The sequence below is a fragment of the Azolla caroliniana genome, unplaced genomic scaffold, assembly GCF_043228905.1.
Source record: "Azolla caroliniana isolate FFs.n. ecotype wild unplaced genomic scaffold, voAzoCaro1.0.p SCAF_5, whole genome shotgun sequence".
NCBI classification, from domain to species: domain Eukaryota; kingdom Viridiplantae; phylum Streptophyta; class Polypodiopsida; order Salviniales; family Salviniaceae; genus Azolla; species Azolla caroliniana.
This window is the reverse complement of record NW_028230440.1, coordinates 4,504,508-4,791,213: the sequence shown is the minus strand read 5'-3', so window position 1 is coordinate 4,791,213 and position 286,706 is coordinate 4,504,508. Positions and strand designations below refer to the sequence as shown.

At 38.3% G+C, this 286,706-nt stretch overlaps 28 protein-coding genes, 2 long non-coding RNA genes and 1 pseudogene across 43 annotated transcripts in view; 15 read left to right on the top strand and 16 right to left on the bottom strand.

Moving 5' to 3' along the window:
• Positions 1-4,704, bottom strand: part of LOC147863810 (uncharacterized) — a 6,494-nt gene extending 1,790 nt beyond the window's left edge. The window contains exons 1-7 of the mRNA XM_087319308.1: positions 2,680-4,704; positions 2,377-2,447; positions 1,574-1,692; positions 795-1,167; positions 590-695; positions 541-545; positions 1-444 (exon numbers count right to left, since the gene is read on the bottom strand). The exon at positions 1-444 is cut by the window's left edge and continues 19 nt beyond it. Of these exons, the coding sequence (XP_087175434.1) occupies positions 1-444; positions 541-545; positions 590-695; positions 795-1,167; positions 1,574-1,692; positions 2,377-2,447; positions 2,680-4,552 (2,991 nt within the window). The 5' untranslated portion in view covers positions 4,553-4,704. The remainder of the gene's footprint in view (positions 445-540; positions 546-589; positions 696-794; positions 1,168-1,573; positions 1,693-2,376; positions 2,448-2,679) is intronic.
• A 14,100-nt stretch (positions 4,705-18,804) lies between these two features.
• LOC147863809 (uncharacterized) lies at positions 18,805-20,610 on the top strand. Its single transcript, XR_015529845.1, has 3 exons — positions 18,805-19,121; positions 19,799-19,876; positions 19,968-20,610. It is a non-coding gene; the product is annotated as an uncharacterized LOC147863809 (long non-coding RNA).
• Positions 20,611-26,524: 5,914 nt separating this feature from the next.
• LOC147863808 (stearoyl-[acyl-carrier-protein] 9-desaturase 5, chloroplastic-like) lies at positions 26,525-29,302 on the top strand. The gene is made up of 3 exons (XM_087319798.1): positions 26,525-26,846; positions 27,695-28,220; positions 28,590-29,302. The coding sequence occupies exons 1-3, from the start codon at positions 26,560-26,562 to the stop codon at positions 29,151-29,153; spliced, it is 1,377 nt and encodes a 458-aa protein (XP_087175924.1). The 5' UTR covers positions 26,525-26,559; the 3' UTR covers positions 29,154-29,302.
• A 7,268-nt stretch (positions 29,303-36,570) lies between these two features.
• Positions 36,571-39,364, bottom strand: LOC147863807 (stearoyl-[acyl-carrier-protein] 9-desaturase 5, chloroplastic-like). Of its 2 annotated transcripts, XR_015529839.1 has the most exons (4): positions 39,075-39,364; positions 38,010-38,532; positions 36,816-37,463; positions 36,571-36,712 (listed from the first exon to the last, which is right to left on the bottom strand). XR_015529839.1 is itself a non-coding variant. In XM_087320090.1 (3 exons), exons 1-3 carry the CDS (start codon positions 39,323-39,325, stop codon positions 36,897-36,899), a joined length of 1,341 nt encoding a protein of 446 aa, XP_087176216.1. In that variant the 5' UTR covers positions 39,326-39,364; the 3' UTR covers positions 36,762-36,896. The 2 variants fall into 2 exon arrangements, 1 of the variants encoding a protein (XP_087176216.1); XM_087320090.1 differs by lacking the exon at positions 36,571-36,712 and having other exon boundaries at positions 36,762-37,463.
• A 14,851-nt stretch (positions 39,365-54,215) lies between these two features.
• LOC147863806 (glutelin type-B 2-like) lies at positions 54,216-56,077 on the top strand. Its single transcript, XM_087319956.1, has 5 exons — positions 54,216-54,500; positions 54,641-54,873; positions 54,970-55,461; positions 55,583-55,800; positions 55,886-56,077. The coding sequence occupies exons 1-5, from the start codon at positions 54,218-54,220 to the stop codon at positions 56,049-56,051; spliced, it is 1,392 nt and encodes a 463-aa protein (XP_087176082.1). The 5' UTR covers positions 54,216-54,217; the 3' UTR covers positions 56,052-56,077.
• Positions 56,078-71,634: 15,557 nt separating this feature from the next.
• On the top strand, positions 71,635-75,843 carry LOC147863805 (CASP-like protein 5A1). Its single transcript, XM_087320531.1, has 3 exons — positions 71,635-72,001; positions 75,264-75,396; positions 75,476-75,843. Exons 1-3 carry the CDS (start codon positions 71,796-71,798, stop codon positions 75,665-75,667), a joined length of 531 nt encoding a protein of 176 aa, XP_087176657.1. The 5' UTR covers positions 71,635-71,795; the 3' UTR covers positions 75,668-75,843.
• A 4,659-nt stretch (positions 75,844-80,502) lies between these two features.
• On the bottom strand, positions 80,503-82,361 carry LOC147863804 (uncharacterized). 2 transcript variants are annotated; one of them, XM_087319990.1, is made up of 3 exons: positions 82,265-82,361; positions 80,729-81,552; positions 80,503-80,625 (listed from the first exon to the last, which is right to left on the bottom strand). In XM_087319990.1, exons 1-2 carry the CDS (start codon positions 82,291-82,293, stop codon positions 80,754-80,756), a joined length of 828 nt encoding a protein of 275 aa, XP_087176116.1. In that variant the 5' UTR covers positions 82,294-82,361; the 3' UTR covers positions 80,503-80,625; positions 80,729-80,753. The 2 variants fall into 2 exon arrangements, with proteins under 2 accessions (XP_087176116.1, XP_087176115.1); XM_087319989.1 differs by lacking the exon at positions 80,503-80,625 and having other exon boundaries at positions 80,711-81,552.
• A 517-nt stretch (positions 82,362-82,878) lies between these two features.
• On the top strand, positions 82,879-85,490 carry LOC147863803 (uncharacterized). 2 transcript variants are annotated; one of them, XR_015529877.1, is made up of 4 exons: positions 82,879-83,164; positions 83,667-83,806; positions 84,223-85,381; positions 85,421-85,490. XR_015529877.1 is itself a non-coding variant. In XM_087320574.1 (3 exons), the coding sequence occupies exons 1-3, from the start codon at positions 83,006-83,008 to the stop codon at positions 85,154-85,156; spliced, it is 1,233 nt and encodes a 410-aa protein (XP_087176700.1). In that variant the 5' UTR covers positions 82,879-83,005; the 3' UTR covers positions 85,157-85,490. The 2 variants fall into 2 exon arrangements, 1 of the variants encoding a protein (XP_087176700.1); XM_087320574.1 differs by having other exon boundaries at positions 84,223-85,490.
• Positions 85,491-86,490: 1,000 nt separating this feature from the next.
• LOC147863802 (alpha carbonic anhydrase 2-like) lies at positions 86,491-89,191 on the bottom strand. 2 transcript variants are annotated; one of them, XM_087320455.1, is made up of 7 exons: positions 89,071-89,191; positions 88,147-88,352; positions 87,548-87,654; positions 87,358-87,460; positions 87,068-87,232; positions 86,927-86,977; positions 86,491-86,836 (listed from the first exon to the last, which is right to left on the bottom strand). In XM_087320455.1, exons 1-7 carry the CDS (start codon positions 89,174-89,176, stop codon positions 86,777-86,779), a joined length of 798 nt encoding a protein of 265 aa, XP_087176581.1. In that variant the 5' UTR covers positions 89,177-89,191; the 3' UTR covers positions 86,491-86,776. The 2 variants fall into 2 exon arrangements, with proteins under 2 accessions (XP_087176581.1, XP_087176580.1); XM_087320454.1 differs by having other exon boundaries at positions 88,147-88,373; positions 89,071-89,187.
• Positions 89,192-110,848: 21,657 nt separating this feature from the next.
• LOC147863801 (uncharacterized) lies at positions 110,849-123,200 on the top strand. Of its 2 annotated transcripts, none has more exons than XM_087319933.1 (14): positions 110,849-111,086; positions 116,332-116,413; positions 116,594-116,697; positions 118,341-118,467; positions 118,606-118,697; positions 118,795-118,918; positions 119,080-119,160; positions 120,029-120,127; positions 120,266-120,430; positions 121,365-121,422; positions 121,769-121,824; positions 121,924-122,019; positions 122,181-122,321; positions 122,603-123,200. In XM_087319933.1, the coding sequence occupies exons 1-14, from the start codon at positions 111,049-111,051 to the stop codon at positions 122,903-122,905; spliced, it is 1,566 nt and encodes a 521-aa protein (XP_087176059.1). In that variant the 5' UTR covers positions 110,849-111,048; the 3' UTR covers positions 122,906-123,200. The 2 variants fall into 2 exon arrangements, with proteins under 2 accessions (XP_087176059.1, XP_087176058.1); XM_087319932.1 differs by having other exon boundaries at positions 110,850-111,086; positions 118,603-118,697.
• Positions 123,201-127,348: 4,148 nt separating this feature from the next.
• On the bottom strand, positions 127,349-129,660 carry LOC147863800 (pentatricopeptide repeat-containing protein At2g13600-like). Its single transcript, XM_087320582.1, has 2 exons — positions 128,260-129,660; positions 127,349-127,956 (listed from the first exon to the last, which is right to left on the bottom strand). Exons 1-2 carry the CDS (start codon positions 129,508-129,510, stop codon positions 127,516-127,518), a joined length of 1,692 nt encoding a protein of 563 aa, XP_087176708.1. The 5' UTR covers positions 129,511-129,660; the 3' UTR covers positions 127,349-127,515.
• A 1,694-nt stretch (positions 129,661-131,354) lies between these two features.
• Positions 131,355-138,206, top strand: LOC147863799 (putative pentatricopeptide repeat-containing protein At3g15130). The gene is made up of 3 exons (XM_087319473.1): positions 131,355-131,626; positions 131,726-133,102; positions 135,169-138,206. Exons 1-3 carry the CDS (start codon positions 131,552-131,554, stop codon positions 137,362-137,364), a joined length of 3,648 nt encoding a protein of 1,215 aa, XP_087175599.1. The 5' UTR covers positions 131,355-131,551; the 3' UTR covers positions 137,365-138,206.
• Positions 138,207-139,182: 976 nt separating this feature from the next.
• On the bottom strand, positions 139,183-143,584 carry LOC147863798 (DNA-(apurinic or apyrimidinic site) endonuclease-like). Of its 2 annotated transcripts, XM_087320528.1 has the most exons (9): positions 143,203-143,583; positions 141,842-141,934; positions 141,294-141,438; positions 140,932-141,136; positions 140,745-140,823; positions 140,429-140,490; positions 140,209-140,295; positions 139,842-139,945; positions 139,183-139,591 (listed from the first exon to the last, which is right to left on the bottom strand). In XM_087320528.1, the coding sequence occupies exons 1-9, from the start codon at positions 143,572-143,574 to the stop codon at positions 139,518-139,520; spliced, it is 1,221 nt and encodes a 406-aa protein (XP_087176654.1). In that variant the 5' UTR covers positions 143,575-143,583; the 3' UTR covers positions 139,183-139,517. The 2 variants fall into 2 exon arrangements, 1 of the variants encoding a protein (XP_087176654.1); XR_015529872.1 differs by lacking the exon at positions 139,183-139,591 and having other exon boundaries at positions 140,209-140,302; positions 143,203-143,584.
• Positions 143,585-146,960: 3,376 nt separating this feature from the next.
• Positions 146,961-151,093, top strand: LOC147863797 (pentatricopeptide repeat-containing protein At2g03380, mitochondrial-like). 4 transcript variants are annotated; one of them, XM_087319713.1, is made up of 2 exons: positions 146,961-147,101; positions 147,318-151,093. In XM_087319713.1, exon 2 carries the CDS (start codon positions 147,835-147,837, stop codon positions 149,887-149,889), a length of 2,055 nt encoding a protein of 684 aa, XP_087175839.1. In that variant the 5' UTR covers positions 146,961-147,101; positions 147,318-147,834; the 3' UTR covers positions 149,890-151,093. The 4 variants fall into 4 exon arrangements, with proteins under 4 accessions (XP_087175839.1, XP_087175841.1, XP_087175840.1 ...); XM_087319715.1 differs by having other exon boundaries at positions 146,965-147,101; positions 147,325-151,093; XM_087319714.1 differs by having other exon boundaries at positions 146,968-147,101; positions 147,322-151,093.
• Positions 151,094-159,897: 8,804 nt separating this feature from the next.
• On the top strand, positions 159,898-161,176 carry LOC147863796 (putative gamma-glutamylcyclotransferase At3g02910). The gene has a single exon (XM_087320543.1). The coding sequence runs from the start codon at positions 159,952-159,954 to the stop codon at positions 160,864-160,866; it is 915 nt and encodes a 304-aa protein (XP_087176669.1). The 5' UTR covers positions 159,898-159,951; the 3' UTR covers positions 160,867-161,176.
• A 3,507-nt stretch (positions 161,177-164,683) lies between these two features.
• Positions 164,684-169,787, bottom strand: LOC147863795 (uncharacterized). 2 transcript variants are annotated; one of them, XM_087320540.1, is made up of 6 exons: positions 169,587-169,787; positions 169,473-169,500; positions 168,683-168,754; positions 166,159-166,263; positions 165,486-165,628; positions 164,684-164,778 (listed from the first exon to the last, which is right to left on the bottom strand). In XM_087320540.1, the coding sequence occupies exons 1-5, from the start codon at positions 169,589-169,591 to the stop codon at positions 165,512-165,514; spliced, it is 327 nt and encodes a 108-aa protein (XP_087176666.1). In that variant the 5' UTR covers positions 169,592-169,787; the 3' UTR covers positions 164,684-164,778; positions 165,486-165,511. The 2 variants fall into 2 exon arrangements, with proteins under 2 accessions (XP_087176666.1, XP_087176665.1); XM_087320539.1 differs by lacking the exon at positions 164,684-164,778 and having other exon boundaries at positions 165,297-165,628.
• Positions 169,788-172,454: 2,667 nt separating this feature from the next.
• LOC147863794 (uncharacterized) lies at positions 172,455-174,772 on the top strand (annotated as a pseudogene).
• Positions 174,773-176,167: 1,395 nt separating this feature from the next.
• Positions 176,168-192,351, bottom strand: LOC147863793 (uncharacterized). 2 transcript variants are annotated; one of them, XM_087319468.1, is made up of 17 exons: positions 191,696-192,351; positions 190,795-190,850; positions 189,339-189,443; positions 189,050-189,152; positions 188,710-188,826; positions 187,761-187,946; positions 187,590-187,651; positions 186,625-186,715; positions 186,427-186,535; positions 183,315-183,377; positions 183,134-183,214; positions 179,048-179,154; positions 177,916-178,151; positions 177,770-177,835; positions 177,413-177,517; positions 177,260-177,307; positions 176,168-176,532 (listed from the first exon to the last, which is right to left on the bottom strand). In XM_087319468.1, exons 1-17 carry the CDS (start codon positions 191,949-191,951, stop codon positions 176,377-176,379), a joined length of 1,947 nt encoding a protein of 648 aa, XP_087175594.1. In that variant the 5' UTR covers positions 191,952-192,351; the 3' UTR covers positions 176,168-176,376. The 2 variants fall into 2 exon arrangements, with proteins under 2 accessions (XP_087175594.1, XP_087175595.1); XM_087319469.1 differs by lacking the exon at positions 190,795-190,850.
• Positions 192,352-194,053: 1,702 nt separating this feature from the next.
• On the top strand, positions 194,054-195,865 carry LOC147863792 (large ribosomal subunit protein eL31-like). Its single transcript, XM_087320567.1, has 2 exons — positions 194,054-194,195; positions 195,508-195,865. The coding sequence occupies exons 1-2, from the start codon at positions 194,113-194,115 to the stop codon at positions 195,782-195,784; spliced, it is 360 nt and encodes a 119-aa protein (XP_087176693.1). The 5' UTR covers positions 194,054-194,112; the 3' UTR covers positions 195,785-195,865.
• Positions 195,866-197,476: 1,611 nt separating this feature from the next.
• Positions 197,477-198,359, top strand: LOC147863791 (Preprotein translocase Sec, Sec61-beta subunit protein). Its single transcript, XM_087319174.1, has one exon. It carries the CDS (start codon positions 197,709-197,711, stop codon positions 197,982-197,984), a length of 276 nt encoding a protein of 91 aa, XP_087175300.1. The 5' UTR covers positions 197,477-197,708; the 3' UTR covers positions 197,985-198,359.
• Positions 198,360-200,515: 2,156 nt separating this feature from the next.
• Positions 200,516-203,502, bottom strand: LOC147863790 (Nucleic acid-binding, OB-fold-like protein). The gene is made up of 2 exons (XM_087320244.1): positions 203,132-203,502; positions 200,516-201,203 (listed from the first exon to the last, which is right to left on the bottom strand). The coding sequence occupies exons 1-2, from the start codon at positions 203,400-203,402 to the stop codon at positions 201,010-201,012; spliced, it is 465 nt and encodes a 154-aa protein (XP_087176370.1). The 5' UTR covers positions 203,403-203,502; the 3' UTR covers positions 200,516-201,009.
• A 3,946-nt stretch (positions 203,503-207,448) lies between these two features.
• On the bottom strand, positions 207,449-209,828 carry LQY1 (DnaJ/Hsp40 cysteine-rich domain superfamily protein). Its single transcript, XM_087319090.1, has 4 exons — positions 209,551-209,828; positions 208,810-208,893; positions 208,467-208,518; positions 207,449-207,696 (listed from the first exon to the last, which is right to left on the bottom strand). Exons 1-4 carry the CDS (start codon positions 209,710-209,712, stop codon positions 207,464-207,466), a joined length of 531 nt encoding a protein of 176 aa, XP_087175216.1. The 5' UTR covers positions 209,713-209,828; the 3' UTR covers positions 207,449-207,463.
• A 1,967-nt stretch (positions 209,829-211,795) lies between these two features.
• Positions 211,796-216,594, bottom strand: LOC147863788 (putative nucleolar protein 5-2). Its single transcript, XM_087319578.1, has 10 exons — positions 216,436-216,594; positions 215,369-215,410; positions 215,071-215,250; positions 214,616-214,780; positions 214,198-214,398; positions 213,802-214,098; positions 213,490-213,690; positions 213,190-213,324; positions 212,609-212,992; positions 211,796-212,336 (listed from the first exon to the last, which is right to left on the bottom strand). Exons 1-10 carry the CDS (start codon positions 216,511-216,513, stop codon positions 212,211-212,213), a joined length of 1,809 nt encoding a protein of 602 aa, XP_087175704.1. The 5' UTR covers positions 216,514-216,594; the 3' UTR covers positions 211,796-212,210.
• A 6,748-nt stretch (positions 216,595-223,342) lies between these two features.
• LOC147863787 (uncharacterized) lies at positions 223,343-227,213 on the top strand. 2 transcript variants are annotated; one of them, XM_087319471.1, is made up of 2 exons: positions 223,343-223,579; positions 225,232-227,213. In XM_087319471.1, exon 2 carries the CDS (start codon positions 225,427-225,429, stop codon positions 226,777-226,779), a length of 1,353 nt encoding a protein of 450 aa, XP_087175597.1. In that variant the 5' UTR covers positions 223,343-223,579; positions 225,232-225,426; the 3' UTR covers positions 226,780-227,213. The 2 variants fall into 2 exon arrangements, with proteins under 2 accessions (XP_087175597.1, XP_087175596.1); XM_087319470.1 differs by having other exon boundaries at positions 225,217-227,213.
• A 2,036-nt stretch (positions 227,214-229,249) lies between these two features.
• On the bottom strand, positions 229,250-232,650 carry LOC147863785 (glutamyl-tRNA(Gln) amidotransferase subunit C). Its single transcript, XM_087319477.1, has 5 exons — positions 232,379-232,650; positions 230,245-230,285; positions 230,001-230,056; positions 229,869-229,923; positions 229,250-229,456 (listed from the first exon to the last, which is right to left on the bottom strand). The coding sequence occupies exons 1-5, from the start codon at positions 232,607-232,609 to the stop codon at positions 229,375-229,377; spliced, it is 465 nt and encodes a 154-aa protein (XP_087175603.1). The 5' UTR covers positions 232,610-232,650; the 3' UTR covers positions 229,250-229,374.
• Positions 230,967-231,836, bottom strand: LOC147863786 (uncharacterized). Its single transcript, XR_015529785.1, has 2 exons — positions 231,150-231,836; positions 230,967-231,039 (listed from the first exon to the last, which is right to left on the bottom strand). It is a non-coding gene; the product is annotated as an uncharacterized LOC147863786 (long non-coding RNA).
• A 1,681-nt stretch (positions 232,651-234,331) lies between the features above and the next one.
• Positions 234,332-238,185, top strand: LOC147863784 (glycosyltransferase family protein 28). Of its 2 annotated transcripts, XM_087319476.1 has the most exons (5): positions 234,332-234,361; positions 234,451-234,545; positions 236,817-237,009; positions 237,613-237,712; positions 237,803-238,185. In XM_087319476.1, the coding sequence occupies exons 3-5, from the start codon at positions 236,848-236,850 to the stop codon at positions 238,057-238,059; spliced, it is 519 nt and encodes a 172-aa protein (XP_087175602.1). In that variant the 5' UTR covers positions 234,332-234,361; positions 234,451-234,545; positions 236,817-236,847; the 3' UTR covers positions 238,060-238,185. The 2 variants fall into 2 exon arrangements, with proteins under 2 accessions (XP_087175602.1, XP_087175601.1); XM_087319475.1 differs by lacking the exon at positions 234,332-234,361 and having other exon boundaries at positions 234,387-234,545.
• A 1,194-nt stretch (positions 238,186-239,379) lies between these two features.
• LOC147863783 (pentatricopeptide repeat-containing protein At3g26782, mitochondrial-like) lies at positions 239,380-242,528 on the bottom strand. Its single transcript, XM_087319817.1, has one exon. The coding sequence runs from the start codon at positions 242,378-242,380 to the stop codon at positions 239,486-239,488; it is 2,895 nt and encodes a 964-aa protein (XP_087175943.1). The 5' UTR covers positions 242,381-242,528; the 3' UTR covers positions 239,380-239,485.
• Positions 242,529-244,186: 1,658 nt separating this feature from the next.
• LOC147863782 (BTB/POZ domain-containing protein At1g63850-like) lies at positions 244,187-247,500 on the bottom strand. Its single transcript, XM_087319769.1, has 2 exons — positions 246,051-247,500; positions 244,187-245,634 (listed from the first exon to the last, which is right to left on the bottom strand). The coding sequence occupies exons 1-2, from the start codon at positions 247,014-247,016 to the stop codon at positions 244,657-244,659; spliced, it is 1,944 nt and encodes a 647-aa protein (XP_087175895.1). The 5' UTR covers positions 247,017-247,500; the 3' UTR covers positions 244,187-244,656.
• Positions 247,501-256,142: 8,642 nt separating this feature from the next.
• LOC147863781 (putative feruloyl esterase A) lies at positions 256,143-262,384 on the bottom strand. Its single transcript, XM_087320032.1, has 10 exons — positions 262,167-262,384; positions 261,449-261,537; positions 259,360-259,425; positions 259,219-259,266; positions 259,058-259,125; positions 258,897-258,969; positions 258,569-258,730; positions 257,449-257,643; positions 257,018-257,106; positions 256,143-256,460 (listed from the first exon to the last, which is right to left on the bottom strand). Exons 1-10 carry the CDS (start codon positions 262,303-262,305, stop codon positions 256,304-256,306), a joined length of 1,086 nt encoding a protein of 361 aa, XP_087176158.1. The 5' UTR covers positions 262,306-262,384; the 3' UTR covers positions 256,143-256,303.
• Positions 262,385-278,709: 16,325 nt separating this feature from the next.
• On the top strand, positions 278,710-283,852 carry LOC147863780 (phytol kinase 1, chloroplastic-like). The gene is made up of 6 exons (XM_087319594.1): positions 278,710-279,316; positions 280,090-280,157; positions 281,900-282,031; positions 282,402-282,517; positions 282,793-282,907; positions 283,328-283,852. The coding sequence occupies exons 1-6, from the start codon at positions 278,870-278,872 to the stop codon at positions 283,521-283,523; spliced, it is 1,074 nt and encodes a 357-aa protein (XP_087175720.1). The 5' UTR covers positions 278,710-278,869; the 3' UTR covers positions 283,524-283,852.
• The last annotated feature ends 2,854 nt before the right edge of the window (positions 283,853-286,706 follow it).

Sequence of the window (286,706 nt, the reverse complement as noted above, 5' to 3'; positions counted from 1 at the left end):
CTTTCCTTTATCACCAAAGATTACCTGCAACTGATAGGAGAGAACTTGATAATCTTCTAGCCAGTCTCTTCGGTATGTGAGATGGTGTGTGGCACCAGTATCCAGGTACCACGTGTCATAATCTATTTTCAATTCTTCTATAGTGACGTGGTATGCTTGAATAATGTTTCCTTCTTCTGGCATGTCATCATAATCACCTCCTGATTCTGAATAGCATTCTGACTTATCCTCTAAAATGACATTGTTGGCTTGTGGTTGTTTCTTATTTTCCGCAAATGGCTTGAATCGACATACCCTCTCGGTGTGCCTTTCTCTTTTGCAATATCTGCAAACTAGTTTTGTGTGATTGATTTCCCTTTCTCCAATTAGAGACTTCAGTGTATTTGTAATTGTCAGATTTAGGTTTGTCGCGATTGTTATATGACATTTTTTGTGGTTTGTTGACTGCAGTAGTTATTGCTATTGATGGAGTAGAATTTTTAAGTTGTCATCGTAGATTTTCATGATGAACTTTTGTAATCATATCAGATAAGGAGTTACCCTGGCTATTCATAGTGATAAAAAGTATTCCAAGATTCTGGAAGTTTACTCAATAAGAGCCCAATCTTCATTTCTTCTGAGATTTCATTTCCGGTAGTGGTGCTTCTTCGAGAAGGTAAGGAGGTATCCAAGAAGGTAAGAACATCTACTTCTTCCTGCAGAACACACATGTGAAACAGGGTAGCAAGAGTATGGATTCTAGTTGTAACATCTTGTGGTTCAAACATCTATTTTAGTTTGGACCACATTTCCACTGCAGTTGTGAGTTTTAGAATGGCATCAGCCTGCATGTCTTCTACGTGTAGTAGTATTTCAACTTTTGCACGTTTATCTTTGTTTTTCCATTCTTCCCATGCTTCTGATTGTGTGCCTTTTGGTGCTCGACAGGTTCCTGTGGTGACTTCAAGTAGCTTCTCCAAGTCAAGTAGTAGCTCCATCCTTGGTTTCCAAATTTTGTAGTTCTTTGCGTTAAGTTTATCTACCAAGTATTTTCTTGCTTGAGTGGAGCTTGCCATAATGCTAAGGTTGTTGTCTCGTTTTCTCTTTCTTTCTTTCTTTCCTTTTTTTTTTCTTAGACATAGAGTATGGAGCGGGAAGTATATTTTCAGGGTTTGTACTACTAATGCTCTGATACCATGTAAGGAAATGAGAGATACATGAACAGAAATGAGGAGAATTGAAACTGCTATGTAATAGATAATAAGATGGGATTACAAGCTGGAATACAACTACAACGGTAAATTGCTACAGCAGCTAGAGCATAAAATACCACACTCTAACATTCCTGGTTTCCTCTTTATATAATAGAGAAAGTGGAGGGAACATTGGATGTGTTTAAAAAATACAGTTACTAATATAAGGAAATAATAATAGTAACTAATCTAGATGTGGTGTAGAGTTAATGTGGCAACTAAAAGTAGTTGCTTTGAAACTGTTTTGTTGTTTCTAACATTTGGGAGGCTCAATATGCATCTAAGATCTTTAATCAAGGTTTCACCAAGGTTTGTATCTTGATTTGATCAAGACTTTTTACATGCCAATTGATACGTCAAATTTCATTGACACACGATCTACTCTCAATATGATGATCACAATGTCTGTTCTTGATGTATGAGTGTCTTTATGATCAATAATTTGCTTATAATGTTGGAACTAAACATTGCAAATGATGGAGCAGGAAATGTATCAAACATCCTTAACAATAAAGGTTTATAATAAAGAAGATCAGGGGAGATAGTCATCGTGATGGAAAGGATTGATTACTTCAAAAAGGTAGAGCGTGAATTTGGTGGTAAAGAATGTAAAGGGGGGTTGATCAACATTTGGACAAAGGTGGCACTTATGGAAGGCATAAATAATGGTTCAAATTCCCATATGTATATCTCATTGAAACCCGAGATTCTGATTTCTTGAGCCTAGTCACAAACATAGGCATACAAACATGCACATGAATATTTTCGTTCAATGTGCATATATATGAATACAAACGAATACAACCAATCACAGATACAACGCACACACAATGTGCATGTTCCTGGGAATGCTGTCTATACAAATACGAACAGTTCAAGTATTGAATCACGTTAACCAGTGAAGCATCTTAAATACACAGTACTCTTCAAACATGGTTTTAAAGAACCATATCTAGGATAATAACTGCAACATAAAAGTCACCAATAAAATGAGTATGAAACGTAATGGGGGAGTAAGCATGTAGCTAGGACCAGAAATACATTTGTCTGAACCAACATTTACTTACGCTCAAAATATATATATGTGAAAATGATGAGATCTCCAAAACAACAAAATATATATATAAGAAGGAAAGATACATACGTGTGCACCCACACCAGGGACACAAGACAACGAGTCAATAACATCATATCCATTCTCACACCATCCATATTCTGAGATAACCCCAAAACAAAAAATGGAAAATCTTAGGATATACTTCTTTGTCGGAAACATATTAACTAGCAAGGAAAAACATGGGGAGGTCACACTCCGAAATTGACACACAAATTCCTCACTCCCATGAACGGCGCATAAAAAACACAACACATGGGCATGGGCATGGTCATCCAGATCCGTCTCTTCTTCTCCAACTGCGTGACCTCCTCTCAAATGTCCACCTCACACCTCCCTTCCTCCACCACTCCTTCATCCCCTTCCGTGAACTATACGGAACTATCTTCATACTCCTCTTTCCATGTCCATTCGGCCAAAAGCACTGCTCAACAGCGTCACCTAATTCCACTTTACACACTTCCCTGACAAAACCATGGAATGTGTCCTTGCACATCAATTCTCCACCATCATCCGTCTCCAACACCTCTGCTGGATCTCCTACTACAGCAATCCTCCGCTCCGCTGTGCCCTTCCCTATGACAAGACGCACAGCTCCATCGCGTATCGCACTCCCAGGATCCTCCGGCCACGGCACGTCAATCTCTTCCACCATTCCTCTACCATCATCCGTATCCAGCACCTCTGCTGAATCTCCTGCGGTAGCAACCCTCGACTGTGCTATACCCTTCCCCATGACGAGACGCACGGCTCCATCACATATCGCACTCCCAGGGTCCTCGGGCACCATGATCTCATCCACCATTCCTCTGAACTTCTCTCTTATGCACTTCATCAGATATGGCGAAGCTGCAAAGCCACCAACCACCATCAATACCCTCACTCCTCGTACCTGCTTCCCAATAAGCCTCACCACCTTCTCCACCTCTGGTCTGAATATCTTCATGAAATCATAGTCTTCCAATCGCACTTCATCATAATCTTCTGCGTCGGCTCCCCCAGGTCCACATTCATTGTCATACACTTCCCACGCTTCGCTGAGCTTCCGAGGGAGAGGCAAAACCGCGCTGTAACCTTCACCATCGAAACCAGCTTTGATGTCCTGCCACCACCGATAGATTCGCGTGGCCATGGCTGGATTTCTGTTACAAAACTTCTTAAAGCATCCGATCTTATCGCACAGGAAGCTGAAGAAACGGGCGTCCACATAAGTCCCACCTCCGAGCTCTCCATAGCTCCCCACCACTTCCTGCACCCTCAGGCTTTGGGGATCATCATCCGCTTTCTCGTGAACGACGAGATCAATGGTGCCGCCACCCACATCTGCAACGAGGAGCTTGTCACCCTTTCTCAGGTTGAGCCTACTTTTAACCTTCTCCTGGCAATACACGGCCGCCGCCTCAGGCTCAAGAATGATGTCTAGCGGGAAGGGACTGGCAGATGCGGATATATCACATGCAGGGCCTTCCACCATGCCGGCCTTCTCAGCGCAGGCCTTCATGGTCTGCTTCGCCTTCTCATCCCATATAGCCGGCACCGTGAGGCACCACTGCACATCTTCCATACCCAAATGGTCTCCGTATCGCAGTTGGAGCTGAGAAAGGATGAATCCTGAAATACATCCAAGGTAGTCAGCTACGATGCTCTCCACAGACAAGCCTGCTGGGATACAGTTCCGATCGCCCGGATGCTGATCGGCGAGATAGAGCTTGAATTTGGTAGCGAAGAAACCTTTACCTCTTGAGTTGCGTGTTTTGGCTTCCCATGGCTTCCGTCCTTCAGAATCCATCACAGATAATCCTTTCATTCTAGAGGCAATTGCGATTGTACTGGAGAGATTAGGGTTATCAAAACCACCGTCGGATGGTCTTGAGGCCGAGCGATCAGAGTCAATGTAGTCGCCGAGAGCAGACCAGCCCCATGACTTGAGCTTGAAAGCTGGGCCAGGGGGTGCAACGTGACTAGGGACAGCATCTTGTGAGTCATGCTTGGTGATGGGCTCATAATAGACACTGGTCTGCGTCTTGCAGTAGGGCTTGGCACCCACCTTGTCCACACATGGCCAATCATAGAACTTGTAAACCTTGTCAGGCTCAGCGATGCGTGCATACGCAAATCCTGAGAATGTCGTGCCGAAGTCGAGTGCCACCACAACGCGAGCTCCTCCTCCTGACGATGATGATGAGCATTGGGATGAGGTAGACATTGACCACGATTTTCGGCTATCTGAATCCAGATCCTGGCTATGGAATCAAAGAAAGCTCCTCTCTCTCTCTCTCTCTCTCTCTCTCTCTCTCTCTCTCTCTCTCTCTCTCTCTCTCTCTCTCTCTCTCTCTAACTCTGATATTTCATCTGCTTATCAGGTATTTTTATAGCTGTTGGTGTGTATATCCATTGTTGGATGGCCACCAAACATTGAGGCGTGATAAGTGGGAGTGGTGATGTGACCAAATCATTGTTGCAGTTGTAATAAAAGTAAGGGTGTGATACTTCGTTCGCCCCAGTAGATTAAGCTAAGGAGGAAGCCAAGACTCAGGAGTCAGGAGTACTGGTTCGCACTTCTTAGCATATGTTTTTTTAGTCAGTATCAAGTTACATAACTATCTCTATCTCTATGGGGGTATTAGTTAAATGTTGTACATTGTATTTAGTAATGAGTATGAGCACCTTCCTTACATAATTTAAACCTTAAGAATTTATATATTTACTGCATATGAGTGTATACTTTAACGTATTGCAGTACGTATATATGATGATATTTACCAATATATAACGAGAAATTAGAATTAACAATGAGGTTCAAATGAACAAGATCTCAAATAATCCTAAATTTAATTAACAATAAAGGAGGCAAAAAAGACAGGAGTTCAGACTTTTATGGATGCTCCATCCACAAAGAACTTAGGATTCCCCCTACTGATTTTGAGGGTTTGGATTAACTTTATCAATACAAAGGTTAAATGTAATCTACATTGTTCCAACTTTGAATAGACAGATAGGGTCGGAGCATGAGTGGAGACATGAGTAGACAATATGATTAAACCTCTTTTGATACGATGACAATTATATTGAGTATCACCATTATCATGGCTGGGAAAGGAATGTGGCTTTAAATCTACCTTAAATGCACTATACATCCTCTATAACCACTAGATACTAGCAATTGCTCACTGCATCGTTGTTCATGTTTACCACTTTCTTCATTGTTGACACTACTTATAGTGCTGTAACTCAGCTTTCTCCCTTTCTCTATAACCATAATCTTGACCCATAATCCCTTTCTCACTTCAGATGTGTCTTCAAAATGTTGTGTAAATACATGTTTATCAATATAATACTTATCTTCTCATCATTCTAATCATTATCTTCTCATCCTTCGTACTACTTGTGTTGTGCATTGATTGAAGATAGGACACCTTGATGTAGATTGTCATCAAGAAGTATAACTTATAAGCAAGGTGATTGACAATTACCACTTGCAACAGGCCAAAAGTGTGAAATATCAACTCAAAAGGGTAATCTCGTGTATTCTATGTGTAGCCACATGTCCTTGAGCAGAGAGAACACACAAGGTCAGACTTGGTAGAGAGAATATATATGTACTTTCTAGCACCCAACAATCAATCCATTGTCACCCCAACTTCGTTAGCTACTAAAATTTTGTAAGAATCCTTTCTACCATTATTGACTTGATAATCAAATTGGTTGATTCCCTACCAATAAATCATCCCCTTTAGGATCACTATTCTCGACATTCGTTACAAAATAGTTCCATAAAATAAAACACATACTAGTGTATTCTTTAACAAGTGCAGAATCACTCATAAATCCCCAAAAAGGTTCACCATTCAGGTGAAGAGTCAAGACTATGGGGATGTTCATGGGCATGCTTCTATACAAATGCATCAAATAGTTCAAGTATTCAATCAAGTAAATATGTGAAGCAACTTAAATAGTTCAAGTATTCAAACAAACAATTAACATGTGCATTAAGTATTTTTTAATACAAGGTTATCTAGGACACAAATAATTACAGCATAAAAAACATCAATGAAATGAGTATGAAACATATATTCGGAGTTCATAGCCAGGATCAGATATACGTTTCTCTAAAACAATATATGTTTATGCTCAGAAAATATATTTCTAAAAACAATGAGATCACCAAAACGACCAAAAATATATCAGAAAGTAAAAAGATAAATATGTGGGTGTATAACTTGAAAACATAATGTGTGCACCCACCATGAACACAAACCAACTAGTTAATCGCATTGGTTGTATAACTTGAGAAACATAATGTGTGCACCCACCATGCCAACCATATTGTGAAATACCCCCAAAACAAACATGGAAATCATAGGAGATATTTTCATTTCACAAAATTAACGAGTGTGGAAGACTACGGACAGCCCATGACCCTCGAAGCCTTCACTCCAATGAGCGACGCACCAAAGCACATGGTCACCAAGATTTCTCTCTTCTTGTCCATCTCAATGGCCTCTTAAATGTCCACCGTAAAACTCCCTTCCTTCATAACTCTATCCTCTCCCTCCATGAACTTGGGGTTTCGTTTCGTAGAGCTATACAAAACGATGTCAATGCTCCTCTGCCCATGCACTGATGGAGAAACAGAATTCTTTACCGAGTGACCCAAAGGAACCGTAGCCTTTTTCCTAACAAAAATCAAGAAAGTATTATAGCACTTCAATACTCCATCATCATTCACAAACACGAACTCTGCTGGATCTCCTCTAACCGCCCGTCTACGTATCCTAATTCCGTACGTCTTCTTCACGATCCTCGACTGTATTATGTCGTTTGCTATGTGAAGCCGCACAGCCCCGTGGCATATCGCACTCCCTGGGTCCTCCGGCACCATGATCTCATCCACCATTCCTTTAAACTTCTCTCTTACGCTCTTCATCAGGTATGGCGAAGCTGCAAAGCCACCAACCACTATCAACACCCTCACTCCACGTGCCTGCTTCTCGATTAGCCTCAACACCTTCTCTACCTCTGCAGACCATCCCCAGGACTTGAGCTGCAAGGCCGCGGGTAAAGACTGACTACGGCCAACATATTGTGGGCCATGCTTGAGAATGGGCTCATAGTAGAGACTGGTTTGGGTCTTGCAATAGGGCTTTGCACCAACCTTGCCCATACACGGCCATTCATAGAACTTTAAGACCTGGTCAGGCTCAGCAGTGTGTGCGTGTGCAAAGCCGGAGAATGTGGTACCGAAGTCAAGGGCCATCACAACACGAGCTCTTTCACCTCCCGATGAAGAGTGGTGGGATGCGGTAGACATTGGCAACGATTTTCCGGTCTGTGAATACAACAGTTTCAAACTCCTCGCGTTGGAGTAACATACAAGGAGTTCATAGTTTTTATGGATGCTCCATTTATGGGCATGAGTTCATAACATACTTATGATTCCCCCTACTCAGTTTGAGGGTTTGGATTAACTTTATTGACATTAACGTTAAATTTTACTATGTACATTATTTAGATAGACAAAGACAGCAGGGTTATCAGTGGACAATATAAATAAACCACTTTTGCTAGGATGACAAAATATTGAGTATCTCCATTCTCATCAGAATAAAAATTAGATGGGTGGCATGCCCTTCAAAGACCATTTGCCCGTCAATGTTCGTTGTGAGTCGTGACATACAAATAGTTTAAATTTTTATTTATCTATGAAAGGCCCTTAAATTTTATACTTTTTAAATGACGTGTTAGAATTCTATTTTCTATGTCATATATGTCACATATAAATATATATACTATGATATGTGTATATTAATGTATTATATGTTTTTGTACAACACACTCACAATATGTAGTATCATGGAGTGATGGTATATATATTCTCAAATCTTTATTTGGATTATATTATTCATTTTACAACTTTATATAACAATGTAGCTTTATATAGACTCTAGAGCTTTTTATTTTTTATTTTTATTTTCAAAATGAAGCTACTTTCCCATTAGTTAGGAAGGATTATTACATAGAGAGTCTACAAGGAGACTTATACACACATAGGGGAGTCTTCCTCCTATCAAGTAAAAGAAGATGAGCCTACTTACAACGCCTTGCAACCTAATTTAATGTAAAAAGCTACCTATATCCAAGGCGATGCCCTTCAATGTTGCCTAGTACGAGTCGGCTCTTGGAGCCTACAACGAAGAGAGGGTGGCAGGTGAGTAGGAAACAACCAACGTGGGGGCTGGTAGTTCCACCTTGGGCCACTCCCGCCTTGCATCACCATAGGTGTGTTCTGCCATTTCTGCCAAAAGCGAAAACGAGTAGTGACCACGTTGTTGGAGTGGTTGCAAACCTCTTCCAGTTTCCCTCGTAGGCAGCTGATAAGCGTGAACCATATGTCCATGATCACTTCCTCCGGGGGTCGTACCGTACCTTGGAAAACCTTGAGGCAACACGCTTTCCATATATACCACAAGGTGAAACCTGCGATCAACGTCCAGATTTCCGGAAACCTAGGGGATGCGAACTGCAAGCCTCTTTCAAAATGAATCTTGACGGTTTTGCCTCTCGTGCATACATAGCACCAACTATCCACATTGACGGCATCCGTCCACCCTTCGATCGAGTGATCAATCCATGCCGCAACGCTCCACGAGGTTGTTCCTTTAACTTCACATGCCGCAAGGAGGCGAGTCACTCTATCCCATACCTTTTGAGCTTGAGGGCAATCCCACAGACAATGTCTTAGACTCTCAATAGGTCGAGAGCACAATGGGCAGCCTAACGGGCCGCCATGTTTATCTAGCCATTCGCCAACGGGCACCACATTATGACCGATCTGCCACCAAAAGAACTTGATCTTTTCAGGCATGTGGAGACGCCAGAGACCCTTCCAAAAGGTAATGAGCGCCTCATCGGGAATGCCCAATGTTCGCCAGCCATTGCGAACGAGGGCCGCCTAGCTGCAGCCGCAAAGTTCGACCCAATTTAGTGGTGTAATCGAAGAAGTGGTGGAGTCTATCGTCATGTTTCCATCTGAACTCCCCTGGGTCCCTTAACCTCCAATGCGGTTCCACCTTAGCAACATCTGGGTCTGTCTTCCAGATGTTATCAACCTGTGCCACCACTCGGATTGGGTGCCAAGAGCCCTTGCTCTGACTGTCCCCAAAAACTGTATCTCTCCCCGATCCGCTCACACCCTTTAGCGACTTGACCATTCCAGCCTCGTCAAAGAGACCGAACAATGCTTGTACTCTCGCCTCCCACATTGGAACCCTGTCAACTGCCTCAGCTATCAGTCTCCGCATTTTCGTAGCTCCCTTGAGGGGAGGGAAAAGGTCCTCTTGGGCTCTTCCTGAAACAACCATGCGTCTCCAATCGTCTATAGATAGGAGGCATGTTTGTGCCAGCTTTCCCCATGCTAGGCCCTTAAGTTGCCCTAGCATCGTGTCGTCACTTGTTCGCACGTGAGGATTCTAGAATAGTGGCTGTCTAGTCCATTCGGTCAATGTCTCTGGGGTGTGTTTGACCAAATGTTGTCGTAGATGGCACCATGCCCGCAAGATGGAGTTCACGACCCTGTCCTCCGGATGGCAAGCCAACTTAGGTGGGACTCCGCTCGTGCAGCACCAATTCAAGGAGTCAGGCCAAGGCTTACCATACTTGGGAGTCCCTGCTTGCAGCCTGTTGCGAAGTAATACCTTCCAACACCCCTTATCTAGCAGAAGGCAGCGAACCACCATTTTAGCCAACAATGCATGACTTTGCATTAAGGGTTCTATGAGGCCAAGCCCCCCTTTGGCCCGCAGTTGTGTTAACCAACACCATGACACTCTGGTGGCAGCCCTTGGGTTATCCTTACCTGACCATATAAACCCCCTGATGGTAGCCTTAATCGCGTGCAAACCTGCAGGGTCCATAATCCAGCATGAGACTTAGTGCCACATGGTAACGAGCAGCACTTGGTTCGCAACAAGGACCCTACCAGCGAAGGATAATTTAGTAGTGTTGGGAATATGGAGCGAAATCGGGATAATTTAAACTTTCAAACACAATTCACACTTAATAAACAATGGATGAAGCCACAAGACGAAATGAGAGAGTACACCAAGATTTAACGTGGAAAACCCAAAATTGGAAAAAACCACGGGAACTTTAGGTTCCGAAACAAATTCACTATTTTCTGAGTATACAAGGTGTTGACAACCTCTAAAGCTTACTCTAGAGATATGCATGTATATATTTTAAGGCTACTGCCTTAGATACAATATTCACCTTACCAGATAGGATAAACAACAGAAAAATAACCAAAAACACAGAACAAATAAACCTGTTACAAGTGGTCAGAAGAGTTGTTGTGACTCTTTTGGGTAGTCCAAACATTACCTCGCTAAATCTCCGTCTTTACACTTGCAATGAGTTCTCGCTCTCGATCACCTTGTTCTGGAGCTCTCACACTTGTTTCTGTTTTCTTGCAGAAGCTTTGTTGTGTTTTTCTCATACACCTCTTCTTCTCGAATCTCTGTTTTTCAGCCTTAGTTCTGTTCACTCCGCGCTCTATTTTTCACTCTCTATTTTCTCTCAGAAAATCTGTTTTTTTGCTCTCTGTTTTTCTCTCTAAAAATCCTGTCACGCTGTCTCTCCTTTTTCCTTTTCTTCTTTTCTTTGTCCAACGTCCACAAACCTATGTTCACACTCACACACACAAAAGACACATGCCCAAAAAAACATACAAAAAGGAAAAAGGGAGACATACATACATACATACATACATACATACATACATACATACATATATATATATTTAAATACAACTAATTAGTATTAAGTCTATTCGGCATTCAGCCAACTTAATGTTGTGGGCTCCACTGGAGTGGACAAGCCCCAACAATTCTCCCCCCTCCATCTCAAGTGGGGGACACAACTAGGTTTGCCTTTTGTTTGCAAACTTCAAGCTTCTCCCTTGACAAACATTTTGTCATCATGTCGGAACCATTCTCATTTGTGTGAATCTTTTCAATGTGCATTTGCTTTTCTTCAAGCACATCTCTAATCCAATGGTATCTAACATCTATGTGTTTTGACTTGGAATGAAAGGAAGAATTCTTACTTAAGTGGATAGCACTTTGGCTATCACAATACAAAATGTACTGTTCTTGGGTCAGCCCCAACTCTTGTAGGAATTTCTTTAGCCATAACAATTCCTTACTAGCTTCTGTGGCAGCAATATACTCACCCTCCGTTGTGGATAATGCCACACATTTTTGCAATCTTGATTGCCAAGAGACCGCTCCCCCTGCAAAGATCATTGGGTAACCAGATGTAGACTTTCTAGAGTCAACATCACCAGCCATATCGACATCTGTATATCCATCTAATATAGTTTGGTTCTCACCAAATTTTATACAGACTCTTGAGGTACCCCTCAGATATCGCAGGATCCATTTCACTGCTTTCCAATGATCTTTTCCAGGGTTCGAGAGAAAACGGCTCACTACACCAACTGCGTGAGCAATGTTTAGCCTCGTGCATACCATAGCATACATTAAACTACTGACTACAGAGGCCTATGGTATTTGTTTCATTCCTTCTTGCTCTTCATCACTCGTAGGGCATTGAGTTGAACTAAGTTTAAAGCGGCCTGCGAGTGGAGTGTTGACCGGCCTACTCTTAGCCATGTTGAATCTCTCAAGTACCTTCACAATGTACTTTTCTTGAGACAACCAAAGTCTTTTGCTTGCCTTGTCCCTAGTTATCTTCATCCCAAGGATTTGCTTGGCTGGTCCCAAGTCTTTCATGGCAAAAGATTTGTTGAGTTCCTTTTTCAGCTTCTCAATCTTATTGGTGTCTTCACCAACGATCAACATATCATCAACATACAAGAGCAAAATGACAAAATCCCCATCTGGGAATTTCTTAACAAACACACAATGGTCTGTGTTTGTTCTATTATACCCATGGTTCAACATAAAGGAGTCAAACTTTTTGTACCAAAGTCTAGGAGCTTGCTTTAGGCCATACAAGCTCTTCTTTACCTTTGACTCCAAACCCTTTGGGTTGATCCATGTAAATCTCTTCTTCCAAATCGCCATGGAGGAAGGTGGTTTTTACATCAAGTTGCTCGATTTCTAGATCGAGAGTGGCTACAATCCCAAGTACAACTCTGATCAAGGACATCTTCACCACTGGTTAGAAAATCTCCTCTAAATCAATTCCCTTTTTCTGGTTGAACCCCTTCACAACCAATCTTGCCTTGTATCTTGGCTGTGATCAATGTTCCTCAGTCTTGAGCCTGTAAACCCATTTGTTTTTCAGCGCTCTCTTGCCCTTAGGCAGCTTTACAAGATCATAAGTGTGATTGTCTTGCAAAGACTTCATCTCATCATTCATGGCGTCAAGCCATTCCTCCTTATGATCATTTGCCATAGCTTCTCTAAAGAAATCTAGCTCTCCTCCATTTGAAAGCATCACATATTCATGTGGGTTGTATCTCGTAGAAGGTCTTCTTTGTCTCATAGACCTTCTAACCTCTTCCTCTTCCGGAGGAGCTGCTGAAATGTCACCTAGAGTATGATGGTCATGATTCTGCCCATCATCATCGTCGGCTGCATCATCAGTCATATCATCATACTCCTCGGTATCTCCCCCATGATCTTGTGTGTCTGGGGCAAGCATTGGGTGTTCGGTGACTGAAAAATCAGGGGTGAGATCCGGCATTTCATTCGGCTCCGGATCTTGTAAGGTCTGATCCTCAAGGAATACCACATCCCTGCTTCTAATGACCTTCTTCTCTACTAGGTCATAAAGTCTATAGCTGAATTTCTCATGGCCGTATCCCAAAAATATGCATGGTTGGCATTTGTCATCAAGCTTGGATCTTTCATCTTTCATCATCAAGCCTTGCAACCAAACACTCTTAAGTGTTTGTATGACACCTCCTTACCTGTCCAAACCCTCTCGGGTACATCACCATCCAACGGGATTGATGGGGACAAGTTTATGAGGTCAACGGTAGTCCTCATTGCTTCACCCCAAAAAGATTTCTGTAATTTTGAGTGGGATAGCATGCATCTTATCCGCTCCCAAATCGTCCTATTCATCCTCTCAGCCACGCCATTGTGCTGAGGTGTTTTCGGGACACTTCTCTCTAGTCTAATACCATGCTCACGACAATATTCTTCAAATCGTCCCTGATACTCACCGTCGTTATCGGAACGGATACATTTAAGCTTTCTTCCTGTTTCTCTTTCCACACTTATATGAAAGTTCCTAAAGATTTCAAACACTTGATCTTTAGTCTTTAATGCAAAACACCACAACTTCCTCAAGAAGTCATCGATAAACATGGCAAAGTACAATGCTCCCCCAAGAGTTCTATCTTTCATATAGCACAAGTCCATTGTCGTGTTGCTACGCGCGTGCGTGGAGAACGAGGTGGGACCACCGGGGTCTTGGACCGAGAAATATCTGAGAAGGAAGGGAACGGAAGGGCAACGGACACACTCGCACACGCACAAACACGGGAGCACACAGGAATCACAGTCCAACAACACAGCAAAACGAGACGACGTGAAGTCCGAGTAAATGAACGGTTACAACTAACAGGTCGGCAAGGCGAACACCGACGTCTGTTCACTCACACACAAAAGAGCGAGATAGAGACTCAGCCGGAAGCACACGGGCATTCCACGGAGCAGAGCCAGTCTCCCGAAAACCTGCGCAAAAATGGTTACGGAGAGTGGCAGAGGAGAAGGGCTTGGTCCCTGTTCGGCATAACTCTTTCCTCTCTAACGCGCAATACATTTTCATTCCTCTCCCTCTCTTTTATAGCCCAAGGAGGGAGGCCGTTATCATCCTATTGAATGCGTGCTACCTAGGATTTCACCTCAGCCGACTTGTACCTACCTACTTACTATACAACGAAAAGTGTGCTCGCGTGTAAGGGCCGTTTTACACATGCTAAACTCAGTTTCTGCCTAGGGACGGTTTTCTTCACGACACCGTGTGCACCAATTCCAATGGCTGAAATTTTCTTTTGGGAGGAAGGTGCTGAAAGGCAACTCTGTGTTGTTTGCCGGCCAAGCAATCAACACAACTTTCTAAGTGCATACCTCTTTTCTCAGGTAGGATGTTTGTTTCTAGCTCGCACCTCGAGTCCTTTTTGACTCATGTGCCCAAGTCTCTTGTGCCACAGTTCAATAGGAACTTCCTTATTGGCAACATTCACCTCTCCATTGGACACCATATCTTTTAGGCATCTTGCTAATACTAGCGATCCTTTGATGAGCTTCCATTTTCCTTCACTGAAGGAATTTGTGTAACCCTCATCATCAAGCTTACCGGCTGAAATAATATTTAGCCGAATGTCCGGTACATGCCTAACATCATTTAATACTAGTCTCCAACCCGTTGTCGCGTTGTTACGCGCGTGCGTGTAGAAGGGGCGGGACCGCGGGGGTCTTGGACTAGGGAGTGGAGGAGAAAGAGTAGGACACGATATGGAGGCTTAGCCCAAGAGGAGAAGAGGAAAAGAATAAGACCACGACATTGAAGGAGAGATCGGCGGAGGCAAGATGCTCAACAAGTTATGTTAAAACAACGAACGGTTACAACAGTGGTGGCCGCCATGGCCGCCCCAAAATGACTATCCGGAAACCCTAAAGGGAAACCCAAGAAGAAAACCCTAACCGAAACCCTAACCCTAAACGAAATGGGAAGAGGGAGAACCCTAGACTAAGTGGTATACCTTACTCGCACAAAATAGGCAACCCCCCATAAGTGACCCCTCCCTTCCTTTTATAGCCCAAGGAGGGAGGGACCTTACAATGTGGGACAAAAATTTCCCCTCTCTTTCTATACACCATATCCTAGTATACATGTGCACATGTTGCACACCACCGACTTGCCCCTTCCACCCCAGTTTCCGCCTATGGACGAAAATCTTCACGACACCGTGTTTGTGGTTAGAATTATATTTCCTATGCCAACAACCTTTGTTATGCCGTGGTTAGCCATTTCTACTTTGCCAAAGTCACCACCGGCATGTGACGAGAACATCTCTCGGTATGGAGTGATGTGATACGAGGCTCCCGAGTCAATAATCCAATCAGTTTGTTGGCATGCTAAGCTAACACACGCGTCATCACAAGCAATGACAATGTCGCCATCACAAGTGGCTGTAGTGAGGTCATTGCTCTTATTATCGGTGGTTCCTTTCTTTTGGTCTTTCTTTTTCTTCCAATAATCTCTCTCATAATGGTTTGGACCACTACAATAACAACATGAAAAATCTTTCTTGAAGTCTTTTCTACTTCTAGACTTTGACCTCCCCTTAGAATTGTTTCTATGATTTTGTGGACCCCTAACATGGTTTCTTCCTCTAGAGGAGTTGTTTTCTATGACTAAGGCTTTATGGTCAAAGTTGGAGTCCTGCTCCTTTCGTCGTGCTTCTTCATGTAGAAGATTCGACTTAAGCATGTCCAATGTTAGGTCCTTTTGTTGCGTTGCATTCCCAAGCGTCACAACAAGGGTTTCCCAACTATTTGGGAGAGAGCCTAACAATAACAAGGTCAACACCTCATTTGCTAGAGGTATATCTGGAGAGACAGTTTTACTTATAAGTCCTTGAAACGTATTAAGATGCTCTGCCATACTGGAGCCATGTTGATACCTAAGTCTTACAAGTTTCCTAAACACGGAGACTAGATATTCAAAGCATTTTTTGGCTGAAACATACTCTCGATTTTTCTCCATAACTCGTGTGCTTTGGTTTCATCACAGAAATTGTTATATAGACTCCTGTCTATAAAACATCGGATGTATGCAGATGTCTTTAGATGCATGGCATCCCAGGTTAGTGTATCTATGTTCTTGGGTTTGCTCGTACCATGTAGTACGAGCAACCACATGTCCTTACATACCAACATGTCCCTCATTTTGGACTTCCAAATGGGGTAGTTGGATCCCATCAGTTTAATCATCCCACCTAATGATTCATCCATATTCCAAGTCTTTGCGGAGGTATGAACCTCTGCTCTGATACCACTTATTGGGAATATGGAGCGGAATCGGGATAATTTAAACTTTCAAACACAATTCACACTTAATAAACAATGGATGAAACCACAAGAAGAAATGAGAGAGTACACCGAGATTTAACGTGGAAAACCCAAAATTGGGAAAAACCACGGGAACTTTAGGTTCTGAAAGAAATTCACTACTTTCTAAGTATACAAGGTGTTGATAACCTCTAAAGCTTACTGTAGAGATATGCGCATATATTTCTAGGCTACCGCCTTGGATACAATATTCACCCTACTAGATAGGATAAACAACAGAAACATAACCAAAAACACATAGCAAATAAACCTGTTACAAGTGGACAGAAGAGTTGTTGTGACTCTTTTGGGTAGTCCAGACAGCACCTCGCTAGATCTCCGTCTTTACACTTGCAACGAGTTCTCGCTCACTTGTTTCTGTTTTCTTGCAGAAGCTTTGTTGTGTTTTTCTCATACGCCTCTTCTTCTCGAAACTCTGTTTTTCAGCCTTAGTTCCGTTCACTCCGCGCTCTGTTTTTCACTCTCTGTTTTTTTGCTCTCTATTTTTCTCTCTGAAAACCTGTTTTTCGCTCTCTGTTTTTCTCTCTAAAAAACTTGTCACGCTGTCCCTCCTTTTTCCTTTTCTTCTTTTCTTTGTCCAACGTCTACAAACCTGTGTTCACACTCTCACACACAAAAGACACATGCCCAAAAAAACATACAAAAAGGAAAAAGGGAGACATACATACATACATACATATATATATATATATATATATATATATATATATATACATACAACTAATTAGTACTAAGTCTATTCAGCGTTCAACCCACTTAATGTTGTGGGCTCCACTTGAGTGGACAAGCCCCAACAAGTAGTGCATTCTCATCATCATTATTATACTCCTTATATATCCGTAGCAATTTCTTCCTACATGTCCTCGACATTTTTTGACATTTCATTATCACAAACCATAACATGTCCTCGACTTTTCATTTTTAATAGCCCACCACAAGTCTACTCTCTACTGTTTGTGGACCTGCCAAACCCGCATTCATTCTATGTCTTCACAGGTGTATATGTTTGTCCTCCAACCAAAGCAATGTACTCTTAGCTCAAGATGGGCATCACTAACTCCAAAGGCTTTATATATCCTTTTGCTTCAGCGGCATTGGCAATTTGGCCACACAATTTGCCCCGAAGCAACCTGCATTGCTATTTGGGAGGAGTCCACAATATGTAACTATTTGATCAGATCTGCTATTAGAAAACAATTACGCAGTGAATATTTGAATTCATTAAAGAGAATAAAGACAAGAAAGTGAGCTAAAAAAAACGAAAAGTAAATAAAAAACATTAATATGTTCTCATAATACACACATTTGACGTATGGAAAACGAATTTTTGAACTGACTAATGTGAATATTACATTCTATGGAAGAAGACACAATTATTAGGCAGCAAAAATATAAGACACAATGAGACCCAGAAACATCAAACTAGATAAGTTGATCACAATAATTACTGTAATCCAAGAAGACACAATTATTGGGCAAAAACATGCACAATGAGACCCAAAAACATCAAACTAGACAAGTTGTTAACAATACTTCATAATAGTGTACATAGATATATGGTTGTCTTAACAAGAATGTTTCCAATCTAGTTTCTTATGTTACTTTATCATTGTTCTCATTATTCTACTAATCTTCTACAACCTCCATTTTCACTTCTAAGATAATAACCTTGATTGAAGACTGAATGATTCCTGTTCTCTTGTGAAATTGGATTGAAGTAAGGTCGATTGCACTTGCATCAACAAGTTTGGTTTAGGAAAATGTCACAACACTACACTCAATCAAGACTCGTTGAAAATCCAACAGTAAAAGTCTTCCATCAAACAATTAAATTCGAATAATCTTAGTTACACTGAACTCCTCAATCAAACAATTGAGAAATATTTGAAGCATGCTTTTAGGTACCTCATCTAGCACCCTAATAATTACAACATGACTGATTACAGGATGAAGTACATTAACAACATGAGTATAAGGAACTACAAGTGAGGAGTATGAAGACCAAAGAAAGTGCTAATCACCAGAAACATGTTTCTCTATGACAAACAATATATTAATTATGCTCAGAAAAATATATTTCCATAATGTTCGGTGGCCAATATTTACATAACAAAGTCAGCTCATTCGACTTGGTAGATTGAGGTGATGAGAAAGCCAACTCTAAGGACTCAGGAGTACTGGTTTCTACTTCTTAACAATATGGCTTTTAGTCAGCATCAAGTTACACAACTCTCTGTACCTGGTCACTATTTGATACAGAAATAATAAATAGTGAGAGCCCGTGAATCTAGGCCTTGGACGGCTCTAAACTCGTCTCGGGAATCCTAGATGATCGGGGCCGTCCAATTATTTTAGATCTAAAAAAAGGAAAAGAAAATAAATAAGAAAATAAAAATAAAACAAAAAAGTGAATAATAGGAGAGAGAAAACATTTGGGGGGGGGAATTTTTGAACGTGTATGCTTTGTCTCTGTGTTTCTCTGTCTCTGTGTTTCTCTACGTGCTCCATCTCTGTCTCTGTGTGCTGCGTGCTCTCTCTCTCTCTCTCTCTCTCTCTCTCTGCATCTTTCCATTGCGGGCTTCCTCTACGTGCTTCCTCAGCCTCCAATTTCAACATCTTGGTGGAACAACAGGCGGAGTTCACGAACGACCAGTAAGAAATTAGGTATATTTCTGTTTATTCTTTCCATTTTAATTAGTGAGTGCTATTTCTACAAGAGATAAATCATTATCACTAGGATTAAGGTGATTATATATGTTGAAAGTCTGAGTGTTGATGTATAGTGAGTGTTATTTCTACAAGAGATTAATTACATCATTATCACTAGGATTATGGCTGAAATGTTTCAGTGTGCAACAAAATGCCAAATCTGATGTTGGCTAATTAGCTCACAACATCTAGCAGGCCAACATATGTGTATACATACCGTGAGACATTTTTTCTCTCTTATAAGCTGCTTCATACAACAGAGGATACACACATTCACAAGCCCTGGCATGTGCCAGACATTTGACGCTAACATACGTGGATACATAAATTTGGTATGGACGACCGTAGATACATACATTGAGGCCCTGCCATAGCTTATTGCAGAGTCATCTACTATTAGATATGTACATTAAGATACATATATATAGCTAAAAGTTATGAAATTATATACAATGTATGCCCCCAGATGCAGACATTTCGATACATGCATAAATCCCATTTAAATAAGATATTTTTCTCATTTACACTCTAAATTCCAGAGGGCTCGAATGTGAGCACACATACATAGAATGAACCTAAGTGATAACAAAATATTGTTTTTGATGTTTTTCTCCCCCTCTTTGTAATTGTAGGATCAAATGAACCAAGGTATTTGGGGTTTAGGACATTGACTCTTCATCATATCTATCAAATCCACCTTTAAAGACCAAGTAAGTTTCCCACCCAACCTTAAATTGCTATCAACATGCAAGGTTTTACAAATGAATGAAGAATATCAAGAAGTTTGTTTTGTGGTTTTAGGGGTAAACAAGATGTTTGACTTTGACTTAAACTTGAGGAGGAGGAGGAGGAGGAGGTGTGGGTAGGGAAGCAGCGGTGGAGGCAGCAACTGATGGCGAAGTGAAGAGCGAGGATAGTGAGGAGAAGAAAGAGGAGAGCTGCCATGATGAAGATGACGTGGAGGTCGAGGCTACTTCGGGAAGGGGAGGAAGAGGAGGAGCGGGCCCCGCCCGGGTGCTGGAGCTCGGGGAAGGAAGGAATTCCTCATCATGATTCTTATGATTATTGGTCTTATTGATCACTATATGGGTTTCTGCCATGGATCCACCAAAACAGGCAACAAATGAGGGAAGAGGAAGAAGAAGAACACATCAAGATCAAAGGAGAGTCTTAGAGATGTCTTAGAGAAGAGAAGATGATAGATAGATCTTAAACCAGTGGTTAAGTTTTGATGTGAAGCATGTTTTTAGAAATCAAGGAAAAGAGGGCATCTCAGCCCCATAGAACCTCAATTGGTTACATGATGTTTTGATCGATCTTGAATATCTCATTTTGTGGCCATCTTAAGGTCTCCATTGGTTAAATGAATTTCTAGGAATCTGTAATATCTCAAACATGATGGCTTGTGTTTCGCATGAATCTCTTATTGTAAACCATATTCTAATTTTCCCCTTACAATAATGTGATGTTAATAATATGCCAATGCAAATTCATGTCTTCTGTATCATTTGATAACATGTTCATCATTCACCATCTTTTGTCACTTATATTTCAGTTTTGTTTAGCAATATTCACTGTGAGAAGAAAGAGGAGAGCTATCAAAATGTTTTTTTTTTGGTGAGGGAGAGAGAGCTATCAAAATGTTTTTTTTTGGGTGAGGGAGGGGGAGGAGCCAAGCTATATCAAAGAATGTTTTTCTGTTGGGGGAGGGGAACGAAAATGGGTTTGGGGGGGCCAAAATGGGTTTGTGGGGGGAAGGGGGGGGGGGGGGGTGGTTTAACCAAATAGAGGGGCCAAAAAGTTATTTTTTTAGGGGGCCAAAAAAGGTTTCTTTTTTTTGGGGGGGGGGGGAGGGGCAAATAGCCCATTCCTATATATACACTTAGGGCAAGTAGTTAGATATGTGGTTGAATAATTGTTGTAACAAGTTACAGTGAGTAGTTGCCTCAGTAACTGTGTGAGAGAGTGAGTGAGAGTGAGTAACTCTACAACCGTCTATCTGATGAAGGACAACTCAAGGTTGTTGCCTAAGAGCATCTTGTTGTACTCCTCCCCATATAGTGATCTAGTTCGGAGTTCGAGGACTCCCGTGGTTTTTCCCTTTCTCGGGTTTTCCATGTAAAAGATCTTTGTACTTGTTTTTCTGTCTGTGCTCTGTCTTTGTTGTTCTTGGCACCTGAACGTTCGAAGTGAAACCAATTGTGGCCGATCACGATCCTAACATAGATTTACTCCAAACTAACAAAATTTTCCTAATTGTCAATAAGAAAGGAGCAGCCTGAATTTCAAATGAAATATTGAAACCTACTTGGCATCCCAAATATCTAACTTCGATGTGGAAACCATTGTGGACAAGATTCAAATGCCACTAAAAAAACTCATTCATTTCACATTTTCAAGTAATTGATGCACTTGAAGCCGTACAAAAGATTTGCAATGATGTGTACATTTGTTTCAAAATAGTAAGTTGGACCATCTAGACACAATCTTGTATCATCGGTGAATTCCACATCCACAACATTTTTCCCATCAAGGGGCATAGTTTTTTCTTTGAAGCCAACATCCTCGGCAACCAAATATGCCCTTAATTATCTTGACCATCATGTTTAATTTGGTTTGGAATTAGCAATTAGTATCTTAAAACTTGCCTCACTACATTATCATGCTTATGTATTTAAAATAAATCATTGAAAGTTTCCTTTGTAATGTCGAAAGGAAATGCTTTTGCATTGCACATTCACACTCAGTCTCTAGTGGTATTTCAAAATCATATTGTGAAATGCACATGTACCACAATATCATGTTAAATGTTTTTGGTATCTATCATTGTCAAATCCATTTTGAGATACATCAGGGGGATTTTTCTTCCCTAAATGAATGAAATGAGCCCGAAAGGTGGTAAGTAGTCAATAAATATAAAGGCTCCAATGCTATCTGGCTTTATCAATCCCCTTTGTTGACAACATTATGCTATTTTTCAATAAAGTGTAACTTCACTCAGCGCAACTTTCATCTTCAATGCTATGTGTTTAGTTTACCTCTTTTCCAACATTCGTAGCATGGAATACTAATTGGTGTGATCCTCGTCAGAACCAAAAGAAATGTGGATTGCTTCTAGCCTTGAATAAGTGCATAGAACTACATTGACAAAGTAGAAAGTGTATGTGTGTCATCTTCTTTCACATTATAGTTCATACACTTTGTAAGTATTTGATGCAAACTTCAATTCTCCCCTTAGGCCCCGCTAACTTTGTCTTGTTGTGTTTGTCTATGTTAGGGTATAAATGTTTTGCTTGTAAAACATGACCAATGACATAATAATGTTCATATTATGTTCCTACACCATCTCTCTCCTAGGTTGTAAAGTTTGTATTCACAAAGTGACAATGACGTAAGTACAAGATATATGACCGCATTCATGACAATGAACATAAACTTTTCATCTAATAGAAATATGCGTAGGGTGATTGGTGATCATGGTGTTTTCACACACATGCGGCTTTTTTATCGTTATCATTAATTTCAAATGTTAATCATCAACGATTCATTGAAGGAAATGGATTTGATGTTAACTAAAACTTCAAGACAAATGAAGGAGACTCCCAACACGTAATTCATGATTGGCATTCATATCTCACAATGCACTACTCCATTGATGTCCTAATGATGTTGTTTTGAAACCATCCATGCTTCACATTTTAGTACAATCTACACAATTTTTATATTGATTGAAATAGTTAATATCGAAACATTTTAGTACAATCCCTTTGTGTTCTTGTTTCATTAGATTGAATGAAGTTAAACCACTTAATTTGAAATAAAATGGAAATAAGATTAATCACTTAACTCTCGATAGACAAGACTTTTGTTATAAATCTCCATCTATACACATAAATTAGTTGGCAGAGGAGAATGTAGGGGTATAGAATAAACCTTATAGTCTCGAATGGACAATTGTACCAATACAAAAGCACCACATCAAAATTCCCTTTAACTTTCGTAGATATGGTCTAACTTCATGCCTACCATCAAATACAACAACATTTTGTAGATCCCTATTATTACACAAACCCTAATGTCTCAGCAATAGGAAAATAATCTCCATCTTTGGTTTTGGATCGACCTGTGTGAATTTTGCAAATACCCACTATCTCGGCACCAAATAACAACATAATAAAACTTGCCCAATCTAAGAAATGTAACTCCAAATTCAACAAGCAATTGGACATTGTATGCAATGATGAGTACTATCTTCCACCTTGCAAAAGAAGCCATTGCTTGTTGTTAGTCTGTGTCTATGTAGAGCTAATCCCAAAGGAAAACCTCCAATTGAAAGACTTGCTAGAAGTGGCAATTTACAATGCCAACTATGTTTCAAGATCTACCATTATACTTAATCACGATTACTTACCTTCCAACCTAGGTGTGTCTCTTATTTAGGACATGTCTTGGTGATAAGCCATGTTTTATATACATCGACATTCATATTCAAATGACATTATAAAATGTACGAGACAACCCATAACCATTAGGTCTCCATCGAACAACATTCTCTCTCTCTCTCTCTCTCTCTCTGCCTCGGATGAAGCAAAAATGCAAAGAACAACCAAACACCCTCGGATGTTGGGCTTCAAAGCAACTTGACGCGGAGTAGAAATGATTAAGAAGATAAGGGAACGTGAGTTACGCCGTCTAGAAGCTATGGTTGGGGCACCTCTTACATTGGGACCACATGCCACATACACATCGAAACCCTTTGACCTCCCGCTTCTTCTCAAGAGACTTGGATGGAAATGAAACTAGGCCTAGTATAAAGCCATTTCCTTATAGAACATGTTTTTTTACTAGAACCATTTAGCTTAAGCTCTATTTTTTATAAAAATTTTATAAAATTTTTCTTTCAATGAATGGGTAAATACCCCATTTTTGTTGTAAACCAATTGTGTCATGGGCCAATTTTGGCCTTAGAAGACGTTAATATTTCTTTCTTTCTTTCTTTCTTTCTCTCTCTCTCTCTCTCTCTCTCTCTCTCTATGATGTTGCAAAAATGATTGCAAGACCTTTGAACTTAGAAAATAAATTACTTTGTGAAAAACATCACATTATTGATGTTCCCATCAACATTTCACAAAGGATTGAATTTAGTGCAAGGATACATACTACTCAAGAATGAGTAGGTTAATTGCAAGGTCATGTAAAGATTGCTTGAATAAATAACAATGGATGTTCTCATTCGATTATAAATTCTACTCTTTTGATTGAGACTTGACTTCATGTCAAACAAGTCTCTTTGAATCGAGCATAAAAAATGGTTTGAAGAATGATTATAGTGCATAAATGGTGGGTACGCAAGGCCAATTATTTAATTCAATGACCTCCAAGGCAAAATCTAGATTTTGATAGGGATGACGTTTAACAACCTCTAAGGTAGCATACAAATGTTGAATTTCACATTATTGAGTACAATAACATTTACCGGGAACAAAAAGGACATTGGACATATTTTGCATGATTCAAAGGCTCCAATGCACGATATGGGTTCTAGGTGAGATATCTCCTAAGAACATTTTCATAGCAAAAATGCACGTACAAATGTTGATTCTAGGATATGATAACCCAAACCACAAATGAGTATGAAAAGTGAAAGGCCCACTAGACATAAATCACAAAGTAGGAGAATATTGATATGGGATGGAGTAAGGAGATGAGAATCTTATCCTAATTTATCTTTTTGAATGACATTCAAGTTCCTCCTAGGGTACCAAACATAGAGGTAGGTGCTGAATTGTGAAGAGATTGGAGGGTGTCTTTGCTGAATGTGGGTTGTGTGAGGTTCATGTTGAGGGGAGTCTGTCAAGTAATTCTGTGACGAAGCTTTGTTGCGTCATTTATACATGATGTTTTCTTGTAGCCATTGCAAAGTGGTTTGTAACATATGAGTTATATATTATCCTATGTACTTTTTCTTAACTAGTGGAAGTAGATTTGTTTTGGAAAAATAAAAAATAAACTGAATGCTTCACAAAAGGCCAATATAGTGTCACGCCTATATAATTAGCTATAAATTGGCCATACTATTATCATTCACGAATCAAGACTTGGACATGGATTATCATTACAATGATTTGTTAAAAACCACATTAACCCACATAATTGATTCTAACATTTCGTTCAAAAAATGCAATATACAAGAATGAGAAACATATTAAGTATTAATCATGATGGCACAAATAAGGAAAAGAAGAAAAGTGGCGAAGTAATCGGATCTAATGTTTTGTGTAGGGAGTTGGCATCTTTGGTTACTAATGTAGAGAAATGAGATGGAAAGTGCAAGATGATAAAGGAAGGTGAGAGATTATCAAGGAGAGTTCCAAAATGCCTATTGCATGTGCAACTAGCATAAGAACATTACATGATTAATTAACTATGGTTGTCTATGAGCTTCCATTTGATGTGTTAATGTTTCACTTTCCTCCCACTCGCCAAACATTATGAAAGCCAATGATTGGAAGACTAGCTTGGTGACAAACTAGCTTGTTATCAACATCCTATGGCGAGCAAGAGTCCTCCCACGTGACCTCCTCCTAATCAACACATTCATTGAACGGAAATTGTAGGCCCCACCCGCCACACACCTGATAAGAAAATGAGGCCCTCATCAAATGGATGAAAATCATGTTGAAGGGAAATCTACTTTCCATCTAAAGAATTGGTCCACAAGCAAATATATTATAGGAAACGACAAATATCATGTTGGGGGAGCTACCGCAATCTTAGGAGCCAAAGATTTGCTTTAAATCAAGAATGGTCGATTGCCACGATACGATTCCCTTGCCCCAGTCCGAGCAAGGTGAAGAAGTGAGTCATGGTCGGGAACCCAACCTACTATAGAGAGAGGTCGATCGAGCGTGGCTTGTCCGGAAGAAGATGTGGTGGTAATCAATCGTGTACCTCTCATGGACAAAACAAACACGAAAAAGAGAAGAACGAGAGAGAGAGAGAGAGAGAGAGAGAGAGAGAGAGAGAGAGAGAGAGAGAGGTAAGGTATGTAAGGAATATTCTTTTATGACAAGCAACCGAACCCATGGGATGCGGAAAAGCCCTGTTTTTGGGAGAAAGGTAAGGGCGGTTTTTTGAGGCTGTTTTGCTAAACCATGGTTTAGGTCGTTTTTGCTAAAACCATGGTTTGGGTCTCCAAATTTAGGGTAAATCCTGAATAACCAAGAGATTATCACCATACACTTGTCCTTGTTTTTTTGCATGCCACTCTGTCTCTTTATTTTGCCCCTTCTAAGTTCTCCTCTCATCACCATCTGCCTCAACTCTTCTCTGTCTGTAGATCCTCTGTTCTTTCTTTCTTTCTTCCTTCCTTCCTTCCTTCCTTCCTTCATTCATGGCTCTTTCATCATGCCACTCCCATGGCCTTGTGTCATCATCACACAACCTCATGATGACCACTGCCTCATCTGGCCATGGCCTAACCCACAGTTTGCCTTCTTCTTCTTCTTCTTCCTCCTCCTCCTCCCCTTCTTCCAAAGCTCTGTTGTTCCCTGTAGCCTCTCCTCTGAAGAATCCATGGAATATTAATAATACTAATAGTACGAAGAAAAAGAGCACTTTTTTCCGGATCTCACATCCTAGCAGGAGTCGAGTGGTCATGACAGCCACGACTATGCCTTTGTAAGTCTTGGATTCTCTCAAATTCTTTCCGTTTCATGACATTGTTATGAACTTAAAGCCTTGACTTTGATTTCTACCTGGAATCCTTTTACTGTAATCTGAAGCGTTTTGATGGGCATCAGACTTCAGCTCCGTGCTCTTTGATGAAAAATTCTCACTGTATCAGAAAGTTAAGAGGAGCATCACCTCGGTCATCCATTATTTCCATCAAAATTCTTATCCTGTCCTCATACATTCCAAATTAAGGGCTCAAGAGTCCAGTGTTTTGGGTCACCTATTATTTCCATTGAAGTTCTTATCTTGTCCTCCTCATACATTCCAAATTAAGGGCTCATGAGTACAGGGTGTAGGGATTTCTTTTTGTCTGAACGTTGACCTCCTTGTGATCAAAGAAAATTAGTAAGGGTTTTGTGTTTTTTGCAATGCATTTTCCTGAAATTTGATTTTGATTATAGTTTTACATTTTTCCAGAATTCATTTGGGTTCTGAATTTTTTCTGATATTGATCCTAGTTTTTGCAAACAAAAAACTGGTAGGGCATATATATTTCTGGCAAAGAAATTTGATGCAGATTATGGGCATCGCAATTATTTTCCTGAAAATATATTTAGCTAGGTTTTGGGTAGAGATTTGATTTGAAAGCTGAAAATTTTGATACCAGACTGGGTTTTCTGGAAGTTTCGCAATGATGAATCTGAGTTCTGGATCGTGCCAACACTTAAATGTATCTATGTTTATGGAAACTGTTTGCAAAATGTTTAAGAAAATTTACCTGTGTCCGTTTGATCTGGATTTTGAAAAATGTTTTGGTAGTGGAAATCTTTTGATTGGTGTCTCTTGTTCTACAGAGAAATAGGGGTCACTAAAGATGGTCTTCAGTCTGAGAATTCTACATTATATGCACCCCAAGAGCTACACAAGCAAGTGACACACACCATGCCACAAGAGAAGATCGAGATCTTCAAATCTCTCGAGGGTTGGGCAGAGACCGAGATCCTACCATTCTTAAAGACGGTTGAGAAGTCTTGGCAACCTCAAGACTTCCTTCCAGAGCCGTCTTCAGATGGCTTCTATGATGAAATACGAGAGATTCGGGCAAGAGCCAATGAGCTACCAGATGACTATCTGGTATGCCTTGTAGGTGATATGATCACTGAAGAAGCCTTACCTACCTATCAAACCATGTTGAACACGTTGGATGGGGTGAGAGATGAGACTGGGGCGAGCCTTACATCGTGGGCCCGGTGGACTCGCGCATGGACAGCCGAAGAGAATCGACATGGGGATCTGCTCAATAAGTATCTCTATCTTACTGGGAGGGTTAACATGAGGGCCATTGAGCAAACTATTCAGTATCTGATTGGATCAGGCATGGTGAGTGCATATATAATGCCTCCTATTATCATATGCTTTCATGATTTTGATTCAATGTAGAACCATGCTTACATGCATTATTGTACACGTAAATGTTTTTCTCATCATATGCATGATACGTATACATCCTTGGGCATATGTATTATCATATGCTTGTTAAACAATGTATATGTGCATTAATGTAGGCCATAGAAATTCTTGAGACTATCTGCATGATTTTATTTACAACCCATAGCACAAGTTTTTGACTCTAGTTAAATGGACCAGGTTTTTAAGAGCAATTTCTTGAGTGCTTTGGCCATAATTGTATGAGCTTTTAATATAGTTTCAGTCTCTAATTTCTTGAGTGCTTTGGTGGTGATGGTGCAGGATCCGAAGACAGAGAACAATCCTTACTTGGGTTTTATATACACATCCTTCCAAGAGAGAGCTACATTCATCTCTCATGGAAACACCGCCAGACATGCCAAGGACTTTGGTGATGTGAAGCTTGCACAAATATGTGGCACAATTGCTGCCGATGAGAGAAGGCACGAGAATGCATATACAAAGATAGTAGAGAAGCTCTTTGAGATCGATCCTGATTGCACCATGTTGGCATTGGAAGACATGATGAGGAAGAAGATATCAATGCCCGCCCATCTAATGTATGATGGGCATGATAAGGACATATACGAAAAGTTTGCATTAGTTGCTCAGAGGACCGGTGTCTACACGGCGCGAGATTATGCTGATATCCTAGAGCATTTGGTGAAGAGATGGAACTTAGAGAAGCTTGAAGGGTTGTCAAGCCGAGGTCACAAGGCGCAAGACTATGTTTGTGGTCTGCCCAATCGGTTTCGTAAGTTGGAAGAACGAGCTTCAAAAGTAAAGAAAAGCAGTGTGAGGAAAGGAGCATTCAGTTGGATATTTAACCGAGAAGTTGATCTTTAGTGGTATTTTTCTTTTGTTTGCAAAGCTTGTGATTTACATACATATGGCTACTACGTCTTTTGTTAGTAAATATATACATAATATAGTACCAAATGGAGATGATGGTGTGTAGTAATTGTCATAATCGAAATTGATTTGATTGGATGGCATCATCAAATCTCCAAATTTTTTTGAGGTAATGAAAATATACTTAGATTTGCAAGGTAGATCTCTTTTAAAACATCTGATATAATCCCTGTCCTAGTTGTGATACGTTGTTACAAGTGAGTGTTCCACACATGAAATTTTGTGTCTCTGAAATTGTGTATGTGCAATGTCTTGGATGTAGATCTATCTAAGTCATCTGATGTAATCAGTGTGCTAGCTGCAATATGTGGGTGTTTGGTTATAAATGACATTTAACGTCAAGTGTCAGTGGGACAATGACATGTTTCATTGAGATGGTATTCGCTATAATAATTGATTATAAATGACATTCAATGTCAAGTGTCAGTTGGACAACGACATGATATTCACAATAATGATGAAACGCATTGTGTGCTATATCTGATGATACATGTGAAATGCTATGGCTTCTTCCATGATCGCTTTATCTGATTACCTATACATCTGAAATACCATGCAGTGTCATTGATAATTTTGCATTGTGATTGTGGTTTACCATCAGTAATATAGAAATGATACATGTAAAATGCCATGCCTTCTTTCCATGATTGCCAAATCATTTGGACTTTGTGCATTGTGGTTGTGGTTTACCATCAATAAGTGAGCATGGGTTTAAATACCATATCATCTGACATGTAAAACATAGAAATCATCTGCTCATCCCCCCTATTTCATTTTGAATCTGATGTAATGAATAGCAATTAATAGCAATTGATGTTCTCACTTGCCTATCCATATGGGACTCCACACATTTGAAAATGTAGGCCATCATATTGAAAATGAATTCACAAGCTGGTATTTAAATGGAATAGAAAAATACATCCATAGTAATTACTCCATACACAAATGGAAAGAAGGGATCAAGTATCATGTTTCTTCAATTGTTTCTCTTGCAAAGCTAGAATCACACTTATCCAGGGTGGACATAGGCATTCACGTTTTATAGGAGTTTGTAAAACCTATAAAAGGGTCTTACATTCCCATAATGTGAAAGAAAGGGGACCAAAAGGATGGAGTCAGATAGCAAAGAGTTATAATGGTTTTCCTCATATAACTTTGGTGGACTTCCGCACTCTATTAAATGCTTTACTCTAAGCTTCCACCTTACCAGTTGCAATAGCAACTTAAATTAATATATAACAACAATGTGGGTAGACAGAAACTGAAATTTAGATTTTTGAGCTAGCACACATGCATGGAGTTTCAATATTATTATTATTATATTGAGTTTCATTTTGATTATACGCGAATCTAAAGCCTACCTCAATATATCATTACAATCACCAATCCAACTAATCTATGTTGAAAATTTGTGACATAATTACATAAGATAATCCAATTAGTTTCAGACATGGAAGTGCCATAAGCCATCATAAGTTATCATGAAATTTACATATATTGAAGATTATATCATAAGGAATAAAATCTGAAAATATGTGATGATGCACTTCAGTAAGGAGCTCGACCAATCTCACTACCCACAAAACTCTTGATCATCTTCGACTCACATTGTCTTGTGCAAAAGAATGTGGGTAATTCAAAAGGCTCCCTTTAGAGGCAATCATTCCTGTTTTCTCTTTAACTCACTCATGTGACCTAGCCGACATGGACAAAATTGTCAAATTTCCAACAAAAAGAGAACATTTTTAATTAAGGATCAGATTTGTTTATCTACTTCTATACTTATGAGCTTTTTATATGGACTAAATAAACATATGGTTAACAATACACATTCCTGTTTTCTCTTTAACTCACTCATGTGACCTAGCCGACATGAACGAAATTGTCAAATTTCCACCAAAATTAATTAAGCATCAGATTGGTTTATCTATTTCTATACTTATGTTATATGGACTAAATTACCATATGGTTAACAATTTATTATATAAAATAATATTTAATTATCAATAACAAATGAATCCCAAATATTCTGATTAACTTAATATATATCATGTAGATGTTGATAGGGGGATAACTCATATTGTGCTATAATTTGTGAGAAACCATTTAATATTTCAGGTTCTCCTTCAGTTTTTCTTCTATTTGTATGCAACAAAATTGGGGAGTGGGCAAAAGAAAAGGAGTTAGGATGGTTTATCAACAAAATATTGACAGATGTTCACTAGGCTAAAATCTTACTAGCTATTGATGCCATCATTATTGCTAACATTTAGCATATTCTCTTCAGTTGTGGCGGTTCTTGCATCTAGCATTCCCATTCTTTCATCAATACATTGTAGGGTATCCTACACTAAAATATTCTCATGAAAAATAGCCACTAATGCTTGCATTCATTAGTGAAGGTACTCCCACCCGGATTTAAGATCATGTCAACTATTGTACTATCCTGCAAATGAGAAATTATCCAATTTAGGCAATGTCTTTGGCATGATGTGTTGGTTTCTGTGCCAGCCAGCAACTTTATAACATACCTGTATCTTAGGTTTATTATATGAATAACCTCTGGAATGTTCACATGTGTCATATTTAAGATAGACAGCTTTGTTGATCATGTATGTGGCCCACATCCTCCAATTCGTGCTCACACAGCTATGTACAAAAGTTATATTGGTGTGTGTCTCCTTCCTAAGGAGGGACGGGATATTCATACTTTGAAACACTAAGTCTCGATGTGTAAATAAGGCATACACATATAAACTCAACCTTCTACGTGTTCTCTTTAGTGTGACACTAAGTCATCAGCCCCTCTTAATATATCTTCATAGCTTTCACGAATTGCACTATATGCAAAGCACGTGAAAAGTTAGCGATACTCATCCTCTACTAGCCCTTCCTTGCATACCTTACATGCCTTTAAATTTGGCTGATTTTGATTTCATAATGCAACTTCGATACCTAGGTTATGTGATCGAGTGTGAAGGAGTGTTAGGACTCTACGAGAGTTAATACTCATGTTAGTAATGAGGTAAGGTTGAATATGATCAATAAATAGGCCTTTTTGCCTTCTATAGAGCCCACATTCAGGATTGATGTTTGCAATGTAATATTTTAATTTTTTTTCCTTTTAGCATCTTTCCACTTCATCCTTAGTGGTTCCATTAATCTTTCCTCAATAACTACATATTTCATAGCATCACTTGAAAGGTCTATGAGTTTTATTTCAACTACCCAACCGGATGAGAGAGTTTTGCTCTTATGAATATTTGTAGTTTACATCCAACATTCCAAGCAAGATGTGGTAATCTATGAGTTGTTGCATAAAGTTTTGGGGCATCTAATCCTTCTTCTCTTGCAACCCTATTCACCACTTCTTCCAATTTATCAATACATAAACCAAAGTGTAAGTGATAATGGACATTGTTGCTTAACCCCCATGTTAATTAAAAAGTATTCTAAGAAATCATTCTCAATTTTTAGTTGGCATCTAACATGCTCATATAATCATGCAATCGCAACTCGATACTCTAATGGTATGCCAATTTCCACCATTCTATTCCAAATCTCACTTCGTGGTACTGTACCAAATGTTTTTTTAAAATAAAAAAAGTAGTAATAAAGTGTCTTTCCAATAGCTGACTTTCTTCCATAATTACTCTTAATGTAACAAGATGACCTACCGTGGAGTGTTTTGGTTTAAAACATGCCTGCCAAGTGCTTGTTTGTTTTGACTTTCCACTCATGTACTTATTTTTTGTTCCATGATAGTGCTATACAACTTAGCAATAGTCAAGCTCACCATGATTGTACAATAATTTGATACTTGATTCTTATATGCTTTTTATATTGGTGCCATGCCATGACCAATTCTCCTTTTGCAAACTCATATAGTTGGAGATATACCTTACATTCCTCATCAAACCAAGAATTACATGGGGAACTAGATCTTTTATGTCCACCAACACACATTTGAAAGTGTTGATATCCTACCTCAAAGATGACATCTTTGAAATGTTTCCAATTTTCTTATAACATCATTACCTAAAGAGAGTTTTGACAAATGGTTCTCAACTTCTTTTGCATATATCATAGCTTTATTGTAACAAGGTTGATTGATGTATCTTCTTTCCTCTTTTCACTTTACCACATTTGTTGATCGAGTGTGAGAGTGTAAGGTCCAAGTACAAGGCTAATGGATTGACCATGGATAGATCACATGCCTTCCTAAATAAATAACCTACTTAACTTCCTCCACCTGAGGTTGGTAAACATGTGAGTACATTTGTCAAAGGAAAAACATTTATACCATTTAAGACAATCATGTCAGTGCAATCTAGCATGTGTATAAGAATTCTTCCATAATCCATCATAATACAATCCTTTGAGTCGTGTAATAGACCAGGATCCACTATATTTTCTTCCAATATTTCCGTATTTTGATATTTTCTAACTCTAGCATTAAAGTCGCCCATATGAAACACTTTAACCAGCTTCTCAAAAACAAGCATGCCTTGAGATAAATTTGTGATAGGATCATCATGTTCCAACCCAAATCTACTATAGTAGTTTGACACTTTATGAGGAATGTAGCATGCGGCTATGTATAGATTCTCTTTGCCCAAATTAACCTCATAGCCAAAGGTATCGCTTATGATCATCATACTTACATAATCTTATATAATTATCTAATCTCTCATGGTAAATACATGTTATCTTTGCACATCTAATATTCCCTTTAGAGTGAGGCCATATTGATTTTATAAGGTAGCCATCTATCTTAGGTATGCATTTTGTATAATGCTCCCAAATTTCAACCAAAAATATAACATCAATACCTTGTGTTACATCACTTAGTCCTAACCCCTTATCCCATGGATATCCTCTACAATTTTAAAACATGGTTTCAAATTTGAGGTATCTGTAGTCCCAAGGTCATCACTTGCTAGGCATTTAGAATTCCTTTCCTACATGCATATGCTTGCCTTCTATGTTCTTGCTATTTTTGGAGTTCAATCCTCCATTATAAAGAAACTAGTACCTTTGAAATACACCTTACTACTATCTAAGATAATAGCTCTTTGCATTCATCTAGGATTGTACAAACAATAGCTCAGCTAAATGTTCCTTCTAACCGTTTCTTACCAACCCTATGAAATTAGGTTTGAGGAGTTTATGGTGTCACCCTCAAACTCAGCCATGAGGGTATTGGCATTTGGCTAGCGATAGTGGGCTCGGAGGTTGCCTTAAAGTTGTCAATGCTGAAATTATCGTTCTCTACACCAGTTTTGAAGTTCAGGTCAACCCCATTGGAACTTATTATGTTAGTCTTATGAAGCATCATATTCATGGTTACATTGTAAAAGTGCCAATCTTGGAGAGGTCGATGCGACCATGCCACCCTACGGACGGATAATCTATAGCCTGAACTTAAAGAACGAATCTTACCTTGACCCCAAGTGTGCTTACTTTATATGTGATGCGAAACCCTACAATCCTTAGCCTAATACTCACATGGCTGGGGGCAGGAAAAGTTACGATAATAGCCCTGAGGCCTAGATTCATGGCCATGGAAAAGTAGCAAAAGAATCTACAATGATCAAGCACAAGAGGAAGGTGACAAGGGAGACCAATGTGATTGACACAGCAGTGAGAACCACAGAGATTATAAGTGGGTTTAAGAAAAGGAATAGTATCTCCAAGCTACGGCCATGGGACTGTGGACAATATGTGATCCCATTGGCAGATTGAGACTGAGACAGCAGCACACCTAAGATTAAAAGAGACCACAGCTTATGCATTAGGAGCATGATGGATCCCAGGATCTGTTCAATGAAGAGTAATGATTTCTCTCTTGCTTTTGAGAGACATGATCATCACCATATTATGATGATAAATGCAAATATAACATAGAATACAATGAATACAGATCCCAGCAATAAAACTCTCTCATTGACCTGAAACCCAAATACTAGAATGCCGAAGAGAACCAAACCCATGTAAAGCAAGACCTTCCAATTCTCTGGCAAAAATGCAAGAAAAGATAACTTATATCTAAAAGACACCAAATCTCACATAAACAACAACCTCCATTTTTCTAACAAAGATGCCACCAAAATGATGATATGCAATAAGAATCATAAAAAGAGAAAGAAAAGGTGCACTTGATCAGATGAAGACCCATAACACTACTATAATGGGTCCATGTGTAATCAAAGAAGAACGCGGTAAGAAGTGATTTTCATCATCCAGCGGGAGTGAACAAAAAGTTATTTAGGGAGGTAGTGCACGCTTGGTGGACAAATTTTTTTGGTCTCCCTTCTACATTTAGACAAGCGTTATTTCTAGCAACCCAAATGCATTATTTCTTCCAGTCATCTTAGAGATCATTCCTTGGGCTTCCCTCAATGTATGGTGAAAACACCAAAAAGTGCACACATCTAGCACAATGTAAGGTGAAAACAACAAAAATATACATACCTAACACACCAACACACATACACAAAAGTGAGCACGTGTCACATACACATATGCACATATAAAGTCACACATAATCATGCATACATACATACATCTGCACATACATGCATAAATCCTCCTCATCATATGCTTGAATGCAGAAATGGAGAGCTACATGGAGTCAATCCTAAACAGTGCCATAATTCTGTCTTTAGTTCTTTAAATTTGTGCCAAAATGAGATCTCTTTCAAAAACTAAGGAAGAAGTGAGCTGATTGAGACCAGGAGAGTGGACAAAGACAAAGGCATATATAGATAGATTGAAAAGTGTTCCTAACAGTAGCTCTATCTCCTTTTCCTCCATTTTCTTCCATTGTAAATTTATGTGCACATTTGTAAGTTTGTATGCATGTATGTATAATGCTGGCATTGATGTGTAGGTGTTTTTCCAAGGTTCTGTTTGTACATATGTATATTTTTCCCTTTGCACATACTAAATATAATATATGCGTTTCCAATTGTAGCTTTATCTTCTTTTTCTCCACTTCTTCAATTGTAAGTTATGTACCCATTCATACGTTTGTGTGTATGTATGTACATATAATGTTTCAATGTGTGGATATGTTTATTAAGTTCTATTTGTAACTGTATATGTTTTTCCCTATTCTAATTGCATGTATGCTCCGTATGTGCAGACAAACAAAAGAAATCTATGCTTTTCTTATATGTATTATAATACAGACAGAATGTACATGTACTAATTTTGTTAGTTCATATGGACGTGTGTATGTTGCTATATATGCTACGTTAGTTTGTATTGATGTGTATATTTTGCATGTATGCTACATAGATACGCCAGAACATTCAAATAAGTATGTGTGTGATATGTGTAATAGGAAAGGAGGATGACATACCTCAAATATTTGCAAGTAGTTTGATCACATAGACAAGCAGGGAAATTGATTCTCGAAAAAAGATATAAGTTCGTTCTCAAGTCAAATATCCACAAAAAAGAGTCTTTGTTCAATTTAATTGACTCTCCTGCAAATTTAAGATTGGAAACGGGTTCAAAGGTGGCATATCAATGGAATAGCTCTTCTATACCATGCTAAATATAATTAATTCACCATTATAAGACTCTTACAATTGCAGTTTATAGGGTTTTTAGGGAAACATTTTCTGAGAGAACCCATAGTGTGTAGACCAAGTTGGGAAAAAAAAAAGACTAGATGAGGTCGACTTCTCGGTTGAATATCCAGCTAAATGCCCCCATCTTTGCACTATTTCTCTTCACTTTCGAAGCTCGTTCCTCCAACTTACGAAACCGGTTGGGCAAACTACAAACATAGTCTTGTGCTTCCTGGGCTCGGTTTGATAACCCTTCAAGATTCTCTAAGTTCCATCTTCTCACCAAATGCTCTAAGATATCAGCATAATCCCGTGCTGTGTACACACCCGTCCTCTGAGCAACTGATGCAAATTTCTCATATATGTCCTTATCATGCCCATCATACATTAGATGGGCAGGCATCGATATTTTCTTCCTCATCATGTCTTCCAATCCCAACATGGTGCAATCAGGATCAATCTCAAAGAGCTTCTCTACTATCTTTGTATATGCATTCTCATGCCTTCGCTCATCAGCAGCAATTGTGCCACATATTTGTGCAAGCTTCACGTCGCCAAATTCCTTGGCGTGCCTCGCGGTGTTTCCGTGAGAGATGAATGTGGCTCTTTCTTGAAAGGATGTGTAAATAAAACCCAGGTAGGGATTGTTCTCTGTCTTCGGATCCTGCACACCATAACAATCAAAGCAAGAAAATTAAAAACTATAGCAGAAGTGTAGGTCGCTTAATCCTACACATCATCATAGCCACCAAAGTACTCAAGAAAATTAGAAACTACAACAGAAGTGTAGGTCACTTGATTAATTAGAATCAGAAGCTCGACATCCAAGGGCACCCCTAAAATCTATGTGGCCTAAGTTACGGCACATAACCATGGTTCAACAAAGAATCAATACAAAAGAATATGATAATACATGTTCTCAAAAGAATGTATATATATCATACATATTCAAACAATCAGCAGAAATCAGAGCATGATATCATTGATATTACATACCCAAAAAGTTGATGACATCATGCATATAAGCATGGTCTTAACACAAAATCAAAATAGAGGAAGCATACAATCATACATATAAGAATGGCCTTGACATAAAATCATTCAAGTAAATATATGTCAATCATGGACATATGCATAGACATTTAAATGGAATAACATAGAAAGAATGGGACAATGCATATAAGTAGCAATACATTATTTACACACTCACCATGCCCGATCCAATCAGATACTGAATAGTTTGCTCAATTGCCCTCATGTTAACCCTACCAGAGAGGTAGAGATACTTATTGAGCAGATCCCCATGCCGATTCTCTTCAGCTGTCCATGCACGCGTCCACCTTGCCCACGATGTAAGGCTCGCCCCAGTCTCATCTCTCACCCCATCCAATGTGTTCAACATGGTTTGATAGGTGGGTAGAGCTTCTTCAGTGATCATATCACCCACAAGGCATATCAGATAGTCGTCAGGTAGCTCGTTCGCTCTTGCCCGAATCTCTTGTATTTCATCATAGAAGCTGTCTGAAGATGGCTCTGGGAGGAAGTCCTGCGGTTGCCAAGACTTCTCGACTGTCTTTAGAAATGGCAGGATCTCTTTCTCTGCCCAACCCTCAAGAGACTTGAAGATCTCAATCTTCTCCCGTGGCATGGAGTGTGTCACTTGCTTGTGCAGCTCTTGGGGTGCATATGAAGAACCCTCGGACTGGAAATCAATGGTGGCCATCCCTGTTCCTCTGTAGAAAAAGAAATGCATATTATAAATTTTCCATAGAAAACATTTTGCAATATTCAGATCAATTTTCACAAAAATACTTCCTATAAAGGTAGAACAATTTCCAGACAAATTCTTTGTACAATCCCAATACCAGATTGGTGTGGAGACAAGATTTCCCAAAAACCCATAAGCCACATCAATTTGCAGATACACATGGAAAAGCCCAAACCCTGATCAATATCCATGCAATTGCTTTACAAAACCCAAAATCACTATCAATTTCCAATTTTCGGATAAGCTCATTACAAAAACCCAAATACGACATCAATTCACATGAAAAAACATCAAAGAACCCATAACCCACGTCAAATTTCTTTATCAAAAACCCATAATCCAAATGAAAATTCAAGAAAATTCAAACCCATAATCAATTTTCGGGAAAATGGGATGTTGGTTTGCAGAGGTTCTATAACTTTCATAGAAAATCCACTTGGAATAACGGAATGAAAGAGTGAGAAATTCAAGAGTCCAAATAACTGAGAAACAAGACCAAAAACTTACAATGGCATTGTCGTCACCGCCATGACCACTTGGTGGTGGTTTGAATGGGAGTTCCAAAGAGATGTGTTCTTCTTCTTCTTCAAGAGCATACTGTGCGCATCATTTTTCTTCAAAGTATTCCATGGATACTTGGGAGAAGAAGCCATGGGGAACAACAGAACTTTGGAAGAAGAGCAGGAAGATGGGGATGTGATCATAGTGTTCAGTGATGATGACACAAGGCCACTGGAGTGGCATGATGGAAGAGCCATGAATGAAGAAATTGAAGAAGGAAGGGAGGGAGGGAGAGGAGAGATGAAACACTGAGGTGAAGTGTGGAGATTGTGTGGGAAAAGCAAAGATATAAAAACAGAGAGGAGGGGGGGGAAGGCATGCACAAAGAACACAAGTGTATGGTCAATGATGAGTTAAGTTTGATTGATTGGTTTTGCATTAACCCTAAATTTGGAGATGCACAAAAAACAGCCTGCCACCTTTGGCCTCTTCCTAAACCTCTTCCTCCTGGTACCAATTCACATACATAAACCAATAGACTTCATTGCCTCGTCGCCATCATGTGTTCGGGCCACTCGTCGGGGGACTCATTGCCGAGAGAACTCGACTAGGACCTTGCTTGTCCTCGACTCAGGTTCGTCGGGTTCATTGGCCCTCTCTTATGGGGGTCAAGATCCCAATAAGAGGGAAGTCATGTGTGAGGTTGAGGTAGAATGGAAAGCTCTTCTCCACATGAATGTGTCAAGAGTTTGTTTCCATGGGAGTAAGAGATTGTTAGATAAGAAGCCCGCTAAATATCAATGTCTATATGATAGCATGAAGGAAAGTTACATATAAGTTATTATAATGGAAGAAGCTTCTTAATAGTCATGACTCATAGCCATACTCACAAATGTTAGGGCACCCCATCATCGATGATATACTTCTCATGCATATTGCACTTGCAAAACGCAAGGAGAATAATGTCGGTTCGATAACCATGACAATGGGAAGTGTTCAACACCAAAGGATGTGGTGTGCATCACATAGAGAGTGTTGCCCTCTCACACTTTCTCTTTATTGTCTTGCTGCTCTTTCATCTCCATCAAACATCACATTTAACTTTCTCTATCATCTCTCTATGCAAGTAGTAAACACCCACATGAAATATTTAATTTATCATACTCACCATATTTATTGTCATTACCTACAATGTATTCGTTTTTACTCTTTGTATAGTGGAAAATAGTATGACAATTTTGGCGTCGTCATGTCATTACTTTAGGACTCGTACAATATTTGTGTGCATGAACTTCAAACTAAATTTATAAAGAATTGTTATGACTAGCATGACATCAAAATCCCATCTATTAAGATTCAAATACACAATTTTCAAAGCACTTCTCATCTTTGTAAATTGCGACTATTGAAACTTATGCACTACGATAAAGAATGTCCCTTGTTGGAACGAAGCTTATGTACTTTCTCATAAGTGATAAATTATAGGGAAAAGTACCAGGGGTATCCCATGGAAGTTCATCTATTTACCAGAATGCCCCTGGAAGTTCCAAATTTACCAAACTACCCCTATTTACCAAATATTTGAGTGTATAATTACTTTATAAAGTGTAATTTTTGGACATAGGGGTAGTTTGGTAAATTTGGAACTTCTATGGGCATTCTGGTAAATAGATGAACTTCCAGGGGTATCCTGGTACTTTTCCCTAAATTATAACCATCTTACAAGCCTACAATTATAGACATTTGATGTTATACATTAATTCTAACTTAAGAATTACATTGAAAAGCACGACAATTAAATGTTATCTATGGAGTTAAACAAGAACATGGTCATTTGCTTATCCATACACCAGAGTTTGTTACAATTGTTCTCTAATTCAATATTTACATGAATGCTCCTTTAGTCTTTCCCCACTTCGACTTCAAACAATATTTCGTCGTCCATTGTTATCAATGTTAATGCTTGCCCTTGTCACCATGTCTCATATCTTACCCACCATTTACTCAGCCCATCATCATTGTTTGTTTCACTAGACTTGATACTCTATTTGCCCAAATTCTTCATATGCATCATCGTAATCCATTAATTGGAACATTAATATCATCACTCGATGCACATTGACCATAACTCGTATTCATGGTGACAATAATTAGATGACAAAGGTTAGAAAAATGCACCCAATTTGTTTTGCATATGCATTGAACAACACATATGGGCTAGCGGAAGTTATGGTGTGTTTGGCATTTTGGTAAGGACTATGGGGGGATTTCTCACTCTCATTCAAATGTGATGTTACAACTAATGATTGTCATGGATACTTATCAAAGGCATTCATTGGCCACCTTAAACTATAGCGTTGTTGTTGTATTTGCACATTTATATTAATATATGGTATTCTTGCCTAAATTATATGGTTTATCTTGCAATAACTTCCTTCTTAATACTGAATCAAATCATAATTGGATGGCATATAATCAATTGCATGTCATGGTTCACTAGAATGGAATCTGAAATGCCTCTAAATAGGCCCTTCGCTTGCCATGGCCATCAATTCCTCTCTATCTTAAAATGTAATAGACTTCATATTTGCACTCGCAAGTGTTGCTCCACACCTTGTGGTAGGATACATCACCATTCTATAGGAATCATAAGGATTGTGTTCCTATCTTTGAGATTTCAATGTGAACAAAATCCTTATTGGATTGCATGAGATCATTTGAATACAATGCTAAGGCAATAGTGAAGGTCATGCTAAAGTTGAAGCATCTTGATGACTTCTGAAAGTACATCAATTCATGATATCTAGATTGGATCAAAGTTATTAATCGAGATCCACGTTAACATAGGAGGACACAATAGGGTTGCCATCTGTTTGATGACGCAATATGAAACGAGTCAACTTATCCTAGAAGACAAATGTTATCTTGGGTGGTAGCAAACATCATTCGACGGTGAGATTAAATAAATGAGGCAAGAAATCAAAGTTGGCCACAATTTAGACATTCTCGATTTGGAAGAAAAGAATGTCAATGCATGTGAGCTAATGAAAATTATGAACACAATGTAGGTATGCCTATAACAATTATTATCTCAAGTTTCCTGTTACCCGTTCCTTTGGGTGAACACCTTCGATAGATCTGTGTCTATCGGTCTTCAAGGGCGTGGTACGTGAAGGCTCGTAACAGAGGCGTCGAGAGAGATACAGGGCTCAAAGAGAAAACACTAGCGAGGTCTTGATAGACGTGGCGGCGTGAAACTCATAGGTATGGATCAAAGCACAGACTCATGCAGCAAAAATAGGCACAAATAAGATATATTACTATGGCAGAAAAGATTCCAGAACACGGCCTATGGCCGGTGACCTTACGAGTTTATCTAATTACGAACAACTAAGCTAGTGCTTCCGCCTATAGTTTTCTTCTCTCTCCTCTCTGAGGTACTGGTCCTCGTTTAAATAACTTTTCCCCTAATACACAGCCGAGCCGTCGGTGGCCCGTGATACTCGGACTCGGCGTTTGCTAATTTCCTAATTTTACATTTCTATCCTCTGGACAACACCTAGCACGCCCGTGGGACAGGACCTTGTCTGTCGGACCCACGACTTACAAAATACTAACAATATTACAAAAATTGCCTTTTAGGCGTGATCCTCGTTTCATTCCTCCTTTAAGATGTCGAGGATGCTTTCGGGGTCCGGGGTGGTGGCAGGGTGGTCTGGTTGGACTGTCGGTGCGGGGAGTTGAGTTTGGTCCGGGGGTGGTATATCTTCTCGGACGTCCGCCTCAGGTGCGACCGATTCTTCTGGTGGGGGTGGGGGTTCGTGGGCGTTGACCTCTACTTCGACAGGCCTGGTACCGTGTGGGTGTCCATGGGATGTCTGTTGGCCGGGGCAAGTTCCTCCTGTGCCGTGTCCGTGATCTCCTTGTTGGGAGGTTCTTCCTTCTGCTCTGTGGCCGTTGGAGGGCTTGTGGGGATGGCTGCGAGTCGTTCTCGTTCGAAGGCTTCTGCTTCCAGGCGAAACAACATTTGACCGTCATTGAAGTCCTCCATTATTTGCTCGATTGCCGCGGTGTGAGATTTTGCCAAGGACTGGTAATCCTCGGGTAAATCTGCACGCAGGTTTTGAATGTTGGCTTCGTCCATTTTGTAGAAGCCGCGGCCCTCCTTCCGTCGGTTCTCAGCGTCGGCGCGTAAAATATGCAATTCGGCAGCTTGGGCTGCCCATTCGTCTCCTGCGCGACTTAATGTTTCCTCGACCTTTTTGGTAAGGTGTTGGCGCCGTTTCTCGATCAGTATTCGGATGCGTGTCTAATCCATGCCGGGCTGCGCTCGGATGGCTGCTAATTCCTGTTTTAAGCCGTCGACCTTGGCCTGAATCTTCTGTGTCCTTAGCTCATAGATGGCCTGACTGTTCTTTGCATCCGCGGTTACGAGCTGGAGAGCCTGCTCGTAACGCTTGGTGAGTTCTTCGGTGGCCTGCTCCCGTTCTTTCTGACATGTGGCCCGGATTTGTTCCCGTTCGACGATTCTCTCTTCTTGTAGGGCGAAGTAGGAATCCGATAAGGCGTCTTTTTGCTCCGAAAGTAGCTTGCATTTGATGAAAAACTCGTCAACAATCTCTTTAAGGGTCGTACGCTGACTCTACAGCTCGACATTCTCCGCGTTCATCCTCTCCTCCCGTTGGCGATTTCTTTCCTCCTGCCGATGGTTCCAGTCTTTTGCATTCTCGAGCGTAGCCTGTAGGTCTAGAACCTCCTTCTCTTTCTTCACCACTGTAGTTGCGTATTCCTCCAGCTTGCTTTTGAGTTCGGCTTCCTTGCTCGCGGCTTGCGCTTGTACCCGGCCCAGTGCTTCGTTCTGCTCGTGTATCCTTTGGTCGGCCTGGGCTCTTATCTCGGCCATCTGCTTGGAAGCTTCTTCTTTTATGCGAGCCATAGCCTCTTGATGCCGTTGTTCGTGTCTCTCGGTTCGCCGTTCTTCTTCTTTAAGCTCCGCACGGTAATCCCGGAGCGGGGGTTCTGTCTGGGTTGCCACCTCCTTGGGTGCACAAGGTGGGGGTATCTCGGTCTTCTCCATGGGCGTGGGTGCCTCATTGTTGTGCAGGCATCGACCATTTGTAACGAGTTCGTTTGTGTACTGGCCTGCACCTTCAGGATTGAGTCGGTGATGGTGCTTTCATCCATCATTGTTATGCGTGGAGGCGTTGGGAGGGCCTCGGTGGTCGTTACCGGAAGGCTTGGGAGTTGTTGTTCCGGCCGGTTTTGTTCCCAGGCTGCCACCTTCTAGTTCGCAGCGTGCCATAGTTCTGTAGCCATCTTAGCCTATTTTTGGGCTATTTTTATCTTTCGGGCCATGTCTTTGGCTGCCCGCGTTGTGCGATCCAGGTCCCGATATGCCTCTATAAGGGCCGTGTTCAACTCGGGGACCTCCATGAGGAGAGCGCCCTGTTTTGCCTGCTTCTTCGTCCCGATTTTTTGTAAAGCCCTGTCCTCCTGGGGCTCAATTTCACCTATTAGCGCGCCTTGAATCATTTTTGTTTCGGCGTGCTCTTCCACCATTCGAGCGGCTGCCACGACTTGGGGTCTGGCGAGGAAGTCGACCAGCTCGAATGACGTACCGAGGCGTAGGAGCGCACTAAATTCGTAAGCCTCCGCGGGGAGGTCCTTATACCTGAGGACTTCGTCCTTTGAGATCTGTGTTGTTTGCCCATGCTCGATCGTTCCCTGGTTCAGCGATGCCTCCGCAGGGGTGATGGCCAGGTTGCTCTGTCTGACCACTAAGGCTTGCTCCTGTTGTGGCTCCTTCTGTTCTTCCGAGGACTCGCGGTTGAGTCGTCTTCTCTTGCTTGGCTGTGTTTGGGTTTTCGGGGCCGGTAGTGTCGTTTCCTCCGCCTGCTTCCTTTTCTGGGGTCGTGGTGGTGCAGCCTGCTGTGTGTTGGGGCATGGGCTAGGTCTTGGGGACGTTACCGAGGGGCGCGACGTTGGCTGTCGAATGGTGACGTCATCGGCTGTGTTGTCTTCCGCGGCTACCTCCTCCCCCCATTCTTGGTAGGTCTCGGAAACTACCCTTTTTTGTTGGGGTTGGGCGGGTGGTGGTGCAGATGCGGTTTTTTGGTCGGCGGCAGGGGGTGAAGGCGATGTGGGCTCCTCCCATGCTTCGTGGCTGATGGCCACAAATTTCTCTCTTTGCCTTCGTGGTGATGGTGGGGACGTGAGTGTGCGAGGGGAAGGAAGCGAAGAGGGTGGGTATAAAACCATCAAAAAGTGGGTAAGAACAGACAACATCTTCTTACCGGACTGAAATGAAGCTAAGGCGGCGCAAAGTCCTTCGCCTGTGATGATTCCCCAATCGATTCTGTTTCCTTCATACGCGCTGATGATGATGGCTGCCTTGTTCTACGGCATGCTCGTTGGGTTCGTATGCACGAACGCATACTCCATTAATATACGAGCAATCTCCCCGAAAGCTTTGTTGGGGCCGCCATACGTGCGATATGCCTTCCCTGTGGCTGAGTACTCACCGAAGTACGCCTTCATCTTTGATACTGGGGGTATGTCGACCTCATGGTCCCCTCCCCGTTGCAGGTCCAAAACAGCCCGAAGCACGTTGTTGGTGATGGCTTCGGGACTTATACGTTTAGCCACAGTTTGGGCATCTGGGTGCACGGGGGCATCGATGATCTTCAAGTAACCGCCCATTCCTCGTTCCTGGAGCTAGGCGCGGGTTTCTGTTGAGGCGGTAAGAGGCATGGTGGAGATGGAGGTTGGGTTCGGGTCCCCTCCCCGTTGCAGGTCCAAAACAGCCCGAAGCACGTTGTTGGTGATGGCTTTGGGACTTATACGTTTAGCCACAATTTGGGCATCTGGGTGCACGGGGGCATCGATGATCTTCAAGTAACCGCCCATTCCTCGTTCCTGGAGCCAGGCGCGGGTTTCTGTTGAGGCGGTAAGAGGCATGGTGGAGATGGAGGCTGGGTTCGACTGTGTGGAAGCGTGAAGCAAAGTGATGAGGTGAGGGCGAGCCACAGGAGGAACAACAGGAAGGGGAAGTCCAGCAGAGAGGTTATGAGAGCGAAAGAGGGCTTGAGAGCAAGAGCGCTTAGCGTGATGAGGGCGAGACGGGGTTTCTGATCTTGAGAGTGATGGAGATGGGGAGCGATAATGGTCTGTGCTGCGTTTTGGAAACGGTTTTAGTAACTTATTCCTAGGGTTTTGTGCCTGAAGCGAATCCTAAAGATTCTGAGTCGTGGGTGCCATAATAAGTGACTAGCACCACGTGTCCTGAAGGTGAGTGGGGTGCTTCTAGTGCTTTGCATGTGCTTTGCCTGTGTGAACAGCTTAAATAGGTACTAACTGAGTGGTGGCGAGGGGTGCTCCTAAAATTGTGGGTGCCTAGGTGGGTGGTGTAGGTGTAGCTAATCAGTGGCTAAACTATGGTTAATCCTACCTACTACTACTTTTATTAATTTCAAGAAGGTGGGTGAGTTCTTATTCAGGGGGACACGTGGCGTCCTCCGTGGTGATCTCCCGAGTCTTGTTTGTGCCGTGTTCCTTTGGGTGAACACCTTCGATAGATCTACGTCTATCGGTCTTCAAGGGCGTCGTACGTGAAGGCTCGTTAAATGCGTTGGGTGGTGTAGTCCCTCGATATGGTCGAAGTCGAAAACCATTGGCCCAGCTTTTGACCGTGTCGCCGGCGAGTGTGCCGAGCTGGAACGTCCCGTTGAACTCGTCGATAATCCAGAATGGACCGGTCCACCGAAATCTTAATTTTCCCGGCATTGACCCGAGTCATGTTTGGAAAAGAAGAACTGGTTTGCCGATGGTGAGCTCCTTCTCCAGCCCATGTCGATGTCGATCCACGAAAGCCTTGCGTTGCCGTTGTCGTTGTTCGAGCTGGGCCATACTCTCTATCCTATCTTCCCCGAGTTCGAGGAGTTGTTCCAGCCGGTATTGCTCGGATTCGGCCTCAGGGAGCTGTGCTTTGACTTGAACTCGGAGGCTCGGGACTTGGAACTCGACGAGCATTACGGCTTCTAACCCGAACGCCATTCGAAAGGGGATCGATTGGATGCTTGTTTTGAAAGTCGTAGGATACGCCCACAACGCACTCTGGAGTTTGTCATCCCAATCGGTCCTGTTTTCATTGACGATCTTCTTCAGTATGGTTTGGAGGATTTTATTGGTCGATTTTGCCAAGCCGTTCGCCTGCGGGTAGTATGGTGTGCTTTTCTTGTGCACCACCGCGTATGTGGTGTGTAAGCTCACGTATTATATGATTGATGAAGTGCCCACCTTGGTCACTAACGAGCTGGATTGGACATCCGTAACGGCATCAGAGGTGCTCGTACACAAATTTAGCCGTGGATGCCGCCGTGTTATCTCGGAGTGCCTTAGCCTCGACCCATTTGGTGCAGTAATCCGTGGCAACGATAATATACCTATTCCCTGTTCGGGCCGCGGGTGGTTTGAAAGGGCCTACAAAATCCAAACCCCATTTTTGAAATGGGTCCAACGGAAGAATCGGCTGGTGTGGCATCCGTGACTGTTCCATTGGTTGCCCCAGACGTTGGCACAAATCGCACTGCCAGCAAAACTCGTGAGCGTCTTTCTTTGTTGTCGGCCACCATAATCCACTTTGCCAAACTTTCCTTGCCGTGGAATCCCTGGCGTAGTGTCCCCCAGCTACTCCCTGGTGGGCTTCCTGAAGAACGGTGTTCTTCTCGAATTGCCGAATTGCTTGGCGCCATATGCCGTCCGAGCCTTTGTGGTAGAGAATGTCTGAGACGAGGCAAAAATTCCGGCTACGCACTGCTAGGCGTTTTCTCGTGTCAAGGGTCATGTGCTCGGGAGGTACACCGGTAGTGAGAAAATGAGTCATCTCCGTGATCCATTCATCTCCGTTATCGTCTGTACCGTGGTCAGGTTAAATAGGCTGGCGTCCGGTAGCTCGTCGTACCTTGTTTTCGCCGGTTCTCCTGACTCAAGACAGCTCAAGTAGTCGGCGACGGCATGTTGTACCCCGGGTCGATGCTGAATCTGAAAATCAAACTCTTGTAGTAGGAGCATCCACCGAGCCAACCGTCCGGTGAGGGCTTGTTTATTGACCAAATAAAGAAGGGCCGAGTGATCCACGTGAAAGGTAAATTTTCGGCCCAAGAGGTAATGCCGAAATTTATTGATGCTATAAATCATACCGAGGGCCTCCCGCTCGGTGGTGGAGTAATTCTTTTCCGCGGTCGAGAGCTGTCGGCTGGCGTAGTACACGGGTCGATACCAATTCAGGGGTGTGCATTGCATCAGAGCACTTCCGACGGCGATGTCCGAAGCATCTACGAAGACATGAAACGGTTCGGACCAAACCGGAGACTGGACCACCGGGGCATGTGACAGCATTCGTTTCAGGGTCTGATAGGCCGTGTCCTCGACTGACGTCCATTGGAAAGGAAGGCGATGGACTGCCGCGTGTAAGGGTGTCGCGAAATCGGCCAGGTGTCGTATCATTCGGCTGTGCCACCGGATCTGTCCCAAAAAACGGCTTAGTGCCTTAGCGTTCGAGGGTGCGGTGGCATTCAGGATTGCCTTTACTTTATCCGGGTCCATAGCGATGCCTTCTTGACTGACAATGTGGCCGAGAAGGTTGCCGCTGGTGACTAAGAACGCGCATTTCGCCGGGTTTTAACTCAATCGAGCTTGGCGACATCTGTCCAGGCAGAGTCGTAACTGGGTCATGTGTTCCCGTCGATGGCCATACACGGCGAAATCGTCGAGAAAGACTTGCATGAATGCCGGGATGTAGTCATGAAAGATTTCGGTGATGATGCGCTGGAACGTAGCCAGCGCCGTTTTTAGACCGAACATCATAACTTCTGCTACAAAAACACCCCATTCCGTGACGAAAGCGGTTTTCTCCTGATCCTCCGGGTGCATTCTTATCTGGTTATAGCCGCTGAACCCGTCGAGGAAACTGTAGCATTCGTGGCCGGCTACCGTGTCGAGGACGCTATCCGTGAATGGGAGAGGGAAACCGTCGGTGACTGTTGCCGCGTTAAGCTTCCGATAGTTGACGCAGACGCGATTTTTCCGTTCTTCTTTGGGACCACTACGATCGGGCTCAACCATGTAGCCCGTTTAACAGGGCGAATGAAGCCCACTCGGAGTAGTTTGTCAATTTCCTCTTTGACTTTAGCGGCGTAGTTGGGGTTCATCCTGTAGCGCCTCTACCGAACCGGCCGAGTGTGGGGTAAGATGTGAATTTGATGTTGGTAGTATTGAGGATCCAGCCCCTTCATATCGGTGTAAGACCAAGCGAAAACATCCTGGTAGTCGGTGAGTAATTTTACGAGGCATGCCCGTTCGCCGGTTGGTAGATTATTAGCAATTTGTACCGTACGGGGATTCTCATCCGAACCAAGGTTTATTGTTTCCAGGGTTGATGCTTTCACTCGTTGTGTGATAGCGAGTTCGCGTTCGAAAGCCTCCCGAGCATGACGTAGCTCGGCAACTGTGGTTGCATCGGGTTCATCCTGGGTGGTGACTCCTCCGTGACTTCCTCGTCTTTAGATGGCTCAATGGTTGGTAAGGCATTGATTTCGAAGAGAAGGATGATCGTGGGATGATCATCTAGGAAATCATCGACCTCCTCATCGGCCAACCCGTCGAGCATATGGACCCCTTCCGCGTATAACGGCGAAGTGTTGAGGGCGACGGGGACTTGTTCTTCAGTGATGATTCGGACTTTTGTCTTCCCTCTTCGGAACGAGATCATGTTGCGTTGCCAATGTTGCTTGATATTCGCTATACGCAACCATGGTCGACCTAGTAACATTGGGTAGGTGCCTTGTGTCTCCAGTCGTAGCACGACGGCCGAGATCGTGAACATGTGACCTCCGAGTGTGAAGTCGAGATGGCGGATTAAACCAATGGGGCGAACAGAGCGGGTGTCGGCCATCCGAAGCCAAAAGGGGCATGGTTCCCATTGATTTTAGGCCGAGGTTGAGACACGTTGACTCGCTAATAACGTTTATGCCGGATCCGTCGTCGATGATGCATCCGTGCAGGTCTTGTCCCTTAATGATGATTCGCACGACTGGGTTCTGAGAATCCATGAGTGGTGGACCGGTTCCTGCTTCGGTGAGCTGTACCGGTGGCGTCACGGGCTTAGTATTGGCCTGGAGTGCCGCCAGGGTGTCCCGAAATCTCGGCATGAGTGGTAGCAGTTTATGTAGGGGCAACAAGATGCAAGAGTTGGTAAGAACATCCCATAGTTGGTCGTCCTCCGACGACGTGGATGGTGCCAAGGTTTGTGGTACTTCATTGGGCCCGTCCCTCATGTCAGTTTGCATGCGTATGGCATTATTTTTATTGGCCGTGTCGACCCATTCTTTTGCTGCCTGTCGTACGTCATCCTGGATTTGCCACTGAGTAGTCTGCGCTTTACTCCGGGTAGTGACCTTTTGAACATCGGCCACGATATTGTTCACCGCGGGTGCCTTGCCACGGTTGGTTGTCGGATATTGCGTGGCGTAGTAGCCTGGTTGATTACATTTAAAACATGTCACATTAGCCGAGCTGCTGGTGTCCGGTCGGTCTGTGTGTGGAAGCTGTTGTTGTTGATCCTCGGTCTCGTTCAGTGGTGGGTTGTTCCGAGGTGCGTTGGAGTTGCGCTGGTCCTGTTGAGGAGCGTCTCGTCGGCGGTTGTGATTAGGTCTTCTATTGTTGCGTGTGTTGCGGTTGCCGTTTCGCCGATCAATGCGTGAGTTCCTTCAGTCATACCGATCATCGCGATCGTCATCGTATCGAGCATAATCGTCGTGCCGGTCATCGCGATAATAATCACGGCAGTTATCACGTTGGTAGTCGTCGTTTCGGCGCCATCGATCCGGGGATCGTGGTTGGTCGTTATCCTGGTTTCGGTAGATATATCGCTCATCCTGCCGAGAGTATGTATTTCGTGGCTCGATCTGGCGGACCGGTGCCGCCGTTGTGCGGTTTAGCATATTATATTCGCACTGCTCGACCGTGTGAGCTCGAGACTGACAGATCGGACACTGTGGTCGGTGGGGACATTCGAGGGCCAGGTGCCCTGATCCTGAACACGTAGTGCATTGGAGGGCTTGGCAAAAGCGATTGTCCTCCTGGGGAAGAGCGTTTTGTAAGGATGTCATCGAGAAAGCCGTGTCGTGTTGGTTCCGATCGAGGGCGAGAACGCGCGCTATGACTTGTTCGATAGTATGGTTGGCGAAATTTGTAAGTGCGAGAGTCGTTCGTAGAGGCTCTCTTAAACTGGATAGGAAAGTGTCTGGTATATGTTGTGCCGAGACATCATCGGCCACTTGTCTGTAGAGATCCGGGAACCGGATCGTGAACTGCGCGACCGTTTCGTGCGGTTCCTAGCATATAGAGAAGAATTGTCGGAGCAATTCCCGTTTAGGCACCTCGCGATGAAAAAGCTCAAGGAACTTTGTGCGCACGATTTGGAAAGTGGTGGCCTCTCCTATTTCGAGGCGAGAGTACCATCGTGCGGTCGGTCCATCGAGGGAGAGTGTGAACTCGGCAATCTTCGAGGCATCGATTTCGGCCGGCGTGAGGCGGTGCGTGGAGTGGTTAGCCTGCCACGTGGATATGAAGGCACGGACATGTGACTCCGCGTCTGGTCCGTCGGCATATCGTGGGTATGGGTACGGCATGATGTCGTACTGTGGGTCTTCTGGTAGCACCGGAAAAGGGTTTAGTTCCGGTTGATTGACCTTCGGAGGGCTCGACGGGGGTTCTGGTGGTGAATCAACTCGCGATCGAGTGTCCGGTGGCGAGGATTGCACTGGACAAGCCTCCGATTGATCGGGAAAGGATTGGTCAGTGACCGCCGAGTCGGAAGTTCCTTCGACTGGCTCAGGGCGTCGGGCAGGTGGCCGAGACCTCGTGGTGCGAGAGGGTGCCGTAACGGCGGTTGGTGGTTACCTTCAACGAAGTTCGCTGTGCACTCACAGCTGTAACCGGGCGTGCCAAATTGTGTTACCCGTTCCTTTGGGTGAACACCTTCGATAGATCTGCGTCTATCGGTCTTCAAGGGCGTGGTACGTGAAGGCTCGTAACAGAGGCGTCGAGAGAGATATAGGGCTCAAAGAGAAAACACTAGCGAGGTCTTGATAGACGTGGCGGCGTGAAACTCATAGGTATGGATCAAAGCACAGACTCATGCAGCAAAAATAGGCACAAATAAGATATATTACTATGGCAGAAAAGATTACAGAACACGGCCTATGGTCGGTGACCTTACGAGTTTATCTAATTACGAACGACTAAGCTAGTGCTTCCGCCTATAGTTTTCTTCTCTCTCCTCTCTGAGGTACTGGTCCTCGTTTAAATAACTTTTCCCCTAACACACAGCCGAGCCGTCGGTGGCCCGTGATACTCGAACTCGGCGTTTGCTAATTTCCTAATTTTACATTTCTGTCCTCTGGACAACATTTCCTACGTCATTATCGGCATGTATTTAACATCCTATTCTTTCATATGTGATGTTAGCACAACGACCCTAATACACTCTTTCATCCAAAAGTTTTTCCATGCAAGTGAAGTTCATAAATAAGGATATAGATAAAGGAATTGCTTATTAACATGATCATTCTCACTATGCGTGGAAGTTTTATTATTAGAATTTAGGCACTAGAAGATGCTCTCCATGACGACATGAATGGTGTAACTATTGACTATGAATGTGTAACATTGTTTTGCCATTCTTGTCAATGTGGTGCAAATAAATCATTATATTGTATAAACAAAGTGATAAATGAACTAATAGATACAATCTTTTATTTCCACGAGGGAGTTAATTAGCTTGCACCTAGGACCAAGGGATTCCTTTGACCAAACAAAGAAGAGGATTAGGGTATTGTAAAGTTGTCTAAAATGTGAGATCTCCGCAAATTGTTGTATTGAGATCTTTGACTAGTTTTAGAGGATTCTAATTGAAGTGCATAGTTGAAAGCTTATCCTTCTTTGTGAGAAACAAGGAAAAAATTCTTTCCAGGCAACCTATGTATTGAATCCAATATGTTTATGCATATATAAATTGTAAAGTTTTTAATGTAGCTCCAACTTCATGGGATTAACTTAATGAATGCCATGTAAGTAATGTGACCAAGCCTCGTGGTGCATCTTATCAAGGACATGCATATAATACTAGCATACTAACCTTGAAGGGCATTTTTCAAGTGGGTATGTGTCTTTGTGATGATTCATGAAGGGATGTATGCCAATGAAGGCATGAAAGATCCAAAGTTTCAGGACCATCTAAAATTTCCTAATTTGTTACAAGGATGAGGTACATTATATTTTTGGGTATTTAATTATATTGCAGTGTGCATGTGTTGTGCATCCCACAATATATACCAATATGTTGAGTTTTTATTTACTCTTTATTAAAAGAGTACTTTCACATTTTCTCCTATCAACCAAAGCTCATGTGTCTTATTGGTTCTATTTACACCTCTGTTTATAGGCTGATTTCAAGGAAGCTTTTTACGATAATATACATATTGTTCAGAATAACCAAGTCTTTAAATTATCATCACACATGAGGTCCAACCGACGGAAAGAATGATGTATATTCAAACAACACACTTGAGAGTACATTGTGAGGATAGTGTTTGATGTTTCATTACTAATTTTACCAAGTTTGCATGAATTAAAAGGCATGAATGGCAAGAAATATCGCTAGCCACTTGAACAAGAAAATTGATAAATTCGATCAAATATGTGTCCATGTTCATGTTCAGATGGAAGTCTTAATATATCAAACAAGAAAGTTGATAAATTCGATCAAATCCATGTCCACGTTCATATGGAAGTATGAATAACTAATTTTCTCGAACGTGAACGAGAGAATATGTGATATACCATATGCCTCATCCAACCTTAAATAAAAGGTATTGTATAGAGAAATGAGTCAAAGAGAAGGAACCACGTTACTAGAGAGAGACACGTGGCGCCATGTTCTAAATTGTGGATCGTGCATGCGATGATGAGTTTCCAAAAAGTAATACTCATCACAATATAGCTATTATATAAAAACATTGAATACTTACAAGACCAAAACATGAATAAAAATAATCTATCTCTGATACATTTTTGAAGAGCTTGAAAGAATGGCTTCTCGTAATGTTGTTGTAAGTCTTCTATCGCTCAATCTCATCATCATGACATTCATGGTGATTGTTAGAGGCACCACTCTTGACTTAGATGAGGAGCACAAGATTCAACTTGACTTGGGCAAGCCATTTGATGTGTTGGTGTCAGAGGGTGGGAGAATTCGTTCTTGGGAGGAAATGGGCACCACCCAATTGTCTGTGGGTTGCCTGGAGCTCGAGCCTGATGCCCTATTGTTGCCACAATATACGAACACAAATTCAATTGCGTTCGTAATGCAAGGTTAATCTATATTTCATAATCATGGTCTACATTGTGTAATCACATGTGGTCTGATGTTGTGTTGTTTATAACTTTTGGCATTAATAATAATTGTCTTTTAATCATTCAATTTGGATTTGACGTTTTTTATCAATATATAGGACGAGGTGTAATGGGTGCAATTGCACCAAAATATTCTTCAATCCATAGCAAACTTGAATCTTCCATCCAGTCTCGAGTTTGGCAAACCTACGTGCGAAGGGTCGAGAGAGGAGATGTGATTGCTATACCCAAGGGTGTGACCTTTTGGTGGTACAACGATGGAGATGATCAACATCGTGTATTATGCGTCGAGGACACTAACTTGGGAGTTGATCAACAGTACAGTGTACAGGTAAATCAATTTTGTAATTTGACTTAAATTGTACACTTTTATGTGTATCATAAGTTATATTGTAATACTCACTTTCTCCTCAAATGTGAGGAATAGCACTTTGGTTTGGTTGGTGGTCATGGCAAGGCTTCTTTTGATTCAAGCCACGAAGGTCATCATACGAAAGAAAATTATGGTTTTGGATCCTTTTTGCATGGCTTTAGTCGTGATGTGTTGGCATCAGTTTGGGGTGTGGAGGAAAGCTTCTTAGAATCTCTACTTCAACGACAAGGAGAAGCCGGAATTATTAAGGTGCGACAACGGGTCCAATTCCATGAACATCTCATGAAAAACCAAGTTACAGTACAAAAATCATCATTGTTACCCTCCAAAGTTATGATCCCTAACACAACAGAGGCTTGCATTAATGACATTGATTGTCCATGTCCATGCATACATACATCCTCCATGGAATTTACATACAACATTCATAGAGAACAATTTGACCACGTTGTTGAAGGTGGTGGTTGGTTTCATCTTATCAATAACCAGAAGTTTCCTATACTTCATCATGTGGGGTTTAGCGTGGGGCATGTATCCCTCATGGGGGTGAGTATTATTATTATTATCACCAACCATTTATTTGAAATGTTTATAATATCTTTCCAAAGACACATGCACCTTTTTAACATGTGGTATGCCAAACATTTTGATCTTCACTATTTTGTAGGATTCTATGTGGGCGCCATCATTTTCTCACAATGCTCATCATATCCTTTATGTGTTGAGGGGTAGTGGGTGTATCCAAGTTGCCTCTTATGATGGGCAGAATGTGCTTGACCAACACATCCAAGAAGGTGCATTGTTATTAATACCTCAATTCTACCCCTCCCTCATAGTTGCCGACATTGAAGGACTTGAGTGGGTTAGCATCCTTACTTCTGATATGTAAGTGATCACATATGTGCACATCTTTGTTTGACACTCTTTGAATCCCTTGTTTTAAGAGTTTCCTAATAATGGAATGTTTCAGGGCATCCTTCACTTTCTTAGCCGGCCGTAATTCTGTGTATTGCAATATTCCAATCGAAATTCTTATGGAAGCTTTTGATGTTGAGGAGGACATGCTCACCAAACTTGGTAGACATGAGGAGGTTATATTTCCTTCCCTTGATGTAGAGACTCAAGAGGTGATCTAGTGTGTTTGCAATCATAAGAGAGATGATGGTGTACCTTTTTTAAACAAATAATCTATTATATTGGTTTATCATATAGGATATTGTGTTATTGCAGATTTTGTTAGAATATTTGAGTTATTGTAGATATTGTGTTTTGTAATGCTAGACGTATCATATCTCAACATTTATTTCTGTTGTTATTTTTATGGAGTATCATATATATTTATTATGCACTATCATATCTTAACATTAATTTGTGCCGCTTTTATTTTATTATCTTGGTCTTTTTTATATTCTTTTAAAATGTTTGCTTTATTTCATATTCCATGAGTATACTAAAGAGCTTGAATGCTAATCTTGTCGTAGCATGAAAATATGATATTATTTAGCCATATTTCATGTTCCAGGAGTATATCAAAGAGCTTGAATGCTAATCTTGTCGTAGTCTCTTAGCCATATTTCAAGTTCCATGAATATATCAAAGAGCTTGAGTGTTAAATCTTGTTGTAGCCTCTTGGAGTGGTGATAACACCTTGAGTGGGGTACTCTTTGTGAATGAGATAATGTGGGAAGTACTTTCTACAACCTAAGAAAAATCTAGATTTTCAACCTCAAATGTGAGGTCTAAGTACTTTGTTACCGTTATGAGAAGTTGTCTACATCTACAAGGAATAACCACATTATTGCATGTTCCAAACTATACTATCATATTCCACTCTAGACTTGTTTAACTATCCTGGTTCCAACATGTAGCTTGGGGGTGAAAGAGAGAACAAAAAAACCTATCTTGGGTTCTTTCTAACCCTATCCAACATGTTGTTGGGGGTCAAATAAAGAACAAAAAAACCTATCTTGGTTCCACAATGGTCTTTCTAACTAACGCCCACGGGAGCGAAGGAGAAAAGTGGGAACAAGAGAACCTCATAAATTGATTATTTTATTCAAGCCACCTAGCTTCAAGAACAATAATTTACACATCCAAACAACATTTAATCAATATCTCATACCCCAAACCCGAGTTGAAACTTCAATATCAAGGTCATGAACTTTGGCTCAAATGATGACACACATCGAGTACCAAGCAAAACCCTCGTACCACACTACTCAACTATCCGGAAATCAAAGTTTGACTACCAAGCAAGAGACCCTCTACTACACCCCTAATCCCACCGGAGAAGGTGCATTGACTACCAAGTGAAATCCTCTACATTAGTCGGGGCCGCATTGACACTTGGAGACCTCACCACATAATGAAGCTACGAAGAAGAAGACATTTGTCAAAACAACTATCGAAAATTTGGAAACCTTTGAGAGAATGTTATAGAATGAACTAAAAAAAAATATGACAGAAAATTTGGTGTTTTTATAATGCCCATCGTCTAGTACCGGTCTCTATGTTTATTATGCAGGGAACGATTTTAACCTTTTACGAAAATTAAACAATTTAAGTTCAAATTTTGGTTTAAGAAATGGATAGTGAAGCTACCTAGATTCTCTATCTCTCCCAGCGATGGGAAAATTTAAAAAAATGAAAGGAATTAGAACCAACAGTACAAGTTCTCGAGGGAATGTTCTGCTTTGGGGAAGTCAGTAGAGAATTGAGATTTCCTCCAATCCGTTGTAGATATGGAAACGCGTGGATCAGAATTAGGAGGAACACTTTTCAGATTTGCTTAATGAGCAATCTTGCGAAAGTGAAACAGAATTTTCTATGGCCATGTTACCATCCGGAAGGACTAGCCTGTATATAGCTAGATTTTTGTCTCCATGTTAGTAACGAAAAGTTGTTTTTACCATGCTCAACTTTAGGGGATGTATCGAACCGCCTTTTCGAATCGACATGAACAGATGATCAGTAGATATATGTGTCTAATCCTAAATGACTTACCTAACTCGTGAGAATGTAAAAGAGTGGTGGTCCTTCCACAACAATGACATTTTCAAAAAGCTTTTTTGGCTTGAGAACTCAATTGTGATAATGTTATCACCAACACAACAAATGATGGTGAAGATTATGATGAGCAAGAACCAATAAAAATTCACTAGTGTCAACTTGACTCTCAGTCACAACTCCTCTCCAATTGTCATATTTACATGACTATATGATGATGATCGACACAAGGTTCCCGATTGTATACCACACCTATAGGTGTAACCCCGCCTAAATCTTCACACACTATGCCACGCTTCAACAATGGTATAATAACACACTACATGCAAGATATGTCATTACCTCTAGAAGGCATTCAATGTTTACAACAACCTTCCAACTAATCTTACCTCAGCCCATGACACCCCACCCCACCCCAACTCTAATCCCAATCCCAATCCCAACTATTGGCTTCCCTCAACTATCCGTAGTACCTTCCTAGGCCACCCTCGTCATTCCACCCCACCTCAGTTTCCACCAAGATTTGAACTAGACGATGATGAACCTCCATGCTCACATTCACTTATCTCCTCCGTGCAATTGAAAATCCCCATTCATAAGTCTACGACATTTCATATTTTCTTGAGAGCTCTAAAAGGGATACAATGCACATATCCTCCCTTGGGGTTGTAGACATACCTTCTTTGTGGGTAGCGTGTTGTTCCTCTATGTGGCCAACAAACAACATCGTGATTGGTGGTCAAGGTCAGCAATATTGTGGAACAACCATCAACCCCTCAATTTCAAAGAATGGGATTATTTGATGATGTTCAAGCAAGAAAGCATGTATGTGTGCACCTCACCTCGTTATAAACCTTACTGAAACCTTAAGTAATTACAACATTTAGATAGCTTGACACGACATAGAACCAACACAAGAGGGTGCAAGACTAGTGTTGAATTCATGTATCTTTTGGAGATATGTACCTTTCTCCTACCACCCCTACAACATGAAAAGAATCTCTTCTCCTTCTTCCATCTTACCCAACCCTCCTCCATGTCACCCCAAAACTATCACATGCCCTTCTCATTGAACAACAACCTAGACTCAATCCCCTCCCTAATATAGCTCGTTTTACTCAAGAGGGTGCAATTACGAGTTGATCCATGCAATCTAAATGGTGGAGACATCTTATCATAATGCAATTTGTGTCCTCGATCATCACGTTCATAGTGTCTTGAGCCAGTGTAGATGGTTGAGAGAAAATTTACACAACCTCGCAACGATATATTGGATAGAATCTAGTACATTGAATCCTACACCTAAAGGACAATAGTGCAAGTACTATCACTATCTCAATTGTCCATGATGATTGTTTAATTATACAAATGTTGTCTTCATCTTTATCAACGTAATTGTTTTTCAATTTCATCTCTCCCCACACGCACTTAATTTGTACTATGCACATAATGTCTCATACTAACGTACCTTATACTCATTCTAAATGTTTCCCTTGACATAATAAAAGCACATCACGATCACCCCATCCATCATTGTATAGTGATGAAGTGTTGTATATCAACCATAACTAAAGTACATATACCTATAAACTTGCCACTTGATAGATTCAAGAACGTTGCCAAACCTTTTTATGTAATATTCATAAAGAGCAAAAACATAAAGACTCCTAACGTTTAGGTAGAGAATGCACTTAACTAGTGGCAATCATGTTCTTTTGGATATTTAAATCCGGAAGATCTAGACGCAAATTATGTGGCTTTTAAAGAGTGTTAGAGGATCCTAAACTTGATCACTAAATCGATAAGAAGGCTTGCGTCCTAGGATTTCTAAGTTGATATATTGACATGCAGGGCTATATGCATAAAGCTCAACAATGTGTAGCAACATAATTCAATAGAATAAATGTTTCCTCAATCTTTTGGAATTTGATATGAGATCATGATACGTTCTAGTGTCTCCAAGTCACAAGAACAAGTAAGGTAGAATTTCCATACTTTTGACACATTAATTGCACCACTCATCACATTGAGTAAAACATAACGGTGGCTAAAACAAATACACATGTCAGATGAAGTTTGTTGACTATATAGTTCATGTACATAGAATGCATTCACTTGTTCACATATGCCCTATATCAGATTGATATCAAATATTACATGTGCATATGCTAAATAAAAGTTTCATAGACAAGAAAGATATTATAGCAAATTGTAACATACTCTACCATGTTCGACATATTTTCTAGAACGTTGCAAAACTTTAATAGCTTTGCTCACATAAAATATTTCATATTGTCAACTCACAACATAATCCTCACTACGGCACAAATTTCTTCTAGATGACATTCACACCCAATTATTCATTAGGGGACACCTCCCTTTCAGATGAAACTCACACTCTGGATATTCATCGAGCATCTCTCTTCTGTAAAGTAGCCATTGATCTAATAATGTAGGCAACTACCTATGACCACCAAAGATAATTATAAAACCAAGTGAATGGTGGAATCTGGTCACGGTGGTATGATATGACACACTTGTCAGGCACTAGAGAATTATATGAATGTTCTATTGGGAACATTCCCCAATGCAAATTGACACTTGGGTAACACATATTTGTACTTGAAGAGTGAGCAAGTTGGGGTTAAATGGACAACATGAAGGTTATTTTGCACAAGCTTTATTCTTAGATCACTATGGGAAAACATGGTAAGTAATATATTGAAATTAGGTAGATGTACATTGCCTCGAGGGTAGGGGAGAAAGAGCCTATGATAATGAAAGCTCTAATAGAGACCAAAAGTCGAATATATTTGACAGCTAATTGTTGCACCAAATTGTTAGTTCAACCATTGTAGCCAAGCGATAATGCAATTTGTGCATTAAACACGCCGAGAAAGTGGGTGGAGACCAAGTGGGTCCATTATCTTCATTTACATTTGGTAGCATTTTAATTGGCAAAGTTTTCGCCGCATGTAAACAACAAAAATGCATTGTCCAGAAAAGAGAGAAATAAGAATGTTAAATGAGAGCATATGAATTCCATTTCTACTAATGTGTGAAATGTTAATGGAAGAAAATATGTCATTTCCTACTTATCCACGGTGGCAAAAGACACAAACAAAAGGCAAACAAGTGATTTAACTTTTTTGGGTGAAATTATTAACAGTCATGAGATGCTATGCCTTTTATGATTAGGTTAAAACCTCACTTTCAAGGGAAGGTTCAAGCCTCATAATATGGAGGTATCGACAATGCACGTAAAGGAGGTCGTTACGTGGAAAGTAAATCTTGTCATATTTTGTACTACTATTGCTACTAGAGAAGAGAGTTGATAAGTCCAAAAATACTCCGTACTTATCCTTTAAGTTGCTTTTATATATTATTAACTTTATGTTATACCCCCTTCACTGATCTGAAGATTACAAACAAGGTTAGAAAAAACTTACTCGAGGTTTAGTTTGTACAAATATAAAATTGTGCCCTTGATATTCAAGAAGTGACGCTAAAAATGATTGAGAATTCGAATGCGAATGCTAAAGGGTCCCAAATACGTATTTTGTGCCAGATGTCTAATGGAAGTTTATGTCAGTAAAAACTGTTACTTTTCGTCTTCTCCTAATAACATTGATTGCAAAAAGATTGATAGGGGAAGCAGCATTAAATGAGAGGACAAAGGAAAAGGCACCTACTTCAACAACCCACGAGAGACTTGGTTTAATATCAACCTCCCTTCATGTCTATAAAGCTAGAACCAATGTCCCATGGGACATCATAGAGAACACCTTTCTCTCTCTCTCTCTCTATTAACACTTGTAACCCATGATGAAGGTAGTCATGGTGCCCATCACACTACTACTACTCATCTTCCTAGTGGGCTCTAATGTAGAGGCTAGCACCCATGGGAAGCATCATCACCACCACAACAAGCACACCAAGATACCTGTGGCTAGCTTCGAGGACCACAATGTGTTCGTCGTGCTTCCCACCCAACAAGAGTTGGCCGTGGCCGAGAAAACCAAGACCCCACTAGTAACACCCCCCAAGGAGTACGCCATTTGCAAGGCCACCACGGCCAACACCAAAACATGTGCCAATGCCCGCCTCTCGTGCCCACTCGCATGCACCCAAGCGAGCTACGGCTCGGGTTACGGTTCAGGATCGGGTTACGGTTCGGGATCGGGCTACGGCTCCGGCTCCGGCTACGGGCCCGGCTACCACTTTGGGTTCGGATTCAATAAAGGTAAAGGCTACGGTTACGGATCCGGCGGCGGGTACGGCGGTGGAGGATACGGTGGATACGGTAAAGGCAAGGGATACGGTGGTGGCGGCGGATATGGACCCGGATACGGTGGCGGCGGTTATGGTGGCGGCGGCAAGGGATACGGAGGCGGCGGTGGCTATGGAAAGGGTGGCGGTTATGGCTTTGGCGGCGGCAGCTTTGGCAAGGGATACGGCGGTGGCGGTTATGGCAAAGGGGGTGGAGGCTACGGTAGCGGCGGTGGAGGTTATGGCAAAGGCGGCGGCGGTTACGGTAGCGGCGGTGGTGGTTACGGTAACGGAGGCGGTGGTTACGGTAGCGGCGGTGGTGGTTACGGTAACGGCGGCGGAGGTTACGGCAGCGGAGGCGGTGGTTACGGCAAAGGTGGCGGCGGCTATGGTGGCGGCGGATGGATGTCGGCCTGCAAGTATGATTGTGCCACCTCCTGCAAGGCCACTTGCCAAAGTGCCTAAACAAAAGCATTCATCCAATTGTTGGTCCTAATCCTCTCTCTCTCGAGATCTATATATATATATATTCTATGTAGGCGTTTGGATATGTCGGTGTTCTCATTCTTGAAGATGCCTTATTTATTCAGTACTTTAACTCTATTTATGTTATGTCAATGTGTTTGGATATGAAAGTGCTACCAGTCCTCTTTGTAATGTTTGCTACTATTCTTGAAGGAAGTCCATTTATTGAGTTCCAAATTACCACCCTCGGGCTTAACATGGAACCACACCTTTATATATATATATATGTATGCTATGTATAATGCTATTTCTCTTTGCAATATAATCCCAACACAGATCTTTGTTTTTTTTCATTGATGTTTCCATGTATAAATTTTGCAACCTACACGATCCATGTGTTTTTCCTCTTGTATTTTATCATTGGTGTTTTACGTGTTTAAATTTTGCAACCAACATGATCGACCTATTTTTTGCCTTTTGTATTCTTTGTGCTATGTTGAAGTACGCCATCAATGTCTGCAATCCAACTCCCGTCATACAATGATAGGTGTAGATGTCTAGGCAGGCAATTCTACTAAAGTGCCACAGCTCATAGCTCCCTACCACTTGCTCAAGTGTTTAATGTCCTTGTATTTCATTGAACATGCTTGATTTCCATTTATACATATTCTAACAAGAGCCTTATTTACCTCATCAATGTGCATAGCTTTTCGCAACACTTGGTTTATATAAACGTACATATGTGATATGTGGGTTGATACCTACACTTTTACATATCAAGTTTCACCATTCTAAAGATCACATTGGTACATATACTTGCATTCCAACACCATGAAGTGGCTTGTTTATACACCTTTTCATTTCAACAAATTTCTTTAATAAATGTTTAAAGAGTGATCTATTTTGACCTTGATTGACTCATATACGACTAGTATATGAATATCACTTCAGGATGGATATTTTACAACTTCCTATAGCATGGCGAGCTCCATGCAAGGCTCATATTTGCTCACAAGAGCCATGCATGATGTTATATGTGTTCATTCGAGTGGGCTAATTGCAAATAATTATATGATTATATGAAATCAATTTTTGTTTCATATCAATTATTTTGGGGTTTCCCTTCCACAATCCCTTTATGTTTCTTAGTTCTGTCATGAAGGTGGTGTGCACACTTACACCTTTGAAAGCTTCTAATATGATATGTTGTAAAAATTGTTTGGCAGTTTTATCCTCAACATGAGATTTCCTCTTATAATGTTTCAATATACAAAAGTATACGTGGGTGTGCAAAAGCTACCAAGTATGAGTAGAATAAGGGTAGGTTGTTAAGTTCGGGGTCTTATAAATTCGTGAAGTGAGGAATCTACTAAAGAATGGGTAGGACTTTCTATGAATGGACAAATCGATCCATATGCAAATATTCATCCTAAAGGGTGGGAAATGAAATTAGCAAATTTGAGCAATCAAGTATACTATCAAGGAAATTGAAGTTGTCGGTCTCTCTTACATTATTACAAACACAATGCAAAAATATACTCATTAAATTGTATATTACGATGGATGGAAACGTTTGAATTGAATGAAGTTACTAGATTTGAGGGGAGAAAAAAGTAGAGGAAGGAAAATTGACATAAATTGAAATTGAAATTTGCTAGCCACTTGGTGGTTGTGAAACAATCAGATGGCCATGATGATGTATAAGTTATATAAGACATGAAAAGAAAATGCATTTTTAAAGAGCAATATATTAACTAATGTAGGATGATATGGACAGTTAGACAACCAATGAATATGCAAATACAATTGAAGTCTAGAATGGGGGGGGGGCAAATGGTTGCCGGAAAACAGATGGCTTTTTGTATAGGGAATGAAGCTCAAATCTTCCAAAGCGCTTGAAGACTGTCTGATGCTTTCCATCATGTCTGCTTGGAGGAGGGTCAGGGAGGAAATCCATTGGAGGCAGCCATCCTCTCTCATGGAGTGGGCTCACCAACCTCTTCTATGGAATCCCAACATTACAGATGTTAACGGCAGAATGTTGGGAATGGATGTGGAACTTTCTTGGGCAGATCTTGAAAAGCAATGGTGGCCCACATTGGCTAAGTGGTGGGAGTATTAGCAGGGAATTCAGTAACACAATGGAAATTTGCAATATAAAATGGAAGAAAATGATAACACTCATGTAAAAAACTCTATGTGGATGTATCCTTGGGAAGCTCATGTGTTAGAACATGGCTTTGATGGGTGTAAATGGTTGGGCCGCTTCAATGCTAGAGGGGACATATTGGACATTAAACGAGCTAATGCAGATTATGGGAGGTATACAACAATGGTAGAATTCCAGGAATGGATGCCAAATAGAGTGCTTACTAGATGCAAAAAACAATGGGAAGTAGACCCAAATAGTTGCGAAAACAATGTAGGTTCTAAAATTTGGATCTTCGACGATACAAGCTTGAAGAACTTGATGTGGGATCCAACGGAACTAGGATGGAAAACTCTGAAAGGTACTATTCAGTTTTTCCAATATTCGTCTAGGCTTGGCCGCATTATTCTACAACACAAGAACATGGAGCAAGAGGGCCTTTCTAGTAAGTGGACCAAGGAAGAATTGGATGACGATTTCCTGAAACTATACTAGAAACAATTATGGGCCACAAAGATTGAAGAAAAAATAAAGGCATTCTTATGTTTATGTGGCCACAAATCTCTTCATGTAGGCACTTGGGTTGTACAAAAGGGGAAATGATTGGACATGCAGGTTGTGCTCTTCAGGATTAGAGTCTCTAGAACATTGTTTATGGGAATGCTTACAAAGGCAAGAAGTTTCGTCTAAAGTGATGAGAATGCTAATCTAGAGCAGGCTAGAAGGCTCCATAATCTTGGCCATCACATGACTCACTTTGAGACCATACCACTATTTAAATATTGATGAAAGCCCAACATATAGTGTTCTAATATGTGTCATCTAGCTTAGACAAACAAGATTGAAAGGAGACACTAAAAACCCATAAGTCAATAACTTGCCACAACCAAAGTCAACTTCCTCTCCCTCCCATGACAAATCAATTAATGGATCACTACTGTTTTAGTCAACAATGACAATGTTTCTCTTTCTATAATTGCGTCAATGTACACCTCCTTGAACTCTTATTATCATAACAAGTTAATAGGATTTAATAGAACCGAGTCCTATTATGTACCTTGCAATATGCAAACACAATGGGGGAAAACCATAAATCACCTCAAGTTTATGTTATGCTCTTCGTTGAATTCTAAGGAACATGCATTCTAGGATAACATTATGCCAAAAAAATGAGTGTATGATAGCATGGAGCACTCATATGATCTCTTTCCATGCTCTTAGCAACCTAAAATAGGAAGATTTGCAATGGATACCCCAAAACCAAAGACAAATCTCTGGTGGTGGTATCTCATTCCTCAAATGCTATGCCAAATCAAGCACATAAGGAGATATAACTATTCCGCAAAAAGCATAAAGGGTACCCCTAGGAGCTAAAAATTTAAAAAAATCCAAATAAAATTTTGGTACACCCATATTCACACCACCAAAAGTAGTAGGCACTTCTAAATTGTTTTAACCTTATGGACCAATGTTGTCTCTAATTATAATAGGTTGAGGGTGATGGCTTGGTGGCCTTAGTTGTCGAGTTATATAAAGGGGATTGGCTACCCCCTTCATTATGGCATGATCTTGAGATGTCGTTGAACCTTTATCAATGACACAAGCTCTCTTCTTTGATTCTACTAGCTCATTTTTTAATATAAACTACAAAAGAGGTAAATAATAAAGGCACTAATAAAGACATCACAACCATTTGGTGGGTCTAGAAAAGTGTCACTACAACCGAAAGGATGGTGCAAATGCAAGCACTAGTTTTGGTTGCCTTTCTTGTTAATCAATAGGAATTTGACACCACCCATAATTCAATTTATCAAACCAATAGACACAAGTGTCAAAACTCATAAAATGCAACATGCACATCCAAGCAAACAAACATATTGACTCAAAACCCAAAGGGTAAGTGATTCTTAAAGGATCCATAGTTAATGAGATACAAGTTAATATCCTCAACTATAGATTAATACTAATCGAAGTTGTGGTGAGAATTATAGTTAAGTGTTTAGATTATGAAAACGGTCAATCAAAACTTGTGCTTAATTGAAAAGAGTCAAAATAAACAATAAAATATAGTAATCATGATTCGCCTATATAAACCATGATGGGAAATCGAAAACAAAAAAACCAAAGATGTAAGGTTGAAATAGTAAAGATGTGAATGATGGTTCTATACATTATTCTATTCCTTGATAACGATGCCAAAATATGTCACGTCTTTCAATACCCTTACTAAAGGCTTGCGTTTCTCTATTCTTCTTGAGAATCATCGTGGGGCCTTTTTTATGGGTACACCATACATATCACCATCTACCCTTTTGTGGGCCAAACTGCTAGGAGCTATTGTTAACTATTCTTCCTCACCTCCTTCACCTAAATGTAACCATGAGTTTAAACTAAGGTTTGAATATTCAATCTTTGAATTACGGTTTTATTCCCTGATAACAATGCCAAAACATGTAACTTCTTTTAGTATCATTACTAAAAGCTTGAATCTGTCTAGGGTATTATTCTCGAGACTCACCTCAAGGTCATTTTGGGGGGGCATATCACCGTCTAATCTTTTGTTGGCGAGATAGGATTAAGATACTAAGCTTTAAACTAAATACTAAAACAAGCTCTAAATGCACTTTAACAAATAATCATGCACAAAATATTAGACTTGTTTCTTAAACAACAAGAGATTTTCCCGAACTTCTCATATAGTCGAGAAAAGAATGAATAAGAAACTGCCTCACTCAAGTTTATATCAAGTTATAGATGATATGTATTATGATGTTTGGGCTCATAATTAACAATTAGGGGAGAGAGAGGATTTAGTTTTTGCTCTAGGGAGTTATAACCTTGCTATATGTTTATAGTTTTACTTATATATTTCTTTGTTCATTTAACTAAATTAGAACTATATCTCTTTCGCACTTGAGGATTAAAAAGTTTATAGATATTACCTTTATATCTTGTTAACAATGCTAGTATTCATCTCTATCTATTGGAATTCTTTAGTGTATCCTCGAAGCAGTTTAATCTCCCAACCCTACCTCAACATGAACATAAATCTTTGGAGGCCTCCTCTCACCGAAGAATATACTTTTCTCACTCCTCCATGGAGCTACTCCTTTTTGTTCGAACGATGTAAAAATGTTTCCTGAACATTGGGGGAATTGTCTGTTTTGTTTAGACTTATAGTTGTATAGTAAAAAGAAGCCCATTTCTTCAATATATTTTATATGTAAAGGCCTATTTTTATTGTTTTTCTTAAAAAAATGTTTCCTCATTGTCTTGCCAAGAAATTAAGGCTTGGCTAATTAGGTAACAAAAGAGAAAATAGATACTTAACCATATAATTTCCTAATAAATAAAACCATAATTATTTTTTCAACATTGATATACTTTTATACAGTTGAAAAAAGGGCAAATCCCCTCTACATTATATGTCCATGCAATGCGAGTTTCTCTGTTAGTGCATGTAAAGGAAACATTTAACGCCACCTTTGGGGAAACCTTGACTTTGTATGTGTGTGCAATTCCACTCAAAGAAAAGCAATATCATATGTTGAATATGTCAGTAAAGAGATTTGATTTTCCTCTCCTTGATGGATCATAGATAGTTTAGAAACTACTTCCAAAATACTTTGGTTAACTTAGCCATACATGTAATCTCATAATAGAAAAGGCAATGTTTGTAAAAAAAAGCGGGCCCACTTCTATCAATTCCTCCAAGAAATGTATCTTCTCTCCTAGTCTTAATGGAACTTTCGTTATAAGTTTCCTTGTTTGGGTACAAACAAGAACTTGCCTAATTACTAAAGGAATTTTTCTTAAACGTTGAGCTATGCATTTAAATTTGTGAACCTTGGGGTCGAGCGTGTCAATATGTGTTACGGGCATGACCATATAAAGTCACGTGGTAAGTTGTACCGTAATATTCTACACATGAGGATAACTTATGAGGGTTAACCGAGAGTGTAAAGAAGGGAATATTACTTTTAATCCTAGGGATTGAGACAACCCATTAAGGCATGGGGCCCTTAGGTTTGGCTATAAATATGAGGCATAACTACCCTCATTTGAGACACTATTGACTATGTCGAGACTCTGATCTTGTAGCGATCAACCCTTGTAGCAAGGGCCCTAGTACCAGGTACGACTCAATACCACGGTGGTGGTATGGGACGCTGATCGAGGCTCGAGTCCGTTTGATCTCTTTAGTTAGGGCCTAGGGGTGGTTGGGTGGATCAACACCCTTCTTTCTTTGTCTTCTCTATATAACTATATTATATTTCCTTATCTTATGCTTACATTAGGATTAAGCTCTAACAATATGGCTCTTCATATAAGCAATCTAGTTTGAAAATGAAAAAGGGACCTATTCTTTTAGTATTTTTAAAGGCTAGGATTATTTTATCATTCTCTCAAAAAAACATGTCTTTGCAAAGATTAGTCCATGGGATTTGAACCTTGCTAACTAGAGGTAAAAAACTACGTAGCTAATGAAAAAATCCTTGACAATTGTCTTTAACGATAAACAAAGTTTGTCTTTGATATCTCTAAACTTTGTAAGACAAACCACAAGATAATGAAACTTGGCTTTCGTCATCTGTCTTGGCACAAAAACTAGTAAAATAAGGAATTTATGAAACACAATGCATTAGTTTCTCAATAATAAAAGCTTATTGTTTTAAAAGTCCGAAATGGAGATGCCTACTTTGATAAAACTTTCTAGAACAAAAGAAACATCACTTCTACAGACTACAGAGCTCCCAAGGGATTTGACCCTTGCCATCTAGTGTAGAGCAAACTAGTAAAGAAAAAGTTTTCCTTGACATCTAGCTTGTGCATAGTGATATTAGTTTCACCCTTGTTTTTTTTTCCCCTAAAAAGACACGCCTTGGTATTATGAAACCATAAGAAATACAAAAGTCGTGTTGGATAAACAAATATACCAACCAATTCCCTTGTACTCTGATCAGAGCAAATTTGTTGAGCATAGCCAACAATAAGGGCTGATCAAGCAAACACATATCGAAGATGAAGGTATTCTAGTACTTTTCTTGCTTTCTCAAGCATACCACAGGTAACATACATATGAACCAAAGCAGTGGCAAGAAACCATAATTCTCCAACAATTTCCTTTTCATGATATTAGTTTCACCCTTGTTTTAGTTAGTGAATTCATGTGTTCAACTCTTGTTGGATGGAAACATAATAAATAGAAAGGAAGAATGGGGAAATAACCACCAACACGATTTTTCGTGTTTATGCCTGTTAAAGAACCTTTACATGCGGATTCACAAAAAACTATAAGAACCATGATACCATTAGGAATCGACAATGGTTTGGTTTAGGCTAAACCAAATTGGCCTTATCCAATCCAAACCGATTAAGCCTAAACCGTTTTGGGGTTCTCAAACCTGAACCAAACCAAGCCAAACCGATCCCTAAACCGATTTGGGACAAAAAAGCTTAAATTAGGGGTGTGAAGAAACCCCAAAAACACCACTACCACTACCACTCCCACTTCCTCCTACTCTTTTCTCCTCCTTGTATCTCCCACCCCCTTGGCCTTACCATGATGAGTCTGAATTCAACTCCAAGTCTCGCCTCCACAACTCCCTCTTCATAGACTACTACAATTGGTCGGTTGACATCCACGAATCCCTTGCCTCCCACCACTTGAACCACAAGGCCCGAGGCTATGACGATCTCTCACTCTCGATGATCTAATCCTTTTGCAAATTCTAACTTCAAACTTCTCACTGTCTAATTTCTAGCTCTCTAAACCCTAATTATTAAATGGCTAAAACAGTTTGAGCTGGTTTGGCAAGGCTCAAGCTGAGCCAAACTGAGCTCAAACCGTTTAGGTAGGCTCAAGCCTAAACCGAGCTAAGCTGAGCCTCAAAGTCATTAAAAACTTGTTTAGCTACACGGTTTAGGCTTGAGCCGAACCGTTGCCGATCCCTAGATACCATAGACTGGTATCATGGAGTTTTTGTAATAAGCATGGGGAATTTGAAGATATTCTAAGGGCGAAGAGCATTTTGGGGCATGAATGTGAATATATAAAATATGATCCTTTTTGAATAAAACCTAAAAGGGTTAGTTATGTATGCAATCTATTAGTTGTCTTTTCTAGTAGTAGTTTTGATACTATGACATCAACCATTGTAAGGGTCGAGATTGGTAAGTCTAACCATCCATATGATTGTCCGCATACATGTAGAAGTTGTAAGTCTAGCCATCCAAATTTCACACGATGGTCCACGTACTTGTAGAAGATTTTGCCACTCCAATCGCTTCAAACTGAGACTTGAGGTTGCAACATCATTTCGCCAAAAAGGAGGCCTTGTTTCCCAAAATCTGCTACAAGTATGTAGACCATTGTATATAGACCATCATTCGGCAAAAAATGAAAGTATCAATATATATCAGGGATTCCAAGGAAATGGAATCTTGGCAATAGGGTCGGTAGTAGAAACTAGTCAAGAAGAAGAAGAAGAAAAAGCAATAAAAACTAACTTAGATGTTTGGGGTGGGTTCTATGTAACATATGAATACTTCTATATAGAATTGGCCAACAAGCAAAATGGTTTTTTTTTTCAATACATATGGAACAAAAAACAAAAAGAAGGGAAAGCGGAGGCTATTTTCGTAATTCTTCAAACACAAGGAGCATTTCTTCTTCTAATCTTCGCTCAGAGATTTTCCTCTTACGACGAAAAGCAGAGGGAAAAACAAAACAGAGCGCTGCTTCTCTGTCTGTCTGTCTGTCTGTCTGCACAAAATCGCCATATCCAACAGAAACCTAAAAACCTCGGATTTTAGTCGATCGACGTACATACATACCCGCACGCACTCGCACAGAAACTGTGTTCTGAATCAACTATTTAGGGTTTTTGCGTGCGCGCGTGCGCATTTGCAAACGACCTAAAGCTGTATTAATGTATTACAGAAAGGTGAAGGAAATTGTGTCTTTCTTTTCATTCAGGGTTTTCTCACCATGGAAGTAAGCCACACAGCTGTTCATCCCGTGGCAGCTCCCCCTGCGCTGTTACAACCCCCTGCAAGGGTAAGGATGAAGGATTATCAGGGTATGCCTGGAACCCTGGGGGGTCTCTCCCTTCGTCTTGGACAGTTAGGATTTGCTGTTCTTGCTTTCAGTATCATGATCTCCACCCCTGACTTTGGACAAGTCACTGCTTTCAGGTTAGTCTTCTCTTTTGCACTGCCTTGTGTTTTTCCTTTCCTTAAAGTGTTTCCATATGCCACTGGCTATATATGTGTATGTGGATGCGGTGGATGGGTGTATCTGTATAAGTCAGTATATATATATGTGTGTGTGTGTGTATTTCTACGTGCTGCATGTGTGCTATGTATATGTACGTATGTAAATGTATATAGTTCACGTCTTTTACTATTTGTGTGTATGTATAGCCACATTTATATTTATGTTTGTTAGTATGTATGTGCACTTTTATTATATATATATATATATATCCATAATTTATAATCGAAGTTAATGTTTTTCAACAATTTTCTAAAAACATTTCCCATGTATTCCCCCCTTCCAATGACATATTCAGGTCACAAAATCAGTTGCAAATTTGTAATCTGTTCATATGGGGAAAATCTTCGTTGTTTAAGAGATGTTTTATTTTCCATTCTCTTGGACGATAGAACTCTCTCTCTCTCGGAGAGTGTACATGTTAAAACAACTCAACAATTTAAGCAGCGTGTAGATATGAAACAATGCGATTCTTCTTAATTTTTCCACATAAGACAAAAATTAGTATGGGATGCAAACAAATTTGTTTGAATGCATTAAGAAGTAACTTGTTGCTTCTCTTTGTTTTGGAAATCTGGATAAGAGAAATCCATCGAAGATATTTCTCAACAGATTTGTATTGTGCATTTGTATTGAAGAATATCGATCCATGAATAGTATTGACTCCTTGCATTCAACTGGGGGATATCTGCACCAAAGACAATTTAATTAACAATATAGTATAAAACTCTTAAGCTTGCGAGGATGGTTATAGACTTATATCTATTTATATAGTCCTCAGAGGTCAAGTATGACTTATGGATCCAAAGCAAACCATGTTCATGTAGCTTGTATGGGTTTTGTTAGTGACTATGCCTGTTGAACAATTTTACTAATGAACATTCTAATTGGGAGTGCTTCTTGTGACCGAGGGAGAAATGCATGTAGGGATAGGTCAGAACTACAATGTGGTAAAGCAAGATCAAAGCTGGGCAAAGGTTGAGTGCTGTAATAGAGTATGATATTCATACTCACTAACTTGTTTGGCACAAAATATGTGTAGCTGATGAGAGAGGGATTTATGGTCCTTGGACATCAACTATACCCTATGGGTCCAAAAATGTAAGATTGTCACAGAATATGTGTGCAATTGAGTAGTGATGCTTAAGGCTCATGAATTTTGGTGATAAAATGTTGTAATTGAAAGTGTGCATTGTGTGTGTGTGTGTGAGAGAGAGAGAGAGAGAGAGAGAGAAAGAAAGATATATTAACGTCTTCTAAGGCCAAAATTGGCCATGAGACAAATGGTTTACAACAAAAAATGGGATATTTACCCATTCATCGAGAGTAAAAAATAAATAAAAATAAGACAAAATAGAGTTTAAGCTAAATAGTTCTAGTAAAATAATAAACATGTTCTATATAAAAATCATGTTCTACAATGAAAATGTTATACTAGGCCTAATTTCATTTCCATCCAAGTCTCTCGAAGAGAAGTAGGAGGTCAAAGGGTTGCGATGTGGATGTGGCCTGTGATGTCAATGTAAAAGGTACCCCAACCATAGCTTCTAGTCGACGTAGCTCACGTTCCCTTATCTTTTCTATTCCATGCCGACTTGTTTTAGAGCCCAACATCCGAGTGTGTTTAGTTGTTCTTTGCATTTCTACTTCCTCAAGAGAGAGGCTGAGCGGCATAAGTGTATCTACATACATCGTCTCCCCTTGTTCCTAAAAATTTACACTAGTTACATGTTGATGAATAGTAAAAGGGTTATGGTTAACACTTTGTAATTTATTCTCCCTATGTTGTTTTAGCTCTAAAATATACCTACCTAGTCTCTTTACACTCGGGGTATCTAATAGTTTGGAGAGGGTAGGAGAGGGTCCTAATATGTCTTGGTATTCTGCCCATATCTCGGCATAAGTTGGGCACTTGCATGTGAAGTGATGCTCATCCTCTATCTCTATGTGGCATAACCTACATAGCCTTTCCTCTTTAGGGACTCTATTAGCTCGATCATTCTCAATCTCAAGTTGGTGAGATGATATCCTAAGTTGTCCAATGGCCACCCTTAGTGCATTTGATAAGAATGTATCTAGATATCTTGGTCGTGTAATAAAACCTAACTTAGAGAAGTGCAAGAAATGTTCCTTATAGTACAACATTTTAGATGGGAGTGGCTCTCGTGGGGTGATCCATTTATATCAAGTGTAAATTTGCCATATTTCTTCATGAGAGAGAGTTTGATCAGTCCCATGGTTGTACTTAAGGGGGGGTAGGTTATTAATATCTATGCCCTTAGTGCATTTGATAAGAATGTATCTAGATATCTTGGTCGTGTAATAAAACCTAACTTAGAGTGATTCTACTAACATCAGGGGTAGATTGAACTCTGCTCTTATAATGTGATGTGGTACTACCGATTTGCTTCGGAGTTGACGTGATAACATCGTCACCAAAGGTCTCTCTAATTGCGTCCACATGAAAGATGGTAGATCCGGAGCCCATAATACTGATGCATACATGAGGGAAGGGGTCACTAATGAGTCGAAGAGCCATCCCTTGGTTCGTGGCTCTTGAAAGTATGCCTGGTGGCATTCTCTCTAAGAGTGAGAGGGATCCATACCCTCTCATTAGCCTATCTTTGGCTGCCTGGGTCATCGAGAATTTACTTGAGCGAGCACTAAAAGTGACTCCCAAGTATACATATGATCCAACTACCTCAACTAGTTTATGAGAGAGGGTTAGGTGACATTTACTCCTAACTATGGACAATGAATGAAAGATAAGGACTTTAGTTTTCGATAGATTCATTACCAGTCCTTGTTGTGTACAAAAGTCATCTAGGGCATTAAGATGCTTTTGTAGGTCGTGTTCTGACTCTGAGAACAAGACAATGTCGTCTATGTAAAGTAAGAGGCTAACTTGCGTATCCCCAATAGCTACTCCCTTGCCTCCCTTACGAGCAATAAATTCCGTGATCTCATCAACTAGTTTATGAGAGAGAGAGAGAGAGAGAGAGAGAGAGAGAGAGAGAGAGAGAGAGAGCTTAGATGGTAAAGTTCTTCAATTGAGTGGAGAAGGTTATGTGTTCAAATCCAAATATTTTACAATGTCATCTAGTAAACTAGTGCAAGTAGTGAAATTTGATGTTTGGCATGTTTTTGTCAATGTTCAAAAATAAAAGCAAATGTGATTTGCAGCTACCTTATTGCCGTGAGTGCATTGCAATCTATTTGGAGCTTGATGGCTGCAGCTATTGATATCTATGCCTTGTTAGTGAAGAGATGTCTACATAATTCGTGTTTGGTCAGCATTTTTGTAATGGGTGATGGGGTAAAAGAAACTTTTGTGGCATTATTTGTTATTTATTTATTATTTAGGCAAGGTATACATATATTGTTTTTGTGACTAGATCATATCAACAATAACTTTTGCGGGTGCATGCGCAACGGCGGGGATAACAGTGCTCATCGATAATGATTTGGATCAATGCAGAGGTAATTACTGTGGGAAATATGAGGCAGCTGCAGCCATGGCTTTCCTGAGCTGGACCATGGGCGCCCCTTCATTTTTACTGGCATTCTGGCTCTTGGCCACCAGATAGTCTGGTCTCCTCTTTTTCTGGTTTCATTTTTTTTGACACACTTAAGTCATGGGTGTGTATAGGTACCCTTTTGTGTGGATTTGAAGGGGTTTTATAACATAATCATTTACCTCATTGTACTATATTATATACACACACACATAAATTGATTAATTAATTGGTCATGGAAATGTACATATCTTTATGCCCTTTATGCCTTTTGGAAAGGTTAGTTAAACCATTTCATATATTCAGTATCTAATTCTTGACCTTCATTGTATGTATAACAATAAATTATAATAATTAATCGTATAACATTATTTGAGCCTTTTGGGGATTGATCATGTACACAGCCTTACATAAATTTCAGCTTAATTTAGTTAAGTGGCCTTGCTGCTTGTTTGAACAAGTGTTACATGTGTGAGGGTCAATATTGTTTTCAGAGAGTGATGTTCTTGTACCATTTGGTTTGATGTTAAAGTTGTTTGTGACATAATCTTGTGTCAAATAAAATAGTGTGTAGGTAGTATCTGAACCTGTATGTGCTACATAATTAGAGTTAATGTGCAAGCTTTGTGTTCAGGGGATTTTAGTTCATTTCATTTCTATATGCTTGTTGATCATAGATTTCTTCACATGTATTGCCTTACTTTGTTAGAGGTGCACATTTTTCTTTGTTTATCAATATCAGCTTTAGCAAAAAGCATATTTGGCCACCTTGTTATTGAAGACATAAAAAAGCAAACTAGTTTTAACAATGATATAATTCAAACCAAAAAGTAAAGTCAGAATCTTAAAACAGCTTTCCTTTCTACTTATTGCTTGCGTTGTTATCTTTGCGGACATGGATAATATTCTACACTTCCGAATTTTTCTGCATTAGTAACTCTTCTTCTCTCTTATAGTCCTATGTTATACTTGCTCTTGTCATTTATATTTACCTACTCACCTTGTTCACGGTCATTTATCTCTTTGTCTCTCTCTCAAAGTAGCTTTAAGATGCCTATGTCTAGCCTTTCCCTTCAAGTGAACAAATGGGGTATTAGAAATGGAAGATATCATAGCCTCTACTTCATTAAGTCTACGCCATTTAGAATTTTAATGATTCAAGTCAATAATTTTGAAACATGTCCTCAATCGCAAATATCCCAACACCCCCTTTCTGTCACAATGCTCGACAATAGGATGGTGGTAACCTAATTATTGAAAAATGAGAACTCCATTTCTTCATTTTCAATCCTTATGAACAAATTGTCTATTATCATTTACATACCCTTATAACATAGGCTTTTTGTTTAGGTTTGTTGAAAGGGAGGGCGAACAAGCATGGCATGTAGTGGTGAAATCAATTCTCTTAGTAAATTAGGATTTTTTTATTTCATCGTATTATGCATGTATTCGAATGTTTTTATGGATTTTTTGTTTCTCTTCTTTTTGAAGGATTATCTTGTCTCTTGTTTATAATATGAATACAATATTCGCTTTATAATTTAGTCTGTTTTTCCATGTCGCGTCAATTAATGTTAAATATCCACTAGTATCCTTGAATATTCCTAAAGATGCAATATAATAACCTAAACGACTTTCGCTACTACACATGTAGGAAATTTGAACATGACATCCACCTCCAATTCCAAAGAAAAATAACACATCCTAACTAGAATGTGTATGTGTCTAACAACAATGCCGAAGGCTACACGCCAATTATTTTCAAAAACATGGAACTTGTTTGCTACCTGAAAGCATGTGGTAGCATTAGAGCTACATTAGCTGGCAATGAAATTTGGAAGGACATTGTACAAAAAGATGTTGAAAGAGAGTACTTCATTGGCAATACATTAGTACATATGTATGCTAAATGTGGGTCACTTGATGAGGCACATGTAGTATTTAACAGGCTTTCCGTCCAAGAACATGTCTCTTGGAATGCATTGATTGCAGGATATGGTGAGAATGGGAAATTTGAGGAAGTGCTCAATCAATTCTATCAAACGAAGGATCCATGGCTAACCATTGTCTTACACAAATCGGTCTTGGGAAGAATTGTCGCTTCCTTTCCATCTATTTTGTATTTTGTAGCTGGTATGCCTTTTTAAAACTAATGGAAGAATATGTTGTTTGGAATTTATTTTTTGCCAAAAACACAATTTGGAATAAAATGGAAGACTTGATTGGTTTCATCGCGCATCCAACACTTGATATCACCATCACATAGATAGCCTATAGGGTATTGTATTATGTAACAATGCATGCACCACCAATGAATATTTATCTTCAAGAAATTCATTATGGTGTCATTAGTATGTAATATTGTCTTGTTTAGGTTCAAATAACCAATATCTCCATGGCTTCCTTAGCCACTGATTGCATATTAATAAGAGCCACAAAAATATGTAAACCAGACGAAATTGCCAATGTTATAATAGGAGAATATAAAAGGGATAGAAAAACTTGTCTGCGCATTTCCAAATGCCATGATTTACATACATGGCAATAGAATAGTATTTTGTATTGTTAGAAAGACAATCTATACCATAGGTTTGAATTGGAATCTACTATTATTTCATTATCTCTTCAAACACAATAATTCTTTAATAATGGGCTATTTGCTAACATTTGTCTTTGTTATGTTTCCATTTTGTTTTGTTTTGTTTTTCATTTCTTCATTTCCTCCCACTTTCGCCTCTATGTAGAAATGTGGGAGGGACTTATGAAATTTCCTTTGTTTCAAGTAATGATAAAGAGATTTCTTCCTAATCCCTCTAGGCTTTCTTTATATAATTTTACTCATTCTCTTCATTTATGATGAAATTGTGACATGAATTGAAGTTAATGCATTCAAGTGATGTTCACATGTTAGTGGGGCAAGTAGACTTGGTCACATATCTTAAATCTTGCTCTTTTACAAGTTCCATTGACAACATTTTATAGCTAAAGATGATGATCCACCACTTCAATGGGTACAACATGTTATTTTGTTTGGGTTCATATTACTCATATTTCTCAAGGTACTTGTTTACATGCACATTCTAGGTAAGGAGAACACTAAAGTTAGCACATTTGAACAAGTAAAAAACACAAAGAAACACGATATGTGAATACATTCTCCCTCAAATTTCAATGGCCAATAACGTACTCCCACATATGATAAGTGTTGACCCTACAATACATCAAGCAAAGTGATGTAGAATGTAGACATTTAGATAAACCGAAATTATGTGTACATTATTAGAACAATAAGCGGCAATGAGGATATGAAGCCATCAATCATATACATGATGTGAAGGGGTGTGTGGTTACATAGGTTACAAAGTGGAAGCTCCTTGGCTCTCCAATTGGGCAAGCTCACATGTTGGCATTCACATTAGGAAATAGGAAATAGGCCCCATGTAAGGGATGCTCATAAATTAAGCAGGAATGTGCAATTCTAACCCAAGCACTAAGAACTATTAAGATTAAAAGAAAGGTATGAATACATCCAACGATGATGTAATAGGATATTAAAAAGCCATTGGTAGAGAAAAGAGGTTTGAGACAATAAAATGGTTCCTCCAAGAACTCTCTTCAAATGCAATCCGAATGCCAAAAAAGTAATAAGTATTGATGCCCATTCCCCTCTCTTGACCTTCAAATATGACACAACTTCAATACCTCCAAACTCCATGCATTTACCCAATGAGAGAACCTTACAAGGTAAGGCATTTATCTCATGCGTTAAAATGTTAGGTAACTTCAAAATACTTGCTTAATCCAACCAAATTTCAATGTGAAACACATGCACAACTAATCTAACAAGAATGAGGTATGGGAGTTAACAAGTGAATGCTCTTTCAAATATGTTCATTTATCCTATCCTAATTATTGAAAAGCAACCAAAATTTGCATTTAACTCCGCAATATCCACCTCCCTGTGGGTTTCTTGAAATGTAATGCAACTTTACAATTGCCGATACACTCGAGATTCATAGTAAATTTTATTATGAAACACTAATATGATTGGACTAGTGATCATTATAGACCGGAATAAGAATGTGCATTTGATTTGAATGATTGGAACCCTAAGTTCTCAAGTAGGGAACAAAATTTGCCTTACATCTCTTTGATGTCTATTCCCTTTCAAGAACCTTGAAATGCATAACAAGTTCACAATGTTGCCCAAACTAAACAAATTTCAATGTGAAACATGGGCATAAATAGACTCATTGACTATCCTCTCATTCACACAAATCCCAATTCGCAACGAAACAATCAAATTGCAACTTCTAACTTTGACGCATTCACATCCATTCTCTTCAAAATACCCACAAAATGTGAGGCAATTCCCTAACATCTTCTAAGACAATGCCCACAAAATGTGTACTTTACTTCCTCAAGGAAACTTCTAAAAATCACACTCGTTTTGGAGAAACATTAGCGTCATGTTCAGTTGACTCATAACTCCCAACCCTGAGAGGCAATACCAAGAAACATTACCGTTCCTTCAAAGAAATATCGAGGAACACTTCCAGAATGATAAGCAGGAGGTGAGGATGTCAATGTGTCTTTTGGATGGGAGGATATGAGTTTCTCATGCGCATGCAGCAGGGTAAAAATACTTATCTCACACTTTCATCAAAAGCAATTTGTTCCATGTTTGAGCAATATCCTCATCATGCAAGTAGATTATATCCTATTTTATCTAGATATGTATGACAATGCAAGTAGATTACATCTGTGCCATGTTTGAGCAATATCCTCGAAGACTAGAAAGGTAAATACACCATATTCCACAAGTTTCATATATTCCAAAAAAGATATAATGTTCGAGTATATGAGTATTTACAGAACTTAAAAACTGAAGATACAATCTGCCCAACGTACATAGCTTAGATAAAAATCAAAGAAATATATGCCATCCCTCAGATACTCATTGCAAACGAGAAAATTCTGGATCATGCTAGATGCAAAAAGGCACCATCCTCGTCTCATGTCCATGAACCCTACAAAAGGCTCCAAAAGAGTTATCATTCATTAGTGTACAAATATGAATCTATGAGTGAGTAAAAATGCGTAAAAATATGGATATATGAATGAGAATCTAACCTCGCAAAACTGGATTTGGTAATGTCTATGTAGCAAGAATTCTAACTTTTGAAGCATAAATATTAGTGAGTGATACTCCTGCATTATTTATTATTGTGAACCATCGTTCTCCCGCACCATCTGGGTAATGAATATCAACTATTGTAGCACTCGTTATGCACTCTACCCCATCATCAATCAATATAGTTTGGCCCTTCAAAGTTTTCATTGCAGTCGAGATATCACAAAGATTGTGATGTAAGGGCAACATACTATCACAATGACTGCAATGTGATGTTTGGTTTTTACCCAATATCAGCACCCTACAGTAACAATGCATGCATTTCAGCTTGGTAAGTCTCGGTAGACCAACCCTCTTACTAGATCCTTGCATGCCCCCTCCAAGTATTCCTGCATCCTTATTGACAGGAGCTACCCCGATATCTTCCACATTCATTACAGAGCATGCGGTGGATCTTTTGATACCAAACTGATTTAAAGTTACACTTTGTTGCAAATTTCTTATACTCCCTTTTTGAGGTACACCTATCGTCGGAGGGGGGATGACAGACCTCAATTGACGACATAATTCTTGCATTAGTTCCTTACAAATAGAAATATTTGTCCTAGAAATAGAATCTAGAGCTTCTTCAAATGCACTCAAAGTTTCTTTAAGAATTGAAATAGCTGTAAATATAGACTCATCCTTATCCCCATCAAAGTCGGCATTTACACCAGCGAAATTCCCTAGAGATCGCATTTCTAATGCATCATCAATCAAATGTAGCTCCTTTTGTGACTCTGGCATGTGCTGTTCAATTGTAAACACCTTGGTTGAATTAATCCTACAATTACAGAGGAGGGGGGAAAAACATCAACACAATATCCTGTTTCCAGTGCTCAGACAATTTAACGATTTTTTTCCTCTTTTTGACAATGAAACAAATAAAATCTCATGTCGGCACAGATTTAATCCACGGAAATAGAGAATAGAGGGAGGAAGGGGGAGAAGCATAAACAGACAGAGACAGTTTTGATCAAAATAGAGATAAGCTGATTAAGAGCTAAACATGACAGAGCCTTATATAATATAGGCCAAAAGGAAAAGAATAACATTGCAAAGGGTAACATCATCATACATTGCAAAGAGATAACACCATTAATTATATCAAGTTAAAAGGGTAAAACATCATCATACATATCTAGATAAAAGTGGATATAACCTACTTGGATGATGAGGCGATTGCTCAAACATGGCACAGATTTAATCTACTTGCATCATCATACATATCAAGATAAAAGAGGATATTATGTAGATATAACCTACTTGGATGATGAGGAGATTGCTCAAACATGGCACAGATTTAGTCTACTTGCATCATCATACATATCAAGATAAAAGACGATATTATGTAGATATAACCTACTTGGATGATGAGGAGATTGCTCAAACATGGCACAGATTTAATCTACTTGCATCATCATACATATCTAGATAAAAGAGGATATAATTTAGATATTGCTTTTGATGGAAGTGTGAGATAAAAGTGATTTTACCCTTCCGCGTGGACTTCAGAAATTTGCATTCCCCGTTCAGGAACTCCACAATCGGCTCGCTGTTCCGGAACTTGAGGTTGTGAAGCACGCAGAGGAAGCACGCAGAGAGAGAGAGAGAGAGAGAGAGAGAGAGAGAAGCACGCAGAGAATAGATTTAGAGAATTCAAAAACCCTAAACCCTAAACCCCAAAACCTGCATTTTCTCTCTCTCTCTCTCTCTCTCTCTCTCTCTCTCTCTCTCTCTCTTCTTTATTATTCTGTTTTGTTACAATTTGATCGAATTTTCTTTTTCCTTGGATGTATAGACTATTGGGCGGCTCTGATCGACTAGGATTCTCGAGACGAGCTCAGGGCAGTCCAAGCCCTAGATTAACGGGCTCAATGTATTTACTGTTTCTCTGACGATCCCCCACCACATACTGTATACCAATTGGCGGGGTGGCCCCATGACTGCCGCCAGTTTTTTTGGCGGGAAACGGGAGATTCTAAATCCAGGCCACATCTCTTGGCGCCTTTTCTCCCCTTCCCTTCTCTTCTCCGTGAAGACCTGAAGCCCGAAGGTTTTTAGGGTTGCGCTGTATATGAATAACAGAAGAGCTCTGCACTCTGATCCGATCAACCACAGAGAAAGATACCAGAAGAAGGGACAGAGAGCCAAGAGAGAAAGTGTGATTTAGGGTAGTAGCGAGCGAGAGGAGAAGGCGAGGGTGCTCGAACCAAGGGGATTCCATAAGCGCAGAGATGGGACTTGAGGTTACCGTCAAAGCTCTGGCTCTCATGGGCCTGCCCCCTTCCCCTAGAGAAGCTCATATCATGATCTCGCTCGATGCTCATCGCATCCTTTTGCTCGGCGGTGGATCGATATCTCCCGCCTCAGGCCCTCAGCAGTTCAATGACATGGTATGCTCTCTCTGTTCCAATCTCACATGGCACTTTCGTCCTTTCACTGAGACATGGTACGCTTGCCTTTCTGCATTCTCTCAAGGCATCGTGTCTTGTATGCCTTTCTATGACATGGTATGCACGATTGCATTGATGCCACGTTTTCTGTTTCACTTGGTATCCATGGCATGATCGTATGCTGCAGCAGTATGCCATTTTCACAGTCTTCTAATCTCACATTTTCATGCACCGAATGGCATCATGCATTATGTCTACTTCTAATGGTATGGCATGTATTGCCCCTTCGCCTCATGAGTTCAATGACATGAATGTATTTTCTGTTTCTTTCTAATGCCAGTTCTTTCCCTTGCACTTGATTTGAATCGCATGGTATGTTGGCCTTATGCATAATGTACATCTCCCTTTCACATACGTTCAATGCTACTTATTTCAGATGTTTCTCTTTGTATATGAAATTATACCTAAAATTGTTTGTGGATTGCTACTACTATATATGCAGTACCTCCTTGATTTAAAGGAAGGAAAGTGGTCTTATATTGAAAGCAAAGGAGAAAAGCCAAGTCCCAGAACTGGGCAAACCGCAACATTACTGGATGATGGACGTGTATTGGTCTTTGGTGGATCCTCCATGACAGACGGGTTAGAAATTTCTCTCATTGAAGTAATCTGTTCTCTGCATCATGGTTATTCGTTAACAATAGCATGTAAGTGAACCTATGAATATATATATATATATATATATATATATACACATACATATAGTTATTCATTTTGTAATAAGTGTTTTGTAGGGAATTCAGCATGTAATTTGAATCCGTTATGGTGAGTTTGTGGATGAAGTATATGTTTTGCGTGATTTTTTCCTTTGTTTCTAAAAACAGTCCATTTCATTACATGACTGCGTTTTGAATGTAGGCAGATGGATATTGTGTTTTTTTTTGTTGTATTGGTTGAATATGTAGAATTCTGTGAAGTCATATAAATTAATGAAGAGTAGATTTCTTCATCTTATTTAGCATTTATGCAAATCAAGGCTTCCTCTTCAATGACTGCAGATATATGGATGATGTGTATGTGTTAGACACTAAGGAGTGGATCTGGTCCCATCCTCAAATGAAAGGACAGGTCCCAAGCGCTCGGGATAAGCACACCGCATGCTTGGTAGGGAGAACACTCTATGTTTTTGGTGGATTTGGGCCATCCAATGCTGAAGAGAATGGAGATATGAATCAAGAAATTGAGGAAATGAATCAAGACAATGATGAAGATGTTAATGTTAATGTTAATGGTGATGGAAACGATGAGAATGGTAATGGTAATGCTGATGAAGGTGATGATGCAATTAGTGAAGATGGTGCAGATGACGACGAAATCCTAGATGGAGGAGAAGAAGACGAAGAAGAAGATGGGCCAAGCATGTCATTCACATGGTTCAATGATTTGCATGCGCTCGATGTGATTGACATGGAATGGAAAGAGCTTGAAACAACAGGTGTAAAGCCAACTCCTAGGGCAGCACATGCTTCGTTTATAGCCAACATTAAAGAGAATGAAAGTGGTGATGTGAGAGTTAAAATGTTTGTTTTTGGGGGGAGGGATCATGTTGGGCGAACGAACGATCTATTCACTTTAGATATAAAAAGCTTGGAATGGAAGAAGGAAATCTCAAAAGCTCCTCCAGCTCGATCATTCCATGTAATGTTACCATTACTAGGATCCAAAGTTGCCGTGTGCTATGGTGGGATGGGTGCGAATGGCGAAATGTTCTCGGGTTTGGAGCTCATGGATCTTCAAACTTTGGAGTGGACATCTCCAAAGAGCTTAAATGGTTTTTGGCCACCCTTGCGTGGAGCTACATCAATGACATCAACTCTTAGCCAAGAAGAGCCCAAGCTGATCATCTTTGGTGGCTCCCTAAGTGTTGAGGATAAAGAGACCATCTATTACAATGATGCTTATGTGGCTCAACTTAGTGCAGCTTCTTGTTGATTTTTATCCAATGTGGAGAGCCCTCCACATTGGTAGACCCAAACATTTCCAATCACTATGATTTCGGTTAGTATCTTTAGCTAAAGTCTACAATTCACAACAAATCTTGAACCTGCCAAAAACAAATCTAATGTCTCTCTTCTCTATGTCAAAAGAGTTATTCCCTAAAACCCTAAATCCAAGTGTTGTATGGTTTAGTGCGAGGAAATGACAGGCTTTTGTTGTGTCTAACTTCTTTTGTATGGTTAAGACGAACTTTTCTAGATAATGTGAGTTTGTTTTGCGAACTTTGTAGGCCTCAATTTATGTATTGATTTTTTATCCGTGCTTAATCTATTCTATGATGGAAGCATTCATAATAACTTAGTTAATTATGTCTATATTGTCAAAGTGGAAGCATTAGTAACGAACTTCAACTTGTCTCAAGATTTGTACCCCTCTCTTCTTGTCACTCTCATTTTGCCATCTTTGGAGGTGGTGTATATACACTTCAAATTCGTTTTGCATTTTTATTTGCAACATATTTGTCCACATCAGTATGTGTAATCTGGTTCTTAGGCCATTGCTTTACCACCACTCTTATGATTGCTAGTCAGTTTTGTATTCATGATATGACCTTTATTGATCCTTGTACCTCCCTCGATCAAATCTCATGCTTGCCACCATAATACTCATGAGGTCAAATATGACATTATGTGACAAATTATATAGTTCTCGTCACATTCTCACATAGTACTTGTCAAATTATATAGTGACCATTGATGCTCAAGAATTTTACTAGTTATATAGTGACCCTATGCACATACCACACGCCACATGCATAATTATGGTATACTCGTACATGCAAACCACATTTCACCTTACAAACTATGTAGAGGAAAGCCTAGCCCACTTCATGTACACAATCCCACCATAACGATGAACTTTCTCCTTTGGTGGATACTCGTACATGCAAACCACATTTCACCTTACAAACTATGTAGAGGAAAGCCTAGCCCACTTCATGTACACAATCCCACCATAACGATGAACTTTCTCCTTTGGTGGATAGTGTTTATCTTTGAATAGTATGCCCCTTGAACTTGTCATCAATTATCTACTCATGGTCATTGTGGCTATCTTCACTTCTCCATTCAAATGCACATATTATATGGCATTATACGATTTTCTATATCCATTCCATGACATTAAGCTTTTTGCCATATATATATGTTTCTCCATCTTGGTACAACCTTTCGTTTATTCTAAGTTTTAAAATTGGATTTGGAATTGTTTACGAATACTTCATAGCTTCACAATGATGTTACAACCTTAAAGTAGAAACTTTCTCCATCTTGGTACAACCTTATGTTTATTTGGAATTATTTATGGATAATGTGTACATTCACAATGATGTTACACAATACTTTTGGAAGTGTAAAGTATAATGAGATTCTGATGCATGTTAGGCAAAGCCTCTAAGCCAAAACCATAATATGTACATTATGTTGATGTAAGATTTCTTTATTTATGGTTTTGTTATTCTCTATGCATCATCGGGCATGCACACACGTTTCCATACTAATGTGTGTATGTGTTGATCTCATTGACTACACTATGAACTAGTGCATTTTTATGGCACTAGTTATGTTCGTAAATAATCCGTCCATTTAGTGCTTGTAAAGGTCTTGAATTGTCACCCTGTCAAATAGAGGGGGGGGAGGAAATGAGTTGCTATACACTAAGACTAAATATGTGGGTAAATAACTGACAACAAAATAAAAAGAATACCTCTTGTGCATTTTTTATCACATCGATTTGTTCTTTGGACGCACTTTGTTTCTGTAACAACAACCAACAAACATATCACATCATGTACCTTTGATACTAAAGAAAGTTCCTATGATGATAGAACAAACCATTGAACCATACCTTCTTCATTATAATCCATATGACTCCTTCGGTACAAGGAGGAGTCGTTAACGATCCTGTGTAGTGGTAATACTTGTCTCCAAATTTGACATCTTTAACCGAGAAATTTTCAAGCTGATGATCTTGCGTTCCAGTGTTGATCATGTCAGGAAGCACGTGAACAATCTACAATATCCATAAAAGTGCTTATTTAGACAATGTCTTTATAATATAAAATGAAAATATAGTTGCTTCTTTTTTTTACTTGAATTCCATTATAAACGACAAGATTGTGATGTAATAAACTTTACCTCGTCAAGGAGGGAGTTTTCTTTGCCGTATTTGAATAATAGACCAACAACAAGCAACTTTCCATTAGGACCTTGATGTACTAAATGTACTTCCAATGGAAACCTACACTCGTTTTTGTCACATTGACCATAAACTTAGAAAATTTGAAGTCAAGTTTTCGTAAAGCTACATGATTGGTATTGATCTTACCTTTCCTTCTTAAGAGTGTGTTCACTTGGAGTATGAGTATGAAATTGGAGTAATTTGTATTCTTCACCTTCCCAATATACACCCCCTCCATCCCCTGTCCATTGAATCTACAATCACCAAAAACATGTAATTCATTAAACGTCATAAACAATAAGCTATATGCATGGCCAAACTTGGGATATCTACTCTATTCGAGTGTCAACTTTATAGTCAAGGGTATGCATAAAAACAATGTGTTAACAACGAGTTAACAAGAAGCTATAACGTAAATGTGTTGTAGCCCTTATTTGAACATTGGAGTTAAATCATCAAAAAATATGTAAGTGGCACTCTAGATACCAAAATCAAACAACTATGACACTTCTAAGGACAACCATCACCTCAATTAATTATTAGTCTTCACTAGAAGCTATATGAATCAATTAGTTTTCATTGGAAGCTATATGAATCAATTGTAAAAGTAACCCTAACACATCTCACAAGGTAATAGTAGTAGTATTTAGATCCCTAGAGTTCTATACTTTGTTGTAAGTTAGTCATGGTAGTGTTTTTCCTTGGTAATGAAATCCATTATTTAGAGAGAGAGATAGATTTCTTACTCCAACATCATAATTGCCCAAGTGAACGTTGGCTTGGCCAGATGTGTAATTAAATACAAGTGTTAGATTGGCCTTCACAATGTCCTGTTCCTTTTTGTATATATGAATGGGAGATTGTGATTCGCCATTCCCACAAGCCAACCACTCTGGTATCTTAAGATTCCCCCAGTTTTCGGGGCCAGTAGGCCCAGCCTCATAACTGTATTCTGGTTCGTCCGAAGAAGTACCTATCATGTTGCAAAATGAAATTTAGGACATAGACACTCTAGTGTGCATCCACAATGACATTCAAATATGTTTTCCTCACATTTCTCAACTATGCCCTTAGTGCCTATCTTATAGATACCTATCATGTTGTAAAATGAAATTTAGGACATAGACACTCTAGTGTGCATCCACAATGACATTCAAATATGTTTTCCTCACATTTCTCAACTATATCCTTAGGGCCTATCTTAAATATTTATCTGTCAATCTATCCATCCTTACACATGATTCTAATTAAATCCTACCACACCTATACATACATCCAATTAGTTGAATATTGCACCCTACTTCATAATTAAAAGTTTTTGAATAAGCACTGCATGAAAATGGTTAACTCTCCTTTATAGCATGCCGTATTTGATTTCTTAAGAATGATAATAAGATCTCTTTTTATTGTTGATCTATATGAAAATTATTATGGATTGTACAGTACTTTCACAATATAATTATGGATTGAAATTTCAATGAGTGCTATCAGGAAGAGGAGAGAATCGTCAACATGATTAGAAGATGTAATATGTACATATGATCAATTCAGCATGTAACCTTGGATAACTTTAAATGTTCTGAGAACTTGGTTAAATAAAGAAATGTTTGTACATAGAATACATAACATTATACATATGCATGACATATATACACACATAATGTAATTACCTGCAGACCATGCAGGAGAAACCCAAGAAAGTGAAGCACAAACGAAGAAGAATAGCATTAGAATTGTATTGGCCCTAGCACTACCACGAGGAGGAGGAGAAGCCATGATGGATATGAATATGAACTATAACGCCCAACTGAAGAAGAAGAAGAAGAAGAAGATATAACAAGCTGAAGAAATAGATGGGATATAAATAGAATGGAATTGATGATAGAAAGGAGGCACTTTTGAGTTGGTTGGTATCAATAGAGAGAGGTAAGAGCCACTAAGATGGATGGGTGTTAATATACCATACATTTCATGTAGGGAAATAGAGAAAGCGTGTGTTTTTTTTTGTTTGGGGTGGACACTTTCATTGGGCAGGAGAGGACATTTTCCTCTCGTGGGGGAAAGGGGACAGATTATACTCTTTATTGACTTCTTCTCTCATTATTTATTTTTGCATTTATTTTTTGGGGATCGGTTTCCTTTACAACCCACGAGGGGTTGGTTCAAATTTTCAAAATCCCTATATATACACACACACACACACACACACATGTCATACACATACATACATACATACATACATAATCCAATGCTAACCATCTCTCCTATATTTAATCTCTCCTATTTTCGGTTCCCAACACCACCATCACCACCACCGTAAATGATCCTAATATATATATATATATCTATATCTATATCTATATATATATATATATGTATGTATGTATGTATGTATTGTATGTGCCTAAGACGTGGGGCTTAGCTTGTCCAAGTTAACAAAATTGCACAAGGTGTAGAATGTGATGATGATTCTTATTCTTAGTTTCCGAACTCCAAGGATGAGTTTTGCGGGTCTATTCGTTTGCGCTACCTAGTCCTCTTCGAACTCCATTAGATGAAAAGTTTTGAATCCCCCCCCCCAAACAATTACTGTAGAAAAACACAACCCCTTCAACCCACAAACACCTAATGAATGCAAACGCTATGTTCAATGCTCGACAATATTCTGATATCTACCTTTCGACATCACAAACATCGGTCACCTTGTGTGCCGACTCTCTTTTCTCAATGCATCCCAAAACTTAAACGATGAGAAGGCCAAGTGATAAGGATATAGCCTCCATCTAGCGTCCATAATGGATACATACATCCATGAGACAAAGAAAATATAAAAGTGTTTACGCCCTAATATTATTGAAGATAGGCACGACCATTAAGCTTCAAAACTGCCAACTTTAGAGAATGTGATTGTCAATTGAAGTAGACATTTTTAAAAGATTCTAATAAAACGTGACAATCACACAACCCTCTTTATATTTTCATTGTCCCATGCATGTGCATATCCATTAATGGCAGAGATTATAGGCCTATTATTTAGCCTACTCCTCATTTAAATCTTGGGCTACATATGAATATACAACCACTTGAAGTTCTTCAATCAAAATTTTCAAAAGTTGAAGTACGAAACGTAGAGCTTTAATAATCAAGTTTCTTTTCTAACATCATACCTTTATCTTGAAAATTGATGTTCATTGTTAGATCTTCATTAACACTCCAATCCACGTTATCGTCAAACGTGCTTCTGAAAGTATAGAAAAAAGAGAGAAACATAAACTATTTTCAATTAGTGTCACATCTCTCTAGAATTCTTCTCTCTGTCCTTTATTGGTTCTATATTAATAGATATGCATAAAGACATGGATGTGTGTGTGCATGATATAATAAAACACATTAAACATGGTTTACATAATAGATCTTATTGTTGATAAACCATGATCTACTAACTCCTACTAACAATAATGTTTTTTATTCCATTTAAGTGATAACCTTTCCAATAGAGTTTTTCATTGCACGGTGTGTTGACTAGGCAGGACAATTGATAGGAAATTTCCACTTAGGAATAGTATTTTGTCACACTTTCTTAACATTGGCAATGGCTGAAAAATGACACATAACAAACATTTCCTCGATGAATTGTCTTCTTCTAAGATTAATTGTAATGGGAAATTTTAAACTAGGAATTTTGCATTTGATTAACATTTACAATAATAGAAACCATTTTATTGTATAATGAGAAATTGAAATTCATTGAAAATCAAATCCCAAGTACATGTGTATGCAAAGTCGTGCACGAAAAAAACTTTTGATGCTTCTAGATGGAAAGATTTTCACAAGGCAATGCCTAAGGAACTAGAAATGCATAAAATTGCACATGACTATGAAATGTTGAGTCCCATGCTTAACATCCCAATAAGGGGTGTTATAAGGTCTCCTTAGCATGTGGCATATCAAATTTTTAGGCATATGAGAATGTGCACATGACTATAAAAGGTCGTGTTCCAAACTTAATGTCCCCACAAAGAGTGTTTAAGATCCCATCAACATGTCTATAAGTTAATGAGGGGCTATCCTGTAGATACCTACTCGACGAATCAACTAACAATATTTTGCACTTTGTGTGTTGTGTGCTAGAAACCACTCTCTTCCTTGAACAATCGAAGATGAGTTTTGAGAACACACTCTAGAGCTATTTCCCCCTAACTCTCAACATGTAATATGTGTTAGTGTGATTAATCTAGATCTAAAAGTGAACTTGTAATGATTCCTTAATGTCTGCCCTTAATGATTGTTTAAAAACAAGTGAATAAACCATCTTATAAAGGGCATTTCGACTAAACAAGAATCCCAAGTAGAGTATCTCATTGTTTTGCTTCTCCAAGCCAAAACCAAGGATAATGAAAGACAAAACATGAGAGCTCAATTGAACTAAGATATCTCATTTATGTTAGGTATGTGCAAGTGTTAACAACACTCGCACATTCAAGCAATGACAAAGTCACATTGAATATAGTCGATGGGCTAGTTGTTGGAGAAAATAACATATCCTATAAAGGAAATATTAGAAGAATGTATTCTATGGTTAGTCACACACTTCACTTTCTTAGTTAGACCAATTTTTTTTTATTTGGTAACATGTGAGTTATCGCTCGTGTTGTACCAATCTTGTTCTTCTTCTTGTGCTTAATATCAATATACAATTCTTCTTTCATTCATGGTCTACTCTATTGTGATATTGCTACTTTTGTTACCTTTATAACCAAACATGATATCAGATATTTGAGCTTCAATACTAGAGGCCATGAGCACCAATAATGTCATGTAAAAAAGGGAACGTTCAACATGAACAACTGCCAACTATGACGTTCACGAAGTCCACAATGTTGGAGTCGTTTGGATGAAGATGATAGACTCACTCAAGTTTGGATACATGAGTATTTTGGATTGGTTGACTCCATTAGAAGCATGCTCAAGGAAGATACCTCAAACCATTCATCTTTGAACGCTTGGTTGTACACCTTGGGTGCATGTGTTTGATAAATGTAAGACAAAACTAGACACCAAGAAAACCAAGGGACACTTAGTAGGAACGAAAGTGACAAGATACAAATTTGAATAAAGGTTCAGATACCTCGAGTTGGAGATTTGAGACATCCTAAGAAAATTACATTACAAATGGCCATAAGGTGGAATAAGAGCAAGAGTGGGGGTCTAGAGATGTTGATCATGTAGAGGGCAAGGTGAGACCAAATAAATTCCATCACCCCTAGATCAACTTTCAAGATATGTTGACTTTATTTATGTTAACTTTGTGCCTAGATGAAAAACCCCCTTTGAAAGTCAAGGCACAAAGTGGGTTTGGAAAACTAAGTACAAGTTTGATGGATCTATGGATAAATACAAGTCAAGGCTTCTATCTATCTAAAGGGTATGCATATGGTGGAAGCAACTGGATTTTGTGTATCTTTTACTTCAATTGCAAGGCACAAATTTATCTACGCTATTGTGATCATGTTTGTGGCTTGGAATTGGTTGCAAAAAACAATGAAAATAATTCAACGAAGGACAAAGTATTAGGTGGCGAAGACAATTAGACGTATGCACATGTATACATGTGTGTCAACTCAAGGCGAGTAACACCGAGGTCAACCTTGAAGAACTTGTTAATGTTGCTTGTATACCAGTTATGTGTGCCATAACCACTGAGCATGGATAGTGGATTATGCTTTAGCTAGACTAAGGTGAGATGAACCACATACATTTATATTTTTCAAAAAAGAATATCCTTCCATTAGATAAGAAAACCAAATTTGCTACAACATACAAAGTATGTGGAAAGAAAGCCAAGATACTTCCTAAACCCCTCTTGTAAAATTCAATGGGCAACCATAGATCCTTCCCTAAAGAGGCTAAGGAGATGAATCTATATACATCCAAACTTACAACGGAGAACAACCAACGAAGGGGGGGGAACTGCTAGATCATCTTACAATCTACTCATCGAAAAACTGGAATACAACTTCAAAGCTTCTGAAAAGAAATTTGTAATAACAATCTAGAATCCATATGTGTAGCAATACTATCATATTTGGCTTTTAATGACCATACCAATTTTGATGATTTCTTCAACCGGTATTATTTGACATTGAAACATATGTACACCCCATCCTATCCATAAAAGCCATGCAATTATTGGAACCAATCTATTCCATAACTCCTTATACAATTCTCAAACTCCTACTTCATAACTTTTTCATCGATGTACGCTCCCAAAAGCAATGATGAATCAATTCCTATGATTGGCAAACCGAACAACCTACCTTAGCATGAAGTCACTGCATTCCAACTAGAACTCTACATCAAACCAACAACCATTATAAAGTTGTAATTCTTTAAGCTATTAGTTTAGTCCAAATCTGACTCCAAAGATTCCTCAAGAAATGATAAAAAATTCCCTTGAACATTCCAATAAACCTCCCAAGAATAATGCTTACGATTCTTATTGAGAATAATATGTCTACCTAACTTCGCCAAGTGTTGAAAACAATTAATCACTTTGGATCTTTCTAGAAAAAATCATATATCGAGATGAACCATATATTGACCATACATTTGAAGTCTCATTAATAGGATAAGGGTAGGATGATAAGTTGTAACCCATACCCAAATATTGATGATCTCGTGCTTGGTAGGGCCTTGATGTAGGTTGTGGGTGAGGCCCTAACTAGGGTGGTGTACTAATGGAAGCATGGATGCTTGAATCAAATGACTTTAGCCACAAGACCTAGAGAAGTGTGAGTGTACGCATGATAGTTTGAATGTGAGAATCAAGAGGTTTGATGTATTTGTTAAGGAAGTTTGTGACTTATTATGATATAACACATGGTGTAGGAGTAAGTCTAGGTTATGCTCAACTACTATCTCTAAGTAAAAACCAAGCGAGGAGGCGGGTCGAACTATACAAGTTGAAATGCCAATGGATCATTGGTTACAAATCATCCCCTCACCTTGCCATTATACAAAGCTTGATATAGTAAACTGAGGTTCTTTCAAGCTATTATAGACAAGTAAAAATATTATAATCTAGTGAAGAGGAGGGGAAATTCGTACAAGTGAAAATGTTAGGGGTTCATTAGTCATATATTGATCAACCAATCATCTAGCCTTATCCTTACAAGCTCATCTTGAAGCCCCCAAAATAAGTTGGTGATGCATGTTGTGTTGGAAGGAACTAGGGTTCCACACAAAGTTGCGTAATTCCAAGTAATATATTCTTAGGAAGTAGTTCTTGACTAGATAGTAGAAATCTCGAAAGGGTCATGTGGTGTGTATGTGGGAAGGTAGACAGAGACAATGTATGTACGAATGAAAAAGGGAAGCATGAAGCCACAAATTTAAAGGCAAAAGGATAAACCAGAAGCATGTACAAATTTAAAGGGAAGCATGAAGCATGAAGCACAAGGATAAACCAAAAACATGGATTCATAAGCTCATTTAGACGGTAGAAGTAGTCTCTAGATTATGTATGAGAAAAACACATCAACAAGGGTACATTCTAAGATTGTTTCGGTATGTAGCAGAGGACTCCTTTATTAAGTCACACAACTTTGATCTTATTAATATATAGTTTATATGATATCCCAGTTTTCTTTGAAAACGCGAATAGACATGTTCTCGAAAATCAATTAAGAATAAATAAATAGACTATAGTATTTGTAACTTCCTATCTTACCATGATTGAGGTTAATGATATGCTTTACCAATTATGGGATGCCCTAATAATGTGAGTTCTAACATTAGACAAAGGCATGGTATATCATGTTAGTGATTTTGGAACCCTATACAAGTCCAAATGCATTACATTTCCAAGAATGATGAATTGCATTAGACATTGTTGATTGTTAATTAGTGAATAATCACATGACCCATTATTGGAGATTCAATGGAATTTGTTAAACAAGACAAAAGGTGTAAGTGTGTTGGTTGTAAACCTTGGTGTTAAAAGGTTGTTTTTTGGGTCCAGGGGCAAGGCGTTGGGATCAAACAAATTCTATATAATGCAAACATGTGAAGTATATCCTAGCTTTCTAGATAATTTAAGCACATGCCGTGAAGGTTGCGAATCTTTTGATTTGCAAATGGCTCCTCTATTTTTTGGCTCAAGCACAGGTTCATCATCTAGATTGTATATTTATTATTAGCTTAATGAAACAAATGTTAGAGTAATTAACAAGATATTGTATATGTTTGAAATTCTCGCAAGAAAAATATATTTTCACAATAGTTACATGTACATAAATAATACTACTGGGATTTGTATATAACATTCTCATCTATAAAATTTTATAACTAATGGAAGGAGGTTTTTTGGGAAAATAAAAAAAAATACATAGCTAGGTTTAAATAAAATTGGAAATATGACATTTTTACACCATGTAAATGATTCACTAGATATCATTCTATGTGAACGATAGTGTTCTTTCCATAGCGTCGATCTAATAAAAGTGTTTGAAAATCAACTTAAAATAAGGCAACACTTCTAAAATATTGCCGTACACGGTACATGTTGAGAGGAATTCCAAATAATTCAATGGTGTGGCATTCTTATAAAAATATATACATATAAAGCACCGTCTACGCTTGAAATTGCCAAATATAGTAAAAATAGCAAAACAAAGCCTTATTGACTTTTGCCAATGGCTTTAAAGAGTAATGTTATCCTTGTATCATGCAAAAATGTTCTATGTCAATATTATAAAGCCACTTTTTAGAATCGAATTGTTTTTTTTTCCAAAAACAAACTCATTCCATTTGTTATAAAATCGAATTGTTCGTGAACTCAATCAATGACTATGAAGATTTCTTAGAATGATCCCTCTCTAGTGTTGTTGTCAACATTAGTTTTTATTTTTGCAAGCAACTCAAGCTAAAACTAGTAGCACAGTTAAAAATGGTATGTGTCTAGACTCTAATCCTAAATTAGCACGATGAAGAGTTTGTAAATAAAAATCCTCTTCATATTGTGGACAAAGCTAAATATTAATGTGTATAACTCCAAACCAAAGTTAAGAAGTAGTTTATAGTAGATCGAGACAAACCCATTGCTTGAAAGTTGAGATGTTTGTGTCCGCAAAGGGCACATGCTTTCTTAGTTAAAAAACATGTTTGTCCATTCTCACATCAATATGTATCACTTATTTTGTAATATAATCTTGTCACTCATGCTAATAAAAAACATGACTTGAATGTTTCAAAGAATTATTGGTGGTGACATTTGAAGTATGTATTAAAGTGTTCGAGTACTTTAGCCCCTTGATTGACACCGTTATCTCATCTTTGAGCTCTTAATGCGTTGTATTTTTATTATTTATTGAGTTTGCAAGTACTTTTGCCAATCAGTTAATGTTGAGACAAACTCTTCTTGTATATCTTATGATGGCTCTTGATTAGGATCATTGCTTTATGTTTGAATCCTTGTGAGTACATCCATCATATGACAAAAGTCAATAAGGTGGTTCTCATAGTACCACCACCATATTGCCCCTTCAAATAGCATGCAACGATACTAATATAATCCACACAACCTTATTGGACTCAACCTAAGAACCTTGTGAACCAACTCAAGTATTATAACCACTTGACAAGGATATATAACAGTGATGGCATCAAGTCCTTAACATTTGGGAACAATCTAGACTAATGATGGGTAATATTTTGCTTTCCACATGTCGTCAATCGTGAAACAATTGTAATCTGACTTTTTAATCACGTATGTTTAATGTTTTCCATAAGTAATATTATCATTTTCAACCCTTGATTTGAGGAAAGATGCATTTGTAAAGCCATTTCTCGAGAAAAAGGTGATGGAGATTTGTTATTGTAATCATCTTGATGGCAACACATGAATGCTTTTCCAAACCAACTATTGATTCCATCACATTTATGCTTTCGTTTCCAAATTTATTTTTAATGAATGTATAAAGGGAATGCTTTCATTTATTGGCAACACAGCAATCCAAGTCATCGATTGAGAACTTAAATGCAAGCATGCATTATGAAACATTCAATTATTATTACATTCCCACATTTTCTTCAACAATATTAAGTACATATATTATATTATAAGATGTGTAATGGAATGGATGTGCTATTAAGTACATGTGGAAGACAAACCCGGATGTTGCTAAGGTGGAACCCCATTGGAAGTTATGGGTATATGGTTGTTGTCCCCTTGTCGAACAAGAATGGGACCCAGGGGATTTCAGTTGGAAACATGATGGCAGATTTCGCCATTTCTTCGAGTACAACACTAAACTAGGCCGAACTTTTTAACTGCAGCTAGACGACCCCTTACGCAATGGTTGGCGTACATTGGGCATCCCTGATGAGTTGCTCATTACCTTTTGGAAGGGTCTCTGGCGTCTCCACATGCCAGAAAAGATAAAGTTTTTTTAGTGGCAAAATGGTCATAATGTGGACCATGGTTCCCATTGGCGAATGACTAGGTAAATGTGGTGGCCCGTTAGGCTGTCCACTTTGCCATTCACCTATTGAGACTCTGAGGCATTGTCTATGGGATTGCCCTCAAGCTCAAAAGGTATGGGATAGAGTGACTCGCCTCCTTGTGGCATGTGAAGTGGAAGGAACAACATCGTGGAGTGTTGCGGCATGGCTTGATCACTTCGTTGATAGGTGGACGGACGCCTCAATGCGGATAGTTAGTGCTACGTATGCATGAGAGGCGAAATCGCCAAGATTCGATTTGAGAGAGGCTTGCAGTCCGCATCCCCTAGGTTCCCGGACATTTGGATGTTGATCGCAGGCTTCACCCTGTGGTATGTATGGAAAGCGCGTTGCCTAAAGGTCTTTCAGGATCTGGTGTGGCCCCCGGAGGAAGTGATCATGGACATATGGTTTGCGCTTATCAGCTACCTACGATGGCAATTGGACGAGGTTTGCAGCCATTCCAATGACGTGGTTACTACCCGTTTGCGCTTTTGGCAGAAATGGCGGAACACGCCTATGGTGACACGAGGAAGTGGCCCGAGGTGGAACCACCAGCCCCCACGCTAGCTGTTTCCGACTCACTTACCACCCTCCCTTCGCTGTCGACCCCAGGAGTTGTCTCATACTAGCCATCACTCAAGGGAACCGTTTTTAGCTATAGGTACTTACATTAAGTATTCAATCCGAAAGGCGATGTAACTAGTCTCATTTTCTTGAACTTGATCGGAGGGATATTCCCTGATATATGTATAAGCCTCCTCGTACAGTCTCTTTGTAATAATCCTTCCTAAGTAATGGGATAGTAGCTTCATTTTGGAAAAAAAAAGAAAAAAGAAAAAGAAAGTACATATGTTAAAAAAGGTGCACATTAAAGCTCATTAGATCATTGGAAATGCTTACAATTAGAAGGATTTTATGAAGGCATTTCTTATTGAGCCCCAAGAAATCATGATCATCCATGAGGGAGGGGTTTTGATACAATGTCATCCCTTTGTTTAGAAAAAAAGAACACATAGTATTTGTGGACTTCGGTAAATAAATAGCATCATAATGTATATATACTTGAATATGTTAATAATACATCCCCATCTATAAATTTAGGAGGCAGATTTATCAATAGATCTAACATAGCTAGGTGGTACATTCAATTAGCTTGTCATTGTAAAATCCTTGTGGTATTGCAAACTTATTCCTTGTTTCCACTAGTATAGAATAAAATAAGTCCATAGTTGAATTTCAACGCCAACATTCATCCGAAATCAAGCTTCAATCGCATAAAACAACCATGTCTACCACTGTCTCATAGGTATGGTGATAGCACTCACCCATATCAACCAATTGCAATACAAATGGGTAAAATAAAAAAATCCTTCAAAAAAGTCAAAACTTCCCCAAATGTTACTTATTTTTAAAAATATTGCAATTATACCAAGGGAGTATGTCGTATTCGTAGCAAAGGAAGAAGATAGTTTTGTCATATGGAGACCTTGTAGTAGCTAGGTATCAATTCTTTCCTCCTTTTATTTTCCCATCTCGCATCTAGTGAAGGTATCAATTTCTTCACTTTAGAACTTTACAAAAAAATGAGTATTAACTATAGAGATTGAATCAAAATATGTCATTATAAATTATAATCAAACATTCAAAAACTCATAAAATGTATATTTGAGAATATGAAGAAAACATGACACAAACATAAAATTTTACTATGACACTAAAAGAGAGAGAGGGAGGGAGAGGTGAGAATATTAGGATTCAAACCTAAGACACAGGCAATAGTAACACAACAACTTATCACTAGGGCGAGCTAATTTCTAATAATGAAAAAGCAAAAACAAGCTCAGAAGGCGGATTTTTAGCTCGGATTAAAACCATACCGCCGTTGTTAACACACGGTTGGGCTTCATCTTCCCGCTAACGCACAGTTGGTGGGGGTTTAGCCCTCCGCATAAAAAAGATGCGTTGTCGTATGCTGTTTCTCTGCTTGCTTTGCTCAGCTCTCATTGTTTAGCTCTTTCTTCATTTGCCACCTTAAAGCAGTGGACAGGTTGTTTTTCAACCTTACGCAAATCTTTGTTTTTTTTTTGGCGGCCTGCTTCGACTTTTAAGGTCCAAAATCTTTCAGGGGATTATTCGCACAATTTAACTACCTTTCTGACTCCTCTGAAGTCTTCATCCAGGAACCCCCGGCTATTGCGGCGGTGGGTTCCAATGCACTAACCCACCCTCTCTCTCCTACCAACTTATCGGAATACCATCCAAAAGAACAAATGAGTTGTAAATTTCCAAAATGATAACTAAGGGCGATCCGATCCCCAGTAGTAGGAGTCCTGAAAGGTCATGGAACTGGCCATACTTCCACTTTCACTCTCACTTTCGCTTTTGCTTCTACTTTCAGAGGTATGTATATTCAGCAAATCGGATCAGATTGTCTATCCATGACAGAGCAAGTGCTACTCGTAGTTCAGGGGCAAGGTATTTTACATTGCTTACTTTCCCTTTATCAAACGTTTGTATGCTTGCATAAACGCGTTTTTGAATACAATTATGTCTTTCAATTATTTGATTTTTATGTTCGTGCTTCCTAATATTTAGTTTCAATCTTTATTTTTTTTCCAATTTATAAATCCAATCCAACTTTGCGATGATTTTCCATACACGTTTGATTGAATCATTCTTGAATGCGAATGCACGTATGGTTCATTCTATGGTTGTAGGGCATACAAATGAGTAGGACAATTGCTTGTTTTAGATGGTTATTGATCCATAAAGCTATACTAGTTAAGAATGGAGAAAAGGGGGTGAATGCAGACAAAATGTGTCGTTTTTGTAAGCATCTTGTGGAGACAACTAAGCATTGTTTGTGGAGTTGTGTTTATTTTATTTTATTTTATTTATTACCAAATAAGAATATACTCCATTAGTTAAAATGACATTCAATACACAACTTTAGTCCCTTTAACAAGTAGTCATTACCTACTTCCATATGGGCTACATCACTTATTTATCTTACACTCAATAGCCCACATGTTTGTTCTCTAGGTTTCTCATGTCATTAACAATCGGCAATGGTTTGGTTTGAACCGAACCAAACCGCGAAACTACGGTTTCAACGGTTCGATTCGGTTCGGTTGGTTCAGGTTTCAGTTTTTGTAAACGGTTCGGTTCGGTTTCAACGGTCAGAAACCGCGGTTTTAAACGGTTAAACGGTTTTTTTTTTTTTTTTTTTGTAAACAAAATTTTAAAATTGTTTTTAAATAATATTTTCCTTTTTAGACCTTATTCTCACATTTTAGGAACATCTTTAAATTTTAAAATTTTAAAAATAATGAAATATTATAAATTTATAAAATTTTAAAATTTTAAAATTAAAATTTGACATATGTTTAAAACCAAAACCGAACCACAAAACCGTGGTTTTTACGATTTAATGGTTTAACGGTTTGAAAAATGTTTGTCGGTTTGGTTTAACAGTTTCGTGGTTCGATTCAATTCGGTTCAAGTTTCAAAATTTTTAAACAGTTCGGTTTGGACCCTCTCAAACCGATTGTTACATGTCATTCACGCCCCTCTTTCATCTAATGGGAGGGGGGAACAACCATCTAGGTACTACGTACAACCAACGTATATCCACTCCAGTTTCTGCAGCCATCGGTGTAGTACACCATTGTTTTCTGAAATTCAACATCATTAATTGTGAAGCATCATCTATTCCATCCATAGAATGAACCATACGTATCATACGTGCATTTGCATTCAAGAATGATTTAATCATACGTGTATGGTAAATCATCTCAATGTTGGATTGGATAGATAAGAATGGTATTGATTGAATCACATGTCATCAAGTTTCAATACTTTAGAAATTATTAAAGTACTAAACATTAGAAAGAGAGAGAAAGAAGGACAGAGAGCAAGAGAGTGGCAGGTGTTATGAGCTATCAACTAAAGCTTCAACTTCTATGGCAGTATTACCAGGACCATTCACCTTCCTTCTCTTCGTCCCCCTCAGATTCTTCCTATTATTTTGATCACCGCCATCATCGTGATGACTGACTCTATTTTTATTTCTAAGGATCACCATGGTCCATGATTATGATTCATCTTATTTTGAGGATCACCATGACTATGATTCATCTGGTTCTAGCATCCGATTCTATTTGACATGGTGGATCAAGCTTATGTTCTTCTTGCTCATCATCATGTTGTCCTTGAGATTAATGTTGGCTCTGAGCATGTCCCTGGCTGTAAGGATCTCCTCCCTCATCCTCTCCACGATCATGAGCTACACCTACTTCCCAGAGCTCCACATCGCTCTCCATGAATTATATTGAGGAGGTTGAGATGTAGCAAACGCCATGGAGCATTGTATCCATGGCCTGGCGGCAGAATTGTTGTAAAGAAGATCACCATAGCCATACCTGTAGACTAGGTGGGAAGGAGGATCAAGAAACACAACATAATGGTGGAAGAAATCGTGGCCACCAAGATATGGCGGATGAGTGGCGTGCTGATCGTGAGTAGTAGAAGAAGATTCATGAGGAGGAGAGAGAGAGAGAGAGAGAGAGAGAAGTAAAAAAAAGTAAAAAGAAAAGGAACACGTATTTTTCCCTTTTCAAACGTTTGAATGCTTCCACAAACACGAATATTACGTTCTATGGTTCCATCAATCTGCTCATATTGGGCCCTCAATATAGTTATTAATGTGTGCCATATTAGCTTAATAGATTCTGTTGGAGGCCGTTTGTTTGCTGAAAATACCCTGGTACATCTTGTTGTCCATATGCTCCATATGATAATGGGTGCAAGCAACATCCATAGATCTCCAAATTTCTGCTTATGGGCATTTATTGTAGGTGCCCTGTTATCAGTGATCACTCGAATAGTTCCATTCTCCCCTCTGTACATTTATTTGCATGTGCTATCAAATTTATCCATATCATCATCAAGACAGTTCCAACAAGCATGTGATTTGGAAACGGAAATATGGAAAAGAATCTTAAAACTATTAATACTAGCATATCCTCGAGCAGTGCATACGTGAGTACGATATTATGGGGCAGTGTACAAGGTCAACAAATGTTATATGAGCAATATGATGTTGCAAATGATCTTTCTCTAAGGCATGGTTTGATGCAGAAAAACAACTATACCCCGGAATCCACAACTAGCAAGCGGTAAATTTGAAATATGGCAAAGTGTATGTAATATCACAATTTGGAAATTTTGGAAGGCTAGGTGTTTGAAGGTATTCCAAAATATGTTAGAAAGACCAACTCATACAATTATTGAAATTTTGACAGATTTGGACAAAGATTTTGCATAACCTGAGAGGTTCTTTGGATAACATAAAGGATGATATTCAACATCTAGAGTTAAAACTTCGAGTTAAAAAAACCATCTTCAATGAACAAGGTGTAGTTCTTTTAAAAATGATGATTGCTATTAAATGAATATTCATAACTCACAACCAAATAACGTGATTTTCTAAAATTTACGAGTTCCTACAACAAGTGTAGGATCAAATTATTGGGTTGCGAAAAGATTTTGATTAATCTACTGGTCAAACATAACGGTTTTGATAGGCAATGAGCGGAGAAAAGGGGATGAATGTAGACAATATGTGTCAATTTTGTGTGCATCCAGTGGACATTGCTAAGTTTGTGGAGTTGAGATGGAAAGATGGAAAGATGGAAAAGAATCTTAAAGTTATAAAGACCAATACATCCTCAAGCAATATTACTTGAGGGGCAATATTGTGGGCAGTTGTTCAAGGTCAACCAATGTTATATGAAAAGGAGGATGTTGCATATGCTCTATCTCTTAGACATGGTCTAATGCAAAAAACAACTATACCCATGAATCCACGAATAACGACTAATAAAAAGGGTAGTTACTCTAGATGTTCAAGAACTTTACTATGAATATTGCAATTGAGATTGCACAATATCTTTGAGAGAAATTTGTGCAAGGATTGGGTTTAGTTGAAGATGTGTGGAAAGCATGGACGAATGTGATCAAAGGCAAAGCATGATACTCAGACTACCAAACTTGTCTTGGGTAATGTGTGCATAATCAATGACTCTCATCACTTGTGCCACAATGCCCCCTCTCACATTGTAGTGTATATGAGCTAAGCTAAATAGAAGCAATGGTTTTGATGGTTGACTATGAGATGGGCTTTAACATGTATCGATGTGTGTGGTTTCCTAGTTTAGCAAAAAATATAGTTTTGTGGTAAGGTGCAACATATGTAGTAAATGTGTGAAGCATTAACCCCCAAATTTCTCTCATGTCGTGATACATTGGTCTTGCAAAAAAGTTCTCATTTACAAAGGAATCTAACGATGCATCATGAAGTGTGTTGCATCCCATCTCCCAAACCATTTTTCAACAGAACACCAAAGTTTGCTTATATGCACCATGAAGTGTGTTACGATCTTTTTTGCTTGGTTCACATGCGATTCTAAAACATTTTGAACCTTTCCATGGCCAAGATCTCAATTGGAAGTGATCCCATCTCAAAAAGTAGGAGGGTGTATGATGTTTGTTTCTTGATTTGGGGAAACTTTGTTAGAAAATGCTTTTGGAAATTTTCAAACTCTTTCAAAGTGGACTTAGGGATGCTATTACCCCATACTCTCACGCCATATTAAAGTACCGATATCACCAAAATGTGGAAAAGGTATGTCTTTAGAATCCGACAGTTAATTTCTCCATAAATGCATGTGTTCTCAAAAATATAATATGTTCTCTTTCGCACCTCTAAGGGGTGGGTAGCACATCCATTCCATCAATGATTTGAAGGAATTTCACGGCCAATGTATTTGAAGCTTTCCACAATTTCAAATGGCTCATTATTATACATAATGCATGGTTTCTCTTTTTTCTAGCTCTTCACAAGCATAATCTTTGTTTTAGAGCTGTTGAAACTTTAATATGCATGGAAAAAAAACCAAGCCCTCTTAAGCTTTAGTGCATTTCCCAAAGTTTTTGCAAATAACAATACATTTGCATACAACAAAAGCATGATGACGACATTCCCAATGATAACTTCTTCAATGCCTTCTTTCTTTACAAACTTCGCAAGCATTTATTCTAATTCATCAATGCATAGACCAAATAGAGTTGGTGAGATGCATCCTTGCTTAACACTAATAGTGCTATTGAAAAAGTGCGAAATTTTATCGTCCCATATGAACACAATGTATGGCCTTCTCATATATTCAGCAAATTGCAAACATATATTCACTTGGCATGTCAAGTTCTTCTATTCACCTCCAAAGATGCTCACGAGGTATTATATCAAAAGCCCACGAAGCAATAATATAAACCCTTACCTCTCAAGTGACTTTCTTCAATCGATACTCGAAGGGTGACAAGGTGATCGATGGTGTTGTGATTTTTTAGCCTATGCACTTACCATTGATTCTATTATACATCCAAATAATTTTGTCATTAGTAACCCTACTATGATGGTATGAGAGAGAGAGAGAAGGAAAGGAAGATACCATTTCATGAAGCAAAACATTGAAATAAAGAGAAATAAGTAACACTTTTCGGTTCACTTCAATTCAAGTTTGAACTCCTCTACATCGAAGGCTTAACTGGTTTAACTTGGACACTACTAAACCAGTTAAGCCCAAACCAAATCGTTGTTGATTCCTAGATAGAGATTGTGTATACTCGAAGAGGTTCTTTCGATAATATAAAGGATAAGCAAAATTACTACATCTAGAATTTTGTGCCATATGGGACAAAGGTATATTTCATCTATGGTTTTTTGACAAGGTGGAATGGTTTTATCCTACATCGAAGTATTTATTTAAGTCGATAGTTAGAACTTAATGTCAACAAAGAGGGAGATTACCTGTATCATTATGCATGTATTTCATGTGCATCCTTAGGGTATTTCCTAATACTAATGTAGTAATTCCTTGAAGAAAAAACGAATTGCTAAATCATCCACTACGTGTATCCAATTTCTTGGTGGATGAGTGAAAGTGAAATGTGTTTGGTGAACCATTCTCTATACAAATTTGGCAAACTCTTTTCAAGAAAGTTTGTCATATTGGCCAACTACCATGTATTCTTTTTCTTTGAAGTCATCTTTAGCCAACAAATGTCGTTTTGCTCCTCACTTTTAAGAATGATCCGCAACAAGTTTATCGTCATATTTATGACCCTAATTTTGTGAGAGCATTACATTTTTATCAATCTAATGTGCTAGGTGAATTATGATATGATTTAATCAACTTGTTTGATATGTGAATTGATGGATTCACCTTCCTAAAAACTAAACACGAAGGGAAAGAAGCTACGATTTGCATAGTCCTGACATAGAGATCATTAACCTACACAACTAAAAACTAAGGCAACAAGAAGACTAAAGTTTTGCAACAAAAAACAAATATTTCTAACCAAGGAATGATCAATCAACTTTGTAGTTCATGTCAAAGGCAAGAGCCATAGTTGGTGGAGATTTATATGGGCATAAATTATACAAGTTGTAGGATGCTTGTAAGAAAAGTCTAGAATTATTTGTTTTTTAGGGTAAAATGATTATTAAAATCTAATGGTAAGACAACATGGGGAATTGTTTTAAAAGCCTCGAAGAAACCTAGAAACTTAGAAGAAGCAAATTTCTGAAAACTAATTGTAGAAAATTTCCAAGTCGTAATTATTATTATACAATCCTTTAACATAAGAAGGCATAATGATCACTATGCTATTAGTCGCTAAAAATAAAACAATTACATGTCTAATTGAGTTGCTTTACATTAAAATAGAAAAGGCAATTGGACCCTAGGGACCAAATTGTTAAAAACAATTCATACAAAGTTGGCTCAAGGCATCAGCCTAGGCATCAATTTGATGTTGGGAATCAAATTACATACCCCTACTTTTTAGCCCAGAAAACAAAGCAAGTCAATGCTCAATGCTAAGCATTATAATGCATTATGAGCTTGGAGGCTGGCATTATTGATGCAAGACATTGAGTAGGAAAAAAAAATCATCTAATGTTTCCTAATATATGTTGATATCATGCACCTAACATGTTTTGCCTACTAAAACATGCTAGGTGTTTAGCATCAACGTGCCATGTATTGGTTTTTACTCAATGCATGGCAAGCATCAAGTTGATGCTCGCCAACTAAACACTTTTTTGTTTCCTAAATCCTAATAGTTTGAGGTCTAACATCGTCTTGTCTTGCCTTGTATCGGGAGACCAATGTATGGCGTCACTACAACACTTGTTTTTACTTCTAAAACCTACCAATTTGATTTTAGGCATCACATTAAAATGGACTTGCCTCCTAATTCCTACCAAGTTGACATTATGCATTGACTTCCTATTCATTGGTTGCTTGATACTAAGAAGATTATTGATAAAGGACAAGAACTATTATTTGATAAACACCTCTCCATTAAATTGCATGGGAGCCATTGGTTGGATGTGATATTGTAGATTGTATATTGGATAAGCACATAAAGTGATTAAATAGATTGAGTAATCGAGACGCAAGCTAGTGGATCTTGATAGAAGTTTGTGAAGTTTGTTATTTATGGGCAAGATGTGTCATTGTGGGGTACTATATTTGAAGGACAATCCACCATCACTAGGAGATGTACAAAGGGTGCATGACAGCTTATATGTATGTTTTACGATCATCTATTGTATAGCAAATTTAACAAAAAAAAAGTGCATGTCCAAGTTCCATTTGAAATTTAACAAACGAGATTGCAACTTGAGATATATAAATAGATCCTCAACCCTCACATGTTTCTCATGCAACTAAGATCAAATGAGAAATGGAGTGGTGGTCCACAAGAAACTAACAATGAATCAATGATAGCTCCTCTGGCTAATGATGATGTCTAAGGGCATACATTCTCAATTGCTAGGGTCAACCATGTAAAAGGATCCAATGGCATATTGAATTATATTTGTGGTTAGTCTAGCTAATCATGATGATTGAAGGGCATCTAATCTGGATTGTCCAAGGCCAATCGTGGAAAGGGTTTAGGCCAATATGATTTTGAATTAACTTTACAAGCAAATAGACATTTACGAAAACAAGAAACATGCACCTTCAAGGAGAAGATACTTGCATATAAGAATGATCCCATTATTGAAGTAAAAGGTCACATGGAATAAATTTCATGGATTAAAAGAGAATGGACTTTGCTTTGACGAGGAAGGACATTGTAGTTGAGGAGGAAGAAGAAAGCAATTATTATTCTAGCTTAGATCCATGATTGGTGATGATAGATGATTGCTTGATGATGGATTCTAAATGTTGGCAATTTATCTTTATCTCAAATGTATATTATTGAGATAAATCTAATCTGTAAAGATTTTCGATTTATATCCTTCAATTCTTATAATGATGTTGATTCTTGGTTTTTTTGAAGAAAAAAAAAACTTGGGAATATATAGAAATGATAGGTTTTTAATTTGATTTCTATGAATATTTTGCATCTACTCATTTACACACCAACTGCGTTGTGTTTGCCTAGAATGAGAGCAATTTCCACCATTGTTTGATACATCCTTCTATTATCATCATAGTTGCATTGACTAGCCAATAGCCCTTGCTCACGTCGTTTGCCATTGCTTGTCCTTTTCTTGTAGACTTGTAGTCCAAGCTCCATTGCCTCTTCTACAATATAATTTATTTGCCCTCTTCTCCTGCAAATTTTGTTTGGCAAAATATAGAAAGTTCCTTGTGTACATCATGTGCGCATGCATAATTGTTCTCCAAAATATACAATGTTTCTTTTTTGTATCATGTATTCAGGCATGCCGCGTACAATAAAAGTGAATATAGATGCATTATGACATTTTACACTTGAAGTTTATAACCTTGTAAATCTATATATTCAGAAATATAATGTTGGCTTATTGATGAGATAGAATAATGATATTCCTTACGAAAATGCCATGTTTATTGGTTGTGTACTTAGAAGATCATGAAATGAATTAACACCTCTAAACATGTCAATGTATCATATGAGACCATGGCATAAAAACATTTATGGAAAAGCTCTAATTCAAATAGTGGATACTAGATAGGATGAAACCCATGAGGGGCACATATGATGTTGTTTGGTTCATGATGTATGGTCACATGGTCATATGTGAACTAATATAAATGGAGAATTGTTATTTACACAATCTCACCATGCTCAACAAAAATAGTTGGAAGCCATATGTTAGCATATTACTATGTCAAAGCATGTTTATTATGATGCATGAAATCAAGAGGAGAAAATAACCTTCATTGTTCGATAAAATATGCACACACATGTTTGTCCGATACATATGATACACTTTTGCTTTGCTCATTTGTTGGCATGATGATTAGGTATACAATATGACAACACCCAACTCACTTTTTGAGCACTCTAGACAAAAAATGGTTGATGAATTTGTGACACTAGTTTGAAGCTCACTCACCTCATAATGTTCATATACAACCCAAACAATGTCTTGGCTTCTAAGAGTCATACACATTTTGACAAGAAACTCAATTGAAATACTTTCCCAACTTGCTCAAAGTATTTGTAGTGGTATCAAATTGCTTATGTTGAGGCATGTTGTATAAAGACTCGATGTATAGGAATGGCTTACATGGCACATTACTGGTTGTGAATGATGATGGTGTTGATTTTTTAACACAAGGGGGGTGATTCCATCTTCTATCCCTTATAGGTGTGTTTCTTTTCCATGAACCAATAGGCAGAGTTATAGAACCAACGTTTGGTTCATATGAAGCATTTACAAGCATTCTCTTGAAGAGAAACGAATACAAACATATTTCCTTTGTTGGAATTTGTTTGTTAATATTTTGGTAACAAACTCAAAGATAAGGGGAATGCTTCATTGATCACTAATAATAATAATCTAAATGATTAAAAATTACATATTCCTTAATGGTTTCTCATTGGTATTCGTCGGTGAGGTTGTCCTGTAGAGAAAAACCTAGAAAAGTCATGCATCTGATAGAAAGAAAGAGACAATCCTTAAAATCGAGATTATTGGTTGAGATGAGTACCCTTTAAAAGCGCCTATAGGGACAACCCTTCAAAGACTTCTCCACTATTGTATATAACCCTAGAAAGCAATGTGTCCAATTGAAAGAAGGGACAATCCGTAAGATAACTAGTCAAGGTTATTGGTTGAGTATTGTTTAAATGACCCTATATGAACACCCTTCAAAGACTTCCCCACTGTATATACCCCTAGAAAGCGATGCATCCAATAGAAAGAAAGGGATGATCCTTACAATAAAGAGAAATGGTCGAGATTAAGATACTTAAAAAAGACCTTGTATTGAAACCCTTCCAAAGAACAACCCCACTTTTGTAAATAGTAATTACATCACATCTACCTCACGTACTAATAACAGGTGCAACGACAGGGACAAAGAGACGAGACCGAATGGTAATAACCGATACATCATGCCGAAAAGGTTGGGCGCGTGAAGTGGCTAATTAGGAAGCATGTAGGTGGAGCACATGGAAAGATTGAACTATGCTTGTTTTTGCCCATAACTCTCTCTCTTTTAATTCATTCCTATCCAACAACCCACCATGGTTCAAATCAATCCTGGACACCCTCTAGTTTGGGGCATTTGGGCATCTCAAAAACAGAAACAAAGCTTTTTATTGCTGCATTATTTAGAGTCAAACCTAATGAAGATCTCCCAATTGCCTTCCCATTTGGTCCTTTCCCCTGTTCTTCCTTCCTTCCTTTTTCAAGTCAAACCTAATACTCTTCATTATCCATGAACCTTCTTCCCCTGTTCCTCCTTCCCCTTTGTTAGCTTCTTGCCTGTCTTTCTTTCATCTTCTCTACCCGGACACAGTAAAAATTCACACACCTTTTCCCTTCCCTCTTTTTTTTTTTTTGCTTCATTTTTCACCTTCTCTTTCTTTCTTTCTTCATTTCTCTTTCCTTCATCACAAGTTTCTTTCTTTCCTTCATTCGGTTATGATGGTGGGTTTGCTCTTTGCTTCGTGTTACGAGAAAACCTTCAGATTTTCCCATCTCTCTTCAGTTTATGAAACAAAGAGGAGTTTTCTGTGAAAGGGAGATTTTTCGTGCAGAGGATTTTTTTTTAATTCTCTTCTTCTAAACCATGGATCAGCTTGTGAGTTTTGTCATTCGTCCGCCCAGGTTCATTTCCTTCATATTTCACCCTTTCTCCTTTGTTATAGAATTTGTAATTCATTTTTCTTTCAAATGTGCATATGTTTTTGTTTCTCTGTAATAAATAATCAGATGGGTTTGTCTAAAAGAAGATAATAACATGATAGATTCACTTATGCTTGGTACATTGTTTTTGTTTCATCAGCTCATATATGGCATTAGGTGAAATAAAGATAATCGCTAAATAGAAATTCATTGATGCTTGCTACATTGTTTTTGTTTCATCAGTTCATCTATGGCATTAGGTGGAATAAAGATAATCACATGATATGTTCATCCATATTTACGTTTCTTTGAGTATATATCATTGAAACAAATAGACAGTATCAAGGATCCTTGATCTCAGCTAAAACTCCATTCTTGAACTAGATGTATAGTAGAAAAAATTGTACTTTCAATTTTTGGAAACATTATAATCTAACCTTCCTCCAAGTTTAAATATTCATGTATGAGGTCAGAGAGAACCTATGTCGATTACAATCCAATGAGAGACAAGTTAGCTGGATTGGACTCTTGGCATATGAAGGTTCAATATCTAGGTTGAAAGCCTATATATGCATCTTTGAAATCATGAAGGAGATACGTAATTACTGATCACTCAATACCATGGATATATGAAGATGTCACGTGGAAGATAAATCCATACTATTCATTATGCTGAAAAAGATACATGGAAGATAAATCCATATTGCCATTATTTATTATGCTGAAAAAAGATGTGAACCAATTTGAAATTTGTCTGTTGGTGCATATTGGAAACCCATCCCACATGGGAAACACTGATAATGATGATCAAGTAGACTCATGGATTATTGTCTTGTGACAAATGCTGGAGTTTGCCCTTCACCTACCCATTGCCAAGGACAATTATTCTCGCTGATTGAAAAGAATGTTGCATATAATTGAATGAAGATCCTCATTGTTATTATTCTAGGTTTCTATGATTTTATTCGATGCATCGATAGCGTTAAAGGAAAATCCACCTTATGATAAGAAAAGCCAATATTTCATGGGCTGGAAAATGAAACGACCATCTTAGTAATGGCTGCAATAGTCTTCCCAAAGTTGGGAAAGATCTTTTAAATATGGACAGGAGGCTGCATCAAAAGTCTTAATCCGCATTAGTGTGAAGCAGTGGGTGTAAACAATTTCAATTCCTATTGAAACCCTAAATTTTGAAAACTAAGAAAATCTGAAAAACGATTATGATTCTGTTTGCCCAGTTGGTACAATGTAGAAAAGAGGTTAGGTGGAAATGGATGATCATTTTATAGCAAGAATCAAGTCCAAGAGAAAAGAAATATATACATGTGGGATAGACTGAGAGCAGACGAGGACAGACTGCGACACGTCACTGTATATTATTGCTCACACCTCCCTGATTTTAGATGAGTATATTTGGGAGTTCCCAATATTTGGAGACATGATCTTCCTGGGAGTCTTCAGTGCTAGGACAGCATACTTTCAAGCCTCTTTTCTTAATACTTCAGAGGAGATGTTGCAAGAACTCGAGTAAACAAAGCTGGGTTTGATTCAGAGATATGCAGATTTTGAAGGTAGACATATTTTAGAGATGAGATTTGAACATCGATTGACCATTTTGAAAGGTCTCGGCAGATATCCACAAAGTAATGACTTTACTTGCTTTTATCCTAGGCATGACATTAGCACAATGGATTAAGTTCTTGCTCTATCTCTCTTGTGCCTTGTATACATGACTCTAGATGTTGCCCAAGCCCAGTGGTGTAGCAGTGGATTATGCACTCTTATCCTTTATAATAGACTTTAAGTACACCACTAGTCTACTTCAACAACATTTACACCTCCATCTGAGATATCCTTTCTGCAGAGAGGCAGATGGGGTGTGCATGAGAGAGATCTATAAACTTCTTGATGGGGGCGATCCCCAATGATCTTACACTGAGTTGACAGATTTTGGCTCAGATTCTACATTCAGCTGTGGCACAACTTTTCCACATACTTATGTCGCAGGGATATCACATTGAATAATAATGCTGCAGATCACATTGTATGATGATGAGTGTAGAGACACGAGAGGCAGGCTGAAGAGAGAGGTGATCTGGTGATCTCAGGTGTCACTACCCATGGCCAGTGATGTATTGTCTTTCATTGTCACATTCCTAGGAAGAAGAGGGTCTTTCAAGCTAAGTTGGTGAAAGATATGTACCTGTAATTAATGAGTCGAGATTCAAGATGTATGGAAACTCATGAGAGAACACTCTCCATCTCCATCTATCACCTCCCCAGATATATGCGGAGACTATGCAACTACTTATATGACATACCGGAGTTGTCATATCTCCTATATTCATCAGTGCACTATACTGCAGTGAAGTTGGATATTTGACAGATGCAAACAGGAATGGGCAAGATCATGGTGGTTTAGCTGCAGAACATTTTATACATGCCTGAGACATGTTTGCAGAGCAATTGGCCTTTATATTCATGAGAGAAATGAGGGATTTCTAGAATCTTGTATCAACATGATGGTGCCTTTTCTCAAGTCTGGAGACCCTGCCGTGACGATTAAGTATCAGGCTACTATGTTTAGTCAATCTTTGGCCAAGTTGTATGCATCCTTACTCAAGCGAAAGTTTAGGCGATGGTCAGAGAATGGGGGTCTTGGAGCTGAGGGATGATATATTTGCAATAAGAGCTACCGTTGGGGAGGGCTGAGGCTACAGTGTATGGATTTTCTGTTGCTTTGTGGATTTCCACAAAACTTTCAACATAGTCCCTACAGTGAGATTGGATTTGGGAGTTCCTCAAGAACTCTGATGGTTCAATGGGATCATGGCACGGTGGCACATTGGCACCTTAATGGAAAGTAGTAGGCAGAGTACAGACTTCAGAGGGATTTTCAGAGTCTGTTCATTCCATTATTGGAGTGAAACAGGGATATGCACTCTCTCAACATTCTTTTGGTTCTGTATGGACAATACCTCTGACTATATATATTGCAACAAGAGTAGAGATGTTCAGATGGTGGGTACTTGGATACTTGTTATATGTGGATGATATTATTGTGCTTATAGCAGAATCTCCAGAGGGTTCGTAGAGTCACTTGCTTTCTCTACATTCTTCTGCACAAGATAGTAGATTCAAGCAAGATCTCACGCAGCTAAAAACTGGGCAGACATGGATCAAACCTATGCAGAAGTTAGGTATGAAGATGGCCTTTCTATCAAGATCATCTGCTCTGCATCACTGAGGATTGAGTTATACTGTGTTCTGGATATATGAATGTCCGTCTGTCTCATGGATTGAGATGTACCATTAGACAGCGCAGCGTCTCATCACATCAGTTGGAGATAGATATAGTTAGGTATAATGGTATACCTTCCCAGCACAAGATATATCTGTTATACCATACAGAGCCAAAGTCTGAGAAGCAGTACCTATATTGCTGCATACTTTTCTATGAGAGGCCACTTCCACTGTATCTTCAGGGAGGGATTCAGACTATTCTGTTGATTGATGGTCTTCTATGATCAGAGATGGTTTGGGCTGTTTCTACAAAGGATCTGTAGACTTTTAGAGTCTCTCCTGAAGAGCGACAGGCCAGCAGGGCCTGTAAACAGGCAGATGATAGACTCCTTTGGAATGCCGTGCAATGAGACATCAGAGCAAGCATGGTCAGCACCACATAGAGAGATGTTGCTCGCACTCCAGGCATCCAAGGATATGCAGATTACCAAATAGAAGTAACATCCTGCATTGAAGGATACACGAAATCATTGCCCAAGATTGAGCACAATGTACCAGTGGAGATGGCATTGATGTCATATGGCATCGACATTACTTGTACGCATATTTCCCATATCATTGATCTTAGACCGGGCCTGTATACAGGAAGATCATAGACTCCTTTAGAAGGTTTTGCCGAGAGACATCAGAGCAAACCTGGTCAGCATCTAATAGAGGGATGTTGCTCGCGCGTCAGGCATCTGTGGATGTGCAGATTACCACATATAAGACACAGCCTATATTGAAGGATGCATGGTGTCATTGCCCGAGATTGAGCATGATGTCCCACTGGAGATGACATCGATGTCATATGGCATCATCCACATTTCTTGTATGCATGGTTTCTATATCAATCTTCTTAGACCACAACCTAGTTACATTGGGAATACACACTGTTTAAGTAGAATTGATCTTTGCTTTCTTTTACCAGACTTTCATAAGATTGACATGGATGTAACTTTGTCTCATAGGTCACTTTGGCTTTTTTAAAGATGTTAATATAACATTCCATTGCTGTTCACACCTGCACAGTCATGGAACTCCCTTTGAGGGTGCTGCCAATACTTCACTTCCTCTCTCTCAACAGACATCAAAGCTTGCTCTCCCTTAACAGACATGGAATGGCTGACACAAGGATGAGTTTTATTATCCTGAATTCACCATACATCGTACATGGTCACACCCTATTGCAGTATGCCTTTGGCCTCATCTTGGTCGTCTTTTTAACACTTCCTTGGCTCCTTTTTATAGGGCCTGCGAGGTGGAGATTTCCTCTGATGATGTGATGGTGAGGAGATCCCTACTGCCCATCAGTTCGTGTGCCTTAGCTTAAATATGAGGAGGCTTGATTGGCGTGTAGAAAGTTCTTGATCTGCTTTCACTGCTTCATGTCATAAGTGCATGCAATAAGTTCCATACATCCTTATCTTTACCTCCTTGAGTTTAGACAATGTTGGATGGTTGATGGTCCTTTAGAGTTTGCAGGAGGTATAAATGGATACTGGGAAACCAAGTTCTGTGAATGGGCATCCTCTGGTGTAAACGTGCATTTTGATACATTGCTGCTTATAATAATGAGAAGGTTTTATTTGGATATATTCTTGAGTCTTTTTTGTGGGATGAGATATTATCCCTGAATGAATACATATGTGGTCCAATTACTAGCATCGGTAATGGAGACCCTTATTTTGAGACAAACTTGCATCCCATTGCCAGTAACTTTGAGTTTCAATGTGATGTAATACCTGTCTCAGTTTTCTTATATGTATTCCAAACTTTGCAGTGTATCCTTTCACTGAACTGGTATGTTATTCTTATCTAATAATTTAGGATCACAGAACAAACAAAGAATTTGTATAATTCTTTCATCTGTGCTAAGCTATGGCTGCTTTTTTGACGTATCTAATAGTTACTTTGCTAAAGTGGTTAATCTGTGGTATTATAGGGCTGAATATAATCCATCCACTGATCTTCTCCAACCCGAATTTACATTGAAAGGGCGGCGATATAAACGAGAAGATTTGCAGGTGCTCACTATTTCCCTTGTTACATTCTATTCCTCTGTTTATGCTATATTACAAACTTAAAAGAATATCAAATATGACAGTATTTATATGGATTGATCATGTTTTGAGTCTCTTGTATGATGCTTTAGTCATAGAAATGTTGATTCAAATCTTTTTACTAAATGCTATCATATGTATCAGGTTACAAACAAACATGGGTATAAGTTGGAATGTAGTCATTACATGCCCATTCCAATGATTGAAGAGAAGCCATTGCCATGTGTAATATATTGCCATGGAAACAGGTTTATTTCTTCTTTTCTTTCAGTTTTAGTCTTTGGGTGCATTCATCTGTGTCATGTCACTGCTTAAAAATTCATGTGATTGAATGCATGTGAATGAGAGAAGGAATAAAAATTATATTTAAGCTGGGTTCTTTAGTGTGCAAGGGCATCAATACTCCCACAAATTAATCCTGTTTATCAAACCGTATGAAATGGTATCAAACGCACCTTAGGTTCTTTGAATAGTAGGTAGAATATATCTGCTGCATCAAACTGAATGAGGGAGATAAAAATACATTAGGCAACACACTGATAACACATGAATAGAGACAGGTAGCGGTACACCTGTCAGGTAGGGCTATTTTCTCTGTCCTGGACTTGCTGATGCCAACAGGATCCACAACAAACCATAATGACTTCACAAGTCATTATGGTCTTTTCGAAAATTTAATATATCGTTCTTGGTTTCTTACCACAGAAAAACAGCGAAAGCAATTTTCTTTTATTCAATTGGGTGTAAGACATCCTAGAATATTGAAAGATGGCATGTTGAATTTTTGGATGTGCATTTAAAGGAAAGAAATGGACAAATGAATATGAGTCAATGCATTACTCAACCACATTGTAAACTTTCCATACGAAATTTAGAAAAACCCAACATAGGTCTAAGTTTGAATGGAATTGCAGCTACATTACTACTAATAATGCGAAATTTATTGAGAGTGGTTTGCTGATGCTGAAGCTCACATCTACCCACTCATGCCCAAGATGGTGAAATCCACCCTTCGGCTGGATATTGAGCAGAAAGAGAGTATGTGACCTTGTTGCGTCAATGTGCGAGAAACAGAAAACCATATCACTTTGGAATGGCTCGTATAGGAGGATATATAGGCATGATTTTTAGGATTTCCTACAATATTGTACTATCTTTCATGAACTCATAATGAAGACAGAAATATCACCAACAACATTATGCATGCTCTTTCCTCTCTACTCCAGGTAACTAAATTCATGGAAGGTTGAAACATTGAAATTTCTAGCTTAGTTTTTCATTTCATGTTTTAAATTTAATTTTTGTTCTACCGTTTTAAAATCCTGCACCTTTAAGGCGAATGAGAAAAAAATGTAACAGTTGGTGACCCCATGGGTCATGCTGCCCCCCCTTCACCCTGTTATCACGTTGCCTATGGCGTATAGTGAGAACCACCTCTAATCAAACATCCTTACTGGCTGCAAAAGGAGTCCAATAAAGGAGACTATTAGTCAAGGGTTTAAGTTAAGATTGAAACTTTTATGAATCTAAATAATATACAAAACGTTCAATTTTGTCTATTTTACTTAGGCTTCTCGTTTGTATGTTTACCACAATATTCTTAGCCAAATCCATTGTAGTGCATATGTTTCATTGTGCACTGTGCACCTATTTCATCCTCGGTATATCTCCAACTCTCCGCCTGCAGTGTGCTTATATAATCAGAATGTTAAGGTTATTTAAATGAAATGAAATCAAAGTCATTTCAGCATTGTACTTTTAGAGTATTTCAGTTATTTTTAAATGCAAACCAGGTTGCATGGAGTTAATTTTTCGATTGACTCTCTAAGAATATCTGATGAACTCAAATTGTAGATTCTAAAATGAGTTACCAAATTTTCTCTCTGCACAGTGGATGCCGTGGTGATGCTAGTGAAGCTGCAGTTATCCTCCTTCCGTCCAATATAACTGTTTTCAGTCTTGATTTTTCTGGATCGGGTCTTTCAGAAGGAGAGTATGTAACTCTTGGGTGGAATGAGGTTATAGATGCATTTATTTTATTGACTTCATCTTTATGGAGTTTTAACTAACTTTAGTATACACATATACTGTCGAATATCTCTACGTATTCATGTTCGCATTCCTTAGGTTTTAAGTATCTTTTTATTTTACAGAAGGCTGACTTGAATGCTGTTGTGGAGCATTTACGTACTGACAAAAGAATCTCTTGCATCGGACTTTGGGGTCGCTCAATGGGTGCTGTGACATGGTACAAGGGTACTAGAGTTTTTTATTTTTACGCACATTGTTAGCTAAGATGGACATTTGCTATGATTTCTCTGAGAACGTATGGATTGTGCTTTCAGCCTCCTCTATGGTGCAGAGGATCCTTCTATTGCAGGCATGGTTCTAGATAGTCCCTTTTCCAACTTGGTTGATTTGATGATGGAACTGGTTGATGTGTACAAGGTTCGGCTTCCAAAGTTCACGGTATAATGCACCTTCTGATTAGAATATGTGACATTAAAGACAACCTTTTTTTACAGCTGAGTTATGACTATCAGTTTTCATAATTCTATATCGGCAGTTTCAATTGGCTGTTGTAGCTTCAACTTTGCTATTTATATCATTATATTTGCTTGCTATTTCAGTTGAAAGTTGCTATACAATACATGCGCAAAGTCATCCAAAAGAAAGCTCGGTTCGACATCATGGATCTTGATGCTGTCCAGGTTAGTTTAAGCAAATAATCACTTCATTACAATCTTTTCAACACTTCTCAAACATAATCCAATATGTTGGGGCTACTTGTCACTAACACCGTTGTAGTTCAATCTATAGTTTTATTTGTTGGCATGCTTATATCTTAATCATTGCCTCCTAGATTTGGTAATTTCCCAAGATAACAGGAGAACCATTATGGTGAATGTTGCTGCCGAAAAACAATGTTGATAATACTGAAAGACATTGGATCTTTCTAAGATATTAATAAGACAACCAACCATAAGATAGACGTGAAGTAACATGACCAGATGAAACCTAGGGTATGAAACAACATATATGACGATGTGATCAGATTGAAGATCTAGAAAGGATAATTTTATTCCGGATACCTCATTATATCAGTCTTTTAATATTGAGACGATGTGTGCTAGGTTTTTTCTTATGCATTGGAGAATGTTAAGGGACATTGATCAACGAACAAGAGTTATATTATGTGAATGGGATGTGATAACAACATGGACATAATTTTAAAGAAACAAGGAGCTAGGTCTAATCTTTAGGTGCACTTTCATTTGTAAGACTTTTGTAGCACTTGTTCTTCTGTGCAGTTCTTTTCTACAAGCCCTAATCGATGATGATAATAATCATTGTTTTCAAGAATGTTTTCTTAAGTATATACTGTGAATGAGAGTGATGGTCAGAAAAGTTGTAATAAGCATATTCAAATGTTTAACCCAATGGTCAAGGTGAATCTCTCTCCATGGGTGATTCCACTGTCACATTTTATGAGACTTATAACAGAAAATATACTCATTCTGATGCTGATGCTGAGGGATAAGTATACAATTGTTCCTGAAGGTTTTGTGCTCACTACAGGTGGCAAAACGATCATTCATTCCAGCACTGTTTGGACATGCAACAGAGGATTCCTTTATTCAGCCACACCACTCTGATCTTATCTATGAAGCTTATATGGTATGTTATCTTTCTCCATTAGGCAAATTGTATGTATGTGTATACATATGTCATCAGAAATAGGCAAATGGACAAGCTAGACTATTTCAATGTGGTGATTTTGTAATATATGTAGTCATATGTTTTCTATGCTAACAGGGTGACAAGAACATTATCAAATTTGAGGGTGACCACAATTCTCCAAGGCCTAGATTCTACTATGATTCCATTAATATTTTCTTCCACAATATCCTTCAGCCACCTGAGGGGATGGTTGCCGACGTTGCACCAGGGGCGTATTATGGTGTTGATGATGTGGAGGAGGTCATTTATATGCTTTATCATCTATGGGATGTGCTAATAATGTGAATTCTAACATCAAATTGAGCCTGAAAAGGTTCTGTTAGTGATTTTGGTAATGTGTCTAATGTGCCTGAAAACACTATACATTGACCAAGTGCATGTTACAGTATGAATAATAACCTAATTTTCTATGGTCAATATTTGTGGCAAGCAAAATACTGTCTTTGAAACCCAAATGCTCTTTAAAGGATTAAGTACAACATAAAATGTTATGTAATCATTATAAAACTTTTTGATTAAAGAATGGGCCATCTAAGAAATGCCGTGTCATTTGTGTAGTTATGGTTTGGGGAGGCCAATTTTAAACTTTTTAGCTTACATAAAGGGACAAAACTAATGTGGGGCAGAAACTTGGCAGATCATGAATGTGAAGCCTACCCATGAAACGTCTCAAAGTACAAGAGTTAACCTACTTCCAGGCAGCATTCCTTTTAACTTAGGAAACAATGTTTTGCACTTCTTTATCCATGCCTCTTAAAGGTTAAGTAGATGTTACCAAAACCCTACCATATGATATCACTGGAAAGATCTTAGTGAGAGGATGTTAGAACACCAGCATTTATGTGCTGTGAAAGTTATAACCTTTTTCCCAAAAACCAAGAAACTCCAAAACCTCCCCAATGGAAGCCTCTTTCGTACTGATTAGAGTGAATTTTGGATTATTCCAACTGTTGAATCCAAAACTTGCTGAAGGACTCTGTAGAAAGTCCCACAATTGGCAATGGATGTGTTTTTTCTTCATAACAGCAGCTACTTATATGTGGGAAATTTGTGCTACTGGCACCCTGTCAATATGTATAATGATTGTCGTCAGTTTTTCATGGAGTTTGGAAGCTAGTTACTTTAATACTTTTTACATTTTGTTTGCATTCCTGAATTTTATATTTTTGTACAGAACATATGGTTTGATGTCATGAGGGCAATGCAACCTTCATTTTCTCCACATATTGCAGGCAAGTCTCTATGTCATTTATATATTTCTGTATCGTTTACTCACCAAGACCAAGTGGGCATATTTCTTTTTATGAGAAAAGATGGCTAATTTATTAGTGTGTTACTTTTTAACATGTTTATTTTGAAAATAGTAAGTTGTAGAGTGTGAATACATGTGACTGCATTTTATAGGCATGGATTGGAGACTAGGTTTATAATGGATATTAAGGAGAATTTGCAAACATGTAGATGTGATCACTTTGGATTTCCAACTAGGCCACATTGTATTAATGAATTTGATTGTGCACGTGGGGTATTTACTGAATTCTAATTATTGATGTACTTCAAAAAATTCAATATAAATAGGACTTGAACCAGATCTAATGGAGGATGCTTTAGGATGGCACATGAGCCGTACTGAGGTAAACACATGCTTATTTTATTCATGTCCGCAATGTGTTTATTATGCGTTTCTTTTAAGTTTCGTGTTGTTTAATAAATATATATTTTGCATTATGTAGGTTCCTTCAGATCTTGGAGACTTGCAAGGAGATATGTCAAAGCTTCTAAGCAAAGAGAACATTGACGACAAACCTTCTGGGTCATCGAATCTCCAGGTCAAACAGTTGAATGCATCACTACAGGATTTCCTTGATATATATAATATTTATTTACTTAGTTATCAAGGAGAAAGTTTCACTCGTGATAAATCCATTTCGATTTTATAGATTGAATTCTGTGTTTATGTTAATTAAGTGCAAATATGTAAATTCTTCAGATTCGTGGAAACAATGAGGAACGCTCGACAATGACATCATCCAGTCAATTCAATGGTGATGTAGATCATCAGACTTCATCATCTGCATCTTTAGAATATAATTTTGCCAACATCCCATCAACAGCTGAAGATGAAGAAAGGGTAAATAGTGTGCTGTTCTTGTTTCTTCTTTTTATTGTGAGTATTTCTATAATAAGGTATTGAAGGAATTCAAACAGATCATATGGGAAGAAGTGATAAAAATCATATTTTAAAATTTATACTGGAATCTTGTTAAATGGGAAATATTCTTTGGCTTGTTTTTGTGTCAATCTGGACTAATGATGACCCATTATGGCCTCTAGGAACTAATGTGTTGTTTCGACACACTTTCACACTTCTTTTAGAGTTATCATTTGATATTGTAACAAATGTGTGTGTAGATGCTCATGGAAGCAATAGCTATGTCACTTCAAATCAGTGATCCTCAAGCTAGTGGAGAACATGAGAATGTAGAAAATGATAAGGTGCCTCTACCAGTGTCTCATTTACCAAAAGAAGCTTTTCATTCAACTCAAAATAAGGATGCCAATATCCCTCAAAGTTCTGTACCACAATCGTCATCAACAGTAGCGACAACAAAAGCTGAAACACAAAACATTGGAACCTTAGAAGCATTTGGTCAACGATGGGGATTGGGTCTTTTTCGTGCTACTAGCAAGGATGTTAACAATGAAAAATCTTAAAAGAGAATCCATCATGTTTTTTGCTCATTTGTTTTTATTTTTGTTTTTGGAAGAGATGCCTGTAGTTGTTCTAACATTATCTCTCTAATTGATCCAATGGGGGATGATGTTTTAGTTACTTACCTAGTCTCTCACTCATCCAGCACAGAAAGCTATAAATGTCCTCAGTTGAGTCATGTCAAAATTTGTATAGATATTTTTCCTTGTTTTCAAAATTTCCATGAAATCTTCACCATCCAAAAAGATATAAAGCTGTATCATTACCCATTGCTATAGAGTATATTTCCTCATCAAATTTGTGTGTATGGCAAAGTTCTATTTTGCTTTTTTTGTGCGTAATTGATGATGTGCATGAAGTGTTCTTTGATGCAATTCATAGTATGCACATTATGAACGGATGACTTGACTGTTATGTAGGAACAACGGCCAGATATTGTAATTTAGGAAAAGTTGATGATTAAGCTTAGTCCTCGTGTAAATAGAAGCATCAAATGTGGTCGGACATTTATGGCTGTCTTGAAACTGTATTGAATTCTTTTCTAACATTGTGTTTCTTGAAAGATGCATCACTCATAGAGGATCCATCCACATGATCTCCTGACGAGATAACTTGGTCACATTATTTGGTTTCATATTAACGTATCCAATGCAATGTAAATTTACCTAATATTGTGTTGACTCTTTAGTCTTTTGCCTTCTTGCCCCTTACCTTCTACAAACCAATCATTAACATGCTCGTGGATAGAGACCAACCTTTAAGCAGGCTTATGAATTATGTCGCGTCAATATTTAGCCAAAGTTTTTGGTGACGTCAAAGCTTGCCTATTAGCACAAGTAAAATGCATTTGGTTTTCAGTGAGTAAATTACAAATATTTCCTTTGAATCTATGTTGCTTGTTGAATCTGTCTTGCAAATGTTACATGCAAATAGCTTTGAATGGTGAGGTGTTTAAAGTTCAGCAAGTACTTTCAACAAGTTCCCAAGTTCAATAAATCATTTGCTGACCTTTGAAATGTGGAAACTATCATCTCAGTTAAAACAGTGATTTAGATAATCATTATTGCTTTTCACATGTACCATTACTTGCAAGATGGGTGCAAGTTAGAACACATGAAATGCATGATTAAGCAAGCAATAGTTTTGGTGTGTTTTGGCCAATGAAGTTCCTGAAGAATAAACGAAACTCGGGTTGCACTCGGGAGTTCGCGGGCTGCATTTGCTTTCCCCTGCCTTAGCCTTAATGCTAGTAATTAGATTCACATTATAATTGCTTTTTCCCTGCCTTGGCCTTAATGCTATTCATTAGATTCACATTATAATTGCTTTCACCCTGCCTTAGCCTTAATGCTATTAATATTAGATTCACACTATAATTAGTGGCCAAATTTGCGTAATTTATGACCTTTACTTTTTAATCATATGACGGTTGACGGTTGGAAAAAGGTCTTGTGCGTCTCACCAAATCTTCTCTCTCTCAAAAAAGCAAAAGAGGCCAGAAAAGCAAAACAGAAACGCCAAGAGAAAAAGCACAAGCAGCAGCAGGGTATTTGAGCTTTTTCTTTCTTCTTATTTCTCTGTTTTGCGGATGGTGGCAAGCGACCCACTTGCCAAAACCCACAGATTCTACAATCAAAAACTCATCTCCAGAGACTTTCACAGAAAGAACGATCGAAAAGAAAAGCCAAAAGAGCCCAGAATTGGCCCTCCGTGTGGCCATCCATGGATGGAATGTCGAGAGCACCCAACAATCTGAATAAGATAATGGACCCCATATTAACAAGAACCTCTGATCATAATCATTATACTAGTAATGCTAACCACTCATTGATTGAAGGATCATCACAATCACCATCATTGTCATCGTCATCGTCACAGGCACCACCATCATCAGATACTAGTAGTAGAATTGATGAATCCATCATGAAAGAAGGGATTAATTGTGCCTTAATTGAAGGTTTAGTGAAGAAATATGCTGTCCCAATTGGGGTTGCTACAATCTTAGCCATCTCTGGCTTCTTCATGTTCTCCTCTTTATCATCATCCTCTAAATCTAAGAGACCCTCGAGGAATACTACTGCCAGTGATAGCAATCCTAGTGCTGTTACAACCCTCCAGAATTACACTAAATCTACCGACACTGACAAATCGACCGACTTCGTAAGTTCTACCCCTAGAGCCAAGACCCCTCTTCCCCTCCATGAACTGCCCGAAGGACCCAACAGATTCCAGGATAGTACCACACATGTTTTGGATGACCATGCAGGGTATCATCATAATGACCATCCCACCCGACACTCAGTGGAGTGTTTTGATGTCCAAAATGGTTCTTCGCACTACTTCTCGATACTTGAACAGATGGAATCGATCGACCGATTGGCTCCTCTCCCGCTCTTCTCGAGCCTTATGCACCCCCGTCTCCCAGACACCATTAAACATTCCTTCTTTTTGTCCGAACCCTGCCTCGCTAGAGATCAAGTCGAGGACTCCATGAGCTCATTCCATCAAGCCTCGCACATCATCGATCAACCTTTGAAACATTCCATAGTTTCTTCGGCACGAATTCCGTCCCCCTTGGTCGAAAGAAACATGTGTATGCTTGGCCCCTCCATGCTTATCACGCATCTGGATGAACCTTCCACATCCTTCAAGGATTGTGCTCAAGTTTCTTTAGATGAGATTATAAGCTCCCCTGTTGTCAAAGCTGATAAATTAACTCGCCATAGCGAGACAAATGTTTTGATAAAAAAATTGAAATGGCAGACACTGTTTGGACGGGTCCATGTGAGGATAGATATTCTCATATTCTTATGCACATTTACCTTCCTCTTATGCTTCATCTACTCAAAGAAAAATATGACTACAACAGGATTCGAGATCCCATATACAAGATCGTTCTTTATTAATTTTTATAGGTTGTTCCCTTAAAACAAACATTTCAATCTAATATGAAAGCTGGTAAGTTTTTTCAATTCATTTAAATGGTCACTCAAATCAATATTATTTAGCTCAATGTACTGCATGGATAATGTTTTCCGTCCATACAGAAACCAATACAAGTTCGTGTTGCTAACATCACTCGGCCTTAGTGAGAATTTTACTCAGATTGTTTCTGCATGTAACAAACAGTGTAATCAAGAGTTGGAAGAACTTCAATTGCCTCCTAATGGTGGTTTTTGTTTATCTACAATTCATTTGTCAAATAAATATTTAAATAAACTATGTAAAAGTCAAATTAATGGAGAGTTTTTGTGAAATTTGAGTCTTCTGGTGAACAAAAAGTAGTGTTAGTGCATGTATTACAAGTAACAATATATAAGAAAATATATTTTTGCTACATTCATTGTTTCTTCTCATCACTTAAAATCATCAAAAAGAAGAAAATGATGAATAATATGTCAAATTTGATTGAGTAGTATCCATGGCATTTGATGATCAGCCATAAATGTATTAAATTACCAATGTCAGATGTAAGACACCTTTGATTTAGGACTAATGAGCTGTAAATAGAAAGTGGTCTGATCAACAATGTGTTTTGGTAGGTAAGTGTTAATGTTACTATCTTTCTAAATGAACCTTGAATTTTATAGTTGAGAAAATGTGTTAAAAATAGGCACCAAGGTGAATACAGAAAGACTTGTCTTCTCGAATAATACTCTTCAAATATATTCATACATGTATAGACATTGTACAGTTTTTTTCATGGTCCAACGAATATCATACTTTCTATATATATCCCATATTGGGAGTGCAGATATCCTGAAATTTGTAGAGTTGTGCAAATTTCACGACGTCTACTTGGTCATCTTATCAATGGTTACTTCTTCTATCATCCCAAACATCTTCCATCAATGTATTGCCAACCACAACATCATGAGTTTTTGCCGCGAGGGATATACAGCAAACTGCTGTCTTCTCTTAATAATCAGGGATTTTGTAGCAAACCAAGGACAAGGGTAATAATTGAACTCCCAATTTGCGCATAGCTTGTTTGTGGGGTTTGTCCTAGTATCTCTATTGTAATGTTCATCAAGATTCTTTCTTACCTTAGCATTGGCACATTCCATGAACTTCCAAAATGTTGTTTTCAGTTACCACAACCGGGCATATCTAACAATCATACTGCTCCTGGAAGAAACCATAATTTTGCATCGGAACTTCCAAAATGTTGTTTTCACCTACCACAACCGGGCATATCTAACAATCATACTGCTCCTGGAAGAAACCATAATTTTGCATCGGAAACTAATAAAATATTTCCTTGTTCTTTCTCCAGTTCAGCATGTTTGGAAAACATGTTGACGAACGTATTGCCAACCACAAGCCTTCACAACCACATCATACAGCCCTCAATTTCCTATTTTGATAATACGATGTCTGACTATAACTGAGTTGATATTTACTTATAACATGTTGATTCGGTTTTTGGGTAATGAGTAAACAAATTATTCCATATATGATGTGTGCATCATAACATAGTTAGTACTTATCCATAATATAAGGTTTTCAGGTCATTGATTCATGGCAATGTGGAGTTGAGGAATTATGCAGCAATACCTGTAGAAGATATTGTCATTGTATAAGACAACTCATTAAAGAATGTACATATTTCTCATTCTGTGTTCCATGCGTTATTCTTTGCTCTCAAAAACTCAATTTCACATGCTTCCACTTGCATTCCAGCTGATGCATATATATTTTCCATGCACACATATGCGGCAGAACAAGTTTCATCCAATCGCACCAAATGTTCAAATGCCCATTTCCCAACCTTCACATTCCTCCATTTCCTACAAGCACCCATTAGAGTCAATAGTAAGGGAAGATCATCATCCAAATGTGACACCTTGTTAAGAAAGGATTTTGCCTTGTCGAAGTGTCCAGCTCGGCCAAATAGATCAATCATACATGAATAGTGTTCCAATGTTGGTGTGAGATGATAATCGATGCGCATCTCGTCAAACAACTTTTGTCCTTCCTCAACTAAACCCGCATGACTACATGCAGTTAACAAAACAGTGAAGGTGACCAAATTTGGCATAAAATTCTCAGCCTTCATTCTTTCATACATGTTCAAAGCCACGTTAGCCTCACCTAATTGGGCATATCCCTCAATCAATGCACTCCATGAGACAACACTCTTCACAGGAAGTTGTTCAAATACTTTTCGTGCTTTCTCTAATGCACCACATTTGGAATACATGTCCATCAACGCATTCCCAAGCGCAACCTCTTTCTCCAACAACCCTTGATTTCTAACCTCTTCTTCTATAATTTCCCCTATCTCTAACGAACCCACAATGCCACAAGCTTTCAAAATACTAACATATGTAATGGAGTTTGGACAAACTCCCACATCTTGCATTTGCCGGAATAATTTCAATGCCTCATCACCATGCCCATGGTGGGCATATCCACCAATAAGGGCACTCCAAGTCACAACATTCTTCATGGGAAGTTGTTCAAACACATGTCGCGCTTTCTCCAGTGCACCACATTTGGCATACATGTCCACCAGGGCATTATCAAGTATGACATCTTTGTGCAATAAACCTCTGTTTCTAACCTCAGCATGTATATCTTCTCCAATCTCTAAAGACCCAATAATGCCACAAGCTTTTATGACACCTACATATGTTACCACATTTGGACAGACTCCTGCATGTTGCATCCATCTAAAGCAGTTTATTGCTTCTTCAGAGAGCCCATGTTGGGCATATCCACCAATTAATATATTCCAAGAAACAACATCCGGAACAGAAAATTGCTCAAACACTTCCCGTGCTTTCTCTAACACCCCACACTTGAAATACATGTCCATCAATGCATTGCAGAGAGTTACGCTTTTCTCCAATAATCCTTGCTTTCTAACCTCAACATATATATTTTCCCCAAACTCTATAGACCCAACAAAGCCAGATGCTTTCAAAACACACACATAAGTGACCACATCAGGACAAACTCCCGCATCTTTCATTTGTTTGAAGCATTCCAATGCTTCCTTACAAAGCCCATGATGGGCATATCCAGTAATGAGGGCATTCCAAGAAACAACATTCTGCACCGGCAGTTGCTCAAACACATCTCGTGCTTTCACCAGAGCACCACATTTGGCATACATGTCCATTAGTGCAGTGCTGAGCACGACATCTTTTTGTAATAGACCTTGTTTTCTCACCTCAGCATCGATATCTTCTCCAATCTTCAGAGACCCAAGGATGCCACAAGCTTTCAAAACACATGCATAACTTACTGGATTCGGACATATTCCCACATTTTGCATCGATACAAAGCAGTTCAAAGCTTCATGGCCAAACCCATTTCGGGCATATGCCGAAATAATCGCATTCCAGGATACAACATTTCGCACAGGAATCTGATCAAATACTTCTCGAGCTTTCTCGATCACACCACATCTTGCATACATTGTGATCAGGGCAGTCGCAATATACACATCTTTGGCAATCAAATCCCTCTCGATGATATCAGAATGTATTCTTCTCGCCATCCGGAAGTTCTTCTCTTTCCCACAGGACTTTATGGAATCCAAAAGCGCAATTCTATCATGAAAATGAAGATGGTGGCATCCCATCATCACTGTCGCCATTATATCATTGGAGGCCCCTCACAATCATCATCAACACCATCGAGGGTGAAGATTTAGGGTTTTCTCTGTGATATTGAAAGCAAAATCAAGAAACTTGCTCCCAGAGGAGATATGGTTTTCCTCGTAGCTCAAATGTTTCTACGAATAGCTCGTCCCCTCCCAATTTTACATATTTACACTGTATGCCCCTGTGCTGTCACAATGTAAATTAAAACGATAATGCACCTAACTTTCGGAAACTACCAAAATACCCTCTCCATTTTGATTAGGCTTAATGAGCTATTCATTAGTCTTAACCATCAATTCTATTCTCTCTTTCTTAATCTCTTTACATTGACGGCTTGAACCTAATTAGTGAGTCCTTCCCCTCGTTAGATCTAATGCAAATTTGCTAATTTGCTCATGGATGTCACTAATTAAGGTTGAACTAATTCATCTTCTTACTAATCGAAACAAATGGAAACTAGTTCTTATAGGTCGATTGCTTATTACGCCTAAGTAACATCTGTAACACCTCACAATAAAAGGGCATTTTCATAATTAATCTATCTTTGACATCATAATCTCCTTGAGTATGGTTGTGCATATTGTCGAGTTGATTACCATATTATCATCATAGTTAACACTTGAACTCTATTCCATTAGGTCATCAACTGATCACCAACAAATGTTCAAGTGTCATCAGGAAATAAATACATGTGTATTAGGACAAAAGTTGTACATACAAGGTTATAGTTCAAAAGCCAACAAATACAAGCTTGATTCTTGATCCCAGAAGTCTCACACAAGAGCTTGAACCAAAGGTTTTAAAGAATAAAACTCTTTTGGAATATTGCCAATTGAAACGTAGTTACCCAAACTTCAATGTATCCCATCAAAACATTCTTACGACAGAACTTGAATTATGCATGTAATAAGATTGCATCACTACTTTTGCATTATCACATTTATTTGTATCTTAAAGGCATATATAAGGTAGGAAAGGAGCAAATTACTTGGATATAAAAGGATGAATATAGGACGGCCTTTGTTGGATATGTATGGTGCCAATTCTTTAGTAGGGTTAGGCAATCAAGCAAGTAATACAACTGGTATTTATCCAAAACAATAAGTAGCATTGTGCGTATGTGATTCCACGCATTTTAGTTCAACAAGCCACCCAATAAACCTTATCAAATGAGGTAATCATATGGCTAGTATACATTCAACTTCTCCATGTTATAACTTATTACACGAGTGAATGACCCCATTCTTTCATTAGTTGGGTGTGAAAAATCTTCTAAATGTAAATTTCCCCAACATATCAAATATGGAATATAAGCCCATGTGGGCACTTGAATGTCGGCAAAGTATTGCCTAATACTATATGGAAAATGATCCTTGGAAATATCAAATATTACCTATCAACGTAACACTAACATTGCTAGCTATATAGCCTTGTCGTCCATCCTTCCATTCAAGGGGGTGTAAATCTAATGTCATAAATTGCGGAACTTGTCATTCCGGAATGTGAGCAAGAAACAAAGGACATTACGTGTTAGCTCAATTGTGAGCAAAGTATGTATGTGAAAATACTACAAAGTTAAATATGGCCTTTGCTCATTATATGCTAAAGGCTAGCAGACCAACATAACACCAATTGTAATGAATGTGTAGCAAATATGGGCAAAACTATATATACTAAGACCATGAAAATATGATCCTAGAAGAAACTAAATGACAGAATATGATCCCAGAAGCTATAAAAGACCGACAGATCGACTGTAACTCTTGATCTTCATGTCTACAGATAAAATAGGAAACGAATATGAGAAGACAAATCTTGTAAAGATAAGTGCAGACTATATACAGATCATCAAACACGCCCATAATTATAATGCCAACAAGATGGAGAAAAATGATCCTTGAAGATATCAAAGACAAGGTGATCGATTGAACGCATATAGTGGGGGATAACTATGAAATATGGATGCTAACACGGATCAATGTGATCTCATCACAAGGTTAGGAGAGTCTCAAGGGTGAGTCTCATTATGTAGCTATGATTTTAAAAGCTTCCCAATTCGAGCTGTTCCGCAGAATCCCATCTCAGGTCTGCAACAACCAACCCAATAAGGTAAGCTCTGAACCTCCCTTTCAGTAGTATTTCTGGTTTTTATATCCTTAATAGCATATCTTCATGAACAAAATTTTGCTCTTTTGAATCTTCATAAAGACATGTGAGGAACAGAACAAGATATGGGAAGTTAAAAGAATACCTGCCAATGCTCTTAAAAAGGGCTTGATTATGAAGGATGTTTATATTAACCCCACCCTTGCTAGAAATTATGCTAAATGCAATGGATTGGTGAAAGCAGAAGAAGTTATTGAGAAGCGTCCAGACCCACCTATGAGCATTGCGTCATGGAGCTTTTTGATCACTAAATATGCCCGAAATGGGCTAGGCCACGAAGCATTGAAATGCTTCAAGCAAATGCAAGATGCCAAAATTTGTCCGAATTCGGTAATTTATGCTAGTGTTTTGAAAGCTTGTGGCATAGTCAGGTCCCTAGAGATTGGAGAGTATATCGATGCTGAGGTCAGAGAACAGGGGCTATTGCACAAAGATGTCGTGCTTGGCACTGCACTGGTGGATATGTACTCCAAATGTGGTGCTCTGGAAAAAGCACGAGATACGTTTGAACAACTTCCTGTGAAGAATGTTGTGACTTGGAGTGCCCTCATTGGTGGATATGCTCACCATGGGCACGGTGATGAGGCATTGAAATTCTTTAGGCAGATGCAAGATGCCAGAGTCTCCCCGAATGCTGTTACTTATATGTGTGTTCTAAAAGCTTGTGGTATTACCAGATCTCTAAAAATCGGAGAAAATGTAGATTTCGAGATCAGAAAGCAAGGGCTAATGCAAAAGCATGTTGCCCTTGGCACTGCATTAGTAGACATGTATTTGAAATGTAGTGCGCTGGAGAAAGCACAGGAGGTGTTTGAGCAACTTCCTGTGCGAAATGTTGTGTCTTGGAGTGCCATGATCAATGGATATGTGCAACACGGGCTTGGTCACGAAGCATTGCAATGCTTCAGAGAAATGCAAGATGCTAGAGTTCATCCAAATGCAGTGACTTATGCTGGGATTTTGAAAGCTTGTGGCATCATTGGGTCTCTAGAGATTGGGGAAGGCATAGATATCGAGGTTAGAAAGCAAGGATTGTTGGAAAATGATGTTGTCCTTGGCACTTCACTGGTGGATATGTATTCCAAGTGTGGTGCACTAGAGAAAGCACGAGAAGTGTTTGATTTTCTTCCTATACAGAATATTGTTTCATGGAATGCCCTCATTGGTGGATATGTGGAACATGGATTTGGGGAAGAAGCATTGAAATGCTTCAAAGAGATGCAACATAAAGGAATCCATCCAGATGCAGTAACTTATATATGCATTTTGAAAGCTTGTGGCATTGCTGGTTTTCAAGTGATAGGAGAAGACATAGTTGCTGAGATTAGAAAGCAAGGACTATTACAAAAAGATCTCATGCTTGGCAATGCATTGGTGGACATGTATTCGAAGTGCGGTGCATCGGAAATAGCACTAGAAGTATTCGAGCAGCTTCCAGAGAAGAATGTTGTGTCATGGAGTATTTTGATCACTCTATATGCCCACTTAGGTCAAGCTAATGTAGTTTTAGGCTTGTATAAAAGAATGAAGACCGAAAATGTTGTGCCAAATTCAGTGACCTTCATTGTTCTGTTAACATCATGCAGTCACACAGGTCTAATAAAGGATGGAGAAAAGCTATTTGAAGAGATGTGTGTTGAGTATTCTCTCACTCCGACATTAGAGCACTACACTTGTATGATCGATCTATTTGGCCGAGCTGGGCACTTTGACATGGCAAAAGCTTTGCTTGATAAGGTGTCATATTCGGGCCATCTACCATTATTCTTGACTATATTGGGTGCTTGTAGGACATGGAGGAATCTGAAGCTTGGCAAATGGGCATTTGAACATTTGATAAACTTGAATGAAAATTGTGCCAGTGCATATGTCACTATGGAAAATATATATGTAGAAGCTGGAATGCAAAAAGAGCCATAGAGGATGGAAGAAGATATGAACATTTTGTTCATGAATTGGTGGCAATCGGGATGTGCATAATTGTTTTCAGGATGATTCAGAACATCCTCAAAATACCCACATGAATTATATAATGACTCCATTGGCCAATCTTGTCCTGATGCATGCGTGGATCATCCATCACTTTAGGTTGTAGCCATGGATCTTACTTTTCCAATGTTATGATATGATGTTGAAGAAACTTTGTGACCATTTAACAAGATCTTTAAATGTGTGCCATGAGCCCAAACATCAATACGATTGTGTTCATCATCGACATATAGTGACAACAAATATGTAATTATGTATACAACAATTGCATGGATCGAGAACAACACACCCATCATCAATTTATATGAGAACAATTAAGTAAACATATCCAAGCCAAATTTGTGAACATAGTAATAGTACATGGAAAATGTATTCAATCTTCCATCGACTTGTTCATAAACATTCAATGAAGTTTATAAACATCCACTTCTTGAGGATGTTTAACCAAGAGCATATACATTGATAAATCAACCCTTCAATTAATTCGTGGCACAATTCTTTAAGATGTCTACCTTAAAATAAACATGAATTAAGATGTAGTACCAACCCTAAACCCTTATCTCAAATGAAAAGACTCTTCTTCGGCCACATATCTACCAATTAAGATGTAGTACCACCTTTTTTTATGTTAATACGACTCAATAATGAATTAAGTGACCTCTATTGTAAAAGTAAATTAAGAGATTCCATGGGGAATAAGACAGTAAACATACATGCAATAAGATTACTCAATCAGGCATAATATGAACTAGTTATAATGTTCCATGAAGTAATTGATCGATCCGAGGAGCTGAATTCTTCAACATTCCAATTAAGTAGTTAGGGTAGAAGGAGTTCCATGCAATTGGTGGAAAAAGAACGATCTCATTCAGGAATAGTAGAAAGGAGGGTATTTTGAGAGTACCAGGGGTAATTTGGGAATTTCCTGAAATGTAAGGGTATTCTGATAAATCTTCCATCGCATGTGTATATGTATGTATGTGCATAGATATAAAAATATGTATGTATACATACATATATACATACATAATATGTACGTATGTGTATGTATATAGCCAGCGAGCGAACACAAGACACACTTAATATCTATGGCCTCTATAGATACATTCTCAGACAACCCACATCGTCCAGTAAACACAACAACTTCTGTAAGAGTTTCTTCTTCTTCTTTCGCTGAAATTTTTGGACCCATTAATGAAAAAACTTTGCTGACCTTCCAATCACAGAGGAACCCAATACCTCTTTCCTTGAGCCACAAACAAACAAGAGAGTATCAAGGTAATAATCATATTCATGAAAACCTTCCAAAAAAAGAACCGTATTCATTTCATCAAAGAACGGAGATTATGAATTTAATGAAGCTGTGTCAGAAAGAGAAGAACATATATAATGCGAGACGTATACATGCTGATATTGTCGAAAAAGATTTGATTGTAAAAGATGCTTGTATTGGCACTTCTTTGATTACGACATATGCTAAGTGTAGAGACCTTGAGAAAGCACGGGAAGTGTTTGAGCAACTTCCAGTTCGTGATGTTGTGTCGTGGAATGCTCTCATTGCTGGATATGCCCAACATGGACTTAGTAGTGAAGCGTTGAAATGCTTTAAACAGATGCAAGAAGATGCCCATATATGCCCAAATGTGGTCACTTATATATGTATTTTGAAAGCTTGTACCATTGTTGGGTCTCTACAGATGGGGGAATATATAGCTGCCGAGGTCAGAAAGAGAGGATTACTGCATAAGGATGTTGTGCTAGGAACTGCATTAGTGGATATGTATGCAAAATTTGGTGCATTAGAGAAAGCTCAAGAGGTATTCGAATGTCTGCCAATGAGAAATGTTGTGACTTGGAGTGCCCTTATCACTGGATATACTCAACATGGGCTTGGTGATGAAGCATTGAAATGCTTCCGGCAGATGCAAGACATGGGAGTGTGTCCAAATGCGAAAACTTATGCTTGCATTTTGAAAGCTTGTGCAATTGTTGGGTCTCTAGAGATTGGGGAAGATATAGATGCTGAAATCAGAATGAAAGGGTTGTTGGAGAATGATGTCATGCTTGGCAACGCATTGGTGGACATGTATGCCAAATGTGGTGCATTGGAGAAAGCACGAGATGTATTTGAGAACCTTCAAGTGAGGAATATAGTGACTTGGAATGCATTGATCACAGGATATGTCCACCATGGGTGTGGACATGAAGCATTGAAATGCTTCAAACATATGCGAGACCTTGGCATTGGTCCAAACGTAGTAACTTATATCTGCATTCTAAAAGCCTGTGGGATTGTAGGGTCTTTAGAGATGGGGGAAGATTTAGACATTGAGGTGAGAAAGCATGGTTTATTGCAGAAAGAGGTCATGCTCGGAAATGCATTGGTGGACATGTACTCTAAATGCGGTGCATTGGAGAAAGCACATGAAGTATTTGCACAGCTTCCAGAGCAGAATGTGGTCTCATGGAATGCTATGATTACTGGGTATGTCCAACATGGGCTGGGTTATGAAGCATTGAAATTCTTCAAGAAACTGCAAGATGCAAGAATAAGTCCGGATGTTGTAACTTATATTTGTGTTTTGAAAGCTTGTGGCATTGTGGGGTCAATAGAGGTTGGAAAAGATATAGATACCGAGGTCAGAAGGCAAGGGTTATTGCAAAAAGATATTTTGCTTGGCACCACATTGGTAGACATGTATTCTAAGTGTAGTGCGATTCAAAAAGCTCAAGAAGTATTTGAGCAGCTTCCAGTGCAAAACGTTGCATCATGGAGTGCTCTAATTGCAGGATATGCCCAGCTAGGTCAAGCTAATAGCGTTTTGAACTTGTATAAAAGAATGAGAACTGAAGGTATCGTGCCAAACTCAGTGACGTTCATAGTTTTGCTCACTGCGTGTAGCCATTCAGGTCTAATAAAAGAGGGAGAAAAGTTGTTTGATGACATGTGTGCACATTATTTTCTCAGCCCAACGCTAGAACACTACACATGTATGATTGATCTATTTGGTCGTGCTGGACACTTTGACAAGGTTAAAGCATTGCTTGATAAGGTAGCACATTCGACTCATATCTTCCTATTCCTGACTGTATTGGGTGCTTGCAAAGAATGGAGGAATGTGAAGCTTGGGAAATGGGCTTTTGACAAATCCATACATTTGGATGAAAAGTGTGCTGGTGCATATATTTGTATGCAAAATATATATGTATCAGCTGGAATGCAAAAAGAGGCACATGGAGTAAAGGCATTGAGAGTGAAGAATAAAGCATGGGTGATGCCAGGATGCTGTTGGTGGTGGAGTGATGATGTACATAGAAATCCATATTGTTTTCATGTGTCAGATCGAATACATCCAGAAAATATACCCATTTATGAAAAGCTAGAAAAAATCCATAGGAAACTAATAGAGGAAGGTTGTTCGCCAGGTTTGGATTGGGTGATACCACAAGCCATTGTAGATGAAAAAGAAAAGAATGTTTTGTGTGACCATGGTGTAAAGCTGGCCATTGCATGTGCCCTCACCCATACACCAAATGGCATGCCTATACATGTTTCAAAGAATATGCGGATGTGTCATGATTGCCATTTTTCTACCTCCCTGATATCAAGAATAGAAAAACGTCGGATTCAGGTGAATGATGCGAAATATGTTCATAGTTTCGAGAATGGCGAATGTACTTGTGGGCGATAGCACGTTATGGTTGAACACAGATGCATTGGGATGTTCTATACACCAACAATAAGCTAAATATACTCCCTCACATGACTGCATATGCCCTCATCCATACACCAGATGGCATGCCTATACATATTTCAAAGAATATGCGGGTGTCATGATTGCCATTTTTGTACCTCCCTGATATCAAGAATAGAGAAACGTTGCATTCATGTGAATGATGCAAAATATGTTCATAGTTTTGAGAATGGCAAATGTACTTGTGGGTGATTACACGTTATGGTTGAGCATAGATGCATTGGAATGTTCATAGACCAACGATAAGCTAAATATACTCCCTCACATCTGCTTATTCCCTCATCCATACACCAGATGGCATGCCTATACATGTTCAAAGAATATGCGGGTGTCATGATTGCCATTTTTGTACCTCCCTGATATCAAGAATAGAGAAACGTTGGATTCATGTGAATGATGCAAAATATGTTCATAGTTTTGAGAAAGGTGAATGTACTTGTGGGTGATTACGCGTTATGGTTGAACACCGATGCATTGGGATGTTCCATACACCAACAATAAGCTAAATATACTTCCTCACATGACTATGGTTTGGTCAAGAATTCCGAACTTTATATTGCAATCTTTCAATCAATATGTCAGCAAACTATTTATGTTGTTAAATGTGATTGTTTTTGCTTTACTTTTAGTTTCTATGTTAGTTTTCATATTTGGCTCATGGGAGAACAACAATATCTTAGATAGCAAAGACAATCACATTTAGCAACATAAATAGTTTGCTGACATTATGATTGACAGATTGAAATATAATGTTTTGAATTCTCAACTTTGCTGTGTCTTAGCTGCCACAAATTATGTTTGTCCAACATCTTGCCATTTGTACTTTCCTCTAGAAATGGTTTAAACAAACTGGTTTCTGGAAAAGTAGAATCATGTTTAGCTTGAACCTAGAATACTTTAATATCACAAGGAATGGGCCACTTTTGTTCTTTACAGCTCAATGTGTGGTTTGTTAGTAACTTTGCAACCTACGGGAGCAATAAGAACTCTCTTCTATTCTTTACAAAGCTAAGACATAGATTGCCATGCTTTGTATACAATGCAATTTTTTACTGTATATTTATAGTTGCTCCAAGTACCAGCTATTATTGTACAATCTTTAGTGATATGGAACTAACAACCTACTTATCATGCCTTGATACATTGGTACAGCAGAGCATTGTGCATTTTTGTTCCTGCATAAAACCAAAACATGTATGTTTGTCTTTTTTGTCATAGTACCCCTCTTACTGATTGTTCCAATTAGAGTTGCCATTCTTATTTTCATGCACTCAATATCATTATTTGGGTTAACATTTGTAACATTCATCCAGATGAATTTGCAAAGATTTCATCGAATCAAATTGGTTGTCTCTTTTCAGTCCGGGGTTGTAGCCTCTTGCAAAATAGTTATTCAGTCTTTGCATGCAAGTCAAGGCAACATGATAATTTTATGCCCATTTTTGTTTTGATGATAGGATAATGTAGCTTTACACCGCAGTTAGGGCCAGTTAGTTCTTGTGCTTGCACTCACTGATGATCATCTCTTATCTTTGTTAGTTAATCTTGTGAGAGGCCACTGAACTCATAAAAAACTTAAGAAGACGTCTACCATCATTATATAACCATCCAAACAAAAGATTGCATATTGCAAACAATAATAGTAAAATAAACATGCATCTGTATTTGAATATGTAAATGATTTCCTCAACCCAGAGATCAAATAGTTTGTGTAACACTAGGCATCCTTGTTCAACGATGCTCAAGAATTTAGTGGAGCCGCTATCAATGGTTTTACATTTCACATTGGTATATGTTTATATATCTGACCACACACTGCATCTCTGAACATATTGATTGAATCCAAGTTCTCTCATTGACAGAGAGAGGTAGATAATTATCTTGTTACCGTCCACAGGAGACCAATTGCATTCTATTAGATGGGGCCTAGCCCTTGGCGAGGATGGGAATGGGTTCTCCCAATAGAGAGAGCATTTTCCACTAGGCAAAATTAGACATGAATCCCCAGAAATGGTGGTGCATAACATAATTTGCTCAGATCAGCTTCAATTGAATAAAAAACAGAATAGTGGTGCCATTGTTGTTGTCAGTCATGGCACAACTGTTAAGTTTGGCTCCAATGTTAACTCCATGGTGATAGGACAGTGATCACTTCCATAAAACCCTGTATTATTATCATAGACTTGAATCAGATCATAAAACCTGATGTGACCATCTTCATTATATATGGAATTGGATCAAATTAAGATCCTTGAAATGTTTATTTTAACTTCTGGTTAATGAAAGTTAATGCTCATTTGTATTTATAAATCTTTATGTGGCAATTACACAGTTTTCCCTTGATCAAATCATGGAAGCAAACACACATTTGCATTTATAAATATTTATGCGGTGAGGTTGCCAGGTTTTATTACCTTCCAGTTCGATACCATGGCCATGTATCTCACTCTTCACAAGTCTTGGAAGTAGCTCCCTAGCAATCAAGAAGTAGTCTATTCTCATGCGCTTGCCGCGATATCTAACCAAAATAAATAAAGCAATCCAAATTTATTAAGATTCGGATTTGCATGATGGGACTGGAAACTCAAATTGAATCAAGTTGTTGAAATGGAGAACACTATAAAGACTTGATTTGGAATCCCATTCACATGAAAGCAGCAAAGACTTTTTAGAAAGTGCATATATTGCAACTCACATGTTTTTAAAACTTTGCAAAAACACATTTTTTCAGATTAATCATCTGGATATATAGAAGATTAAATATAAGAATAAATAGCATACTTTCCAATCGGATGCCCAGACCAACTGAATCCTCCATCCATGTCTTTTTGCATGTGCAGAAACCGATATGTATCAATCAAATCTCCACTGTATGCTAAACAGATAAGGTTAGCAATCAACTCCCAGGAATCATGAAAGTCTTTTCAATCAAGAAACTGTACTGAAATCATCTTCTCATCATCATATTCTGGAACAAAACAAAATAGATGAAAAATCGTACTCCTTCAATATTCTTGAAAACCTGTCTCGCTCAGCTTGCGTAAACCCAGGTTGACCACTGTCCTACAAAGAATACATCAACCAAAGTTTAATTTTTAAAAAACGTTTGAAACATATGTCAATAGCAGATCAATCTTTATCTAGATTCTATTACACATCAATTTGGATATTACATCTTTTAGAAGAATGTAAATTTTCTCTCCCAACATGGAAAACCTAAATGTATGAGCCTCAAGGTTTTCTTTCCCTCTTAAAACAGCATCATATATATCAATAAATTTGATTTCAACACTATACAATGGTAAACTACAGAATACCTCACTATTAGGAGGAACATATCCTTGTTGCTTTGCAGTCTTGAAAAACTCAGGGTGACTTACATCTATTTCCCCATGGCTTTACATCAAAAATAAAAATATTAATTAGTTTAAAAATAAAGTTTATAAAATTAAAACAAACTACATCAACATGGACTGTATGGAAGCAATATGGTTTGGTTATTACCTGACATTCAAATCTCCGCACCATATTAAGGGCTTCGCAGATCTTTTTGAAACAAAATCCAGGATCCTTTGATCCCATTTTCTTCTCCTTTGGAAAGATGACTCTTCATCTTTCCATCCATTGTTAGGAGCATATGTGTTCATCAGATAAAAACTATTGAATTCAACAAAGATGACTCTCCCATCAGCTTCATGCTTCTTAGTATCTACATCAATTGCATTTTTAATATCATATCAGAAGGACAAAAAGAATGGAAGTACCAACTTCAAAGAGAATCAACATTTTAAATCATAAACAAAATAACATGCCAATATAGTAAATGTTGATTCATTAGTAAAGTGTTGAAGAGAGAGAAGTATCACCAATTTGATCAAAAGAGAATCTGACGTTCAACGGCTTATAGCATCGTTTCACAAGTAACCCTGTCCCCCCGTATTTAGTGTCTGCCAAAGACCACCAAACTCTGTAATCCGCAAATGGTGGGCAAGAGAGGGTTCGCATAATAAACTGCGAGTGCAAGAGAACTTTATTGGCCATGATATTAAATGCATATAGTAAGAGAAAATACAAGATCTCTCAAGAGTTATAGAAAAATGAGAAAAAAACTCTGAAATACCCAGAGCTTTTTCTTATTTCCCTTAAATACCCATCAGTCTTCATTTTCTCCAAGACTGAACTTGGTCAACCACCTCTTGAGCAATTTCAAATGTGCTATTTGAGCAACTATATAATTGATTCAATCCCCCTTTTCTATCTTTCAGGCATTGTGTCAAAGGGTATTCGTGGAAATTTTACAAAATTGGGGTAATAACAAAATATTAGAGGTATTTAAGGAAATAATGAAAAATTGAAACATATTTCTGAGTTTTCATAGAAAATTCAAACTCTGTTTGACCCATGATAAGATAACCTGCTTATCATCTCGTGCACCATTCGTATCATCTTTCATCTCCCCTCGGTTCTTAGGTTCACCCTTTCGACCAGCAGCTGGCATGCGTACCTCCTGCACACAAACATTTCATAACAAACAATCTGTCAAGGCTTCCAAACGTATTCACCACTTCATTACATTCTGAAGAAACACATTGTATGGGAGCTTGGATATAATGCTGAGAACAGCATGGTACTCTATTGCTAGAAACGACTTTTGATGTATGGGTTTTTTTGTAATTAACTGATTTTGAAGTAATAACCAATATATGAATCTCATTTTCATTGTTGGTTGTTTTTAATTGTCCATGGCCAAATCACATAGTGATTGATTGTAAACTATCCCCCATGATTGCTAACACATTCCCAATGTTTGAGCAACATTTTCTAGTTGCTGACAAAACCATTGAAACCATCGAAGCTATCCAGACTCTGAATAGACATAGTCATCCACATGCAAATCTGGTCTATGCCTAGAGTTATTATCAACTCCTAATTGAGGTTATGTGTGTGCATATAACAATCATAATTCACCAAAAGTTGCCTAAGTTTCAGATATTCAAGGGCCAGTGTGACTCAACCACATAAAAATGTGTTGTACCTCTAGGCTTATATGGAATCCTAAATTAGGCATCCATTGTATAAGGAAATATTATATGGCCCAATGCCACCTAATGTTCACCTTTCAAGTACCACTGTGACTACAACTGCTATAGGCTGTTAGAACCATGTACAGGAAGACATTGGCACATTAGGGACCAATATAACAAGATTATCACCTTACATTTTCACCATTAGATGGGTATACAAAGATTGCAAGGGCCATATAGGTATAAGTGAACATAAAAGAGGCTCCATATAGACAAGCTTATTTCTTTACATTTTTTACCTTTTGAATGCTTATGTAAATATTTCCATACTTAAGCTTACTGCTTCCCAGTTTCACCATGGCCAATGTGTAAGCAAGTTTGTTTCTTTTTTACGTAGCAATACTCATATGGGCATAAGCAAACACTCTAGAAGAGCTCCCATACTCGAGATTATTCCTTTCTTAATTTTTCACTTCGAAATGTGTTAAATTAAGTAATAAAATAACGGTGGTGTGAAAAACTAAGGGAACAACTCCAATCCACCCCTGATTTTTCCTTTTCTTTTCGCATGCCCTTGTACCCTCAGATAGAGAGAGAGGACGAATTGACCATACAATTGCTTAAATAGGACGTTTAATTCATCAAGAGGGCGTTTTCCAACGGCATTTCAGGAAATTATGAATCTTTGCGTCCGTTTAAGGGAAATGAATAAAAACTTGGGGGCATTTCGAAGTTTTCTGGAAGAACAAACCTGTATTGCAATAACATCAGGATCCATCTGTTGAAGAAAAGTGGTGAGCTCGGAAAGGTTGTTCCGGAGCCTAAGAATGAAGCTATTGGCATTCCAAGACATGAATCGAAGTGGGTCTTCGATATTCTTCGGCTGTTTATCATTATTACAATCATCTGTTAAGTTTACTGGAGGAGGAGGAGGAGGAGGGGAAGAATCGATATTTCCTGCAGATTTTGAGTGTGGGATGGGAAGACGAGGATCAGAAGGAGTAATGGCGAGCTTCTTGGAGGTGGGTTCTTTCGGCACAGTTGTGAAGAAGCGTTTCATGACTCTTGTCTCAATCTCTCTGTGGAACAGGGGTTTGAAGTTTGAACATTGAGGCCTGTTCATGTTGTATTTCCATGGGGGGTATGTATTCTCATTAAGTTTGTGAAATCTTTGTAGGGAGAGGGGTATGCAGAAAGAAAGAAAGAAAGAAAGATATATTAACGTCTTCTAAGGCCAAAATTGGCCCATGAGACAAATGGTGTACAACAAAAATGGGATATTTACCCATTCATCGAAAGTAAAAATAAAAATAAGATAAAATAGAGTTTAAGCTAAATAGTTCTAAGAAAACAACAAACATGTTCTATATAAAAAACATGTTCTACAATGAGAATGATTCTATACTAGGCCTAATTTCATTTCCATCCAAGTCTCTCGAAGAGAAGCGGGGGGTCAAAGGGTTGCCATGATGTGGATGTGGCCCGTGGTCCCCATGTAAGAGGTACCCCAGCCATAGCTTCGAGTCGACGTAGCTCACGTTCCCTTATCTTCTTAATCTTTTCTACTCCACGTTGACTTGTGTTGAAGCCCAACATCCGAGGACGTTTGGTTGCTCTTTGTATTTCTGCTTCCTCAAGGGAGAGGCCGAGCGGCATAAGTGTATCCACATTCATCGTCTCCCCATGTTCCTGAAAAATTACACTAGGTACATGTTGATGAGTAGTAAAAGGGTTATGATTAACACTTTGTAATTTATCCTCCCTATGTTGTTTTAGCTCTAAGATATACCTACCTAGTCTCTTTACACTCGGGGTATCTAATAGTTTGGAGAGGGTGGGAGAGGGTCCTAGTATGTCTTGGTATTCCGCCCGTATCTCGGCATAAGTTGGGCACTTGCATGTGAAGTGATACTCATCCTCTATCTCTATGTGGCATAACCTACATAGCCTTTCCTCTCTAGGGACTCTATTAGCTCGACCATTCTCAATCTCAAGTTGGTGAGATGATATCCTAAGTTGTCCAATGGCCACCCTTAGTGCATTTGATAAGAAAGTATCTAGGTATCTTGGTCGTGTAATAAACCCTAACTTAGAGAAGTGCAAGAAGTGTTCCTTATAGTACACCATTTTAGATGGGAGTGGCTCTCGTGGGGTGATCCATTTGTATCGAGTGTAGATTTGCCATATTTCTTGGCGTATCACTTTATTACGATCTTCACGAGAGATTAAAGTTTGATCAGTCCCATGGTTGTACTTAAGGGGAGGTAGGTTATTAATGTCTATGCCATTTGCAAATAACCAACTCACCACAATGCTATACCAAGAGTTGGTGTCTCCAGACACATGTAAGGATCGGGATGCCTCAAAGGCTCGACGGGATATCCTATCTTGTGGTTGACTATGTATCCGATGAATAAAAGCTACCACTTGAAAGAGTGCTTCTACTAACATCCGGGGTAGGCTAAACTCCGCTCTAATAATGTCATGTGGTACTGTCAATTTGCTTCGGAGTTGACGTGATAACATCACCACTAAAGGTCTCTCCAATTGCGTCCACATGAAAGATGGTAGACCTGGAGCCCATACTACTGATGCATACATGAGGGACGGGGTCACTAATGAGTCGAAAAGCCATCCCTTAGTCCGTGGCTCTTGAAAGTATGCTTGGTGGCATTGTCTCTCTAAGAGTGAGAGGGATGCATATCCTCTCGTTAGCCTATCTTTGGCTGCCTGGGACATCGAGAATTTACCTGAGCGAGCACTAAAAGTGACTCCCAAGTATACATAAGATCCCACCACCTCAACTAGTTTATGAGAGAGGATGAGGTGACATTTACTCCTAACTCTGGACGATGTATGAAAGATAAGGACTTTAGTTTTCGCTAGATTCACTACCAGTCCTCGTTGTGTACAAAAGTCATCTAGGGCATTAAGATGCTTTTGTAGGTCGTGTTCCGACTCCGAGAGCAAGACAATGTCGTATGCGTAGAGTAAGAGACTAACTTGCGTATCCCCAATAGCCACTCCTTTGCCTCCCTTACGAGCAATAAAATCAGTGATCTCATCAATGTAGATCCCAAAAAGAGTCGGTGATAGGGGGCAACCCTGTTTTACACCAATGGTGCTAGTGAAACAATCGGATAGGCCACCTGGGCATCTTACGCGCCCATAGACTTGCTCATATAGGGCATAAATGGCCCAAATCATGTCATTTGGTATCTCCAAGCTCTTAAGTTTCTATTGTACTAAGATTTCATCATCATAAATTATAATTATCATCACCCCTCCATAAGGTGGTGCTTTACCTGACTAGCCGACATAAGTGCAATTGCTCTCCACAAAACGTGCCTAGAGGAACTAGTCTTGATCATTTCCAGATCAATATCAGCACCTTCTTCTTTGTGTGCTTGTCTGTTGTGGCATTCCATGGAAACCATCAGACAAGTACCCATTTCTCAGACTCCGTTTGTATTTTAGACCCACGTAGCGAAGCTAGTTAGATCAATATCACCTTCTTCTCTTGTGTGCTTGTTGTGGCACTCCATGGAAACCATCAAACAAGAACCCATTTCTCAGACCCCAATTGTATTTTTGTAGACCCACGTAGCAAAGGTTGTCAAACACCGCTTTGCACGATGTGGAGGGCAAAGCTCTTTGTCCTTGAATGAATGTTGAAACCTACCCCCCACCCCACCCCCTAAACTTCTTGTGTGTCCATTAAACCTCTTGAAATAATTACAAGTGATGAACATTACAAACCTTGTGCTTATAATTAGACAACCTAGAAACTAGTGCGACCACCACCACTAAAAAGGACACATTTTGCTATGATTTAGGAGGTGACATCTTTTATATTAGTGATTATCAAATCACACAACTCAACTAATCCCCTTTGGACTGATTTGGGATCTTTATGAAAGATTATAACAAGAAAATCCTTCACATCGTTGGGTAGTTGACGACGGAATTGATTGATTAATGCCTCTTTCTCCAATGGAATATAACATCCAAGAAGGGAAAAGTCCATCATGTAAGTAAGGCACTCCTTGCCACAATCCTTGGATTTTGCTCGATAGAAACCATCAAAATTATCTAGCAATGGTGATATTTTCCCAAGCAATGATGCAAAACACGTCGCATGTTCACAAAGTTCCAACTAGTGCAACTCGATCAATGCCGATTATAAGGCATCTGCTAAGAATGCATCTGAATTGATTAGACGCATTCGACTCAAGGATCCTCCGAGTTGAGACCATGCAACATCAAACTTCGTTGTGCATCGAGGATGTGATGGGGTTCAAATCCTTCATAAGGCCTATTAACATTATGAATGCTCATGAGTCGTAACAACCAAGACTTGTAAATATCGGAAGCACAACCTTAAACTGCTAGAACAATTACATGGGATGATGATTTATGAACACACACATAATGTTGCTTAATGGAGATTTTGGATAAGACATAGGCCTATTTGTCCATAGACAACCCATATGACTGATCTAATGAAGCCGATTATGCTGTAGGTTTATAAATGTAGGGTTTTACTGTGTAAATAGACATGGATGCCCTACTGTATACACTTGCTCTTGCAACTTGTTGATAGCATTCACCTGGATGTCAGCTCTGATCTGCCAGGAGCTACGTATGTAGGTAAGAATCTCCATTCTAGGTATGTGCATGTTGATTTCTCCTATGTATGGTGTATAACAGGATGGAAGAGGGCTTTCATCCCTAAACCCTAAACCGGTCGGCTCAAGGGTTGATGATTGGGTGTCTAATATCTTTGGTCCTCAGTTCTGATTACTTTCCTTCCATCTATTTCATTGATATGAACTTGCAATGTGATAATCTATGCTCCGAACCAAGGTAGCAGCATGGCCCTCGCAAGGCAAGGCCATGTTCATGCCAGCAGTATGAACAACCAACCAAAAGGTGAATCCAGAAAGATGGAATACCACCGCTGAGATCGGGGTCATGGCCTTTGGAGAGTTTCATGTAACCATCATTATATATGAGAGAGAGAACCTGTCCAGCATGGTAACCAACTATGACTTTGAGATTAGTTAAGATTAGGTACTTTCTTCAGCTTGTGAATCAGAAGACCCTTGAGACATGTAACATGGTTTCTCCAGCGCTTTCTGCTAAATCAATTCGAATAGGGTAGTAATGCTGATGATCATTCTGACTGCCGTCTTCACTGTGAATTTAATGTTTAATGGTTTACTGGGTTAGAGTTTAGATGGTTTTTATAGGTTTAGAGTTTTGGGGTTGAGAGTTGAGAGTTGAGGGTGAGGGATTAAGTAAAACGCATACAGAAGAACAGAAGACAAACCATCGATAAGGTTATATACCTAAATCTGGGCACAACCCAGAATTATGTGTAATGGAACAAGTTCTTATGCAGAATCTACCTCCATTGCAAAGAACCCCAAATCACCAGATCTTACCAACCTCCACAGATAAGGAGGAGGAGCTTTGGAAAGATCGAATCAGCCTCATGAATCTGATGAAATTATGCCAAAAAGAGAAGAACATACATAAAGCTAGAAGGATACATGCTCACATTATAAAGAAGAACTTGATCGCAAAAGATGCTTACATTGCTAGTGCTCTTATCACGACATATGCTAAGTGTGGATCTCTTGAGAAAGCAGCGGAAGTCTTACGGAAGCTTCCAGAAAGAAATGTTGTACCTTGGAGTGCCCTTATTTCAGGGTACACCCAAAATGGACTTGGCCACGAAGCCTTAAAATGCTTCAGGCAAATGCAAAGTGACCAAATTCAGCCAAATGCGGTAACATATGCAAGTGTCCTGAAAGCTTGTGGTATTATTCGGTCTCTAGAGATTGGTGAAGACATAGACGTTGAGGTTAGAAAACAAGGGTTATTGGAGAAAGACGTTGTGCTTGGAACATCATTGGTCGATATGTATGCCAAGTGTGGTGATCTGGATAAAGCACGAGAAGTGTTTGAACAACTTCCAGTCAGGAATATCGTGTCTTGGAATGCATTGATCACTGGATATGTCCACCATGGCCTTGGCAATGAAGCATTGAAATTCTTTAGACAAATGCAAGATCTTGGAGTCATTCCAAATGCTATAACTTATATATGTGTTTTGAAAGCTTGTGGCATTGTTGGGTCTATAGAGATTGGGAAAGATATTGATGCTGAGGTGAGGAAACAAGGGCTATTGCAAAAAGATGCTATTCTTACTACCACATTGGTGGACATGTATTTCAAGTGTGGTGCTATAGGGAACGCGCAAGAAGTATTTGAGCAATTTCCAACACGAAATGTTGTGTGTTGGAGTGCAATGATCAATGGATATGCCCAGCATGGACTTGGTGATGAAGCATTGAAATGCTTCAAACACATGCAAGATGCCCGAGTTGTTCCAAATGTGGTTACTTACATATGCATTTTGAAAGCTTGTGGCATTGTTAGGTCTCTTGAGATTGGACAAGATATTGATGCTGAGGTTAGAAGACAAGGGTTATTGGAGAAAGATGTTGTGCTTGGGAATGCATTGGTGGACATGTATGCCAAGTGTGGTGCTCTGGACAAAGCACGGGAAGTGTTCGAGAAGCTTCCAGTGCGCAATGTCGTGACTTGGAGTTCTCTTATGTCCGGATATGTCCAATATGGACTCGGTGATGAAGCATTGAAATGCTTCAGAGAGATAGGGAATGCAGTCTTCTCTCTAGATGGGGTAACATATACATGCATTTTGAAAGCTTGTGGCATGGTTGGGTCTCTAGAGATTGGGGAAGATATATGCACTGAGGTCAGAAGACAAGGATTACTGGAGAAAGATATTGTGCTTGGCACTGCATTGGTGGACATGTATGCCAAGTGTGGGGATTTGGAGAAAGCACGAGAAGTATTTGAGTGTCTTCCCATGCGAAATGTTGTGTCTTGGAGTGCCCTAATAGCTGGACATGCACAATCAGGTCAAGCTAATGTGGTTTTATTCTTGTATAAAAGGATGAAAGCAGAAGGTGTCATACCCAATTCAGTTACTTTTGTTGTTTTGTTGACTGCATGCACTCATGCAGGCTTAGTAAAAGAAGGCGAAAAGCTGTTTCATGAAATGTGGGCCATCGATCATCTTGATCCAATGCTAGAGCACTACACTTGTATGATCGATCTATTTTGCCGAGCTGCACGGATGGACAAGGTGAATGCCTTACTTGAGAAGGTTTCTCATTCTTTCCATCTTCCGCTGTTCCTGACTATATTGGGTGCTTGTATAGAATGGAAGAATGTGAAGCTTGGGAGGTGGGCATTTGAGCAATCGATAGGCTTAGACAAAAACTGTGCTTCAGCGTATGTTTTCATGCAAAATCTATATGCAGCTGTTGATGTACAAATGGAGGTAGATGAAATTAAGGCTCCAAGAGTGAAGGACAATGAAATGGGGCTTGGAATATACTAGGTATTGATTCGGGGAATAATGCCATTATATATTGAAATGCTCATTCATTTTGGTTAGTATATGACATTTGATATTAATTGGAGTATTGATCCTAAAGTGCCAGGCATGAGTCATGACCAAAGAGAAGACTGTTAATTTTTGGGGTTAGGCCATAGCATTTACTCTGAAATTAACTAGTTGCTGATATTGATGAATTGCATCAAAGAATCCGCAACATGTCATCAATAATGTAAGGTTGGGATGATCCATGTAATAGACATCATTGGGCCTTGATAATGCAGAATGTATGTAAATTCGTCTCCAGTTACATATCATGAAGTAAATTGGATGTCACTGATGGTTGATTGACAACAATCATTTCCTAATTTGACTTAGTTGAGGCAAAATCCATACACAATTTACAACAATATTAGGTCAAGTATATGTCATAATTGAAAATACTATTGACCCGAGTATTTGTCATATTTGGACAACAATACTAAGTGCGTGTATTGTCCTTGCACGCTAGGCAGAGGCTATTTCCAAAACATGGAACTCATTCCTCAACTGAAATGGTGCTGGTTAGCAAAGTTTTGAACCATGACACTCTCTTTCAACAGTTCCATTTTACAGCTTCCTTTAAATTACAATGCTACAACACAAATACAATTATAGCCTTGACAATGGAGGCTAGGGAATATTGTAAGGCATCTCAAGCATAAGAGTTTTGTCATAAGTATGTTAAAGTAGCTTTGTATTCAGAACATGCAGCATCAATAAGCCCCAAGGCTATCTTGAAGGCATTTCTTTATAATATTTGGTGTCACAACAGTTCGGGAATGATAACCAACTCAACATATTTTGAAGCCCTTGAGAGACTCGCTTTAATTTAATCTAGAGACAACAAATAGAAGCTCTAACTTTGCTTCCCATTCAGGAAAACCAACACTCCTTGTGAATGAGAACACTTTGGGTCCATACTTTGCTTTTTATAATTCACGATGTGAATGGTCTAACCATCGACAAATATCACATGAGCATGCCTATGCAAAAGATGTAGCACCATGTTTACACTACTATTGTTAGTCTCGTTAAACCTCGTCACATGCAAAAAATTCTCTCACAAAGTATTTTTTTACTCATTTGTTGATGTTTCATACAACACATGTAAGATAGCCAATTAAAGATTTCAAAGTTGTAACAATCACCATACCAAATTTCGTCACTATTTCGTTACTTTATGAAACCTAACAAAGATTTTTGAAACTTTAAACAAGTGATGATAGATCTAAATTTCATATGTTTTAATGGTACAAACATAGACTTATGAAACAATTTCAAAGGTCACTTTTACTAAATTGGAGTGGAGGAGAAGCAAAAACTCATTACCCTAGAACTTGAGACAACCTATAGCTATTTGGGACACATGGCAACATGTGGTAGTCTAGGAGCCTTTAGGAATTCAACTATGAAGGGGACCACCTTATACCCCTTTCACATGACATCTTAGAGATGTTGTAGACACTCTATTTTGGATCCATTGTTTGGTTGACTTCTAAGCTATAACACAAGGCTATATTCAATCACATGGGATATCAATGGGTTTTTGCATTTGTCTCGTGTCATTTGTTGGAGGGTGGTTAGTGTAAACAAGCACCATAATCCAATCTTTTCTTTAATCTTTATATTTACAACTAATTGCTAATTATTAGCATGTTATAATGATGCACAATCATAAGCATCAATCTCACTCTTGATTCAAAGATTGTAACCCATCATTAATAATGATGGCTACATCACTTTTAAACAATATTAGAAGGCTAACATAAAAGGTGTTATGTACATATACTCCAACCATACATTTGCAATGGCTAAGTAGCACCCCTAAGATAAAATTTCAAGCTTCTGAAATGGCTTGCTTAACTTTAAAACATCTTGCATAGACCCATTTTTTCCCCTCTTAATATTTCAAATGGTGCGTTACTGTTGAGAATCGAACTCAACTTCCCATAGATAGGTTTCACACTAGCTCATGACGTGTTGGGCTAGTTTTGTAAATAGTAGAAAGGGCACTTGCCCTAGCTTAGTTGGTATATAAACCAACGCATTGTAACTTAGTTGTTTGTTGGATGTTTTATGCTTTGATGTAATTTTGGTTAATAGACAGTTTTGCCTATCTCTGTTGTAAGAGCTCTCTCACTCTCTCTCTCTCTCTCTCTCTCTCTCTCTCTCTCTCTCTCTCTCTCTCTCTGTCTTGAGACACACACACACACACACTCACTCATCTTCCGTTGCATTACAACCACTCTTGCCTCTTCATTTCTTTACATGGTATCAGAGCGAGTGGTTGCCTGATCAAGCCTATTCGACTGTGTTGTGCTGCACGCCGAAGATCAACAGAACCGGCCCATCGACAGAGAAGAAATCACCATGAATACTCAAATGGGAAGCGCTCTTCCTACCGAGAAGCTCGACAGAACAAACTTTGCATCTTGGGTATACAAGATGCATCAATACCTTATCGGACAAGGCTACTGGAGCTACATCGAAGGAGCTCACGAATCACACCCCAACCCAACACATGCTGACTATCCCGCTTGAGAGTAGGCCGCAAGCTGTGTGTTGTATTGCCTTGCATCATGCATTCATGATCATATGCTTGGCTACATTCGAGAGGCAAAAAGGCCAAAGCAGGCGTTGGGAAAACCTCAAGAAGATCTTCGTAGCCAATATGGCCGCACGAAAGCTCCAATCTTCAACAAAGAGACATGTCAATCGACAACTACACCTTAAAGATCAAGGAGTTGTGCAATGCCCTTGGATCAATCAATGTTAGCATTGACGACGAAGAAATGGTGCAGATATGCCTCGGTGGCCTAGCACCGCGATTTGGCGCAATAAGATCAGCCATTCTTGCGAGAGAGAATCCTCCCTCCTTTTTTGATCTCCAATCGTTATTGCTGGTCGAAGAGAATCACGTGCGTCAAAGGAACAACGCACACGAAGGACAGATGCTACATTCAAACTTCGATGGAGGAAGAGGACACGATCGCGACAGGAGAGGCCAATACGGCCAAGGTCGACACAATCAACTTCGTAACACCCACCAATGGCAAGCGGACAAAAACGGCTCCACAGAGTTCGACGGAAGGGGGAGTCATCATGCCAGACCAAGCAACCGTAGGAACTCAGTTGAATGCGGGTACTGCGGAAAACCCGGCCACTACGAAGAGGAGTGTCGGAAGAAAAAGCGTGAGCAAGGCCGACAACGAACAATTTACGCCACGAACTTCGACTATGGCGATCGCGGCGGAATGTTCATAATGAAGCACGAAGCGCACTCAATGTCCGCACTTGCGTCAACTATCGCTTCCACTCCGAACAACGTATGGTTTGTCGATTCGGGAGCATCCAATCACATGATGTCCCATGAAGATTGGTTTCAGGAACTTCGGAAGCCCGAACATCCCGGATATGTCGAAACAGGAGATGACACGACTCACCCCATACAACATATCGGGAACGTCCCATTCGGAAACGACGACAAACAGACCTACCTCAAGAACGTGTTGCCTGTCCCCACCATTACGAAAAACCTGGTCTTAGTCGGCCAGATTGTCGAACAAGGAATGCAAGTACACTTCAATAATGACGGATGCTTCATTGAGAAAGGCGATCAAGTCGTAGCTCACGACCGACGAGAAGGCCGCATGTTCATCCTTGAATCGAGCAAGGTAAAGTTGGCCATGTACGCAAAGGGCCAGAAAGTCGAAACCGACTTAAAACTGTGGCACAAGAGAATCGGCCACATTAATCTCCAGAAGCTACAAAACATGCAATCGAAAGGAGTCGTAATCGGACTCCCGAACTTTACGGAAAAGGAGATTACAGGCGTATGTGAAGCATGTCAATTCGGAAAGCAATGCTGTCACCCATTCCCTAACGAGCGGAATGTGAGCAAAGGGATCCTGGATGTAATACATTCAGATGTATGGGGACTAGCCCAAACAACTACATTCGGCGGATGTCGATACTATGTCACTTTCATCGACGACTTCTCCAGGAACACCTGGATCTATCCGATGAAGCGGAAGAGTGAAGTGTTCAGGCACTTCCAGACATTCAAGGCCGAAGTCGAAAAAACTACGGGTCGGCATGTACGCTGTCTTTGATCAGATGGAGGTAAAGAATATTTTTTAGATGAATTTACGTCGTATCTCCGAAAAGAAGGAATCCGACGAGAGTTTTCGTGTTAGCACACGCCTCACCAAAACGACGTAGCAGAGCGTAAAAATCGCCATGCAGTAGAAGTTGCACAAGCCATGATGAACGAGAAGAACCTGCCAAAATCATATTGGGCAGAAGCGGCAAATACGGCCGTATATCTCATGAACAAATGCACAACCTCGGGAGTACACGATATAACTCCGCATGAGAAGTTCTTCGGAAAGAAGCCGGATTTGTCACATGCCCACATTTTTGGTTCTATCGCCTACGTACATATTCCTGATGATACGTGGCAAAAGCTTGACCAAAAGTCAGAGAAATGCATCCTCGTAGGATACTCACTTGCATAGAAGGGGTACAAATGCTACAACCCATCCACCCGTAAGGTTCGAACAAGTCGAGACGTAGTCTTCGACGAATACGCATCCTAGTACGCACCAGAGAACACTTCAACTCTAACCCCGCTCGACGCTGATGACACTGAAATAGAAATAGAAGCTGAGGATCGGCTCACACAGATGTTAGAAGACAACCCAATTACAACACGAATGAGTGGGCCATCAGAGCCGCCGAGCGATGAAAGCACATCTTGGCTGAGTCCAAAGCTGGACAAAGGGAAGGCGAAAATGTGGGAATATGAAGATCAGGAAGAGACCGAGATGCTTCACTCTCTTGATAGTGAATTTGAAGATCTCGACATCCGCATAGATGGAGCGAAGAAAGCCATACCCCCCATGGATCGAGAGCTACGCCGATCCACACGTGAAAAGAACCCTGTAAACTGCTACGGCTACGACGAGTACATGGCGTATCACTACGCTTTTATGATGAAAGTAGCGTCAGTACGAGAACCAGAAACACTTTCCAAAGCCGCAAAGGATCCGCGATGGGTCGACGGATGAATGAGGAGATGGAAGCTTTATGCAAAAACAAGACATGGGATCTCGTTCCTCTCCCCTTGAACAAGAAAGTGATTGGCTACAGATGGATATACAAAGTAAAATACAATGCTGACGGATCCGTAAATCGCTTCAAAGCACGGCTTGTTGTGAAAGGCTATGCGCAAACGCACGGCATAGACTACGAAGAAACCTTTGCCCCGGTGGCAAAAATGACAACTGTACAAACAGTAATTGCACTCGCCGCAGTGAAGGGATGGCACCTCCACCAGATGGATGTGAAAAATGCCTTCCTCCAAGGAGAGTTAGAAGAAGAGGTGTACATGATACAACCACCCGGATTCGAATCGCGTAAACATCCGCACGTCGTATGCCAACTCAAGAAGCCACTCTACAGCCTCAAACAAGCATCGCGTGCTTGGCACTCGAAGATCACGCAGTATCTTCACCAAGTTGGATTTCAGATGTCAAAATTTGACACCTCTCTGTACATCCGAAACGAGTCGGATAGCCTGATCATCATCATCATGTACGTGGATGATTTGGTCATCGGAGGAAAGGATCTCGCCGTGATTAACAAAATCAAATCACTTCTTTCCGGCAGATTCAAAATGAAAGACTTACACGAGCTCCATTACTTCCTAGGTATTGAAGTAATTCGGACGGCAATCGGAATAATGATCTCTCAATGACACTACATTCTCAACTTACTCTACAAGTTCAGAATGACCAAGTGCAAGCCTATGTCTACCCCTTTTGATCGTAATCTCAAGATCGAGGCCAACTCCGGAACCGCTGAAAGCGAGCCGACTCAGTATCGACAACTGATCGGCAATTTGATCTATTTGACCATTACGTGACCCGACCTCAGTTATTCAGTCGGCCTATTTAGCCAGTTTATGCAGAATCCGCAAAATCTTCATCTGGACTACGCTAAGAGGATACTCCGGTATGTCAGTACGACAATGGAATACGACATTATGTACAAGACGAATGTGATTGTTCGACTCAAAGGGTACACAGACGCGGATTGGGTAGGATATAAAGCGGACAGGCGATCCACATCCGGATTCGTCTTCTCTCTCGGTAGTGGAGCGATCTCCTAGAGTAGTAAGAAGCAGCCGACAGTCGCATTGTCGAGCACGGAAGTTGAATACAGGGGCGCGGCAGTCGCCGCATGCTAAGCCGTCTGGCTGAAACGCGTACTAAAGGATCTGGGCGTACCCATCAAGGATCCAATTCGTCTCTATTGCGACAACATGAGCAATATCTACGTGGCGTGGAATCCCCTATTCCCTGCGCGGACTAAACATATCGAAGTGCATTACCACTTCATCCGCGAGGGCGTACAAGCCGGGGAGATCGATCTACAACACCTCAGTACGCACCTCCAGGTTGTTGATATTTTTACGAAAGCTCTAGGCATCGACAAGCTCGGGCAATTTGCATCGGACCTTGGTATCACGACATCTACATTGTCGAGCTTGAGGGGGAGTACGCAGCATACGCAGCACGGATAGACTATGCAACACGTAACACGCAATAAGAAGCGTAAAACAATAAAGCCGGAATTCGATTCCTTAAATCGAAGTACTCCGAAGACCGAAACAACTTTTTGACAGATGGAAGTTGTGTTCGAAGGGGCGTGTTGAGAATTGAACTCAACTTCCCATAGATAGGTTTCACACTAGCTCATGGACGTGTTGGGCTAGTTTTGTAAATAGTAGAAAGGGCACTTGCCCTAGCTTAGTTGGTATATAAACCAACGCATTGTAACTTAGTTGTTTGTTGGATGTTTTATGCTTTGATGTAATTTTGGTTAATAGACAGTTTTGCCTATCTCTGTTGTAAGAGCTCTCTCTCTCTTTGTCTTGAGACACACACACACACACACACACACACACACACACACACACTCATCTTCCGTTGCATTACAACCACTCTTACCTCTTCATTTCTTTATAGTTACATGTTTGGTCATGCCAATGTTTCGGTAAACAAATTCTACTTCAAAGCATAGTATTTCCACATTCTTTATTAAACATCTCAACAAATCAAGGATAATTTGAGTTGGCACTCACATCTATATATGGATGAATTGAAGACACTTCAAAGTTGCTCCCATATTCCCAAATTTTGTCATTGTATATGATGTTCCTTTACACTTGCAATAAGGTGGTACATGATTCTATAATAAGTTCGATATTCAAAGATTTTGTACCACCCAAGGCCACATATCAACATAAGCATTTCTCTTATCCCAAAATTCCTCATCACGTGGATGGGTATCTTTCTTTATTGTAAGCTCATCATAACTTCAGATTCACGATCACTCAGAGCTCTCGACTCTCAGACTCTCAGAGACTCAAACTCGTCACTCGTCACTCCTCACAACGCGACGATGCGTCAGAACCCCCCCCCCCCCCCCCCCCAAAAAAAAAAAACACCCAAAAAAAAAAAACAAACGAATATCGCGTATCATACGTGTACGTTTGCAAACGTTCGCGTACGTCCAATAAATTGGACGTACGCGAATATTAGGAACTGTGATCATGACGTGACATACTGTAACAATGTGAGCCCATATTTTGAACAATGCATCAACCTTTTTGTTGTCAAACAAATGAACAGTCTTAAAATGAGATACAAACAAAAATTTGTCCATCTTATGGGTTTTTCTTATTGAGCTTACTCTTAAGACATAATATACACAACATAAAGATATGGATTGCCTCTTACTTGCAATGTATTGGTACATAGGAATAAATAGTAAATAGATATATAAAAAAATTATGTACAAAGACCACGTGCAAGATATTGAAATGGAGAAACATGTTTTTTATTCTAAAGCAAAATACATAGTTATTTTCTATTAGAGATATCAACTATTGTTTCAAAAAAGTTCCATTACTTTTAAAACTGAAAATTCTCCACTATTCTTCACCTTGAAACAACTTTTCATACTAGGCTCTTTGTGGATGCTTTACTTTCAAGTACAAAGAGCATCCATAATAGTTTTTGTCAATATACTTCAATAGTAGTTTTTATCAATATAATTTTGCTATGTGAATACTTAGCTCCATAGGGGTCAGTCACTATGGGCCAAACAAGTACATCCCTAAACAAATGGGTTTTTTACTTATAACTTACCACCGCACAAAAGTGATACCACTTTCTTTCTTAAAGCAAGAGAACCAATTTCTTATGTTGTAAGATTTTGGTGTCCTCATACCATTAAAAAGTTACATTATGTTTTTAGACTCTTGCACTTTTTGGTTGTGGGCATAATATTGTCTACTACAACAAAGTAGACAAAATTCCATTGGAATGGTTGTGAGGTTGATGATCAAACACAAAAACTGATTGACAAGATTTAATAATTCTATTGATAGTACAAAGAGAAATGCCTAGAAAAATGTGGGACTCATCACTAGAGGAGGTCATATCATGCAATAGAGTTGGATAGGCATGCTTTCTTCTTCGTAGTTGTTAAGCTTTCGTTTTAGGACTGGCATTTGTTCTAATATTTCTCGGTATATTTCTTTTTTAGAATGATGAACATGTACGAAAAGGAACAAGTGATGATCAGGCACAAATAGGGAGGAGGTAGATAAAGTTATTATTTGCATGTGATCATAATACATTATTGCTTTAGGTAATAATCCGATATTCTTGAAGTATCAACATTACTTTTGTTGTTTGTACACTACTTTAACTATTATTGCAGAAAATTATTGAGCTGGTAATCATGCCCATAACCAATTTAGCATACAAGTTGGCAACCATGTTTAAACTAAGTTGTGAATCTAGTTTCGAAACTCAATGGTCTCGATTGCTAACTTGACCGACCACCTTCTTCCATGAGAAAACTAGAATAAAGAATTTGTGTGTAAGAAACAAGATATATAATTTCTTCTTTATAGCATTATGATATTTAATTAAGGCGAAAATTTCTACCACATGTCACACTACATTGCAAGCGGAAAAAGAGAAATCTTCGACTGATCACTCTATTTAATTCTAGAAAAAAACTCTTTTGTTAGCTTCTTAGAGACCCAACCTCGCAAATCTATCACTTGTATTTGGAATTCAGATGACCACAAATGTAATGTACATATGACAAAAGATTGCTTTTGCTTCATTCCATCCTGCCAATGCCCTTCAATCCTCTCCTCCCACCCAAGTTGCCAACATTCATTTCCTCTAACAAAAACAAAAAAAAACGTCTATTTTACATCATACTTACGGACGTCTCAAAATTCTCATATAGTGTGACCCCAACCTATGATATGAAGTATGCGTGAAAGGAAACATGATATCAAAAAAGAAACGGATCGTACGATGGAATGTATGTGTGATAGCGTTTAGTGGGCTATGCGAAGAGGCAACAATTGAATGCACCATTCTCTTTTAACATGTGTCGAATGGGTGGTGGGGAGGCCCCCATGAACACATTGAATGCGAGGAGGTGATGAGTCAAGGACAACCCATGAATCTCGAAAGTGGGGAACTGGTAAGAGAAATCGGCGACTACTTTCCCAGGGCACACACACACGTTGGCAGCGAAATGGAATTGGTCATCATCACATTGTGTGTCACACAAGTGATAGGGTTGGCAGGCATAGAGCATGGGCGGTCATGACGGATGGCTAAATGGCCCAATTTTAGAGAGGGGAATGGGCTTACGATGAAGTGGACGGACACACGAGAGATGCCATGGGCCCCGAGCCCCGGGCGGCCGGACAAAAGGCGATGGATGGCCGGACAAAAGAGCAAAAGCAATGGCCCTCCATGGTGTATCTTATGATTCTTATCTATCACCCGGACCAAAAAAAAAAGCTATTAAGTCCTCCCATATATATGTATATATCTTGAGTTACTCTCTCTGTTTCTCTTTCTCTGTCTCTGTCTCTGTCTCCCTCCTTATCTCTGGTTTATCTGAATTCATTGAGCCACCATGATGTGCTTGAGTTGTGGGTCTTCTTCCTCCCCCATCTCTTCTGATCTCACCCATGATCAGACCCATCTCTCCACGAAGCTCCACAAGAGATTCCATGGCCACCGCCGCCCACTACTTGATGCCTCTATCCCTCCTCCTCACCATATCAACGCAAACGGAAAACAAAGCCCAGGAACAGAGCCCTCGCCTGTGCATTTTGCTTTTGTGTATGGCACCCTCAAACAAGGGTTTGGGAACCATTGGCTCATGGAGGAACTCATGGGTTCTCGCCATGCCCGATTCGTAGGGGGAGGGTTCACATCGAGAAAGTTCCCTCTAGTTTGCGGGCCTTTCCAAGTACCCTTCCTCCTCCACACTTCTACACCATGTGGGCACCATGTGCAGGGAGAAGTCTATGAGATAGATGAGTTTGCCCTCTCTCGGCTCGACGAGCTCGAGGGTATCTCCAAAGGTCACTACGAACGCCGGACAATCGATGTCAGGGTTATGGAGCCGGGATCCGGCAATGATGGTAAGGATGGGAACCTCATAGCCAGGTTTGAGGATGTCATTGTTGTTGGGACAGAATGCTGTGATGATATCGTTGGATGCGAGGCAGTGGACTCTGATGATGCCATAGCTCAGGAGCCTCGGCATCTCGACGACGATGCCATGGTCTTCAAATCTGAATGTCGCGATGATCTCGTGGAGACGGTCAATGGTTTGGCGGGAACCGTGGAGTTGTGTGCCCAAGCTTACTTTGCTAGCCAGACTTATGGGCACAAAATGGCTTCTTGTGCCCCACATATCCCTTGCTACACCGACAAGGAAGCCTCCACATATGTCCGTCGCAAGGATCGGCCAGCGAATCGCACCTTCCTAGAGCATGTCCACGCATGGATGGATGAGGCAAGGCATTTTCATTCCTCTTAAAGGTTCTCCAACTAATACTAGGATTTTCTCGTTCTATAAGACCATATCTATATGATGCTTGGGTAGATGAGGTAATCCTTGTCTATTTTATTTTGAAAATTATATAAAAAATAAGAAGGAAGGCCATGTAAGGTGAGGAACCAGGAATTGATTTCCTCCCTATGATTGAATAGATGAGGAGACCCTTGTCTATGGAGGGTTTGGGGTTGATCCTATTATCTTAACATTGTATCAAAACAACAAAGGTTGTGTATTCTTCATGTGGCCATATGTGACACTATACTATATAGTATTTCCCTTTTAAAACAAATGCAGACTTAGAATGGATTCTTATTGTGATGAATTGCATGCCAAGAAGTGGTTCTAATATTAAACCTTAATTGTTATTTATTGAACTATTTCTTGCTTTGGGTTATAGCATGTCTTGTTATCCGAGTTAGTGACTTTGGGGAATATGGGTTTTCCTATTAAGTTTGGCAAATGGTGGTTTGCCCTCCAATCATAATGTTTAATTTTTGTGGTATTTTGCACAAACATTTGGGATCAGTGCATCATACAAATCAAGTCAGCATTGTGCACACAAGGTCTACAATTGTTGGCTATCTTCACCAATATAAAAAACCCTCAAATTCTCACTTTGCAAACTGAAGTGATGAACAGAAACGGTTAGGGATAACATACACTCACACTCGTGCGGTATGTTGAGCATGTGATAAGTAAGTGATATTCATCCTCCACTAGGTTTTCATTGCATACCTTGCATATATCTACATATTTGGGCGAGGATGCCATGATACTACCTCAAGAGTCAACACCTAACTTGTGTGAGCGAGTTTTTTGAAGAAGTCCTAATACTCTCCGAGAGCAAGGGCTTATAGGGGTAGTGAGATGCGATTGGATACGTTCTTGCCAATTTGGGGGTTAAGATTTGCTATATAATATTCCAGTTTAGACATTATGGAATCTTGCCACTTCATCCTTAGAGCCTCATAGTAATCTATCCTCAATGATCACATACTTCATAGCATCACTTGAGAGTTCCAATAGATCGTGTACTCCCCATCTCTTAAACCATTTTATAATGTCAAGCACCCATCCCCTGAGAGGAATTTTCTCTTAGTTTTTTGTACTTTGCATCCCATGTTCCAAGCTTGTTTCGGCTCTCTATGGCGAGGCATATTCCTGACTTTGTGCCTCTTTTGTGATGTACTTGTATACTCTTTGCATGGCTAGTGCCTCTATGGGCTGAGAAATTGCTTCTAATTGCACGATAGGATTGGATGTTGAGGATTTTACTCCCAATTGTCTACGTAAGAATATTTTTTGGATTTTCTCTATTTCATTCCATGCTCTAAACGAGGTAGTGCCATCCCACACTTCTACTTCGTAAAGCAACACTTGGACCACCATAGCATTGAATAGCATCAAGAGAGAGAGAGAGAGAGATTTGGAATAACATCATTTATTAGTTAACAGAAGTGTCATTGCATCAGATCACATGTTTTAATGTTCTACCTACACTTCCACCAATATAAAACAAGCATGCAACAATTTGATGCAACATAGTGTGGATTCATTACCTATTGTTAACTCTGTTAATTACTGAATGTGCGTTGTTGCTATCACTTAAAACTTAAATTGTTTTCAGAAAAGCTTCTACATTCAATCTATATGTTGTCTTGCCTACGAGTTACATGAGCCTAGGACAATCAATTGTATATAATAATGTATACGTTCGGTGATCCTTCATATTGAGGTGATTGAATGTATATCTTTCATTAAGTAACAAAACAAAATTCAAATTTAGAGTCTCCAATTGTTTGTATATATTCAAAAGTCAAATAATGATATACAAATGACCATTTGTTCAACGACATAGCCACTTTTTACCGTTGTGCCATATCTTGACAAGGTCAAAAAGATTGATTGGTCGAGCGGATGGAAAATATGAATATACCTTATATAAAGCCCACATACTAGTCAATAAACTCTTGATATATCCATTTTTGTCAAATTTCCCTTCAAGCTCATTGGAGAAAAATATCTCTTGATACACTCGTCTTTGATAGTTTTCCTTGCAATTATGTTGGATGTCACTAATGATGATTTTATTGAGAATTCTCTTCACATAAACTTCCAAGTAGTTGTGATTTCCTCCGATCCCTTGAGTATGTTGAGAGACTCCAAGTATAAACATATATGGTAGAAAATCATCTATTTTTGTTCTCTAGGAAAAGCGAAGGAATATATTGAGCATGTAGAAAATCCTGTAGGACTGCTTGAAATATGAAAAACGATATCTAGTTCATGCTAGAGGTGGAGAATTACTTTACAAAAGGTTGCAATTGCATTCCATTTAGTAGTGATTTAATATTGAAACAATGTGAACTAAAAAATAGCATAAATTCCCTAATCAGCAAAACATGACGGATGGAGGTGCATAATAAAGAAATGAATTGATGGCATATATAATGCATCTCCATGATAAATGGAGCCTCCTTATCGCACCTCAATTTTAGTTTTTTTTATTGGGGGGGAGGGGGAGGGGGGGAGGGAATCGTTGACAATGTGCATGTTAAGCATTAGGCCACAACTTGTAGGTAGTGGTTCAATTTTGAAGGGCAACAAGGCATCTTCATTTGATTAGATTCTCCTTATCATGTGTCCATTTTAGTGGGAGGAGAATCAAATCTCTGACCACATGCATTGTGAAATCAAGAGTCGGGAACTTGTAGTTGCTCCATTTTGAGGTAGGACCCCCAAAATACACTATAAGCAAATCTGTTTGTCAATGCTTATAAACCTGAATTTCCTATAACTGCAGCTTGGATAAAGCTAAATGGCAGCCCATATGGGCCAAATTATGTTGAAGAATCAGCATTAGAGTTATGCTTGTATGCAATAAATGTTGCAATTAGATGCATTACGAAGGCCACACCAAAGAATATAAGCTTCAACTTATATGAAAACAATGACTAGAAGACACTATTGCTCTAGTATTCCAAATACAACACCAAGTCCGAGGTAAGAATAAAACTAAGGATGTATTCTTTCTTCTTGCAAACCTAGAGGATTTAGGGAATTTATACAGTACAAGAGGAGAGCTGAATGTTCCCCAGGTTTTAGATACACAGTTTGCTATGCTTTACAACTTTCATTGCTCAAGAGTTACATCAATGAAATGGATGTCTCATGTCAAGGTCCAACAACACAATCAAGTTCTAAGCATAATGTATAGACCAAGCAAAACATATGTAACCTTTCCAATATAAACATCAAGAATATTAAATAGTAATACCCAATCACTACTTAAGTCAATCTGCAATACAACAATCTCGAAAAGAGGAATCTTACAAATTCTATGTTTAGTGAAGTTAAGACTAGTCACATCTTCAAACAGACTAGACCATACAACTTTTCTGACATCTAAACTCCATACTTATCCTATTTCTTCATTCCATGTACTCTATGATCAATCTGATGAATGAAGCTCAAAAAGATAGCAATAACTATGGTTTGTCCATCTACATCCCTATATTGCTTACTTAATTCATTTCTATATACATGTTTCACACAATATTTTGATGAAATTATGAGCAAAAATAGTGTCTAGTGTTACCCTTTCTATTAGTCATTGATTTATCACTTCGAAATCTCCCATTCTAATGCATTGGGTAATACTAAATGCTACAAAAACTAAAAGATTCTGATAGCCTTGCTTCAAATCTATTGCAAAATTTATTGATCACACTGAAAAATTTGGTTCTTTAAACTAAGTTCAACCACATTGTACTGGATCCTATGCTTCTCCTTAAGCTTTTACCGTTCTACTAACTCTACCAGTTTGATCAGTTATGTGGTTTGATGATCTCCTTTCTTTCATCTCCATCAACATCTATTATTTCGTCCCTTCTGCTTCCAAATTCAAGCATATTGAGTATGTTAATAACAGTAAGCATAATCAGTCACTAGATATACGAAAATACAATCCACCACAGCTGATATTTTAATAATCCTGAATGCTATGCATGCATTTTATGGGTTTCTTTCCTCTTATTCTTTTCCTTGCACACATAATCTAATAAGCACCTTTACAAGGGATTGTTGCTCAGAAAAAGATCTACACTTACATATCTGGAACCTTGCTAGATTCATTTGCAAATCACTTAATACAAGATCTTAACGACATAAATCTGGTAATCCTTTCGTTTATCTTATCAAGTTGACAGCTAGTTGTGAATTGCAATTAAAATAGCAAAATTTCAACTACAGTTATACCAAAATTTACCATACCAAGAGAACCATTGTGACTCCCATCTCTATTATAGCTATTTAAAATGCCAACTTCCTGAATTAAAAACCAAATAGCATAAATCCAATCCTAATCCTCACTTCTAGATTCAAAAGCTACAACAATGAAACATGCTGAATATTTCAAAGTATCACCAAATCATTAAAAAAGTAAGAAGGGTACATGCAGGAATGAAAGCACCATGATAATTAAAAATATCATTGGCTAGTATAAAAACCTTTAGGAATTGTACAACAAAAAACAATTGACGTTGATTTTAAATGTGTAATACAATATACAAGTCTTCTGAAAAAAGTCAAAGTCTAACCATCTATAAAGGAATCTTCATTGCAATTATTTTGGATTTTTCAGCACAATGATAACAGAATCTCCTCTTAGAAACATTTTGCTGATGAATCTATCCTTGTTTACTGGCTTTGATTTCTTTTTCCCTTTCCCTGTCTTTGGCATCTGTGCACAATACCATAGGCTTAAGAAACATTAAAGCTTATAAACCAAAAGAAGAAAGCAACGAAACAGTTAATTATATAAATTCATTCAAAACAGTAGATTCAAACGAAAAAAACACGACTAAGATGCATTCAGTATAATAAAATTGGAACACTGTTAAAGGATCATAATATATTACATGATTGTATATAAACTCTATAAATAAAGACACTTAAGAAATTTGAGACAATAAAGAAACATAACAAACTTAAAACATTGTAATGGAACATAATTAAAAAATTAAGAATGTAAAGAAACGCAATCAATTTTAGGTATTGTAAAGACGCACAATATAATCTATATATTATAAAGAAGCATAATAAAATTTAACAGTGTAAAGGAACGTTATATAAAGAAACAAAAGACTATTTGAACGTTGTAGAAACAAAAAAAATATTTAACACTGTAAAGCAAAAGTAACATAAAAAATTTAAACATTTGTGAATCAATATGATAAAATTTGGAAAATTGTAAAGAATTAAGTGATTCACCTCTGTCCACATCTCTCTCACATTCTCAAGCACCATGTTGCAATGCCTATCAAAAGCCTTCACTCTCCCCAAGAGTTTCTTGTTATTCCTACAATTGATCAAAACCTGCATTTTCAAATACAATTCACAACAGCAGTGAATAATCCTCAAATCATTAGTTATGAGTATAACAAAAGTTTTTGGCAATGACTTGCCAATCCCTTCTTTGTTTTTATTCATGTTAAAAATTTTACTTGTTTTTAAGAAAAATGTGCAGGAATTGATTGGAAGTCGAAAATTAATTCTATAGTTTATAATTTTCATATATCATAGGTAGTAGATTTGAAAGATTAACAGTTACAATTTTGCCAATAGTGCCAAAAATGCCTTGATTGTACTTAGTGGGCGAGCTTGGTCACAGAATTAATGAATTATTCCAACATAGTTATTCTTGCTTTTTCTGGCCAGGGTTGGGAGCTTCTGTCAATCTACCATTGAAGCTTGATTTTAGAACTTTGAACTAAAACCTGCAATTGGGTGTGCCAAGCTATCAAACCCCAGAAGCCCTCCAACTTGAAAGGCAGATTAACCTTAGACGCTCCCATAATAACTGTGGAGTTCCCTTTCCTCTTTATTTGATGAGCAAGTGACCACAACCAGATTGCCCAGAGGGAAACTGGTATTATAAAACTAGTTTGGTTTTTCCCTGGCACATGAAGCCTCAAATCACTCACTAAACCACTTTTAGGATCCAGCAAGCTTCATAGATAAACTGCCTTACCCACAAACCTAGCCATTAGGGAAAGTTATACTAACTCTCGTGAGATTCCTTGATTTTCACATAAAATATAGAATTCACCTGAATTGAATTGCATTCCATTGTCCGATCAGATAGCTTTTAATTTAAATTCTCTCCATCTCCATCTAGTCAGACTAACTCCTCGTGAGATTCCTTGATTTTCACATAGATATGAAATTCATCTGAATTGAATTGCATTCCATAGTCCAATCAGAGAGCTTTCAAGTTTAATCTTCTCTCCATGTCTACCACAACCAACTGTAAAATAAGAGAAGTTTAATCAGATGCCTTCTCCTTGCTCTTCAACAGGTAAGCCCAAAGCTTCCTAATGGCACCATGGAAAAATATCAAATTGAACTTCGTCAGTAGACATGCTGGATGCATAGGCCTACCATGGTGTTTATTAACTCCAACGGATCCACAAGCATATTGTGGTTAGTCTTCATCCACTTTCTGGCTATATATAATGGGCCATTTTAGTTGCGTAAACTGCCTCACTTTGAAGGACATCATTGTATCTATATCCGCTCACTTTGAAGGACACAGTTGTGTATCTCCATCATATTCGTTGTCTATCTTCATTGCACTCGGGGTGCTCCACGATCTAAGCATCCTGTAGTTCAGCCATTTGTGCTGATGTATCAGTCTGTCTGTATCAGTCTGTTCATGCACAGTCTGTAATCTTTCTAACTAAGGTTTAATCTCTTTTTTTATGTTGACATAAACATGCAAACTTCTGTAAGTGCTCTGATCACAGGTCTAAATCTCTCCTAGTTCAGAACCCTGGTCTCACCTGGACGCAAACAAATCCTGTGATTTACGCAATGCTATGACCATATACAATGCAAGACTTGTGGCCAAGGGGTCTGTGAAGAAGGGGATGTAGATTTTCGGAAGTTATTTACCCAGATTGCAAGGTTTGGAAAGATCTCGGCAGAACTGCCAATGTTCATGATGTGAACTGGAAAGTATGGCAGATGGATGTAGTGTGGGCAACCTTGTGCTATACATGGACAACTTAGTCCTGTTTATATGCACAGAATGGGACCTCATTCTGTTCAAGAATTTAATGGCAGGCTGGATATGCTCCACTTTTGTCTGCAACATGAGGTGTATCAGCGCGACAGAGAAATATATGTCACTCAGAGAAATATGGCATTCAAGATGAAATATTGTAAACCAGCTTCCTTAATAACAGAGGGCAACATCAAGAAAATGAATTTATTTAGGAGCAAAGAAGGTGGAGGACCAACAAATATCTATCTACAGTTGAAACATTCTTGTACCAGTGTACTCAACCATACTTAGCCTATTAAGTTGATGTGCTGGCAAAATTCACAACAAATATAGAAAAGATTCATTGGCAAGCCGTGATGCATATTTTCCCACATCTGAAGGGTATAGTCTGATTCAGCATTCTAAGTATGAGGAAAGGAAGGTAGTTAGCAAGATATTGTTATTCTGATCGGGTGGATGATCCAGAGCACAGAGGGTCAGCCTCCGAATATTATTTCTCAGAAAGGTTTACAATATTTTTCAGTACAACAAGGTCAGTTTTCATGGATGAAAGTGAATATGCCCATGAAAACTCCTAACAAAAATCAGACCACATGTAAGAGTGAAATTAAGAGTATTGTTTTACACAGTAATTTAACGTCATCATTGTGTCTATATGGGCTCGCCTAGAGGTGCATGGAAGTATGTCCCTATTGTCTTTCTATGTACTGTAACTGCGATTATCCTTACCTGAGTATTGTTTTTTACGCTCATTGTTAACACAGAAAGAGGTCCGGTGTTAAACTCATCTTCCTTCTTCTCCTGAACCAGATAAATAAACACGAGTAAACACATATCAGAGAAGTAAAGACGCACATTCTCGGAAATAAAGAAACAAATTTCACAAAGGAAAAAATTTCAGGAAAAAAAAAAACAACTGCTCAGAAAAAAAGGGTACCAAATCTCAGAAACAAAAACAGAGAAAGTTGGAAATAAAGGGGATGTATCGAAATCTGAAGATACACAAAATCTGACGGAAAGAGATACTGAGAAACGATAGCATTGAAGTCAATTCTGAGAAAACGAAGATGATCAAAAAAGTTATTGAAACAAAGTGATGAATTTAAACCTGCAAAACGTAGAAATGACAACAAAAGTTTGATTACGAAATCGCAATCGAGGAATAAGCACTAATACTCAGGAACAAAAAGTATCTGAGAGAAAGCTGCATACGAATGCTGAGCTAAATATTTGATGTCACAAATCTAGAGAACCAAAGACAAAAATCCTGAAAAACGAAAGTGATGGGTGAAGGGTTTCTTCGAGGATAAGATAGAGCTCTGATTGAGAAAGACAGGAAATCCTGTCAAAGGAAATTGATGAAGGAAAAGCCGAGGGAAAAAAAAACAGAATTTTAAAATGCATTCTGGCAAACAAAGAAGGTTGAAGAAAGAGAAGATGGAAAGGAATAATAAAACATAGAAAACAAGAAGGAAAAAAAAAGGAAGGAAGGAAGGGAGAGTGTATCGAAAGCTCATACCTGATCTTCATCCATTGGTCTTGCTCCACTGCAGAAAACAAAGAGTTTTTCAAGGAGATTTAGCATAAATAACATACAGATATAATGGAGAGGGACGAGGAAGAAAAAATGGACCTCATGATGATGATTATGGTGGTGCTGCCGCTGCTCAGGAAAAGAAAGAAACCGCTAGTCTGAAGAAGGAAGGAAGAACAAAACCCTTACTCAGAAGAAGTAACGAAGGGAGAAGGAAACCCTAATCTGGTCCACGATTGGAACCCTAATCTGTATCGTAAAGCTTTTGTTCCTTCCCTCTCCTTTCTCTGATATGAACAGAAGAGACAAAAACAAAACCAAAGAAAAGCCTTTCGCGCGCGCACCGGTTTCTTGTATTTCCATAAAATGCCCCTCTCTCGACTTTCCCTTTATTTCCCCGACATGCCCCTGTGAGAGCTTCTCTTTGGTTTTCCAATGGTGGATAACCCTAGAGGACCAATCGGGAATCTCATGAAAACCCTATAATAACCCTAGAAGGCCAATCCAATAAGGACTCTCATGAAAACCTTAGACGATTAATCTAGTCTCTCTCTCTCTCTCTCTCTCTTTTATCGTAATTACATTACCCTAGTGGTAAGTCGTTACACTACTAGCCCTAGGTCTCCATTGGGCAACCTTACCAACTGAACTAGGACTCGGCCCTCTCTCTCTCTCTCTCTCTCTCTCTCTCTCTCTCTCTCTCTCTCTCTCTCTCGTGAAAACACACAATTATATTAAAAAAATGTGTGTAAAAAACACTACTTACAATGGGTGCGACAATGGAGTATGGTCACCCACTAACTACACTGCATGGGTAGTGGAACATGTTGAATTGCCAATAGGCAAGACGAACACTCCACCGTGGAAAGAATTTCCACTTGCTCCAATAAAGAAAATGGCCACATTAGTACTCCCTTCAACTTTCGTAGATATGATTTCACTCCATGTCTACCATCGAATACAAAAGTGTTGCTCATATTCTAATTATGACGCAATCCCCAATATCTCATAAATGTTTAAACACCAATCTAGCCATGGTTGTTCTCTTGTTTGTAGAGGTAAGGGACCTTGCATCAATGAAATATTTTGTAGTTGTTGCCAAATAAACCCATAATTAGGCGGAATTCGTAATAATTGTCGCACTTCAGCAAACTCCAAAATTCTTTGAGATGGAGCCTCGACTATATCTCCCACCTCTTTGACCCCCAAACGAAAAAAACGATTAAATTGAGAGCGCAATCTCTCCTTTTCTGACCAACATAATAACCGAGAAGACACAAGCAACTCTTTTTGGAAAGAATTACAATGCTCTCTACTAGATGATGGTTTCCATACACATAACAGGAGTGCTTCTTGCCATGAGGTAACCAAGTGTTGAACACGTGTAGAGCCCAGAATCCTAAGTGAAATACATCCATTCAGTAATTGCCACCATGAAGCCTTAATCATTGTCCTCCCATGTGTTAAACCCTTGTTCTCAATGAAATATTGAACAATAGATATCCATGGTTATGAGTTTGAACACATATCTTGTAATAATGAAAATCTACGAGCCATCATGTGCTTAGATAAGTTCAATATTCCAGCTCCCCCCAAGCGCTTAGGGGTTGCTAGATGATTCCATGCAACCCAAGTTATTCACATCTTATCCCTCTTCTTCCACAACAAATATCGAAGAGGTTGCAAAATAGAATGCAAAACCTTCTTTGTCCATGGAAACAATGGCAAGTAATATAATATCATGGGTTCCATAATACATTGTACAACCTTCAAGCGTACATGAAATGGCCAAGATTGTGACTTCCAATACATGAACTTATCCCTCAACTTACTAGACATCCATTCAATCAATTGACCATTTGTAACATTCATTCCTAATGGATAGGTCAAGTGTCAAAAAATAGAGTCTTTCTTCACCACGGATCCTTGCCATCCTAAACATTCCAAATCCCTTTCAGTACATGATATGAGACTAGACTTCCTCCAATTAATATGTAATCTAAAAGCCAATGCAAATTGGTTCCATACAAGCATCCCCTTCTCAAGATTCTCTCGTGAGGCTTGTAGAAATATGAAAGAATCATCAACCAAAGCTTGTGCTACTAGTTGCCCTCCAAACGGAAAGTGTAGACCCACAATATCACCATTTGTTGCAGGCATGGATAGCATCACTAACAAGGGATGAGTAACAATAGCAAATAACAATGGACTAATAGGGCATCCTTGACGAACGGATCTTGTGAGGGTAATATCTTATGTAACTCCCCCATTAAGCATTACTCGAGACACCACATCTTGTCCTAATAAAAATATGAGGCGAGACATACGAGGTCCAAAGCCCATTGTATGCATTAACCTAGAAACAAAGGACCAATTAACATGATCATAAGCTTTCTCCAAATCTAATTGCACCATAATCAATTGTTGATGAGTGTTTCGAGCATAATCCATGGCCATTTGAACATTCAAAACATTATGCAATATATTACTACCTGCAATAAAACCATATTGGGTGGGATGTATCAACTTTGGCAAATACTTTTGTAATCTATTTGCCAAGACCTTTGTAAATATCTTATACAACCCCCCCCATCAAAGAAATTGGTCTCCATTGATGAAATTACTCTAGAGATGCCACCTTTGGAACTAATTTAATTAAACCAACCACATTATTAACTCCTTCCGGGTGGGCCAATGTCCTATTGGTGTGGACCATAGCTTCTTATACTTTGAGCTAAAATGCGATATCTCCAACGCCACCAACTCTAGTCAACCAAGCCATCACACCACAATACATTTTCCACATGAACTCTCTAACATCTACTCTTGACATGTTCAGGCCCATCCTCTCCTCTCTTTCCGCCTTGCCTTTAGAAAACCTTACTATGGAACTCACACACATCCTTCACTCCGCAACAATTAACAATTTCCCATATACGAAACACTCCAATTAGGGAGGAATAAGGTCTATGCCACAAAATAGATGGTATGATGAGTATTGTAAAGACTTTTATAGACTACTTAAAGTATTGTGACTCAGTGGTACTATTACCTCAGTACATGCTTGCAAAGAAATGCGCAAGATGACATGTCGTAAGAGACGAGCGTGGGAGACATCTCAATATTGTGAACTCTACCATATGCTCGTGAGTAGCGATTATGCCACTGCATGGAAGAGACTACGTGAACCAAGACCACAACCACCCATTGAGGATCCCAACACTGGCACACATATAGAGAGAGACTTTATCATGTCCCGAACTAGCCACACATTCCCATGCCTTCTACACCCAGACCTACCATGGGGACACTTTCCACAACCTCTAGGGTCACAAAGGTCATAAAGAAATTACAACATAGGAAGTCCATGGACCACATAGGATTGCGAGCAGAACACGTCATATATGTGCGAGAGTGCCTAACTCATTTTCTAACTCTAATCTTCAATTGTGCCCTCGCCGAGGGATTTCCACCACCATGGACTATGAACACAGTGGCCCCCATACATAAAGGAGGGGATCCCATTGACCCAAATACATATAGGACCATTATGATAGGTCATACCCTCACTAAATTATATGGTGCAGTAATGGAAGCAGAGCTCAATGATTATAATATGGAGACCTTAAGTCTTCGAGCACCAGAACAGGCTGGCTTTAGACGAGCCTTCTCTATTATTGACCATATCTTCACACTTAGATGTTTAATTGACCAAACAATAGCTCACAAGAAGAAGTTATATTGTTGTTTTGTGGACTTTCGAAAAGCCTTTGACACAGTCCCTAGAGAGCAGTTATTTGATAGGTTTAAAAGCTTGGAGATACTAGATGACATGATTTGGGCCATCCACGCACTGTATGAGCAAGTCTCTGGCTTTGTACGATGCCCAAGTGGCTTATCCAATTGCTTCACTAGCACCATCAGTTTAAAACAAGACTGTCACGGACACACTGACAAAGGTTGCCCCCTATCACCGACTCTTTTTGGGATCTACATTGATGAGATCGCGGATTTTATTGCTTGTAAGGGAGGCAATAGAGTAGTCCTTGGGGGTATGCAACTAGTATCTTGCTCTATGCTGACGACATAGTTTTGCTCTCTGAGTCTAAACACGACCCACAAACACACCTTAATGCCTTAAATGACTTTTGCACACAACGAGGATTGGTAGTGAATTTAGGGAAAACTAAAGTCCATATCTTTCACATATTGGCCCGCATTAGAATTAAGTGCCACTTAACCCTCTCTCATAGACCAATTGAGGTGGTTGGATCATATGTATATCTTGGAGTCACTTTCAATGCCCGTTCAGGTAAATTTTCGATGACACAGGTAACCAAAGATAGACTTAAGAGAGACAATGCCACCATGCATACTTTCAAGATCCAAGGACTAAGGGGTGGTACTTCGACTCATTAGTGACCCCTTCCCTCATGTATGCATCAATGGTTTGGGCTCCAGGGCTACCATCTTTCAGGTGGACGCAATTAGAGAGACCACTAGTGACAATGTTATCATGTCAACTTCAAAGCAAATCGACAGTACCATATCACATTATTAGTCTAGCTGAGTTCACTTTTGCCCCCGATGTTACTAGAAGTCCTTTTTCAACTTATGGTCTTTATTCATAGGATACATAGTCAACCACAAGGTAGGATATCTCGCTAAGCTTTTGAGGCATCTCAATCACTTTATGAGTTCGGATATACTAGCTATTGGTATAGCATGATGGTGAGTTGGCTTCTTGCAAACGGCCTAGACATTAATAACCTACCTCCCCTTAGGTATAACCACAAGATTGATAAAACTTTAATTTCTCACAAGGACCTCAATAAAGTAATATGTCAAGAAATATGGCAAATTTACACTTGGTATAAATGAATCACCCCACTAGAGCCACTCCCATCTAAAATGTTGTACTATAAGCAACACTTCATGCACTTCTCTAAGTTAGGTTTTATTACACCACCACAATATCTAGATACTTTCTTACCAAATACGCTAAGGTTTGCCATTGGATTACTTTGAATATCATCTCACCAACTTGAGATTGAGAATGGTCGTACTAATGGGGTCCCTAGAGAGGAAAGGATATGTGGATTATGTCACATTGAGGTAGAGGATGAGGACCACTTTACATGCAAGTGTCCAACTTACGTTGAGATAAGGGGAAAATACCAAGGCATACTCTCAAAGAATCTCGACGTGGTGTAGAAGCAATTAAGAAAATAAGGGAACGTGAGCTACATTGCCTAGAAGCCATGGTTGCGATACCTTCTACATAGGCACACCCACATCAAAACCCGCTGACCTCCCACTTCTTTTTGAGAAACTTCGACGGAAATGAAACTAGGCCTAATACAAAGTCATTTCCTTTATAGAATATGTTACACCATAACATGTTTTGCACAATATTGGAACTCTTTTATCTTATTTTTTATTTTTATTTTATTTTATTTTTGATGATTGGGTAAACATCCTATTTTGTTGTAAACCAATTGTCTCATGGGCCAAATTTGGCCTTAGAAGACGTTAATATATCTTTCATCCATCTCTCTCTCTCTCTCTCTCTCTCTCTCTCTCTCTCTCTCTCTCTCTCTCTCTCATACCATACTCTTCTTCATGTTAGTGACTCCTATGTGTGTTAAAACTCTGAGTATACCCCCTTGAGAGTTCTGGAAATGGCTTATTCAAGACAAAAATAGTACCGACAACAAAATATGGATAGCTTGTCTTTCTTGACCAAGGAAATCACCATGTATATTTAGTCTCTACATACAATGTCTCATCTCTAGTCTCCCTCTTTAATCATCAAAACTGCCCCGCAATGGACTATGGAAATGTTGCCGTGTTGCATCTAAAATGCTTTTATTAAAGACAAGGATCTACTAGAACTTGGGAGAGTATAAGCTAGAGTTGAACATTATGTGGTGTTGTTAGAAATGGAGAATGAATGACATTCATGATGACATCCCTACGAGAAAAAAAATGAAATTATATACTAATGTGGGGCAAATATTTCAATTCTTGTACAATCCCTCCCTCATAAGGAAATGGAGACATCAAAATTGATTCACCATGTTCTTATTTCTCTTATTGTATCCTATATTTTGTTGTGTGTTTGTGTGCACACACATTTTGGAAAACCAAGAACCTCAAGACAATTTGACTTGTTACATTCATTTGATACAACTAATATGAGGATTTATTATGACTTTAAAATGTGGCTACATTGAGTGAATATGCAATGACTACTCATGCATAAATACAAACTCATGTCACTCATAACCACAACGGATAGAACACTTAATGATGAAACAATGTATACCAAGGTTTCTAATGCTTATAGTCAAGTGCCTAATAACAAAACAGAGTAATATAGATAGAACTTACCTAATAGATGGGTAATCTTCTTCATTGCTTAGCAAAATTGAGAAAAGGTTCACTAGTATACAAGCACTAAAGAGCAAAATACCTACATCCATGGTAAGAAACAATTTTATTTGGCATATCCATATACTTATACAATGAATTGTTTGTTAATGAGCGAACATGTCAATTTTGACATAGCAAACATGAAGTACAAAAAGAGTGGAAAACATGGTATCTAACATCTCTTGCCAAGATATGAATGCAGTGATCCTTTTTTCCTTGACCAACCTAAATATATACCTGCTATGTAAGATTTGAATGGGTTATTTAACACAAACAAACAACAAATACATAGCAAATTTCATTGGGTCTAGTTTTATGTATAAACATATACTCTGGATTCAAGTAGCACGAGCAAAGTTTTTGGAATGCTCCGTTTCATATTACAGCTAGTAAACAATATATAATATGACTAGTTTTTCCGTGAATCAAGTTTGCCATGGATTTCATTTAGTTACTATATGAACAAGTTTACACAAGAATAATGATCTCTTTGCCTGTGGATTCTTGCTTGGCTCAAATATGATATGTCAGTTAACCTCAAGTCCAATGTGAAATCAATGCACCTCTCCAACTTTAGCTTCATTCCTCTCTCCATTGCTGCACTCAAAACCTGCAGAACCCCACAACAAACCACGTTTATTTGCATAAAAGCATTCATTATTGTTTAGGGGCAAAAATTGTCCGAGTGCCCCACCCTTTCTGATGTTATAATTGTATATGGAAAATTATTTACAGAAAAATGGACAATAAAAATTCATGTATCTAAGCTAGACCTAATGTATCAATGTGGTGATGGTTTCATGATAGATTTTGGATTTGAAAAGCATCTACCTACTGTATTAATATGGCCGTTAATCAGTTTTCATGGTATATTACAAACATAACGAAAAATAAACTGTAAACTATTAGATTTTATGATGTAAATCTACGCTTTAGAGTTAATGAATTAATCCGGAGATAACGGATTCTCATGGTCCTTTGAGAAATAAAAATAATAATTTCATTACATTTTCGGAGCGGAATGGAATCTGAGCTATAACATCATTGAATTTAATCTGAGCAATAAAGTGGTGTCTAAGGGATATAGACCTATTCAATCAAATGTGGAGGGAATAAATAGTTCTTCAGGATCCTTTTGAAAACATTGAAATATCAACACCACCTATAACGGTACAAGGTACTAAGCAAAACTGAATGTAAAATACCATGTTTGATTCACTGAAAGCAAATATTGTGCATCATATATGTGGAGTTATAAGTGGGTTTAACACATTCACGAGCAAACATCTATTGTGTGACAAAATATACTAGTAATAAATATTTTCGTGAAGAGGTACCTCATGTAAGTTTAGTTCACCAAAGGAATAGTTTTCCATAAGAGAAATCTGTGGAAAGAAAAGGAAAAGAACATAAAATCCCTCATAAATGGAAAAAATAAAAGACTTCATGCCATCAATATAAAGAAGTAGAGTTTGTTACTTATTCCAAACCTTTTCTAGGCTCTCGTGGCATTTTATGGCTCTGCTCAGTATCATCGAACAAGAATCTGTAATGTTATTATTTGAAAGGTTCAATTCCAGCAAAGTTGTATTATCCTGAGAAAATAGGAACACAATGAGACTGTATAATTGCCAATACCTTACTATTAAGAACATAGCACTAGTTCTCACGGAATGTAAAACTAAAAATTGTTCTACGATTGAATCACTGGTGGTCTCTTTAACCAAGTACCTAGGTTTATGGATGACTGTAGCCTACTCAAAGAGCCACTCTAAATGGAGAGAAATAAGAAAGCTTATGAAGTTTGAGCAAGTCAATTAATTTCTTTAAGGAACAAGAACTCAAACCTGTAACCAGGTCAAAATCACAGCAGCACCTTCTGAAGTGATCTTATTACCACTCAAGTCTAGCTTCTGCATTTACCAGGTACTAGGTAAGAACATTATCATATACAAACACGAGAATAAAAACATATCGTTGAATTAACTCCAACCTGGATTTGTGTTAAACATTTCAATCTGGTGACTAAGACCTTTGTTCGAACATCATTTAGCTCACATTTAGCACATTGCAGATGCTTCAAACCATTTGGTAATCCATTCATAATAAGATCTTTAATAGTTGGTTTAAATTTATCTACAGCTAAACTACCCAGATCTTCATGGATAGAAGATGGTGAAATTGGTAGGTCTGAAGTCTGTGGAACAATATTCATAACTCTGAAGTTACCTGAAAAAAACTTCTGTTAAAAGCATAAAATTCAAATTATACAAATGCTGGTTCTAATGTTACTAGGGTTAAAGTCCTCCAATAAATACATGATTGATGTATGTATACAATCAAACAAAAACCAAGACTTCTCCGCACAGCTCTCAGAAGAATAACCGTCATAATCATCTGACATAGTTGTATTATCATGATTTTCTCTCATAGCCTAAATCTCCAGAGAAGATATCCAGAATCTGTTGCTGGAAACACATTTATTTGAGTATAGAAACACAAGTTCCGTGGATGATTTATAGTTCATCAATCTCCACAACATAAAACTTCATCACTCAAGTTATTTTACTGTAAGAAACAATGAGCAAATTAACACGTCCATGCATTTTTAAGTCCTGTAATAAGCCACCCAGAGAAAGGTCCCTTTCCTTTTGGATTGAAATATAATAGAATTAACTACCAAAAGGTAAAAATTTCTTGATCCACAATAGCAACCATCTCTCCACTCCAGGTATCATGGGACCTGCTTACTTATTATGTTGCATTGTGTACAGGAGAACAGTTTTTATTGAACATTCACAACATGGCAGAGTGTTTCTCTGCATGGATGTTCTTCGAGTAAATTGGAAATGTGGGTTTTAATCAAATTGGAAGAATACAAAACTATCCCTGACAAGAGAAAAGGCCTACCTATATTGACTATTTTGAAACCCTTGCAATAACCTCCATCATTTATATACTCAGAATCCAAACACTCACTCCAAGTACAAGTATATTGTATTATTCTCAACATCCATTTCACATTCATGACATTCCTTTTTGCGTTCAGTACATTCCCTTTTTACATTCACAACATTACCTTTTTAAGAGAGTACCTTTTTCTAGTATTAAAGCTAAATCAATACCTTCAAGAATAAGCTCCTCCAATGCAGCATCCTGAAATGCCTCTACAACCTCAAGATCCACCCAAGCTCCTATATTATTTTCACAGACATTCATGCTCTTGAGAGTTCTGCAAGACATACGTTGTATTATAATCACACTAAGTCAGTTTTGGAGATATCAATGAAGCACAAACAGCAGGTCATTTATGTCTGCTACCAAAGATTAAATAAGGAGGGGAATAATCTCCGCAATGGACGCTTAGGGAATGGTTCCGTAATCATGTGAAATCTTGCAACCTCAGATCATTATCTAGAGAAAGTCCTATTATTTCTAACCCGAGTGTGAATTTTTTATATTATTTACTAGACCAGCCAATATTTTATCTAACCTGGCCTATATATTCTAACAGAAACAAGTCTAGTTATTTGCATCTAACCCAGCCAAATTTTCTAACCCAAGCCATACCTTCTAGCCCAGCCATTAGCAGCTATCTACATCTAGCTCAACCATATATTCTAGTTGAGCCATAAATTCTAACTAGACCATGATCTGCATCTAGGCCAGCTATAATTATCTAACCCTGCTAAACCCTAAAATCTGATTAAAATATTCAAATTTCGAAAGTTGAACCCTGTGAGGTATTCTCTTAGACCCGATTACCAGTCAACTCTCTGCACCTGCAATTGAGAGAACTGCTCGAAACTTCTGTTCTCTGATATGTATTTCCTTTGTGGTATGCATTTGATTTTATTCCATTTGTGAAGTTTTTTCCAGTTTTCTTGCTTGATTTTGTGGTAGAAAGAGAGAGACATTTATAAATTCTGATTTTTTGTTTGATTTTGACATATAAACATTCCATAGGCATTGCAGGTAATACATTGTTCTCCAATTACTGAACATCTAATACACAAAACCACTTTGGCTTTATTGCAATATGGGATGCAAAACAGAGTCCAGATAATTAAACAATGTTTGTTTATGTATCGATTGCACAGATGGATATAGGTGTTCATAGTCCATTGAGATGGATCGAGATTGCAGTGAAAATGGGGCTAAAGCAAGGAATTTCTGGTTATGTTTCATTGTTTTTTCTTACCTACCTTCTCTATAATTATTCCATTAATTATTTTTTTGGCATCCTGGCAAAAATTGCAAAAAGATACTAAGCTTATATCTGTATTACATATCCTCAATATGACTTCCCTTATATCTTTAGAGCACTCATATTATCATGGATTATATTTATAGTGTAGGGCAATTCAAGTGAAGCCGGAGTCTAAAGAACCCATGAGCTAAGTTCAAGAAGACCGAAATTTTTCAACTAGATGAAAAGAGGTGTATCAAAACCAACGTATAGTGATCCATTTCAATACAAATGATTATCAAGACGACTTAGGAAATGTCCAGAAAGTAACAAGATCATCTAATATGAAAAGTGGAAAGAGCTTCACAAGGTATTGATTGTAATAAGGCATATCTCGTGATACTTTTTAATTGATGCAAAAGTAAATTTGGGTTTATTGATTTGTGACCCCGTTCCAAATTGCATGTAGAAGTTGAATCTTTCTTGCTACTTTTGTGAGACAGAATTTAACATTATCCAAATAAGGAAATACGGCTAGTACATGGATGATGACACATTTTACATGTGTGCTAGAATATATGTTTCCATGAACGATATCATATAAGTTTTGGATTTTATATCCACTATGGGTTCAATGGTATATATAGAACAATATGGTGGAGGAAGTACTTAGACGTGTGCCAAGAGATAGGGATTTTGCTTTTAGATCAACATTACATGCTAAGACATTTCATCCTTCTGATAAAAATCAAGAGTGCTCCTAAAGGGCTTCATGCAAGTAAAGCAGAGAGCGGGATAGTATTCATTGACCCTAAGGCACTAAAGAACTTGATGCATTTATGTGTTAACCACATTATTTGGAGTGATGGTGAAAACCAAAAGATCATAGTGAAGAACAGATGTCAAGAGATTTACATATGCCAACACAACCCAAAGGTACATCTAATTGTAGTTAGTATGTGATGAGTTCTTACATGGCTTTGAGCCAACAAATTTCATGGCTTATTAGAATGATGACTTACAAAATTCATTGATAACAAGACATGTACGAACTCTTCAATAGAATACAATGCATTACATAATAATCACAATTTGTACCATCGGGTCGTGTTGGTAGTAGATCTCTTGATGTCGGTTCTCCAACATGATCTTTTAGTATTTAATGTCGCCCCACACAATGGTTAACATAATTGTATTAAATTCCTTAATGCATTTGAAGCCTTTATGTTTAATGGATTCATGAATACTATCCCTTCCTCCACTGCCTTCAGCCTATTGGGAGCACTCATAATTTTGATCCTAAAAACAAATGTTTAGCATACAACATGGGTATTAAAGCCAAATATCTATCTTGTGAAACAAGTCTAAATATGTCCACCTTATTGTTGTGCACATCTAATTGGACCCGTAATCGTGGATCCATAACTTATTTAATATGGTTGGCAAAAGCATAAATCCTATCAATAAACCCAAATGAACTTATGAATCAACTAAAAATATCTTCTTCCACTTTTAATATTAGATAATCTCAATGCATTCCTGTCACCGATTAGAACACTTACGAAGTCATCTCAATCATCATCTATATGAGACTGGATTAACACAAATTGGTTTTGATCTACCTCTTTTCCTTTAGTTAAAATTTTCGATCTTCTTCAACTCAGCTCATGAAATGATTGGGGGTTCTTTTGACTCTCATTTGAATTGTTCCCATCATCTTCTCCTCTTTGTAGTTGGTGAGCCCTACACTGCAAATACAATCCAAGTACGTTCTATTATAATAATGGAAGTCATATTAAGGATATATAATACTTACACAAGCTTTGTATCCTTAGGCAATCATTGCCTGGATCTTCTCCATCCAATTCTCAATCCTTCTCAACGAACTCTAAGAACCTAGCGGCCATCTATGCAATCAATGCAAACAACAAACATTGTTTAATTATTTGGGCTTGTACCAGATGGGCAATTGGAGAGCGATTACATGCAACGAATCTGTAATTCACTGGATTGTATACAATATTCATACACCAAAATCAAACAGAATTTATAAACATCTCTCTCTCTCTCTCTCCAAAAATCAAAAACCCTAAAACAAACTTTACAAATAGAATAAACAACCTATGCTAGAGATCTTTTGAAGACAAAAGCTACAATATATCTAACTTGAGAATCTCACATGTGCCAAAAACCAGATTCCCTCGTCTCTTTTCATCTTATTTACTCTTATATTTACTGTGTAATATTTATTTTATTTTGATTTGTTCTCAAAGATGAGACAACACTTAAGATGTAATCTCTTGTTTGGTCTTATAGGCCATTTTGGCCTTTTAAAAGACGTTAATATTTCTTTCTTTCTTTCTTTCTCTCTCTCTCTCTCTCAAAAATCAAGCAAAAACCCTAAAACAAACTTTAGAAATCGAATAAACACAAATACATACCACATACAAGATATTTGCAGCAATGAAAAGGAAATACATACAAGATAACATATTGTCTCCCATGTTATCTCGCAGATTGCCTCACAGGTTCCAACATTTCGATTTTTGCAAGGTTAGGTAATTATAGTTGGGTTAGATGCAGATCACAGACCTGTTAGAATTTATTGCCAGGCTAGAATTTATGATTGGATTAAATGTTGTTAGCCGTCGATGGCGAAGTTAGTAATTATTGGCTGGGTTAGATGCAGATAGCTGGGTTAGAAAAAATGGTGGGGTTAAAAAGTATGAACCGGGTTAGATTTTTGCAGGTTTAAAAAAATTTATGGTCAGGTTAGAAAATACTAGCCAAGTTACAAACTTTGGCAAGGTTAGATGCAGATAGCCAGGTTAGAAAATATGTACCGGGTTATAAATAACAAGGTTATGATTTGCCATTAGATAATGATCTGACTATGCAGATTTCAGACAATTATCAAAGCATTCCCTAAACCCTCTGTTGCCGAGATTACCTATCTCTCCTATTTAATATTTGGTAGCAGGTAGAAATGAGCTAAACCGCATAATTGGAAAAGTTCAACAACCTGACAGAACGAAGTGAGTGGCCAATGGCAGATAACCCTGTCGTCCTTATATCATTATGACCCATATAAAGAACCTGGATTCTGCACACCATAAATTAAAACACCGATAAAAATTACATCAGAATCAATTCTTTGGTACATTAACATAATATCTGTTGTACTCCCAGTGTTATAAGTATACCTTTTGTGTTGTGCGAGGCTGACACTTAAAGAGAGAGCTCCATCTACTCCTATACCAGTCTCACTGGATTAATGCAATGTAAAAGATTAATTGACAAAGATATATCATTACGCAATTAGAGTTTAACCAGGATTTGCTTAGAGGTGTTACATTAGATTAACGAATTAGAAATTTCTTCTCCATTTAGCCAAGTATCATAATTACCTTTTGATCTTATTACACATAAGTTTATTGACACATGCATGTTAATCTTCATTAGTGTTTAGACATGATTTACTCGAGTTGTTAGGTTGAATTAACATATAAGAGTTTTCTTATCTTACCAGCTGAGCATCATGATTATCTATCTACCTTAAAACATGCATAATGAGATGACTGAAATTTTCACTAAAACTAAACAGCTTCAAAATAGCATTGCAAAGTCGTGAATGGATCATCATCTCTTGTGGATTTCAAACCTTTCACACCCTTAGAGGAAGTTACAAACAATTGCCAACGTCTTAAAGCAACCGCAAATGCCTTTCCACACTCTACAGTCATTGCACCCAAATGTAGTAGTCACACAAAATAGTTGGTAAGTTGAAGATTGTCATGATACAAGGAGATGCTTGCCACACAATGTAAAGTGATTTCTACACACAATAAAACAAGAGCAACCTTCCAACACCTTGTGAGGAAGAAGAAATCATATTTGGTTAAATTTGAAGCATGTGTGAATTGTTTGTTCATTGGACAAGAAAGTAAAAAACCATATGGAAAATGTATGAGAGGCAAACTACCGCACAACTGACCTCACCTCAAGTGTGGGATGAGTATGGAAAGGTAATAAATGATATCTCCGAGCAGCCCCCACCTACATGGTTCATGCCCACGTGAATCTATTTTATTTACTCCACAAAATGTAAAAAACTTCATGGATTGGTTACAATTGGAAAGGCCCACAATCATGACAGATCTTCAAGAGCCAAGACCCCATGATGCCAAGAAAATTATGGTTCAATCATGATTGTCCATTACTTGGATAAACTACATGGCTCAATCCTATGGTCAGAATTGAGTGTATGGGCAGAGAGCAATGATGACTGTCATTCAACTGAACAGGCAGGCTTTTGAAAGGTTTCAAAACATTGGGGTCACATATTGACCCTACGGGACCCTTATCAAGGACAACGCTCATAAAAAATGGATTTATTGTTGCATTCCTGTCATTGTACCACACACTTGGCTCTTGCAACAGGTAGAAGCCCCAAAAGATATGCAATGGGGAATCTATGCACTGTATGAATCCGTATCAAGAAAAGAGTGATCTCCCCACAACTTGTTAGAGGTTGTGGGTAGCATAATCGGAGTGAAACAAGGATGCCCACTATCACTCTCTTCAATCTCTATATAAATAACATAGATAGATTGTAATGGGGAATCTATGCATTGTGTGAATCCATATCAAGAAAAGCATGATCTCCCAAAGGGTCGTCAGAGTTTGTGGCCAGCACTATTGGAGTGAAACAAGGATGCCCACTATAACCCACTCTTCAGTCTCTATATAGATGAGGTATCGAATTACATAGATTGCAATGGGGAATCTATGCACTGTATGAATCTGTATCAAGAAAAGTGATCTTCCCAATGGCTTGTCAAAGGTTGTGGCTAGCACAATTGGAGTGAAACAAGGATGCCCAATATCACCCACTCTCTTCAATCTCTATATAGATGAGGTAACAAAATTACATAGAGAGATAGCAATGGGGAATCTATGCACTGTATGAATCTGTATCAAGAAAAGAGTGATTTTCCAACGGCTTGTCAAAGGTTGTGGTTGGCACAATTGGAGTGAAAAAAGGATGCCCACTATCACCCACTCTCTTCAGTCTCTATATAAATGAGGTATCAGATTGTTAAGCCTCTCCAAATCATTGACGCCACATCATATAATTTGGAGTCCCCTAAATGTATGTATTTTCAAGTTTGGTCCTCATATTCCATTACCTTGTGTAGTGGACCAAACCCTTGGTTAAAGAGGCAATGGTATCTCCCTCTTATTTCATAAAATAGTATAGTGACAAACATAGTGTTCTTCAAAATCCATTCCCTGATGACACACGTGGCAGATTCTTTGTCCTGGTGGTGTGCGTGCATATCTGTCTATCTCAATTTCTAAATTATGTGAAGAGGCCTACAGCTCCCCTATCACACTGTGCAATGCATGGATAGATGTATGTCCATGGCCTGATGATGAATCCATCCTCTGATGTGTGTAAAATGTGTGACTTATAGTGGGCCATCTTCCTATCAAGAGATGTGGGGCTGATCCATGTTCTTCCATTACCCAATTTGATAATATAAGTTCGGAGTACTCTATTCTTTTCCACTCTGGTCTTGTGTAAATGGGGACAATGCCAGCCATAATGGAATAAAGGTAGTGCATTTATGCTTATGCCATGTGACTCGAACCATTGTTCCACTTCAACATACCAACAATGGTTATGTCCATGTTCAACAACTTGTTTGGATGAGATAAGTGCCTTCAGGCTGTTCTGGCTAGAACTCAAGAGACACAAGGAGAAGTTGTTGGAGGACAACCACCACACAATCTCATCAACAAAGAGCAATCACAACTTTCTTTAGCCCCATCACTCCTACCCATGCTACAAGCCAATCAAGGGCTACACAAGTGGGCTCCTAATTGGGACATTGCAAAGGGTTTACAATAGATCAAGCAATACTAATTTGTCGTGCAAGGAAACCTTAGGTTCATGGACAAAGACCTCACCATCCCTGTCATTGACAAATAAATGCCATTAATCCGAACATTGTAGGTGCTTCTCTCGCTTCAAATATCTCTCCATCCTGGATCGACCTATGCGAGAGATCTTTCAAAGACAAATTTACAATTTACCTAGATTGAGAATTTTACATATATAGATAACAGGATTCTTAGTCACTTTTACGTTTTCGCTTAGCTTGGTTTTATAGGAGACAAAAAGTTTAGGGTGAGATCTTTGTTTGGTTTTATCAGCCCTTTTGGCCTCTTAAAAGGTGTTAGTATTTCCTTTCTTCCTCCGAATAAGAATCAACATCCCATAACAGCTAGTATCTCTCTCTAGGCAAGCACCTGAGGTCTAAGAGTTGTAAAACTGGAAGCAAGTCAAGCAAATTCCCAATCTTTGAAGCAGGTAAAACCGCATTACTGGAAATCTTCCCTAGTGGCAGGCCTGACAAACCTGAATTTACCACTACGCAATATGAGTAAAAAATAGTTTTAATCCACATCCACGATTAGCAGAACATAGAGAAGAGGTCAAGACCATACTCAGCTTGAAGATATTCTTGAAACAGGAGATGTATGAAACAAAAAAGTCTATGTCGCTATTTACAACCCATTCCCAAAAGGCTGGATGTACCTGTTTAAAATGACATAATAAAACAGAAAATAACTTGCATAATTGCATATCAAACAACATCAATGTTTTCCTTGAAGAAACATGCCATTGTTCACTACACCACCTTCAATAATAAATGTAAATTTTCATACAGGCTTGAATCCACCCATGTGGCATCTACTGCAACACTAGAGCATAATGCCCCTTAGAATACTTCAACAACAAAAGCATGATAAGCCTCATATATTATACAACATGACCATCATATGTCCAGACACACTCTTCTACCATGATGTCTTAATTCAGCCCTAGATCATTTGCTCATGTCAAATGTGTTTTGGTAACCAAAACACAAGAAACGCAAAACATATGAAATGTTATTCAATGTTCATCCCTGTAAGAAAATTGCTGCAACTGAAACATGCATGCTACATCAGAGCAGACGTTTCAAAATACTTCTTTCATGCACAAATTCAAGTCCCCTCTATCCATCAGTATCTTTGCACGAAAGACCAATTTCCAGGTCAATTTTCGAAACAAAATGCATGGAAAATGTCCCTAGATTTGTGATAATAATAACCAAGGCACAGAATATTGAAATTGGGCACATTGTATAGTATGTTCACCATAGCAGGAGTTTAATAAGTTTATATGTAAATGTGAAATTTTACTAATATTGATGGATATATATCTGGATTCTATACGTATATTTTTAATGCACATGTCAATTAGATATTTTGCTTTGATATTGTGAGGGTTAATTTATTTTTCAGTGCATTGCTTGTGATGCCACTAAAAGTAGACCATGCAAAATCAAAATAATAATTCGTTTTTCTTCTTTAGTAACAGAGAATGATTACTTCACATTAAAACCAAACGAAGTATAGCTGCATACCGTGTGACAATAGGCATGAAGAGCCTTCCACTTAATTTCAGCCATGAATACTTCATTGTCACCTTTGAGTCATAGTTTCAGTTAGAAAAGAATCAGCAATCATAAATATCAATAACAAAAACAAATATTCAGATTTAGATCAACTCTTAGACAAGCTTCATGCAAAATAACCTCCATTCTGACGATCAGCAAGCTGCTGCAAGTAATGTGCAGCATAAAATGATTTCCATGATGTCGGAGGTGGCCCTTGGTGAACATCCCATTTATCATATGGTGGATATGCTAATGCAGAAGGTAAGGGTACAACATCACCTTGAAGAAAATTTCGACTGTGGATCTGCCAAAGACATTCTGTGTCTGTTCATGAAAAACATAGGAACAATTATGGTAAGTTATCCTTTTTGTATCAGAAAAAACGGATGTCATTGTTCTCATAACTATTTGGCCTAGCAAAATCTATGGGAATAAAATAAATCCATTAATTAAGCCCCTACAGAATGCAAATATTAGATCTCTGTAGTGTTTAGAGAACTGAGGTTCAAAGGCCAGTTCAAATTTCAAACCACTATAAGGACAAGGAAAGCTAAGTCTGAGAATATTCTTAATTTTAAGAAAATTATGGGCATGGACACCCACCAAATAAAATTTGAAAGCAAATTGATTTCACCAGAACAAATCACATAGAGCGGGTCAAATATAATATGAATAAAATGAGCAAGTGCAACAGTGATTTTGTTGAACTAAAATGGAATGCATAAGAGCTGCCAAATACAAGATTGTTCTATTTTACTCCGAATTTTTTAGTGCAAGATTGTTTTCAATCATTTGGCTACAATCATATATTTGATGGAAATGGTGGTTGGACTTGTAAGAAGGATTTTTTACCATCAAACATTGAATAAACTCTATTGTCTAAAATAGGATTTCCTGTGACCATCTCATAAAGGTTCCAGGAAACATATACTACAAATAATCCACCCTCATAGTTTGGGATTTGAACTAAAGGTATCCACAAGAGCTACATTACTTTAACAATTAGGCAGTCATGATATGACCATAAACTGGCTAAAACTAAAAAGGAAGGGCAAGTAACATGAATGCCACAACCACCATAACTTACCAAGATTCAATGATTGAAAATCTGGTCGTTCTTCTGCAACAAACAATGCATGTGCAGAGAGTTGTTCTGCAATGCACCAAGCAAGATCGGGGGGCAAAGAAGACACATCATGAACATCTGCAATATAAGAAGTATTTTCATGTTAATAGAATGAAGCCTGCGACGACAATGACAGAGAAAATTTCTAAAATGGAAATCTCAAGTGTTTCTTTAATGAATAGCTTTTACATCATAGACAAACATGACACGCGGTGGTTCAATTGCTCACTCTTCCAAATTTGTCATTCCATATAAGCCTATATTTAATAATAAAAATAATGAGATTGCAAAGAAAACTAACCTTCAAGGTTATGTGCTACCATAGTTGCAGCCACACTAAGAAGGTCTTTTACTCCAAGGAAATGAGCTGCATGTATCAAGTCCATGGCTTGTCTTGGTGCTACCTTATAATTGCAACATACAAAGATGAGTGATAAATGGAAAGAGAGAAGGTCAAATCGAGTTGAGGTAGAAAACATGAGTCAGGAATAAGCCAAGATGGAATCATGTAAAAAATACTGTGATAAAAAACATGACAAAACAGTCATAACCTTGTTAATTGTCTGCAATTAAATAAATTTGTGTTTTACCTCAAACTGGAAAACAAGGCGTGGTTTTTCTGAGCCCCAATACCTATCTGCTTTCAATTTGTTCAAGTGATCTGTGAAGACAAAGCGTAGAACAGTCTCCATGACCTACAAGATATTCAACATGTTAAGATTGAGATTTTGCATTCAATTGAATACAGTTCAAAAAAACATTCACCATGTTAAGATTGAGATTTTACATTTGATTGAATATATATGAATACAGTTTAAACAGCCACCTCAGTCTACTGCTAATAAAGTAAACATTTTGCTACAGATCAAATCTACAAAAAGAAGTGCTTGTCCACCTCAGACTACAAAACAAAGTTGTGATCCCCACTTTTCAAAATTGCAATGACGATTCTGTAATGCATTTCTTCCACAATGACTTCAGAATACTTGAGGGAAAGTTACTCCAATTCCAGTGTTCCCAGAAAACAGTTATATTCCCTTTGAAATTTTCTCACAACAAAATCAATGACTTCGGAAGGTATCTCATGTTTTGGTCTTGATTGTCCATGGAAGAAAATCTCGTGTGGCACTGAGTACGCAATAGCATTGTGCCATCACAAGAAAATTCAAGGCCATCATTGCTTGACATCAGAAGCACATTCCTTCCTTTGGAAATATGACCATTTTGGACAGGCCCATGATGGATATCTTTGGAAGATAATAATTCAAATTCATTGAGACTGAGACTGGCCAGTCCATATTCAGAATTTTCCCCTGGGATATCGACCCTTTCTAGGTTATGAAGGAACCAATCGTTCTTTCAGTATTATACGTTCTTGCATTATCCAAGTATCTTTTATCTGCCATTTCGGGCTTAACTCTTACGAAACATCTAAATCATAAGTTCAGGGTTTAGCAAGTAGACTTTATGCAGATAGCTCATTCCATTTCATTATTTTCTATGTTTTCATAGATGAGACAGCAATATATTCAGTTTTAACCTGTTGTTGTGTCTCATAGTTCCTGTCAGTCTCTTGGGAATATATGCCATGAGAAAGTTGTCAGTCATTAAGATGGACCATGGAAAGAACGAATGCATATGGAGGGGCAATGCTCCTGGGGAAGTTTCAATAATTCTTGAAAGGGAGAAACTCCAAAATACTCCCAAGTTGTTCTCTATCTCCATAGATACCCTTATGTCTTCTAATATCTGCCCAAATGTCCTTGGTGAAATCCAGAACGAGAGATTATATTTGGTATATGAGAAAGGATATGGTCAATCTATCCCCTTATTCTCAATTATACATGCTCTTTCATCCCCTTTTATCTCTTTGGGGGTTAACAATAGGCAATTACTTAGGGACATTTGGGAAATACATTGAAACTCAGGTATTTCAGAGTTTTCCTTTCTTTCAATGATCTTTTCATGTTAAATTTGTTTATTGAGCCACAAGAAATAATAATAAGATAATCAAAAACAGTTACATTGCAGGTTGTAAATGGATACCTCTGGACTCATATCTGGAAATCTTATCACATTTTCCAGCCTCTCCCTGAAGGATACTATGAATATACACATAAAGAAATCATTTGCATGATATAAGAAAATCATTTACAACATAAGAAAATATCGGTTGCAAAAATTATTTGCAACATACATATATGAAAAATTTATTTGCAACATCCCAGTATGTTCTCATCAAAGTGCTCAAAACAGGAATAAAACATGCCAGTATGTTCTTATCGAAGTGTTCAAAAAAGGAAAATCATTTGTAACATATGAAAATATCATTTGAAAAAATAATGATACGTGTGGCAATTTTTATTTGATATATATGCCAATATCCTCTGAACACTCAAAAACGAGCAGCTGAACTTTTTCTTTTATTAACCTTCACTCAAAATTATCGGCAACATATGAAAAAAATCACTTGCAATGTATGAAAATAGCAATTGCAGCGTAATAATGTGCATGGAAATTATTTTTTTGCAGCATAGCAGTACATATTTTCTATTTAAACACTCATAAAAAGAAAAAATATATTTTTTCTTGTTGAACTTACCTTCATTCAAAATCATTTCAGCACGTGAAAAAACCAATTCGAACATAACAAAGGATCATTTCCAGCAAAATAATGCATATGTAAAAAACACAATCCATATGGTGAAAATATATTTGCAATGTTCCAATAAATGTTGTCTATCTAAGCACTCAAAAAATTAATGAAACAACTTTTTAATTTACTTACCTTCACTAAACATCATTTTCAACATATAAAGAAATCACTTAAACTATAAGAAATTACCATATGCAACAATGTATATGGAGAAAACATATGTGCAGCATTGCTATGTACATTTTGGATCGAAAACGCTCAAAAATGAAAATGAAGAGTATTTCTAGTCACCTTCACTGTAAAGAATGACATCAATGCACTTGAAAGAATCAACGACTTTAACTGGCACTAAGAAGCTGTATTCGTTCATGCATATAATCCATATATAGCCACTTTCAACTGGTGTTAACTCTAGTAAGCTAGGGGCAGGTATGACAGGCTTTCCTTCAAATATTTCAACATATTTACTCTCGTCTTTCTCTGGTGCGGATTTTCTCTTCTGTTTCCATGGTTTCTCCATGGAAGGTTGTGTGTCTCCTCTGCCCATCTCCAAATAGCAGCTTCAAAACCTCTATGCCCTCTATGGTCAGAGTATATACACTTCAATATAGGGATAGAGAGAAATTGAAAAACACAATGCAACTTTTTGCGGAAGACCCTATGATGTATTCAGCTTCTTCCTCTATCTCTGAGAATTCCCCTCTCTTTGCCAAGATCAATGAATTAGGAACAAAATGCAAGTTTGTGAGGTAGACCCTATAATATATTCAGCTTCTTCCTCTTATCTCAGAGAATTTCCCTCACTTTTGCGAAGATCAATGACAGAAGGAAGTGGGAACGAATGAATGGCCTACACATCGAAACCAAGAGTCGGTGCAATGGAGCTACCATTGAAGTTCATGCTAAGTCCATCATGAGATCAGATCTGGGACGATCAAGCTGTGTTCCTTACTGTTTTATTAGTCGTGTAGACTCTGAGAATTTACTCAGATAGGAAAGATCTCCAAGAATGGGTGTGGGTTTTTGGGGGGGCACTTACCCAAACGGGAAGGTCTCTTGTTTGAGTATGAAGGAGAAGGTATTTGGGCATGGCATGTTGTTGCCCAAAAGTGAAGAGCTCTAGAGAAAAAAGCCAGAAATGGGCGGGCGGAAAAGCCTTAGAGATGCAAGTGGACTGAGTGAAAGCCAGGTCATGAAAAGTTTGGCCCAGTGATCACTTGATCGTGACTATTTGGACGTGAGAACCCTGTCTCGAAATGGCCAAGATCAGTTCATCGGCATGGTGCATGTGGTGGATTTGGTCCATCGCGAATATGAAGTTAAGACATCGTGTCTCAATAAGCCATCATTATCGCCGTGTAGTTAATAGAGGGCAAAGATCCTAGCCCATGTAATCAATGCATTCACATCACTTGTTTTGTGATAAATTTGTTTGTTCTTGTATAAGTTATGTAACCTCTATGAGAGCCCGCTTCCATCCACGAGTGTGGTATCCATGTTCTGGAAATATGATAGACTAGCACAATGTATCATATTGAAATGTTTATTGCAACTCACCCTTTGGTTTCCGATGTGCAAGTTGTATATGGAGAATATATGGCAACGTATTTCGTGTGTGGGATTGCATCAATCGTACATCAAGTTATAGAGATGGTTTGTTTATTACGTATGTATGAAGACTAACCAAGGGTAACAATATGTTGATCGTCACAATATATTTGCCTTTGGATTTAAGGCGAAGGCGAATAATTGAACTGAGTTTTTTTAACATGGCAACATGTTATTTAAGCATAAAATCAAGAAATGGTCAAGCTCCTTTATGTTACGAGTAAAGGGGATTTGTGCTTCCACAATCAAATGTAAACCTTTGGATGGATGCCAATTGTCCATTAAGGTCACATGGCCATCCAAACTATTATCGTAATACTCAACAATCAACATATATACTCTATTATCATGGCCGAAGCATTGGCGTAATGCTACCTTGCATTTGTATTCTCCATACAAGAAGCTTGTGCAATGAGAATGTACCAATCATGGGACGGGGAAATTACCACAATATGATCGTATATAAATAGAAGATTACAAAAAAATGCTCGATTGCTTTCAAAAAGACATATTATACATGCTAAGTCAAAAAGTTAGGCACCTAACCAAACAGACATTTGGAATGTATGTATCAGAAAATCAATGAATGGGTAAGGGGTGGGGTGCCAAGTAAAAAACGAGCCCAACTGGTGAATTGAAATGATAAGCAGTTTGGATGCTAAACACAAAAAGTTAACACTAATTGATCGGGATCAGATCGACGATCACAAGAACATGCATGGGGCAAGTCAGGTTAAAAAAGAGAGCCCAATCGGTGAATCGAAACGACGAGTGGTTTGGATATTAAACACACAATACAACGTGAATCAATCGGATCAGAAATTGGCACAAGTCAGTGCCAAAAGGGCACCGATCGAATTGATCGATCCGATCGATTCGTGCTAGAAAACAAAAAACACAAAACACATAGCCATGGCCATGGGCGCCCCCTAATGTGAAACCGGAAATTAGGGTTTTGGAGCTCTGCGTGTCCCCCTCCCCCCCATCACCCAGAAGCCCTCTCATCCTCCTCCTGCGTCTGCGTCTGCGTCTGCGTCTGCGTCTGTCTTCCCACCCCTACCTTTTTCTTTCTGTGATCTCGTGCCCCGGAAGCTCCAGCTATGGTTGAGAAAGGGAAGAGCCGGAAGGATGAAATCGTTACGCGCGAATATACCATCAATCTCCACAAACGTCTCCATAGCTGGTAAGTTTCAACCTCTCCTCTCTCAGGTGCTGTCAAGTAGTCTTACTTTGTTCCTCTTTTTTTCAAATTTTTTTTTATCATGTTCTCTTGACTTTTTATCCTGGCTTTCCATCCGATCTACTTCTCCAAATCAAGGACCCCTTTTCTACGTGATAGCTTGATGCCCCCAGTTCTGTTGCATCCCTTTGCATTGCATTATGTATCTGTATCCTATTCTCTAGATAAGTATTCAATCCCTTGGAGTTTCTGCTCCTCATCGTTCTCCATTCATAGAGATATGATGCGCCGACGAATGATAAGGTTCTGAATCGCATTTCTTGCTTAACTTTTGGATAAAGCTTGCCTTTTCCATTTAGACATTATGTCCGCTTATACCATGAAGGTCTATTGCAAACTCAGGCATGTTCTAAGGATACAATGTTTCCTTTGCATCTTCTTGTTTTCGTGGCTTTCCACGACTGAAGCTGAATTTTTATTTTTATATATACGGCGATGGAGAGCACTCATTCTGACTTCTTTTGCTTCGTCCTCTTCGTTTTCTTCCAATTTTGTCCTCATCTTCAACTGAAGATCCTTACTCTAGAGATCGAGAATGCTATGTATTCGTTTCCTTACATTGTTTGCGTAATGCTCGTTTTCATATATGGTGTGCACGAGAATTATAGTGTTTATTGCCTAGATTTTTATTCTCAATTTCACAGATGTATGCAGTTCTTCTCCTAGGTGCTTAGCAACACATATGCCTGCCTATTTTTCAATATATTATTTTATATACCCTCGGAAGTCGATGAGGGATTCTCTTGACAGAGTTAGTAAAGCTTGAAACAAAGCTTGCAAATTTCTCAATTTGGCGAAACCCAATATCTATTGGAGGTCTGTTTTTCTAATTTTTTTGTTACCAAACCTACTGTACTTTAAGTTAACAATTTAATGTTATAATCACCGGAACTAACTTTATTTGGTTAACTTAAATACCCTCAACCTTGACTGAGGATGTAGAGGAAAATTCAGGACACTAGGAAGATTACTTCCTGAAACTTGCATTTATACAAGCTTGTATATGCATTTCTGTGCACATTTAAAGCACGTGTCCGATTTACATAAGCAGGTGTTATGTTAGGTAAATACAAGGGTATACATTGTGAAGAAATCTTTTGAGGTTTATTATTTCTAGAAGATACACCATCAAAAGATATGCATGTATGTGCACGCATATGTACATTTATAGACATGTATTAAGTTTTGTCTACTTTTTTTTCAATGATAAAGTGTGCTGATTTCGTTCTGATTGTATGTTTGTCTTCTTAAACAGCACGTTTAAGAAGAAGGCCCCGAAAGCCGTGAAGGAGATCAAGAAGTTTGCTCAGAAGGCCATGGGAACGACCGATGTCCGAGTTGATGTGAAGCTGAACAAACACCTTTGGAGTCGAGGTGTCCGGAATGTTCCAAGACGCGTGAGGGTTAGGATTGCTAGGAAGCGAAATGTTGAAGAAGATGCGAAAGAAGACCTCTACTCTTATGTCACCATCGCCGATGTTCCTTCAACTGGATTGAGAAATCTCGGAACCAAGGTTGTTGAAGAGGATTAGTAAAGTATTAGACCTGTTTGCGTAGTATTTCACTGAATTAAGCGAAACCAAAAAGAAGTAATTTTTTCTCTACCTTTTTTATCTTTCTTCACTCCACTTGGTTTGTTTTGAACTGAGATTTGAGTTGTTATGATTCTAATTGCGGGCTCTTTTGTTAATGCGTCTTGTCTTTTTCCAAAGATGTGGATAATGGATCGTTAATTGCAATACTTGTTTGACTAGTTTGGTTACGTTGTTATGACACTAATTGCTGGATTCGGTTGCGAGTGAAGTGCTTTGTGTTTTTTCAATTAATACAAAGTTGGTCTTGTTGCCAGTCTTTAGCTAAATAGTTTTAAAGAGTTAGGAAGTTGTTTTGATGTTGGCAAGGGCTCCTCAATGTTTCTAATGTGTATAGATTGAATGGGTTAAGACTTAGTGTTCGTCTGCATTGTCTCATCTTGCCTCTTACTTGAAGACATTTGCCTTCACCTGAAAAGTAAAATTATATGTGAGTGAGGAAGAGAGCAAGCGATTTTTTGCGTTGATATTTGCACCAAAACCTATTCTCTTTTGGGGTTTTGATCAAATAGCATTCAAGGAAGTAATCAGGAAAACGAGGTTTGAGCCTGTTGTATTGCCAAAATCCTACAAAATCTTTGTAGAACTAGCTTAATGTCACCACCTAGGTAGAAGGCCTGAAACATTTACTTCCAATGCAAATGGGTAGTTGGGTTGTTAATGGTCCACGAAATCCTCTTAAAACTAGAATTGTAAATATGTCAGTAAATAGATGAATGCCCACACGGTATATGCAGAAGGTACACATGTAAATACAGGCATATGTATATGCAAACATACAAACACACACACACACACACACAAACATTAATGTAGATGCAGGCATATGGATGTGTATGCATACACACATATGTATATGCATACAAACATACATAGGCAAATACGCACATACACGCACATATGTCACCACCTAGGGAGAAGAACTGAACATTTACTACCAATACAAATCGGTAGTTGCCACACTAATAGTTTCAGAAATCCTCATAAAACTAAGTGGGTAAATAGACGAATGCATGGAAGTTACACATGCAAATATATATATATATATATATACATACATAGCTATACAAACATTTACTTGTACAAACGTTACGAACGCACGCGTATATGCTACACACAGAAAGACACTTATATACAGGCATACAAATATGTATGCACACCGACAAAGACATACGTACATACATAGTCAAATGCACGCAGACACACATATTTACTTGTCCATACACATATGAATACACGCAGGCCTATACGCCGCCCGCACACACAAAGACACTTATATACACACATACAAATACGCACACCAACAAAGACAAACGTACATACGGGCATACATAGGCAAATATGTACATACACAAATACAAATACACATACAAACACAAAATGCCACATATATACATACAGACACACATACAATACATATGCATGCATACATCCATCCATCCATGACATACATCACATACATACATACGGACATACATACAAACACACGCACATACGTGTGTACAGACATGGGCAAATACATACACACGCGTACATTCGTATGCATATACATATACATATATGTATATATGTATACATACAGGAGGACATAGAGGGAGGAAAAGGTCGGAGAGAGATATATTCATTCATAGGTTATCTCTCTGCGCATCTTTGTCTGTTGTATCTAACCCTCTCTCTAATCTGTCACGTTACCTCTGCAAAAGGAGCAGTCAGAGAACGAAGACACAGACGCAACTAGAGGGAGAGAGAGAGAGAGAGGCTGAATTACGGTCACTTCTTCTCAGATCAAGGTTTCTGGGGAGTGGAATCTTAAGAGTTCTTGGATTATCAAGAGAAAGAAAGAAAGAGAGAGAGAGAGAGAGAGATGTCTGCGCCGGGAGGAGGGGCGGGCGGGCCACGCGGAGCTGCAGGCGGGGCCAGAAGGAGGAGGCTTGGTGGAAGTGGCTCCGCTAGTAGTGGCGGCGGCGGCGGCTTTGGCGGCGGCGGCGGAGGTAACATGCTGCGATTCTACACGGATGATGCCCCTGGCCTCAAGATCACGCCCACCGTCGTCCTCGTCATGAGTGTCTGCTTCATCGCCTTTGTTAGCATCCTCCATGTGGTCGGGAAGCTCTATGGACACCGGTCCTCAACTACATAATCATAGTTTTTAGAGAGAGAAAGAGAGAGCATCGCTTTTCTTCATCATTGCCCTCAGACTTCTTTTCCTCTCCTTTCTCTTCGAAATGAAGGATCTGAGGTCTTCAGAACTTGTGAAATCGATGAAACGAATTTTTAAGTATTTTTGCTTCTTGAAAGAGTGAAGGTTTCTGATCTGAATTTCTTTTTGAGTTTTGCGTGAGTGAAGTGTAGGGTTTCAGATCTGAGAATAGTCGCAAAAAAATTGTAATTTCTGATCTTTGAAAAGTGTTGGGATTTTTTAGATCTCAGATTTTTGTTTTGTGGTAAGAGTTTATTCAGAGTTTCAGATCCGTGAATATATAAAAAGTATTGGGAATCCATATATTTGTAAGGACTAGGGAATTAATAGGTTATTTGCTTATAAAAAACTGAGGGTATCAGTTTTTTCTTTTTACCAGATGTATAATACGGCTCTGGATCTGTCATGTCTTTCGTTGATACTGAAATGAATAATAATAGCATTTGTCATCCCGTCGTATAGTGACTGACGTATGTTTTAGATGAGAGCTAGGAGTTGAGGTCAGATCTTCTATGAGCAGTTGATTTTGCTTTGCATTATGTGGGGGGGTTGATTACTGAAACTGATTGATGTTTTGGATGATGACTTGTGAGCATCCTTTTGTTCTCCTTTGTGGTTTTGCTATTATACTGGAGCGTTTATCTAATAACTACTTGATGATGATGCCATAGCTTTTATAATTGCAAATTATGATCTTGTCATCATCACTTTGCTGTTGTCTGGTTTGCAATAGTGCTATAGGGTTCAACTACTTGATTATGAAGAAGAAGGAGAAGAAGGAGAAGATGGTGATGATAATGGGATTGCTTTTGTATGTATAAATTCATACTGTTGTTCTCAGTCTTGTGTTGTACTGTGCAGTGTGTACATGTCTCGGGTGCATACAATTGTGCTATAGGGTTCAACTACTAGATTATGAAGAAGAAGAAGAAGAAGAAGAAGAAGAAGAAGATGATGATGATAATGGGATTGCTTTTGTATGTATAAATTCATACTGTCGTCTTTTTGTTCTCAGTCTTGTGTTGTACTGTGTGCATGTCTCGGGTGCATACAAATATGGATTAAATCTTAACCCCCCCCATGTTTTGATGTTGATTCTCTTTTTTCTTAAATACCCTGGGGTATCCCTTTATTTCCATGAATGCTCTTAACTTGCTCATGAGCATCCCCAAAAATGGAGCAGCTATATGTGCTATTGCTGCCATTTTATGGTCACAATTCATCCCTCTTTTTCTCTGTCGGAGGGGGCAGGTGAATGGGTTGGTCATTCAGTTGGCTGGCGAGCTATAGATATGGTGTATTTGAGAAAATAACTTAGATAACTCTTTCAAGGGCCCATTGGGGAATTAACAGGAACTCACTTCTGGGGCCGAGTTATGGGCAACTGCAGAAATAGCAGAGACTCTCTTTGATGAGGTTTGGCTATACTATGTTCATCTGGGAAAATAGTGAAAACCAAACTTTCTTCGTAACTAAATTCATCTGGAAAGTATGACACGAATTGCGAAATTGCAAAAAAGTTTGATTAATCTTTTCTTGTAACTAAATTCACCACATATTTTGCTTACGTTCATTAATGATCACTACTATCGTTTTGAATTTGATGACCTATTTGAGAGGACATGATCGTCCTTGAGGATGCAATGTGCAGTGATGAAAATTTATGATGTTTGAGGACGAGATGTACAATGATGAATTTTTTTGCTAAGACATGACTAGTAATCTTTTACTGTGTCACAAACACAAGGTGGTAAATCAGCAACATATAGCAAAGCACCCCCCCAGAATAGCACACTTACATTGCAGCCACAGATGAGGAGCTCTAGGGCACAAAATAGCCAGCTAGAGATATCTATACAGCTTAGTTGACAATATCATTGACACAGATGTTTTGCTTTGATGGACAATCTTTGGAACCGTTAGGCTGAAAAACAACTAGGGAGCTTGTCCAGTTAAACCAGACACATGACCAATTCTCACTTTTTTGTCACAGATTGCACGCACAAGCTTGATTTTAAAAGCCACAGAATGAGCAAAGTTTGGTATTAAAAAACACAGAAAGTGTACCAACATAGTTTGGTGAATGCTTTATCCTCTTACGGTATTCTTAAATTAAGAAAAAACTGAAGTCATAGATTTTCAAGACACAGATAGCCAAGTTGATTCAGAAAATTGCAAAAATTTAGTTGTCAGATTAATCAAACAAGTGCACATTTTATCAAGTTATAGACCTTCCCTCCTGCAAAATACAAGAGCCATTCACCACAATGAAAAGCCTAAATCTAAATCAAGGCTTGTGTGGTCTTGAGAAAACACAGTTCAAGATTGAAACACGGTCTGCATTCATTTATCAATACACAAACACAATTGAAAGACAAACAATCACGAAGAAACACTGGTCTCCAGATTGTAGAGTGCGTAAGGGTGACTTTAATCCATATTGTGTTGATAAGAGCTGAAATCCCAGTCAATAAGATTTAAAGCCATTTCCAATTAAAAACGAGAACATCATTTTGAAGTTCAAACACCAACTGCTATTCAGTTACAAAAGACTTGCAGACAAGTAGAAACAGACCTTATTGAGGACAAACAAACTGTTCAATGCAAAAGTCAGAACACCCTTCAAACTAATGGCTTTTTAAGCTGCAGCAACTTTCTTCTATAAAATAAGCCCCTGTGATAGGTACTCTTAACATATATTGCATTTCCAGATCCAGATGAAGGTCTGCAAATACCAACACTTCAACCCACCATCAAAGGATATTACCAATATCTTCTATAAAAACTCAGCTAAACATATCAAAGTAGCTCTCAGTTGTGGGCAAAAGAAACTCCAGATGTATATATGTATGCTTGCCAAAGCATCATATATCACCTCTATATTTGTGCTGTACCATTTCTTCCAAGATTAGAATCAAGCCAATGTCTTTGTTGTATAACCTTGGCAATGAAGTTTATAGAGAAGCTAATTCTCCTCTGGAACATTGACAAGTTCATATTCAACAAGAGAGAGATTGTTGTCTTCTTTTACAGTGAAAGTTGCTGGTTCACCCACCTCGACCCTACCCCACCTGTCGACAGCGAGACGCATCGAACCACGAAACATGTCGATTTTTGCATTCCTCAGAATCAATGTGGCTCCATCCTTGACCAATTCAACTGTCATGAATCAAGATCATACTATTGTTCAATAGATGCTTAAAAAACAAAGAAATTTAGATATCAACATTCAAGTCTGGACTGTTGTGAATGATGTTTCATTAATACCTCAAATACAAAGAAATTGCAGACTATTTAAATGCATGCAAGAAAATACATGATGTAAACTTGATGAAGAAAGACGTTGCATGGAATGTCCACACTGCCAAATGTTCTAAATACAAAGAAATTGTTTGGTGATAAAGATATCAAAAGAGATACAAAGTAAAGGCGATAAAGATGAGTCAGGACCAAATAAATCAAGAATCAACATACACAAGCAAAGAGATACATTATCAGAAAGGCAGAAGTAGTTTAGCCAAGAAATGACGCAACGGGAATAAACCAGAATTTAGCTAAAACAAACAAAACAAACTTTTAATGGATACAAAAACATGTGATTCAGTCAACAGAAGAAATCAGATGACACTTCCATTATTTATTTCAACTTGCAGCAACCATTCTATAGGGTAACAGAAATAAAGAGAGGTAAAAGGCGTCATAATAAGTCAAAAAGCCTAGAAACTCATTGCAGTATGTTAGCATACATGAATGATGAAATAAGCATAAATATCACTGTTCACAACAAATAATACCCTGTAAAAAGTACACATGAGACCAGACATTCTGATCCAGATACAGTGACACACAAGCAAGAGAAGAAAGGCCTCAAACAGTTTCTCTGATTACAGACCTAAGTAGTACTGTAAAGAGAAAAAATGGGAAGAAAAGATGAATATGACAGGAACACAAAAAATGCTGTTTCAACCATGAACCTTGCTCATTTCTTCATTGTCAGATCTGCGTCTAAGAGCAGACAGAGAACAAATGAAAAGCCTAATGAGACAAAACTTGACAAAGCACATTGTAACAGAATCCATAGAATTAAAATAATACAGAACAATCACCAAAGCTCTTCTATATCGCCATGTTTACACAAATATGAAGATGCACATGGAATCAATGACAAATAAAAGACAGAAATAACCATTCAATTCTGTCCATTTAGCTCACTTAAACATATAGAAGAAACAAGAAAGAAAATCAAATATTGCAAGAAAGCAAAAGATTCTATTTGTTCATTGCTGACACTTCTTTAGGTCTCGGTGGTATGCCAACAGAAATAGGAAGCAAGAGAAAGATGAGAGCCAGACCTTGCTCATAATTTTAGATGCACATCACGAAAGAAGGAAATCATACCATTTCTAAAGGTAAAGCTGATGACTCCTGCGTCGGACATAAGAAACAGAAAGAGAATAATACCAACATAACACATGGTTTCAAAACAAAGAAAAATAAAAAAAGGAACCTTGGTCATTTCAGGAGGGAAAGACGGCAACGCCTGTATACCTAGATCGTTGAAGAACAGACGGAAGTCAATTAAACAAAAAAAAGTGAGGAATATGCGTGGCAGAGAGATCAAGAAAAGTATTGGAAATTAGCAAGAAGAAGGACGAAATAACGAATCAATCCCGCTAATTTAGAATGTAATGAAGAACTGACAGAAAACAGGACGAGGTAAAGAAATAATGAGAGAACATACGGAAAAAACCACAGAGAGAAACAAAGGAACAAACAACGAACTTTAACCATTTCGATCGATGAAAGCGATGGCAGTACTGAAGTAAGATAGAGATACCAAAAAAGAACTAAAAAAACTGACCACAGAAGAAAGATAGAAATTAAGAAAAACATAAAACAAAAGCTCTCCGTATGAAGGTAGAGGAAAGGATTACATCAGTTTCGAAATCAGAAAGAATGGAAAAAGAAGAACCGGAATATTACTTTGCTCGTTTAGCGGCAAAAACATAGGATGGAAGATAGAGGAACGCTACGGAAAAAATAGAGAATGAAGAAGGGAGAGGATGAACAAAGGAAAGAAGCCGAACCTTGCTCATTACGCGCAGTGAAGACTATGACGCCCGTATGGTCACCAACGAGACACTCAGCGATGCGGACCTGACGAGCGTTGGCAGGGTTGGGACGAGACCTCTGGACAACCATTTTGGTGTTCACGACCTTCACCACCAGGTTATGGCCAGATGATCCAGGCTGGAGCTGATCCACAGTGACAAATACAGGTTTGCGAAGCTGGTGATGAGGCTGCTGCTGAGAAGGTTTCATGGCCTTCGGCTGTTGCGGAGGCGCCTGAGAAGCCATGGATCCTTGGGAAAAAGAACGAACGAACGAAAGAACGAAGGCAGAGAGGGAGAGGGTGAAGATTAGGGTTAGGGTTAGGGTTTAACAGGAGAGGAGAGGGATGGAAGGGGAGGGGGGGGGGGGATAAAGAAAGGCGTTTCTTGTTTTGATCGTGGTTTTAGGAAATTCGCAGAATACCCCTGCCTGCATTTGTCCTTTCTACTTACCGTCTGGTTTTCTGATATTCTTCCAGACGCCCCTCGGTTTTTCACTGAACAAGAGGGAATGCCTTCCTTTCTTTATAAAATGGCCAACCATTCATTCATTCATCCCATCATAACCCATCCTTTCTTTCCTTCTTTATTTATTATTCATTCATTCATTCACCCAAGAAGAGAAATATGGCCTCCTCCCTACCTTTCCAGGGGAGGCAGTCCGGAGCCATTAATTCACTGTCGTGTGTATAAATACATCCCATCCCACGATTCCTCCCCTGGCCGTCCATCAATCAGTACAAAACAAAGAGGAAGAAAAGGTTCAAAGGAGGGCTAGGCGTCTCAGAAGGGCCAAGATTGCGCACACATTGCACAATCTCCACATGTAATCCCATCATGAATTGGGTTTGGGTATGGTGCCATCTTGTGTTTTCTGCTCATTATAACTTCGTTAAACACATAACACAATTGGTTGATGGACTTTTTCCTCCTCCAAAGATCTTGCTTCCCTTTTAGCTCTCCATGGGGATGCCATTTTAGTTCAGGCCGACGCTCTTATTCTAGCCAAAAGTTTCAATGGATGCTCTCACTCCATGTGGATGCTCATAGTGTCCTATACACTTACTCTTACTCTTCCATTCACACTTATTTTGAGCATATGTCCTATACACACATGTCATTTTCTTCTAATTCTCACGTTGGCACTTCATTCTACACTAGCTTTATTTTGATACTCTTTGTGTTAAAAGTCCTTTGTTCTCTAATGATATTGTGATTATTCGATTGTTTTCATTTATCTTGTCAATTGAATATATATTCATGTAGCTTTGATAATCTACCAAATAGTTTGTTGAATCAACCAAATTTGTATTTGATATAACTATCCTAATTTACCTCTAATATTTGGTTACGTTTAGTAGTTTATTCACTTGGCTATTGTTCTACTCCAAGGATCCTCCTAGAGACATGATTTAATCTAGTCTAGATAAACCTAGAATGATGTTCGATCACAAGGTTGGACTAGCCTAAATTGAAGGATCTCATAATGAACTTGCGTATAACCTTGTTGCTTCTCACCAAATCAAAGGTTGCTTGGTTTCAAAAACACTCTTTGGGCACATAAATTTTCATCTCATTTTGTATGATTCTTAGGCCCATCCATGGGCAATGCATGGCCAATAATTCAATTATTACTTCTTCTTATTTTCATAAATGTATGTTTGTTAATAAAACAAGATGATAATACAACCCTTGTTATCTCCACTTCATTAGTAGCAATATGGCAAGGTAAACCCTCTCAAGTGTTGTAATACTAGATGACATAAATCTACTTCATTGTGAGACAACATCCCCATGCAACATAGTTACGAAAATTGCCAAATCAACTTCCCTTTCATCATATGGAGTTGTTGTGGTACCCCACAAAGTCCATCAAACAAGAACCCATTTCTCATGGTCCAGTTAAACAACCACCCCCCAGTACCTAAGGTAGTCAAACACCACTTGATATGATGGTGTGTTTAGAGCTTTAGCACCATCAATGAAAATCCACTTAAAAGGTGACAAAAAACTTCCTATGCCCAAATTTGTGATATAGCCACCAAAATGGCTTTAATAATTCTATTGCAACTGTACTTCGTTGTAGGCTCTTCACCATGGGTGGCACATGGCTAATAATTCTCTGTGATGTTGATGACCACGATGATGCCATTGAGTATGGATTCATCTTAACACAAATATTCATAGCTAGATCTTTTGTTCATGATGATGATGATGACAATGACAATTTGTTCTTCTATTTTATAAAAAGGGCTAGTATCACAAATATGTTGCAAATCGTCGAAACTAGCAAGAACATTGTGCAACCAATGGAACAAGCACTAAGAGATCAATAAATAATTATCTAGCAACATATAAACACAACAACAAGAAAAGAGATGGGGATACATGTACATCAAAGTTAGCGCTTACATTGAAAACATGTCATGGAAGTAAAATGAGGACTACACGCGAGCTAATGAATCATCCTTGTATTCGCACCATCATTTTATCACAATAGGACCAAGCTTGAAAATCCAATAAAAGCATGGCCAATGTAAGGCAAAAGGCATGTTGTAAATTGCTGGAATCCTTTGTAGATAAAAATAAAACCTTACTTTAATAGCACTAAATAGTCGAGGTGAGGTTTAGCTTTATTCCCATTGTTAGTTGTGAATATATGTGAAGAATAACATATAATTCAACCACTCCCCAAAAAAGATGAAATTGGTGACAACCTAGTAGAAGTTTTGATTCTCATAATCTTCAACTCACATAATACAAAGATTACAGTAGAGGCTCGATGATAATGCACATTGTGGATGCTCTTCTTTGCCCACATGATGCATTAAAGTTTATATTGATAGACATTTCCATAAATACCATCCATAATGAGTGATATAATAGAAGTACACTTATTGCCTTGGAATGTGCTGAAACTTATCTATGACATCGTGGATGATTAATATGATTACTGTCAGAATTAAGTAAGAGCCTCAGAATTTAATAGTTTTGATGAAAGAAAGCCAAACAAAGGTAGTAGTTTGATCTCTGTGAAAGCGATAAGGATACTTTTCATATAAAGGAACTTTTAAAAACTATCATTTATGAATGTTGACTACGTGGAGATTTTAGGTTCTCCAAATGATGCCATCTACTTATCCATTTTAGATGAAAAGTTAGAGAGAGAGAGATTGTATTCTCATCATAGAAAGAACGATACACGTCAGCAACTTCTAGCTATTAGAGACTGAAATCAGCGCACAATAAGACATCACGGTTATAAATATCAGCGACTTCAAGTTATCTAAATTGAAGAGCCATTATAACCATCTTAATGCACAAAGCAGCTTAACAAAGGGGTAATTCTTCTTGACATGGTAGAAAACATTGGTTAGTATAGGGGATAGAAGCAATGATAAAGTAGAGATATTTCTTCGACATTCAGTTTGGTGAGCAATGATTACCGTGATGCAACCTTCAATATAATCTATATTTCCCTACTCACTCCATGTTGACTCATAGCTGTGTTGGAGATGGGTGCGCAGATCTTTGAAAGAAGAAGGGAATATGCTTCTGCATCCCATGTGTATGCATGGGTTGCTTCTTTGGGCTTCTAAACCTTAAGCAAGTCTTGGCCAAAGTGTCACATATCACTTTCACCATCACGAAAGAGTAATATAATCATTAAAGAAGGTCAAGATTTAAGAAGTTCATCTCTTTGATTCTCAAGAGAATTACAATTGTTCAATACTCTAGTAAATGTGTGAAAATCGGTCAATGGAATAATCGTTATCTTGCGTCTGGTGACGTTAAATTTCATAAAAGGCATTATTTATTTCTTAGAAAAACCAATAGAAATCAAGACGCAATTTCCAAAGAAGGAAAGTATTTGCTATTGCTATAAATTATTGCACAAGGCCTTCAAAAAAATTCAAAGGTAGACTTACAAAGGTACAAGAAATACAAAGGTTTTCTCTCCATACAAACATCCCTCTAAGTGTTGTAGGAGGGTTTAATCATCATCTTTAAATTCCCTGTTCATAAATAAAAGGAAAACTGCGTGAGACAACTTAATATAGTCTTTTTGCATGTAAACAATGGTGAATTTCTCTAATATAGTCTTTTTGCATCTCAAAATCCTAGAAATAACATGGCTTTCTTTTTTCTTAAGATGGCATATCGCAAAAAATATGGATTGGTATAATTTTCCTTGCTGTTCAAATTTACATCATGATCTCTAAACCCTAAATTGGAACTTTGCTTTTGTAATGTGGTCGTTTAAAAATCAAAAATACTTAAAAACTCTTTGATTCATCACAGCTTCATTCAGCATAGAAGAAATACTAAAAACATATTTGGTTCAATACATAAAACAAAAGCATAGCCATAAAACAAAACTTGCCTGCGATCCAGGTATCTAGGTTGAACTCCTGATCCTTGACAAGTTGTGCAAGTAATCGATCCAGCGCCCTCACAATTGACACATCTTGAGACTTCTTTCTCGTTCTGATCAAGTTCGATTGTTATGGACCCCGTTCCAAGGCAAAACCTACACGTCTCTGCACAAACCCAAAACAACGTCAAGTAAACCCATAGGTGATAGAATATATATAAGTACACGTACATATATGTACAAGAAATGTAATCTGAGCATATCTATCTGCATACATATATATTTATGCATGTATGTTTATATGTATCTACATTTGTAAATATGCAGAGAACTATCTACGCATTTATGTGTGTATGTACATATGTATGTATGCACATGTGTAAGTATGTGTGTAGTTATCATTATATATATGCATGTACGCATGTACGCATGTACAAAGGTCAGTAAGAACGAATGTAGGCATGTATGTACGTATAAAATATATGCATATGTTATCTAGGTGTGTATGTACATATGTGCCAATGTCTATGCCTAAGTCTATCACGAGACCTTCGGCCCTTTCCCATCTTTTTTGTGTAGGTTCAATATTGGGCTCTGTGGACACTATTGACTGTTTGTATTGACACAAGTTTTGGACAATCAACTTCTGATCTATATAGGTTATTAGAGTTTTTCCTCCAGCAATTCTTATCGTGTCTCTCATGACATTAGTGGGAATTTCCGATGTTTCTAATCTGAGTTGACTGGATGTAAATATTTGTTCTAGGTTTTCACCTCATTTCAAGGTTTCCTGCCAGTGATATAATGCATTTCTGGAAAAAAGACTTTGTATACATATACTTGTATATTCGTTGGATATACATACACAATATGTGTGTGCGTGTGTATCTATATGCACATAGAATTATTACTGAAGAAGTGGGTATATTCACATACGAGCCCCGCTGCCGGAACAGGGAAAACAAGGTTGATCGTTTTCACGAGCAGCCTGTAATGAAGAAAACCGAGGGTGGCCAAAGGCACAAGTAAGAATCGCACTCAAGCTCAGGCAACAAAAATAAAGGCACTTCGAAAAACTTTGGAATACCATTTCATATATGGATTTAGGCTTTGATTTTGATACCAGATATGTGGTGTTCAATTTTGATATTGGTGTTCTATGGTTCAATCATTATACCAATAATGTCAGTTTTGGTTGTTATCTTGATTTAGGGCTCAATATTTATCTGTGTAAATAAGTACACGAAATTTTAGGGTTTAGGATTTTCTCGACACTTACCGCGCTTTTCATCTGCGTCTCATAAAAGACAGGAATCCCAACACCCACACCAATACCTGCTACTCCAACAGCAATAGCTACAATCTGCACACCATCAAGAAAAACGATCAGAAATTAGGAAAAAATCGAACAAAATAACCCTAGCTTGTTGAATATTCTCAGAATGAAGTCCAAATACTCTCATAGAATGCCTCTCGGCAGTCCAGCCATTCCACTACAATGATGTATTCTGTTAGTTACTTAAAAAAAAAAGAATGGGCATTTCTAGCAAATATGCAAAATGACTGGGGCAGGATTGACTTCCCCAAACTTTTTCTATCAATGCCGAGAAAATTAGAGCTGTCCGGCATAAAAATTAAGGACATTTTTAATTTCTGGATCACATATTCAGGTTTTCTTTAAAGATTAGAGCTTGTTGAAATGTAATAACAAATGCAACATTAGGGTTTTTTGAAGGTGCTCAAAGAGTATTCTGATTCTTTTTAATGTAATCAATGCATGAATGGAGCTACTTTTGGAAGTACTCAAAATGCAAATATCCTACGAAAAGATGAATCCACAATTTGATAAGAATTTTTTTAAGATATTCTACGAGAGATTTTATACTGGATTCCGGAACATCTTTTCCAACAGGAATCTGGAAGGGAATCTGGAAGATTCCAGAAGATTTTTCCAGATTCTTCGAGGAGACAGTTTCCAGACCATTTCATTGGGGGGCAGGTTCGGGAAAGGATTCTTTACCGTATCCGGATCCAGATCAGCAGCACGGATCAGAGAAGGAATCCGAGGCGGACCCAAGCAGCGATGCTGATGTGGCACCAAGCGGAGCGAAGAAGGCCACCTGAAAGAGAGGAAGGACGAAGAAAGGATCAAAGGGGAAGGACTGAGGGCCATACTAGCCATCACTCTTATGAACAAACTCTCAGGGGTTTTCTTTTCTTTTCTTTTCTTTTCTTTTCTTTCTTTTTGTTCCAGGGAGCTATGGCATCTCAGAGAGAGCTGCTTCCTTCATGATTCAGCTTCATCATGTCTGAGAAGAAGAAGAAGATAGAATGGAGATATATAGATAGAACCTACAACTCTGATCTTGTGTTTGAATCTATCTGTAAGGTCCCTTTCACACACACTATGAGCTCTTTCATGGTGGTGTGTCCATACTTTATATTGTCTCCTCTTGGTCCATTCCAATCGCTATCACGTTCGCATGTGATGACCAAAGCCGAGTTCACACGTTGGTGAAGTTATCGTAATGTGGATCGGCGAAGTGACCATAGCCGTGTTCACATGCCCGATGACAGCTTTGGAATGGACATACCGAAAATCCATCGGTGTTACATCCTTCCAAACAAGGCGTGTGTAGTAAGCACTCAGAGCATGTTCGAAAGGCATGCCAAAAAAGTTTGGTCTAAGGATAGCAAGGCCATTGTGTCGATTCAAGAAAATGGCTTTAGCCTCAAGAAGAAGTGTCCAGGCTTGGTTGCTTATGACATGGCATTGGCATTCAATCCATTAATAGAGTCCCAAAAGTAGTAGTAGTTGGTCCAATCTCAAATAGTCCCACAAAGAAGTATCGAGCCCACGTTGACGGAATGTGGAAGGAAGTATTGAGAAGAAACATGCACGGTGACAACAATGGAAACAATTTATTAGTCACAACCGAAAAAAATGCAAGGTGCAAACAGTAATAAGTATAAAGATTTCTACCAATGGCAATTGGGCTTGATATTCACATTCAAATTTTTTGCATCAAAGTTTGTTCACTTAAAAACACATTGATTTCTTGGGACAATTAGCATTGGTCTTGTTTCATTCGTTTATCATCCAAAAGTGATCTAGAGGAGGTACTACTTAGACACTATCCCCATTGTAGAAGATTTGGCATCAGATCATTTAGTGCAAGGCTCAAAAGAGGCCATGTAATGATCTTGGCCACATTCATTTTTGTGTGTATTAGAGAAATTGGTAAGATAATGCCCCAATCAAGGTTCAACATCCTTATTAGGTCATCAAGTAGAATACCAAGTACATTACTGCAGCGCAGACAATATAACTTACGTAACAAGATACTATCCATTTTGGGCTCAAGCTCACAAGCAAGCTTTAGGTACATAAAGAGCTTTCTCACCCACCACCAAGACATAAGACATGGGTAGCAACATCCTTATTAGGTCATCAAGTAGAATACCAAGTACATTACTGCAGCGCAGACAATATAACTTACGTAACAAGATACTATCCATTTTGGGCTCAAGCTCACAAGCAAGCTTTAGGTACATAAAGAGCTTTCTCACCCACCACCAAGACATAAGACATGGGTAGCAACATCCTTATTAGGTCATCAAGTAGAATACCAAGTACATTACTACAGCGCAGACAATATAACTTACGTAACAAGATACTATCCATTTTGGGCTCAAGCTCACAAGCAAGCTTTAGGTACATAAAGAGCTTTCTCACCCACCACCAAGACATAAGACATGGGTAGCAACATCCTTATTAGGTCATCAAGTAGAATACCAAGTACATTACTGCAGCGCAGACAATATAACTTACGTAACAAGATACTATCCATTTTGGGCTCAAGCTCACAAGCAATCTTTTGGTACATAAAGAGCTATCGCCCACCACCAAGACATAAGACATGGGTAGCATTGAGCAACATCCTTATTAGGTCATCAAGTAGAATATCAAGCACATTACTGCAGCGCAGACAATATAACTTACGTAACAAGATACTATCCATTTTGGGCTCAAGCTCACAAGCAAGCTTTAGGTACATAAAGAGCTATCACCCACCACCAAGACATAAGACATGGGTAGCCTAAAGGGAACCATGTCACCCTTATCACATGCCACATAAATGTAAAATATAGGAAATCAAAGGCAACAAATATTCACATAATACAATGCAGAAAAACCGGGGAGAGGTTTATTCAATGATAAAAATGGGTTGAGAAGATGAAAAGATGAGTGAAGAACAGATGTATTTAACAAAGAATGCTTAGAAAACCTCCTTATAATCATGAAAAAAGGGATGGCAGCTTTTAGTCTCTGAGATTTAATACAAACCAATAGCAAAGTGATAATTATAGAACTTTCCACATTGGCAAAAGCTCCATATGACTCTTTTTAAGTACTCATCCTTCATGGGATTGTTTTTCAAACACCAAAATCACAATCCTCTTAAGGAATTTGAGAGTGAAAAGATCAAACGATATCGACATGTCCATAAAGGTGGTTGTTGAAATAGAAATTATAACTTTGAATTAGTTGAGAATATTCCATGGAATCCACAGCACAATCGCAAGCACGCCGACAAATACGGATATCGAAAGATCATGTTTTCAAGCTCTCCATTGAAAAACAAAAATCCCTCTTTCAATCCGATGAAGTTAAAAATCTTAGTCATCCATCTCCTTTTTCTTCTTTTTCTTCTTCTTCTCAGAAGCCCCTGGAGACTCAGCAGGTGGTTCCTCAGAATCAAGCTTCCTTTTCTTGCTTTTCTTCTCAGACACCGCAACATCAGCCTTAAACCCAAATAAACACAATTCAAATGTTAGAGACATGTTACAATCATTTCAAGATAAGAAACATATTAAAAAACGGTAATAGCTAGAATATATATAACACCCATTAGGTAACAAATACTAAATCCAGAAACAAATATATATATATATATATATTTCATTATTCAGCAAATAACATTTTAAAGAATAGGCATTAAAAAATGCAAGACATGCATTTCACTAGACAGCAAAAAAACATGGGAAAAACCTGTATAAACAATCTTTTAACTTACCATTTCTATTTTATCTTTCTTCTTCTTCTTTCCAGTACTGTCACCTGATGCAATAGGTTCTTCGATGTCATCGGCTTGTTTTGCTTTCTTCTTCTTCTTCGAAGACTCTTTAGCCACATCAGCTTCTGGTTCAGGTTCAGCTTGTTCTTTATGCTTTTTCTTCTTCGATGACTCTTTCACAACAATATCAGCCTCAGCTTCAGTTTCTACTTTGGCTTCACCATCTTTATGCTTTTTCTTTTTCTTACTTTTCTCTTCCCCTGTGGCCTCTTTATCTACCTTCGTCTCTGTCGTCGGAGTCACAGCTTGCTCAATCTCTCGTTTCTTCTTCTTGTCAGATTTTGGTGTGGTTAAACCCACTACATCTGCTGCAGGGTTGTATTCCTATAGAAGAAAAACCAAAAATATGTCAAAACATTAGATGATGAATTTTAGCTCACTTGTACCTTCTATACTCAAAAAAACGTGAAGCACTAACTAGGGTAAAACATCAAAATATTCTTACGTAATAGTAAACTTTGAGTTACAGACCAACTTCAGAAACTTCAGGTTTACTCTGGTTGTTTTTCAGAAATAAGTACCTTAGCAGCTGTGACGAGACCTGGAGTTCCTTGCTTTCTATTTGAATCATATGGTTCTATCTTCCCCTTCCCCTTGGCAGACCCACTAAGCTTGGCCAAGGCACGACCTTCTAGTTGCCTTAGTCTATTCTCCAGCTGGTAGATTAAGACAAAAAGAGTTGATAATCTTAACAGATTTCAAAAACAGATGAATCAATAGGAAACTGGATTTTTAATAAGTTAATGCACAGCATTATTCAAGATTCCAATAGAACAATAGATTTGGAAGAACACAAGTGAGAAAGAGAGTATAATGTTTACCTTAGCTCGACACTCAAACCCAATGGATGCATCCGGAGAATCACCTAATGCATCATAACGAACAGAAATAGCCGATTTTGCTGCCAAAGAACGAGATATTTTACCCTTCAGCTTCGGTGCTGCTTGTCCAACTAGAGATGCATTGAATATAAGCCCATACTTTGGCGTGGCATGTTTTGTCTTTAATGCCCTAAAAAGTGCCTATCAAAAGCGGGGGGGGGACAAGGAATTTTATTAAAGACCAAATGAAGCACATGCAATCACGTCGTATAAATCAATAGCCTTATAGAATGACAACACATTCGAAATAACCTTTTCTGCTCCAAGGATTTGAACTGTGCTTCCAGGTTGCTTTGCAAGGTTTACAAGACTACCTGCATGAGCTATAAGCCTGGCTCCCACTAGTTCTCCAACAAGAACAGTCAAATTAGGGGCAATGGCATTCATTCGGGAGCGTAAATATTCTGACAACTGAGCTCTATACTCGGAGAGAGAAATCACTTGATCACAAAGAGCCTTGATATTCAACATGTCATGATCACTAATCTCAGTTCCCATGGAAATAATTGCTGCTTCTTTAAGCTCTGCTTCCACCTCTTCAGCTATTATCTGCATACAACATGAAATCACCCATAAATGTAAAAAAACACATTACTTGTATAATCTTAAGAAATCACATGAACATTTAATTTAACATATAATACTTACTCCCGAAAAATCGAGTTGAACTGCATTAGTTCGGTGCCCCATTGCTTTCACTGATTTTGCATACAGAATATTGTCTTGAACAATCTTAGCAAGCTCTGGGAAGTGCCATCCATACCATTCCCTCACCCTCATTGCATATGTATTCAGCTCTTTATCCAGATCATCTAGCAACCCAATAGCTTGAATTATCATAGTATCAACCTATGAAATAGAAATAACAAAGAGCATTCAGATTCCAAATACAAATTAAAATCATATTATTCGTTACTTAAAGAGCATGAATGGTGTAATCGAATATCAAACTAGAACTTTAAAAAACGGGAAGAACTGTGATAAACGTTCAAATCCAAATACTACATTGATCCAACAGAACAAACACAGAATTGCTAATTGTTTAAAATCCATAAAAGGTTATTACCTTATCAGGGCTGAACTTCAATTTGTATCTCGACAAGCTATGCGAGAGTCCTAAACTCATGGGACCGAGTTCTTGTCCAGCAAGACCTGTGATGAGCTCACTCAATTGTGAGCGTAACCCTCTCATCACCTCCATAACTGCATTGTTGTGAATACAATCTATTTGCTGGTACACGATTCAACATCAAAGTCAGAAAAATGAAAAAACAACTCAAGGTTCGTACTTTCAAGTACAATTAAATATGAATATATTTGAAACTGCGAGGATGATGTGCACAGACATAGTTTAGGGTCTCAACTCCTATCCTCAGCCTTCTTTTGCCACAAATGCAATTGCTTCCACATTGAGATAAATAAATTCTAGTAATTGTACATTAAGACAATAATTGTTTGCTAGTAAATTACTATCAATATTTTCACATTCAGAGAGAAATATTAGTTATTATATAACAGTACCAATTTCTCTTTGATAGAGTTTCCAAGCTTTGAATCAGCAACAGCTAAAATCTCTCCTTGGCATTCAGCTTTCAAAAATTTACGAAGGCTTTTACTTGGTTTGCTTTCTACTAACTGTGTTGTTGCTCCAAGGGCTTCTGCAGTGTTCTCAAACTTGCTAAAAGCTTTTAGTTTCACTATCTGTCAAAAAAATTAGATGTAAGAAGGTTGTTGAAATTTTGAATCCATGAAAATGAATATTAGATTTCAAGCAATTTCTGTGTATTAAAAAAATATTTTTAAGTCTGTAAACTTTTACCTTGCGTGCATTCTCTCCAGTCTCAAACTCTTTCCATAAATCCTACAAATACAACATGGAAATATTTGCATTATGCATGTATCAAGGAAAATAGAAAGATATATATAAGCACAACAGTTCAACTTACTATGAATATAATTACAAAAATAGCTGTAGTACATTAAAAATACAAGAAGACACTTATAAGTTCAAATAGAAAAAACAGGAACCTTCCAATTAATATAGAATTAGCAAGATATAAATGCAAGAAAGACTTCAATTTTCTTTCATATGCTTTGGAAGTGTAAATAACCTTGCCTTAAAACAAAAAGAAATTAGTACAAAGGGTTAAACTAAGAAGCTTAGGTCCAAATCAGCATACACAATGATGGATAAATAAAAAATTACATTCCCTTCTTAAACTTCCTAAGATTCTTAAACGTAGTTAAAGGTAACAAAAATATAGATATATACACAAAAAAGAAACATTTTTTCTTTCCTCTATATGCCTCCTTAAACGTCTTCAGTGTAATCAAACTATTCACTCAGACAACAGCTTTCCCTTAACCATAAAATAAACAAGGTAAAGCTAACCATGCTAGACAAAATCTAAACGAAACAAACGACAATTTCCAGCACAATACAGAATAAAAACTCCTGACGCAAAGATAGTTAGGACTTAATTGATGCATAATAACCAGTAAAATCCATATATTTATTTCAAACAGAGGAGCATATCTTTCAAGCATGAAAAACCATACCAAGTGAAGCTACACAAACACATTGTCGGACAAATTCAAAGAAACTCATACATTACTTGAAGAAAGAAAGACAGAAATCAAAGGAATACAGACAAATTCTGAAGAAAACCAAATCAATTCCAGTGGACAACAAGGAATTATGGATTTTAATTAAAACAGAAGGTAAGACACCCCAAAACGAACCTCCTGAGGAAAAAAAAAAACAAGAAAAAACCCAAAAACTAAGTTCCTAAACAAACCACCAAAGAGAGCCTAATGAACCAAGCTAGGATTAGGGAAGAACCCCTAACACGAAATGAAAAGAATAGTGCAGAGTTTTCAGTTTACCTCGACCTTCTCGAGCTTTCCTTCATCGAGAAGCTTGAAGAGGGCGAATCCAGCAGGGGTCTCGAAAAGAACTAACATGGTTCTGCTTTCTCCTTCTACTTCTTCCTCTTCCTCGATACTTTCTTTCTGTCGTTCTTCTTCAGAATTTGGCCTCCCCTGTTTCCACGCAGAAAGATGAAGGTTAGGGTTTCCCCCCTTAAACCCTAGACATTATATAAACTACTATATGGAAATTGCAAAACTACCCTTCTCTCTCGCCCCCCATTTTTAAAGGAAATGTCAAAACTACCCTCATACTTCCTCTAACCAATACTGTATAGAGGACACGAGTAAAGCAGCTTATGACAATAGGGAGTTAACAAACAAAATTAGCTTGTTAGCTTCTTACGCTCATGCATCTGGTAAGGTTCATCAATATTTTGTTCATCGGTAGAAACGTTCATCAGTATTTTGTTCCGGGAGAATGCATTCATCCGTTAAAACGTAATAATAACAAGAAATAACACTTGCATCTGGTAAGGTTGTCAGGTTGTCGATGCAACTGTGACTCTCATAAACGTTCATCAGTGTTTTGTTCCGGGAGAATGCATTCATCTGTTAAAACGCAATAATAACAATAAATAACACTTATCTACTTGCATCAAGCTTTGTTTGTGGTGGTTAATGAGCAATAGTTTATTGCTAGTTGGATATGTATTACCCCATTAACAAAAAATAAGTGCCAAGATAAGCTCATATTGTGCATAGTAGCATGATAACATTTGTAAAAGCACTTTCAAAGTTAGAGCATCGTATCAATGCATGATAGACTTAGGAGCTTCTTAATGGATAGTCAATGACTCTCCTTGTTGATGCCACTTAGTGTTGTTTGGTTGTAGTAAATGATCCATGGGGGGTGGTTGTTTTTCTGTATTGGTAGTGTCCATAGTTGGTCATAATCACTTTGTTATTTGTCTTGGTAGGGTTAGTAACCCTCCCCAAGGCTTGAATCCCAACCATGTTATCAAGATTTAGTTTTGTTAAATGTGTTCATATTTGAGGAGTGTGGGTTGTTGAGGTAAAATGGTTGGTGCATATGGCCAAGCTAACTTAGGACAATCCACCAAGGGTTCATCGATATGGTAGGATAAGTAACCCTGACTTGACCCAAGTCTAGAGTCAGTAATGAAGTTTTGATAATCATTCTCTTATTATATTTATGTGATGGTTACCATCTTATCTAAAAATCCTGTTAGGTATCTACACCATTGTAGGCAACATGGGCAAATGTGGGTGTCCAACATCTTTGAGTGCTTCCAAAAATGTGATTAGTTCACTTCTGCAATATATTTTTTTACAACCGGTCTCTCACTCTCTCATTTAATATATAAGACTTATACAACACTTAACTTGAGAATGTTACTTAATCAACAATTAACTGCAGATGATTTGAGAAACTAGAATGAGGCAACATCACATATATATACTAACAATTGTTTCAAACATAAGCACTTAATGTACATGCATATGTCTTCAACTATTGATTAATGAAAATGGAGGCAATTAGATACGATAGGATAAGAAAGATATATCTTTAGAGAGTGTAAAGTGGAGAAGAATAAGTAAAAACTAATCATTTGGCATTTATACTTATTTACATTTTAAGTAATGGGCCTTTTGTCCCCTTATACATCAAGGACATAAGGTCATTTTCGAAGCATTTCCTAGTTCTCTCTCTTGTTGCGTCGTAACAATGGTTGTAGCACCCAAAAGTGGGTTAGGACTCGAGAGTTGAGTTTTCGGAATATACTTATCCAATCATGATGTAATCCCCCAAATATGAAGCTCTATCATTTCAAGTAATTTGAGCAAATACCACTATATTGTCATGAAGTTATAACATGGCAAATTTTGTCAAATTTCATAAATGCAATCCTAATTTTTGTGAGTGGTTCCACATTGTATGAAACAATGGTACCCAATCACTGGTTCCCAAATAAAGACATTTGAAATGACAATTGGGAATCCTAACTATGAGTGGAATCTTTCAGATCATGGTTGATCAACTTCTATTTAGAATGATGGCATATGATGATGTTTTGTTTGTTTGGGGTTAGTTGGATATACAAAAAGTTATTTAGTTATAATTAACGAGCTCAAACACAACAACAAACAAACATATAATAAATTACACATTCAATGGAAAACACGAGTAGTGTCACTTGAAATTAGTTTAATGGTGATGGAACCTTAATGTTTAACAATGAAACAAGTGCTTATAAACCACAAATGACAAGGAGAGTAACAACAATATAGTTTTAGGGTTCTCTTTGCCAACTATGTGGATAACATGCTCACTTAAGGTTAGGTTATACCAAACAATTTATTTGATGTTAATGCAATAGTTCATATAAGCAAGAAGTGTGTTGTTTACAAACGTTGCTTGGTCCACCGTCATCATAAATACTCATTCCTGACATATTCTCGTATGGCCTAAATAATGTTTTAGATTTGAAGGGCCGACACTCAAAATTATAGACCACTAATTATCGTTCTTTTGGATATTTCGTTATTCTATTGCACTCTACTTGTATCAAACGTGTTATTGATTGTTACGTGCCTTCCATTAGATGGCAAACACACGAGCTAATGCAAGGTTGTTAAGGGTGCTCCAACTCTTAGGGTTGTTGTAGAACTAATAATTTGTTATACTCACGACCTTACCAGTATAATTTATATCTAATTTCAATGGGTTAAGGGTGGGAATTGGGATAGTCATGGAAGTTGTTATTCTAAGAACTAGAACAAACCCATATGGACCTATGATACATGGGAACAAGTACTGATTTGGGAGCCTTAGATGCTGAGAATGATGAAAGGGGACTAGCTGCCCCTTTCATCACGGCATGTCGAGACATCCTCGAGACTCTATTGGTGAGGATAAGCTCTCTTCTTCATATTCATTATTCAACATACAAGACATAACATAAGGTAATATACTGTGTTATGAGACATCAATTATACTTATTGTTTATCTCGTCTCCTTTGCTCGGGGGTGGTGTACGTTGCCAACACCCTTGATATATTATTCTCATCAATCTCTTATTCTTTTGTTCGTCATTAACATGATCCCTAATATCCTCGGAGTGAGATTGTCGATAAATGTACATTGCTTACCGATGGTGGTTAAGTTAATGAAACATGCATGAATGTAACCATCTTAACACTCGTCCCATTCACAAATCATTATGTGCTCAGTTGAGAGAGAGAGAGAGAGAGAGAGAGAGAGAGAGAGAGAGAGAGAGAGAGAGAGAGAGTTGTGTACAATAGATTAAGGCCGAGAGCGGTGTCCCCTTGGTCATTCCAACATTGTACCCATGTGATAGTAAACAAGACATTGCCAATGATGATGATGATTTCTTTGTTAGAAATGTATTATCACTAAAATTATTCTTAGGGCCACTCAAATATGGTTTTAACTATTTTGAACATGACACTTGAAATTTTGCTTGTTTCTTTTCTTTGTTGGTCATATCTTAAAGTAAAAAATCGCAACATGCTCCGCATTCACTCGGGCTTAATCCCAACACACAATTGCCTCTTCATAATAACAATAGTGCCCTATTTGATATAGTAGGATATTGTCTAAAATCTACAAGTATTTTGTTTGTGAACATAAATTTTATTATCTAGAGAAAACTTTACAACTAAAGTAGTTCTAGTTTTTCTTAGCATAACAAATTTATCTTGAGGTTTTTTTTTTTTTTTAAACATGTGGTACAATTTCCAATGAACGAGGCAATGACCTCATAAATCAAGTGTTTCAAAAAAATACTATTGGGGTGTAAATATACATATTGTATTGACTCGTATATATTGGAGCATATGCGATACTTGACTAAAAGGGCTTCCCCAAAAACAATGCTCTTTACGTCATGATATGAATGTTTTCCAATTCTTTAGAGAACATGGTAAAAACGATACATTGCATTGTAAAGCACTATGTAAAATGTTTGCATTTATACACAAGATAATCTCCAATACAATAATCAACGAAACCTCTAAATATGTCTCTCGTTATATTGATCACATAAAAGTCACAAACATGTGTGTATTGGATTGGTAGAAAATAGATATTAATTTTGTATCAAGTTATTATTCTCAAAGAGTCGTCAATGTGAACCAAATTTTTGGAAGTAAACAATAATGTTGATTATTGGTTATCAAGTTTGTGTTGGAGCCTCCCCGTCATGTTGGTTTGAAGATTATATTGATTGTAGAAACAAACGTAAACTAAATCCTTGAACATGGTATAGTTTAAATATTGTAAACATATTAGCAACCTTAGGGTATGGATGTAAGTGCCAAACATGGACTTATGTTCTGAACATTATAAAAATATCAATGTTGATAGTTTGAGATAGTGCAATGCTATCATGGTTGTCTTGAGAATGAGTTGAAAAAGAGATACATTGACATCGTCTCTCAATATGCTAACTTTCGTAATTCAGTTCATGATGGTTGCAGAGAAAACTTAATTTGAATTTTGATTACAATACCAACAAACAATTGCTTTGATGTTAGAACCCATCCTCCATGTTTGTCGTAAAAGTCAAAAAGTCTTTATTCAATCCATGGGGTTCACAAATCCAAATCATTTGAACTCTACGTTCTTCCCTCCCTCTCTCTACATATGTATATTATAATTTATATATATGTATGTGTGTATGTACATTTATATATTCATAAATGTGGATATATATAAATTAAAATAACACAACAACACAAAACTCTCTTTATTTTCCAATCACACTAGTGAGGATATATTGCAAGGTAATCCCCTCAAGACATGGAAACAATGTGCTCGCATAGGTTCGTTGTGAAATTCGCCAAAACAATTTTACTTTCAACATACATACCTATTGCGGTAGTTTGATGGAGACCATCAAACAATAAATCATTTCTCATGTTGCAATTATACTATATATCAAATGCCTAATGTAGTCAATTGTTGTTGCATACAACAATAATGGTAAAGCTATGTTATCATAGTGAAAGCCCACTAAAAGGATGACAAAGGTGTCCTTGTCGATGATGCCTGAACTTGTGACATGACAATCATAATGGCTTTAGCCCTCCACCATTAAAGGAAATTAGGCTTGGCATCCTCCTTAATAATTGTATAAAGAAATACATCCAATCCAAAAGGTGGCACCATCTTAAAGGTATCAACAAAGGTAACTTGCATGCCATTTTCCACCAAAAATCACATTCGCATATGCATAGAATAGAACACGAGATTATCATCTCGTGTGCAACACTCAACACCATTCACCATGACATGGACTAATTCAACATGCAAATGATATGTATGCCACTAACAAAACTCTGTTTTCCATCAAGTTAAGGCATAGACGGTGTTGGTGACCACTGCAATTATCAAACTTTAATTATTTGGAATGTCACACAACACCCGTAGTTGTTGATGACAATTGATACATGATCATATCTAAGGTAATGGTCATTGAGTATGATCCCATACAGAAACTCATATATCCAATCATTTGTGGACACTAAAACATCAATCTCTATGTCCTCTTTATATTTTCATAAAATGACTTCCCCTTTTCTACATTTTCATACAATAAGACCTCTCTTCGAATATACAAACAAGATGATATGAAAAAAACCTTCATTATCCTATCGTGACAATGAGGATATTTTGTCAATGTAAACCCTCTAATATAATCTATGACTAGTTGCGAAGGTTACTCATGAGAACTACCAAAACAATTTCCCTTTCAACATTTTTACCTATTGCGGTCGCCAGTAACAACGTCTCTTGCCACATTTTCAACCCTAAACTAGCGTTATACATGTCTCTTTCCCACTGACAACGTGTACTCTTGATTGCAAATTTCAATGGTAAATTGCATGAATAGCAACTCCACAAAATGTCATGTTAATAATGTTTCACCTCGGTTCCATAGATCATATTTGGTTTTTGAGGATGATATATCACTCTCGCACTCGTTCTACCTAAGTGCATGTTATTGAAGAGAAGCAAAACCCTCATCTCCATCATGGACATAATCCACACATGATTTCTCTTTGCATTGACAACCTACCCTTGCTCACGTTACATAGTATAGCGTGTTCCCAACATGCTCCCACGTCATTTGTCACAAACTTTGTTGTTTATATATATTTTTTCTACCAAGTTTTATCAACAAAGTTGAATGTCTTTATGTCTTTCCTCTAATCTTTAACTCCACCACGATTTGTCCTCATACCCCCCTCTCCTTCCCTCATTTTGAACACCGATACATACTTTTTAAATAAAGTCTCATCAAGAAGGACAATATCGTGAAGTGTCTATACATTCTCGATGTTTTTCTAGGCATGCTTAAAGTTGTTGCACGATGTTGTTACTTTTCCCAAGGAAAAGGAGACATTCATTCTTAATTGTTTTGTTTGAGTTTGTAAAACAAATTGTACAATGCCAATAACCCATTGATTTAAATCCGAAAACCCACGTCTATTTTCATGATTATATCAAAATACAACAGAGTACCTCCACGATTAATCGATATATTGTGTGAAACTTTCAACTTCAAGGTTAGGTTAAAAGCCATGGCAAGACAGAGAGAGCTCTCTAGCCTATTGGTCCTAATAAGAAGTTACGGTGCTACAGAAACTGTCGAGTTACAGTAAGGTTAAAAATATACCGAATGGAGAGGGGGTAGAAGCTTTCACGTGTCAGTGAAGAGGTGGAGGCAAGCTTCTGATAGACCAGCTGGTCACGCGGAAGCTCTCGCGGAGTAGTAGTGTCTGAGGTTTAAAACCTCGCTCATATGGGCGAGGGTGCGGTACCCAGACGATAACATTATGAATGTATGTAAATATTTGTGTGTGTGGTGGTGGTGGTGGTTTTGGGCATGGGCATTCTTGGCTTTGCCGTTTGGGCGGACGAGTGTGAAACCAACATCTCAAGCCCGCGCGCTCGTTCACTCTCTGTTTCTCTGTCTGTCTGTCTGTCTCTCTCAGAGAAAAGAAAACATGGCAGCTCGTATGAAATGAGAAGCAGCACAGAAAACACAGAGGTCCCTTCCTCCCCCCCTCTCCGCCTTCTCCTTTCTTCACATCTTCAACTTTTCAACTTGCGGTAAGACCCCTTTCTTCTTCTTCTTCTTCCTTTTGTTCATCTCGTTAGCTTCCTCTGCGTGTTTAGACAGATCTTCTCTTTTTAACAACCTTTAGAAACACATGCATGAATTTAGGGTTTGAAATGCTAGTTTAAACGAGTTGAATGGGCCAGGGTAATGTTTTCTGATACACACACACACACACGCTGCGTATGTATGTGTATATGTATAATGCATATAAATATATGTGATGGGATTCTTCTATTTGTAGTTTTGTAAAAATTAGAAGAGAAAATGTGTCTTTTTGGTTTTGAATTATAGCACTTTGTTTTGCATGAATCTTGTGTTTATTGATTCGTAAAATTTACACAAATCAGAAGCTATTTTTGCAGTTATAGCTTTGTGTTGCAGGATTATTCTATTTTTGCATTTCTAATTTTTGCACCAGTCGGAATAAGAAATTTGCCTTTTTCCTAGAATTATATCCTGGATTTGCATGAATTAGAAGAGAAATGCCATTAGGTTTTCTGAGAAAATGTGTCATCTTTTCTAAATTTTAATTTTTCTTTGCCTATCTCAGAATAGCCATACCATAAGGTTGTTGAACAAATGTGTCTTTTGGTTTTGTATAAGAAAAAAGAGAAAATCTATTAGAGTTGCTGAGAAGATTTGTCTTCTGTTTAATTCTTCTTTAACTAGGATATTTTCTTTTATATATAATGATGAGTCTTGATACTGATGAGAGAGGCGTGGTTATATTGAAAGCATTATTTTGCTGAAATGAGAAGAGAAACATCATTAGAATTTTCTGAGAAAATTTGTCATTTTTTTTACCAGTCTATTGGAAAGCAAAATTAATTAGTTGCTTTGTAATTCTGCACAAGGGCATAATACCTGAGAAACTTTTTTTTCTTCTTGGATTATATATTTGTTTTTCATGAATCAGAAGATCAGCACCGTTAGGATTTCTGAGACAATGTATCTTTCTTAACAGAAAGGTTGTTCAAAGGCCAACCAAATATTAGGGTTAATGTTATTCTTGATGTGTTTAATGGTTGAGGATGTGCTCTTTTTTTATGTATATTAATGAGAGAGGTGGCATATTACCGTTTACAGGCGTATAAACTCTGCACAAATTTGAAGAGAACATGTATCTCCTCTATTTGTTGATTTGTAACTCTGCACAAGGGCAATGGCATCAGAATTTCTGAGACTTTTGGTTCTTTTCTTGAATAATGAACTATATATTTGTTTCTGTGAATCAGAAGAGCACGTCCATTGGGGTTTCTGATAAATAATGTCTTTTTTAACTTCTAGTTTCTCAGAAAATGTGTTTTTGCTTTCTTCTTCAGTAAATGTTAATTTAACAGTTGAAAGGGATGGGGTTCATCTATTCATACCCTTGTTGAATGAAAGTAAGAGAATACGCGTCTTCAATTGCTTCATCATATCATAAACAACTTCATAGGGTGTCTGAGAAAATGTGTATTTTGATAAATTTCGTGAAGAAGGTATAAATGAAGAGTGCTTACCCATGTGAAGGCTTCGTCTTGTTCTAGCTTTGTTCCACAAAATTCATCACGGTATAAATAAGTTCTTCTATGTGCACCATTAGTTTTGTTTTTGGATTAATGTATGTTTCTTCTAATATTTTTAGAACGATTCTATGTAGGAACAACTTATTGTACTATGGGTTCCTGGAGGTAATGCCATGACGATCCAACATCACTGAATGGCATGCTCTTTTCTATGGCAAACCATGATAGGAAACAAGGAAAACTCAGTTTCCACTGACTTTCTATTAAGAGTTTTATGCATCTAGCTTTAAGTTTATATTCCATCTTCATAAAGACTCACTTACAAGAGCATGGGAAGTATACCATCGAAGAATCAGGAAACACAAAGTCTGAACGATTATTTATCACACACAAACTCTGTACCTGCCAGAAGTAACAACAATGCAATGCTATCAAAATTACCATGGAAGTTGAGATTATTCAGTATGCCCGAGTCAAGAAGAAGAGATTCCTTGCATAATGCAATGCTATTGAATCTCAAATCGGTGCAAGATGAGGTAGAATTAGACTTTGAGGAATACAAGGAAGTTCTTAATGCACATGATTCAATAGTCAATTATGCGAGGAGAAAACATGCAAACAGTCCAAATCAGCTAAGTTGTAATGATAACACAAATGTCTCGTTAGTCAATTCATGTGAAGCAACCATTGGCTTGAGGCTGTTGTTGAATCCTGGCCTACAATCACCATCAAGACTTTTTGCATCACCTACTAGGGGAATTAGCCTGAAGAATTCATTGCTTTCAAAGGGAAGTATTACTGTAAAGTCCAGTGATGATTCAATTCTCGATTCTCTATCGAGACAGGTGTCAGTTACTATTGTTCGAGATGAGAATGATGCAGAAGATGAGTGGATGCCAAGTAAAGACAAGGAGACCGAGGATAGCATTCTTCCTCTTTTTGATCCCTGCATTTTGGCTAACTTTGAGAAAGCTGTTGAAGATTGCTGGAAAATTTCTGAGGGTAAATCCTCTGAGAATACTGCTTCAGCTTCTGAAATGTCATGTTCAGATGAAGATAGTTGCTGTCATGAGGACAATATGAAATGTAAGAGTCTGAGAATGCACACTGCTCAGCTGGAAAATGCCTCTCTTCATGATAGGAAACCTTCATTTTCTGAAGTCTTTTCTCTCATAAATGAGGACAAAGAATGGAGTCGAGAAGAGTATCTTGACAAATTCGAAAGGATTTGTCCACTGGGTTGTGAAAACAAAATAGTTATCTACTTCACGAGTTTGAGGGCTGTTAGAAAGACCTTTGAAGATGGTTTTATGCTCCGGTTGATATTGAAAGGATTGAGAGTGCATGTGGATGAGAGAGATGTATGGATGCATTCCAAGTTCAGGCAAGAGCTTACGGATTTAATGGGAAAGGTAGTGTTGGTGCCAAGGCTGTTTATAATGGGGAGATATATTGGAGGTGCTGCTGAAGTGGAAGTATTACATGAAGAAGGAATCCTTGCAAGACTTGTGGAAGGCTTACCTACAAACAGTAAGAATGTTTGCAGTGTTTGTGCTGATGTAAGGTTTATACCATGCTCAATATGTAGGGGTAGCCGCAAGCGAATCTCTCACAAGGATGTTGTAGAGTGTTGCATGGAGTGCAACGAGAATGGTTTGATGATGTGTCCACTGTGTGAATGAGCTTGGTTTAAAGAAAACGCATTCAAAAATCAAACAAGGACACAGTGTAGTAACAAGAGAATCAGTTGCACATTAAATCAAACCAATGGTTTGTGGTTTGGTTATGCAAATTAATTAGTTTAAAGAAAATGTTCTTTGAAAGGAAAGCAAGGACACAACATACTAACCAGAGGACAAGTTTTCACGTGCTAAAATCAGACCAAACGTCTTTGGTTTGTTTAATGCAAATCTATGATCGCTAAATAGTACCCTAATGCATCCTATTCAAAATCCTGTATTGGCTTATGCTTTTCATTGATGTGACAACCACTGTTTGAATTGGTGGATTCTTTGGGTTGTTACCATCGAATTTCGATTTTGTTACATGAATGTAAATTTAGAGCTGGTTGAGATATCCTAGTGATTAACAAAAAAGTATCCTTTCTAACTTGATAGACCATGTGTGAAAGTATTCTTTGCAATTAAGGCATGCTACAGTGTGCTCATTTGTGAACATATCTATCTGTTTATCTATGTATCTATATATATAATGATTAGACTAGCCCAATCTCATTAATGGGAGACAGATACCCTTAAATCCATTTCTTTGTTTTAACTATATGTTTATTTGCTTAATCATTAAATATATCCTTAACACAAGATCAATGGCAAAGAAAGAAGCTCTTCTTTGAAGGATATGTGTATCATATGCATGTGAGAATGCAGAAAGACATGTGAGTATAGTTTGGAGAACTTGCTACTCTAAAGGTTATTTATATATGAATGCATGTATGTCAAAAGACATGCATGTAAGCATAGATCCATGAGAAGAATGAAATCCTATGGGGTCCTTTGAATTGGCCTCCTCTTAAGATCGCATATGTTAGTAGGTGTGTATAAATATGAGGGAAGTAAGAGATCCTATGGGATGCTTTGTCCAATTTAAATGTTACCTGTTTGACATTTCATTTTCATGGCATTTGATAGCCTTCAAGTGAGAAGTTTCTCATCCAAGCAACATGGCTCACATTGTATGAGTGTGTGTTATGCATATATGTATGTATGCATGCATGAAATCAACAAAAACAAAGAAGTAAACTAGGTTTGAAAATGCTAAAATTTGTTTGACATTACATGTTCATGGCATTTGATAGCCTTCAAGAGAGTGAAGTTTTTCATCAATGCAACGTGACTTGCATGCAAATGAGCTTATTGGTGAGAAATGCAGTTCCAAGTCACAATAAAAATAATCACAGTTTTATTCATGCTTGTAAGTTGTAACTTCTTGATGATTTGAGGTTGGAGATGATAAAGGAGAGGGACAAACTTCCATGTATGTTTTTTTTTTCTCTTTGGTAAGTTCACATGATTGATAAAAAAAAGCTGAATATTAATGAAAGTAAGAAAATATGCATCATCAATTGCTTCTCGCATCATAAACAAATACATTACTTTGAAATGGCTCAAATATGATGACATTAGGCATGGTTTTCAAGTATAGCTTATTTGGTAAAATTTAGAGAAAAACATTGGAATATATAAAATGCCATTCGTTAACCCCAAAAGGTAGAAGGATTAAAGAGAATAAATTGACCACAAATCTGCTCAAATAACAACAATAATGACTCTTTCAAGGGTTGAAAAAGGATATTAGGGGAAATTTTATTTGTTCAAATCTAATGTTTTTTCTCACCTTCGTATTTTTGTTGCTAATCTTCTATTTTTCTATTTCAATTATTGGGTTGGGCAATATTCTACACACGCTATCTTTTGTGGAACTAAATATTTATCGAAGTTCACCAACTGCTCATTGGATTTTAACTGAGTTGATTACATCTTGACTATACTATCTCCAATTTGTTGCTTGTTATTTTTCAAATTTCATTACCTAGGAAATCTGACTCCAATAATGTCTTTTCAGATCACCTTCCCTTTATATTAATAATAAGAATTGTATTTTACTTTCAATATCCTGGAATTCTATGTTTCCCTTTATGCTTGGGTATAGAATCCTAAAGCTGACCCTCCTTCAGCAGAAAGACACATTAAAAATCCATAAAGCGCTACATCCTTATCTTAACATTTGTTGAATTTAATTTATAAGCAGACAGAAAAAGGGGGTTTCATGCATGAACAAGCACGTTCTGTTGCTGCATACACAAAAATCTCTTCCCAACATTTACATATCTTCCAAATGGGAATCCCTGTCTAGGCCAATCACAAAGTTATTTCAGAAAAAAGAAAATTGATCCAAAACTTCCAATATGGACTGGGAATACTCTCCATTGGATTTGACCATATTCTCTTCATCTTAGAAACCAATGTCATCCTCATTTTTTCTCTTATATTTCCAAATTCTGATAGTGCCCTCATTTTTCAAAATTCCCCTAAAACTAGAGGAGAGAGATTGTAGAGAAGTATTTTCTAGAAAAATGAGGGGTTTTAGGGTACTTTCAAAAATATTCTGGGTATTTTGGCAAGTGTCAATATAGGTAATAATTATCATCTAGCATACAAAGCCATATTAGCAAATAACAAAGATAATAGATCGATTGTAGGATCTCATTATAATATAAATATAAATATGATAGGAAAAAGGAGAATGCATGAGGCAGGTCACTCTATACTTTCATTCAGAATCTTGGGCACTTTAATATATGGTCCTTCTGCCTCTGGAATAGCAGCAAGCATTGCATCTCTATGTTCAAAAAAATATTATCACCATTAGTAACCAGAACATAATGACTTACAAACCCATATAAGTTTTCTACTATTGAATTCAGATGCATCTGGTTTCATATATACACTGATGGACTCTAATTCTAAATTATCCCTTTACGCACAATGAGGGCATCTAAAACCATTGCATTCTTAAACAGATTTTTACAGATGACAATGAAAATAAAAATCATTTCATCCTAGCTTACATTTCGCATGTGATGAAATGCAAAAATAAAACTTGCATAAGAACTAAAAAAACTTCAGATTCAGCAAAATGTGTCTTTAGATTTAAACCCTTGTTATATGAGAGTATGCAATTTTACATTTCTCAGTGCAATGTTATATTGTACAGTTAAAATATACAAAGTTATCAAAGATTTGTAGCATACCTATTCTCAAAACATGATGTCACATCCTCACGAAGTGGCCTTGGGCTTTCAGCATCTGTAAAAGACATATTCAAGACATATTCTGTTGGAAAGGTTCATTTTGAAATTTCCATACATATGAAAATTTCTTACCAACACGAAGTGACGGCAGAATATTTTCCAAATCAACTTCTTGCAGTTGGCCAAACCTATAATAATAAAAATAGGAAACTCATAAAGCACTGGCTACATGTGAGTTTTTGAAGTGCAACGATACAGACAACTGTACATTATGGGTGAGATTTGCACCTTAATTGTGAATCCAAAAATTTACATCAGAAATTTATAGGACAAAGATGTTTCATACTAGAAATAGATTTAGGTTAAGGTAACGTACCAGCCAACTATTTGTTCAAGCTTTGGGCGAAAGTCCTCAATCTGAACGAGTCATTCCGATTTGGGGGAGAGAACAAGAAAATAAACAGCAGCATGAATCATGAAGAAACAACAAAGAAAAGTAAAAAAGTTCAAATCTGGCATATACTAGTTTATCTCTAAAGTTCACAAAGGAACATAGGAAAAGTAACATCATAATAGAAAATTATTGGTGTTTTAACTTCTATTTTGGCATAATATAGAAATTCAGTTCAAAAGAAAAAGAAGAATGCATTTTAAATAGAGAGAACTTTAATTGTTTAATGCTTTTAAAATCTTTAATAATCATAAAAATTTATGTTTTTAGAGCTTTCCATGATAGAAATTAGATTCCTTCAACAAATGTTAGCAGCATATTTTCTAAATTTAAGCGTATGATAACTTGTTATTAACTTATTTTCCGCTATGGTTCTGTGGTAAAGCTGTTGAATTATTAATTTTGTAAAACATACGTTATGTGTGAGGATCATGAAGCATAATGTGTCTTGTTCAGCAGTAAAAAAATCATATTTGTTGTCTAGTCTCTTACAATCATTTACCCAATATACATAAACATGATTTTAGATCTAATAGACTAGATAAAGCTAGCTTGCACAAAGAAGGAGACCATAGGTTTAAACAAAATACTTTGCCTGCCTGAGGAAGCAGAGCACCTGATACAACGATGTAAAACATATGCCAATGTTTTACACCATCATTTACCCTGTATCCCAACCTCACATAGCTTCTATGAATTGGGATACATCCATCCCTGCTTCTTAGGCACATACATGCATAAGTATAATTCCCAAATCAACGAAGGAGCAACCCTTAGGAAAACACATGAGCCAAATGCATTTACCTGATGAATCAACCAAAGAGACTCACACCTAACTCTTTTATGCCATTATATACACCATGCTACTCACTCGTGGGAACAACAATACATCACCATCACTGTCAATGTTTTCTCAGAATGATGATGATGATCACCATCACGTTCTCTCTATCTAAATCATTGTCCTGATCTGTAGTTTATGATCTGGAGATTGAGAGTGGAGGGGTCTCGCTAGAGCAGCCCAAACACAATTTGTCCGAATCAAGAACCCAAGGACTAGAAGCATCTCTCACCACCATGTGAAGCATAGATGGCCATCCAACACCACCTCCCATCATCAATCTTTACCCAATACAACAACCTTGCACAACTTCTTAGAGTTAGACACACCTACCCCACTTTCACCTCTTATGCTACATATATATGTTCTCTACTTCAGCACAGGAGAGGCTTAAATCTGACTAGTGCATACCCTTGAAGTGCTTTTTGGATCCAATAGGTCATGATGGTAGTCTCTCACAAACCTGTAGGTAGAATCTGATTTTAAAATATGAAAGTGTACATCGTAGTTTTTCATGACATCAATGCTATCAGACTTTGTTTTTTTTCTCTATGTAACTCAATAGTGGATTGCACAGAAACATACTTGATTGATCCCACAGGTTGATTTTGGCTCTCTGTGGTTGTTCATATGACTTTCTTTCATCTTTTCTTCTTTCTCTCTAAATGTATAGCCACATAGGGATATGTTAGTTTATCATGTTCACTATATTGAACAATGAAAGAGAGATGGTTAAACGACTATACAGGGTTATAATGTACATATCACCATTCATTCTAAGTTCTAAAGTTTCCACTATCTCTAACCTACTGCACGCATTCTACCCTCTCGTAGTGATGTTCCACCCTGTACTCTATAGCTGGATTCTTGTTTTCTATCTCAAGGAATAACAACATTTCGTTTCAATTCATTTAATTTATGAGCAACAGCATTAAATTTATCGTCAGCATATCATTTCATTTATCCGTAATATTTGATTTCGTTGATGTGCAACATTTCGCTCCATTTAAAAACATTCGATATGCAACATTTCATCTCATTTATGCAAGCCATTGTATTTCATTTCATGTATGTGCAACATTTGCTTCCATTTCGTATCATTGATGTGAAAATTTCAATTTTAATTGTGTGCAATACTCCATTTCATTCGTGCGCAATATTTCGCTCCACTGTATTCTCGTGCATCACCTCGTTTTCCTTTAGTTTCAAAATTCTTACCTCTTCGGGAGAGAGAGATATGCGAGCTTTCTCTGCAAGCTGAACCAAGTTGGGGGGTGGAAAGCTCTGGGAAGAGCAACATCTGGCAGAGAAGAAGACAGGGGCGGTCGGTTTTGAAGGACATCTACGGTTCGAAGAAGAAAGAAACATAGGAGAAGAAGAAGAAGAAGAGGAAGAAGAAGAAGAAGAAGAAGGAAGGAATCTCGACATAGCTCTGAGGGCGAGAGCCATGTCTCTCTGTTTTCTGTTTTCTGTTTCTGTTTCAGTCAGTCAGTCATCTCCTTCTTCTTCTTCTTCTTCTTCTTCAGTGTGAAGATCAGCTAAGGTTCTTATTAATTATAAATTTAGCCCCACTGCTTCTTTATTTCTTCTTCTTCAGTGTGAAGATCAGCAAAGGTTTTTATTAATTGTACAATTAGCCCCACTGCTTCTTTATTTGTTTTTAAACTTCTAATACCCACCCCACCCCACTCACAACAAAAATGGCCCTTTAAGGATTTGGTTTTTGAAAATTACAAGGCCATACCCCTACTCTTCTCTAGCATCACTCAAATCACCCACAGTTAGTTCCTCGTCATCCCTGCTCAATGATCCGAGTGTTTCGCTTCAATCTTCACGACCAATTACATAATCGAAGCATAAATGTAATCCCCCTAAAGGTGTGAGGGTCACTTTTGGCAATTCGATGAAATGATTGCTAGTTTTAGATAAACTAGTGGATAATTTGGCAAACTCGTTGTAAACCATTTGTCTCATGGGCCAAATTTGGCCTTAGAAGACATTAATATTTCTTTCTTTCTTTTCTTTCTCTCGATGAGGAGCGGCCTAATCATGATGATCTACATAACTAGAGTTGCGCCAATGATCTACCAAAACATTGCAATGTGATATTGATATATCATATAACTAGGTTCTCACTTTCACTTTTGTGGCCTAGCCATTATACAAATGTTTACATCTTTATTGCTTTCCTCTTAACCTCAAATTCTTTAAAAAATCGAAAAAAATACAATTGCTATTTTGCTTTTCGTGAATAAATTGTAACAATGTAAAAAGCACAATCATGCAACTAAAACAGAAAACTCCAAGGCAAATCCATAACTTATCGTGCTATTCATTTTAAAATGTTCCTAACAAAATAGTTTCTTTTTATGAGATGTAGGTGGCTTGCATTGTTGACCTCTTACGATAATCACCTTACCTCGCTTCAAATTCAGAGTCGTGGATAAATTTAGCTTGTAGCACTAACAAATAACTATGTACACATATGAGAATATCTATGCTACATGCTAAAAAAAGGGGTATTCCAGTAAATAGTGAAAACAGAGGTATTTAATTGGGTGGTTCCATTCTTCTTTCTACTTGCAATACTAAAGAGAGAGGCTACTTTAGGAATGCTTTAAACCCGGCTGCCGCTATGACAAATAGCGTAAAAGCTAACATAACTTGGTCATGTTATAGACATCCCAAAACCTAAATGCAACACGTGTAAATACCAAAAAAGGGTATCTTGGTAAATTTTGGGACAAATAGCCCGGAAAGCTTTTTTAACACATTTTGCCTCATCCTATTGACACCGATATGTTGGATCATGTGGCACTAAAGAGGGGTATCCTTAGGGTAATCTGGTAAATCACCCCAAAAAAAGCTGGACATCTTCTAGTTGCAGGGAGCACCACCTTATATGGAGGCTCCATTCCATGCACATAGTTTGCCAGATCATCTAAATTCTAACGTAATTAGTGAAAGCACTTACAAAGTTTGCCAAGATCATCTAGAGGTTACCTACCACACATGTGGTAAGGAACAGGGGTATTCTGGTAATTTGGAAAAGCTCAGGGGTATTACTGTAAATATGTATAGCCAAAGACCGAATGCCTGCCTCGTTTGCGGTCTGGTCTGTCTCTCTTTCTTCCCTATTAGGTCATGATCTCTTCTTCAAATTTTCTGGCGAATTTTGAGCTCCTCCTGACATTTTTCAAGGTCATAATTTCTCCATTTCCCTCCCTCCCTCTGTTTGTGCGGATTTATTCATTTACTGGCTTTTTGCTCGGTTATGCGCTCGAATAAAGGATGGTCGTTATTCATAACCAGATCTCCTCCTCCGATAACCGCATCTTTATCATTCTAAGTGGGAAAAACAAATAATTCTCTGTTTCTGTTTCTGGTAAGCAATCTTATGTAAATTTGCTGGCAATAGTTTTAGCTGCATGGTTGATTAATTGCTCTCACAATATCAGTAGGATAATTTATTTAGTACTTGCAATGTTTTTGTAATATTTGATCAACCTGGCTGACTAGCTTTTTCATTATATGTGCTTAAGACTTTCTGTATTCTGAGAACATGGTGAGCTAACTATTTTCCCTGTAATTGATCGATGTGCATAATAAATTAGCAACAAAGTGGGTTGATATTCTGCAGACATTTGAACAACATAAATTGATTCAGTTCTGAATTATTCAGCAACGTGGTTGTTTTAGTTTCTTACAATGTTTGAGTAAAATGGTTATTTTTTGCAATAGCTGTGCAAACGGCTGATCAATGTGTGCATTTCTTGAGCCACATGGTTGATCATGTTGTGCTTTAACTGAGTAAAATGGGTGTTTTTGGTAAGTGTTATTGATTAATTTCTGAAACGTGTGAGCAGCATAAATTGATTAATGTATGTCACATTAGACCGTCATGTCTCACATTAATATAGATTTTTAAAAAAATCTCTGAAGAGTGAATGGATTTTCTTCTCCTTGCGTCTTCTAAACTGCATGTTTGTAATGTACATAATATAACAAAATGCCCTTTATAAAAAGAAAAGAAAGAAAGAAATGTTGTATAAATGTTTGCAAAAGACTGAAATTACCAGAGACCAAAGTTACATTATCTGATACAAGATACAAGTGTCAGATGTAAGCTAGTCAGAGTGAGAGTGAGATAGATAGAAATAAGCCCAAACTTTCTCTCATCCCGTTAGTTTTTGAAATTTTCGAGCTAGTCAGCTACGTCCAATTAATACACCGAATTCTCACCCATACATATTGGCTCAAGCTGATCTAATCGTTACATCAGAATTATGTCTCTAGTATCTGAATAAAGTATCAGCCACTACATTATTTTTGCCCATAATGTGAATCTGAATAAACTATAAACATAATGTGAAGTTTTACTTTTATACATCCATTTGAATCAGTAACCATAATTAGAGATCAAAGGTATGAGTGCAGTCTTGTGTTTATGCCTTATATAACCTTATGGTGGTAGCGTTGAATCTAAAGCAATGGGTGTGATGCTACATTCATTGACAAAAACATTCACATTCTGATGCAGACCTCAAGATTTCTGTCAACAAATTTCTCTAAAAAAAATCATTACAAATCCATTTCTGTAACCCAAGGTTTGAAATCAATTGTATGCACCAAATCGTCCTCCTCTACTATTTGTCTATCTCTGTGGTTGCATAACCAGGATCATGGAAGATCAAAACAGTGAAATTTGGCAACTATCTTAGTTTTTGTTTTCCCTATTACGTATTCATTTCGGAGTGCATTGTCATGATTGTTGGTCCCATGGGTTGTGTTGACTCCCCATGGATGTTACTGTTATCATTGTCATCATCATCATCTCTTCTACAGCTGCATTTCTCTATGATCTGTTACAGCCTCATTTTGGTTACATGGATGTGCATCCTGTTACCTGATAGATGATGCACTTAAAGATGATAGTGGAAAGATTTAGAAGATGTGTATGGTAATAGAGATTCTACAATCAGAATTTGATACTATGGTGACAGTGTAATGGATGGGCAGGATTCAAAAGAGATCCTGAGGCTTAGATATCGAGGATCTCAACATTATAATGGGCGCGTAACTGCTATTATGTTTCCAGAATTTCATTTGGAGTATCCATTATCAAGCCTTGATTTAAACTATTCATATTCGATTCTGTTCTGACAATGTTTTTACACAGTTATATAAATGATTTGGTTAGGGCATAGTATGTTTGGAACCATCTCAGATATACATGCCCATCTATAGAGCACATGATTGTCAGAGAGGATGGGAAACTCACAGAGTACTGAAACCAAATGAATTTCATGTGTGTGATTATCAATGGACAAAAGAAGGGTGTGATTTCATGTTTGCATTTGCCATAGCTTATCCAGTTCTAGTTAAAAAGGGTTTTCACACTCCTATTCCAGCAGTTGGTATATATCCAGTTGATCAAGATTATGCTGCAAAATGACCATTCACAAGCTTATGGGCCAATATCTTGGCTGATTGGTTTGATTAATGTATTATGCATCTATCCATGCTTGATAGGAACCCTCAAGTATTTTTCCAGTGAGCTAGTATTTTGTATATATGAATGGAATGAATAAAAGACATCTGCATTATTTGTATAATTTTTGTTCCATGTGTAGTTGATGGCCTTCTTCATATGCAGGTTTTGATTGCTCACTGACAGGTGGAATCGGATGGGTGTCGGAGGTAAGCAGGTATTTGTAACTGTGGGTACTACCTCATTTGATGCTCTCATTAGAACTATAGATACTCCGGAGTGCAAAGCTGCAATTTCTCGGAAAGGTTATTCTTCCCTACTAATACAAATGGGGCGTGGCTCCTACATTCCTTCTCAGGTATGCACATGTGTGTTATTGTAGCATATTGATAGAAGCCATAATAATGATAAGATAATGGGACAAAAAAACCCATGTAAAATGTGCATGTATCATATTAGAATTCAGAAATTAGAGGATCATCACTAATTTTTTTTGCTTAATGCACTTACCAAGTAGATGCATAATTATATATCACCAAATAGTGGGTACTCTTCTTTAATTAAAAATGTGGTTTTAAATATTTTGGATATACATTATAAATTATTTAGATCTGGTGCATGCAAGTAATAAAAATGCCACACAAGGAGTTTCCAACAGTAACCATACATGGAAAAGATTAACTTTCTCATTGGCAAAGCAATGGTAATGTGTTCCATGCAGATAAATATTAGAAAAAAACACCAAAATATCCTAAACTGTTTGTATTTTTACCTGAATGCCCCTATGTTTACAAAATTGCTAGCATAACCCTTGGTCTTCAGAAATAGTACTATCATAGGGAGATATTCTGGTGAATTTTGAAAACTGAGTAGGGTTGTTCTGTCTGATGTTTTGTTGTTTTCCCCTAAATATCATCCTCGGCATAATATGAAAGTTTTTGAACATAGATCCTTTCTACAGACTTCTGAAGATGAGTCTGGCTTGGAAGTAAGTTTCTTCAAATTTGCACCGAATCTACAAGATCACATGAAGGCCGCTTCTTTAATCATCAGTCATGCAGGTAAAAATAATATGTGGTTTTGTATTCAAAATATATATCATGTAGCCTTTTGTAACGTTCTTTATAAGTACAGCTAATAAATTTAAGCAGGTTCTGGAAGTATCTTCGAGGCATTACGAATGGGCAAACCTCTTCTAGTCATTGTTAATGAAGCATTGATGGATAATCATCAAGTTGAATTGGCGGAGGAATTAGCTGCACAAAAGTACTTGTATTATGCATCGCCAAAGACATTAGTAGAGACAATAAATAACATGAATTTAGACACACTTATTCCTTATAAGGCTTCAAATCCCTCCGCTGTCGTGAAATCCTTGTACTCTTTTTTGGGTTTTCATAACAACTAATATCATTTAACATTGTTTCCTCATGAAGGGGATTCTATTTAAATAATGCAGACAAGCGGAAGCTCAATTGTAACATGATTTCCAATTTGGAGATCTACTTCAGTGTACAAAGAATTTTCCCTCTCTCATATGGTGGCGGCTAAAGATTGTGCATGGAATTTTGTTTTATAGAAGTACAAAAATCATGTACGAAAAGTGAGCTAATAATTGCCTTCGCAATTTAGAATTTATTATGTCCCTTTATTTAACTGAACTTCATCTTGTTCATGCCAGCATGTTTTTAATTTAGAGGAGAAAATGATTAGAATGGAGGTATGCAAAGCTACACTATATATATACATGAAAGAGTATCAAATAATGTCTATTCAAGCCGTACTATTGTGATAAGATGATATACTGAAATCATGATTAGTGATTAGTCCCTTTTTTTGAGCATCAAAAGATGATTCTGGATCTCTCTTTGATTAAGAGTCTACCAAAGCCTAATTTATCCCTATTCTTGCTGCTCAAGAGAAAGGTAGACTTCGTTATTGTCCTCGTAGGTTGAGTGGAACAGTTTCACATAGTGCATTTGGTGTTGGTAAGCGATTCTTTTGACTGGTAAAGAATTTTTATGATGAGTGTTGCAATTGAAAGTGCATCATATTGTGACTGAAGAGGAAGAGAGACAGAGATCAATGGTTTTTTCGCTCCAACATCATGAGCACCCAAGTGAAGCTTGGTATGGCCACATGGACCCAAGTACAAAATTTTTCTTAATGTGTCTCCTTCCTAAGAAGGGATATTCATACTCCGAACCACAAAATCTTGGTGTGAATAAGGCATACAACTATGAGCTCAACCTTCTAGGTGTTCCCTTTGGCGCGGCACTCAAGTCATCACCCCGTTTTATTATGTCATGATGGCTTTCTTGAATAGCACTATACATTATAGATGGCGATGCTAGAGAGAGGTAGTGTTACGGATGCAAGATGATGTTTGATGAGTGGGATGAGAGAAAAAGTGAGATGAGCGAGAACACGGGAAATATACAAAAAGGGAAATGTTGATACTAGCTTTTTATTGGGTCAAAAAATGGTCTCAGAAGTACCAAAGAGACACCCAAAATTATTAGAGACATCAGTCTTTCAGTTGCATTACTGTTATTACGCTCTCACCTCAATATCCACATACTCAACTAAAATTAATAGCATCACACATCAATCTCTCCGAGTTTTAAGATACACAGAGTTACTGTCCAGGACATAACAATGGTATATGAAAATGTCCACAAACTTTGCCAAAAAAAATTTCTTTTCTTTGATCTTTGAAATGTAAAAGAATTGACCTTAAATTTGCTAAGGCAATTTATTTTGAGTGAGTCCTCTCCATACATTATTTACAAATAAACTCTAAACTTGTGTTTAGTGCTCTGGAAGATCAAGACTCAAAACATATCCCCACAAGAACACATATTGTCCTTGAAATGATGGATGCAAGAGCTATCCCTAATAATGATCTCACGTTTCTCAACTTTTGATATGATCTTGCTTGTGTTATGGCAATCAATACACATTCTCAAGTTTTTACTCACTCTTAGTGTTGTTCCTTGTGGAGTGTTAATGAGTCCGAAAGCTATAGCTAATTTCTCAGCGTGTTCACACAAGGCCTCTTCTTTCTCGCTATCTGGAATGAGTTTCAATACCAAATCCAAATGAGGCAAATGTCCTTTGTTCATTTTCATGCTAGAGCTTATACGATTCATGATAGACACCACTTCTTCGGTTGCTTCTTCACCCACCAAGAACTCATGAACTTTCTTGTCCACTTCTATGCAAGCGATTGCTCCCTTTTTCTTGGCGCCCATATGCTTTCTTAGCTCATCTATCCTATATGCATCACTCAATCTTCCAACATGTGCATAAAGATCTGCCATGAGCACATACCATGCTGAGTCTTCTGGATTGATCTCCACAAGCTTCTCAAAGCATCTAAACCCTAGCTCAACTTCACCATATGTTTTACAAGCACTTAGTATAGCAACCAACATCTCTTCCGATGTTGACGATAAACCAAGCATTTCCAAGAGCCTCTCAGCCTCATATAAATGCCCTGATCGTGATATAAGGTTGAGTATACAAGAATAATGCTGTGAGGTTGGGGTTATGCCGAACTTCTCTTTCATTGTCTTTAGGTAGTAATATGCCTCCTCTAGTAAAGAAGCATGATTGCATGCAGCCAGAAGGCATGTGAATGTGATTGCATCTGGCTTTATATCTTCTTGAAGCATTTCTTCAAAGCATTGCATTGCCATATTGCCCATATGATTAATACCAAAGTATTTTATCATCAAGCTCCATGATGCAGAGTCTCGAAAATGCAAACTATTAAAAACTATCTTTGCTTCTGTAAGTGAGCCACATTCAGCATACATGCTGATAAGACTTCTACATACAAATAAGTCTTGTGCGAGCCCATTTTTTCTTACGTCAGAATGGATATCTCTGCCTATATCCAGAGCTCCAATACTACCACATATTGCCAGTACACAAGAATATGTAACTTTATCTGGAACTAGGTTTTGTTCAAGTTGTTGCATTTCCTGAAAAAGTTCCAATGCTTTTGCAGAAAAGCCACAGCATGCATACCCAGAAATCAAAGCATTCCATGAGACAATATCTCGATCTAATATATTATCAAAAACATTTTGTGCTTCCTTTACAAAGCCACACTTTGAGTACATTGCGACCAAGGTGTTTAATATCCTCATATCATTCTGGAATTCAGTTTCCTTTAGGTGGCGGTGGATTTCTCGGCCTTTATCCACAGCTCCTATGCTGGCACACGCTTTCAAGACACATGAAAAAGTAACAATACTGGGGGTAAGACCCATTTGAAGCATGGCTTCAAAGCAAGATATGGTCTCCTCTCCATGCCCATGTTCACTATATCCGCTGATCAATGCATTCCAAGAAACCACATCTGGAACCAGTACCTTGTCAAAGACTTTTTGTGCCTCTTCAAGCCTACCACATCTTGCATACATGCTCACCAAACTATTGGCCAATGGCACATCTCTTCCAAAAAATCCCTTTATTTCAATTTCATTATGAAACTCTTGGCCAGTCACTATATCTCCGATGATGGCACAAGCTTTCAAAATACATATGTATGTGAGGGAGGTCGGAAAAACACCCTCATTTAGCATTTCTTCAAAAGTAGTTAGAGCATCTCTTCCTAAGCCATGTTCAGCTAATTCTCCAATCATTGTCGTCCAAACCACCACATCCCTAACTGGCATATTGTCGAATACTTCCCAGGCTTCTGAGAACAGCGCAACGCTTGCATAAATTCTAACTAAATTGCTGCCCACAAAAAGGTCTGAATCAAGCTCTTTTTGTTGGGCCTCGGCATGTATCTGTTTAGCCTTCTGTATGGCATCTACAACATTTCTATTGGAACGTATCTTTTTAGTACCCTTATATATGGAATCAATAATAATTCTATTGGCGTAATTCGCTTTGCCCTTCTCTATGACATTACTACAAGCTTTTAAAGCACATGCATATGTATAAGCATTTGGAGAAACACCTGCTCCCTTCATTTGATCAAAGCATTCAAGCGCTTTACCTTCATTTCCATGATCAACATATGCGGAGATGAGTGTTGTCCATGCTATAACATCTTGATCACACAATCTATTGAACATCGTATGAAGCTCATAGAGTGAATTGTCATCACCATCGCATTTTGCATACATATTCACCAATGCATTACCAATGAAGAGAGTTCTTTCAAATCCATTGAATACAATCTGAGCATGAATTTGTTGACCTTGCTTAAGATCCTTCCCTGTAGTACACATTTTCAACAAACTCATAAGTGTATAAGGGTTGGAATGAATACTTGCATTATCTCTGAAAGATTCAAATGCGTCATTTTCTTTCTCGTAATGAATACTCGGAAGTGGGCAAAAAGCTTCATTTTTTTTGTCAGATTGAATAAAAGCAGCTGCAAATGACCCAGAAATTTTGTTTCCTTTGATACAATTTGTACTCCTTCTATCTTTAAATGATCCAAAAGCTTCATTTGCTTGGCCATAGTGAATATTGTCTTTAAATGATTCCCCAATAAGAAATGGGTGGCACTTAAATGCTGAATTCTCTTTTACAATCTCACTGCCAGAGCGAGGATTTTCTTCCTTCGGAAGAAGATTTGCGAGTGGAGGTTTAACGGCAATGGTGATCTTCTTCTGCCATTCTTCTTCTCCATCTTCTTCTTCATCTTGCGATGAAGCTCTGCAGAGAGGGATGGGATGAAGGAAGGAGAGGAGGGAATGCATGGTGGGGGAGGAAATGTGAGGTGCGCCGCTCTGTTTTGTGCGATGGCTTTCCTTTGCTTCATTTCCATGTTCTACTGATGATGAACGATCTGTCCCATTCCTTCATGATCCACAATGATAGACAGGGATAGAAAGAGAAAGAGAGAGAGATGGATGGTCATGGCTTCAACCTCTACATTCCACAATGGCATCTAGTAAATTAAGAGGACCTCTACATTCATCTACTAAACTAAGAGGATATGAATGGACACTATTATAGAGACCCACCGCTTGTAGATTAACAACTTACTACTAGGGTAAGCTAATTATGATAAAAGACCAATTGTATGCGTGTCGTGTTGATGGGCGGTCGAGCCTAGTGATTTCGTGGGTAAGGCATTCCCTACCGGCAATCGGTGTGGTCCAAAACATAGTTTAGTCGATGAGCGAGAGGCTACCTTTCACATATATGTGTGACAACTCGGTAACGATGATGCTAAGGTCCATATAGTTTCATCTCCATTCCTTTTGAAGACATTGCTTGATGTCACCATCCATTGTTTTTCTTCTATATGGCTGGTGACCCTTGGGGGAAATTCCATGATGAGCACGACAAATCCATACATAATTTTCAGTGACAAAAGTGTCTCCCTCGGCTTCTTGGGTGTAGGTAGGTTGGGACATAACTCAGCCCCTAAGTTGGCTAATCCAAAGGTTGAACTATGTGAGGTAGATATAGCCACAACCCTCTTGACATCTATTCAAATAACAAAACTATGAAATGTAATGTATTCAGTCAGGTATAGGGAGAATCATCGCGAATAGGCGAAAATAGAGTTAGTAGAATACGCAAGGCAAGGTGGGTCCTAGCGAAAACTTATGGCAAGACTATGTTGCAAAATGTATTCCGGTAGAAAAAGAACCGTGTAGCGAATAGGTGACAATAGAGTAAGTAGACTTCGAAAGGAAAAGAAATATATTAAAACTACAATACAAGTCTACAAAGAAAGGAGATCTATTTGATCATCAATGTTCTTTTGAAGAGGATCTCCTCCAACAACTAACTCCTTTTAGACAATCCTACTACTTATCCCATGACTTACTAGAACCTTCTATTATTGCACGAAATTGCTCTTCAACGTCAAGCTCTTTGCCAATTCAAGAGCATGCCCAAACATCTTATGATATGAACTACTTCATATCTGCCAAACTATATAATGTGATGGGGATCCAATGGCCACTGCCATTGCACATTGGTGAGAATTCTCTACGTCTTTAGTTTCAAGATGATGAGCTTCATAAGATGTGACCCAATTCTTTGTTCTAGGACTCACATGGAATGGTGCACTCTAATCACACGCCCATGCATTCAATACCTCATCTACCATGAAGTGTCCTGAGCCACAGAGTTGAGGACATCTAATTTATATATACTTAGTTGAAGATGTGGATACTTTATCTGCCAAAAATCACAAACAATCTACAGTTATTGGTCTCTGCTGATCAGTTTTAACAGTTTTTCTAGCTCTTTTTCCATTTTACCACAAGATCTTGTTCATCAAAGTTAAATAGAACTTAGGGTGGCTATACATAATTAAGGAGTAATTGAACAACCCCGCCACCTCCAACATTTCCTCTAGCATGTTTGCATTCTGGTATTATTATGGGGCTCCCCCTACAAGAGATTACTCTCAAATCACAAAATAAAAATGTGTGGAATCTTTATTACAAATTCATTGCATATTGTTACAAAATCTACATATATCCGATTCTAGAATCCACCTATATCCATCTTGATGTGTTGTTAGCTTCTAGGAAAAACCAGAAAAAAAGTGTTCTTAATTTACAGGTCTTGCAAGAAGACTGCAACCATTTCTATATCCTTCATGGTGACCAATACCATGCATAAAAGTTTTCTGTTTGCTCTAATGCATCACGATCCCAAAAGTCTGTCTACAAATGCATGAATAAATTGTTGACAAATCCACCGGATATGTTTGCAAAAAGAACATGCATTGGCCTTTTTATCCAATACACACTAATCTTTTGATTAGTTTGCCAACGGTACATATCCATCTTTGACATGTGTGCTTGTTCTACATTTGGATACCAGGAAAATACTCTAATTTACATGAGGAAGGCCCCCTAAAAGGAATATATATAAATATATATACCGAGATTGAGGAGAAGATGTCCCTCCTACAAATCACACACGAACCATAAATTTTCTTCAATCCCCACCACCACAGGCTTTATCACACTATATTTGATTTACCCTACATAGATTCCAAAAGCCCTCAATCTTTGGTAATCACAGGTGGTGTCTCTAGTGGAAAAAACATGCGCTCCATTGAAGTTCGAATGAATGTTCGCCTCCACCAAGTCTCGAATGCCCGTTGCAAATTTGGGCAGTCATCACCATTCTTAAGGAACCTGTCGAACCAAGCTAACATCATCACCTGTTGCTGTTTAAGAGGGAGTGTCAAGATGGTTTGACTAATCCCATCCTCCACGACCTTTCTATCTAGACCCTTACATGCCCTTTGCATCCATCCAAAGTCATCGAAAAGAGGTTGTAGCCAATTGTGCAGTAACATAAATCTAACCTCCTTTGGTGCCAACACATGGCCTTTCCCAAGTGCGACACATAGGCTGGCTGTCACGCGGCTCACTTCGTATCGACCAAACACAATCGGAACCTGGCGGTGTGACATGGCAAGATCTGTCTGAAACGCCCAAATCCTGACAAAATCGTCAGCTATCTGTCTGTCAATCATGATCTCCAAGAGCCAGTTCAAATTGTCTGCTTGTCTTGTGATTTGAGCAATAAGCACCCCTCGATCACCACCCATTTTGCCTGACACTTCGGGATTCGATGCTTGATTAAAAATTTCTAGCAGAGCGTTTGTGCATGCACGACATGACTCATATATGCTTTCTTTGCTCAAATCATCAACAGAAGTGGCTCCTGATGATAGACCTTGGGCTGTGTTCTCTCGTAGCATTTTCGAAACTAAGGTCTTCATCTCTCTTCTTGCCTTTTCATCGGTCGCTTTGGTCACAAGATGCAATAGGCTAATCAATACATCTTTGGAACCAGTTAGATCTTCAGTAGAAAGCCTCTGAAGAGCTTCTCTGGCACCGATCTTCTCCGAGTGTTGAAGTTCATTAAGGAGTGATGTTACATTCTCCTCATCATCTTCACCCCATGGAACTGCTTCCAGATACTCAAGGCAAGCGGCCACACCTACTTGAAAGACTATACTTGTACATACCTGTCAAAGAAACAAATATTGAGGAATTTGGTTGTTCACCATCTTCATTATGTCTCCTGATCCTTGTCCACTTATTACAAGCACTTATCTGAATGTCCAGCCAAATATCAAGAGCTTACACAGACTCCTATAAAGCTCTAAACGATTACATAGGCTAATCCTTCAACTTTCCATTGCATTTTTAGCTTGCTTTGAGTTACACATATATTTCAAAAAGTTTTAAGTAAAAAATAAACAAAAAATCTCAAATTATAGTTTAAAAATAAGCCATTTGGGAAATAGTCAGAATTTCTCAATGTAATGCCAAAAGTTCCCAAATGTTAGTGAAATTGTAACAAATCTACCACTCAAGCCGATACAATTTGAAGTCCAACACCATATGCCATACATTTTAAACTCAGGTATAAGTAATGTACCTTCAAAATGCTTAGAACTCGGGAAACAGTCTCTTTAACCAGTGATTTTTTCATGTCATTAGAGTACATCATCCGCAGTGTCTCAACATACATCTCAACATTATCACAATCGGAAATCTCGATGAGACGAGGAACCTCCCCATTCTCGTTCAATCCCAAATCGTTGAACTTGGTCGCAAAAAACTTACTTTGGGTCGCTAGTATTTGGCTATGAACAAAGACAGCAAGACTAGAGCTAGTTGTACCTTCTCGGCTTTTCAAAGTAAGTTTCACATCACAAGAGGAGGGGTCATTAAATCGAAATGTTCCAGTGCCCAGGCTCGAACCCAAAGGTGGTTTGGAGTGCCTCTGGACATTAGATTTCGGAAGGGATCGTCCTTGGATCATCCCCTCGCGATCTTCGTATTGAGAAATCATGTCATATAATGTTGATGCCGCCTTTTTGTTATCAAACGTAGAAGTAACAATGTCATTCATCGCAAGGCCATCGCTAACAAATGAGGCAAAATTCGAGTACTTTGGTGGTGATTCGGACACAATGGCTGGCCCAACCACCCCTCGATTTGTATGTTGGTCATCTGAAGGAGATAACATATCGGGAGGCTTTTTAATATCGAGGTTTGTCCTGCTGATGAATCCTTGCTTTATTAACGCCCCGACCTCGCCAGTCTTAAGGACATCTTTTCTGACACCTTTGTTTCCATCAGGACCAAGCTTTTTTAGCTTCTCCGATCTCGTGTTTGGGGTGCGACCTTCAGGATTCTTTTTTTCTTTTTGTTCTGAGGCTTTGCTTTTGTGATTTTTCTTCTCTAGTTCCTGCATCTGGGCCTTACTCTGGTGTTTGCAAGGCACTCCGGTTGATGCTGTTTGATATGGCAGCACATTAATAGGCGAGGGCCTACTAATGCAACACCATGTTCCTAGCAATTTGGTTCGCACCAATGCCTCACGCTTATGCATATCCATCAGAAAACTTCCCAACAATACGTTCAATAGATCAGAACAAATCAAGGAGCCATAATGTCCACCAAATCAAGCACTTCTACAGACAGCTATATTATATAGGGAGCTGTGTATACATATATATTCTCTGTCCTCTGTTCTTACTACATCAATGGATCGCCTCCAGATATCGGGCAAAAATGTTGCCCAAAATACCAGAAAACTAAACCCACATATATGTAGAAGAAAAAGGCTATGTTTTTAGATACCCACATAAAAACCTAATGGAGATTATACACAAATCTGATAGAAATGGAATGATCCAACGCCAAAAACACAAAGGCAAAGGAAAACAAATTGTAGAAATGGAATGTAACAGAGTTTTGCAATGAAATGAAAAGAAATTTCTGGAGTACAGCTAGGCTAGGCTAGCTCTGTAATGGGACATATTTCTCTTTCTCTTTTATCTAGGGTTTTGTTTTCTTTTGTCTTTGCAAAGATAGATAGATAGATAGATAGATAGATAGATAATGGAAAAGGCAAACAGGAAATATGCTTAGAAAAAAGGTCCTCCCTTGTTGTCTGTTTTCTTTTGTGAAGAATAAATGTCAGCTACTGAGGGGTAGGGAGGGGTTGAGGAAACAAGTGGTAGTTGTTCCCCTTGTTATACATACATATATCATGTACTCTGCTCCTCTGTTTTTCTTCGTCTTTTTTCTTTTTGCTTAGTAAAGCAGAGGAAGAGACTACATACATTATATCAATATGTATATGTAAATATGTACATATGTCATGTACTCTGTTCCTCAGAGTATGTACATGATATATGTATATACATATATAAATAATGTACATATATCAGTATGTATATATATGTATGTCATGTACTCTGTTCCTCTGGTTTTCTTTTTTCTTTTTTCTTTTTTCTCTTTTGTTAGTAAAACAGAGGAAGAACAGAGTACATGATATATGCATATACATTATATAAATAATGTATGTACTCTGTTCCTCTGTTTTGCTTTTTTCCTTTTCTTTTTGCTTAGTAAAGTGTTAGTTGGAACTTGCCAGAGAAGAGGAGGACCTCTCTCTCTCTCTCTCTCTCTCTCTCTCTCTCTCTCTCTGTTTTATTATCGTATCTTACCCTAGTGGTAAGTTGTCAGCACTACAAGCACTCCGTTGTGGGTTTGAAAGCCAACTTCCTCACCTCTCTCTCTCTCTCTCTTCCCTTCCAGCGTATCGCTCATAGGTCATATTTGATCTCCGAAGACGATAATACAATCTATCTATCTCCCTTATATCGAATGCATTCGGAGCTTTTTCCAGTTGGGCACGACCGGTTTCGATTACATGCTAGACTTGATAGGTGGATCACCCACCTTCTCAATTATTGTTTAAGTTGTTTGCCTTCTATTCCATATGTTGCAACGTTGTGGCGGGGGCCATTGGCGCTCCTTGTGTTTACCATCCATAAACGATAGAGAGAAAGTGATGTGTGTCGCACAAAGCCCTTCTCACTTGTCACTGGCTTCTAGTGGCCTACAAGGACTAATGCTCTTTATTGGGCATTATCATGTGCAGAAGCATTGAATGATTGTCACATGGATCCATGTGCCTAAGTGATACATGATACATATACCACATGGGGTGATTGGTAAACAATCAAGTTATGGCATTGGCCATGAGTTTACAACTCAGTAGTAAAGTGCATCCTATTTTTGCATTGTGGCGACATGCCGTTTGTTCTCCCGTATAATTTAGAAGGTACAAATTAGGATACAAAGTCACAATAGCAGTGATATAGTGATGGTGCATTTATGTTTTGGTCTCTCTTATCATTTAAGGGAGATGAGAGAATGTGAAGCCATGTTTGTAATGCAGTGCCATCATATGTGGTATGCTCACTTAGATCATCAAAAGACACGTGTAAGGTACGAAGGGATGATAGTGTATACACAAACTCCGCATGCAAACATGCAAATAATGTTCACTCTCACTCCTCGTACCATAACAAAGCCGTGTAAACATCCTAACATGTAATAATATTGTGGTGTGTCATATCATCCATCCATTCATACATACACACACTTTAGGATAATAGAAAAGTGGCCAATAAAGAAAGAAAGCATATGCAATGATTCTCTAGTTTTTCATCGATCAAAAAAGGAAAAATACACAGAAAAGTGTGACTTGTGTTTGTATTCTTTCATGGTTTTTCTCATTTTGTTTTCTCCGTGTATTCAAAGGAAGAGGGAAAATCCTTGATGGAAGGTTTTTCCTTGTGAAGAAAAAGGAGAAGGAACCTTTCTTCTTTCTCCCGGGGTAAGAATCAAAGGGTCTTGACATTATTATTCTCCTTCAAGCTTTTTCCATGGAAGCTTCTTATTTGTTTCCTATGGATAAAGAAATGGAAAATCTCCCTTTGTTTTTGCTTTTCCCCACTGTGAACTCTTTCTTTCCTTGTTTCTAGATGTATGAACTTGTAAGAACAATAGGAATTGACCCAATGATGTCGATGCACTATGTGAAAGGATTGCCACTATCATTTCAAAGCATTCGCCTCGTATATAAGGTTGCACATATTAACTCACATGAAACATATACAATCTTATAAGAAGTCATCGTCGATGAACTTATTGGTGCATTGTGTCATGTAATTGCCTCTTATTGCCATGCCCACTTTCTCAACGTAGCACAAAAGTGTTACATAATAACGTTCTTGTTTGTTAACGAGTAGACACAAAATTGTCATTCATTTGATAGAGATAAACGATAACTTCCCTTATTTCCCAATGTAGTGCTAAAACATTACATATATTGCCCTCATTGTGGTGCACTAACACAAATGGTATGTTTTACCAACTCCGGATCATTTAGCCTTTGGTTGAGTGGCGAAACATGTGGTTTACAACATCAGGGTCACTGGTTCAAAAGCAATAAAGATATTACAGTGTTGATAGAAGAACGAAAAGAGCATGTTAAGAAAGCTACTTGATAGATTTTAGTGTCACCTCGATGTCACTTATCAAGTTCATGTTGTGTGTGTGTGTGTGTGTGTGTGTGTGTGTGTAATTGGTAAGTGACACTCAATGTTCAATCAGTTTGCTAATGTATGTAGGTATATGCGAGGGTTGAAAAGGTGGGGATTAGAGTTGGAGCTGAGGGATAGAAGTGTGATGCTCAAACTCACAAACTAAGTCATATGGAAGCATTGGTGGGGATGGCTAACAAGAGGATAGGATAGAGTTCTAATTTACAATAATGGAGTTATGATTTTAGAGAGGGAGAGGGAGACGTGATTTAGAGAGCTAGTCGAATTGAGAATAGAGAGGGCGACAAATGTTTTTAATTTCAGCTTGGTAGTTTTGATATTGTCCTTAGTAGGAGGGGTGTTATTTATATTTTAACAACATTGTTGTACATCTCTAAAGGTGGATTGCCAACAATGCCTCACCTATGTATCTTATATATAGAAATCTCATTACATCTCTCAGTGTAATAAAATGCAACTTGTCTTTTTTACCAACGAAAACGGAAGTAAATTACAACCGCTACTCCCTCATTATGGTCTCTCATTGAACTCTTGCACTGAATATCACAATTGTTGCCCTCATTACACCTTATCATTGAACTTTTTTATTGAATGCCACAATTTGCCACAACTCCCCCACAATTATTCTTGGATTTATCATATAGAATCATCTAGCATTAACATATCATATGGCAATAGGCATTATGTTATTTTATCATTAGCCATTGCATTTACTGCCTTATTGTCACCAATTTTGAACATTATTTCTTGCATTCTCTTCTAACAATAATTTTGTAGTTTTGACCTTTTTATGTTTTCTATCAATTCTCTGTCCCAACCATGTGCACTTGCTTACATTTGCTTGCATGCTACATTTAGTTGTCTTAGTTACTTTTGTGAGAGTACATATAAAATATAGGGTTGACAATATGTCAATATCTTCTTACCAAAGTGATTATGTGCCCACAATGGATTCATAATTTCTAAGTGTGAAAGTAAGGCAAACTATGAAGTCCATGCATGATTGAGTCAATGTATCATCAAATGGTTTGAGTGTAGAGTCAAGACATAAACATCAACACGACATGAACTTCACAACATGTATACAAACCCTTATCAAACTTTATAAGCCGATGCATATGTTTTTTTTTTACAATTTCCACACCATTGCCTCCCAAAGACCACATTCACACTTACTAACAATGCCAATGTGATATTTTTCGTAGAGGATGAATGTAATAGATATAGAATATGGCTTCTACTAAAATACAAAAGTGTGCACTAGTTTGTAGGTTTGTTCACATGGGTGGTGGGGCTTCTTGGCCATCACTTCCAATTCAACCATTTTGTCATTCAAACCCAAAAGATATTGCCATGTTGATGAGACTTTGATCACACTAATTTTAAAGCTCCCAATTGAAACAAAATGCAACTGCATGGTCCACACTTAACGTGTTGGGTTTGATATGGTGTTAAAAATTCATGTTTTTAGACTGAGATCATGCACACTTGTTGCTAAGAAAGTATTCGTTAGAATGATAACAATTATTTGTAGTAATGGCTAGTAATAAAAGTTGCAATTGAAAGAAGAATGTCGTCAATATGCCAACTTTGCCAGTATTGAAAAACATATGTAGACAACCAATAGTTTATCGACAACTTCATTAATTATTTAAACATAAAGGTTAGCCTTGATAAAGCTAAAAACAATACAAAAGTTGGTTGGGTTGTACGCCAATGGAAGAAACGTCACTCCTTTTACCTTTTTTAATGTAGAAAGTTGTTTTGACCACCATTACCATGGTATTGTGTGTGTGTGTGTGTGTGTGTGTGTGTGTGTGTAAAGTAGGAAGAGTCTTGTCTCTATACCTATATTTTATAATAAAAACTAGTGTATTTTTTACCATGGGTATCTAGTGATATTTTCTCGAACTATAAGGGATAGCCACTTTTGGTATTTCCCGTAATATGAAGAAGGGATATAAGTGAAAGTTTGTTGGTCATTACGTCATGTGAAAGTTTTCCTATCAATATTGCATGATTACATTGGGTTATGACGAGTGAAATCTGTTCATTCGATTGGTTGATTAGAAAGTCCTCAAAAATAATAAAGAGGTTCATATTTGATGTACATGGTCTAATTAGTCACGTCAAGTTGAGAACAGATTGATGGATCACAATGTCTTTATCGATTGTGTTCGATAGTGACATTTGATCATCGGGAGCTAAAGATCGCTTGAGAGAAGCACTTTTACTATCAACCTTAACTCAAGGCAAAATTAAAGGTCCTCACTTCCAAAATTATTACATATTTCTATTTCTAATGTGATATAACATACTTAGAACTCTGTAAACAACTAGTTATTTGTATATCACCTCGATGTGGTATAGGGTTTGGCTGCCATTTTCTTAGTATTCAACTATTCAATCACAATACCACATAGCAAATAAATGAAATTCAAAATGCACAATATGGTCATATTGATTTTATCGGTTATAGCCAAGGAATAAGAATAAGTGACGATTTACATATCCAAATGTGCATGTTTTGAGTTATACATTTCATGAAAACAGTACGATTTGATATCATCCTTTATGTAGATGACAATATCATCAACGCTAAAAGGAAGAAATGACATTTGCTCGTCACTGTTTAAAACAAGAGTTAAGAATTTGCAAATAGTAACGTGTCATGTATACAGTATGATCTAATATAATATTCAACCCAACATCAGAAATATCACTGTGTTACCATATGTGGTCTATTTCTTACTCTAAATTATCCTCACATTATCTGTAGTACATGTAATGGCATGTGCTCCACACATAACACTTAGAACCATAGTATCAAATATAGGAATTATATTTCTAATACAAATGTGAGCCAAAATTAATAGGAATTTTTCAACACGTAGTTTCCAAATCAACTTGTCTTCCAAGAATTTCTTCTTTCACTTGTCGCATTAAATTGTGACGTCTTCTTGGATATTTCTCAATTTTTCTTATTTATCTTAGCTCTATCACATTCCCTCATTGTAACCTCTCATACTTTAGTTTTAAGAATCTTCTCATAAGCTTCTTATAAACTTTTACCTTGTCCAAAATTGAATCCTTAACACAATAATTTCAACTTGCTTACTCATATTTTATGACGTTGTAATAACCATGTGTTCTTTGCATTGTCGAACAACAAATCAATGTGATATGTTGTTTTCACCCTTTTTGTCGTGGAAAGTGAGTTCATTACCTCCTCTAAAGTAATGTTATATTGATTCCCACCATTTAGTTGGCGGAAAGTGAATTTACAAAAGAGAAAAGTGTTTGTAAATTGTTGTGTAGTGGCTTGAAGTAAAAAAATATGAATGCTTTTTCAATGTGGATAATATTAGACCTATTAAATTGACATGAACCTAGGCATTTAAGTAAAACATCCCCATCAATATGGGCCTACTACACGCACATCCCACTTTAGTAACCATTGTGTATGCACTAGAATATGACACATAATCTCCTCCCAGACATCCATATATTGCCTCAGCCCTCCCCTTTAGACACGTAGCTACATCCATAGAGACACCCTACATGTCCCTAGGGGATCCAAGGCCAAAATTTGACCCCTTCAATTCCTAGATACATGTCACTACATGTGTACAATGTGCCACTGTCATATGCCCAATCTATCCACATCCTATAATGTAGTAATATATAGGGGAAAACACTAGAAAATACCTTTAATTGTCGGGTATTTAAAGAATACCGACAGGGCTTCAAACACCTGTTATAAGTTTGAGGCACATTGAGTTTACAAAATAATTTGAATATTTCTTTGAACTAGAAACCAAAGTGGTATTTCCAATCATTTTGGGGTACTTCTGGTGTTTTCCCAATCTATAACCATTGAGGGGATAGTATATGGAAGCCAATATTTCTCAATGATAGATAATCATGTATCCATCCTATAGAAGACAACACCCAAGCCAGATGTGTTCACATTGAGGGGACAAAGTGATGATATGACTCTATGAGGATTGGAATTTACCAATCAAGAACAAAGAGGAAGATTTAATGCGATCAATGAATTGAGAGGATATTCAACAAAACATTACGTGCAAATTTAGTGACAATTAGTAGAAATTGAGTATCTAGTGTGAATGGATGGGGCCGGGCCTATAATGATTGATTATAACTACTTCACAATAATCTCGTTGAAAGTATCATTGCTTTAACCATACATGAGGTTTAGCTTTCATGAAGTATATTTGTAGCCTGCAAACATTAACACTCATTTTTTGCAGAAATGCCACCTTCTGTATTTTTCAAAATATTGCCTTCTGTCCATAGATAAAAAAAAGTGGTTATTCCCAATATGTTAAAAATCGTTATCACAATTCATTATCACAATTCTAATTATCGTTATCATTATGACTAGAGCTTATTGCTATAATTAATAGTATGGTTAATGTTAATAATAGTAATTTGTATATTGATTAGCAATATATGTAATGAACACTATGAATAGTATTACTTGTAGTCATTAACGATCTTATTTGTGTGCTAATTATCATTGTCGCTAGTTGTTAATTGACAATTCTCACAATGCTAATTTCTAATCACTCTAATTATTAACACAAATCATTGGGCTACTTACATGATAAATCACATAAATTACAACCCTAATATCTAGGATGATTGATCCCTTGTCCATCCTTCCAAGTATAGAAGTAAAAGAATAAAATATTAGCTCAATAAGTAACATGTGTGAGGTGGGTTTGAAGTTAGTACATACCATATTCTACAGTGGTGTGGCTTCCCACATATAAAGAGAGAACCACATGTTCAACTATCATCACTTGTTCAATCATCAAACAATTAAAAAATTCTTAATAGAAAGAGTTGGATCCTCCCACATATCACCTAGTTGGAAAGATCTTGTAGCCGCAGGCATGCTCGTAGCACAAGAACACCGAAACAAAGATATACAACTATACAAATGCTAGGAAGCAAGACAACAACTCCTCAAATTAGACTCTAATTTCTAAACGATACTAGGTAGTTGCCTTCCTCAACACTTAGAATACAAACAATTCTCATGAGATATTTATTGAGGTAAATGATAGAAAAAAGCATTCACTCGTTATTTCGAAAAATGTTTTGCAAACAATCAAGGAGCTCTTGCATGGTTAGCCAAACTTGAAAGAGGTCATAGAAAGAATGAAAATTGTCATGTGACATGGGAACAATGGTTTAGATGGATTAGAGTTTCCTTCTTACATTCAAATTGAAGTTCTTATATTAATTTCTCTTTCACAATGCTAGATAAGGACATTGATCCACATAGTGAAGAGATTGGGCATACCATGAAGCTATCACATGATTTAAAGAACCAATGATGGCTAAGGGTCAACTTGTCATATCCTTATAGGGGTTCATAATAAAGATGTTGCATGCAATGATACACAAGCTTGAAGTGATTTAAACTCTAGACTTCTAAAGATGGTAGTTTTTTAACAATTTTTAAGAATCTTCCATCAAGTCTTCACCTTCCACAACTAGTGAAGATAATCCTAAGCAATAGACACTACAGAATCTATTGTGTGTGTACAAAAAACACCTTGTACTTACTCTAGTGACAGAAACCAAAACCATGTTAATTTTGCCAATGCATACATTTCTTTATTTTCTAGACGGTAGTAAATGTGGAACCATTGAGCTTTCCCTTGCAAAGAAGATGTGTGTCATAGTAAGGAATGTCCAAACAAGTTTGCACTTCATATGCAAAACAAGCTTACAATCATCAGTGAAGATAAAACCCAAAGACATTTAATGTTCAAAACCTTAAAACGTAGAAAAATCACGAGGAATGAACACTAGTGAAGATGAAACGACATATATATACATGGTATGAAACCCTAAAACATGGTATGAAACTCGCAGCTGCCCAAGCATCTTAACCATGGATCTATTGACAAAAAAAAAAAAAAAAGCAAACTAGCTTTACAGCAACAAACAAGAACAATAACACTTGCAAACCCATTGGCCATAGCATTTGCAAAACCCTAACATGCCATCACCACCACGGGAAATACTAAAGCTTAGTTCCTAAAATACTGGAGGTGATTCAATTTAATAATAAATAAATAAATTTTTTATTCAGTATCGCTCTATTTATATATAATTAGACATATTTGTACATTGGGAATATGTACACTTTAGCTTGGAAAAGGTGAAAAATACAATGTGACCACTCAACACTGAGGAAATTAAGAAATCATGTTGTTTTAGGTCACGTAGAAGAAATTGGTATTTGTATCACAAGGCCACCATTTAAGGTTTCAGTTGGATTACCACTCAAAATGAATGAACACGATGCCCAATTCTCAGCTTCAAGCGATACACCCATGTAACAAAGATGGTCTGCAACACTATTGCCAGCAACAGACCTACACAACATGAAAAGTTTTGATAAGAGAAGCAAAAAAAAGAACATTAAAAGGGAGTTAATAAAAGGATTAAAAGATTGATGTAGTGAGAAACTATAAAAATAGTTCTCAACTTTGCAATATTTAAACAAGTAGGGCCTGGCTCTTTTCTGGCTTTACATGTATAGGTCTGGCAATATTAGTGATGTTAATAAATCAAATGTGTAACCCGTTGTCATGTGGACAAAAAAAGGCACAAAGAAAAGGGAAAAACTCAGAAATATTACCAAAACTCTTGATCTCCCCAAATTGCCCCTGACCAACCCATCAGAGAGAAAAGGGGGATAAATTGACCACAAAAGTGCTCAAAGGACATATATACTTGCTGGAGAGAGGGTTGAGCAAGGGCATTTCAAGATAAATGAATCTAAGGGGCATTTGAGAAAATAACGAAAGATTTAGGCATACTTCAGAGTTTCTCCGAACAAAGAATAAAGAGGCGAAGGGTTAAATGTTTCCCTATTAAAAGAATAGATGCAAACAAAAGGCACAAACTTGATAGGATCTCTAGCTTTTACCTGCTACAAGTAGGATCTTCCCCAGAGCTATCACAAACACGTTCAGCTTCGTAAATTAAGCTTCCAAGCCGAACTTGATAAATCCATATCTGCAGACCATATGTAATGGTTATTGTCCAAAAAACGAGAAAGCTTAAGAAAGCTAGGCTTAGGGTATAAGGTAATAGGATATAGGTTATAAGGTTATAGGTTATAGGGTATATAGGGTACAGGGTATCCAGTATCCAGTATCAAATACTGGGTAATAGGATATGATGTCTTCTGGTATATGGTATGTGGTATATGATATATGATACAAGGGTTAGGGTCTAGGTTACAGGGTCTGGGGTTTAGTAATGTGTATGGTCTAAAACAAAAATCAAACTATCAAAAAAGCTTCAAAATCTAGGTTTTTATAGATTAATGTTTAGTGTTCAGGGTTCAAAACTCACCTCTCTTCCAAAATGATGGTATGTTCTTCGAGGGATGAGCGAGTAGTATGGAGGTAAGTGGGGGACCATGTCATGAGCATGTGTTATTCGGTAAGTATTTGGAAGCAAAGCATTAAAATATTCTGCAAAGATGCTATTTCCAATCCGAGGCTGCCCAAAGGTCACCATCTGGATATTTTTCATCTCATAATTTACCTACAAATCATCCAAAGGAAAGAGAAATAAACCTCAGGAAAGACCCACAAACTTATACCACTCTCAACTTGAAAGAAAAATTGTTATAAATCAAATAGTAAACAAAAAGGCAGTTTTCGGATTTAGATTTCGAGGGGTTAGGGCATATTATTGTATAATCTTAACAGCCATAGTTCTACAATCCAACAAAATGCCTTTCACTTTGAATGTTTCGAATTCCAATGGTTACGGATAATGATAACCTTTAGTGCACATTATAGCATCCTTCTCTTCAGCCCAAATCAAATAATATACATTTCTACCACTTAAAATGTCATCAACAAACCTTATCTCTGGAAATTGGAAGAGGAAACAAGTTACATGACTTATATGAAGTGGTTGGAACCCTCCAGCCCCAAAATTTTAAGGATGACCAAAAACATTCTTCTCTGCGGTTTCTGGTCCTGGTTTGAAATTATGTAAATAAGTTTTGGAGCATAACTAATTAAATCTTTAGAATTATGGGTTCAAAGTTTAGGCTTTAAAGAGTTTCTTCCACATCTTCTTTATGAAGTGTGACAACTCATACCTAGGAACTCTTAATGGTAAATAATAATAACAAACCTTTGATGGGGCAACAAAATGTTCACATCAACATAATAGTTGAATGGAAAGGACATAAGCATGATCAAGAAATCATACTGCCAGGAAATCATAGGGCAAAAAGGACCTCGAGGACTAAAACAGGCAAATTCAGATCTTATGAAAACCGTAATATTGTAGTTCTATAAGGCTAATATTTCAATTCTCCATAACATCATGTTTATCTATGATAAACACTATTAGAATTCCTTAGGTTTTTGTAAATCTAGACGAATCTTTCAAAATTTGATTGCATAAAATAGCTGAATTTTCCACAAACTTTGAAAAATACTCATCAACATACCAACAGATCAAGCGCACAAAATGCCGCCATGGCTCCTCCCATCGAGTGTCCGGTTATCATCAAGTTAAGTGGATTTACTCGTTCCTTTATCAAAATTACAGCTGCAACTACTCGAGATCGAAGTGTAGTATTGTGGTATGCCGTGTAAAATCCTCGATGTACCTATATATTCATATACATATATACGAAATATATATATATATTAAATATATGCAATAAAGTTCTAATAAATATTATCATATATATACGACATGCTTTATTGCATCCTTCATTTATATCTGCCATTCCACAAATTCATCCATACAAAAATAATAAAACCATAGTTTACCATAGCATCTGTGACATCAGGATAGTTTAAATCCAGCTGTTTGAAATACAGATCCTCCATCCAATTCTGAATACTACATACAGAATAAACAAATAAAGGTAATGATTTTGTGGTTGTATTTTAATGCACAAATTCATATGAATTCAATTCATCATACAAACCTATTCTCCTGAGTTCCTCGAAAAGCAACGACTATAGCATTCAAATCTTCAGCCAGCCCAACAAAAGCCTATAATAACCACCCTTCATGTCTTAAGCTCAAATTTATTAAACTCAACCATGTGTGAAAATGTAATCAACCAGCTTTGTAATTATACTATACCTGGAGGCAATGTTGTACATCTACAATCAGCTCAACAAGTTTAAAGCCCTGCACAACCCAATATATATATACATATATAAGGATCACGAGATAATAATATATCGAGCTTTACCAAAGATAAGCAGCAATGATAGGCTTTACTTTAGTGAGACCACTGCACCTTGAACAATTCCATGCAATAAGAGAATCCATATCATTTATATAAACCTGAAGAAGCCCAGTTTAAAAAAATAATGATTAGACTATAGCTTTAAATCATTCATGTAACCAGTACTTGCAATGCAAATTTAAATGCAATTAGTTCATAAAGTTAGAGGTGTACTGCTTATCACCCCAAAGCCATCGATAATATACACAGTAACCATAATGTTATCTATCTATACGTGCATGTGTGGGCACGTCGGTGTGTGGGTGTGGGCACGTCGGTGTGTGGGTGTGCACACGTGTGTGTGTGCGCGCACACACACGATGTTATCTATCTATATGTGGGTGAGTGGGTGGGTGGGTGTGTATAATGTGCTCAAAATATGCTTTAAATCCTTCACTTAGATGGGTCACCAAGAAATAATCCTATGTTCTTATTAATGTACTCTTCTCTCCAAATTTATCTACCACATGATTATTTACCATCTTCTGATATGCTCTTGTTATTCACCCCCTTAAATCTCCCTACATAGCCACTGCCATAGTTTCCATCATAATCTCTGGTTTTGGCAGTTGAGATTATTGAAATTCTCTCTTCCTGGTTCTACATCTCTCCATTGTACTGAACATTTGAAAATCAAACCTTCACATTTGTCGGTGTTAAAATCTGAATGTGTATTACAAATTTATATGTAGCTTAGGAAACTCGTGATTCTTCAATATATTCTGGAATACCCATAGAGTTTTTCTTTATATCCTGAAATACCCCTAGGTTTTTTGCTATTTGTCAGAAAAAAGCTGAGTTCTTATTATTTCCTGAAACCCCTGAAAGAATGAAAAACAAGGAATTGATCATATAATCACTCGAATATCACATCTATTTGAGAAAAAGGGAATGTATTGACCATATGATTTCTCAAAAAGAACATAAAATTGCGTTTGGGGGGTTGCAACACCAACACCATTCAGCGAAATAACAAAAGCTTAGTGGCATTCGAGAGGAAAAACTAAGGGAGTGTCAGAGTTTTTCCTGAATATTTTTGGCTATATAAATACGAGAAGAAAAAACAAATAGTTCAACCCTTCAATGGTTAGGAAACAATTTCCTGTGTTTCTCTTTGAGGTTTACAGTGATAATGTTTAACTCACTATCCCGGATGCACATGATCATGTACTCTACCAGGAATCCTATGCATCTGTACTATATGCATACATGTATGCATAGATATACACAACCTCTCTTTCCTATAGTTACTTCTTATTTTCTTTCTTCCTTTTTGAGAATTTATGGTTATCTGTACAAAAAACACCTTTAAATTTTGGCATAAAGCCTAATTCTGAGCATAGTGCAAAGTATTGTATATACAACGACCATACCCAAGAATCTCAGCGATGGCCATCCTAGAGGAAGCAAGACGATGCATCCCACTAACATTTCCTAGTATGAATCAGCTCACACACAAATAATTGTCAAAAATTCCCGTGGTATGGTGCTCATCCGCATGGATACGGGAGCATTGGCCCTCCTTCATATGCACCATAACAAGAGGCGTGCAACTGTTCTGAAGATTGTATCCTCGTTATCACTTTAAAACATGTATAGTGTGGATATGACTTTGATATCCAAAAACTATTAACATGTAGGCAGGATCAAAGATATGTCCTTTGTAGAGTTCGTCTTGTGTTGCAATCAAAGGATTGCTTTGTAAGTGAGGCAACCAAACAGTACAGGATAGTAGAAGACTCACCACATGTAAGCATGTGTGTGCTTGTCTGTGTGTTATGTATGTAAAGCGTGCGAATACTTATTTATGTAAGTATGAATGTAAGTATGTAAGCAAGCATGGATGTGCTTATGTATGTATGTAGGCATGTGCATATGTATGTGTCAATGTATTCATGAATAGAGAGGAGCTTCTGTAAGTACTTCACTCAGAATTTCTTCACAAACTTCCTGAGGGTGAATAATTTGATCACGGTGATTGCACAAAGAAAGAACTACAAAGGTCCCGTGAACAGAAGAGAAAATTACATATAAAGATACAAAATTAATGTACCTGTCCTAATGCTTCACAAAAGAACGTACCACTGATGAATACTCCACAAGTATACGAGCCAGAGTATGGTTATATTGAAAATCATAATCAGGTTCAACTAACGGCAAGGGCAAAACACCTGTAAAACATAAATGAAATACTAGAGAAGGATCAAACAGGAGGAAAATAATCAAGGTAAAACATGGGAAATCTATGGAAAAAATGAAAAACAAAACAGAAGATGGTGTCCGAGAGTACCCAATACCTATGGGAAATTTGAAAATTTTATGAAGGTTTGGGAGTAAAATGGTACCCTACACAACATTAAACAATATGAAAAGGAGCAAGAGGAGCTCTAAATACATTTGGACCAAAATTGGATGTATTTACATTAAAAACAAGCATAAATTTGGTAAAAAATATTTTAAAAAATGGAGAGAATACATTGAATGAAAAAATTAAAACGACATTTGAAACAATGATCAAGAGTGAGTTAAAGGAAGGGGGGAATATGGAAAGTTAGGGGATTTCGACAAGAAAAAAATGGCAAAAATAAATTGAGCTAAGAGAGATGATAGAAAAATAGAGAAAAGGGGAAATTTTGGGAAAATCGGTGAAACGAAAAAACAAAACAGAAGATAATAATAAACGGGACAATTTTGTTGAAAAGGAATACATGTAGAAAATTTTGGGAGAGGGTTTGAAACAATTGTGGTAAATTAAATGAAAAAAGAAATTACAGAGACACATGGGTAATTGCAAGAGTACCTTGAGAGGGGGGAAGAGGAAGCAGCAGCAAGACAAGGATGCAAAGGGAGGACATGGAAGAGGGAATGCCTCGGCATCTTCTGATTAATCCTGTGCCTTCTGCTGCAACTGTAGATGGGTTCATGGGCGCTGACAGCATTCATGAATCGAAGGGATGAGATCATAAGGTACTTCTTTCTCGCACTTTTCTTTGCGTCTCTCTCTCTCTCTCTCTCTCTGCAGCAGCGCTTTCCTCGCTAAGGAAGAGAGAGGGTTTTCTGTATTTCCACAGGTACCCCTGCCTCCCTCTTTGCTCTATTTTCCTTATTTACAAATTGCACCCCAAATACCCCTTCCATGTTCTTCTTCGCATCCCCTGGGCCCTCAACACAAAACCTTTTCTTCTTCTTCTTCTTCTTCTTCTTATCATATCTTCTTGTTTCTTAAATTTGTCTGTCCGCCCACACCAGCCATCAAAAAAACCTCTCGGGCCTCGAGAGCCTCCAATATCAGCTTCGTGTGCTGCCCCCCCTAAAACCGTCTCATTTTCGGTCCCATAAGCCAATCGAAGTCGGAAGAAAATGGCTCCAAGATTCACTCTTGGGTCCTACACACACAAAAACCTAGTATCTTAATATAATAGCTATCTTACCCTAATGGTAAATTGTTAGACTATCAAGGTTCGACTAATTACACTATCAACTCCAAGAACTTGAGTTCAAGGCTAATAATGATTATTATGCCTCTCTTTTTTCCCCTAATTTTCTAGATGCCACAGTGGAATGTCGAGGTCCACATCACGTGTCGGTCTCTCCCTTTCTCTCTCTTTTTTGCGATGTGGTCGTACCCTTTGTCATATGTTGTATTTCTTTTTTTGTCACCGCGTGCTATGGACGGTCAAATCTTGTGATCTACACCACATGTACTGCATAAAACATTTATGCATGACCAAACTAGACAACCATATCAACCTCTGTTGAGTTCTCTCTCTCTCACCCACTACACGGTTACGTAATGCCTTGTTTTCTAGTCTACAAGCCAAGCAAACCAACGGTGTACTTTCATTTAGTTTCTCTACTTTTAGAAACCCCCAAATGTCCCCACATTTCCCGTAATACCTGTTGTTGAGTTTATGAACCATGCAACTATGCGTTTTAACTCGTCTGTACACTGTTTCATTCTTTATTTGGTTCATATAATGACATATGGAATAAAAACTAGTTGCCTTTTCAAAACATGTGGTTTTTTAGGGAAGGGGGGGGGCATGGGAAATTGCATCAAATATATACATTGTAAATTTGTATGTATGGATGGTCTAATGCTCAAAGGCGCCAACATTTAATTGGTCAAATTTCATATGTCATTATAAGATGTAATTCATTATTGATGGATATACCACATGATGAAGAGCTTTTGGATGTTCAATGTCAATTGCGATACATCATCAAGTAGTTACGCATTCATGGATGTCAAAATGCAAAGTTACTTCAGTTACAACATGGGCTTACAGATAATCAATCTCAATCGTGTATATTTTCAAGCCTTAAAGCTATCTTATGTTCATTCTAAAGTGATGTAAGTTAAGCAAAGAAATAAGTTTATTGTTGGTTCAATCGCAATTATTAACACGTGTATCAAATATTGTAAGGAGTTGATTGAACCAATGTTATTTATTAATGACGAGGTACTAAAAAGAAGACACGAGTTTCTCTGACTCACCCACTCTCTACTTAGATAGCACGCTCCTCACTTTGTAGGTCACAAGCAAAGCAAACCATTACCTCCACACACACACATAAATAGACTAGAATATGTTTTTAATGTCCAGCTGGAGGCAAAATTATACCTATGGGACAAAATCAAGATATCACCATATATGTGACTTTTTCGTAAGAAGGGAATTATTACTTTGTCATAAAAACTCTTTATGTGAAAATAATGTGCGCATGTGCACTCACCCTTCTTGGTCGATATATGGGTATAACACTTAAATTATCAATGCCCATCTATCAAGACATCATATTTCTCACAAATGATCTATTATGTTGATCATAAGAGAAATAAGTGAGTTGGTTATGAACTTTTTTATTGTAATTAGCTTACCCTAGTGGTAAGTCGTTTACGCTATTATCTATTACTCCATAGATATCTCTTATTTCACTAAATGCCACTATGGGATGTAGGGGTTGAACCCATGACCACTTGGTCTCCATTCTCTCTCTCTCTCTCTCTCTCTCTCTCTCTCTCTCTCTATATATATATATATATATATATATATACACACACATATATAAATATATATATATATACACACATATATAAATATATATATATATACACACATATATAAATATATATATATATACACACACACATATATAAATAAATAAATATATATATACACACATATATAATGGGTGCACCGTGCAACCTTACCACCTAAGCTACATCCATACATCCATCTGGGCATCTCTCTCTCTCTCTCTCTCTCTCTCTCTCTCTCTCTCTCTCTCTCTCTCTATTGGGTGTACTTTTGCTTTAAGAAATCTTTAAGCTCTAATTGGTTGCAGATTTGTCGCTTGAATTACTAGTTCACTCGGTTTGGTAATATGTTACAACCTACACATTGGACCAATAATCTCTCACATTGTTATTGTTACGGGCATGACCATATAATATCCCGTGGTAAGATTGTATCGTACAATCTTACCACGGGATATTATATGGACATGCTCGTATCAGTTATACATCATTTTTGTTGTTCTCGAGATGGAATGGCCTTTATTTCCTTTTTTCGTGATTATTGTGAACATAGTCCTCAAATGTTATTTATATAATCACATTAGTTCTTACATTCATAAATTCTCTCTAGACCTCGATGAGTTTCGTCCTTGGTATACATCCAACTACTCCTCCTAGAAGTCATAGCCATCGAGGGGTTGTAGGATTGTGTCAATTTATGCTTTTGTTCGATGATACTTAATATAATGCAACATTGTGTCGAGTTAGGATTTTGTTCGATGATACTTAATAATAAATATAATGCTTGATATTTTGATTTAAAAATGCAATCCAATCACAACACTTAATATTGTTATTAGGATGCAAAGTGACTTTCTCGTCAATGCATGCAAGTTAGAAATCATTATGCTTAATATTTATGTCACAATGTTAGCCGTTGCATTATTTACATTAGCATTACATCATCTAAAATTTTCAATATGTCCGTTCTAGTTTTAATATTCTTCATATTCTAAGCGCACATGCTTGCTACATGATCCATGATGCTAAACTAAACTAACTTAGATGCTTAATTCAAGTAAAAGTAACTTTTGAGTGCAACATTTTTTGCAAAGTTATATATGTATTTGATTTTATTGAAAACATGCAATGGGTATTGTACAGTTTCAACAATATCAAAGTAAAGCCTTAAATAAACTTATTCAAATGTTTTTTATATTATTATTATTATTAGGAACACCTTTTTCTATAAAAGTTTCCCCTTGAATATCCATTTCCTCCAATGATTTCTATTCATTCTTTATATCTAGAGATCATTCAACGGTCTTACTTGAAATTCATACACATATTAAAATTTAAGATAATGCATTTTCCGTTATTTTCACATTTGAATAGAAATAATATCCGAGGCAATTGACTGCCAATGTTTGTATTCTTTGTTTGCCCTCGACAATCTAATGATTCCTATCATTAATTGACTTAGGTATTGCTTCTTAATTACAAACATTTTCAGTTTCTAATTGACCTTCCACGTTCATCTCTCTTACTAATGACTAGGGTAGAGTCTAGATAATGAAGCAGTTAATAATTAGGTAATTAACTAAGTGTTAATTAGTAACTAATTATGTGAGTAGTTAATCACGTATGTGATTAAGCCGCGGAAGATTATGTGATATGTGTATGAGTAAAAGAGATAGAGGAAGTTACATTTATGAACAATGAGATAAATGGGGGGATGATTAACGAGAGAGTAGTTAATTAGTAACTAATTATGTGAGTAGTTAATCACGTATGTGATTAAGCCGCGGAAGATTATGTGATATGTGTATGAGTAAAAGAGATAGAGGAAGTTACATTTATGAACAATGAGATAAATGGGGGGATGATTAACGAGAGAGTAGCTAAAGACCTTTCTCTATATTAATAAGCATCAAAATACGATGATACCCACAATGTGGTATATATACATCTCATGTGCAAGGTTGCACATGTGTGAAGAGAATATAGGTACACCACCATACAAGGATGTAAGTCCTATATTAAATATACTTGGTAGTGGAGGATCTAGAATGTATCCCACTCAAGTACAAAATCCTATTGAAGGCTTTAAGGTCAACACTTTTAACTAGATTCTAATTATGTAACTACTAAGCTACATGGTTATATGTCAATAAAAGCCTTTTTATCTCGTGCCTTACTAATTCTTAAGGAACCATCATTTTCTCTTTTTATCTAATAGCTCTCATATGAATCCTTAATCCCACCACAAACACCAATAAGGGCAAGATACACAATTGCAATACCTCATAGGCATATTACATGAAAAATTGGATATGATGCTTGCATTGTCAACAATGTGATAAAAGCCCATCTTGTTGAGATATCGACACTCATTGCCTACATCCAATATTGGCTCTTTTAGTAGTTAAAACATCAGGGCCCATAAAAAATCACGAGTACCATCTTCTTTCATTTGCCTCCTCTTGAAACAAATATTGGGCACATTGGAAAGCTCCATTTTATCTACTCCAAGTCCTTGTCAAGATGATTTCTCTCTTTTCGTCACACTTCCATTTGTCGCTAACTTGGACCAAGGAGTTATACTTGTTTGGGTCATTGTTCATTTAAGTTATTGGGTGTTGTTGAGAATCAAACTCAACTTCCCATAGAAATAGGTTTCACACTAGCTCATGGACATATCAGGCTAGTTTTGTAAATAGTAGAAAGGGCCCTTGCCCTAGTTTAATTGGTATTTAAACCAACCTTTTGTAACTTTGCTACTATTAGAAGTAATACATAGTTTTCTCATATTAAGACTCTCTCTCTCTCTCTTTGTTTCTCATAAGTGCTCATACACACACACACACACACACACACACAGAGTCCTACTGTTGCATACAATCACTCTCCTTTCTTTACATGTTATCAGAGCGTGTGGTTTTTTGATCAAGACTAATCGACTGTGATGTTCTACATACCGACGATCAACAGAACCGTGTATTGTATTGCCTTGCATAATGCATACATGATCACATGCTCGGCTATATTCGAGAGAAGAAAATGCTGAAAGAAGCGTGGGGCAATCTCAAGAGGATATTCGCAGCCAATACGGTTGCTTGCAAGCTCTAGCTTCGTCAGGAGTTGAATGGCATTCAACAAAGGGACATGTCAATCGACAATTACGCCTTGAAGATCAAGGAGTTGTGTGATGCCCTTGGGTCGATCAATGTTGGCATTGACGACGAAGAAATGGTGTAGATATGCCTCAGAGGCTTGGCACCTCGATTCAACGCAATAAGGTCCGCCCTCCTCGCAAGAGAGAATCCTCCCCCCTTTTTCAATCTCCAGTCAATATTGTTGGTCGAGGAAAATCACGCCCGACAAAGGAGCAAAGCAACAGAGGGTCAGATGCTCTACTCCCAATCGGATGATAGAAGAAATTTCGGCCATGGAAATAGAGGTCGATTTGGACAAGGCCATCACGGTCAGCAGACCCAAGAGCAGAATTCCCACCAATGGCAAGGGGACAAGAACAATCCTAGAGAGTTTGGCAGAAGGGGGAGTCATCATGCCGGACCGAGAATCGTGATAACGGGCAATCAAATGCGGATATTACGGAAAACTCGGCCATTACGAAGAGGAGTGTTGAAAGAAGAAGCGAAAGTCGGCTTCAACCAATCGACAACTCACGAACTACACATCGAATTTCGACTACGACAATTGTAGCAGAAAGTTCACAAAGTATGCATCGAATTCCAACTACGACGATTGTAGCGAAATGTTCATGATGAGGCACAAATCGCACTCAATGGCGACACAAGGTGAAACAAGCACCACGCCCTCAGAGAATGTATGGTTTGTTGACTCAGGAGCATCCAACCACATGACGTCTCATGAAGATTGGTTTTGGGAATTACGAAAACTCGAACGTCCTGGATATGTTGAGACAGGCGATGACATGACTCATCCAATATAGCATATCGGGAACGCCCCATTCGGAAATGATGGCAAACAACCCTACCTCAAGAACGTATTGCATGTTCCTACCATCATGAAAAACCTGGTCTCGGTCGGCCAGATTGTCGAACAAGGAATGCAAGTATGATTCAACAATGATGGGTGCTTTATCGAAAGAGGCGATCGAGTCGTAGCTCACGGCCATCGTGAAGGCCGTATGTGTCGAATACAAGTGTATAATGGACGTATTCACACTATCCCTTTGTATAGCTCAAGTTTGGGCCATTTGTGTAATTAGCATAAAGGGTAGTTGCCCTAAGTTGTCACTATATAAAGTGACCTAGTAACCTTTTTGTAAGGTTGGTTGTATTATTGTTTCTATTGAATAGAAAGACTCTTTGTGCCTCCTCTCTCTCTCTCTCTATCTCTGTGCACGATCTTGGAAACTGTCATACGCAGGTACTCAACCCCAATCGAATGCTTCTTGATCTTCCGCATTGACGGCCTTGTCTACAACATTTGGTATCAGAGCCGAGGTCCCTCAACCCGCTGTCGGCCGTCGTCTCAGCCTGCACAGCATTCGGTTCTTCGCGTCATCTCAGCCTGCACAGCATTCGGTTCTTCGCGTCATCACAGCCTGCACAGTATTCGACCTTTCGCTTCATCCTAGTCTGCAAAGCATTCAGCTTCTTGCGTCATTCGAAGAAACAGAGAAGAAAGTAGGCAAACACAAGCTTGAATCTCGCTGCGTTAGATCATCACTCGGAGTAAGCCAGTCGGCTGTACTCTACTTCCTTGATCGTAACTGCTTGAGGTGGGCTTCCTGCACAACGACGACTTCAAGGACAACCCCAGTTCGCGTTTCATTCGATTGGACAATAATCGGAAGGACCAGTCGGTTCCATTGCTCTCACCGTTGCAGTCAACCGAAACCGAATCGGCTTGAAGTACTGTCGAATCGTTAAATCTAGGTTCAACTCGACTAAGACAGTTGTCGGTAGTCAATCCGAACCTAATCCCCGATTCTCCGTAATCAACATCACTTGTGTCCAACTTCGGCTAGAACGACACTGAGTGGGCCAAACCGCTGCACTTCACCAAAGTTCGTAGCCGACTTAGGGCAGAGTCATGACATCAACATCCGGCTCGTCAGAAATGAGTCTACGAAAGTTCGATGGATCGAACTTCAACTTCTGGAAGGAGCAAATGCAGGACTATCTCATAGTCAAGGGGCAAATCGATCCCATCGAAAATGAAGAACCTCCAGAAGGATACAAACCAATTGAGTGGCAGAAGCTGGACAGAATCGTCCGCGCCACGATTCGGATGCACCTATCAGAATCGGTATACTTTACGGTGCAATCGTGTACGACAACATTCGAACTGTGGAAAACACTGTCGGACACCTACGAAAAGAAGGTCGCCGCAACGAAGATGTTTCTGATCCGGCGCCTCTACAACTTGCGGATGAAAGAATCAGATTCGGTTCAAGCACATCTCAATGAGTACGAAAGCATAAGCTCCCAAATCTCATCTCAGGGGACGACAATCGAGGATGAACTCAGAGCAATGATACTCATGAGCAACCTTCCCTCATCATGGGAAACTTTCGTCACAACCGTGTGCAACGCGTCAACCACGGCTGTTAAATACTCCGAAGTCACGAGCGCAATCCTGACCGAAGCAGCTCGGAGAAAGTCTTTCGCCAAAGACTCAACAGACGACGCTTATGTAGTACAAGGTTCGACAGACCGATCGAACATACGAGGAAGAGATTCCTCACGGCAACCGAACAATCAGCGAAGACGGAGCCAGTCACGGGATAATCGAATCTGCAACTATTGCAAGAAACCCGGACACATCAAAGCCGACTGCCGCGCACTCAAGAACAAGAACGACAAGTCTCAGAAATCAGACAGGAAGAGTGGCCGGCATGAGGAGATCAATTACGTCAGCTTCTCAGCTGATGTGCTACCAAACGACCCGAATATACTATCAATCGAAAATCCAGTCGGATCAGAAGTTCTGCTCACGACTGAAGAATCGAGCACATGGCTCTTAGATTCGAGCGCGTCATTTCACGTGACTCCTCATCGATCCCAATTTCGGCAATATACGATCCGTCACTCCGACTCAGTTCGAGTCGGCAACTCGCAACACTGTGACATCATTAGAATCGGCACAGTAGAGCTCAACCTTGCAGGTGGCTCTACACTTATACTTCACAATGTCCGACATGTACCCGAGCTCTCAAGGCCATTGATCTCAGTCGGACAACTAGATGAAGACGGCATTCGTGCCGGTTTTTCTTCAGGAGGGTGGACACTCCACAGGGGGAACCTCCTGCTTGCTAGAGGACCCAAGATACACTCACTGTATCCGTTACATGTTACGCTCAGAGAGGGTAACCTGTTTTTGGTAGATATTCCTGTGTCATCACTATGGCACAGAAGATTAGGACACCTCAGCAAGGCCGGCATTACGCACCTATCTAGAGCCGGATACATCCCTAAACTCTCCTTCTCGGACCATCAATTCTGCGAACATTGCCAGTATGGCAAACAAGCAGCCGCATCACACCCGACATCAGCACCAAGAGAAACGAGACCCCTCGATTTAGTCCACTCGGACGTCTGTGGCCCAATGCCGCATCAGTCTCTCGGCGGTGCCTCTTACTTCGTCAGTTTTATTGACGATTCGACTCGAAAGGTGTGGGCTTATCCAATTCGCACCAAAGATCGTGTCTTCTCGATCTTCTCCGATTGGCTCGCTATGGTAGAAAATCAAACTGACCGAAAACTGAAATGCTTTCGGACCGACAATGGGGGAGAGTTCAAATCAGAAGAATTCGTCAAATTCTGTCGACAACGCGGCATCCGACGTGAATTTACGGCACCACACAGTCCGGAGCAAAACGGGATTGCAGAACGCATGAATCGGACAATCCAAGAACGGATAGTTTCCATGCTCCAACACTCCGGACTGTCGGATGGCTTCTGGGCAGAGGCTCTACTCACGGCAGTACACATAATCAATATGTCGCCAAGCAGACCTCTAGGACTTCAAATTCCTCAGGAACTATGGATCGGGAGTAAGCCGAATTACGACAAGCTGAGGATCTTCGGATGCGAGGCGTACGCCCTTATTCCGAAAGATGATCGCCGAAAACTTGCACCTCGGTCCAGGAAATGCATTTTCCTTGGATATGGATCAGACGGCGAAATGGGATACCGACTCTAGGACCCCAAACGCAGACAAATCGTTCGAAGTTCGGACGTTGTGTTCAACGAGTCGGCTATGAATCCATCAGTCGAAACATCGATCGAAGTCCGAAGGGTAACATTTTCCGATGTGCCGACCCTTCAAGAAGGCCCCGCTCTTAACACACGGTCAGCTTCACGGGTAGCTGAACCTTACACTACCGACTCGGACAACTCCGACTCGGCACAGCAGAATAATTCGCTTTCGGACCATCCGACCTCGATACCCGATACGACCAGTCCAGTCATACCTCGACGATCCGAGAGACTGTTGCAACCTCCGGAGAGGTATTCTCCTGGAATTTTCTTCACCGACGCCGGCGAACCGACGTCTTACGAAGAAGCATCGACATCTGTCGATTCAGCCACCTGGCATCTGGCGATGGAGTCGGAAATGCACTCCATTCGGGCAAACAAGACTTGGGATCTGGTCGAATTACCTAAGAATCGACATGCTCTTCCTTGCAAGTGGGTTTATCGACTAAAAGAGACGTCTGATTCGACCACCCCAAAGTACAAGGCCAGATTAGTTGCGAAGGGCTTCCGACAAGAATATGGCGTCGACTTCGACGAGATTTTTTCACCAGTGGTGAAAATGACAACCCTTCGTTTTCTACTCGGCGTAGTGGCAGCCGACAACTTGGAGCTGATTCAGCTAGACGTCAAAACAGCCTTCCTCCATGGTGATCTTGAAGAGGAAATTTATATGGAGCAGCCAAAAGGCTTCGTGGCAACTGGCCAAGAACATCTAGTCTGCCGACTCAGGAAGAGTCTATACGGCCTCAAACAGGCACCGCGACAATGGTACAAGAAGTTCGACGACTTCATCCAATCGATCGGCTTCTCAAAAAGCGATGAGGACCATTGTCTTTTTACCAACACAGCTCAAGATGGATCACCCATCTTCCTCATCATTTACGTGGACGACATGCTAATTTCTGGACGCCACGCGGGCGAACTTGCCGATCTCATTCGGCAATTGCGGTTGAAGTTTGCCATGAAGGACCTCGGTCCGGCACGACACATACTTGGCATGAAGATTAGTCGGCATCGCGATAAACGACATCTTTTTTTGTCTCAGACCGACTATATCGGACGTGTCTTGGAACGCTTCAACATGCAATCAGCCAAATCTGCTTCAACCCCGCTCCCCATGAATCTTCGGCTCTCTCAGCGAGACTGCCCGACATCCGGTCCGGAGGGGGAAGATATGAAGTCGGTACCGTATGCACCGGCAGTCGGCTCCCTTATGTACCTGATGGTCGCGACACGGCCTGATATCTCTCATGCCGTAGGAGTCGTTAGCAGATTTATGCACAATCCTGGCCGATCGCATTGGAACGCAGTCAAGCATGTGTTCAGATATCTGGCTGGCACAAAAGACCACGGCATTCTTTTCGGTCCGAACTCAACCTCAGGCGTAGTCGGTTACACCGACTCGGACTTCGCCGGCTGTATAGACAGTCGGAAATCAACAACTGGATACTGCTTCAAATTCGGCAATGGAGCAATTTCGTGGAAGTCGAAACTTCAGGAGTGCACAGCGACCTCAACGACCGAAGCAGAATATGTAGCTGCGTCCGACGCTGCAAAAGAAGCTTTGTGGCTCGGCCGGCTGGCGCACACGTTTCGACAAGTCGACCATGACTCGGCCCCAGTTGTCTATAGCGACAGTCAAGGTGCTGTTGCCTTGTCGAAAAATCCGGTTCACCACAACGCCTCCAAACATATCGACGTTCGATATCACTTCGTTCGGGACTGCGTCATTTCAGGGAAAATCGGTCTAGAGAAAATATCCACAACCGACAATGTCGCAGATGGAATGACCAAGTGTCTTTCGGCAGACCGCTTTCGGTCTCTTCGGCATCAGATGGGCGTAACGACAAACCAGTCCGGTTAGAGCCGGACACAACGCAGGATGGTTTCAGACAACCGACATCAGTTCCTTAATGATCGGCTTCAACTCTTCCGACCCGACCAGTTCGGTCTTCTGCCTTCGGACCCTGCCGACTCGAACAAAAACTGATATGTCCGAGAACCTAGGTTTATACCTGTAATCTTAGATAACCCATGTATACGCCCATTACGGGGGAGTGTCGAATACAAGTGTATAATGGACGTATTCACACTATCCCTTTGTATAGCTCAAGTTTGGGCCATTTGTGTAATTAGCATAAAGGGTAGTTGCCCTAAGTTGTCACTATATAAAGTGACCTAGTAACCTTTTTGTAAGGTTGGTTGTATTATTGTTTCTATTGAATAGAAAGACTCTTTGTGCCTCCTCTCTCTCTCTCTCTATCTCTGTGCACGATCTTGGAAACTGTCATACGCAGGTACTCAACCCCAATCGAATGCTTCTTGATCTTCCGCATTGACGGCCTTGTCTACAACAGTATGTTTGTCCTCGAATCGAACGAGGTAAAATCGGCCATGTTTGCAAAGGGCCTCAAAGTTGAAACTGACCTAAACTTGTGGCACAAGAGAATTGGCCACATCAACCTCCAGACGCTTCAAAACATGCAATCGAAAGGAGTCGTAATTGGACTCTCGAACTTTACCGCAAAGGAGATTACAGGCGTATGCGAAGTGTGCCAACTCGTAAAGCAATGTCGACATCCATTCCCGAAAGAACGGAATGTGAGCAAAGGGATCCTTGATGTCGTACATTCAGATGTATGGGGATTGGCCCAGACAATCACACTCGGTGAATGCCGATATTACGTCACATTCATCGACGACTTCTCTAGGCACACATGGATCTACCCGATGAGACAGAAGAGCGAAGTGTTCGGACACTTCCAGACGTTCAAAGCCGAAGTCGAAAAAACCGCGGGTCGGCACGTACGATGCCGGGACGATGCCTTCGATTAGATGGAGGCAAAGAATATTTCTCGGATGAGTTTACGACGTATCTCCGAAAGGAAGGAATTCGACAAGAATTTTCATGCCGTCACACACCTCAGCAAAACGACGTAGCCAAGCAGAAGAACCGGCACATAGTAGAGGTTGCACGGGCAATGATGAATGAGAAGAACTTGCCGAAATCATACTAGGCAGAAGTGGCAAACACGATTGTATACCTCATGAACAAGTGCACAACCTCGGGAGTACACGACACAACCCCCCATGAGAAGTTTCTTGGTCAAAAGCCGGACTTATCACATGTTCGTATTTTCGGCTCAATCGCTTATGTGCATATTCTCGATGATACGTGACAAAAGCTCCACCCGCAGTCGGAGAAATGTATCCTCGTGGGGTACTCACTCAAACAAAAGGGGTACAAATGCTACAATCCATCTACCCGAAAAGTTTGAACAAGTCGAGATTTCGTTTTCAACGAGTCCGCATCCTGGTACGCACTAGAGACAACTTCGACTCCGACTCCGCTCGACCCGGAATACGTTGAAATAGAGGTAGAAGCTGAAGATTGACTTATGCGCATGTTCGAAGAAAGCCCGATTACGACAAGGCTTAGTGGGCCACAAGAGCCTCCGAGCGATCAAAGCACTTCTCGGCCGAGTCTGAAGCTGGACAAAGGGAAGGTGAAAATGCCGGAGTATGAAGTCGATCACTTCGACGACAACAAATCGACTCACTCCCTCGATAGTGAGTTCGAAGGCCTCAACATCCGGACAAATGGAGCGAAGAAAGCCTTATATCCGCGAACGAAAAGCTACGTTGGTCCACCCGAGAAAAGAACCCCGTAAGCCATTACAGCTACGACGAGTACATGGCGTATCATTACGCCTTTATGATGAAGGTAGCGTCAATACAAGAGCCGGAAACTCTTTCCGAAGTAGTAAAGGATCTGCGATGGGTTGACGCGATGAATGAAGAAATGCAAGCCCTATGCAAAACCAGACATGGGATCTCGTTCCTCACACTCCGCACAAGAAAGCGATTGGATGCCGATGGATTTACAAAGTGAAACACAATGCCAACGACTCCATAAATCGCTTCAAAGCATGGCTCGTTGCAAAAGGATATGCACAAACGCACGGAGTTGACTATGAAGAGACCTTTGCCCCAGTGACAAAGATGACCACTGTGCGAACCGTGGTTGCAATCACAATAGCAAAAGGGTGGCACCTCCATCATATGGACGTGAAGAACGCCTTCCTGCAAGGGGAACTAGAGGAGGAAGTGTACATGATCCAACCACCCGACTTTGAATCGCGCCATCATCCGAACGCCGTGTGCCGACTCAAGAAGCCACTCTACGGCCTCAAACAAGCACCACGTGCGTGGCATTCGAAGATCACACAATATCTTCATCAAATCACATTTCGAATGTCAAATTCGGATAATTCTCTGTACATTCGAAACGAGTTGGATAGCCCGATTGTCATCATCCTATACATGGATGATTTGGTCATCGGAGGAAAGGATCTCGCCGAGATTAACAAGGTCAAATCACTTCTCTCCGGCAGATTCGAAATGAAAGACCCACACGAGCTCCATTACTTCTTAGGCATCGAAGTAATTCAGACATCAGTCAGGATAATGATCTCACAATGACACTACATCCTCAACTTACTCTATAAGTTTGGCATGACAGAGTGCAAACTTGTGTCCTCCCCGCTTGATCGTAATCTCAAGCTTGATGTTGATTCTAGAACAACCGAGTGTGAGCCAACTCAACATCGCCAATTGATCAACAACCTCATCTACCTAACCATTATGCGACCCGACCTCATCTATTCGGTCGACCTACTTAGCCAATTCATGCAGAATCCGTGAAACCTTCATCTTGATTGCGCTAAGAGGGTACTTCGGTACGCTAGTGGTACAATGGATTTTGACATCAGATACAAGTCAAATACGATAATTCGACTCGAAGGGTACACATACGTGGACTAGGCAAGTTATAAAGCGGATAGATGGTCAACATCAGGATTTGTCTTCTCCCTGGGCAACGGAACAATCTCATGGAGTAGCAAGAAGCAACCGACAATCGCATTGTCGATCACGAAAGCCGAATACAGGGGCGCGGCGGTCGCCACGTGTGAAACCGTATGGCTGAAGCGTATACTGAAGAATTTGGGCATACCCATCAAGGATCCAATTCGTCTATACTGCGACAACATGAGCAGTATCTACCTAGTGCGGAACCCCGTATTCCACGTGTAGACTAAGCATGTTGAAGTGCACTACCACTTCATCCACAAACGCGTGCAAGCCGGAGATATAGACTTACACCACATCAGCATGAATCTACAGGTAGCCGAGATTTTCACGAAAGCCCTGGGCATCGACAAGCTGCGGTAGTTTGCGTCGAACCTTGGCCTATCTATTTCCGACCAGGCGAGCTTGAGGGAGAGTATAGAACAATGAACTGATCGATTGATTGAAGCCGAACAAGGAGCATGCAACCAAAAAGCCGAACAATCGAAGTTCAAAGCGTTCCGAAGACCGATCCGAAACAATTTTTTGATATCCGGAAGTTGTGTTTTGAAGGGGCGTGTTGAGAATCGAACTCAACTTCCCATAGAAATAGGTTTCACACTAGTTCATGGACATACCAGGCTAGTTTTGTAAATAGTAGAAAGGGTCCTTACCCTAGTTTAGTTGGTATTTAAAGCAACCTTTTGTAACTTTGTTACTGTTGGAAGGAATACATAGTTTTCTCATCTTAAGACTCTCTCTCTCTCTCTTTCTCATAAGTGCTCATACACACACACACACACACACACACACACACACACACACACACACACAGACTCACTGTCCTACCGTTGCATACAATCACTCTCCTTTCTTTACATTGATTTTCTTCTTGTGAACAATTACACTATCTAACATGAATTGCATAATCACGATACATTAATTTTCTAGGAACGAATTCTTTTTGACATGCTTATCCACCATTACAAAAAGCTAACATGAAATACACAATGGTGGTATATTGTTTTTCCTAAAGTAAAAAATAAATAAGATTCCCATGCTTATGTGTGTTTATGACTTATTGTTTCCCTTACACATGGACGTCCTTATCGTGAATATAAAAGAATTTTTGTACCCACAAGGGTAATTAAGGCTTCCTAGTTGTTGCTTATCCTCAACCCAGTGAAGAAGCAATTTTTTTTATTACCGAAGGACAACTCCTTGTGCACGAGGCGAATCAAATGTAATGTTGCATCTTTTTCTTTTCTCTTCTATCACTTCTGTGATTGTATGTGAATTGCATACATACTTGTCAACAATGCATTATATCTTCATCACTATTATATCTTCAATTGTTGAGAAGACCCTTCAATTGTCAGTTGAGTGATGTGACTCAATGGATGTTGTACGAACTGCACATTTAGTACCTCAATGTATGCTGGACAACAACAATGTAAATTGCAAGACTAAAAAAGGAACACGCTTACCTAAAAAACACTTGCTAGTGCATGGTGCAACATTTAAACAGGGAGACAACAATAACACGGAGACAAAAATAAAGCATATGCCTTATACCTGGGCCAATGTAAAAACGGGAGACGAAACCACTGTATAACATCCACCATAATCTCACACTTCTCGTGCCAAATTTACCAGCACTTTTGTGAGGTAAAGTTACTACAAGACACCATAAAAATTTCACGTAACATAGGTTAAAAATTTCCATGTCACCTCAGAGATACACACATAGACAGACAGGAAACGAAACCATCGTAAACGCACACCATAATCTTACGCATCCCGTGCCTAATCTGACGCTTCTTGTGACAAAATTTACCAACACTTTTGGTGAGGGTAAAGTTTACTACAACACACCATATAAAAATGTGCAGATAACATAGGTTAAAAATTTCCATGTATAAAAAACCTAAAGGACACACACATATGAGAGAGAAAAGTGTGTGGCAATATATGTATGTATGTATGTGATTGGGCCTCCTTCTTCAAATATGCAGGGAAAAGTAAAAAGAGCAACAAATACCTTCCATTGATTCTTCTACTAATTAAGGATCACCTTCTCTAATTTTAGCCATCCTCCTCCCCCCCCCCAAAAAACAGAACAAAACATTCTCTTGCTCTCTGCCCAAAAAAAAAAAAAAAAAAAAAAAAAAAACAGGGTAAGTAAGAAACACTAATCATTGTGAATGAACAACACTTGCGTTGCTATCATGGCCATCAATGTAGAAGAAGAAGAAGAAGAAGAAGCAGAAGCAGAAGCAGAAGCAGAAGAAGAAGAAGAAGAAGAAGAAGAAGAAGAAGGGGAAGGTCTCAGTCGCTTCTGAAGGAAACAGGGGAGGAGGAGAAACCCCATTAAGGTTAATTATGAACCCCTTTTCATTGCTGAATTCCGTCCCCTGTTCCTCCTCACACATCATTACAGAAACAGGGGTGGGAACAAGAGCTGTTTTCCCTCTTCTTTCTATCACAACTTCAAGGCGGACATTTGATGCTCACAGATACAACATTCATATTGGCTCTCCAACATCCACCTCTATATTAGATTCTTCTTCGCCTTCCTCAAGGTTGAGACGGAGTGTGAGATCTGATGATACTATATCTTCTTCTTCTTCATGGAGATTGAGGATCAGTTCCTTGTCATCAAGATCGGGCTTTCGAATACATAGCTTATCCTCTTCATCCAATTTCGGTACCTTCAATCCAGACGATTTCTTGCAGCATGATATTCTATGTACCCTTACTATCTTTGTGGGTTCTTTCGTCTGGATTAAGCTTTTTGACATCTTGGTAAAGAAGAACTTTATTGAACAGGTATGTTATCATTTAAGTCCGAATTAAGCATCTTCCATAAAGATTTAAGTAACATTTTAGGACATTTTTGTGTTCCTTTATGCAATTCTTATTCAAGATACGTTTTTGGTTCATCTATGGATTTTCCATTCATCTACTTTTATTTTTCGCCATTTTGGTCTGACACTAACATTCATCTCGTTTGCTATGGGTCTATAAGCATGCATGTATACACTCTGTTTGTTCAGCTTTATGATATGAATAATCCATTCAACCTTAAGTTTGGTCTTCTATTTTTATGGCATTTAATATAGATTATGATTACGGAGACACTTGTTGTTTCTGGTTATGTCAACCACACACTTATTTTAAGCATTGTTTTGCTTCGGAATTTTGTGTAAACCAGCATACGAGATTGTCCATTAGCACATGTTGAAACACTTCTTCTCTTCATAATATTCATTTAGCCTGTGCTTGGATTTGCTATGACATTTAACATCTATCAGAATCCTATCGAGTCTAATAGCATGTGTTTGAGATTCTCTTTTTGTTTTTTGGTTATGGTGACTAATTTCCATCTCATAATGGGCATAATCCATTTAACAATTTAAAGCTTAAGGTTTTCCATGAGCATAAACAGGAATGTCTATCAGCATGTCTCTGAGACACTTTACATTTTGTTATCACTCTCTTGTACACTTAAACAAAGATATTAAAATGAAGACATTATATTATTACCACGGGTTTGATATTTAAGAAGTGAATTATTTCTGTTTATTTCTGAATCAGAGCAGAAGTTAAGCCGCAAATTAATGCACATTTCAACTGGTGTCCTATACGTCATGTCATGGCCCTTATTCAGGTAATTCTGTTTACCTATATTTCATTCAAGAAAAAGTAGAGGAAACATGCTACATTATTTATTTATTTTGATACGTACATACTCATGCGCACACTTTATTTTGTTGCATAACACATTGCATTCCTGAAGAGGGCATATCTATCTATATAGAACTATGGACTTCTCTTTTACTTTAGAGATACGGCAATAATGTAAAAATTTCCTGAGTAAAAAAACACCTGAATGTATGATATGTGTCAAAAGTACCAGAACGTAATTGAATTGTATGTTCATATTGTCCACAATACCCATACAGTGAAAATTGCAATGACCGAAGAGCCCAGGTTATGTAGGCAAGAAATTCCTTCCAAAATTGTAAGGAGGTTCATTTCCACCAAAATAACGGACACTATGAAAACCGGAATATGTACTCGTGGTCATCTATATCGTTTAGAGATCAAGTTCCTGAACCATATGTGATGATTGTTTGGATGTCCAAGTCAACATTTCAATGCGTGTTAACTCTGGATGTCAGACTGTTCAAATCACACAAACCCATTTTCACTGAACTAGATAAATGAAACCAGATAAGATTAGAGGAAAAGGTGATAATCCTCACGCCAAGCTTCTTTAAATAAAGGCGTTTTGATGACTGAAGAGTCTGGGGTATGTAGGCAAGAAAATACTTTTGAAGTTACATGAAGGTAATATAATCTGAGATGTTTAGCGTTCACCATTTCCACCAACCCAATGGAGTATGTAAATAGTTGTAGCTGGTTGGAGATTAGGTTCCTAAACTACATACACACATGTCAACCCAGGGTATTCTCATGGCAAACGACTTTAAATATAGGCAGGTCAACAGAATGAATATTATGAAAAGGATTCAAAGTGTTTGGTAGTTTTGCATGCAGATTTATATATTTCTTAACGAGTTGAATAGTTTTGTTCTACCTTCTTTTTTCTTGTGTTAGGGCTTTATCCTGATGGTTAGTGAAGTTTGTATTAACCCATGCACTCGGGTTCAAATCTAACTCTACGCACTACTTTACTAGATGTGCCACTCTAGAATGTATGGACGAACTCATGACCCTCTAGCTTCCACCCAACAACCTTGCAACTGATCTACGGCAGTCTGGGCAGTTGAAATTATTTGTTTTACTCTCACCTTTTCTCTAAAGCTTGTATATTTACATGTTTTTTTCAGGTAACAAATCTAGCACTTAGGGCACCCCCACAGGTTTTATTAATGGGGTGCCCTAAGTGCCAGATTTGTTTCCTGAAAAAACCTGTGGGGTGCCCTCAGTGGTTTTTGCCATCTCGATTTCTGTGGTTCTTAAAAGCCTGTGCAAATTACTCATAAACAAAGCTTATTATCATCACATAAATATTATTTTCTTGGACTATTTTCACTTGTTATGATGGCAAAATCAAGAAATGTTGAAGCATAAAAGAAAAAACAAATGCAAAGCATAAAAAAAACAATAACTTCCCCTTGAAAGTTTTTCTTACATTTAGAACCACTGCCTAAGAAATACTTGTCTTGTGTTTACAACTGCATTGCAAAGACAACCACACATGCATCTATATATGAAGATGTGAAGATTTAGGCAACCTTGACTTACATACGTATATGATGTCTTTTAACCTGTGAATTACTTTTTTGCAATGCTTTAATATGCAAATTCTGAAGAATGTCGTCCTAACTTAATATATAATATATAAACTAAGGTGCTGTTTTCTCTTCTTCTTATGATGCCCAGTGTATCACCATGGTCGCGATTCTTTGCAGTCTCAATTCCTCTCTCCAATGTACTCAAGCTTCTTGTCTATGGCACTGGTATTCTCAAGGATGAGGGCCTCGTTAAATCCATAAGCCGCATGGGTACTTCCAAGTATGTTTCTCTTCAATAAGTTTTCAATTCCCATACATTTTCTTTTATGAGAAGTGGAGAGAACACAAGTTTGATCCTTGCCATGGAATCGGTCCCGATCCGCAGTGGACATGAATGATGGAAAATTAAGAGAATCCAAGTTTGCTCATTGATATGTGCCTGGACCTGTGTCACAGATGGTATTTGGTTTGATAATCTATCTGTCTATCTCTCCCTCTTTACAATGTTTCACAAGAGAGTGGAGAGAAATTTTAAAGAGATGAGTACTTGAGAAAAATGAGATTATTTTGGGGAGTTTTGAAAATTGAGGATTATATTTCTGATAATTTTTTGTGTTTTGTGTATCAATCTTACCGAATATTTCTTGCAGGGAACTTCTAAGGGGGCCATTATATTATGTGCTGGTTTTGTCTGTCTGCACTGTTTTCTTTTGGAGGGAGTCTCCTGTAGGGATGCTCGGATTAGCTACAATGTGTGGAGGTGATGGTAAGAAATATGTGTCTTCAGCTCTCTCACAGTTTATTTTTTGTGGTTTCTTCCTCATCTGTATTGGGAACCAACATTAGACATATTATCATTTTGGTTTGGCTCATCACTAATGCATATTTAATACAGACTATCTAGTAGTAATCACTGTGTTCCTGATCATTGGGCATATCTAATAACGTCATGAAATTTGTGAGCAACTTTTGTAATTATTGTTGACCATTAATTAGACATATTTAATAATTTCATGAGATTTTATTATGTTCCATGATTAGGTTTCGCGGACATAATCGGGAGGAAGATGGGTGGTGTTAGGCTTCCTTACAACCCTAATAAAAGCTGGGCAGGCAGTATATCTATGTTTGTGTTTGGATTTTTGCTTTCGATCAGGTGAGATCATTTTGTTATGAATTGGTTATTCAAGGGCACACATCAATAATACCCATGCTAGTTGTGGTAAATTGTAATTGCAAATCATATCTCTTGTATTTTTCCTAGTTATCAATATCTACCCCTTGTTAAACTGTTAGGTGTTGATATTTAAGAAAATAGAAGGGGTACAATTTATGGGACAAAAACATGAAAATACCCCCTTCCAAGCTCTCAAAAATTACCAGAGCACATCTGATGCAGTAGATTTTTTACTGGATGGGTATTCTTTTAATTTTGATTTGGTCTCTTTCTCTCATTTCTATTATCCATGATACAACCGGGTTATTACTGGATATATTTCCAATGTTTTTTTTAAGTTGACCTTTTGATATCATCGAGAATCTATCTGATGTCCAGTTGGTTCTTTTTTCTTGACAGCTTTCTCTACTATTACTCATCTCTAGGGTTCTATCTCTTGGATTGGACAAGGGCAATTCAAGATGTTGCCTTGATCTCCTTTGTGGCTACGCTTGTGGAGTCTTTGCCTCTCCCTACTGTGTTCGATGATAATCTCACGGTTCCTTGCGTATCTATTCTCTTTGGACTTATCCTATTCCCTATGGTTCTTTCCTAAAGCAGTATGATTTGGTTAGCAATTCTCAATATACTTACGATGTACATGAGAGATTTATATCTTTTGAATGTGAATGTGTTAAGAGTATGAGGTCTTATTCCAGGACTTGAAATGTTAAGAACCTTCCTCATACTCCGAAAGTGACCTGATTTGGTTAGAACTTTAGATACTTTTGATGTCAATATCCGAGTGTCTTTTACACTTCATATATATTTAATGTGATATGTGAGGTTTTAGTCAATAGTTTATTATGATGAGGACATTAAATGTACTCAAATAATTAATTGGCTTAGGGTTTTTGGTTCTGAATGGTCAAGAAGCTTCTCAAATCTTGTTTGGTTTTGGTGTGGTGTTGTTTATGTGGCCAAATTAATTGCACTAAAAAATCCTTTTTGATTGAGGTTTGCGGTGGGCGGTAAAGACCCTTATTAAATATGTGCTCAATAAAGTTCTTGGTTTAGGAGTTTTGTAGTGTGATATCTTAAATACTTCATTGGCACAAGGTTCTTGCTTCACATGCTTATAGATGTTAATTTACCAAGGACCATTGCTCTTTGGTCTGCATCATAATGTCCTATGTATTATTAGCATTACATCAACTTAGTAGTGCTTTTTTTCCAAGGAGAAATTGAACAATTGTGGTAGAGGTTGAATGGATTTGTAAATAAAAAAAGAAACAAACTTGTAGTAAAGGATAATTGACTTTTCTTTCAGAGGTTGGTATTTCAAAGAACTATTTAAAGAACCGGGATTGTATTGCAGGCATTAGATTAATGGAAGCAACTAGAAGAGGACTTAATCTGTGTAAAGTTGGGATGCCTCTAATTAAATGCAAGAAAATTCTCTCGTCATAACTTGTGGATTTCTATATCATGCCTGTGCTTGTGAGCAACAATGTTCCAATTGCTTTTTCAATAAACTGTTAAGTAAGCTCAAATAGAAGATTGTATTAGTCGTCTATACTCATGGTTGTATGGGGATTGAAGCTTTAGTATATTTTTGGCTTGCCAATTACAATTTCAATGGAGAACTTGTGAGAGGTTACTTTCAACACCGAGAACATATCTATACTGAAGAGCATATGATCACAACCAAGTATGTATATGGAAGAGCACATAATCACAACAATTGTGAATAACTCATGTTGTTATGTGCCTGACTGGCGGCGGCGACATTCTCTTTTTTTACATGAAGGCAGAAGGTAGAGCAGATTATATATATGAATCTTCGTCTTCTGCTCCCTCCCTCCCTCCTTCCATGCCAGGATTTCCTCTGGCAGGATGTGTGTGTTTTATGGCACAGGTCAAAGATGGCTGCTCAACAACCCATGTGTTTGTGCAGCAGACCTTGGACTGCAATACTGTCGAGTGCACAAGATGGAACTGCCTAACACCGGATGCGTCCGTGAACTCTTTTGTCGTCACTCTTGTACAAGAACGAAGTTAAATTGAAAGACTAGTGCTGCTTGCTGAGAGCATTCAACATGATATCCTATGCTCCCTATTTTTATTGGATCTTAGATTCTTATGTTTGGATTAAGCTGTCTGACATCTTGGTAGAGGAGAACTTCATCGAACAGGTATGCTTATCATATTTGAAGGCTCAATTTTGAGTTTTGTAATATAAAATTCATTCTATTGCATTACAGGGTATTTTTTTGGTCCCATTTCTGCATGATTTATTCATCTATGCATTAGTTGTTCAAGGCATGTAATCATCTGCTTCCATTTTGTTTTACCATTTTGTCTGTCAAGGTACATATAATCGTCTGGTTTGGTATGGGTGTATAACCATGCTCTGAGACACTCTGTTTCATGAGGTACATAATATGCATAATCCATACAAAACCTTTCTGTACGGCATTGAACATGAATTAGAATTATGGAGACATTAGTTTATTCTGGTTACATAAACCTCACATGTAGTTTAAGCTTTTTTGCTATGCAATTTAGTGTATGTAACTAAGGATGGTAAATCAGGAGACATATATTTTCTTCATAATATCCATTTGGTTCTTCAAGTTTCAACTTGGGTGTGCTATGTGATTTAGCATCATTAACATGCATTGAACTCTCATTTTCTTGATATTATTCATTTAACCTTAAGATTTTAAGCTTGAGTTGCTATGGCATTTAGCATTAATCAGAATCCTATTGTCTGTATTAGTATGCTTGAGATTATCCTTTTTTAACCATTTTTTAGTTATTAATAATTACATGCTATACATTTAACCATTTAAAGTTCAAGCTTTCCTTTTGATATAGAATTCTGAGCATAAATCAGGATGCTATTAGCATGCATCGAGACACTTTGCATTTTGTTGCAGTGTTTAGTGTTTTCTTTTGTCCTTCGGGGATACCACTGTTTATATTGGCATAGTTAAAGCCAAAATAAGAAGAGAAAACCAGGTTTGGTATTTATGAAACAAATTATTTGTGTTTATATCTGAATCAAAACGGAAGTCGAGCTGGAAATTAGTGCAGATTATAAGTGTTGTGCTATTTGTCATACCATGGCCTAATGAGCTATCCCTTAAAGTTTCATGTTATTCAAAGGAAAGAAAAGAAAATATGTTACATTTTTGTTTCATTTGCATTCACATATATCCATATACATCCCCCCCTCCCTCCTTCCATCTGCCCAATCCATCCATCCATCCATCCCATCCACCACCATGTGCGGTGGTGAGTATAAGCAAGAAGCTTCTTCAGCTCTCTCATGTTTTTATTGTAGTTTTAATATTTAATCTTGATTGAGACCCATCATTAGGCATATATCACGTAAGATCTAGTAATAGTCACTTTGGTTTCTGGTCATTATTAATGCATATCTAATATATGCAATCTAGCAATATCCATTGCTTTCCCAATCGTTCTTGAATCAACATTGGGCATATCCAATATCATAAAGAGATTTGTTGGCAGCACTCCTAATCATTGTTGGGACATATCTAATGACATAATGAGATTTTATTATGTTTCATTAGGTCCATCCGTAGGCATTGTTGATCTGAAAGAAGATGGACAGTGGTAATCTTACAACCGAACAAAAGCGGAGCAGGCAGTATATCTATGTCTATGTTTGGATTTTTGCTTTCAATCAGGCAAGGCCATTTTTTGTCAATTCATTATTTGATGAACAATTAATAATATCCCCCATAGTACTGGTAATTCAAATCATACC

Bases quoted from the DNA above. Each gene is read 5' to 3' on its own strand.
- LOC147863808 (XM_087319798.1), top strand. From the start codon at position 26,560: ATGGCTCTTTCATCATGCCACTCCCATGGCCTTGTGTCATCATCACAC. The intron at 26,847-27,694 runs GTAAGTCTTGGA...CTTGTTCTACAG, and splicing joins ACAGCCACGACTATGCCTTT to AGAAATAGGGGTCACTAAAG. The intron at 28,221-28,589 runs GTGAGTGCATAT...GTGATGGTGCAG, and splicing joins ATCTGATTGGATCAGGCATG to GATCCGAAGACAGAGAACAA.
- LOC147863807 (XM_087320090.1), bottom strand. From the start codon at position 39,325: ATGGCTCTTCCATCATGCCACTCCAGTGGCCTTGTGTCATCATCACTG. The intron at 38,533-39,074 runs GTAAGTTTTTGG...CTTTTTCTACAG, and splicing joins GCGGTGACGACAATGCCATT to AGGAACAGGGATGGCCACCA. The intron at 37,464-38,009 runs GTGAGTGTGTAA...TATGGTGTGCAG, and splicing joins ATCTGATTGGATCGGGCATG to GATCCGAAGACAGAGAACAA.
- LOC147863806 (XM_087319956.1), top strand. From the start codon at position 54,218: ATGGCTTCTCGTAATGTTGTTGTAAGTCTTCTATCGCTCAATCTCATC. The intron at 54,501-54,640 runs GTTAATCTATAT...ATCAATATATAG, and splicing joins AATTGCGTTCGTAATGCAAG to GACGAGGTGTAATGGGTGCA. The intron at 55,462-55,582 runs GTGAGTATTATT...ACTATTTTGTAG, and splicing joins GGCATGTATCCCTCATGGGG to GATTCTATGTGGGCGCCATC.
- LOC147863805 (XM_087320531.1), top strand. From the start codon at position 71,796: ATGGAAGTAAGCCACACAGCTGTTCATCCCGTGGCAGCTCCCCCTGCG. The intron at 72,002-75,263 runs GTTAGTCTTCTC...TGTGATTTGCAG, and splicing joins GGACAAGTCACTGCTTTCAG to CTACCTTATTGCCGTGAGTG. The intron at 75,397-75,475 runs GTAAAAGAAACT...TTTTGTGACTAG, and splicing joins TTTTTGTAATGGGTGATGGG to ATCATATCAACAATAACTTT.
- LOC147863804 (XM_087319990.1), bottom strand. From the start codon at position 82,293: ATGCAAATTTCTGAAGTCCACGCGGAAGG. The intron at 81,553-82,264 runs GTAAAATCACTT...CTGTAATTGTAG, and splicing joins TCTGAAGTCCACGCGGAAGG to GATTAATTCAACCAAGGTGT.
- LOC147863803 (XM_087320574.1), top strand. From the start codon at position 83,006: ATGGGACTTGAGGTTACCGTCAAAGCTCTGGCTCTCATGGGCCTGCCC. The intron at 83,165-83,666 runs GTATGCTCTCTC...CTATATATGCAG, and splicing joins CTCAGCAGTTCAATGACATG to TACCTCCTTGATTTAAAGGA. The intron at 83,807-84,222 runs GTTAGAAATTTC...CAATGACTGCAG, and splicing joins GGATCCTCCATGACAGACGG to ATATATGGATGATGTGTATG.
- LOC147863802 (XM_087320454.1), bottom strand. From the start codon at position 89,176: ATGGCTTCTCCTCCTCCTCGTGGTAGTGCTAGGGCCAATACAATTCTA. The intron at 88,374-89,070 runs GTAATTACATTA...GCAACATGATAG, and splicing joins TTCTCCTGCATGGTCTGCAG to GTACTTCTTCGGACGAACCA. The intron at 87,233-87,357 runs GTAAAGTTTATT...TGGATATTGTAG, and splicing joins AAAACTCCCTCCTTGACGAG to ATTGTTCACGTGCTTCCTGA.
- LOC147863801 (XM_087319932.1), top strand. From the start codon at position 111,049: ATGGATCAGCTTGTGAGTTTTGTCATTCGTCCGCCCAG. The intron at 116,698-118,340 runs GTTTATTTCTTC...CTCTCTGCACAG, and splicing joins ATATATTGCCATGGAAACAG to TGGATGCCGTGGTGATGCTA. The intron at 118,468-118,602 runs GTTATAGATGCA...TTTATTTTACAG, and splicing joins TAACTCTTGGGTGGAATGAG to AAGGCTGACTTGAATGCTGT.
- LOC147863800 (XM_087320582.1), bottom strand. From the start codon at position 129,510: ATGGCGACAGTGATGATGGGATGCCACCATCTTCATTTTCATGATAGA. The intron at 127,957-128,259 runs GTGGGAGTTTGT...GAAAGAATGAAG, and splicing joins TATTCCGGCAAATGCAAGAT to GCTGAGAATTTTATGCCAAA.
- LOC147863799 (XM_087319473.1), top strand. From the start codon at position 131,552: ATGATTTTAAAAGCTTCCCAATTCGAGCTGTTCCGCAGAATCCCATCT. The intron at 131,627-131,725 runs GTAAGCTCTGAA...ATCTTCATAAAG, and splicing joins GCAACAACCAACCCAATAAG to ACATGTGAGGAACAGAACAA. The intron at 133,103-135,168 runs GTATTCGAGCAG...AGAGACCTTGAG, and splicing joins CATCGGAAATAGCACTAGAA to AAAGCACGGGAAGTGTTTGA.
- LOC147863798 (XM_087320528.1), bottom strand. From the start codon at position 143,574: ATGAACAGGCCTCAATGTTCAAACTTCAAACCCCTGTTCCACAGAGAG. The intron at 141,935-143,202 runs GTTTGTTCTTCC...GTTTGTGTGCAG, and splicing joins CTGATGTTATTGCAATACAG to GAGGTACGCATGCCAGCTGC. The intron at 140,824-140,931 runs GTAATAACCAAA...TTTGATGTAAAG, and splicing joins TGCGGAGATTTGAATGTCAG to CCATGGGGAAATAGATGTAA.
- LOC147863797 (XM_087319713.1), top strand. From the start codon at position 147,835: ATGGAACAAGTTCTTATGCAGAATCTACCTCCATTGCAAAGAACCCCA.
- LOC147863796 (XM_087320543.1), top strand. From the start codon at position 159,952: ATGATGTGCTTGAGTTGTGGGTCTTCTTCCTCCCCCATCTCTTCTGAT.
- LOC147863795 (XM_087320540.1), bottom strand. The intron at 168,755-169,472 runs GTATGAGCTTTC...TATCTGGTTCAG, and splicing joins GACCAATGGATGAAGATCAG to GAGAAGAAGGAAGATGAGTT. The intron at 166,264-168,682 runs GTAAGGATAATC...TTGAAAATGCAG, and splicing joins GCGTAAAAAACAATACTCAG to GTTTTGATCAATTGTAGGAA.
- LOC147863793 (XM_087319468.1), bottom strand. From the start codon at position 191,951: ATGGGCAGAGGAGACACACAACCTTCCATGGAGAAACCATGGAAACAG. The intron at 186,716-187,589 runs GTATGCAGCTAT...CATTTTAAACAG, and splicing joins TTCATGCCTATTGTCACACG to GTACATCCAGCCTTTTGGGA. The intron at 176,533-177,259 runs GTACCTCTTCAC...GGGGTTCTGCAG, and splicing joins GTGAACTAAACTTACATGAG to GTTTTGAGTGCAGCAATGGA.
- LOC147863792 (XM_087320567.1), top strand. From the start codon at position 194,113: ATGGTTGAGAAAGGGAAGAGCCGGAAGGATGAAATCGTTACGCGCGAA. The intron at 194,196-195,507 runs GTAAGTTTCAAC...CTTCTTAAACAG, and splicing joins CACAAACGTCTCCATAGCTG to CACGTTTAAGAAGAAGGCCC.
- LOC147863791 (XM_087319174.1), top strand. From the start codon at position 197,709: ATGTCTGCGCCGGGAGGAGGGGCGGGCGGGCCACGCGGAGCTGCAGGC.
- LOC147863790 (XM_087320244.1), bottom strand. From the start codon at position 203,402: ATGGCTTCTCAGGCGCCTCCGCAACAGCCGAAGGCCATGAAACCTTCT. The intron at 201,204-203,131 runs GTTCGGCTTCTT...GATTCATGACAG, and splicing joins CACTGCGCGTAATGAGCAAG to TTGAATTGGTCAAGGATGGA.
- LQY1 (XM_087319090.1), bottom strand. From the start codon at position 209,712: ATGGCTAGTATGGCCCTCAGTCCTTCCCCTTTGATCCTTTCTTCGTCC. The intron at 208,894-209,550 runs GTAAAGAATCCT...GATGGTGTGCAG, and splicing joins CTGATCTGGATCCGGATACG to ATTGTAGCTATTGCTGTTGG. The intron at 207,697-208,466 runs GTATGTGAATAT...GGGTTTGTGCAG, and splicing joins CTGTTCCGGCAGCGGGGCTC to AGACGTGTAGGTTTTGCCTT.
- LOC147863788 (XM_087319578.1), bottom strand. From the start codon at position 216,513: ATGTTAGTTCTTTTCGAGACCCCTGCTGGATTCGCCCTCTTCAAGCTT. The intron at 214,399-214,615 runs GTAATAACCTTT...TCTATTTCATAG, and splicing joins TGAAGTTCAGCCCTGATAAG to GTTGATACTATGATAATTCA. The intron at 212,337-212,608 runs GTAAGTTAAAAG...TTTGGGTTTAAG, and splicing joins AGAAAGATAAAATAGAAATG to GCTGATGTTGCGGTGTCTGA.
- LOC147863787 (XM_087319471.1), top strand. From the start codon at position 225,427: ATGGGAAGTATACCATCGAAGAATCAGGAAACACAAAGTCTGAACGAT.
- LOC147863785 (XM_087319477.1), bottom strand. From the start codon at position 232,609: ATGGCTCTCGCCCTCAGAGCTATGTCGAGATTCCTTCCTTCTTCTTCT. The intron at 230,286-232,378 runs GTAAGAATTTTG...TGACTCGTTCAG, and splicing joins TATCTCTCTCTCCCGAAGAG to ATTGAGGACTTTCGCCCAAA. The intron at 229,457-229,868 runs GTATGCTACAAA...TTTTGAACATAG, and splicing joins ACATCATGTTTTGAGAATAG to AGATGCAATGCTTGCTGCTA.
- LOC147863784 (XM_087319476.1), top strand. From the start codon at position 236,848: ATGGGTGTCGGAGGTAAGCAGGTATTTGTAACTGTGGGTACTACCTCA. The intron at 237,010-237,612 runs GTATGCACATGT...TCCTTTCTACAG, and splicing joins GCTCCTACATTCCTTCTCAG to ACTTCTGAAGATGAGTCTGG. The intron at 237,713-237,802 runs GTAAAAATAATA...AAATTTAAGCAG, and splicing joins TTTAATCATCAGTCATGCAG to GTTCTGGAAGTATCTTCGAG.
- LOC147863783 (XM_087319817.1), bottom strand. From the start codon at position 242,380: ATGCATTCCCTCCTCTCCTTCCTTCATCCCATCCCTCTCTGCAGAGCT.
- LOC147863782 (XM_087319769.1), bottom strand. From the start codon at position 247,016: ATGGATATGCATAAGCGTGAGGCATTGGTGCGAACCAAATTGCTAGGA. The intron at 245,635-246,050 runs GTACATTACTTA...TTTCTTTGACAG, and splicing joins GAGTTCTAAGCATTTTGAAG to GTATGTACAAGTATAGTCTT.
- LOC147863781 (XM_087320032.1), bottom strand. From the start codon at position 262,305: ATGCTGTCAGCGCCCATGAACCCATCTACAGTTGCAGCAGAAGGCACA. The intron at 259,126-259,218 runs GTATAGTATAAT...TGGTTATTATAG, and splicing joins ATGTACAACATTGCCTCCAG to GCTTTTGTTGGGCTGGCTGA. The intron at 257,107-257,448 runs GTGAGTTTTGAA...TATGGTCTGCAG, and splicing joins ACCATCATTTTGGAAGAGAG to ATATGGATTTATCAAGTTCG.
- LOC147863780 (XM_087319594.1), top strand. From the start codon at position 278,870: ATGAACCCCTTTTCATTGCTGAATTCCGTCCCCTGTTCCTCCTCACAC. The intron at 279,317-280,089 runs GTATGTTATCAT...GAATCAGAGCAG, and splicing joins AGAAGAACTTTATTGAACAG to AAGTTAAGCCGCAAATTAAT. The intron at 282,518-282,792 runs GTAAGAAATATG...TTCCATGATTAG, and splicing joins TACAATGTGTGGAGGTGATG to GTTTCGCGGACATAATCGGG.